Raw genomic sequence first — 288,358 nt, 5'->3', positions numbered from 1 at the left:
GGGCACGTCTCAGTGATCTAACTTCCTCCTATTGGGCTTGACCTCCTAAAGGTTCCACCACCTTCTAGTAGTAGCATGGACTGCAGACCACAGTTCTAACACAGGGGCCTCTGAGGGACATTTCAGAACTAAACTATACTTAAACATATTTTTAGTCATATAGCTAAACTTAATTCTTTGCATAATCTGGTCACAAACTGAATTGAATGAGAAGTGAATCAAATTCAATGATTAGGTTCAATGTGGATCTTGTGGTGAGATTTCAGTGGGTTTTCATCCAGTTCTGTTTCCACTACAGTTGTGGAGGGAATACAGTTCATGAACCAAAGTACCATTGTACATGCAAAGTAGTAAATCACTGAGCTTTAATTTACATTTTGCTGAACACTAATAATAGTAAGCAGCTTTCACTGGCTGGGAATTGTTGGTTCTTCACATCCATAATTGAAAAGTTCAGTCACCAGGAAGCAAGGCCCAGGGCCCATGTCTTCAGTCTTCGCTAGCAGAGGTTTTCAGTGCAGGAATAAGAAATAACCTGTAAGTTTATAGCCAGGAACTCTGCTTCTCAGATGGTTGTAGGGCAGGTGGAGAAGGATATCAGTGGGCTCCACAGACTCCAACTCAGAATGAGGTATTTAGAAGCTCAAGCAAGAGGAACATGATTTGCAGATTGTTGGTGATGATTCCAGCTTAGGGTCTTGGAGATGATGGTCTCTGGCAGAGAAGGAGACCCAGTAGACTTGTGCTGGGAGAAGTGCTGCCTTGATTGCTTTTTCCAATTATGGGTATGAAGAACCAACAATTCCTGGGAGGTGGGCTGCTGCTGTGACTCAACAGTACCCAGAATAGCTGCAAGGAAGAGCAATCATTGTGTGTGGCTTATCTCAACCTCACTGTGGCTTTGGTTCATTGCCAGGTGCCATAAATTCATGGTTCAAGTCTGTTTCCCAACAGTCTTCTAGGAGGTTGGTGGCACTAACTTACTCATAGATGAGGAAACTGAGGGTCAGGTAAGAGCAGCAACTTCTGAAGTATTATAGCCAAAGATGCTGACAGTATTATCATCATTATAATGAATGTCACACTGTAGAAACTAGTTTAAAGCAGAGAAAATTTTAAAAATTATATTTCTAATACTAAGCATATTTCTAAGACTGTTCAAGAATGAGACCAGGAGACACAGCCCATTCACATAGTTAGAAATCTACAGACTTAATGAGCCTTGATACTCCAGGTGCCAATTACAAGACGGGAGTAACTCAGCTAGAAAGAAATGTTTCTCTTACTTCCAAGCCCCAGAGAGTAACCACTTCAAGGACACTTCTGCCTAGTCTCAACCAATGATGCATTCTCCCTCTGTGTTGCATGATAGTAACCTCATTCAGTCGCTGTTTCTGTAAGAGTGAATTCTGCCTAGCACTTAGTGACAAAGACATGTGTAACCAACATAGATATTATGTCATCTCCCTTTTGTGCTTCCTTTTGGAAACACAGAGAAATGATTGGAAAATTCCAGTCAGGGTTGATGATTTGGAACTGAGATTCCCATCAGCCCTCTAGCATAATAAAGCTGTCTTCTAAAGTCCCTGTGGTACTGTGTCTCCATTTGGTCTGGTCCTGAATTCCACATCAATATAAAATAATAATACTATTGATATGCTTAGAAAAGAAATGCTATACAACTGCTTGTAAGTACTGGACATGTGCAGTACAGTTTACAGGGTATTAAAGCAGGATTTGTTAACTTCTTAATTTGTAGTGGCTGGCCCACTGGGTTGTCTTGGAAGTGGGAGTTTTCTGGTTCCTGCTGCGATCCCACCTCTAAGCCCTGGCATATAGAAGTACTCAGTATATGATGGGTGGGGGAGAAAAGATGATATTCAGCTGGCAGTTTGGCCAGCATAACAAGGGACAGCTTGATTTGGACAAGTAATTTTAAAAAACTAAGAAACATTGACCATCAACTCAGGCAACATAAAAACTTGGTGGTGCCAAGGTTGATGAGTAAATAGGGATATTGTGGTGAGAATATAAATTAATTCAAAATGCCTACATAACCAGATTGGAAAAGGTCACACTTTCTTGGCCCAACAAACTTACTTCTAGAAATTTACCATGAGGAAATAATTGGGTAATCATACCAAACAGGTTTTACAAAGCACCCAAAATTAGGGATTAATTTTAAAAACTCATGACCCATTCAGAACACAGTAGTCCTAAATATGGCTAACAGAAAATAGTTGGTCAACTGCGCTTAAAGTACAACTCACTTGGCTGTCATGACAGCCCCATGAAGTAACTTCCGTGATTGTTGCCATTTCATAGATGAGGAAACAGGTCCAGAAGAGTTAAGGGTCTTGCTCGGGTCACATAGCTGAAGAGAAGAGAAATAAAGTGAGCCCAGCTACCGGTTCCTAAATTTGTGCTCTTTGTCCACTGTTCACATAATGATGGTGACACCAAAATGCCAAGGTTGTCTCCCATAGCAGTGAGAAAAGAAACCACATATGGAAGGGGTCGGATGCAAACAAATTCACTGAAAAGATACACTATCTCTAATAAGTGAAGAATATGGTGAGGAACCACAGCAGATTACAGCAAACCCCAGGGAGTCTACTGACACCTGAGAACATGAACCTGCTGTCTAGTACATGTGCAGAGTAGGATACACTTAGGTAACAATGACTTAGCATGAGATGACCACACACGTGCTGGTGAGGCCAGCATGCAAGAATGTAAACATAACAATATATACAGAGGCTGGATGATAAAGACACAATTGTTCTCTCTGCTTGCTGCCTGCTGTTGCTGCTGTGCTGATGTCTGCCTCCATGCTATCTTTGGAGATGTCCTTAGCTTCCTCAACTCTGATAGATATAAAGGCAAGGAAGTAAAGTGCCAACCAGTAAGGAGGAGGTTCTGAGTAGGATACCCATGAGGGAGTCTTTGTCTAGAAGTTGTTATTGGGTTTAGAAAAGAGCTACCGTATCGAAGACTACCTACTTTTCAGAGTCCAATCTATGTAGTGTTGTGGGGAATCACTCAGACAGTTCAGGGATGTCTAAAGACAACTGAGAACATGACTCTGGTGTCTGCACAGGCACACAGTGGGCTACAGTTTTGTAACCATTACTTAGCACAGGTGAACTCCCATGTGCTGGTTAGAGCACTACAAAAGAATGTAAATATGAGATAACAACCTGTGTAAGAATTATACGACATAAACGGGTTCTCTGCTCGATTTCACGCTGCCTACACTATTGTTGATGTCTTGAACATGTACATTCTCTAATCTTGGGAACTCACCCATGAAAATCTTCCTTGGGTCCTCAAAGCAGGCCAACACATGTTCACACAGTGCCCATGCAAATCCCATGTACCCTACAGCCAATGGCCTGCCTGATCATGCTCTGTAAAGGTCCCAAACAAATGAAGGACAGTCAGGAGATGTTTTTTTAAGGTCCCTGGAGGATCACAATTCAGCAGGCTCCATTTTGGACTTCCTGACTCCATTTTGGGGCTGCTTCCCTTAATGCCTGGTAGAATACTAACTCCTATTTCAGTGATTCTTGTTACAATGATGTAAACATAAATCAATCACCCTGGAACCATGTCTACAATGAATTGTTAACAGGAAAAGGGAGGCTAAAACCATACAAACAATAGTTACCTCTGTACATGGAAAAATGGCTAACCTTTCTACATTTTTTTCCTTGTTTGTTTGATTTTTTGAAATTTGTATATATTATCATAATTACCAAAAGATTAATTTAGGCAAAAAAAGAAAAACAAAAACTAGAGGATGGGGAAAATATCAATGATGAAACTTTCAGAGCCCTCATGTGAGGTGACCTGATTCAGGCCTCTGCTGCCTCCCACTGCAGGACAAGCCACTGTCCTCTTCTTTTCCTTAGGGAAACACAACAGCCTTTTCTTCAACCTTGATGGCCACAGATGTCAGGATGAAGAAGCACTTGCAGAACACTTTTCTCTGGCCACCTCTGACTCATGAACAACACAGAAATGCTATTTCTCACCTCCAGTCTCTACAGCTGCTAACATAAGTGATCATTTTTCAGGGAGAAAACTAACTGTGGAAAAGCAACAGGATCTGTTCAAGGTCATTTCTGCAGTAGGAGAGTCAGCATGCAGTCCCTGTTCCTGGTGTCTGACAGCCACCTCCTAGCTATCTGAAGGCAGGGAATCATTCTGTTGTAGTACATTGCTTGCAAAAAAATAAAACTTCTATCAAATGATAACAAGATTCTTAGCCTTGAGCCTCTTGATTCATGTTCCAAATGCAAGAGTCTGACCATTGAATATAGCCAGTGATGTTTACCAGCAATCTAGCCATTCCTATCACATCAAAACTACCAAAGAGGCAAGGGATTAGCAAGGGATTCAGCAATGTCTGCATTAGCATGTAACTGCCCACGTGCTTTAAATTTTATTCCATCTCTTTTCTGTTTTAAAAACAATAATTATTGACATATAATAGTTGTACAGAATGAGATTCATTATAGCTTCATATTTGCATATACTGTGCATCAATCAAGTTTGTCCACCCCTCTCCTACCTTCTCTCTCTCCTCTAACCCTCTTCCCAGGTCTGTGTAGGCCCTCTTCTACTTTAAGTTTCCACATATTAGAGAAAACATGCAACATTTTTCTGTGTCTGAATTATTTTGTTTAACACATATCCTCCACTTCCACGCATTTTTCTGCATATTATCAGAATTCATTCTTCTTTATGGTTGAGTAGGATGTGTGTGTGTGCATGAGTTCACGTGTGCAAGCTATGTTTGCTTTGCCCATTCACCTGCTGACAGATATCTAGACTGATTGCTTGCCATGGTTATTGTGAATAGTGCCTCTCTTGCTCCTTTCTTGCTCATTATCCATTGTTGTATAACAAAGCATTCCCAAACTCAGTGCCTTATTGCAAAATTTTACAATTATCACCCAATTTTCTGGTTTTACTAGAATCAATTGGGTATTCTTACTTAGAGTAGCCTCTCATATAACTTCAGTCAGCATGCAGCTAAAACAGCAGTTCGCTGGTGAGTCATTTGGGCTAGACATCCACCATAGTACATTCCCATAGCCTAAACTCCAGGAATAAAAAAGGGAGGGCTGGAATGTATCTTGAGGTAGAGGACTTCCCTAGCATGGAGAGGTCCTGAGTTCCATGCCCAGCACTGTGGGAAAAAAGATATTTCATAACAACTTACAAGAGATTTTAAGACCACAGGGTGAATGAAAACTGGATAGAGGAAAATTATTCGCTATAATAAAGCAAAAGAAATAGTAAACTTAGTGCCTACAGGAAGGAAAACTGATAGACCTTACTTCACTGCAGAGCCTTGGAAGGAGTGACATTCTGTGTGATACAAATCTAGAATTGTGTACTACTGCTTAATTTCTTTCTGTCATCCAAAGTGCACCATTCTTGTGTCAGGCATTGAGTTGGGTACTGAGAAACAGTGATTAGCAGTTGTCTTAGTTACTTTTCACTGGTTGTTGAGACAAAATATCTGATGTCCAACATGAAAGAATGAATGGTTTATTTCTTACAGTTTGGAGGCTTCAGTCCATACTCAGCTGGCTCCAAGGCAAAATGACATGGCCGAGGGGCAGCAGTTTATGACAGCTACAAACAGCAAGCATTGACAGCAAAAGAGAAAGACATGCCTTCTTTCCTTACACTGAAAGCTGGCTCCACCCTGTGCAGGTGTAGCACTCATACCACCAACCTGAGCACTAGACAAAAGCCAATCAGAAAATATAGATATGATCACATCCATGATTGCATGAAGCTTGGGGGGGCACTGAGATTAACCATGACAAAGAGCCTGCTGTCATACTCTCACCATGAAGCCTACAGTCTATTGAGGTAGAGGAATATTGAACAAATCACTATCCAAATATCAGCTGAGGATTCCTAATCTGAATCTTGCAGTCTGAAATGCTTCAAAGTCTCGAACTTCTGAGTACTGATACAGTGCCAAAAGTGAAAAATTACATAAGAAATTTATTTTGAATCACAAAGTATTCAGAGAACATGGCGAACAGATAGCAGCAGCTATGGAGGCTCTCTGAAAGATCCAGCTTAGAATTCAGGAATGGTGCAGAGTAAGGAATCATAAGGAAGTGGAGATATGCCCTGCTGACCCAAGAATAAACTGGGCTGAGAGAAACCAACTGGGAATGCAATCCTGGTGCTATAACAGGAACAGAAAAGCCTCAGTGTGAAAGCTGGAGCCTGTGCAATTGGAAGCTGTGATTTGGGTTTCCTGCCACCGCTGTTGCATCTGAATCAGCTCGGCAGGGAGAGAGACTCACGGAAGCTCTGAGAATGGGAATTGGTGAATGGAGTCAAGAGCAGGGCAGGTGGGGAGCTGTGCATTGACCTGCGGTGAGTGAGAGAAACTGGGACTCTCCCATGGTCTAGGAGGCAACAACAGAGAACATTCTGGGACTGGGCAGACTTGTGGAACAGGTGCTTCAGTGACTTCAGTCACGTATCCCCCTCTCAAGCAGGATTGGTGAGCAGTGCCTAGCCTACATGACGCTGCTGGCTGAGACCCAGTAGGCTAGCACAACCCAGGTCCCAGCACCTGAGTGACCTGTAGAGGCAGGCCCCACATAGGCTGCCTGGTCTGTGACTCCCTGGTGCACTGCAGTGGGCAGGAACACCTAGCCGGCACAATTCAATCAGACTGTGGCCAACAGGGAAGGAAGCTGGGCCTCCTATATACGCTTGCATATATAAGGAACAAAGAATATGGGAAGAGGCAGCAACAAGAAAGGCCCCTCAGCCCCCAATCCTGAGAAACAGGCAATAGCAGACACAGCACCAAAAGACATAAAGCGCTATCTCCAGAGCCTCATAGATGAGTTCAGGAATGAAGTTATTAATGACCTGAAGCTAAACATAAGCAAAATAGTTAGAGAAATGCTAAACACCACCCAAGAAAAAACAGATGGTGGAATGGAAGAACAGAAAAAGAGGGGAAAATTGTTTGATGGAAAAAAATAGAGAAAGCATAGAATATGTGAAGCAGGTTCAAAGAGATTACCAGGAAACTAAAAACTCTATCAAAAACTGGCATAACAGCTTGAAAGAAACTAAGGACAGGTTATCTGAACTGGAGGGCAGATTTGTAATATGGGAGAATGACATGAAAAAGTTCTTAAAAATAACAAAGAAACAAACAGCAATAATACAAAGACTAGAAGATGATAAGAGGATTTATAACTTAAGAATTAAGAACATAAAAGAAGAAGTAGGGACACAAACAAATGGACTACAAAAGCTACTCACGGAAATAATCCAGGAGAATTTTCCTAATTTAGCAAAAGGTAAAGATACTCAGTTGTATGAAACATACAGGACCCCAGCCACCTACAACCCAAACAGAGCAACACCCAGGCATATAATAATTAAATTTCCAGAAATCCAATACAAGAACAGAATATTAAAAGCCATCAGAGAGAAGAAACAGATCACTTACAAGGGAACACCCATCAGAATTACAGCAGATTTCTCGGCACAAACCATAAAATCATGAAGAGTGTGGGGGGAAATAATTCAAGCTTTGAAAGATAATAATCTCCAGCCAAGATTGATATATCCTGCACAACTATCCCTGGAAATTGATGGAAAAACAAGGTGCTTCCAGGATAAAGAGGAACTAAGGGAATATGCAACCACCAATTGAACTCTACAGAGAATACTGCAGGATATTCTAAAAAAGAAAAGTATGAAGAATCCAGAAATAGTGGCAGAGAGGCCACAATGAATGGAGTAGAAAAAAATGAAGAAGACAAACTGACAACTAATGATAGAAAAAGATCTCAACAGAAAGGAGGCAAACAAGATTGGATGATAGGAACAGCTATTTTGGAGAAAATGATGTCTTAATAGGTAATACTGATTTAGTATCATCTTGTTTTGAAGTCTCATCAAGCTTTTGTTCTTCTGTCTCCATTGGTCTAAACAGGTTGTATCTTACTGGATTTTATTATGTATGATAGTATAAGCACAAACTTTTATAAATGAGATTATACAGAAACCATTGTTCATTTTCTGTTAGTTGATTCTAAATACCCTGTAATACTGTCATTCTCTTAAATGGTTTTACATTTTTTTGATATATTTGATGCTACAGTATATGAAGTTATACTCACAGATTTCAAGGAAAGAGACAATGTGGTAAGTACTTTTATGTCGGGATTATCTTGTGGTGAAACACTATTTTGCTTAAATGGTTATGTTTTGATCTGTGCTGTTTTGCTGTTATGCCCTCTTTTATCTCAATCTCCATTTTACTATTTACTATTTTATTTTTATCCTTTTAATTAAGGGAAAAATAAATAAAAAATAGCAGGATATATTATAGTAACCCACTTTGACTTTCCATTATCTTGATTTAAAACCCTGCATTGCTCTCACCATCTTGTTTTGACTGATGTTTCTCTATTCTGTTTTGCTTGATAGTACCAGGTTCGAAAGTTTAGGGAACAGCTGTGAAGATAGTGGGATTCATTATGACGTCCATTCTGGTTGACTATTATCTACTTTTGAAGACCTATAATGTCTCCAATGTTTTGGTTTTGTTCTTTACTATTTTTTTCAATTTTATTATAACTGATGATATAGGCAATTCTATTGGAGATAGCGGGAGGCATTATGGTAACCATTGTTGATCACCTTGTATTATGATTTTACATTATCTATTATGTCCACCCTTTTGATTTGACTGACTCTGTTCTGTTATGTCACATTTGGTTCTACTCTCTTCCAGAAAAGTAATAAGAACTGTGGGAGCAACAAAATGCAAAGTGTCTAATTGTCATTGTACAAAAGACAGGAAAAGAAAGTGCTCTAAATGATATAACTGCATGTATATTTAAGTGTATAAGATAGATAATGATATCACTGAGTTTTGTTGGATCATTGAACAGAACTGTTTGCAGTCTCACTGCTGTAATGTCCACTTTATGAGCTTTAATTTTGTAACTTGAACAATTATTTCTAAGATGACAATATGTAATCCATTAACTAGTGACTTCCCACTGTTTTTTTCTGTAAATCTGTATAACTTGTACCTTTTCTCTTCTTTTTTTTCTCCTTAAATAAAATTTAAAAAAAAAACACAAAGTATTTTTTCATTAAGTTTATTGGTATATTTTATGTGTAAATAATGATCATGTAAACCATGGGAAATTGGTTCCATACATTAAAACCTTGAATGTGTTATTCTCCAACTCCCTTCTCTTCCTTATTTATGAAAGCTTTGTTTCCTTCCTTTCTCATTTGTTTCCTTTGTCTTCCTTTCTTTCTCCCTCCTACATCCCTAATTCCTCATTCCATTCAAAAATGTTCACAATATTTATATTAGTTAGTACTTATCTACATTTTCATTTTCCCACACCAGAGAAACAACACAATACACATGTCAAACACAAAATTATTAAAAGTATTGTGTAAAATTATCTTCAGGTCATGCATATGAAGTATATGTGAACTATAAATAAATTTCATGTTTAAACTTATGTCCCATCTTCAAGATAACTTATTATGTATATGCAAATTCTCTAACAAATAAAAAATTCAGAAATTCCAAGCACTTCTGGTCACAATCATGTTGTATAAGGGACACTGAATATGTAGATGTTTAATTAAACACCTCAAGGAAGAGTACAAGGGGTGACCAAAATATACAGCTAATACTTAAATTTTTAGATGTACTACAATAATGACACGAGGCAATTAATCCTCCTTAAAAAGCACCTCTTTAGACAAATAAATTAAATAAAATATAGCTCCTCACTTCAAAAACATTTCTCCATTTGTTTTTGCAACTTCTGATGCAGTTTTAAAAGTTCTCTTTTGTGAGTGTCCTTACAAGTTGAGATAAAAAATATAGTGAACGCTGCTGCTGAGTGCCATTCAACAGAAAGGAAGGTTCATAAATACATTATGATGTGTCCTCATCCACCTGATTCACCAGATCTGGACCCCTGTGACTCTTCCCAAAATCAAAATGAACATGGAAGATAAATATTTTGAATTGATTCAAGACATTGTGGCAGGAACAAGAGCACAACTAATGATACTCATAAGAGGACTTTCAGAACTGTTTCAAAGAAAATGGCAAAATGATTGAATAAGTGCATTCAAAGGAAGTAGGAACTGGATATAGTGGTACATATCTATAAACTCAGCACTTGGGAGGCTGAGGCCAGAAAAATCTTTGAGTTTGAGACTAGCTTGGGCAACACAGTGAGTTCCAGGCCAGCCTGAACTCCATAGCAAGACCCTGTCTCAAAAAAAAAAAAAAAAAAAAAAAAGCAACAAAGAAGACCTGACTGATTGTTTTATCACAATTTTGTGTTTGTGTATAGATTACTGACTCGCTGAAGATGGAAGACCTTCCCTGTGTGTGGTGGGCAACCAATAGGTCTGCATCCTGGATGCAGTAAAAATGGAAAGGAGAAAGTCTCGCTTCTGCCTTTTCAGAAGAGTCCGAGTCCTTGCCATCACCTTAGGTGTCACTTCCAGTCTCCAAGCACAGATTCTTCTGCTTCCTGCCAGAGACTCTCCAGGGACTCTGCAGTGAGCTCCAGGCCTCAGACTTGTGAGTGGAGTTTTTGCATCTGCTAGAAGCACATGGCCCTTTTGCGCTCTTCTCTGCCTGACTCTGCAGAAGGCCTTCATAAGCCTCCTTTGTAAATCCTTTATAACACACACACACACACACACACACACACACACACACACTCACACTCACACTCACACACACACACACAGAAATCAAATCTGATCCTATAGTGAACCTTGACACAAACTACCTCTACCTAGCTGTGCAACCTCCCATAAACAGTTTCATGCCTCACTCATGTGAAAAATCAAAGCAGAACTGCAGTGGTGTTGTGCTAAGTATGGGTTACTTAACAGAGGTGTTGGAGCAAGGCCCATTGGGTTAAAATTCTGTCCACTGCTTTGTCATTGGGAAAGGTATTTAATGTTGGTGTCTAGTCTCACACAGCTATGAAAACAAACATAATTCCTAACTCACACTCTTGTAAGAATTAACATATGTGAAGCACCTCCAAGAGGCCCTGGCCTGACACCAATGTGAAATATTCTTGTTAGTATGTCATATTAACATGTAAATGTACTTTTAAGATAGGAAGACATAGATGACGGATACCATAGGCTCTCATTTCTCTGTAATAAAAGAAAGGCAACAATGCAAATAACAACAATGGTATCTGAGCACTTGCTACATGCTAGGAACCATGGGAAGAGCTCTCCCCTTCTCCTCCTGCCAGCCCAGTCCTGGTTGGGAACATGACAGGAGCACAAGCTCACACTTCCCAGAACCTGCCCCAGCCCCAGAGCATCTGCCCTCACTGCCTGTCCTCAGAGCCCTTACACTGGTGATTTAGGATGGGTATTGTTTAGGAGAACTCACAGAGGTGGCCAGGCCTTAATGAACTGTCCTCTAGTTGGTGTCTCTGAGCGGCTGGTGGCTGAGCATAGGGACACCTGTCCTGGGATCCTTCTTGTTTCTGATCTCTTGGGGGTTGGGGCTCATGAGCCCTGCCCTGTGTGCCCTTGACATTAGGCAGTTCCCAGTGAGTGTCCTGAAACCTCTTGGCCGAGTGAACCATCCTTTCACTCATTCCCATGTTGTTTTCACATGCAGGGTCTTTAAGGCTGTGGCCTCAAGGCCTCAGAAAGCAGCACAGAATATTCACTGGTCACTCTCCTGAGCCAAGTGCCTGTGAAGGTCAACTGTCACCAGACAAAGGTGCCTGGTGATCAGAACCTTCAAAGTCCTGTGTAGACCTGTTGCCAAGGAAGTTTTGTCATGTGCTGGGGTCCATAGCTGGGCTGCCCCATCCGATGCCCCCTTTCTTTTTATTGTGGAACAAATTTGTGTTCCTTAGAAACAGCAAGTGAAAAACTAGAAAATGGGGTATTGTTTTACACTTTCTGTCCCTTTGAAATTGTTCATAAAACAAATGTGTAGATGCTTCAGAAGTGGCAGGTTGGGTGCCAAGTGCACATTTCCATCCCAAAAGTTCTTTTCATTGAGAATTAGGCTTCACTTAGAGATCTGTCAACTCTTAGGATGAGTTTCTTTCCTGGGCTATGTTAGTTTCATTTCAATTCCATTAGCGAGTATGGAGATGGTTCCCAGAATACCCATAATAACTTTCCTTGAAGGATGTGAATGTTTCTTGTTATAACCTCCTCATGTCCAGGGGATAAAGATTCCTAGCAAGTTTTACTCTCATGGGCCCATGAGTGATTATTTATTCATCCTTAGATGTTTAACTCAGCCACATATTGTAGTGCTCCACACTCTGACATCCTGTGGAGGGGAGAGCAGGTGGTGATTCAAGGGGAGGCTTTCCATGGCCATGGACATCATCATCCCATGCTGAGGAAGGACACATGCACATCACTCCTGGGGAACTTGTCTCATAGCCATTGCTATCACTTCCTGTCCTCTCATCCCAAATAGACCATAGGCTTTGTGTCCCTGCTGGGTATTTTGCCTTTCCAAGAGGTGATGGCCCTGAGGCTGATCAGGTGAAATGCTCTTTGGTTGGTCTCCTTCAAGCAGTGTCTCCGTCCTGGGCTCCCATTTTCCTGCCACCACATGCCATTGGGGGACTGAACAAAACCAGCTGTGACTTGTTCATGCACCCCCTCACCCATCTGCTGATGGCCTTTTCTCCTGTTTCTGAGTCAACCCTTGAAAACGAGCTGCCACAGCCATTTTATACATGGGCTTGTGTGGATGCAGAATTTCATTTTAAATAAAAACTGCTTAAAATATGAAATTACTGGATCATATTGCTGGTTTATGGCTCACTTAGAAATTCTTAAAGTATCTTTGGTAGCAGTTGTTTAAAGCAGAGTTAGGTGGTTGCTTTTTGTTTTGTTTTATTATGCTATACTGTGCTATGCTGTGCTATGTTACATTATGTTATATGTTGGTGAGTATTTTGCAACTGTATTTTCTATGGTATCTGATTTGATTTTGTATATTCAACCTGAGAAAAATGTAAGAATGTCAAATAACTCTGAGTATGGTTTTTAGGAGAAAATTTAAAAGGAAAACAAAGTCAGAGTGTTGGTATACATGTATCATTTCATTGCTCAGAGATTGAGGCAGGGGGATTGTTGTAAGTTTGAGGTCATCCTGAGCTACAAGGGAGGTTCAAGGCCAACCTCAACTGCATAGCAGGACACTATCTCAAAAAAAGAGAATAAAAGAAAGAAAGAGAGAAAGAAAAAAGAGAAAAAGGAAAAAGATTAAAAATACAAGGTCAAATATCATTGTGAATTCAGAATAAAAACATATGTGAGTTTTTCTTGTAAGTGCACTTTAGTCAGCACACCTAGCATAAGGTTTCCTATCATGTAGACATTGATGTGCTGCCAGGTTTGCACTGTTTCAATTTTTTTGAATGTTTTACAGAGATGACTGCAGATATGCTACTGAATATACCTCCTTAGGATTTGGGTAGCTCAGTATGAAGAGAATGTGATCATTGCTTTTTTCCTCTCCTACATTTATATTTAGAATCAGAAGTTGATCAAGGGATTGCTATTGCTTTTGAAGTAATATAAGGACCATATAAAAGATACTCTTTTAAGTCTATGGAAAGATAAAAATGATGGTAGAATAACAGTGGTTAATGTACCTTGCACAGTGGTTTCCAGGATTTCTTAATGATCAATAATTTCATACATTTGTAATTTTTACAGATTTTAAGATATGGTCTAACCAATTTTCTGAGTTTCCCATGCTAGGCTTAAACCCTTCATCATCCTTCTTCACCCTCTCAGAGGGCTGGGATTACAGGTGTACATTATCCTGAGTTGGCAATTGGCAGTAATTTTGTGTATTCATGGAATAAAATATTTGACTTTGATCTTTAGACCCTCTGTAGAAAGACTCCATCTAAGTAAGCTGTCTGTCTCCTTCCTAATCTGCAGTTTCTTTCACAATGAGTAGGACTGAAAATCCCATTAACAATAGTGGTTGAGTCACTGCTTTTTAACTGAAACTATGGTCAACATATGCTTCAGAAGATCACCCCAAATGCCTTCTGCTGGGGGACTGAGGCTTGGTATTCCCGAAGCACTTTCGGTTTTTCTCTGATCACTCATGGAAATTGATGATTGTTGTCAAATCCCAAGAAAGATGTGAAGGTTAAAGCTACTTGGGGCACACTGCCCTCCAGAAGGCCAGGCCAGGATAAATCATTTTTGCCTTCCCTCTGCTTTCCAAGGTTTTGTTTTGGTTATGGTTTGGGTTTTCCATTCAGTTTCTAGAGATTGAATACAGAGCTTTTGCATTTAGCTCCATTTCATTCCACTTTTAAAAGTATTTCTTTTGTGAGGAGTTTCTCAATAAGTTGCTAAGTTGGTGAGTTTATCCTTGAATTCATGATGTTTCTGCCTCAGCCTTACAGAGGGATAAGATTACAAGCCACACTACCAGACGTGGTTTTGTCATGATGTTATTAAAAACTCACTGGCTGAGCAAGGAATGGTGACAATACCTGCAATGTCAGCATTCAGGCTGCTGAGGCAGCAGAATTACTGGGAGTTCTAGACAAGCCTACAACACAATCTGAGTTCAGCTCAGGGCAGAGTGACAGAGGGAGAACCTGACCAGAAAAAGCAAAGGAAAATATAGGAAAGGACAGGAATGGAATGGAGAAACAAATCCAAATTTCTGGTGGCTCTATGAGTTGGTTTGTCTCTGGGCTAGTCATTTTATTCTGCGGTCCTATTCTTGCAGTATAAGACCCTTTTGACTGCCATTGCTTTATAATATACTTGGAAACCAGGTTATTTCTTTGCTTCTATGTTTAATGTTCTTTACATGGCTAGAGGATGACTCATTGTACTTTCTTGTGAATTTCCATATTGTTTTTTCAATTTTGAGGAAAATATCAGTGGTATTTTGACAGGAATGCTTTGAAAGGGCTGGTTGATCTGGGTAGCATGTACATTATAACAACATGAATTCTTCTAATCTACCATCATGGTATTTGTTTTCTTCTGTTAGTGCTATTGCACTGCTTGCATCAATTTCTACAAATTTTAAAGAACATGTGAGTTTGGTTAAATATTACCTAAGCATTAATTCTTTTTAATGAATTGTATTCTTTGTATCTAAGGCTTCAATTTGTTTGAAGCACATAGATATGAATTGTTTAGGACATGTGGATCTTGTACCCTGCACATTGTGTGATTTGTGAATTTGTTCTAAAAGGTTTTCAGTGGAGATATAAGTTTCTTATATGAAAGATTATGTCCTCAGGAAACAGAGACAATGCTTAGTTCTTTTCTCATTTAGAAGCCTTTCATTTCTTATTCTTGAGTAAATTCTAGGGCTAGGACTTGAAGTACTGTGTTGAAGTCATTGCAAGCCTTGTCTGGTTCCTGATCTGAGAACAATATCTTGCAGCTTGTCAGCCTCTGAGGACAATGCCAGGGATGGGCTTCTCACATATGATCTTTGCTGTGCTGATGTCCATTCTTCCTATAGATGGTGTGTGAGTAGTTCTTAACATGACTAAATGTTGAACTTCATATTTTCTTTAAGCTATTTTTCCAAATCTATTGAAGGGTTAGCTCTGTCTCATTCTGTGAGAGTGACAAGTGACACTGAATGGTTTTTATAGTGGAACAGTTCTTGCATCACTTAGATTGAGCCGAGTGCTGACCACGGTGCTTAACTTTTGCATGTGCTTGCGAATTTAGCTGACAAGCATTTAGCTGAATAATTTTGCTTATGTTAATTAGGAATATTGGTCAGTAGGGGTTTTCAATTTATTTTATTTTATTTTTCAATATATTATTGTCTGGCTTCATTCTCAGGGTCACTTTGTTATCTAAAAGTAGTTGGTATTGGTTCTTTCCCTTCGATTTCTATTAAGAATCCAAAAGTGATTATTACTTATTCTTTATTGTACACTTGAAAAAATTCACTGGGTCATTTATCTTATCCTGCGTTTTGTTGTTGTTAATGAGTTTTGATTGTTGACTCATTGCCTATATTCATTTTTTGCTCTGTCAGTGTGTTTGTTCCTGATGGGTGTGGGTCAGTGACACCAAAGAAGACCACATTCCCATTAAGGGTCACATCTCATTTTACTTAGGGATGCAGCCATTTACTTTTGTATCTTCCAACTAATCCTACAGTATATATTTTTGTCAGTAACTCCTTTCAGTTACTTAGACTTTTAATGCACACTGTTTTTGTTGGATGGTTACTGCTGAAGGAACCTGGAGCTGATCAGGTGCCCGTCTCTTATTTCAGGCTTCATATACTGACCTGCCTGCAGTGTCCCCACCTCCTGACCTGCTCCCTGTAAACACCTGTCCTGCTCCAGAGTTCTGGTATATCCACATGTGGAAGCTGAGATCTGCACCCGGATGGAAGAAATTCAGTCAATGTGGGCTATGTAAGAGACTGACCTTTTCACATAGTGCTTCCCTGAGTGAGACAGGGGGCCTCAGGCCTACAGGAAGGAGCTCTGGCAGCAGGGCCATTCTAGCCCTCTTCTGTCCAGCGTGCAGTGTATGCTGCTTTGCTGAGAAACTGACTTTTGTGTCAGGAGCCCTGGACCTTGGTCTTTCTTGCCCCTGGTGCCACGGTGTCCTCTACGACTGCCTGGCACATTTTCTCCTGACATATGATCTCCACAGAGATCTGAGCACCCCTGGATTTCCTCTTCCAGGCACCAACTCAATGTGGAGACTTCAGGTGTGAAATCTGTGACTATAACATTCAACATGTATATATTTAACCCAGAAAATGTACTGCTAAGTCTTCATTATAAAAAGTGAGATTAACAGACACCCATATTCTCTTGTTTCTCAGTTAAGGTGTGAAAAGTTAGAAATCGTGAACATACCACAGCAAAGCTACTGAGTGAATTACAAACTTACAGGCACTGAAAATGCTGAAAGAAGGCCATGTCCTAGGCCGTGTTTCCAGTCTTACTTGAGGTGAGAGAGAGTTTATGGGTTGGCCCTCTCTCCACCCAGCAGTGAAGAGACACAGGCCCTCACAGCAGGCAAGGACAGGAGAGAGGAGCTGATGGATGGCAGACCACTCATCCTAATGGCCCTGATAGGTATACTGTGATCCCCTCTCTCACAGCTGAGCCCTGGCCCTCTTCCAACCCAGACTTGTACTCTGTGCTGCCCTCCCACCCTGCCCCACTCCATGGGAAGAGGTGGCATCTCTCTTTGGTTTAAGTAAATACTCTCAGGTGACTTTTTTTCAACTAAGGGAAAACCCTATTTCCCCCTTTATATGGACATTTCTCCCCTTCTCCCACCCTTCTTCTGTCTTCTATGCCTGCTAATGACAAGCCCATGGAGGACTCTGCTACTGGAGAACTATTTGTATGTCATTAATATATGCTCTCTTACTATAAATGACAGATTTAGAAAAAGAAAAAAGAAAATCTTGGTATATTTATCTATGTCACCAGGTTTGTGTTAGTTCCCTGTGCCACTTCCCCACCCAAAGATGACATTGTATGATAAAGGAATTTGAGAGTAAAACCAAGAAAAGCATTCACATTTCCGGTCCTCTGCATCTCCATTCATTAAGTGATGGGCAAGTCTCCCAGGCTCTGCCTCTGTCACTCTGTTTGTCTCATGCACATCTCTGTGTGTTCACACATTGATGTCAGAGGTATTATATTGTGAAAACTGAAACCTTCCACACACACATCCATCTTGCATCAATGGTTATTTCATGATCAGATTCCCTGGCCTCTTTCTCTGTGGGCCCAGAGAGACTGAGCTCTGCATCCATGCAACTTTCCATGTTTCCCACACTGGTGCCCTGCACCCTCTACCTGCAGGGTAGGGAGGGTCCCAGTTCCTTCCTGTTCTAACAGTGCTGTGAACAACAGTCTTGAAAAGAAAGTTTAAAAGTTATGAAGATTTTTCTTTATTTTATTGTGTTGCTGTTTTGCAGCTCTCTGTGTGGGAGAAACCTCTATGCTTAGCTCAGCGAGGTCCAGGGACCCTGTGTAGAGCTCTGATGGGAGCTGAGGGAAAGGGCTCTGCTTCCCTAACACCATTTGCTCCCTACTGCTGTTAACCCCCACCTTAAAACCTGAAGTCAAATGGGAACACAGCACATCTCATTGACATGTCCCTGAATGTATCTTCAGTGGAATACTGTGCATTTTGTACCCTAGTTGGCCATATGAATTTATTCCCTTTTGAACTGCAAGAGTTTGTCTCTTACCTCACAAAACAAATGGAAAATCAATTCCAACCTCAAAGATGAATGTATTTAAGTTTTACTTATAAACTGGGATCTATCTGGGATTGTGCCCTTTATCAAAGAGAAATATCAGTTAGTCCCTTCCATTAATGCTTGGCCAAACAGAGCTGTGATGCACTGAAGTGAAAACCTGGAGTAGTAAATCACAGAGGCAGAAAGATCAGTGGTGGCTGGGGCTGCCAGGGAAGAGAGGGAATGTTGTCCAAATGGGAATGAAATTGTGGGAAATATTCTGGAACTGGGCAGAAATATACACATTGACAATGTGTACATGCCACTGCACTGAGGATGCTAATTAAAAATGAATGACATCCTATCATTTGTTTAAAATTAATTTATGCCATAATATTTAAAAGGAGTATAGAGGTAAGGGCAAGAAAATGGAAAAAATAGTGGAGGAGATGGGAAAGTCAGGATTTCAGCAAGAGGTGGCCTAAGTGTAGTTGAGGAGCTGCCACATATTGTGGAGACCCTGTTAGGTGTACCTCTGAGCTGACAGAGATGGGCTTCCTGGTCCTGGCTGTTTCCATGGTCCCAGAGCTTGTGAAGGCACTGGAGATGGATCAGGTACAAACTCTGCAGCTGGTCCCTGAGCTTGGTGTGCAGCTGACACTTCAACAGCAAAAAGTGAAAAGATCATCAATTTCCCATGTTCCTTGTAGAGCAGTCAAACTTCCCAGTGCCTGTCAGAGATAGCTCTGTGCATAAATCCACTATCAGGAAGTCTTCCCACACTGCATCCACCCACTGATTGCTGTGTGTCTCAGAGATGCAGGGTGGTCCCTTAGCCTTGTCCTCAGTGGGCTCACAGTGTTCCAGCTCAGCAAGTTGAAGTTGTATTGGAGGGTCCATGTGGGTTTGCAGTTGCTGCGTAGAGCTGAGAAGCAGGGCTGTGGTTCTGGAGGAGACAAGTGTGGGGAGCTGAGTGTGAGGTCTGGTCCTCCCTCCCAAACTGCTCACCCAAGGCAATCTGCTGAGTTGGACACCTGCCTGCTGCTCCAGCTGTGGAGAACCCAGTTCACTCTATCTCCACCACCAGTGAAGCAGTGTTGTCTGAGACAGTCCTGAGAGACTGACCGATGACTCTATGGGAGAGGTCACTGGTGTGACCATCTCTCTTTTCTTCAGAGAAGCTGTACACATATCTATCTAGTGCTCACCAGTGGCATGTTGCCTTCTTGGGGGATGGAAAAGTATCTGCTGTGGTACAGGGGTTGTGTTCCATAAATATTTGAGAAGTGAGTGAACAAAGGAATGTGCCCTGTTCCACCTTTCCTCGGTTGTTAGATTGTGCAGTAATTTGCTACCCAGTGCACTGTCCGTCCTCTGGGCTCACCTTCCACTGTTGTGCATCCATGTCTATGGAAGCCAAGATGGGGTCTCATGTACCATAATGTCAGTGGTACATGATCTGCCATCCAGGGTAGCCCCTACTAGTTTGGAAGGTCAAGAGGGGAATAGATACATCTTTTCTAGCCATTGGACCATGGTCAGTGCCTGGAAAAGTGGCTGTGCATGGTGGAGCTCTACGGATATTCATGTACTCATGGTACCAACTGGTTCCTCCTCTGAGGTCTGAATGGGCCTGATGCCTCTGCCACTCTCATAGAATCTGACTCTGAATAATACATCACAAAGGCCATAGAGCAAATCTCCAAACACCTCTACAATGTAGAGAGAAATTTTACTCAGTGTAGGGATCATTGCAGGAGAAACAATCCTTTCCCATGGAGAGGGCAGCTCAATGGAGAATAAACATGGCTACTCCAGCAGGCCTTCCACAGAGCCATGACCAGGGTCAACAATTTCCTGGAAACCCCCATTTTGTTCCATAGGGACCCTGTAAGCTTGGCCTTAGGTGCAATTCACTGTTCTGAGAATTGCACTTACGGGGTGCAATTCTCAGTTCTCAGTGAAGTGAGGCTGAGAGATGTAAGCACATTTCAAAGCCTCAGCTTTAGGTGGCCGAGTCACACTGTGCAGCTGAGAGCAAATTCACCTTCCCACCATCGGGGCCTGTGGGGTAGAAATGTTGGCCCTTGAGGGACCTGGGAAGGAAGAGCCATAGATGGGGCAGCTGTGCAGAAAGTCCTGCTCCAGGGGCTCCATCAGGCTGTGCAGCCCTTCTGCCTGTGTCACTCTCACTGTGCAGACCACCATCAAGTTCTCCACTGATTGATTTCCAGTCTGTAATGAGACAGTGGGAAGCTTGGAGTTAGTGGCCTAGCCATGCCCCTACCCCATGAGTGCTGGAAGCTGAAGTGATACTCAAAGGTTAAATTTCATAAGGAGCAGTTAGAAATAATAGCATTTCTGATCAGTTTGTTAACAAATAAGTCATTAACTCCCTACATGAAGAGTATCATCCCATGTATCCTGTGACAACAACACATTCTAGAGATGAGAAAACAGGCTTGTCCTGGGTGTGGGAGTGGGAACATGTATGTGATGACTCACAGGGTACTTCCCTGTGGTGCTGCTGAAGAAATTTGGTCCAGTTTCCTTAGCTATGAAAGACTGAGTGGCTGTATTCACTGTCTCCTGGTACAATGTCATTTAGCCTAGTGGGGCCCTAACCTCTGATCTGAGGAGCCTGAATATTTTCCCCAAGACATGGGTGAGTGAACCTCTGCTCATGTGATGATGTGTCAGAGCTGGGGGCAGAGTAGAATCACAGTCACACCAGTGCCAAAGGGATAGCTGTTTCCAGAAGTTAACAGTGAAGTAAAGCAGCAGAAGTAAATCGTGACAGGAAGTGAACAGATTTAGTATCCATATCTCTATTCTGATGCTCCCATTAATATGTGGACAGTGACCTGGCACTTGGTCGAGTTGGCTGAGCAGAGAGGAGGTGATAGTTGAAGACTTAGACCACAGTTTCCTTGGGGGCAGGACCACAGGCCTGCTGTTTACTACACCCTTGAGGGAGGTGCTGAAAATGTAATCTGACCCTGAATATCCTGTCCTCCTTGGGCCCTATTACAGAGTCCCCTTAGCTCACTCTCTCCCCCTGCTGGCATCTGTTGTTACTGCGAGTCCCCACTGTGGTACAGGTATGTGGATTGCAGCCCTGCAGGAACCTGCTCCAGGCTGATGTCTGGGGCAGCACTGTTGGTGCAGTGCCTAGTAGTGTGCAAGAAGCTTCTGAGATCTCAGAAAAGCAGAGAAAGGGACCATCAGGACTCCCCTAAAGCCTCCCAGATTTCTGAGTATAGCATAGAGAGACATAGCAGCTTCTGGAAGCACAGGCTGCACATAGAGCTGCAGGGTCTGCCCTGCACAGTGAGCTGGGAGGGGACATGCCCTGTCTCATAACCCTGCTCCCCCATGGTAGGGATGATAGGGACACCCAGGCCCACAGAGCAGATAGTCACTAAGGGGTGTTCACCAGCATTTATGATCCAGGAAGCCCTCAAAGCCACCAGCCAGCCAGGACAGAAAACCAGGTCTCACTTTGTCTCCTTTGGGATTGCCTAAGTGGGGAAGGATTCACCTTTCTAGTGACAGCACAGAAGCCACCAGCCATGTATTGAACCAGGTACTTTATTGCAGTTCCCCAAGGCAGTCGTTCAGACAGCACCTGGGGCTTGCTGGCCTGGTGGGGAAGCCAGGCTGGGTCCTTCTGGAAGCTGATCTCACCCACCTTCCCCTCCCCATCTAGAATTTATTCTCACTCTGTGGTTCCCCAAACCCTGGACCAGCTCAGGCTCACTTATCAGCCCCCAGGTGGCCTTCCTCAGAGCCCTAGTGAAAATCCCTCTACCTGGGTTGCCTGGCCTCTGCTTTGCATCTGAGGCCTGAAAAAACCCCATCTCTATTCCTGTTTCCTGCTGGGAACTCATGGCCACCTGACTGAGCCCTTGGGTAACAGATCTTCTTATGTACACAGGAAGGTTCTTTAGAAATTAAGCAGTGAGTACCTAGCTTCTGGATTGACATTTCTGGATTAGAGCCAGGTCAGAAGGCTGTACTATCTCTCACTGGCACTCTCATGGTATATTGCACATGTTACATTTTGTGTCTGGATGTAGCCCCAAAGCCTCATGTAGTCACAGGAGCACAGTTTTTCCAGAAGTCACTGAAACTAAATTTGTGATGGATTTGTGGTCTAATGATGAGATTAAGGGGGTTTGTGGCCCATCTGTCCTAGCATTGACCCCAGTTACATTGTAAGGGATGGAAGGAGACTTCCTTTCCCCTGCTCAACTGTTGTTTTTACTGTTTTCCACTGCCATGGACTGTTGCCCTCTGCCATGTCCCACCCTGCCTTGAAGCCAGAAGGTAATGGACTGAAACCTCTCCAAACTGTAAACTAAAAAACCCTCCCCCTTTTAAATTTGGGTGTCTGTTATTTTGCCTCACCAGCAAGAGAAAAGTAACTAAGACACCACACAAGAGACCCAGCCTGCTATATGGTCCCATGCTTTCAGCCTCAGGAATTCTTGCTCACATTGCTGAATTCAGCTGAGTGTAATGCATTTCTCGTATACACCACACATCTGATACCCAAAGAAGCAGTGCTGGCCCTTTGTAATTAGAGACCTGCACTTAATCTTGTGTCTCACAGGCCACCTTTCAAGCCTTGTGCTCTCTGAGAACAACCCTTTGACCGGTGAGATGATGGAGAACTTTGACTGACCAAACCCCACACCAAAAAATCCAGGCTCAGGGCTGCTCAGCCCCAAAGAGTAAGCTGCTGTCAAAGTCAGACACTTTATGTGCTTGGGGTTGATTGTAGTAGGAAAAGTCCATTCAGAGAGTGGGCTTCATGCTCCATGGAAGCTATGCAGAGTAAAAGAGAACTCCACGATGGCGGTCTGCAGCCAGGAGCTGGGCAGTGGCTTCTTCCCCACCACAAGGCTCTGTCTACACAGGAAGGAAGCCCCCCTCCTCCTGGGTGCACAGAATAGAGTGTTGGGGTCAGCAACCCAGACACTATGTGTGGTCCTCTCAACCCGTGCTCTCTATGGCTGCTCAAACTGGTGACCTAGCACTTGGTCATGGCCAAGGCCATGACTGTCTGTGTTGAAGCTGCCTCACAGTCTCAGAATAACAGAGTAATGAGGTTCCAACAGGGGAGGGGTGGACCTGGGACCCAAAAGGCAGAGGCATCTATGGAAGCTGTGCTCAGTGGGAAGCATACCCTAGGGTACCATATTCTGTCACCTGGAGCGTGAAGCCCATGTTAGGCAGGGTGTGGTGGGTCCCAGGTACAAGATATTGTGGATTCCAGTATGTGGTTGAGGTTTAGGTGGAGGTAGAGCATCTTCCCAGGGAGGTTACTCTGCACTTTTTCACTTCCTGCCAGGCTCCCATAGACAGGCAGAGTGACCTGGCAGATGTCGGGGAACCTCCCTTTCTGTTCTGTGAGCCTCAGGCCACAGACACAGGAGGCAGCTGTATCCCACCCCATGCTCTTCCAGAGGGCACTAATTTCATGGAATAGTAGCTAAATGAACTCATGACTGGTAAGTATTTGACTGAGAGCAGAATCATCATTGGTTGGCATCTGCCTGCATCTTCAGAAATTCAGGCTGCCAGTTGCCTTCCTTGCACCTGGCCATCAACCTGGTTGGTTCATTGTCCCCAGCCCAAGAAGCAGGATTATGGAAGGCTCATCTCTCAAAAGAGTCTTGACAATCATGATAAATGTTCAGTAGTCCATATCTCTAGCCCCTTTGTTTTGCTGACACTGTTTCATAACTGTTAAAGGAACAGCATTGGTGGTGCACCCTGCAGAGTTCAATGCCAAAAGCATACACTGCCAGAGAATAGCAGAGTGAAGACAGATTCGTGACTATTGGCAATTGAAGAGAGCTTCTGGGGTAACTGTCAAAACTGCCTCCCCAATACAAGGGCAGCTGTATTGTACTGGAGAGACCTAACACACCCATGTGGGGAGGACTGGTCCTCACCTCTAGACAGAGACACTTTCCTGTTCTCTTGGAATCACATTATAGATCATGCTGTATTGTGCACTGTGCACCTACTGGTAGAGTAGGTGCCTCATGTCTTTGAGCACCCACATTCCATGCTTGAGTGCATTTTGTGTCTCCCTCTAGCAAACCTTACTGAAGCCTGTGTTTTAAAAAAATAGTGGAAGCTGGGCATGTTAGTGCACACCTGTAATCCCAGCCCTCAAGAAGCTGAGTCAGGATTCTTGAAAGGTTGAGACCAACCTAGGCTACACAGTGAGCTCAAGTGTAGCCCAAAATGCAAAGTGAGACCTGTTTCAAAAAGACAAAATTAAACTAAACAAATGGTGGATTAAAACACTGCTGAGTAGAGAATTTGGTATTATAATGTATGCATAGCTTTTTACTGTTAAACTTCTCTCTCTTTCTCTCACTGGGGATTGAACTCATGGCCTTATGAGTCTTGCTTGCTTCCTTGCTCTTTCTATCTCTGTCTCTGTCTCTCTGTCTCTGTCTCTCTGTCTCTGTCTCTGTCTCTGTCTCTGTCTCTCTCTCTCTCTCTCTCTCTCTCTCTCTCTCTCTATATATATATATATATATATATATATATATATATATATTGAGTCTTCATATTTTTCAGCCTAGGCTTGAACTTCTTATGTTCCTGTCTCAGATTCCTACATTATGGGAATTGCAGTTGTGCACAACTATGCCATTTTCATAGGGTGATTGGAACAAACACTATTTACTCTAGATGACTTACAAGAGAGTGTGTGTGTGTGTGTGTGTGCTCTTTGGTTGGTTTTAAGTAATTTCTCATTTTTTGTTTTTGATTTTTTTAGTAGCATGGATCAAACTAGCAACCTTGCATTTTCCAGGCAGGTGCTGAAGTTGCTGAGCTAAGTTCCCAGCCTAAAGCAATGCCTTCTGTGGTTCTCATTACCTTGAGGATGTCACCTGAAATAAGTAAACAATTTTAAAGGGGTGTTTGCAATTACTAGTAGTATTTTCCTTTACCATCACCTTCCCAAATAATGAATGCTTAACCCTATCCCCTCCTGCATAGCAGCTAACTACTTTGGGAATGTCTCCTTCTGGGCCCTAGGAAAATGAGAGGGCTGAATTGTCCATTGAGGCAACTTCATCCTCTTTGGTTGTTTTTACCAAATGCCTACAAGAACTGTCATACCTCAGACACAGTGAACAACCTAAATGACCTGTTCCATGATCCGTGGCACTGATGACTAACCAAAGGCCAAATCCCTGGTGAGTACACCTTTAGAGAGGAGACTGAGTTTCATTCTTCTTCCCTGGCATCATTTCCTAAGCCCTGTGATGACATTTGCCTCACTTCCATCCTGCCCCTGTTTTCCACTGGTCACTGAGTGCCTCAGTTTTCCCGACCTGGACTGAAACATGGTTCCCATGCAGCAGATGTGCGGTTCCCCAGCTTGCTGCTCTGACCACCGTCTGATGGGCATCATTCCAGGGCTGAAAGTCCAGGGCAATAGCATCTCTTGGCCCCACTTTCATACATGGCAGCCATATGACTGGGAGTGTGGCCTCCCTTACTTCCTGAGCCTGAGGGGAGTCACTTGAAATGGCACTGTAGCACAGCAAGCTGAAGCACAGGATCAGTGCCAGGTAGCATGGAAAAATCCAGGCCCCTCAGTGTGGCACCATGTAGGAGCTGAGCACCATGAGGGAGGGCACAAAACAAGGGCAGGAGCAGGTTCTGTGGAAACCACAGAGGTGGGCAGCCCTTCTCTGATGTGTGGACACCAGTGCCTGTGAGGGCATCAGAATAGCCCTCTTGCATTGAACAAGGGAGTTCCTGGCCTGCTGTTGCTGGGTTAGGGTGGCAGTGGATACTGGCTCTGTCTGGCAGTGAATTTGCACAACACAGATTGTGTCACTGCCTGACTTTGTCTACCCAGGTCCTTCCTGGTCCACCACAGTCTTCTCTGAACCTTTTGTTCGAACCACAAGAGGAGACACTGCATGTGTAGCTGCCCAAAATATAGCTGGTTCAGTTTGGTGCTATCAGCCAAAAGGTATGATGGGTGACAAAATGAAGTGCCAAAAATTGTGCAGCTCAGGGACTTCTTAGCCTTCTTCTTCCAGCTTCCATTCTCTCTTTCCCCAGGTATCCCTCCATCCTCCTCTTATACACCCTTCTCCTCTCAAGAGCACACATCTGGGCTTGTGCTAGCCCTGGCTGGACTGGGAGCTGCTCTGCACTCCCCCAGAAGAGAGAATCCAGTACCCACAGGTATGGCTGATTTGTTGTCACCCACAACAAACTAGAACCAAAATGTGTTGTCCTTGGTTCACAACGTGGGACTGAGGCTACCAGGAATTCTATTTTTGGCTCTAAGCTCTAGAGTTCTCCTCAGGACATGCTGGTCAGAACTGGGGGATCAAGATCAATCTGATTGTGGAGCAACCCAGGACCTGACCTAAGCTTTGGGTCCCTGTGTGATGCATGTGTTCCTGGATATGTGGAGAGACAAATGCAGATGTTCCTGTCTGGCAGAATCAAGATAGACACAGTATCTTTGAAATGGCTCATATGATATGGGCAGAATTGTATCTACTCAGGGAACAAAGGCTGGGTGCACGAGACTGTGAAGCAGGGCCCTCAGATCTGTACTACACTTTGGAATAAAGGCAAATAAGTGTGCCCCAGCCCAAATGTGTCTGCATTCAAATTCCTGCTGCCTGGGGTCATGCATTTTAGTCCTGTCCTAAGAGCAATGGATGGCATTATAAGGTGTGGCAGTGTGGTCAGACTTCTAATGGCATGGCTCTGGGCCCCTCAGGAGATGGACAGCACCTGGACAGGAGACAGGCACAAGGCTCACTTGTGTACAATGTGACTCTGTCTCAGTGTCCAGCCTCAGGATATGGCCACCATCAGCTCTTCTTTTGTTTTGGCCACCTAGTTGTCCGGCTTCCATTGTGTTCTCACTTTTCTTGCCCACTGTCACCTGAATCACAGCAGAATTGACTGTCGAAGTCCAGTTGCACAGTGAGGTTGTAGGCCAGTGTGCTGGTGTGAGGCAAGCACCTGTGCCATCAGCAATAGGGCTGCTGTGTTGTGAAAAGCTGTGGATTGTGGCAAGAACCCTAGGTATTTTGATCCCCACCACATTGATGCTGGCATCATGATGTACAGAGCAAGATTCGTGCCACTCAGATATCACATTTTACTATAACTTTCCTTCCCATGATCAGTTACTCAGAATCTGTGTGCCAGATAATTATATGTTGAAGGTCCTGCTAAGCATCTCCACCCAGACTTCCTGGCAGCAGCTCAGCCTTCAAAGCTGGGTGGGAGAGGTGGGGAGGGAGGTGGAGGAGGACAAGAGGCTTTGTCCTCCAAGACATCAGATACAGAGGGGCAGGGGGCATCTTCAGCTCTCACTATTACATCCACTTCTGAACCTGTATCCTGTGGTCAGAGAGCAGACAGCAGTTTTGATCACTTTGCTAGAAATCAGGGATCTGAACAGAGCTACAAAGGCAGGACATTGGAGCCAGACTGAGGGCTCCTCCAGAAGATTTGCCGCTTTTCATTTTCACTTTCTGTTCCATAACTCAGTCATCACCAGCTATTGGCAGTGTGGATTCACTTGTCTCCCCAAGAGTGGGCTGCTTCTGGGGATCTGGGGCAGTCAGCACAAAGTGAGATCTCCATGTGTCTCTGTTAGGTTGTGCATACAGCAAGGTATAAAAGTGCGTGTTCCTATGATAGGCAGATTGGTCCCAGAAACTCCGTTAGTAAGCTCTTAACTTGAGGACAGTTGATGATTTTTTCTTGATCCTGTATCTGCCTGAAGGACCCCTTGCCTGATGCCTGGAGGGTGTGCTTCTTGTGAAAGATTTATCATTAGTTACTCTTTTTTTCTCCAAAAGTAAGTAGTGGATTTTCTTACTGTTTGTTTTGTTTGTAATTTATGATTTTTTTACTAGAACTTCTTTGCAGTGTATATTGATTACACTGATGATAGGCACATGGTTTATTTATTATGCAGAATGCATATTAGATCCTATGTGGTGCATGACAGTGCAACCCATCAAGTAGAGACTGTTCTCAAAATTTTTTGCATTGATCACGCAGAACTGAAAAAATGTGGAACAGTTTAGAGATAACATCTTTCAGATACAAAAACATACTTTAAGTCAAATGTATTAGAGAACACACAAATAAAAGAATAGATGAACATAGGAAAACAATGAAAAACAAAGGTGGCCCAACATAGCAAAAAATGGAATACATGAAAGATATACAAACAAGAGTTCAAAAGTTTCAGTGCTAAATAAGAGATATATAAAACCTATAAGAGATTAAAATTATACGCACAGACTGAACAAAAGTTAGGTTTAGAATTTCAGATCTTGAAGACAAAATTGTAGCTAGTTGTCATGAAAACAATGCAATCTTAAAAGTAGCAAGAGACTATGAGAAATCAATCCAACAGGTACAAAATGCATCAAAGAAGAATTGCTTGAGATTGATTGGGGTCAATGAGAAAGCCAGAGACAACACAAATACCATAAAAATTTTCAAAAAATAATGGAAGAAAACTTCCCAAGCATGAATAAAGAATTTGCCATACAAATAAGTGAAACATATAGAACTCCAAACAGACATAACAAAAATAAAACTACATCAAGGTATATAATATTCAAGATTCCAGAAATACAGCACAGGAACACAGTATAAAATGCTGTTACTGAGAAGTCACAGATCACTTATAATTGAAAGCACATCAAATTCTTAGCAGTCTTTGTTGTAGCTTGGCACAACTGACATCATCTTGAGCCCTGCTTTTAACTGGTGCCCTATATTTAACACAAGAGAATGGAAAATTACTCAGAGTACAAGTCCTGTGAGGAAAACAGAATGATCTGCACCACCTGGAGAAAAATTACCCTGTTCAACAAAAGAAACATGATATAGTTGTCAACTGAAAATTAATTTAAGATTGTAGCTCGATTGTTTCTAATAGGATGTCACTTTGTGGTTCTCTGTTTAAGAGCTTTGTAAGTTTCCAGTTCAGCCACTTGTTTGGATTCTGAAATTAGCAGGTAATCTATATGAGTGGTCCTGAGCTCTATTAATCAAATTACAAATTTATCAATTTGTATGCTTTGATTCCTTTATTTTTGTTCATTAACCTACCTCAGTCTTCTCAACACAAATATCCAAGTAAAGAAGAAAACTGTAGTTGAAACAGAAGAACAACTCCTGAATTTGGACAGAAGTACAAGTTCTGAAACGAAAGAACATCCAATCCAGATTGAGGTATCCTGCAAAACTTTCAAAATTAAAGGAAACATAAGACACTTCCATGACAAAGAACAACTGAAGAAATCCATGACTGCAAAACTGACCACTGAAAAAGTAATGAAAGTTATAATAGAGAGAGGTAAAAATGGCCAAAATTCCAAGAAAAACACAGAAACAACCAGGCAGGACAAGTAATTAAACAGAGGAGAAAAGCAGAGAATCAACAGCAGAACAATATTACAACAAAGACAAACCAATACATATCACTGTTAATGGTTGGACCTCATCAACCAAAAGAAATAGATGGGTGAATTGGATCAAGAATAAGATACAAAAATATGCTGTATATAGCAAAAAACATTTAATTGAAAAAGAAATTCAGAGACTGAAATTCAAAGGGCAGAAAACAATCTTCCATGCAACAGAGGCCCAGAAAAGGATGAGAAGATATTCTCTTTGCAGACATTATGAACTTCAAACCAAGAGTGACTAAAAAGATAATGAGCCTCACTACATACATGTTAATGGAAGGTTTTAAAAAGAATAAGATAACAATCATAAATATGTGTTTATCTAATACAGGAGCACTTGGCAATGTAAGGCAATTATTGTTAAAAGACATGAAAATAATGCAACAAAGAATCACACAATTGACTCAAGAGACTTCAATATCCCACTATCACAAATAGTTCATCTATTTGTTTCAGCCAAGAAACATGAAAGTAGAACTAAATCTGTGAAAAAATGAACTGAATAGATGGTTACCAATATGTGATCCAACATATTCAGAATAAACATTCTTCTCAGCTGTGCAGGGGAGGTTCTCTAAAACATGCCATATACACTAGTCCACAGAACATGCTGAAGTAAATGCAAAGAAACTGAAGTTTCCCCATGCATTTTACCTGACCATAGTGCAATACAATTGGGAAATAATTGTAAAAGAAGTTACAAAAATTTCATAAATATATGGAAATTAAATAACACTCTGTCAAACAATAAATGGGTCACAGATGAAACAAAGGAAGAAACTTGAAAATATTTACAAAACAACAAGAATGTGGATGCAAAAGTTGGTTCTCATGGGATTCAATGTAAGCAGTTCAAAGAGGGAAATTTATAGCACTCAAATCTCACATCAGGATATAGAAAGAACATAAATAAAGATCTACTGTTGCACCTCATACTTACAAAAAAAATGACATGATAAACCCAAAGCCATTAAAAGGGAGGAACCTATAATGATCATAGAAGAAAGTAATGCAGTGCAAAACATAAAAACAATAAAAAGGTTTAATGAATCAAAGAGTTGGTTCATTGAAAGAATAAAAAAATTGATAAACACTTAGCCAACCACATAAAAAGAAGAAAAGAACCACTCAAAAGCATTCATTGAGGAAGGAAAACAATAAGATAACTACAGATGGTGTGAAAATTAAGATGATCGTCAGTATCTACTTCAAAAACTTATGCTTCCCTAGGTTGAATAATATAGAATTGAATTGATTCCTAAATACATATGAATTGCCAAAGCTGACTCAAGAAGATATAAAAGTTCTAGATAATGCAGTATCTGTTATGTATCAATGCAGTTAATGAGACTGAAGATCTAATTAAATGTTGTCAGCTACTGGCCAGGTGGTGCATGCCTGTAACCCCAGAACTTGGGAGGCTGAGGTAGAAGGATTGTTGTGAGTTTGAAACCAACCAGGGCTACAACGTGAGCTCAAGGCCACTCCAGTGCATAATAAGACCCTCTGCAAAACACATTAAAATGAAACAAAACAATGACAACAAAAAGGCAACTGACCAACATATAGAATTCTAAGTCTTCATGGATTTACTGCTGAATTTTACAAGAAATGTATAGAAAATTGAAGGCCCCTATTCTTTAATAAAATTGAAAGAGAAGCAGTTCTCCCTATCTCTTTCCTGGAGGCCAGCATTACACTGATACTAATAGCAGAGAAAGACACAACCAGAAAAAGAAAACTATAGGCAAGTTTTCCTAATGAACATAGATGCAAAAATCCTTAATAAAACACTAGCAGACTCTCCTCTTCTCCTGGGGGCCAGGCTCCCTGTTGGTCCAGTAAGACCAGTAGAGGCAGGGAACCCTGGCCTAGGCTGGCGAACTGTTTTCTTTGCCTGGGGCCCAGGATCCAGCTGCCTGTGGGTCATGTAATTCCAGCGGAGGCCTGAAACTCTCTTCTTTGCCTGGGGGCCAGTCTTCAGGTTCCTGTCTGTGGGGTAAGTCCAGCAGAGGCAAGGAACCCTGTCCCAGCCCGGTGAACTGTTTCCTTTGCCTGGGGCCCAGGATCCAGCTTTCTGGCAGAAACAGTGAGTAAGGAGGGAGCAGGGAATTCTGTCCCAGCCTGGCTGACCTCTCTACCTCACTTGGAACAAAACTTGAAGTGCAAAAATATAGGAAAATGACAAAACAAAAGACCAAAACGCAGTCTCAGACATCCAGCCCATCCCAAGAAAGCCTAGGAGCCATGTGCATAGAAGAAAATATATGCCACATACCTGAAATAATAGTAACTGAAATAAAGAAGCAACTCTGGGAAGCCTTAAAGGAAATCAAACTAGAAATAATCTCTCAGGTAAAAGAAGAAATGATAAAAGAAATGAAGGAGATGCTGAACATATCTAAAGAAGACACAGTTAAAAAACTTGAGGAGATAAGTAAAAAGATAGAATCTCTGGATGAACAATATAAGAAACAAACAGAATATGTAAAGCAGATGCAAATAGATATACAGGAAGTCAAAAACTCCATCAAAAGTTGTAAAACCCGCCTCAATGAATGTGAAGATAGAATTTCAGACCTTGAATACAAGATTGCAGCCAGTGAACAGGAAAGGAAAGATCTTATAAAAATAAGAAATCAGGAAATAACAATTCAACACCTGCAAGATGACACAAAAAGGAACAACATAAGATTAATAGGGACAAATGAAAAAGAAGGGAACAACATAAGGATGTCAAGAGGCTATTTAGAGAAGTAGTAGCTGAAAATTTCCCAAACATGAGATTGGAAACTGATATCAAGATCAGTGAAGCATATAGAACTCCAAATAGCCATGACCAATATAAAACTACACCCAGACACATAGTAATGGCCATCTCAAAAATTGAACAAATTATAGAATATTAAAAGCTGTAAGAGAGAAAAGAAAGATCACCTATAAAGGAAAACCTATCAGAATCACAACAGACTTTCAGCACAAACAATAAAGTCAAGAAGAGCATGGAGTGAAGTATTTCAGATCATAAAGGAAAATGATTTCCAACCTAGACTGATGTATCGTGCAAAACTGTCCTTCAAAATGGATGGAGAAATAAGATACTTCCATGACAAAGAACAGCTGAAAAACTACATGATCACCAAGCCAACCCTGGAAAGAATACTGAAAGACAGGCTAGATGCATCTAGGAAAAAAACCACTAAACAAAGCAGACAATTAAAAAGAACCAAAAGACAAAAATGCAACAGCAGAAAGATAACATGTCAACAATAAACCAATATATAACAGTTATAACCATTAATGTAAATGGTCTCAATGCACCAATTAAAAGAAACAGACTGGCAGAATGGATCAAGAAACAAAATCCAACCATATGTTGTCTACAAGAAACCCATCTCACCCATAAGGATACCTACAGACTGAAAGTCAAAGGATGGAAAACAATACTTCATGCAAGAGGAACCACCAAAAAAGTGGGGGTGGCTATTCTGTTTGCCGACAATGTGAACTTCAAGCAAACAATGATCAGAAGGAATAAAGAAGGTCACTACATACTGGTTAGGGGAAAACCAAATTCGAGAGCACCCAGTTATATAAAACAAGTACTAACAGAAATGAAACACCAAGTTAACAGTAACACAATTCTAACAGGAGATCTTAGCACACCATTGACACTAATGGACAGATCAACCAGACAGAAAATCAGCAAAGAAATAAAAGAACTGAATCGTACCTGTGAACAAATGGACTTAATAGACATATACAGAGTATTCCACCCAACAACAACAGAATACACATTCTTCTCAGCAGTACATGGGTCATTTCCTAAAATAGACCATATATTAATTCACAAAACATATCTTAAAAAATAAAAAAGGGTTGAAATCATCCCTTGTGGACCATAGTGCCATGAAATTAGAAATTAATGATAAAAGATACTACAAAATTTCCCCAAACACATGGAAACTGAATAACACACTCTTGAGTAATCAGTGGGTCACAGAGGAAATTAAAGAAGTAGTTAAACACTACCTACAAGAAAATGAAAACACAATACAACTTGCCAGAATCTGTGGAATGCAATGAAAGCTGTCCCTCAGAGGAAAATTTATAGCACTGAGTTCACACATCAGGAAAACAGAATGAATAAACATATAACCTGATGTTACACCTCAAACATCTAGAAAAAGAAGAGCAAGTCAAGTCCAAAGCCAAAAGAAGAAAAGAAATTATAAAATCAGAGCAGAAAGCAATGCAATAGAGACTTTAAAAAACGATCCAAAAAATCAATGAATCAAAGAGTTGGTTCTTTAAAAAATAAATAAAATTGATAAGCCCCTAGTTAACATTATTGTAAAAAGGGCAGAAAAAGCTCAAATTCATGCAATAAGGAATGAAAGAGGAGAAATCTCTACAGACCCTATAGAAATACAGAAAACCATCAAAACCTATTTTGAAAACCTCTACTCTCAAAGGTTTGATAACACAGAGGAAACGGACAGATTCCTAGAAACATAAGTACCTAGAAGATCTAAGTACCAAAGCTAGGTCATGAAGATGTAAAACTACTAAATAACCCAATTTCTATTAATGAAATCAAAAATGTAATTAAATCCTTACCTACAAAGAAGAGTCCAGGCCCACACAGATTCACTGCAGAATTCTACAAGAAATACAAAGAAGACCTAATGCCAACACTCCTCAAACTCTTCAATGAAATTGAAAAGGAAGCCATCCTTCCTAAGGCATTCCTGGAATCAAATATTACTCTATTAACAAAGCCTGAGAAAGACCCAACTAAAAAAGAGAACTACAGACCAATCTCCCTAATGAACACAGATGCAAAAATCATCAATAAAATATTGGCAAATAGGATGCAGCAAACCATCAAGAAGATCATAAACCATGACCAAGTGGGATTCATCACAGGCATGCAGTGATGGTTCAATATGCATTAATCAATAAAAACTAATATACCATATCAATAGAGACAAAAGTAAGAGCCACATAATCTTTTCTACAGATGCAGAAAATGATTTTGATAAGGACCAGCACTCATTAATGATACGAACCCTGCAGAAATTTGGAATAGATGATCTTTACCTCAATATGATAAAGGCCATCTATGACAAACCAACAACAAATATCATACTAAATGGCCAAAAATGGAAGGCCTTTACTTTAAAATCAGGCACAAGACAAGGATGTCCCTTATCACCACTTTTATTTAATATAGTACTGCAAAAACTAGCCAGAGCAATTAGACAAGTGAGAGAAATAAAAGGTGTAAAGATAGGAAAAGAAGAAGTTAAGCTATCATTATTTGCAGACATGATACTCTATATAGAAGATCCCCAAAACTCCACTGAAAGACTCCTAGTTATAATAAATAAATATAGTAATGTAGCTGGCTATAAAATCAATACTCAAAAATCAATAGCATTCCTATATACTAACAACAAAGTGTCAGAAAAAGAAATAAGAGAAGCCACACACTTCACACTAGCAACCAAAAAAATGAAACATCTAGGCATTACTCTCATGAAAGAAGTGAAAGACCTGTACAGGGAAAATTATATTACACTGAAAAAATGAAATTGAAGATTATCTCAGAAAATGGAAAAACTTCCCTTGCTCATGCATAAGAAGAATAAATATTGTGAAAATGGCCATTTTACCAAAACTTTTATACAGATTCAATGCAATACCGATAAAAATACAAGCAACATACCTCATAGAACTTGAGAAATCACTTCTAAAACTCATCTGGAGTAAGAAGAGACCTATAATAGCAAGGACAGTTCTAAGTAGCAAGGGTAATACAGCAGGTATCACAATCCCTGACTTGAAATTATACTACAAAGCAACTGTAGTAAAATCAACATGGTACTGGAACCAAAACAGAGCTGAAGATCAGTGGAGTAGATTAGAAGATACAACCACAACTGCAAACACACTCAACCACCTTATCTTCAATAAAGGAGCCAAACATGTTCACTGGGAGTACGACAGTCTCTTTAATAAATCGTGCTGGAAAAACTGGCTCTCCATATGTTGAAAGCTAAAACTAGACCCATGCCTATCACCATGTACTAAAATAAAATCTAAATGGATCAAAGATTCAAATATTAAAACAGAAACACTAAATCTATTGGAAGACAAATTGGGTAAAAACCTTGAAGATATAGGAGGAGGTAGAGAATTCATGAACAGTACTCAAACTTCATGGGAAATACTCCCCAGAATCAATAACTGGGATCACTTCTTATTAAAAAGTTTCTGCACATCAAAAGAAGTCTCCAGCGTGATGAGAAGAAAACCCACAAACTGGGAAAAAAATCTTAGTGAACTGTCCCTCAAAAGACTTCAGTCTAAAACATATAAAGAATTTAAAAAAATCAGACAACCAAAATTCAAAGACCCAATTCAAAAATGGGCATCTGCAATGAATAAACAATTCTCAGATGAAGAAATACAAATGGAGGGGATGGGGATTTAGCTCAGCAGCATAAGTGCCTGCCTTGCAAGCAGGCAGTCATGAGTTCGATTCCTGGTACTGATAAAAACAAAAAAGACCAAAAAAAAAAAAATACAAATGGCAAATAAATACATGAAAAAATGTTCACCATCAATGGTCATTAGAGAAATGCAAATTAAAACCACACTGAGATTTCATCTCATTCCTGAAAGAATGGCCAAGATCAAGAAAAGCAATAACAACAAATGCTGGAGAGGCTGTGGGGAAAAAGGAACTCTCCTGCACTGTTGCTGGGAGTGTAGACTAGTGCAACCATTGTGCAGGTCAGTCTAGAGATTTCTCAGAAAGCTGTGATGGGAAGCACCTTTTGAACCAGCTATTCCATTTCTAGGCATATTTCCAGAAGAACTGAAAGCATCATACCACAGTGATATATGTGCCCCCATGTTTATAGCAGCACAATTTATAATAGCCAGATCTTGGAAACAAACTAAGTGTCCATCAACGAGGAATGGATAAAAATTTGTGGTATTTTTATACAATGGAGTACTACTCAGGTATAAAGAATGACCACATTGAGACATTTATAAATAAATGGACACAGCTTGAGACCATACTCATAAGTGAAATAAATCAAACTCACATGTATAAATACCGAATAGTTTCCCTAGTGTAAGAAATGATAAGAATACATTAGAAGTATGTGGTAATCATGATTTCCAATCATATTGGCTTGAAGCCATATACTGCTTTCACTCATTAACTGCAATGGTTTTTCAATTTTAGTATCTATGATAGCACGAATAGCTAATTTTGAAGAAAGCAACACAACATAAAGGTTAGTGCTGATTTAATATCGTCTTGTTTTGAAGTCCCATCAAGCTGTAGTACATCTGTTTCCACTGGTTTTAACATATTGTACCTTACTATATTTCACCATATGCTATAGTATAAACAAAATTCTTTATAGGCAAAGAGATAAAATGGATTGTGTATTTTCTATTAGCAGGTTCTAAATACCCTGTAATTCTTGCATTCTCTTGAAAGGCTTCACACTGTCTAAAAATGCTTGATATTATAGCATGTGAAGTTACACTCAAATAATTTAAGGAAAGAGGCACTATGGTGACTACTACTATGTTAGATTATCCGGTGGTGAAACACAATGATGCTTGAATTGCTAGATTTTGCACTGCATAGTTCTATTACACTGTCCTATCTTATCTCAATCTTCCCCCTATTTTTAAATTAATCTATTTTCTCTCATTTTTTAAGGGAAAACTATATTACAGAATAATGGGACATATTGTAGCAACTTTTTTGTTGTCCTATTAACCTGACTTGAACCCCACTATTGTACTCCCCATCTTGTTCTGTCTGATTATTATATATTCTGTTTTGTTTGACAGTATCAAGTTTGAGGGTATAGGCAATCACTTTGAAGGCAATAAGATATACTATGTTGCCCAATATGGATTGACTATGATCTTTTTTTTGAAGTCCTGTAAGGTCCTCAGTGTAGATTTTATTGGTTTTGTTCTGTGCTGTTTTGATCAATTCTATTATACCTGATGATATAGACAACTCAGTTTAAAAATAGCAAGAGGCACAATGGTAACCACTTTTGATCACCTGGTATTCTATTTTTGCATCACATGCTATGCCCACCCTTCTGTTCTAACTGACTCTGTTTTGCTTAGTCACATTTGTTTTTATTCTCTTTAAAAAAGTAATAAGATCTGTGAGAGTAATAAAACCCTAAAAGTCTAATTGTTACTGTAAAAGGGAGAGGAAAGTAAGGTGGACTAAGGGATATAACCGCAGGTATGTTCAAGTGTGTAGGATGGAAAACCATATAACTGAGCTTTTGTTGGATCATTGAACGGAACAGTCTCCAATTTCACTGTATGAATGTTCACTTTATATGCTTTAATTTAGTGATGTGGACAACTATTTTTGGGAAGATAATATGTAACCTATTAACTGGTGATTTTGTACTGTATATATTTTTTTCTAGAAATACTGTACCCTTATACTGCATTGTTTTTTATGTCCTTTCTTTTTTTTTCTTTTTTTCTCTCTTTAAATAAAAGAAAAAGACACTACCAAAGTGAATGTCGAAATCATCAAGAAGATTTTAAAACCTGATCAACATGGATTCATCCCAGGAAAGCAGGGATGTTTCACTACATGCAAATCAACACATTTAAATGTCATATCAACACGGAAAAACAAAAGTCATATAGTGATCATCTCAATAAATGCATGATAAGCTTTTGATAAAATCAATCACTGATTTGTAATAAAATGCTACAGTATGTAACAATGGAGAGCCTTTACCTCAATCTGATAAAACAAGCAAAGACAAAAATACATCCAGCATCATACTGAATGGTGAAAAACTAAAAACTTTCACAGTACAATTAAGAACAAGAAAATGATGATTCCTATCACCACTCCTACTCAATATAGCTCTGGAAACATTAGGCAGAACAATTAGACATAAGAGACAAATAAGAGTAATCATATAACAGAAAGTAGGTAAACTATCATTATTCACAGATGACATTATATTCTATGTAGAAGATATCAGTTACTCCACCAAAAGACTTCTAGACTTAACCAAATTCAATAATGTAGCTGAAGACAAAGTTGACAATCAAAAATCAAGAGCATTCCTGTACACAATCAACTCATTAAGAGAGAAATTACAGAAACCATGCCATTTATAATAACTTACAAGAAAATGAAATACTTGGAATGAAAGAAGAGAAAATACTTGGAATGAAAGAAAGTCAAGGAGGTACATATTGAAAATTACAGTACTTTGTAAATGGATGTTGAAGCGATTTTCAGAAAATGGAAACATATCCCTTGCCCAAAGTGTGCATTGTTTTCACCGTGTTAATGATTTCTTTTGATGTACAAATATTTTTTAACAAGATGGAGTCCCAGTGGTTGATTCTTTGAAGTTGATTCTTCAAAATTTGTGTTTTGTTCATGAAGCCTCATTAGTGTTTCTGTTGTAATATTGAGATCTCCAATCTAGTTTGACTTTTGCTATTTTATGGTGATAGGCATGGATCCAGTTTAAGTCTTCAGTATGGGGAAAGTCATTTTCTTCAGCATTATTGAAGAGGCTATCTCTCTTCCAGTGAACATATTTGGCTCCTTTATCAAAGCAAGGTAGCAGAATGTGTTTGTAGTTGTGTGTCCATGTTCTAGTCTCTTTGATAGATTATCAGGTCTGTTTTTCTGCCAGTACTCTGGTGATTTTGTGACAGGAGCTTTCTATTATAGCAAGTGAAGAATTGTGATGTATTATAGCAAGTGAAGAATTGTGATGCCTCCTGACTTGCCTTTGTTGCCTAGGAATGTATTTGTTATTCTAGATCTTTTCTGTTTCCAAAAGAATTTTTGAAAAGTTTTCTCTATATTTGTGAGCTATATTAATAGTATATGGATAGGCATTGCATTAAATCTGTATAAGAGTTCACAATATGATTTTTTTGAGTTTTCCATATCCTTAAAAATAGTCTTACTGGTTTTTATACTCACCTGATTTATCCTAAAAGGTATAATCCTAAGAGTTTCAAACTATTGAGTTATTCTTCTAGAGGATATTAGCAATAATAGATATTTTTCCCTATTTGTTTGATACAGGGTTTCCCTATGCAGTTCTGGTTGAGTGTGGACTCACATCTTAGTCCAGTAAATTCACACTGATAATCCTACATCAGCATTCCAAGTCCTGGGATTACAGGTGTGCATGTGACACCTGAAAGAATTCCTGGTGTTATTTGAAAGATGAGGAAACAGTCATGAGATACACATGTACTCATTAACTGTCATTTCCTTAAAGAAAAAGTGTCTAAATTAATAGGTAATACCATTGGAGTGTAGGGAATCAGAAAACGTTTTTCTATGTCTTATGTTCTGGGGATAACAGACTACACCCCTGCAAAAACGGGAGATGTCACAGCTAGAAATATGTGTCAAATTTGAGCACCAATATTATGAACTCAGAGAGTATTTATGGAAGATGAGGAAAAAGACCAGTGGAAAATAATGAGAGACCTGGTGACGTTAGCCTTTTATGACTCTAGATCAGGCTTTATTATAATGCTGAATGTCACAAATATTGAAATAGTCAAATATTATATGTGTTTTAACCTAGAAAATATTAAGGCTTGGCACAGTATCCAAGATATGTTGTAACTTGGAATAAATCATGCCATCTTGAGCCCTTCATTTAACTAGTGTCTTGTATTTGACCCAGGTAAATGGAAAATGACTCAGTGTATAAGTCCAGTGAGAAAAGCAAAATGAGCTGTACCCAAAGAAAAAAATTTAACATGCTCAACAAAAAAACAAGATACAGGTGTCAGCCAAAAATTAACCTAAGATTTTAGATACATTGTTTCCAATAGGATGTTCTTTGTGATTCTCTCTTTTAAAAACTCTTAACTTTCCAGTCCAGGATCACTTGTTTAGATTTTGAAATTGGGAAAGTGAGTCTGTATAGAAGTGGTTCTGAGAACAGCTATTTAAATTCCAAATTTATCCTTTGGCTGTATGGATTCCTATAGTGTTGTTCACGAACTGACCTCCAGCTCCAGAAAGGTTTACTGACACAAGCAAGCACCTGGATTAAATACAGTGTCACCTTAATAGAAGAATAATAGTGAAAAGGAGGGAAGAAAAAAGACAAACACCATGTGTTATGATACCCACCTCTTTACCTGGTATTAAAGAGGCTGAAACAGGAGAATGGCCGTGTATTTAATTACAGACTACCCTACATAGTGAGTGCAAGGTCAGCCAGAACTACAAAGTGGGGCTATGTCTTTAAAAACAAAAATGAAAAATATAAAAAACCGAGGAACAGAGAAAGACTATTAAAAGAAAACAAAAATATTAGAGCTGAATGAAAATTGGCTTAGCTAAAATGGGAATTATGGAATGATGTTGCAGAGGAAAGCTGGTCATGAAGTGGCACCCAGGAGGCAGTGAAAAATACAGTTATGAATGGGACCTATTGTGCTACATCTCAATACTTACCTCCTTCCTCCAATACATCTGCAGTTTATTTGACAGGAAGTCCAAAAGCTCATGGAAATGTCAAACTCAGAGCAAACAAGCAGCTTGAAATCAACGCTTTGCATCATGGCCTTTAGCAGATGTTTCATATTCAAATTGAAATAGGAGAAATATAATCCTACCCTGTTTGTTGGTAAATGCAGCAAGTTGGTTGGGTCATAGCATTGAAGAATGAAGTCATGAATCAAAAGAAGTTCAAAAAATTTTCTTGGAAAAAAAGACAGGATAGCCCTGTCTTTGCAGGAGTGGTCTTCAGTGTTTAGGCCACATATCTATTTTCAGGGGTCATTTATACAGCAAAGTCAGAATATGAGTACAGTGTGGGTCTCAAACTGCAATGTACCTATAAGTGTATAGCTGCTTAACTAATATTCAGAAGGGCAGCAAGTCACCCCGAAAAGGTATGCAGAAAGAGCCAAGGAATTTTGTGGCAACAATAGTCCAGTTGTTCTGGTCTATGTGTATGGTAATAGATGCTTATCTGGATTTCCTGCGGAAGGTGTTGGTAACTGTAGTACATTTCAAGCTATTGTTTTTCTCTTTAAGAGGCATGTAGACATGGTCACTGCATCTTCACCTTCAGGTCTGGTTTTCTTCAGCTGTGCCTCTAGCAGTGATTGTTGTATTTACTTTTTTACATTGATGCCTTTGAAGTTCCATTTCCTGTCTGACTGTGTATCAATTTCTGTCTACTTTGGCCTCCTGTAGTAAAATCACAATACTATTTGAATGGATAAAGCGATATTTATATATTTAATAAAATATTATTTAATAGGGGACTGGGTTTTACCTCAGCAGACAGAAGTACCTGCCTGGCAAGTGCCAGGTTGTGAGTTTGATCCCCAGTAGCTAAAAAAAAGTAATTTAAACTGCAAGGAAAGAAAATAATTTCATTTGTGAAGATGTAGATGAACAAAATTTTCAATTAAATCTGTCAATGGCAAACTAAATGGTAGTAATAGTCATATTTAGAATCTAAGGTTGTTCAGGCTGGGGATTGAGCTCAGTGGTACAAGCACCAGCCAGGCAAGCACAAGGTCATGAGTTCAGTCCCTGGTACCAAAAAGCAAATTTCTACAATTCTCGACCATGTGGTGCTATGAGCATAATTATTGAAATTGATAGTTGTTCATTCAATGGCTCAATTTTTCTTTTTTGGTCTACAAAATATCTACAGATAACATGGTAAATATAGTGAATGATATACTGTCCTCTATACTATGGGTATTTGCTGAGAGTTGTTTTTAGTTTTTATTTTTCCATGTACTTGAATGCTGAAAATATTTGGTAATGCTAGGTAGAGAAACAATGATAATAATTTTTTTCATTTTAATCATATAGTTCACTCTATCCATTAAGTACATTTTATTTACTACAATTATGCTAAGAAAAGTTGATAAATGATTCTTAAATTTATAGGCAGATGAGTTAGTTAGAAATATAGGCAGGCAGACAGTGATATCGGGGAATGAAACTTCTGACCTACTATATTGGGTATGAGTTTAGGTTTTCTAAAACTGAGGAATAAATAATTAAGAACAATGGAGGTAAGAGCAGAATATACTTTTTGACAGAAAGAAATTGAGAGGATTTTGCTCTAGATGGGACATTTCAGCACTGGGAGGTGAGACCAGGGGACATTTACCTTGAGGTCACTTTCCCCTCTCCTATGCAACTTACCTGTGGCATGAAAAGAGTCCCAATCAGCTACTTGCACATCAGCAATGCCACCTTTAAGCACCACCCCAATGGAAAACTATATGTATGCCCCCACATGACATTTTTACTTTGTATTCTTTCTTTTACCATGCCAAAAATGCTATCATTTGGTTCCCTGACCACTAAGGCAGATTGAGTGTCTCCTGGGAATCACTCCCATTTTGAGTTCCTCTGCCTTAAATCCACCTGTGTCTTCCTCCAGGACAGTTTACTTGCCACTGCTGATCTGCATACAACCGCAGCCTTACTCACTGAACATGGGTGAGACACCATCTGGTGTTTTTTTGTTTCTGTTCCTTAGCAAGCTTGTGACAGAAAACCCATCCTGCCATCCCGGAACAGGGTTACTAGTTTCCACACTCCTTAGGCCACACAGCTGGAGGTAACACTGAGATTTTTGTGTGCTGACATACCGCCCTGTTCTCATGGTTACCTGCCAAGAAGAATGGGTGTTGGGATTTTGCCTGTCACACTTTCCAAATAGATTACGATCTCTATTGTTGTGTGTGACCGAGCACAGCTCCCTCATTCCTTGGGGGAGCTACAGCTCTTAGTTCCTGAGATGAAATTGTTCTCCAAGCTCCCTTATAATTTGGTCCTGGGGACCACTTCCTGTCCTCCAGAAAACACGCCTCTGTGGTGCCTGGTTCATAACCTTGTTGCTTTTGGCCTTTAAAAGGCTACAACAACCAAAAAGCTGATCTTATATTAATGCTTTTGTCACAATGGTAACAAGTTGGCAAAAACCCTTCATCTTTAGGCCTTCTTCACTTTAAGGACGTGGTTTTCTCTCACTCTGTCTTCTATGATGGCCCAAGTACTCCTGGCTTGCTCTGCTCCACCAGGATCTCTCCCCTTCCCCAAACTTATGATGCAGCTTCTGTCTGTACAGCTTCTCCCCATATCTCTCATACCAAATCCCACAGCTATCTCAATGAAAGGTTTCTATACACCCTGCATCATCTGCTCCCCCTCCTTCATTCCCAAGGGTCTCCACCGCCCCCAGGGTCTCTCATCCTACCCCTAGCATTTCTCACAAGGCTCTGGCTTCTCAATTCCCCTGCTCTTGCTGTCTGTCCCATCTGAGGGTTCATTTTCTCCTTCCCCTGCATCACCATTTTCTCTGCCTGCCCACCACACTCGGTCTCAGCCATTGCAGTCTTTTGGCAGGCCACATGGTTGCCAGCAGCCATGTTGATTACACACATGCACCTGCTGGGCTCATCTCTACTAATGCTTTGGGAACAGACTGGACCTAAAAGATTAACTAATATTTGTGTTTCTTCTTTTTAACTTTCTGAGCTACTTCCATTTAACCATCAATTCGGTTCCTTTTCTGGTATTCTTATTTCAACAGATATCTATTAATTGATCTATAAGAAGGTTCACTCTAATCTATTTATTATAGTTCAAGTTGGCCAAATATATTTGAGTGCATTCTAATTTTATAAGCTGATTATCAGTTTATATATCTGTTGTCTATTTATCCAATTGTCTCCTCTGTTAGTGGTTATTTCTTTTTATTTGAGCTCAACAACTTTTTCCCTCAACATTCATATTTTCAGATCATGTAATAAAGGTTTATTTGGGTAACAGATTTAAAAGACATTCTTCCACCTAAGTTGCCAGCTGGTCAAAATGATCCTAAAATTGGTTAAACAAAATTCCTTGGGGTGAGGCAACATCAGACAGCACTTCAATTGATAAACAAGAAAGTTTGAATTCTGGGAGAACATGGCAGACAGATAAAAGCAGCTACAGAGGCTCTCTGAAAGACTCGGCTCATAACTCAGGAATGATGCAGAGTAAGGAGTCATAAGCAGGTGGAGATATGCTCTGCTGACCCAGGAACAAACTTGGCTGAGAGAAACCAACTTGGAATGCAGTCCTGGTGCTAGAACAGGAACAGAAAAGCCTCACTGTGGAGGCTGGAGCACGCGCAATTGGAAGCTGCGATTTGGGTTTCCCGCTGCACGGCGGCTGCGTCTACATTGGCTCCGCAAGGAGAGAGACACATGGAAGCTCTGAGAATGGGAATCAGTGAACAGAGTTGAGAGTGGGATGGGCGTGGAGCCGTGCACTGACTTGTGGTGAGGTGAGTGAGAGAAACTGACACTCTACCACAGTTTGACTCCAGCGGAGGACATTCTGGGACTGGGCAAACTTGTGGGAGCAGGGCGCTGTGGCGACTTCAGCCACGTATCCCCCTCTCAAGCGGGATTGGTGAGAAGTGCCTAGCCTACATGATGCTGTTGGCGGACCCAGTAGGCTAATCCAACCCAGATCCCAGAGCCTGAGGGTGGCCTGGAGGGGCGGGCACACATAGGCTGCCTGATCTGCAACTTCCTGGTGTGCTGCAGTGGGCGGGAACACCTACCTGGCACAATTCGATCAGGCTGTGGCTGACAGGGAGGGAAGCTGGGCCTCCTATATAAGTTTGCATATATAAGGAACAAAGAATATGGGAAGAGGCAGCAACAAGAAAGGCTCCTCGGCCCCCAATCCTGAGAAACAGGTAATAGTGGACACCGCACCAATAGACATAAAGCGCCATCTGGAGAGCCTCATAGATCAGTTCAGGAATGAATTTATCAATGACCTGAAGCTAAAAGTAAGCAGAATAGTTAGAGAAATGCTAAGCACCACCCAAGAAAAAACAGATGGTGGAATGGAAGAACAGAAAAGGAGGGTAGAATTGTTTGATGGAGAAAATAGAGAAAGCATAGAATATGTGAAGCAGGTTCAAAGGGACTACCAGGAAACTAAAAAGTCTATCGAAAACTGGCATAACAGCTTGAAAGAAACTAAGGACAGACTATCTGAACAGGAGGGCAGATATGTAATATGGGAGAATGAAATGAAAAACTTCTTAAAAGTAACAAAGAAACAAACAGCAATAATACAAAGACAAGAAGATGATAAGAGGAGCCATAACTTAAGAATTAAGAACATAAAAGAAGAAGTAGGGACACAAACAAATGAACTACAAAAGCTACTCACAGAAATAATCCAGGAGAATTTTCCTAATTTAGCAAAAGGTAAAGATACTCAGATGTATGAGGCATACAGGACCCCAGCCACCTACAACCCAAACAGAGCAACACCCAGGCATATAATAATAAAAATTCCAGAAATTCAATACAAGAACAGAATATTAAAAGCTGTCACAGACAAGAAACAGACCACTTACAAGGGAGCACCCATCAGAATTACAGCAGATTTCTCTGCACAAACCATCAAATCATCAACAGCGTGGGGGGAAATAATTCAAGCTTTGAGAGATAATAATCTCCAGCCAAGATTGATATCCTGCACAACTGTCCCTGCAAATTGATGGAAAAACAAGGTGCTTCCAGGATAAAGAGGAACTGGGGGAATTTGCAACCACTAATTCAACTCTACACAGAGTATTGCAGGATATTCTAAAAAAGAAAAATACAAAGAATACAGAAATAGTGGCGGGGAGGCCACAATGAATGGAGTGGAGAACAAAATGAAGAAGACAAACTGACAACTAATGACAGAAAAAGAGCTCAACAGAAATGAGGCAGAGAAGATTGGATGATAGGAACAGCTATTTTGGAGAAAATGACGTCTTAATAGGTAATACTGATTTAGTATCATCTTGTTTTGATGTCTCATCAAACTTTTGTTCTTCCATCTCCATTGGTCTAAACAGGTTGTATCTTATTGGATTTTATTATGTATGATAGTATAAGCAAAAACTTTTAAAGACAAGGAGATTATACAGAAACCATTGTTCATTTTCTGTTAGTTTATTCCAAATACCCTGTAATTCTGTCATTCTCTTAAATGGTTTTACATTGATATATTTAATGTTACAATATACAAAGTTGTACTCAAGGATTTCAAGGAAAGGGACAATATGGTAACTACTTTTATGTCAGGATTATCTTGTTTTGAAACACTATTCTGCTTAAATGGTTATGTTTTGATCTGTGTTGTTTTGCTGTTATGCCCTCGCAATCTCCACTCGATTATTTACTTTTTTATTTTTATCCTTTTAATTAAGGGAAAAATAAAGAAAAATAGCAGGATATATTATGGCAACCCACTTTGACTTTCCATTATCTTGATTTAAAGCCCTGTATTATTCTCATCATCTTGATTTTGACTGATGTCCCCCTATTCTGCTTTGCTTGATAGTACCAGGTTCGAAAGTTTAGGCAACAGCTGTGAAGATTGTAAGATTCATTATGACGCCCATTCTCGATGACTTTTATCTACTTTTGAAGACCTACAATGTCTCCAATGTTTTGGTTTTGTCGGTTTTGTTCTTTACTGTTTTGTTCAATTTTATTATAACTGATGATATAGGCAATTCTATTAGAGATAGCAGAAGGCATTATGGTAACCATTATTGATCACCTTGTATTATGCTTTTACATTATCTATTATGTCCACCCTTTTGATTTGATTGACTCTGTTCTGTTATGTCACATTTGGTTCTACTCCCTTCCAAAAAAGTAATAAGAACTGTGGGAGTAACAAAACCCAAAATGTGTAATTGTCATTGTACAAAAGAGAGGAAAAGAAAGTTCTCTAAATGGTATAAGTGCATGTATGTTTAAGTGTATAAGATAAAAAATTATATCACTGAGTTTTGTTGGATCATTGAACAGAACTGTTTGCAGTCTCACTGTTGGAATGTCCACTTTACAAGCTTTAACTTTGTGACTTGAACAATTATTTCTAAGATGACAATATGTAATTCATTAACTAGTGATTTTCTACTGTTTATTTTTTTCTGTAAATCTGTATAACTTGTACCCTTTCTCTGCTTTTTTTGTCTCCTTAAATAAAATTTAAAAAAAAATGAAAGTTGCCACCTAGTAACTTTTTAAAAAATTTGTTTTAATATTAAAGATATTTAAAGAAAAGAGCACTTAACAAATGTGATTGGAGCAAAACAGTTTAAGCAACACAGTATTTCAACACAATACAACCTGACATATCAGTAGCTACCATAATGTCTCTTTCCTTGAAGTAGTTGAGTATATCTTCATACTCAATAGTATCAAGCATAACAAAATATTATAAAGCCATTAAGAGCATGAAAGTATTACAGATTATTCAGAACCAAATAACACAACATGAACAGTGGTTACTATATTATCTCATTGTCCATAAAATATTTGTTTATACTATCACAAATAATACAATCCAATAAGATACAACAAGATAGAACCAACGGAAACAGAAGACTAAAAGCATGTTAGCACTTCAAAACAAGATGATATTAAATCAGCACTGGCTATTATAACGTCTTGTTTTCTTCAAAATAGCTGTTCAAATAATCATAGATAATAAAATCAAACAACCCAGGATGAAACCATTCTGAGTAATGAATGGGAATATTATAAGGCTCCAAAGCAATGTAATGGGGAAGCAGGATTACCACAAACTCTTATGTACTCTTACCAATTCTCACACTAGGGAGACTATATGTTTTTTACACATGAACAACCAGGTACTTTAACCAGGTCAGGTTCACTGACTGGAAGTCCAAGTAAACCCTATAGCCTCATGGGAGAAGGCTCAAGTAAAGTTCATATTACTAAGACAATTCATTATTGCTGATCTCATGGTATATTCATTCCTTCAAATATAAAATTGTGATTGTTTATGATAGCAAATGTTTTCTTTCATATCTAGATGTCTTATGCCTTTTTCTTGTGTTCGAGCCTGTTGACTTAGATCAGAACAATACAAGGTCACCAGTCAAATAATAATTTTTAACACAAATTTATGTAATGTAATAGTGAGCTGTCTAAAATATGTCACACATTTCTTCAGTGCTCAAATGTTAAATCACCCATGGTTAATAGAAAATAACAGTTCCATTTCGTGTTCTATATTAAGCTTACTGCTTGTCCTGCACTGTATAGTATTAATCTTCTGCATGTTTAACAGCTACAGTTCAGAGATAATTATAAATTCCCTTTGGATTTCTTGTGCTAGGATCCATCAGATATTTTCTAAAAAAAAAAAAAGGTTCTATGATGCAGGGGACAACAGAACAAAGAGACCAGCAGTGGGGCTGAGACTGGGGCAGCAACGAGGTCAGGGCCAATCCAAGCCTGTCTGTCAGCACTGGCTAAGCCCTTGGGATAGGGATGCATTTGCTTGGTGTTTTATCTTGAGGCCTGACCCACAACAGGAGGTATCCCTCTCCCCATGGTTGCAAGATATCTGGGCTTCTGCATTGGCCACTTCTAGGACCTAGTCCTGTCTCACTGCCTATATATTTCTAACTAAGTCAGCTTCCTGTAAGAACATGATAGCCTTCTGAATGGAAAGAAATATGGGTGTCATCTCTGAAATAACAACTGATTTGTCAGTTTGGCTGCTAATACACATTGTTTATATATAGAAATTCTCTGAAATGGACTTTACTAAGTGGTGTAAAATAGAAGCCCTAAATAGAAGGTGTGCTGCAGGGATATCCATTGTTAGGCATGAAGGGTTTTCTGTGTAGTGTGGATCAGAGCAGCATGGAAAGGATGTGCAAGTGATTGGCATGATACAGGGTGTCAAGAGCAGGATTTACAAATGAGAGGATCTTTATTGAAAATCAAGTAGTTCTTAGGGTAAGCATGAAGTTCAAGTTGGCTTCTAATTTCTTACTTGAGATTAATAACACCAGCTCTGTCAATAATCAGTATTACATACCTGTTAACCCATGATTTCTGTGTTCCACAATTGAGATCTAATTTTCTCTAATTATGTGCCAGTGTCATGAAGTAGGAATTTGAATCTTTTTTTTTTTTTGTACCAGGGATTGAACTCATTAGCTCATGCTTACTAGGCAGGTGTTTATGCCACTGAGATAAATACCCAAACATGAATGTGTTTTCTGTATATTGTGGAAAGTATAAACATTCTTCCTCAGAACATGTTGAAAGTTCTTGGAATGTTACTATATTGTATGGATATAATTTTTAAAACAAAGCAATGATGTTTTATGCAGTCAATTTTCAAGTTGCATTTTTTTTGTGGTGTTTTGCAGTCAGGGTCTTTCTCTCTATTTCAGACAGCTCTGTAACTGAGGCTGGCCTCCAACTCAAGGCATTTCTCTTACATCAGCCTCCCAAGATATATTTGAGATTTCTGAGAGAAAGGTGATCACTTGGTGATACTGAGCTATAATTTGCAATGTGTGCCTTGTTTCAATGTTTATACATTGTTTACATACAGTTTTCCATTTTCATCTGAGTTATTATTTATGTACAATATTTGTTGTTATTTATGTTTTGTTGTATGAAAATAAATTCAAATTTATTTGAATGCTGCATAAGTATATTAAGAACAAAGGACTTAGTGGCCTAAATGAGATTTGAAAAGATATGATCTGTAGTTTATCCAAGTGATTCGTGTGATATTTGTCTACCCCTTTGCTTTGTGGATGCTGGTCCTGTGGGCTCCCACTGTGAGCTCTGCTTTAGAGACAGTCTACAGGGACACTTCCGGTGACTCAGCACAAAAATCAGTGCTCCCATTTGGCTGTGAGATGCAATCTATCATCCAAACTGCTTTTACAAAAAATGTGTCTATACATAAAATTAATCACCAAGACATGGAATTAAGCTTTGAAGAATTCATTCTTCATTCAGCTGTGATGTTTGGTTTTACTTTGTTTAGTTTAGTTTTGTTTTATTGAGACAGGCTTTCACTATGTATATCAGCAGGATTTGAAACCCCCATGGTGCCTACAATTTTTTGACTTCATAAAAGCCCTCCTCTCTCAGCCTTTTGAGTGCTGGGATAATAGATATGCACCAACTCTGCTTTGGATTCAGATTTTTATGAGTGAATGTAAGATATCCCAGGCCATGAGTCCCAACCTTCCTTTGAGAAATATATGTATGAATCGTTAGGATCATACTTTTATCACTTGGCCACTCAGCAGTTATCCCCTAACATCACTTGAAAAGCACATTTGCTTATGCACTGACTATGCTGAGCATCATTGGAGCAGTTGTCATTTTAACCAGTTGATTCTTATATTGAATACATTACAATAATCTCTTTTATATTTCTTATTATTTGATAAAAACTAACAAAAAGTATGCAATTATTGATTATCTTTTATTTAAATAATTGCACTGGTAAGGACTTACGAATAAAGCCCTAGGCTAAGTGTGATTCCTTTAGTCCCAGCATCAGTAGAGGATGAGATCAGATTATCATGGCTTTGAAGCTGACTTTGCGAGGAAATTTTGCTATATGATCTAGCAAAATGTGTGGCAGTTGTTTTTATACCTGCATTTGAAGTTTAAGGAAACAGGTAAGTTTAGGTCAAGAATATAAATGTAGGATGGGATAACTGAAGCAAACTGCAAATCATGAATTTTGGCTCAGGAAATGTGCTTTTTATGGTAATTTGTGCAGCGGTCTTAAATATACCTGTATTAGAGTAAAGCATAGTGAAACATAAATGAGCCAGACATTCTCTGTTCTGAAAGTAGAGGCATTAACAAAACTTTTTTTACTCAATGCTATTGCTGGTGCTTTTTGTAGAAAATAAGATAAGGTAACAAAACAAGCAAAAAGGATTATATAAAATTTTAATACTTGTGCACAAATGTAGAAGCCAAAAAACAAAACAAAACAAAACAAACAAACAAACAAAAAAGACAAATCAAATTTAAAAAGGATGAAGAAATAATCTACAGGATAGGAGAAGATTGCATGTTACCCCCTGACAGCTAACATGTAAATCCCATAGAAATGTGAAATGAATACACACTTTTCAGAACAGGTACAAATTGTCAAGAAATACCTGAAGAACTATTGAGCATTTATGCACAATAGAGAAATGCAAATCACTATACCATCTCATTGCAGAGACAAATCATCACAAGATCAAATGAATACTCATAAGATGGCAGGAGAAAAGAAACTATTTAACTTTGTTGATGGAAATGTAAACAAGTACTTCAGCCACTACTGAAGTCAGTGTTCAAAGTATTCAAATGATTAAACATAGTAAGCCCACTAAGTACAGTGCTTCCTTTAGTGGGTCTCATACTCAAAGATCTAAGGACCCATTGCAGTGATTCATGCATATTCCTGTTTACTGCAGCAATAGTCACTTTTCTGTGGAGAGCAGCAGCAAACACTGCTCCATCACTACCAAATGCCAATGATGAACAACAAGTACCCATCAGTGTACTCCGTTTAGTAAATGATATGATATGTTATTTTGAAATAGGCTCTAAATTAGCTTTTCATAGCGTGATAAGCATGACATAAGCATGATAGTCATGCTAATGTAACAAGACCCTCACTATTACACTATGTTTATTAAATTCAACTGTTTTACTTTGGGAGGCAACATCTTGCTATGAAGTTCAGGTTGGCTTTAAGATCACTTTATAACCCAGAGGGTCCTCAAACAATTCACCTGCCTCAGCCTCTCAAGTACGTGGCTTACACACACATGCCATCAGGCCCAGTTTAGATTTGGTAGGTTAAATGTATATTCAGTATTTTTTCAACTGTTTTGGTTGTTAAAGTATTTCCACTTTTTACCTCCAGCATCTATAACCACTGAGACCTTATTGAGGTGGTGATGTGCATGCGACCAGCCTCATGACATTCTCTCCTGGGTTCAGTGCTTTCAGTGTACTGCAGTGAGACTTATGTGTACAAATGTATATAACTGCTTGTTTTTCTACTTTCCTTCAAAAAGATTTTAAAATTGCCTTATACAATCAATAACCTTGTCTACAGTTTGATGCAAATGCCCACAGTTAAGCAGAGTGTAACACACACACACACACACACACACACACACAGGAAAGAGATCACATAGTTCCCATGAGAGGTTTGTCAAGGCAAATGAGGAGACCACTCTCTGGAGGTATGTGTTCCTGATTATTACATTTGAGTGATCCTCAGGTTTTCTCACTGTTGTTTATGTGAGGTAGACCAGATGACTACTATAAGATACGGAGTTACATAATGTCCTTGTTTTTGAACAGAGGATCAATCTCATGACCTTGACCTTGCTAAGCACATGCTTAAGCCACTGAGATCAATCGTCAGCACCCTATAAAGTCTGTTTTGAAATTTAAGTATCTAAAGATCTGCTTTGGTGGTGTGGCCCACTTAGTAATGTCAACCTGGATCACCCAGAGAACTGAGACACAATGGTTTTGGACATAGAGCATCCATTGAAAGGTTGTTGCAAACACCGTCAAAGGAGAAATGGAGGGGAACTTGCTGGGCTGTTGATTCTCATGGAGAAGCTGGTATCACAGTTTTCCAGATATAAACACAGACATCATCATCATCATCAGAGGAGGAGTAGGATCTCAGGACATCATTAATACTCTGCATGGCTACTGTTTTCTTTTGCATATATCTGGCCCTCAACTTGAGCTTTTTGTCTTGGCTCCAGTACTGATCACTCAGCCTGATGGCACACATGCTGCGCCCAAGTGCAGAGACTTTGTAGCTTCCAGCACTGAACTTTGACTCTTCCTAGTACACAACCTTGATAGAGACTTGCATGAACATTGGCAGTTCCTCTAGGTCTCCAGGTAAACTTGTTGTGGTCCTTGCCATGGGCTCTAGGTGTTCAGCATGACTTAAGATGTATATTGTCATAGAATTCAGATTCTCGGCTGGATTCTTTAGGTATCTAGTATGTGGACAGATCTACACCTCTCTAAATCTGACTTTTTGGGAGTAAATATTTTAATAAAATCTTATCAATTGTAAGTTGCATATTAAATCTCTTTCCTTGCAAACCCTGACTACAACAGATGGGAAAGGTTAAGAGGTGACATTTTTCAGACATGACAAAGTTCTTTAGTTAGCTAATGTCCCATGTGAATCCCAGCTATACCAATAGCTTGGTTTTGAAGACTGTTGAGAGATTCTCTATGGATATTAAGCCATTACATTCTGTGTTGCATGATCAATAAGCACAGGTGTTAGGAACCTACATGGTGCTTCCTGTCACCTGACCGTAGCCTTTGTAGCCTATGCTGTCAGGCCTCTGTGTACCTTAATTGCCAAAAAGGATCCACTCACAGACGCAGTCATTTTATATTGACAATTAACTTGTGAGTCTATTGACATGTTATATCCTGCTGTTGCATCTTTAACTTTCATGACAAAGAACATCTAAAGAAATTTATGAACACCAAGCCAACCCTGCAAATAATACTGAAAGACAGTTTAGATACTCATAGAATAAAACTACTAAGCAAGCCAAACAATTAACCAGTATGGAAAGATAACATGTCAACAGTAAACCAATATATAACAGTTATAAACATTAATGTGAGTGGGCTCAATTCACCAATTAAAAGAAACAGGCTGGTAGAATGGATCAAGAAATAATGGCCAATCACATGCTGTCTATAAGAAACCCATCTAACCCAAAATGAAACTCACAGACAGAAAATCAAAGGATGGAAAACAATGCATCATGCAACAGAAAGTGAAAAAAAAAAAAAAACAAGGGTAGCTATTTTGTTTGCAGACAATGTGAATTTCAAATCAGGAATGATTCTAAGACATAAAGAAGACACTACATACTGGTTTGGGGAAAAATTCAAGAGGAAGAGATAACTATCTTAAATATATATGCACCAAATTCCAGAACACAAAGTTATCCAAAGAAGGTATATATGGAAATGAAAAATCAAATAAGCAATAACACAATTCTAACAGGAGAACGTAACACACCATGGACACCAAGAGACATATCAACCAGATGCAAGTCAGCAAAGAAATGACAGAACTGAATCAGACCTGTAAACTAATGAAGCTGCTGGACATACACAGAGTGTTCCTCACAACAATTTCAGAATACATATACTACTCAGCATTACATGGGATATTCTCTAAAATAGATCATATAATAAGCCACAGAACATTTTTAAATAAATGCAAAATGTTGTAATTATCTCATGTTGGGGGCTGGGGATTTAGCTCAGCGGCATAAGCGCCTGCCTTGCAAGCAGGCAGTCATGAGTTCGATCCTTGGTACCGATCAAAATGAAAAAAGACAAAAAAAAAAAGAAAGAAATTATCTCATGCATATTATAAGATCATAGTGCCATAAATATAGTAACTAATGATAAAAAAACTGCAAAAATCACACAAACACATGGAAATTGAATAACACGCTCTTGAGCAATCCATGTGTCACAGTGGAAATTAAAGAACAGATTAAAAAATACCTAAAAGCAAACAAAAATACAGATACAATTTACTGGCATGTGTGGGATGCAATAAAGCAGTCCTTAGAGGAAAATTTATTGCACTGACTTCCCACAACATAATGAATACAAATAAACAACCTGATGGTACACCTCAAATGTCTAGAAAGACAAGAGCAAGTGAAGCCCAAAGTCAAAAGAAGGGAGGAAATTATAAAAATCAGAGCAGAAATTAATGCTATAGAGACTAAGGCCACAATCCAAAGAATCAATGAATGAAACAGTTGGTTCTGTGAAAGAATAAATAAAATTGATAGGCACCTCACCTACCCTATTTTAAAAAGGAAAGAAAAAGCTCAAATTCATGAAATAAAGAAGGCAAATGACAAAATCACAACAGACTCTTGTGAAATACAGAAGATCATCAACACCTATTTTAAAATTGTCTATTTTCATTGGTTTAATAACACAGAAGCAATGGAGAGATTGCTAGAAACATACGAAGTATAAAGCTTGATCAAGAAGATGTAAAACTACTGAATAACTCAATCTATGTTAATGAAATTGAAAATATAATAATTCTCCTTAGGTACAAAGAAGATCCCAGGCCCAGCTGGATTCACTGTGGAATTCTATAAGAAATACAAAGAAGTTTAATGCCAGCACTCCTCAAACATTTCAATGAAATCGAAAGGAAAGCAATTCTTCCTTAAACATTCCTGGAAGTAAATATTATTCTAGTTGCAAAACCTGAGAAATACCCAACTAAAAAAGAGAACTACAGGCCAACCTCCCTAATGAACACAGATGCAAAAATCATCAATAAAATATTGGCAAACAGGATGCAGCAAATCATCAAGATGATACACCACAACCAAGTGTGATTCATCACGGCATGCTGGTATGTTCCACCATATGTAAATCAATCAATATAATCCGCCATATCAATAAAACCAAAGGTAAGAATCACATGAGCATTTCTATTGATGCAGAAGAAGCTTTTCATAAGGTGCAACTTCCATTCATGAAAAGAACTTTACAGAAAATTGGAATAGATGATCAATATGATAAAGGTCATCTATGACAAACCAACAGCCAGCATCATATTAAATTGTCAAAAGCTGAAGGCCTTTACCTTAAAACAAGGCACAAGACAAGGATGCCCCTCATTACTGATCCTATTCAAAATAGTACTGGAAATACTAGCCAAAGCAGTGAGATAATAGAAATTAAAGGGGTAAAGACAGGAAAAGAGGAAGATAAATTATTATTGTTTGCAGATGACATGGTACTCTACATAGAAGACCCTCAAAATTCCATTGGAAGTCTCCTAGATACAATAAATTCAGCGAAGTAGCTGGATACAAAGTCAATACTCAAAAATCAATAGCATTCCTATACACTAACAACAAAATTATTGAGAGAGAAATAGGGGAAGCCACACCCTTCACACTACCACCCCAAAAAATGAAATACTTTGGAATTAATCTCACAAAAGAAGTTAAAAAAATCTATATAAGGAAAATTAATATCCTGAAAAATACATTGAAGAGAATCTCAGAAAATGGAAAGACATAGCTTGTTCGTGCATATTAAGAATATATATTTTGAAAATGGCCTTTCTCTCAAAACTGTTATAGAGATTCACTGCAATCCCAAAGAACATAGCATCAACATACCTCATAGATCTAGAGAAATCAGTCTTAAAATTATTCTGGAATGAGAAGAAACCTAGAATAGCAAATATAATTCTAAACAGCAAAGGAAATGGAGCAGGCATCACATTCCCTGAGTAGAACTTATACTGCTAAGAAATTATAATAAAATCAACATGGTATTGGAATAAAAACAGTTCTGAAGATCAATGGAAAAAATTAGAAAATACGACCACAACTACAAACAAACTCAACCATCTTATATTTGATAAAGGGGCCAAACATGTTCACTGGAAGAACGACAGTCTCTTTAATCAATTGTGCTTGAAAAACGGGCTCACCATAGGACAAAAACTAAAAATAGACCCATGCCTATCACCATGTACTAAGCTAAAATATAATTGGATCCAAGATAAGAATAGTATAACAGAAACACTAAATCTGTTGGAAGATAAATAGGGTACAATCCTTGAAGACTTAGGAGTAGGTAGAGAATTCATGAACAGTCATCAAACCACATGGGTAACATTTCCCAGAATCAACAACTGGGATCACATCTTATTAAAAAGTTTGTGCATGTCAAAAGAAATCTCCAGCATAGTGAAAAAAAAAAAAAAAAGAAACCACAAACTGGGAAAAAAATCTTAGTGAACCATCCCTCTGACAAAGGATTTCTGTATAAAACATATAAAGAATTGAAAAAAGTCAGACTCCCAAAATGCAAAGATCTAATCTAAAAATAGCATTTGAGATGAATACACAATTCTCAGATGAAGAAATACAATTGGCAAATAAATACATGAAAAAATGTTCATCATGATTACTCATTAGAGAAACGCAAATTAAAACTACACTGTGATTCCATCTCACTCCAGAAAGAATGGCCAGGATCAAGAAAATTACCAACAACAAATGCTGGAGAGGCTGTGGTGAAAATGGAACTCTCCTGCACTGTTCATGGGAGTTTAAACTGGTGAAACCATTTTGGGCTCAGTATGGAGATTTCTGAAAAAACTGAGACAGGAAGTCATACTTGATCCAGCTATTCCACTTCTAGGCCTATTCCCAGAAGAACTGAAAGCATCATACCTCAGTGATATATGTACATCCATTTTTATAGCAGCACAAATTTTATAGCAGCCAGATCTTGGAAACAGCCTAAGTGTCTGTAAACTGAGGAATGGATAAAAATCTGTGGTATTTTAATTCAATGGAGTACTACTCGGCTATAAAGAATGATCACATTGAGATATTTATAAATAAATGGGTGCAACTTGAGACCTTACTCATATGTGAAATCAATCAAACTCACATGAACAAATACTGTATACTCTCCCTAGTGTAAGAACTGATAAGAGTACATAAGAGTTTATGGTAATCATGATTCCCCATTACATTGCTTTGGACACTTATAATGTTCCCATTGATTAGTTGTAATGATTTTATCCTGGGTTGTTGGATTTTGTTATTTGTGATGGTATGAACAGCTATATTTAAGAACACAACACATTATAATAACCAATGCTAATTTAATATCATCTTGCTTTGAAGTGCTACCATGTTTTGTCCTCCTGTTTCCATTGGTTACATCATGTTTTATCTAATTGATTTTATTATGTGTGATAGTATAAACAAATCTTTTATAAATAATGAGGTAATATGGTAACAATTTTTGATTTTCTGTTATTAGGTTTTGAATGTCCTATAATAATTTCATTTTCTTTAATGATTTTATTTATTTTGTTACATTTGATATTATTGTATATGAAGGTATACTCAACTATTTAAAGGAAAGGGAAATTAAGGTAGCTACTGATATATGGGGTTGTTTTGTGGTGAAATACTGAGTTGCTTAAATTGTTCTGTTCTGAAAAAAATATAATTTGAAGTCTCCCATATCTTTTACTGCTTTTGTTGATGTGAAAAAAAATGTAGGATGCACAATCTGAGTTCCCAATAATCAATTATTACAACTCTATAGACCTATCTGAACTCATGGAAATTCAACTATAGGCTCCTCCTATTCCATCTAGAATCAACCTTGAACCTAAGTGGTTCTGCAACATATTACTAACTTTTACAAACACAAGAGGGCTAAGTTTCTCAGAGCCTCTCTTCTCCTTTTTAGTTTACATTTACACAGTGTGTAACAATGCCATGTCTCTATGGTCAGCAGACACTCGCCTTTGCTTCAAACTGCTGTTTCTGCCATCAATGCTATTTTTACATTGTCTGGGTAACCTATTTGTGTTATTCAAGCAACTCTAGGTAAAAAGCAATTTTACTCTTCATTTGCACTAGTGAATTTCACACTGCTTTTTCTCATTTTCTTACAGCATCTTGCACTTTTAATTTTTCCTTATTATCACCACTGTGAGTTTCATACTCACTTGGTCTAAAAGTATTATGCACACTGAGAAATAGTATTGATCAAAAAAAGTGTTACTCTGTCCTCAGCATCTCATGGCTCAGACTGACAAATTCTCCTGTTGAGCATGGTGACTAAGCATAAATGTGATGAGATAGGGCAAATGTCTATCAGTATGCAGTAAAACTGAAAGGCCAGGTCTGTGAGTGAGAGAAAGTGGCAGTGATGAATGAGACCTGAGTGATGTGCACTTGTGATTGATGTAATTATATGGAAAATGTTGGAGCCATTGAAGCTGAATACATATGCAAGCCTGTGGCATGGCCAGGGCATGACTGAACTGAGAATGAGGAGACATCACAGGGGGACAGAAAGGGCAAGATAGTTTTCCTAAATTAGCATCATTTGTTGCTTTGAGGGATCCTTGAACCCCTCCCAAGATCCTGCTCAGGTTTCCTCCATTGTCCACTAAACTCCTTTCTGGTTCTCATTAAATACTTGCTACCCAGCATCATTCAGCCAGGTGGCTAGCAGACTTATGAGCTCTGCCAAGAATTTTTCTCCTGCAGCCCTAAAGATTGTGTCACTTGTTTCATTGTTTTGGGCCTTTCCCATGAACCTGTTTGAGGAGCTGGGGATCCAGGAATGGAACCCAAAGTCTTGGTGCCTCAACAGGGACTCTAGAGTGGAGATGACTGATGAAGAGTGTAACTTACTTTTGCTGAATTTCTGGAGTGGAATACAGCCCCCAAAGAATGTTTATTTCACTTTCTTTGGAAAATCCTTTCTTTTATTTGAAAAAAATCACTTCACCCATTAAATCATGGGGAATTCTGTGTCTGAAGTGCAACAGAAACAAAATGCAGAAATGCATTTCCTTAGGACAGCGGGCCATGTTACTTCCAAGGATAGTTTGGTGCACCTCTTGTGGGAAATTCATGATCATTCTGCTTGTTATTCTGAGGTTGGTGTGGTCACTGTGGCAGATTGGGAGAAACATACATAAACTGCTGCATTGAGGAGCCTTGAGCTCTGTTCTCTGTCTTGCACACTTGGTATCTTTGCTGGGATGTGGTGACATTTGGCAGGCAGGCACATGGAACAACACACGATTCACTTCCCAGTTTTCCTGGATGCCTCACTTGTGCTGCTTCTCCACCTCCTCTTGCTGCTACCCCCAAAATATGCAAACCCTGTAAAATGTCTGGGCAACTCTTCACCTCTTGGAACTCCCAGGAAAAGATGGCTCAAGAAGGTAAACAACATGGCAAATTAATTGCTTGACCTGTTTTGTATCAACAGCAAAAGAGCCCCACTTTAAAAGTTTGCAGTACTCTATTTAAAGAGTTAAAAGGTGCAGGGAGTAATCTCAGTGGCCTAAGTAGCTGCCTGACACACTCAAGTTTGTGAGTTCAATCCCATGTTTCAAAAAAATAAAAACAAGTAAAATCTAGAGTTTAAAATGGCTCTCATGGAATATGGATTTAAAAGTACTTTTGTAATTGACATTATTGAAGGTATCATTCATTATTGTGAAATGACACCTTTGGATTGGAACGTCTCAGTGTGTACTGTTATCACTCCAGCCCAACATCAGGTGTGTCTTAAGAACATACTGGTGCTGAGGACATGCAAGCTATTATTAATTTAGATTGCTATATTCCTATAAGAGCTGCTGAATTATGAGGGGAGAGAGATTTTTCAGACATTTGTCAACAAGTTCATTGCCACTGTCAGGCTATTATCTTCAAATTGCTTTAAAAGCTTGAAAAAGAATTTCTGAAGCAGTGGACACACAAGGTTTTTAGTACTATCAAATAGGAGGACACTGAACCTTGCCTTGCCTTTATAGAAGTTTAAATAAAGCTATTGAATGCCAGGTAGACAACAACACAGGAGCCTCTATCTTTTTATTTTTTATTTTTTGTCTTTTGCCTTTATATCAATACCAGGGATCAAACACATGACTGCCTGCTTGCAAGGCAGGTGCTTATGCCACTGAGCTAAATCCACAGCCCCAGTAGCCTCTATCTTGTTAAAGCAATTAACATACAAAAATGCAAACCAAGGCTACAAAAATGCTTTAAAATATGTTTCTATGATACCTGACACTAGCTTGGAATTCCCTGGTAAGTTTTAGAAGCTTCCTACTCCTTTTCATGATCCTTTACCTCCTGGGAAAGCTGGCCTGTTCTTTTCTGTTCACCTGCATCAAAAAAGAGGCACTTTTGTTATCCTTGGCCTCATTATTGATGCTGGTTATACGGGCATATTGTTGCTTCAATTGTGATCTCTCTTACCCATTCAACTAATTTTTTTTGAATCTGTAGCCCAACTAATTGTCTTGCCTTGTCTCCTCTAAAACTTGTGATGTCACTCAAGGAAATCAAGCATTTGGCTCTACTGTGGTGGCTACTGCTATTCCCCCAGTAGATGAATGCTGAAGCCTCTCTGTAACTATTGACAACCTTTCCTTTTCAGGTTTGTTACACACTGGAGATGATGATTTTGTTTTACTCCACTTGCCAGGCAATACTTTATTTCCCATTGCCAATGCTATTCCCTCTCATCTCTTGAGGATGTACTGGAATGCCTATAGTCCTTGGAATTGATTTAATCAATACTGTCTTACCACTTACCAAAGCCGACTTTTCCTTTTTGCTGTTCTCTGCTGTTTACTCGGCAAGATGCAGGCCTGAGAATTTAGCTCAGTGACATGAGTGCCTGCCTTACAATGTCATGAGTTTGATCCTTGGGACCAAAAAAAAAAATCCTCTGCAAGTGACTTTGGCTGTCTATGTTGGCTCCATTTTTATTGATATGACCCATGATCACTTTTGTCTCTATTTACCCTTCTTCCCTTTTCTCTTCAAACGTTTTTGGTTAGCACCACTTTAAACAGTGCCCTCACTGTCTTCACTAATGGAACCCCCATCATGAATCTGTAACATATGTTTTTATAATACTTGGAAACACCTGTGTTCACTACCACACACCTCTGGTCAATGCAGTGAGCTCTCTGTGTTATACTTGCTTTGCAAATTTTTTTCATACCAAGTCCTTAACACAGTTACTGCCTCTTTTTGTGTACATAATGCTATCCCACACTGATCTTCTCTTGTTATCTCTCCTGTAGCAATAGACTCACACTAAATGTCTCATTTTTGCATCTACAGGCTCCTCTTTGCCTTCCCCATGCCCCTCTTTTTTTTGACATATAGGTAGTCATTAAGCCCTACCTGTTGTTTGATATGATAATGCTATTACTTATTATCAAGCACTGAATATTCTGTTACCTCTTTTTTGGGCAAAGTCTTTTTGACACAGTGTCTCTATATGCAGCTCAAGCTGCTCTTGAGATTAATTTGTAGTCTACCCTCATTTGATAACACTAAAGAAAGCCCCGCCTTTTTTCACCAATCAGCATGTTCCTTGGACAAATTGTTTCACATTCCACCTTTTGCATCTAGAGCTTTTATTTCCACTGGTTTCCATTGTGCTGCCATGCCTCACCCTTTTCCCTGTGATGCTGGCCTCTGCTTAATGACTCATGGTAACATGCTACACACAGTGTTCCTCCTTAAAACTTTTTAATTTCTTCAAGTTTTTGTTGATACATTCTCTGTTTTTATTTGTGCTTCAACACTGCTTGGTGAATCTGCCTGACATGTAATTCAACATCTCCTGGCTGCATTAGCTATCAAGGGTGTATCTTCCTTTTTTAAATTGACAATGGTCCAGCCTACACCTCACAGCCTTTTGCTTCCTGTTGTCTCACATAGCAAATTTGTTATGTAACTTGTATCCCCTCTAATCCCAGTAGCCACACTATCACTGAACAAGCTCATTATTCACTCAAATCTCTTCTCTTGAAACAATTAAAGGAGAAAAATGCTCTTCCTGCACAAGTTTTACTATTCTGTCCATGTGCACTTTCTGTTACTTGTCTTTCCCTACAAGGCTTTCTTCTTCTCTGATTCAAATACATTTTCACAAGGGCATACCTCTAACAAAGCATTTTATATTATATAAAACACCCCAAGAGCCACGTAGGCAGGGTCAGGTGCCCCTACTGAACTGGGTAAGATGGGATGCTTCTATGTTATTGCCTTGTGTGGATTTCTGCTTGTTGTGTTTTCCCCGCATGGAATGACTTGGTACCACAGGCTACTCACATAATTCCACAATTTCTCCTCTCCCTGAATCAAGCCTTCGATCCTTTTATACCAGATCTTTGCCAGTTGGTGTATAACAAATACAACTCGTTTGTTTGTAGTTGTAAATTCTAAATTTGTAAGAAGGTATTATAATTTGGCTTGATTAATGATATGCTCAAGTTTACTCTGATTTTATATTTGTCAGTCTGTCGACATATCAGTTGCCTGTTTGTCCAGTCGGCTTCTAAGAAGGTGCTGAAAGTTGCTGAGCTTGTGATTGTTCATACAGGTAAAGCAGAAAGCAAAACTGCCCATACAGGAGTGCTCAAGTGCACAGAACATCTGGGAAATGTCCTGAGGGCATGGAGTGCTGGAGGTGAACAGGTGTTCCAGCACTGGGAACACGGAGTGTAAGAAGTGAGCTAGTTTTCTTCTGTTTTCATCTAAGTTATCTTCTTTTTTTATCTCTTCTGTGGCAATGGACTCACACTTAGTGTCTTTTTTTTACATTTACAGATTCTTCTTTGCCCTCATAATGCTGCTCTTTTTCCTTTACATATATGTAGTCATTTATACCTACCTGGCTTTTTACAAGATAATGCTATTTCTGATCAAGGATTGCACATACTCTACAGCCCCCACCCTTTTTTTTTGGCCTTTTTGAGGCAGGTTATCCCTATGCAGTTCAGTCTGGCCTTGGGCTTACTCTGTAGTCTACCCTCTTTTTGATAACACTAAGCAAAGCCATGCCTTTTTCAACAATAAGCTTGTGCCTTGCATAAATTGTTTCACATTCCAATTTCTGAAGCTAAAGCTTTTATTTCCACTGGTTTCCATTGTGCTGCCATGCCTCACCATTTTCCCTGTAATGCTATCAACTCTCATGGCCTCTGTTCCAATGACCCTTGGTAAACATGCCACACACTGTTCCTTGATTTCTTTTTCATTTCTTCATGTTTCTGTTGATACAATTTCTGGTTTTATTTGGGCTTCACCACTGCATGGTGAATATGGCCGACATGTAGTTCAACATTTCCTGACTACATTTGCAGTCATGGGTGTATCTTCCTTTCTTAAAACTGTCAATGGTCCAGCGTATACCTCACAGGCTTTGGCTTCCTTTTGTTCCATATGGACATTTCTCATGTAACTTGTATCCCCTATAATGCCATTGGACAAGCAATCATTGAACAAGCTCATTATACTCTCAAATAAGCTTACTGCCTTTAATATACTGTATTGTTATCAATCTTTTTTTTTCTGGATGTCCAACAGCTAAGGATTAGAGACCAAAAATGAGAGACACAGATGGGCTAAATCGATAGCCAATATTTTGGCCCCAGCGCTTAAAGCTTGGAGGAGACCCAAGATGTAAAATAAATTCTGCTTGCCCTGCTTGCCCTATCAAAAGAAACTCAGTGAGTACCTAGTGTTCTGATCAGGAAGATGATGAGACCACAGTGGAAAGTGAACTTTGATGCAAGGTGTGCCTAAGGAGAGTCATGCATCACCAGAAAAATCTCCTAAGCATTCCCAGAAATCAGTGTGATTAAGCAATGGCCCTACTCTTGCAGGTAGCTGACACTGACAGAAGATATATGAGGAGCTATGCATGGTTATAAGATTGTTCTTGAGTAGACCTAACTGGCCTTGATAGGAAGTAATGAACCAATTGTCCTTAGTGCAGTCCTTATGTTAGCTTGGTCTTGAACCTTCTGCAGAAAAGTCTGGCCTCTGGAGGTACAGTGCAATGTAAAATATTGTCTGTGCGTGAATCTCGGATCACCCACATCCTCTGACAATTGCTGGCTATGCTGGTAACTGACTACCATTATGAATGTATGGACTGTGCAGTGGTGGGAGCTCTAACACAGCCTCTCCATCTTCTGCTGGTCACCCAACTGTGTATCAACCAAACAAAAAAGAGGGATATGTTGGAGCCATTGAAGCTGATTACTCATGCAGGCCTGTGATGTGGCACAGGCATGATTGAACTGAGAATGAAGAGATGCCTCAGGGGGCACGATAGGCCACAGCTGAGGCCACCTAGACACTTTCTGTGGGATAGTTCTCTTCAGTTGGCATCTTCTGTTGCTCTGAGGGGGGCTTGTACCTCTCCCAAGATCCTTATCAGGTTTCCTCCATTGTCCACTCAACTCCTGCCAGCATGAATTGGCCAGCTGGCTAGCAGAGTGATGAGCTCTGCCAAGGATCACTCTCCTCCTGCAACCCTGAAGACCATGCTGTGTTTCTCATTTCTTAGAGCCTTCTTGGTACACCATTTTGGTGTCTTGGTTTCGAGGAAAAGACCCAAACATGAAACATAAAATGTATCTGTTTTAAAGACTCAGCACTGAAATATTGTTGGTATTGTTGGTATTGTTGGATGATGACAGGACCAAGTATCAAACCTGTTTAAGACAATTTAAGTATACTGACACTGTTCTATTCCATTGTATGTTTTTGGTTCACCAATGCCAAATCCTCTTACATGACACAACTTTCCTCAAGACATTTCCACTCCAATCAATGACCTACATATGAATTATTTTCTGTAGGACACACACATAAATATGCAGGTTTTATGATATAACTCCACTAAGTCATGCTGATGACAAAATTAACAATCCTGAGCCATTCCAGGCCTGAGAGGAGAAATAGAAACCTAATCTGCCCTTCCTGTGAGCTGGTGGAAGTCATGTGGGGAATAGTAGATGAAACTAGCCAATGTGTCCATGTTGTGATTCTGTGGAATCTATTCTGGTTCTCAGAAGAAAAGCAAGAAAATAACTTACTCTTCCTGTGAGCTAACCACTCCATTGGCTGGGAGAGGAGCACCACAATCAACTCCTCCCACCACCAACCATCTGAGTGGCTTAGAGGACATGCTGAGTTAATAGCAATGGAGGTATAAAAACATCTTAATCCTTGTATTACATGATTGAGTTTGTAGCCTAAGGCTAGTATTCTTAAGCATGTATTTAAATTGGGAAATAATGGTAAAAGAAGTTGCAAAAACTTCATAAGTATATGGAAATTAAATAAAACACTCCTAAACAACCAATGGGTGACAGGTGAAATAAAGGAAGAAACTTAAAAATACCTACAATCTAACAAGAATATAGATGCAAAATCTGTACCTTATGGGATTCAATGAAAGCAGTCCAAATAGGGAAATTTATAGTAGTCAAATCTCACATCAAGAAATAGAAAGAACACAAACAAATAATGAAATGTTGCATCTCAATGTTCCAGAAGAAGAATGACAAGACAAACACAAATCCCATACAAGAAAGGAAATTATAAGACCAGGCAAGAAATTCATGCAAAAAAAAAAAAAAACAATTCAAAGAATTAATGAATCAAAGAGGTGGTTCACTGAGAGAATAAACAAAATTCATAAACCCTCGGACAACCATATCATAAAAGAAAAAAATGAAGACTGAAAACCATGCATTGATGAATCAGAAGAATAAAATAACTACAGATCCTGTGAAAATTCAGAAGAGCATCAATATCTACTTGAAAAGCTTATACTTTCATAGGTTAGAAAATATAGAAATGCACTGATTCCTTGATACATATGAAATGCCAAATCTGATTCAAGAAGATAAAAAATTCTAGAAAACACAGTATCACTTAATGAGAATGTAGATCTAATTAAAAATGTATCAGCTGCTGGGCATGGTGGTGCACTGCTGTAATCCCAGAACTTTGGAGGCTGAGGTACAAGGATTGTTGTGAGTTTGAGACTACACAAGGCTACAAAGTGAGCTCAAGGCCATCGTGACTTGAATAATGAGAGCCTGTCTCATGAGCACATTAAAAAAAAGAAAAACAATGTCAACAGAAAAGCAAATGACCAACATCAAAAAAAGTCTAGTTCTTGATGGATTTACTGCTGAATTCTACAATAAATGTAGAAAAAAATTTAAGGCCACTGCTGTTTAATGATTTTGAAAGAGAAGCTGTTCTCCCTAACACATTCCTGGAGGCAAGTATTACTCTGATACTAACACCAGAGAAAGACCCAACCAGAAAAAGAAAACTATAGGACAGTTTTCCTAATGAACATAGATGCAAAAATCCTTAACAAGATACTAGCAAAGTGAATGTAGCAAATCATCAAGAAGATTTTAAAACCTGAACAACTTGGATTCATCCCAGGAAGGCAGGAATGTTTCAGTACATGCAAATCAACAAATTTAAATGTCATATCAACTCAGGCAAAAACAAAAGTCACATGGTGATCATCTCAATAAATGCACAATAAGCTTTTGATAAAGTCAACCACTGATTTGTGATAAAAACCCTACACTAAATAACAACAGATGACCTTTATCTCAAGCTGATAAAATCAAAAAATGATGGGGTTGGGGATTTAGCTCATTGGAATAAGTACCTGCCTTGCAATTGTGTGGTCATGAGTAGGATCACCAGTACCGATAAAAAGAAAACAACAACAACAAAATCAGACAATGACAATGAAAATCCAGAATCATACTAAATGGAGAATAACTGAAAACTTTCATTCTACAGTTATGAAAAGGACATGGATGACTACTATGACCACTCCTATTCAATGTAGCTATGGAAACATTAGGCAGAACAATTAGACAAAAGAGAGAATTAAGAATAAGTATATAATAGAAATTGGTTAAATTATCATTATTTACAGACGATATGATATTCTAAATAGAAGATGCCAAAAACTCCACCAAAGCAGTCCTAGAATTAATAACCAACTTCAATAATGTAGCTGGAGACCAAGTTGACATTCAAAAATCAATAGCATTTCTGTATACAATCAACAAACTCACCGAGAGAGAAGTTACACAAACCAGACCCTATTCAATAGCCTCCAACAAAATGAAATACTTGAAAAGAACCTAACAAAGAAAGTAAAGGACTTACATATGGAAATTTATAGTACCTTGGAAAAGGATATTGAAGAGATTATCAGAAAATAGAAAAACATCCCTTGCCCATTCTGTGCACTGTGTTTTCACTCTGTTAGTAATTTCTTTTGATGTACAAACATTTTTAATAAGATGGGGTCCCAGTGTTGATTCTTTAAAATTTGTATTTTGTTCACAAAGTTTCATTAGTGTTTCTGTTTTAATATTTAGATCTTTCATCTACTTTGACTTATATTTATTTCATGGTGATAGACATGTCCAGTTTAAGTCTTTAGTATGAGGAAAGTCATTTTCTTCATCACAATTTATGGAAGAGGCTATTTGTCTTCCACTGAACCTATTTGGCTCCTTTGTCAAAGACAAGGTAGCAGAATGTATTTGTTGTTCTATTTGCCTTTTGTAGTCTTTTTGGATGATTCTCAGGTCTGTTTTTCTGCCAGTACAATGCTGATTTTCTGATAGTAGCTTTCTAGTATTATAGCAAGTCAGGAATTGTGATGCTTCCAGACTTGCCTTTGTTACCCAGCAATTACTTTGGTGATCTAGAGCATTTCTGTTTCCAAATGAATTTCAGAAAATTTTCTCTACATTTGTGAGCTATCCTAATGGTATTTTGGTGGGCAATGCATTGCATCTATATGACAGTTTGCAACAAGATTTTTTGAGTTTTCTCCATAACCTTGAAAGTAGTTTTACTGGTCTCTTATACTCACCAGATGAAACCTAATATGTATGATCCTAAGAGTTTCACACTGTTGAGTTCTTCTTCCCAAGGATATCAACAATAATATGATATTTTTTTCTGTTTGTTTGAGGCAGGATTTCCCTATGCAGTTCAGGCTGACTGTGGACTCATTTCTTAGTCCAGTAAATTCAAACTGATTGTCCTACTTCAGCCTCTTAAGTCCTGGGATTACAGGTGTGCACCTAACACTTGAAAGAATTACTGGTGTTTTTTGAAACATGAAGAAACAGTCATGAGATACACATGTATTCATTAACTGCTATTCCCTTTAAAGAAAAGTGTTTAATTTCGCACATAATATCATTGGAGTGTAGGGAATCACAAGATGTGTTTCTATTTCTTATGGGCTTGTGATGCCAGACCAGACAACCAGCAGAAACAGGAGACGTCACAGGTAGGAACATGAATCAAATGTGAGCATTAGTATTAAGAACTCAGAGAGTATTGTATTTAATGATGATGAGGAAAAGACCAGTGGAAAGCAATGAGAGACCTGGTGGGCTTAGCTTGTCCTGACTATAGATCATTCTTTATTATAAGAATGAATATCGCAATTTTTTAAATATTCAAACTATGTACTTTGTACCCTTGAAAATATTGAGGCTTGGCACTGTAGCTCAGCTGTTTTGTAGCTTGGCACAACAGATGCCATCTTGTGCCCTGCATTTATCTCGTGTTCTGTATTTGACATAGGAAAATTAAAAATCACTCATGATATAAGTTCCATGAGAAAAGCAAAAGGAGCTGTACCCAAAGAAAAAAAGTAACCTGCTAAAAATAGAAGCAGGATACAGGTGTCAAATAAAAATTCATTTCAGATTCTAGCTAGATTGTTTCCAAACAGGATGTCTTTTGTGATTCTCTCTTTTAAAAATGCTTAGCTTTCCAGTTCAGGGCCACTTGTTTTGATTCTGAAATGGGGAGGGTGGTCTGTATATAAGTGGTTCAGCTACTTAAATTCCAAATTTATACTTTGGATGCTTGAATTCCTTTACTGTTGTTCACAAACTCACCTCAAGATGCAGAAAGATTTACTGACACAAGCAAACATCAGGATTAAACGTCAGTGCCCCTGAAATGAAAGAATAATAGTGAAAAGGTGGGAAAAAATCACAAACACCATGTGTTATGATGCCCAATCTTTTCCACAGCATTAAAGAGGCGGAAACAGGAGAATGGTCATGTATGCAAGACAATCTAACCTACATGGTGAGTGAAAGGCCAGCCAGAACTACAGGTGAGACTAAGTATTTAAAATCAAAAATAAAAATGAAAAATGTAAAAAAGAAGGGAGAGAGAAAGACTATTAAAGGAAAACAAAAACAATAGAGCTGAATGAAAGCTGACCTAAATTGGCAATTATGGAATCATGTTGCAGAGGAAAGCTGGCCATGTAGTAGCATCTGGGCAGCAGTGACAAATACAGAGTTAGAAATGGTGCCTATAGTGCCACAGCACAACAGTGACCTCCTTCCACCAATAAATCTGCAATTTGCTAGAATGAAGAGGTCCAAAAGCTCATTGAAATCTTAAACTCACAGCAAGCAAGTAACTTCACACAAAGGCTTTGGAACATGACCTTTAGCAGATATTTCATGTTCAAATTGAAATAGGACAAATATAATGCTGCCCTGTTTGATGTCAAATGCACCAAGTTGGTTGACTCACAACACTGAGGAATGAAGTCACAAATCAAAAGAAGTTCAGAAACCTTTCTAGGAAAAAAGAGAGAAGAATAGCCCTGGGTTTTCAGGAATGTTCTTCAGTGTTTAAGGCACAGACATATTGTCAGGGGTCATTTTACAGGAAAGTCACAATGCGGATACATTGTGGGTCTCAAACTACAATCAACCTATAAACTTGTGGTGGCTTAACTAATATTATTCAACTCTTGGAAGAAGTCATCCAGAAAAAGTATGTGTAAAGAGCCAAGGCATTTTGTGGGAACAACAATCCAGTTGTTTTGGTCATTGATTATGGTAACTGATGCCTCTCTGGACTTCCTGGAGGAGGTCGTGGTAACTGTAGTACATTTCAAACTGTTGTTTGTCTCTCCAGAAGGAATGTAGACAGGGTCACTGCATCTTCACCTTCTGGCTTTCTTCAGTTGTACCTCTAGCAGGGATTGTTGTGTTTAGGTTTTTACACTGACTCCTTTGAGTTTCCATTTCCTCTCTGACTGTATATCAATTCCTCTTTACTTTGAACTCCTCTAGTAAAATAACAATACTATTTGAATGAATAAAGTAATGTTTAAACGTTTAATGAAATATTATTTAATGGGTGCCTGGGATTTAGCTCAGCTGGCAGAAGCACCTGCCTGAGAAGTGCTAGGTTGTCAGTTTCATCCCTGGTACCTAAAAAAAAAAAAAAACTGTTTTAAACGGCAATGGAAGAAAATAATTTCATTGAAGATGTAGATTAACAAGATTTTTCATTAAATATGTCAATGGCAAATTAAACATTGGTAATAGTCATATTTAGAATCTAAAGATGTTGGGCTGGGTATTGAGTTCAGTGGTCAAAGCACCTGCCTGGCAAGCACAAGGTCAGGAGTTCAATCCCTGGTACCAAAGAAAAATCTACAGTTGTCAACCCTGTAGTGCTATGAGCACAACTATTGAAATTGTTAGTTGTTCATTAAAAAGCTCAATGTTGCTTTTGTTGTGTATGAAATACCTACAAATAACATGGTAACTACAGTGAATAATACACTGTGCACTATACCATTGCTACTTGCTAAGAGCTGCTCTTATTTTCCCCACATATTTGAAAGCTGAAAATGACTGGTGATGATAGAGAAACTGTGATAATAATTTTTTTCAATTTTATCGGATATTTCACTACACCCACTAAGTACATTTTATTTGCTACAATTATGCTAAGTGAAATAAATAAATAATTCTTAATGTTACAGGCAGCTGTGTTAGTCAGAAATATAGGCAGTCAGATAGTTATATAATGGAATGAAACTCTTGACCTACTATTTCTGGTAGGTGTTTGTGTTCTATAAAATAGAAGAATGAATTTATAGGAACAAAGGAGGTAAAGAGCAGAATATACTACTGAGAGAAAAAAGTGAAAGGTTTTTGCTCTAGATAGGATATTATAGCAATGGGAAGCAGGCCAGGGGACATTTACCATGAGGTCACTTACGTCTCCCTTAGGCAACTTACCTGTGGCAGGAAAAGAGTCCCAATCAGCTACTGGCACATCAGCAATGCCAACTTTAAGCACCACCACAGTCAAAAAGTAGATATAAGCCCCTTCACCATGTATCCAGAAGAAAAAGGCAGACATCTAGTGGTCATGTGATCCACCTTCTTAGAATAAAGGCCATTTTTACTTTATATTCTCTCCTTTACCACAGTGAAAACCCTATCAGAAAGCTTCTGTCTGAGAGAACAGGAGGGGTCATAAGTGGGTTGTCTAGGACTCTGTATCTTCTAGGGTCTTTATAGAATAAAATCATGGGGTGAGATGGGTTTAAGGTGGGGGAAATTGGGAACTCACAAGGCAGATGGGCATAATTTGGACAGAGCTATGTTTAGCCGGTATAATTAATAGTTCGGGCAAAATCATTTACACTGCAGACAAATGGGGAAGCGAGGTCATAGAAAGCAGGCATTTTACAGAGCAGTAATTCTCCTCTATGGGATTGGGAGGATGACTCCTGACTTCAGCAGGGTGACAGGGAACAATTTAGAAAATCAATTCTTAGAACATGGATGCATTTGCTTGGTATTTTCTCTTGAGGCCTGTCCCATAGCAGGAGTTATCTGTCTTCACATAGCTGCAAGGTATGTGGGCTTCTGAGCTGGCTACATCTAGGCCCTGATCCTGTCTCCCTGGCTATATATTTCTAACTAACTCAGCTGCCTATTAACAACAAGGCTTGCCCCTCAAAGGAGCCAGAAAATTAGTTCAGATTGCTTGCAGGATTGGAAGAGACAATCACCTCCTGCTGTGGGCCAAATTTCAAAACAAAACGTAAATTAAATACAACCAAGTGCTAAGGAGCAACAGTCCAAATAGTTCTCTGATCACCCTGAGGAACTCAAGAGCCCCCATCCCAACCCTCTAAAAGAAGAGTCTCTGCTCTTAAACCTGCCCACTTACTATGACTTGCTCTCCCATTTGCTCTCAATTTAATCAATTTTACCTGAGAATTAACCTTATTGGTTGACCACATTTCTATCTCACCTTATGCTTAACTTTCAGATTCCCAGTTTTCCCCTCCCCTGGACCCATCTAACCCCATGATTTAACTCTAAACAAGTTTCTCAAAAACACAGAGTCTTTAGCAACCCACTCAGAACTTTCCTGTCTCTCAGACAGAAGCTTTCCTTCTCCCAATAAATATATTCCACTCTTAAACTCCATCATTCCTAAAATTCATTCTTCAATTTTAGAGAACACAAACTCATACCGGATATATAGTAGGTAAGGAGTTTCATTCCCTTATACCATTAACATGAGCCAAATTAACATGACTATACTTTTTTAATGTCTGAAATTTGTTCCTTTTCCTGCAGTTTTAGGTGATTAATACAATTCACAGTGATTATAGTCCTGGCAATATCTAAAATTGTATACAATAGTCATTATAAGTGTAAAATAATTGCTTTGATTGTATTATTTAGCAAGACATAGACTTTGCCATGGCACTAGTTTATATCTTACAAAAGAGAAGGTTCACCTATAATTGTTCAGAAAAATTTCTACATTATTGGCTGATTGAACAATTTTTAATTAGATAAACTGTGTATTTTTTCAGTTTCTAGAAGGCTTCTATTATATTATTGAAATCTGTCTGTAGGCCTCTAGGACCTTTACTATATATACTTTGACAAATAATTCTGTTTTGAAACTTGTATGAAGATTTATTTTTATCTTAGTATTAAATTCACTGCATTGACACTGATAGAGTGAAGCAAAATCCCACTGCATTAATTTCCACTGGATACTCATGGCATTGAGCATGTGAATTACTGAGGAGGTAGATTAGCTTCATACATAGACAAGAATCAGTACTGTTAGGATTTTACGGCCCAATAGAGAAGCCCAATGATAGGATTATTTCCAAAAGATGAAAAATATTTCCAAAAGATGAGTAGTATAAAACAAAAAGAGGCCTTTATTCTGAGAACATGGAGAGAGATGTCTGGTACCCCCCCACTGCAGAAGTCCAGTGATCTCTCTGGCGGATACGTGGGGTGGGGGTGTGTAAGTAGCCTCAGTTTGGGGTGGAACCTAAGGAGGGCATTAGGGATGCACAGGTAGCCCATTGGTCATAGGTTTGGCACCATAGGTAAATTTCCAGGTGCGAGAAGATGGCATCACATGTAAATTCCTAGGGGCGGGGGAGATAGGGTCTTCCTGCTTCCAGTTGAGCCTTTCCCAGCTACAGAGTCCTGTCTGGGCCAAAACCCTTTCACAGAATATAAGAAAAAGTATCAGTGTCCTTTCTATTTAAAGAATGTGGAGAGGAGCCTAAAGCCATCAAGGGTTTGCCTTTTTTTCTGATGGATTATGGGATTATAGGGTATATCTGAAATTTGGTCGTGCTGGCACGGACATTGATATCATGTAAGGAGCTGATTGGAATTTTTTTTTGCCCCTGAGAAAGGAATGAGGAAGTTGTATTCAGGGAAAAACGAGGAAGTAGCCATATGGGTAAGCATCCCTGATTTGATCTTTCACACTGATGAACTACCACCATGATGTCCTGTAATTTATTCTAGGGCAAAACTCTTTAAAGTACATGCTTCAGTTTAAATTAAGAAATGAAAATAAAGAATTTTTGCTATGTGTCTTCTCCCATGGTTAGTGGTAAACAATTCATAAGGAAAATTTCCAGTCATTTCCTTAATGCACTGTAGATAGCATAAACAAAACTACAGATCAGTTCACATTCAGAAAACAGAAGCAGCACTAAAAGGCAGGGATAAAGCCCTTCAATGCAAATGTTCCTTAATAGGAGAGATCAACATTTAAGAACACAATCATTTACTGATTTCTCTGACTTCAAGAAAGAGAAAATTTTACACTGTTATTGCTATAGGGTAATGAAACTCCAGGTCTACTATGTCTGATATGAGTTTGTGTTCTCTGAAGTCAAAAAATGAATTTTAGAAAAAAACAGAAGTCAAGATAATATAATTATTGGAAGAAAGAAAGCTGTGTGAGAGAGAGCAAATGTGTCCTGACTGGATGGGCAAAGACTGTATTTTCCAAGGACTTTTATAAAGTAAAATCATGTGGTGAGATGGTGTGAAGGGTGGGAAAACTGGGAACTCACAATGCAGATGGGCATAAGATGGGACAGAGCTATGGTAGCCAATAAGATAAATAGTTCAGGCAAAGTTGATTAAATTGATAACAAAAGGGGAAGGGAGTCACATAGGAAGCAGGCATTGTTAGGCAGCAGTGAATATTCCCTTAGGGGTTTGGGAGCATGACTACTGAGGTCATCAGGATGATAGGAACTATTTAAAATGTCAATCCTTATAAGGATACATTTCTTTGAATGGTGACTCCTGACTTCCTCAGAGTGCTAGGGAACTATTTAGAATATCAGTCCTTAGAATATGTATGAATTTGTTGATCTTCTGTCTTGAGGCTTAGCCCGTAGCAGGAGTTGTCCATCTTCTCCATAGTTGAAAGGTATCTGGGTTTCTGGATGGGCTCCTCAGAGGACCCAGCCCTGTGTCATTGCTAATCATAATTAACTAACTCAGCTCCACATAGCAGTACTTTTAGGAAAATTTAATACAGATGTCTTGTGCTCTGGGTGAATGATCCAGGATGACAGTATGCAACGTATATACCAGTGTTGCCCAATAATTCCTATGTTTTGAAATTTAGTTTTAGTTTATTTTTTCTTTTTTTCCTTGAAATGAAATGGATTTGGAAATGAAAAGCCTGAGGTAAGGCACTTTGGTACACATATTCCTCTGTGTAGTTGAGATCAACACTGTTGAAGACTACCAGCTTCAGAAGTCGCTGACTACTGTCTATCATTTGGGATCCTCTCTTGCAGGAAAGAGTTCCTTAAACCCTACCCTAACCCTGTTTATTTTGGACTCAGAAGGAGAACAGTAGAGCAGCAGTCAATCAGTGATGAAGAGGCGGGCTATATGAAATGTCCAATCAGGCGAGCTATGGCAGGAAGTCTCTTGAGTCTTTTCCAGTGTGTAGACATTTTTTACCTGTTTTCAACACAAAACTGGGAGCAGAATGCTTGCTGGATCTCATTTACTGGTTTCGAAGTGCTCTGGTCTGATTAGCAAAGAATCTGGGAGACCCTCACAGAATGGTGAGGCTTTGGATGGGAGCCCATATATAGAGTGGAATTGGGAGAAACCAGTTACAAGTGGTTAGAAGCAGTTCTGGTGTGTGTCGACTCAGGTCTTTAGTTAGATTCAGCTCCTGAGCTCTTCTAGCATTGGTCTTGGGTCATCCACTTTACCTTTTTCTCCTGCTGGGAACAAGGATGATTCTGTGTCCCCAGAACCCTGAATTAACTATGATAGAACCAGACAGGAGTATCATCTTTGAAATTTTCTACTGTCCTGGCACCTCCATCATAAGGAGCAGAGGAAGGAGCTTGGGAAGCCCCTGACTGTGATGCATTTTGTAGCTGGAGCAGCAGTACTGAGCTTGGTCTCTGCTCTCATTCCAGGAATCATTAATCTTGATGTTCTAAAGTTTCTAAATGTATGTAATGCAGGGCCTCATATCCACAACAGAACTCCTTAAACCTGTACTTTTTTGTATTTATAGGGATTGCCTAAATTTATGGTATGTTCTCACATTTCCAACCTCATGACAGGTGTTGGCAAAATCAAGAGAATTCAGAGATGTGTAGTGATGTGCTTCAGTGGAGGAAGGCTTTCCAAACACCTGGTGGACTCCTGTGTATTATAAATAACAGTGCAAAGAATTTCTGAACATACTTCATGTGACACATGTGCTCATAGACTATGTTTGTGAGAACAGCCATAGAGGTTTGAATTCTGAGAAAAATAAGCAGATATAAAAGTGTCATCAAGGGCAGGGTAAAGTGTGCTTGCTAAGGACAAATTTCAGAAAGGGGTGCCTGTTAAATTCTCACTGAAAAATTGCTAAATGTAGTCATTTGCATGAACATATACACGTGATATCCTTCTGAATGGAAAGGAATATGGGTGTCATCTCTGAATTAAGAGCTAATTTAATAGCTTGGTTTATCATATTCATTGTTTAAATATGGAAATGCTCTATAATGGACTTTACTAATTCCTGTAAAGGAGATGCCCTAAATTGAAATTGTGTAGGGATATCAATAGTTTAGGCATAAAGGGTTTTCTGCTTAGGGTGGTTCAGACGAGCATGGAAAGGATGTGGAAGTGACCAGCAGGACACAGTGTGCAAATAGCAGGACATACAACAGAGAGGGTCTTCACTGAAAGTCAGGTAGTTCTTAGGGTAAGCATGCAGTCAAAGTTGAATTATGATATCTTCCTTGAGGTGAATAACACCAGCTCTGCTAACAACCAGTATTCCACATCCATGTAAACCCATGAATTCTGTGTTCTTCACTTGAGATCTAGTTTTGATTATCTCAAATTATGACCCAGTATCATGAAGGTGAAATTTCAATTTTTTTTTTGTACCAAGGATAGAACTCATGATCTCAAGCTTGCAAGTTAGGTTTTCATGCTGCTAGCTAAATACCCAGCTCTGAAAGTGTTTTCTGTATATTATGGATGATATCTGTTCCTCAGAAAATGTTGAACATTGTGGAATTTTTCTATATTGTATGGCTAAAATTTTTAAAGCAAACCAAAGGTGTCTTATGCAGTCACTTTTCAAGTTTCACATTGTCTGTGGGGTGTCTCAGTCAGGGTTTCTCTATTTCAGACAGCTCTGTAACTTAGGCTAGCCCCAAAAAGGAAGTTCTCCTGCATCAGCCTCCCAAGATATATTTCTTCTATCTGAGTGGAAAGGGATTACTTGTTGACACTGAGCTATAATTTGAAGCTTGCACTTGGTTTCATTGTTTATATGTTTTTTACATACAGCAGTTTTCCCTGAACATTTGAGTTATTATTTATGTACCATATTTGATGTTATTTATGTTTTGTTCTGTGAAACCAAATTCAAATATCCAAATGCTGCTTAAGTATATTAAGAACAAAGGACTTAGTGGCCTAATTGAGATTTGAAGAGATATCATTGGTAGTACATCAGAGTGATTGATGAGATATTTGTCTGCCTCTGTGCTTTATGGATGCTGGGCCTATAGTTTCTCACTATAAGCTCTGCATTAGAGACAGTGCACAGGGACTCTTGCAATGACTCAGCACAAGAATCAGTGCTCCTATTTGGCTGTTACTTAGCTGTGAGTTGCAATATAGTATCAAATTTGCTGTCTCAAAAAATGTGTATATACAAAAAATGAATCCCCAGAATATGGAATTAAAATTTGAAGAAATCAGTCTCCATTCAGCTGTTTTGTTTGGTTTTATTTGTTTAGTTTAGTTTTGTTTTATTGAGACATGTTTTCTCTATGTATGTCAGCTAGATTTGAACCCCTTTTGGAGTGCAGAATTGCCCTAACCTCAAAGCAGCACTCCTGTGTCAGGCTCTTGAGTGCTGGGATTATAGATATGTGTGTTTTTACCCTAGAAAATATTGAGGCTTGTAACTTAGCTGTGTTGTAGCTTGTCATAATAGATGCCATCCTGAGCTTTGAATTTAACTAGTGTCCTGTATTTTACCCTGAAAAATGGAAAATCACTCAGGGTAGAAGTCCCAGGAGAAAAGCAAAATGAGCCGTACCCAAAGAAAAAAAATTAACCTGCTCAACAAAAGAAACAGAATACAGTTGTCATCCAACCATTATTATAAGATTCTAGCTAAATTATTTCCAACAGGATCTTTTTGTGATTCTACCTTTAAAACATCTCTAACTTTACAGTTCAAAGCCTGTTGTTTAGATCTTGAAATGGGTGTGGGGGTTCTGAGTACAAGTAGTCCTGAGACCATCTAATGAAATTCCACATTTCTCAGTTGGGTTGCTTGGATTCCTGTATTGTTGTTCACAAACTCAACTCAAGCTTCAGAAACCTTTACTGACACAAGCAAACATCAGGATTAAATGACAGTGCCACTGAAATGAAAGAATAGTAGTTTAAAGGAGAGCAGAAAAAGACAAATACCATGTGCTATAATGCCCAGCTCTTTTCCCCAGCAATGAAGAGGCTGAAACAGGAGAATGGCCATGTATTCAAAGACAGCCTAACCTACATAGTGAGTGCAAGGCTGGCCAGGACTCCAAAGTGAGACTATGTCTTTAAAGCAAAAAACTAAAATGAAAATAATAAACAACCAAGGTGATAGAAAGACTATTTAAAAAAATCAATAATAGAGCTGAGTGAAAGTTGACTTATGCAAAATGGGAATTATTGAATGATGATGTAGAAGAAGGAAGGCCATGTAGTGGCATCCAGGAGGCAGTGACAAACACAGATTTAGGAATGACACCTATAGTGCAACAGCACAACAGTGACCTCCTTCCTCCAATACATTTGCAGTTCACTAAATGGAGGACTTATAAAAGCTCATGGAAATGTTAAGCTCAAGGCAAACAAGCAGCTTGAAATCCAGGCTTTGGAACATGGCCTTTATCAGACATTTCGTATTTAGATTGAAATAAGAGAAATATAATCCTGCCCTGTTTGATGTCAAATGCACCAAATTTAATGGCTCACAACATTGAGAAATAAAGAAGTTACAAACCAAAAGAACATCAAAAATTTTCTTAGAAAAAAAGAGAGAAGAATAGCCCTGAATTTTCAGGAGTGGTCTTCAGTATTTTGGCCACAAATCTATTGTCAGGAGTCATTTATACAGGAAATTCACAATGTGGGTACAGTGTGGGTCTCAAACTACAATCAAAATATAAGCTTAAAGCTGCTTAACTAATATTATCCATCAGGGGAACAAGTCAGCCAGAAAAGGTATGTGGAATGAGCCAAGGCATTTTGTGGGAACAATAGTCCAGTTGTTCTGGTCATTGATTATGGTAATTGATGCCTAGCAGGACTTCCTGGAGGAGGTATTGGTAACTGTAGTACATTTCAAGCTGTTGTTTTTCTCTTCAGGACCATGTAGACATGGTCACTGCATCTTCACCTTCAGGTCTGGCTTTCTTCAGCTGTGCCTGTAGCAGTGATTTTTGTATTTAGTTTTTTGCATTGACTCTTTGAGGTTCCAGTTCCTCTCTGATTGTATATCAATTTCTCTCTACATTGACATCCTGTGCTAAAATCACAATAGTATTTGAATGAATGAACTTATGTTTATACATTTAAAAATATTCATTAATACAAAGCAGGGATTTAGCTCAGCAGGCAGAAATGCCTGCCTGGAAAGTGCTAGGTTGTAACTTTGATCCTTGGTACCTAAAAAAAAAAGTAATTTAAACTGCAAGGAAAGAAAATAATTTCATTTGTGAAAATGTAGGTTTACAAAATTTATAACTAAATATATCAATGGCAAACTAAACATTGTTAATAGTCATATTTAGTATCTAAAGTTGTTGGGTCTGGGGATTGAGCTCAGTGATACAAGGAGCTGCCTGGAGAGCACAAGGTCATGAGTTCAATCCCTCATACAAAAAAAATTCACAATTGTCAACGATGCAGTGCTGTGAGCACATTTATTGAAACTTATGCTTGTTAATTAAGAGGCTCAATGTTTCTTTTTTGGTCTATGAAATACCTGTAGATAACATGGCAATTACAGTGAATGATGTACTGTCCCCTATAGGATTGCTATTTTCTAAGCTGTTTTTATTTTTTGTTTTCCCACATACTTGAAAGTTGAAAATGTTGGCTGATGCTAGCGAGAAAAACTGTGATAAACATTTTTTCAATTTAATGATATATTTCCCTATATCCATTAAGAACATTTATTTGCTACAATTATTCCAAGTCAAATTCATAAACAATTCTTAAAGTTACAGGCAGCTGAGTTAGTTAGAAATCAGGCAGCCATACCGTGATAAAGTGGAATGCAATTCCTGACCTTCTTTGTCTGGGATGAGTTTGTGTTCTCTAAAGTGCAAGAATGAATTTTAGGAACAACAGAGTTGAAGAGCACAATGTATTTATTGAGGGAGAGAAAGTGAAAGTATTTTGCTCTAAGTAGGATATTTTGGAAGTGGGAGTTGGAAACAGGGGACTTTTACCTTGAAATCACTTTCCTTTTCCCTATTCAACTTACCTGTGGCCAGAAAAGAATCTCAATCAGCTACTTGTATATCAGCAATGCCAACTTTATCCACCACCCAATTCAAAAACTATATGTATGCCACCCACACATTTCCAGAAGAAAAAGCCAGACCGCCAGTGGTCATGAGATTCTCTCCATATTCTTAGAATAAAGGCCATTTTGACTTTATATTCTCTTCTTTACTACACCAAAAATCCTATCAGAAAGCTTCTGTCTGAGAGAAACAGGAGGGATTCTGAGCCTGTAGCAAAGGACTCTGTCTTTTCTAGGGACTTTTTAGGATAAAATCATGTGGTGAAAATGGTTTAAAGTGGGTTAGATTACTGAGATTACTGAGGAGGTAGCTTAGCACAATAGAGAAGCCAAATATAAGAATGTAAAATTGGCCTTTTATTTAAAAAATGTGGAGACAAGCCCACAGCCACTAAGGGCTTGGCTTTTATTTTTTTCAGACTGACTATGGGGTTATGTGGTATATGTGACTTTTGACTGGATGTGGTGCTTGGAGGGGACATTGATGTCATGCTAGGAGTTAATGGGAATTTTCTTTAGGCCCCTGGGAAAGAAAGAGGATGTTGTAATCAAGGAGAAAAGAGGAAGTGGCCATATGAGTAAGTATCCCTGAGTTCACCTTCTTCCACATTGAACTACCACTATGAGGTCCTAGCAAAACTCTTTCAAGTACATCCTTTGGTTTGAATGAAGAAATCAAAACAAAGAATTTTTGCTATCTGTCTTCCTCCATGGCTGGTGATAAGCCATTCATAAGAAATATTTTGATTCAATTCCTTAATGCATTGTTGATAATATAAACAAAATTACACATCAGTTCAGTTTCAGAAAAAGAAGCAGCACTTAAAGGCAGGGATAATGTCCTTCAATGCAAGTATCCCTGGCAAGGTGAGATCAACGTTGTGTAATATAAACTACAATTGATTTCTCTGACTTCCAGAAAGAGAAAAGTTTATACTGATATTGCTATAACAAAATCAATCTCCTGGTCTGCTATATCTGATATGATGCTTTTGTTCTGTAAAGTCAAAGACTGAATTTTAGGAACAACAGAAATTAACAGAAGAATATACTTATTGAGAGAAAGAAAGCTGCCTGAGACAGAGAGGGTGTCCTGAGCAGGTTGCCAAACACTGTCGTTTCTAGGGATTTTTATAGAGTAAAATAGTGTGGTGAAATGAGTTTAAGGTGGGGAAAACTAGGAACTCACAATGCCAATGGGCCTAAGATGGGACAGAGCTAAGGTAGCCAATAAGATTGTAAGTTCAGGTAAAGTTGATTAAATTGGGAACAAAGGGGGAAGGGAGTCACATAGAAAGCAGGCATTCTAGCACCTGTGACTCTTCCCTTTGGGGTTTGGGAGGGTGACTCCTGAGTTCATCAGGATGATAGGAAATATTTAAAATGTCAGTCCTTAGGATAAGCATACTTTTCTTTGAATGTGACTGCTCACCTCCTCAGAGTGCTATGGGACTATTTAGAATGTCAGTCTTTATGATATGGATGAATTTGCTTATCATTTGTCTTGAGCCTTGGCCCATAGCATGAGGTGTCAGTCTTCCCCATAGTTGGACAGTATCTGGTCTCCTGCATGGACTCCTTGGAGGACCTAGCCCTGCCTTATGCCAATACTATTTAAATAACTCAGGTGCCTGTAACAGTACTGTTTGGATAATTGATTACAGATGTCTTGTGCTGTGGGTGAATGATCTGGGGATTACAGTGTGCAGTATATATACCAGTGTTGCCCCCTGATTGACATGTTTTGAAATTTAATTTTAGTTGATGTGTTCTTTTTTCACTGAAATAAAATGGATTTGAAAATTAAAAGCCTGAGGTAAAGCTCTTCAGTACAAACACTCCTCTCGTCAAGATCACCACTGTAGAAGAACAGCAGCTCCAGAAGTCTCTGCACTACAGTCTATCATTTGAGATCCTCTCTTGCAGGGAGGGGTTTCTTTCCCTGTTTATTCTTGACTCAGAAGGAGGGCAGTAGAGCAGGAGTCAATCTGTGATGAAGGGGCAGGCTATATGAACTGTCCAATCAGATGGGCCATTGCTGACTGTGACTTCTGTCTCTTCTGATGTCTCATCATGATTTATCTGTTCTGAGTACAATACTGGTAGCAAAATGCTTGCTGGATCTCATTTAGTACTTTTGATGTCCTGTGGCCTGATTAGCAAAGAACCTGAGAGATCCTGAAGCCATGGAATGGTGAGGTTGTGGATGGGAGCCCAGAAATATGGTGGATTGGGTGAAACCAGTTAAAAGTGTTTAGGAGTCCTTCCGGTGTCTGGGTCCTCAGGTATTTAGTTAGCTTCAGCTCCTAAGGTCCTCAAGCTTTGGCCATGGTTCATTCACTGTCCCTTTTGCCTCTTGCTGTTGGCAAGGGTGACTTAGGGTCCCCAGAACCCTGGCTCCACTATGACAGCAGCAGACGCAAGTATCATCTTTAAAATTCACTGCTGGCCTGGTAACTCCACAATCTTAGGCATTGGAAGGAGCTTGGGAAGACCCTGACTATGATGCTTTTTGTAGCTTGTAGAGCAGTAATGAGCTACGTCTCTGCTCTCTTTCCTCAGAGTAGCTGATCTGGAATGTCCAAAGTTCATTAATGCCTGTAAAACAGGGCCTTATAGTCACAATGGCTCAAATTAAACTTTGGCTTTTTTGTATTTATAGTGATCTCCTATATTTATAGTATGTTCTCATATTTCCATCCTCATGACTGGTAGTGGCAAAGGTCCTGAGAATTCAGTGATGTATAGGAATGTGCCTCAGTAGAGGAAAGCTTCCCAAACACCTGGTGAACTCCTGTGTATTATACAGAACAGTGCAAAATGATTTCTGAACATACTGAATTATTTATATGGCACCCTTGCCCACAGACTAGGTTTGTGAGCCCAGCCATAGAGTTTTGAAGTTTGAGAAAAATGAAGCAAATATGAAAGTGTTATCAAGGACAGGGTAAAATTTGTGAAGGACAAATTCCAGAAAGGGCTACCTGTTAAATTCTCATCAAAAAATGCCAAATTTTAGGCATTTGCATGGACATATACGCATGATATCCTTCTGAATGGAAAGGAATAGGGTGTCATCTCTGAATTAAGAGCTGATTTAGTAGCTTGGTTGTTCATAGACAGTTTAAATATGTAAATGCTCTGCAATGGAATTTGCTAAGTGGTGTAAAGGAAAAGCTCTAAAGAGAAATTTTGCAGTGATATCAATAGTTTGGCATGAAGGGTTTCCTGCTGAGGATGGATCAGAGGAGTATGGAAAGGATGTGCAAGTGACTAACAGGATTCAGGAAGCCAATAGCAGGACATACAAGAGAGGGTCTTCACTGAAATTCAGGTAGTTCTTAGAATAAGTATGAAGTTATAGTTGGGTTCTGATTGCTTCCTTGAGGTGATCAACACCAGTTCTGGCAACAATCAGTATTTCACATCCCTGTCTACCCATGTATTTTTTGTTCCATACTTGAGATCTAATTTGGATTATCTCTAATTATGCCCTAGTGTCATGAAGGTAAAATTTGGATTTTTTTTGTACCAAGGATCGAACTCATGACCTATGCTTTCCAGGAAGGCGGTCATGCCACTGAGCTAAATACCCAACTATGAAAGTGTTTTCTGTGTACTATGGAAGATATGCACATTTTTTCTCAGAAAGTGTTGAACATTATTGGCATTTTTTGGTATTGTATGGCTATAAGTTTTAAAAACAAACCAAAGGTGTCTTATGTAGTCTGTTTTCAAGTTTCACTTTGTCTGTGGGGTGTCTCAGTGTCGATGTCCGCTCCCGGCCGGCAGGAAGGACACACGACACAGTCTGGTAGTGGACAACCTTTTCTTTTTATTTTCCTTCTCCGTACAGCCTGCCCTGGGTTCTCCCAGCTGAAGCCTCCTTTGGTCCGCTCCCCGCGGCTCCTTTTGTGCTTCAGCCTGCCCCAAAGCCTCTACCGGTCCGCTCTCCGCGGCTCCTTTTGGGCTTCTACTTCCGGGCTTCTATCTGGCTTCTACTTCCGCCCAGGGGTGGCACCGGTATATATACGGGTACAGTGTCCAATCATGTTAAAGTAAGCAAGGCAAGCTGATTGGCTAACATCATCAGTTGCCAGGCAGACTATATTGTTGAGCGGGTTGTTTACGCGGTAAGCAGGAAACTAACATATTCGATGGGAGGGGTAATCTACCTCAGGCCTCACTCTTTACTACAGGCCTCACGTCCGCCAAGTGAGGCGACCGGGCTCGGGGCTGCGGCTCCCAACATCTCCCCCTTTTTTATTTTTTATGAATGTGCGCATCGTAGCCCTTCCTGGACTGGGTGCAGAGGCTTATGCCCTATGCGTAGGCCCACCGTAGGTCCTTGGCTTAGACCCTGGTCGGCCGTCCCATGGTCTGCCAAGGCCCTGAGGCCCTCGTCCTTTTTCTAGGGCCAGGCACAAACTGGACGGAACCTGGATGCACACAAGCTTGCACTCATTCTCTCTCCGTAAAGAAATCCCCTCGGAGAGAAATTTAGACCTGGGCAGCATCTAACAGTCCAGCGGCTTACGTGCAGGATGGGGTAGGGCCTGGCTTAGGTCGAGTCGTGCTGGGGAGGCACGCTCTTACCCGTCATTGACTCATCTACCCTGCTATATCATAATTTTTTAGAGGAGGAGTGTGGGAAGCTCACCGTCCCTAGACTCGGTCGTAGGCTAGGCGAGCGAGCCATGCATATGCCTGAGGATCTTTTTGTCCATTTTGGGCTACCGCTATTTTTATTTATCTTATTGGTTGGTCTGTGATGGATCTCCAGTAGGGCAGGTCTGATCTTCAGTCGAGGGCTTTGTTGCCCGTGTCAGTCTCTCCGGTATCCACAGTGGTTCTCGTCCCGATTCCTGTGGGAAAACACAAACCGCGCCTCGGTTCCAGCTGATTACCGGATCCGGGCCCATCCATTGTCCTGTCAGGACATCTTTCCACTTCACCCACCCTTTATGGTTGGGGGAAGGGTTGCAGTGCTCCACAGCTGGGGAGCGATTATCATTATTTAAATTTAAAAAATTGTGTGTGAATAGTGCCATGGATAATCGTGCCTTTGGGGCCAGGCCTTGGCCTACTCCCCCTTTTTGTTTTTGTAAAATTTCTTTGAGGCTTCTATGAGCCCTCTCAATGATTCCTTGACCTTGGGGATTGTATGGGATACCATGTTTTAATTGAACCTCCATCATTTTGCAGAACTCATTGAAAGCTTTGCCTATATAGGCTGGTCCATTATCAGTTTTTAATATTTTTGGTTTGCCCCATGCGGCCCAAGCTGCCAGGCAATGATTGATCACATTAGACACTTTTTCACCTGTTTCTGCTGTTGCAAATATGACGCGAGAACAGGTGTCTGTGGAAACATGAACATATTTAAGAGTCCCAAACTCCTGTATATGTGTGATGTCCATCTGCCAAACATCACCAGGGATCAAACCTCGAGGGTTTACTCCCATCGGTATGGCAGGTTTGTATGTGGCACAGGAGTCACATAGTCGCACGATATCTCGTGCATCTGCTCTAGAAACATGGAAATGGTTTGCTAGTGTCCTGGCATTAACATGAAATTTATCATGGAAGGCACGGGCTCGCTCGATTGGTGTTAGTAAGGTAAAAATCCATAACGGGCGAGTGGCAGTGTCAGCAGCCGCATTCCCCTGTGCCATGGGCCCTGGCAGGGATGTATGTGCTCTTATGTGGGTGGTGAAGACCTTATGGTGTCTGTTTTGAAGCAATGTCTGGATAGACAGGAACAGTCCAGCCACTGTGGAAGTGGATCTAATTAAACTGGCAGTCTCAAGCACTTGCATAGCATTGACCACATACCTAGAATCGGAGACAATGTTAATGGCCTCTGAGAACCGTTCAAGAATCATTTTAACGATCTGCAGTTCCACCACCTGAGGCTGATCTGGTTCAAATTGTATGGTAACCGGGGGCTTGCCTAGGATCACATAGGCGCCTATCCCCGTCTTGGAGCCATCTGTATATATTGTAGTTGCTGGGACTAATGGCTCAGAGGCAGTAACCTTTGGAAAAATTATAGGGTGCTGAGTGACAAATGACAAGATGAACACCCATATAAGTCTGGAGGCGACACTGAGGTCCACACCTGCTGACCCAGGGGTGGCCCTTGTTGAAGGCTGCCACCCTGAGCTGTCCTGTCTCTGGGGCGGGGGCCTGCCTGTGAAGGGGGCCCCCTCTGGCCGTTTTTTGGCTCTCTAGCATCTTGTCCACAAATACGGTTGCCCTGAGCATCAAAGACCGACCTACACTCCTCAGCTTTGTGTGATCCCTTCTTGCATCGCCCACAAACATATGGTTCTTCATTCCTAGGGCGAGGCCTAGCATCTGCATTGTTTGGGCAGTGACGTTTAATGTGTCCTGGCTCCCCGCAGGCAAAACACCCTTTAGCCTTACATTCCCCTTCTAACCCGCGAGGTCCCCTCTGCTGTACAGCCGCGGCCAGGAGAGCAGCCACTCCCGAGTTGGAGAGCGGCCCCCCTATCTCTCTGCATATCCTAATCCAGGCATTGAGGTCCTTGTTCTTATGAGGAGCTATCGCTGCCTTGCACTCCTTTGTACATTGCTCAAAAATCAGCTGTCTTACCAGCGGTTGAGCCACTCCCGGATCAGAAAATATCTTATCGGCAGCATCTTGCATTCGGGCCACAAAGTCAACAAATGGCTCTGTGGTACCCTGAATTATTTTTGAAAGACACAAGGAGGCTGTTCCAGCACCACTTACTTGCTTCCAGGCGCGGAGTCCTATGGCATTGATTTGCTCATAGACAGCGCCGGGGAACTGGGTCTGGTCATCAGCGTGCCGACCTTCTCCCATAAGCATTTCCTTGTTCCACCCCCGGTTTCCTCGATTGGCGTTTTTCTCAGCCTGCTCGGCAGAGAACTCTGCATACCAGGCTCGCCAATCCAGGTAACTGCCCGAGGGCAGACAGGCCTTTGCCAGCTGAATCCAGTCCGCGGGGGTGAGGGGCCCAGAAGACAGATTCTCCAGCATGGCAATGGTGTAAGGCGCAGTCGGCCCAAAGGTTGTAACTGCATTTTTAAGTTCTCTAATCTGCTTTATCTCAAAAGGCTCCCATACATTGCGTCCCTGGCCCATAGCTACTTGTACAGGAAATATCCCGTAGGGGCCACTATCTATCCCAGGTGGATGTACCTCATGAGACAAGCGTCCCCCCTGCCAAAGCCGCCTGTAAAAATACCGACCCGCCGGTGGCGGAGCATAAGACGGCGGCCGTGATTGGGCGGAAAATGGGGGCCCGTGCATCACTTCCTGTTCTGGCGAAAGGGGAGGGAGCTCCCAGGCGGCCGCCTCGTGGCGAGGGACCGCCTCCCTCTCGTGCCGGGGCGCACTCAGGAGCTCTCTACTCCTCCGCAGACCAGGTTGAGCAGAGCGCAATTCGCGGGGCAACGCTGGAAAAGAACCCTGCGACTCCTTATTGAGCGATTTAGGCTCCTGACAGCTGGTCTCTTTGGCCTCCCTGCCATTTAACTTTCCCTCGTCCTCGGAGTCAGACGACTCCGAGGCTAGAGCCCCGTCCTCCTCCTTAGCATCCTTGTTCCCCTTGACAAACACCTCTCGGGAGCTCCCTGACTGGGCCTGCTCAGATACCCTGCATACTTTTGTAAGCTCTTGAGAGCTTTCTCCACAACCACCCTCGCTCTTAGTGTTGCTACCTAACATGTTTCCCATCTTTTAATATGTTACTCACCGCGTGAGGCCCAAGGAATCCGCCACTTACGCGTGAGCCTGAGGGGAGTCTAAAAGCCCTGTAGGTGCGCGCCACCCAGAGCCCAGGCTTATCCCCAACTCACCTGTCTCGCAGCTCTGTACTGGAGCGTTGTCCACTACGTCTCGGGGGTGATCAGTCCCCGTACGGGCCACCAAATGTCGATGTCCGCTCCCGGCCGGCAGGAAGGACACACGACACAGTCTGGTAGTGGACAACCTTTTCTTTTTATTTTCCTTCTCCGTACAGCCTGCCCTGGGTTCTCCCAGCTGAAGCCTCCTTTGGTCCGCTCCCCGCGGCTCCTTTTGTGCTTCAGCCTGCCCCAAAGCCTCTACCGGTCCGCTCTCCGCGGCTCCTTTTGGGCTTCTACTTCCGGGCTTCTATCTGGCTTCTACTTCCGCCCAGGGGTGGCACCGGTATATATACGGGTACAGTGTCCAATCATGTTAAAGTAAGCAAGGCAAGCTGATTGGCTAACATCATCAGTTGCCAGGCAGACTATATTGTTGAGCGGGTTGTTTACGCGGTAAGCAGGAAACTAACATATTCGATGGGAGGGGTAATCTACCTCAGGCCTCACTCTTTACTACAGGCCTCACGTCCGCCAAGTGAGGCGACCGGGCTCGGGGCTGCGGCTCCCAACATCTCAGTCAGTGTTTCTCTATTTTATACAGCTCTGTAACTTACAATAGCCCCAAATTCAAGGAAGAACACCTTCACCAGCCTCCCAAGATATATTTCTTATATCTGAATTGAAAGTGATGGCTTGGTGACAGTGAGCTATAAATTACAGCTTGGGCCTCGTTCCATTTTATATACTTATTTTTTAAAAACAGTATTTTCCACTAATATTTGAGTTATTAGTTGTGTACCATATTGGATGTTATTTATGTTTTGTCCTATGAAACCAAATTCATGTTTCAAAATGCTGCTGAAGTATATTAAGAACAAAGTACTCACTGGCCTAAATGAGATTTGAAGAGACATTATCTGTAGCCTATCAAAGTAATTGATGAAATTTTTTTCTTTTTTTAAATTTCGAAAGTGATAAAGTACAACAGAACAAGGCAGAATAAGATCATACAGTGAAATTGGTACACAACTTCACAACAGGTTACTGGGATAACAGTAATTGGTATGACAGTATATTTTATTATCTTTATAATAGTTGTTTTTTCAAACCCGTATATCAAAATGAGATGAAATACAGAACATTCTAGTACTTATCAAAACAGAATATTGAATAGAGCAATACAATTAATCAGAATACAGCAAACCAATAATAAAAATATTTGCCTTCAAAGAGATAGTAGAAGAAAGTCCCCCTTATTTGTTATGGTCTGCTTCCCAGTAGACACTCAGATTTCTGGTTCCCATTTGATAACGGGGGGTTACAGGAGGAGAGGAGTAGGGAAGAGGGATGTTTGATTCTAGGCCGTGCATCAGTAGGTTCACTATTGCTTAGTAGGGAGACAGGCTGGTTGTTTGGTTTCACAGCGTCCTAAGTTCCCACATGGCACAGGTCTCAGGAGCTGCTGCTGGTTCTACCCCTGGAAGGGCCGCATTCTGCCAGACTGCCACCGCTTATCAGAGAGAAGTGGTTTGCTTGCCTTCCAAGTGTCCTAAATTCCATCGTGGCATGGATCTCAGGAGCTGCTGCTTGTTTGCCCCCTAGATGGGCCACAGTCTGCCACATTGCCACCACTTATCAGGGAGGGGAGGTGCTTGCTTGGCTTCCCAGTTGATTGATGGGATATTTATCTGCCTCTGTGCTTTGTGGATGCTGGTCCTGCAGGCTTCTCACTGTGAGCTCTGCTTTAGAGACAGTACACAAGGAATATTGCAGTGACTCAGCACAAAATTCAGTGCTCCTATTTCACTGTTACATTAGCAGTGAGTTGCAATCTATCATCAAATGTGCTGTCTTCAAAAATGTGTATATACACAAAATTAATGACCAAAACATGGATTTAAATTTGAAGAAATCAGTCTTCATTCAGGTTTTTTGTTTAGTTTTGTTTTGTTTTATTGAGATAAGCTTTCTGAACGTATAACAGCTGGATTTGAACACCCTATGGAGCCTAGAATTTTCCGAACTCACCGAAGCCATCCTGTCTCAGCCTTTTGAGTGCTGGGATTATAGATATGCACCACCACACTTTGCTTTTGATTCAGATTTGTAGGAGAGTATTTAAGATATCCCAAACCTGGTGTCTCAACCTTCGTGTGAGAAATATATGTATGATCCTTTAGGAGGTGGTGACCCTTGAGGATGTGGTCGTGAACTTCAGCAATAAGGAGTGGACTTTGCTGAGTCCATCCCAAAAGAACCTCTACAGAGGTGTGATGGGCAAAACCTTTAGGAACATGACTGCAATTGGTAAGGACAAAATACTTTCATCACTCATGCTGTCAGAATGTTGTATGTCACTCATTAGTGCTGTTTAATTAAAAACAATGTGAAAATATTTTTAAAAATAGCTCAGACATGGACACATTATATCATAACTCTAAACAAAATCTATTAATTTGTGTGTATTATTCTAATGATCGCTGGTATTTCTATGTCTACAATTCAGGAGGACTTTGAGATATCCAGGAAGCTAAAAAAGAATGCAAAATTTACTGGAGATACTTAAGGTAATTCGCACTCACAAGGAGAAGGAATGTTCCTGAGTAATTAGTGAGTCAGCAGAAAAATGACCACCAAAGAAATGAGGCACCATTCAATTTATTGTCAGTAATAGTCTCCAAAGACATATAAGCTAGGGTATGTATAATGAGTGAATTAAATCATGAAAATGTATGACATTGCATATAGATGTGTATGAAAGGCATACACTTTGAGTTATGACACTCTCCCTTCAGTTTTTCTACCCATATATACATGTGAATACAACACATTCATTATCTAAAAATTTCTACGATTGCAATAGAATTTGAAATAAAACAGAGTGCTTGTGTTTGCAAGCCATGCTCTAAAGAATCAGCCATTCTGAGTAAAATTCTTAGAAGGCTGGTAGAATGTTAAGTGCACTCATTCTGAATATCAGTGTGCAGTTGTCTCTAGAAATTGATCCCCTCATACTTGTCCTGGATATATTTTTAAAAATTCAAAATCCACATAAAATATTGATACATGCTTACTCATATACAAAGCAGATCGTTATAATAGATCAGGACTTGAAGACGCTTAGCTATCTATCACTGGATTTGTGGAGAAGGAAAATGTTAATAGACTCTCTGTGATTGTGCATTCTTGTAAACCCAGCACACTAGGAATCAGATTTTGCAGAATGGCAAATTCAAGTTCAAACTTCACAGCTTAATGATCAGCGAAAATCTCTTAAAACAGATTTAAAAAGCTATAGATTTTATGCTAATAGCTGTTGTTCATTCCCAGCATGGAAAAGAAAAAAAAATGTGTTATATAATGTCAAAAAATAAAGAATATAACATCATTTGCCATAAGAAATAGGTGGTTTTTTCTCTCATCAATTCGGTGAAATAGCTCAGCTATAAAACATAAAATGTCACAGGGTTTCTTTTAGATGAAAAACCAAAATATAAATTGTGGAATGAAATGAAAGAGAGTTAATAGAGAAAAGTAAGACTGGCCATATGGAAACTGGAACTACAGGTTAAGGAACGAAGGGAGATTGTGATGGGGAAACATATGAGAATGATCTGTATGTGATACACATATGTACCCATGCCCAAAGTGAAGCTAAAGATTCTGCATTTCAAAAAGTACCAAATTTTAAGATTTACAAATGTGTGCCAGTCTTTTGGGAATGGTTGTTTTCAACATGTCTTACAAGGCCATTCTGTTACTTCATGGTCAGAATTTCTTAGCAGGCATTAAAAACAGAACTTGACATTAATGCAGTCATTAAACTGAGACCCATTTCACTGTGAATTTTTCTTTTTTTTATTTAATGTAAGGAAAGACTAAAAAAAAACAAAATAAGTAGAAATAATACCACTTTCACAGTGAAAATAAACAGTAAGAAATCTAAAGACAATGATTACATATGCTGCTCATAGAAATAGTTAATGAAACACAAAAGTGAAACAGATGAAGTGGGGATTCAAACAGTGAGACTGCAAACAGTTTTGTTCAACTCTTCAATAAAAACTTTGTAATATGGTTATCAATCTTATATGTGATTTTTTTTTACAGAAATGAAAAGCTAGGGAAATCCTATGGACATACATCTTGGAATCAGTGTAAAGAAGTATTCATTTGTACTGCAGAAGGTAATGTGAATGTGAAAGAATCAGAAACACACCACAATGTTCAGATCCATGAAAAATATTGCAGTGGAGGGAAACTCTATGTATGTCAGCAATGTGGAAAAGTTTTCACCAAATCTGGACATTGTAAGCAACATGAAAGATTTCATACTGGAGTGAAACCATATGTATGTAAGCAATGTGGGAAAGGTTTTAACACATGGGGATATTTTAAGAAACATGAAAGAATTCACAGTGGAGAGAAACCCTATGTATGTAAGCAATGTGGGAATGCTTTTAACACACGTGCAAATTTTAAGGTTCATGAAAGAATTCACACTGGAGAGAAACCCTATATATGTAAGCAATGTGGGAAAGCTTTTACCCGACATGGACATTGTAAGCAACAAGAAAGTTCACACTCAAGATAAAACCAGTGTATATAAGCATCATGAAAAATTTTTGAGCACAAGTACATATTGCATAATGCGTGAAAAACTTCACACTGGGCAGAAAACTTATATATGTAAGGAATGTGGGGAAGGTTTTAGCAGAAATGCTCATTGTCCAATACGTGAAAAAATTTACACTGTTGAGAAACCCTGTTTATGCGAAGAATGTGGGAAAGCTTTCACCACACATGGATTTTGTAAAATGCATCAGTGACTCCACACTGGTGAGAAACCCTATGCATATAACAATGTGGCAAAGCTTTTGCCACATACAGTCATTGCAAAACACATGAAACGCTTCACACTGGGAAGAACCACTGGCTATGTAAGCAAGTGGAGACACTTTCAGCAGCCAGATTGTAAGTGAAATACATGAAGAAACTCACACAAGAGATAAATCCTATGTGTTATGGGAATACTCTCAGCACACATGATCATTGTTACATATCTGAAAGAGCTCACTGGATCCTATGTGTATTAACAGTGTGAGAAATATGGCAATCCATGTTTGTTGTTAAATACATAGAAAAAGCAGCACTCTTCAGACAGTTTAGATCTAAGTTTACTTTAAACATTCCAAGTACACCTGAAGAAATAATCAATACAGAAGTTTGATGTCAATATTTCTTCACAATTTTCCAGAAACAACAAATCTGAAGTGGAGCTCTACTCAAGTACACATTTTGTATGGTTTTCAGTTAATCACTTATACCTCTTTAGAGTTTTTAATGTGTCTTTTAGCTTCAACATGGCATCTTATAATTAAACATGGTAAACTGAAATGGGTTTTTCACTTTCAAGTATGGATAGTGTCTATGTACTTTATATTTTGTCTTTAAAACTTAATTTTCATATTTTTTGTGAATTATTTTTATTTAAAGAAAAAAGCCAAAAAGTGTAGAAATAATACAGAAGTTCTGAAAAATAAACAATAAGAAATCACTAGTTGATTACTTTCATATTGTCATCTTAGAAGTAATTGTTCAAGTTACAAAATTAAAGCATACAAAGTGATATTCAAATAATGACACTGTTAACAGTTTACCTCAGTGACCCAACAAAAACTTATTAATATGCTTATATGTTCTACAAACTTGTTTTTTATCTTAAAGATGGTAAGATTAAACATGACAAAACAAAACAGAACAGTTCATAAGGAAACAAGTTAAAGAAACACAGGTTTCAAAGCAAGTCCACTGAGATGTTCACTGTCTAACTTACAGTGTCTAGTTTTCTTCCAAATAGTTGTTCCCATCTTCACAAGCATTGAATATATACTGAACATATAGAACTAATCAAATAATTACAGGATGATGCAGGCATTTTTGATCTTCAAGACTGACTTAGGGGAAGTTGATAATGCTTACCATAATGTGTCTCATTCTCTTCGTAGTTGACGTCTTTATTTTTATGTATGCTGAAACTGAACATAAGAGACTAAACTACTATCAATCTCAACAGTGAATAATAGTATCCTGAGAAGGAGAAAGGTGAGGAATTGCCTAAAAAAGGAAGGCAGAGAACATTGTTAAAAGTGTATAAGGATTTAAAAGCTACAGTAGTTCTGTTGCCTTGTTTATTTTGATTATATTTTGTTCTGGTCTGTCTAATCATATTAGATTTGAGGGAACAGAGAGGTAACCCAAAAATAGCAGGTTATACCATGATGGTAACTGTCCTTAATTTCCTATTAACTGAAACTGAAACCCTGTATTACTTACATTGTCTTACTATGACTGATCTAATTGGAAGCTGGTTTGTTTGAATGTAATTTGGCCTTGACTGATTTTATTCACATTTGGTATGCTTGCTGGTATCAAGTCCAAGAGGAGAGGCCACTAGTCTGAAGATGATAAGATGTGAAAGATATATATTGGGGGGCTGGGGATTTAGCTCAATGGCTTAAGCACCTGCCTGGCAAGTGTGAGGTCATGAGTTTGATCCCCAGTACCAAAAAATAAATACAAGATATAAATTCCAGGTTTAATTTTTTTATTTAAAGAGAAAAAAGAACATAAAAAAGCAAAGCAGTAAAGGGTACAAATCATACAGAATTTCAAGAAAAAAATACAGTAAGAAATCACTAGTTAATAGGTTACATATTGTCTTCTTAGAAACAGTGGTCTAAATTATAAAATTAAAGCGTATAAAGTGAACATTTCTACAGCGATTTTGCAGACAGTTCCGTTCAATGATCCAACAAAGCTCAGTAATATGGTTTTCCTCCCTACACACTCAAACAGGCACTTATATCTCTTAGACCACCTTCCTTTCCTCTCTTCTTCACAATAACAATTACACTTTTGGTTTTTTTTTTTTTTTTTTTTTTTTTTTTTTTTACTCCTATAGTTCTTATTACTCTTTTTGAAGAGAATAAAACCTCAAGTGAGTTAACAAAACAGAGTTGGTTAGAACATAAGGATGGGCATAGTACTTGATGCAAAAATAGAATATCAGGTGATCAAAAATGGTTACCATTGTGCCTCTTGGTATTTTTAAAAAAGAGTTGCTATATCATCAGGTGTAATAGAATTGATCAAAACAGTACAGAACAAGACCAATAAAATCTACACTGGAGACCTTACAGGATTTCAAAAGAAGATAATAGTCAAACCATAATGGGCATCATAGTAAATTTTATTGCCTACAAAATGGTTGCCTATACCCTCAAACTTGATACTATCAAACAAAATAGAATATAGTAAAATCAGACAGAACAAGATGGGGAGAGCAATACTGGGGTTAAAATCAGGTTAATAGGAAAACAAAAAAGTTACTATAATATATCCTGCTATTTTTTAATTTAGTTTTCCTTTAATTGAAAAAAATAAGAAAAAATAGAATATTTTTTTAAAAAGGGTGGAGATAGAGATAAAAGACATTGTAATAGAACAACACAGGTCAGAACTGAACAATTAAAGCATGATTTTGTTTCATCACCAGATAATCTAACATAATATTAGTCACCATAGTGCCTCTTTCCTTGAATTGTGTATAATTTTGTATAATATAGAATCAATCATATCAAGACAGTGTGTAGCCATTCAAGAGAATGAAAGAATTACAAGGTATTTAGAGCCAGTTAACAGAAAATGAACAACAATTTCTATATTATCTCTTCACCTGTGAAAAATTTTATTTATACTATCACATACGGTAAAATATATTAAGATACAACATGTTAAAACCAGTGGAAACATGTACAACAGCTTGATGGGAGTTCCAAAGAAGATGATATTAAATCAGCACTAGCTTTTATGACGTGTTATTTTCTTCAGAATAGCTATTCATACTATCACCGATACTAAAATCGAAAAACTCAGTGTAAAACCATTGCACTTAATGAGTGAAAACATTATATGGATTCAAACCAATATGATTGGGTATTATGATTGCCACATACTTCTATGGGTTATCATTTCTTATACTGGGGAATATATTTGGTATTTGTACATGTGAGTTTGATTTATTTCACTTATGAGTATGGTCTCAAGCTGCACCCATTTATTTATATGTCAATGTGATCAATCTTCATAGCTGAGTAGTACTCCATTGTATAAAAATACCATGAATTTTTTATCCATTCCTCAGTTGATGGATACTTAGGTTGTTTCCAAGATCTGGCTATTACAAACTGTGCTGCTATAAAAATGGGTGTACATATATCACTGTGGAATGATGCTTTCAGTTCTTCCGTGAATATGCCTAGAAGTAGAATAGCTGTGTCAAAAGGTGCTTCCAGTCCCAGCTTTCTGAGAAATCTCCAGACTGACCTCCACAATGGTTCTACCAGTCTACACTCCCACCAACAGTGCAGGAGACTTCCTTTGTCCCAGCAGCGTCTCCAATATTTGTTGTTGGTGATTTTCTTGATCTTGGCCATTGTTTGAGGAGTGAGATGAAATCTCAGTGTGGTTTTAATTTGCATTTCTTTAATGACCATTGATGGTGAACATTTTTTCATGTATATATTTGTCATTTGTATTTCTTCATCTCAAAATTGTCTATTCATCTCATATGCTCATTTTTGGATTGGGTCTCTGAATTTTGGTGGTCTCATTTTTTAAAATGCTTTATATATTTTAGACAGAAGCCCTCTGTCTGAGGGGCAGTTCACTAAGACTTTTTCCCAGTTTGTGGGTTTTCTTTTCACTATACTGGAGATTTCTATTGATGTGCAGAAACTTTTTAATAAGAGGTGATCCCAATTATTGATTCTGGGAAACATTTCCCATGCAGTTTGAGTCCTGTTCATCAATTCTCTACCTACTCTTTGTCTTCAAGGTTTTTGCCCAATTTGTCTTCCAATAGATTTAGTGTTTCTGTTTTAATATTTAGATCTTTGATCCATTTAGATTATATTTTAGTACATGATGATAGACATGGGTCTAGTTTTAGTTTTAGGCATATGGAGAGCCAGTTTTTCACCACCATTTATTAAACAGAATGTCATTCTTCCAGTGAACATGTTTGGCCCATTTATCAAAGATAATGTAGTTGAGTGTGTTTGTAGTGGTGGTTGTATCTTCTCATCTATTCCACTGATATTTGGCTTTGTTTTGGTTCCAGTACCATGTTGATTGTACTACAGTTGCTTTGTAGTATAACTTCAAGTCAGGGATTGTGGTACCTCCTGCCTTGCTTTTGCTGCTTCTAACTGTCCTTGCTATTCTAGGTTTCTTCTCATTCCAGATGAATTTTAGGGGTGATTTCTCAAGTTCTATGAGGTATGATGATGGTTTTTTTATCGGAATTGCATTGCATCTGTACAAAAATTTTAGGAGAATGGCCATTTTCACAATATTTATTCTTCCTATCCATGAGCAAGGGATGTCTTTCCATTTTCTGAGATCATCTTCAATTTCATTTTTGAGTGTGTTATAATTTTCCCTGTATAGGTCTTTCACTTGTTTCGTGAGAGTAATTCCTAAATATTTCATTTTTTTGATTGCTAGTGTGAAGGGTGTGGCCTCTCTTATTTCTGTCTCTGTGACTTTGTTGTTAGTGTATAGGAATGCTATTGATTTTTGAGTATTGATTCTGTATCCAGCTACATTACTGAATTTATTATATCTAGGAGTCTTTCAATAGAGCTTCGGGGATCTTCTATATAAAGTATCATGTCATCTGCAAATAATGATAATTTAACTTCTTCTTTTCCTATATTTAAGCCTTTTATTTCTCTCTTGTCTAATTGTTCTGCCCAGTATTTCCAGTAGTGTATTAAATAGGAGCTATGATAAGGGACATCCTTGTCTTGTGCCTGATTTTAAAGTAAAGGCCTTCAATTTTTGATCTTTAGTATGGTACTGGGTGTTGTTTTGTCATTGCCAGCCTTAATTATATTGAGGTAAGGACCATCTATTCCAATTTTCTGCAAGGCTCTTATCATAAATGAATGTTGGATCTTATCAAAAGCCTTTTCTGCATCTATAGTAATGATCATGTGATTATAACTTTTGGCTCTATTGATATGGTGTATTACATTTATTGATTTACATATATTAAACAATCTCTGCATGCCTGGGATGAATCCCCGTTTGTCGTGATATATGATCTTCTTGTTGATTTGCTGCATCCTATTTGCCAATATTTTATTGAGAAATTTTGCATCCTTGTTCATTAGGGAGATTGGTTTGTAGTTCTCTTTTTCAGTTGGGTCCTCCTCTGGTTTTGGTACTAGAGTAATATTTGCTTCTAGGAACGATTTATGAAGGATTGCTTCCCTTTCCATTTCATTGAAGAGATTGCGGAGTGTTGGCATTAGGTCTTCTTTATATTTCTTGTACAATTTTTCATTGAATCCTTCTGGGCCTGGGCTCTTCTTTGTAGGTAACGATTTTATTATGTTTTCAATTTCATTAATATAATTTGGGTTATTCAGTACTTTTACATCTTCATGACCTAGCTTTGGTACTTCATATGCTTTAGGAATTTGTCTATTTCCTCTGTGTTATAAAACCTTTGAGAGTAGAGGTTTTTTAAATACGTGTTGATGATCTTCTGTATTTCAATAGGGTCTGTAGTAATTTCACCTCTTTTATTCCTTATTGCATGGATTTGAACTTTTTCTTCCATTTTTTAAATAAGGTTGGCTGTGGGCTTTTTGATTTTATTTATTCTTTCACAGAACCATGTCTTTGATTCATTGATTTTTTTGGATTGTTTTTTTAGTCTCTATTGCATTGATTTCTGCTCTGATTTTTATAATTTCTTCTTTTCTTTTGGCTTTGGGCTTGACTTGCTCTTCTTTTTCTAGATGTTTGAGGTATAACATCAGGTTATTTATTTGTATTCGTTCTGTTTTCCTAATGTGGGAACTCGTGCAATAAATTTTCCTCAGAGGACAGCTTTCATTGCATCACACAGATTCTGGTACGTTTTATTTGTGTTTCCATTTGTTTTTAGGTATTGTTTAATTCCTTCTTTAATTTCCTCTGTGACTTACTGATTACTCAAGAGTGTTATTCAGTTTCCCTGTTTTTGTGGGATTTTTGCAGTATCTTTTATCATTAATTTCTAATTTCATAGTGGTATGGTCTGATAGCATGCAAGGGATAATTTCAACCCTTTTGCATTTATTTAAATATGCTCTGTGAGGTAATATATATTCTATTTTAGAGAATGACCCATGTAATACTGAGAAGAATGTGTATTCTGTTGTTGTTGGGTGGAATACTCTGTATATGTCTATTAAGTCCATTTATTCACAGATGTGATTCCGTTCTTTTATTTCTTTGCTCATTTTCTGTCTGGTTGATCTGTCCATTGGTGTCAGTGGTGTGTTAAGATCTGTTAGAATTGTGTTACTGCTAATTTGATTTTTCATTTTTGTTAGTACTTGTTTTATATAATTAGGTGTTCTGGAGTTTGGTGCATATAAATTTAAGATAGTTTTCTCTTCCTCGTGGAGGTTTCCCCTAACCAGGATTTAGTGACCTTCTTTATCCCTTCTGATCATTATTGGCTTGAAGTTCACATAGTCTGCAAACAGAATAGCTACCTCTGTTTTTTGTTTGTTTGTTTTTGTTTTTGTTTTTGGTTCTTGTTGCATTAAATATTGCTTTCCATCCTTTGACTTTCAGTCTGTGAGTATCCTTTTGGGTTTAGATGGGTTTCTTGTTGACAGCATATGGTTGGATTTTGTTTCTTAATCCATTCTGCCAGTCAGTTTCTTTTATTGGTCCATTGAGACCATTTACATTAATGGTTAGAACTGTTACATATTGGTTTATTGTTGACATGTTATCTTTCTGCTGTTGCATCTTTATCATTCTGCTCTTTTTAACTGTTGGTTTTGTTTTTTTTTTTGGGGGGGGGTCTTTTTTGTTTTTATTGGTACCAGGGATCGAACTCATGGCTGCCTGCTTGCAAGGCAGGCACTTATGCCGCTGACCTAAATCCCCAGCACCCTGTCTGTTTTGTTTAGAGGTTTTTTCCTAAATGTATCTAGGCTGTCTTTCAGTATTCTTTGCAGGGTTGGCTTGGTGATCATGAAGTTTTTCAGCTTTTCTTTGTCATAGAAGTATCCTATTTCTACATTGTTTTTGAAGGACAGTTTTGCAGAGTACATCAGTCTAGGTTGGAAATCATTTTCCTTTAGGATCTGAAATACTTCACTGCCTGCTCTTCTTGACTTTATTGTTTGTGCTGAGAAGTCTGCTGTGATTCTGATACATTTTCCTTTATAGGTGATCGGTCTCTTCTCTCTGACAGCTTTTAATATTCTATTATATTGCTTAATTTCTGGGATGGTCATTATTATATGTCTGGGTGTAGATTTATTTTGGTTATGGCTATTTGGATTTCTATATGCTTCATTGATCTTTATATCAATTTCCAATCTTGTGTTCGGGAAATTTTCAGCTATTACTTCTCTAAATATCCTCTTGACATCCTTTACGATGTCCCCTTCTTTTTCATTTATCCCTATCAACCTTATATTGTTCTGCTTTGCATCATCTTGCAGGTGTTGAATAGTTACTTCCTGATTTATTGTTATTTTTAAAAGATCTTTCCTTTCCTGTTCACTAGCTGCAATCTTGTCTTCGAGGTCTGAGATTCTATCTTCACATTCACTGAGGCAGTTTTTACAACTTTAAATGGAGTTTTTGATTTCCTGTATATCAGTTTGCATCTGCTTTATGTATTCTGTTTGTTTCTTATAGAGTTCATCCAGGGATTCTATCTTTTTGTTTAGTTCCTCCAATTTTTTAACTGTGTCTTCTTTAGATATGTTCAGAATCTCCTTCATTTCTTTTTTTTACCTACGAGATTATTTCTAGTTTGAATTTCTTTAATGCTTCCCAAAGTTGCTTCTTTATTTCAGTTACTATTATTTCAGGGATTTCAGTGGAATGTGTTTTCTTCTATGCACATGGCTCCTAGGCTTCTTGGGGATGGGATGAATGTTTGAGATTGCATTTTGGTCTTTCATTTTGTCATTTTGCTGTATTTTCAAGCTTCAAGTGTTGTTCCAATTGAGGGAGTAAGTTCACTAGAATGGGACGGGATTCCATGCCTCGGCCGAACTTGGAAGCAACATAGGGAGTTCCCCCAGACTCGAATTGGAATCTGTTCCTCGGCCCCACTCCGTGGTCCCAGCAGAATCCGTGGGCTAGTCCCCAGGTGAGAGAGAGTTACCCCAAACTGGGAAAGGATTCTGTGCCTTGGCGTGACTTGCTGGTCCTGGAAGGAAACTATGGGTTCTACATCAGGTTTGATTATTAACTGCTTTCACTTCCTACAACATCTTCAAAGTTGTGTTTTTATAAAAATAGCTATATAATGTTATGCTTAATTGTATAGTCCCTGATGAAGAGGACAATTCTATTGAAAATAACAAGAGAAAGCATAGTAAGTACTGTATATCAAGTAATATTGTGGTCTTATATGTCTCTTTCATATCATGATTTTCTAGGAATTTGTTTTGTTGTCTTATTTTGATCTGTTTTCCCCCATAACACAGAAAGGATAGATATACACATAGAGATCCACACATTGGAAGAATTTCTAACCTATTTTTTGAACAAATACTATAATGCATAATGTAATGAACAGATACTCTGAAGAAGTGAAACTAAGAAACCCAATGCTAATTCTGTAGCATTATGATATGAAATTGTGCAATACTATTATTCACTGTTCAGAGTGATATTAGTCTAGTCTTTTATTTTTTTGGGAATTGTAATTTTAACATGGCATTGTTTTAATCTTTTTATGCACATGCTTCATTTTCTCTTTCATAAATGATATTTCTGAAGTTGAGGCAATATTTGGCATTAAGATATACATTTGTAGGGGCTTGGAGTATGTGTTTTTGACAAAGTTGTGTTCTTTTCACATAACTTGTACATTAATGAATGTTATATTTTCCAAGTTGTCACAAGACATCTGCTAATTTCCTAACATCGCTGGATATCATACCATGCAAATTATGTTGCCTGATTTTGTTTCTCAGTGGAGCCAATATTTGTCATTTAAGTAAACCTTTGTTTTTCTAACCATCAGAATTTTACTTGTTATGTTTATATTACATCTTTATTTGCTAGTAAGGTTTCCCCACATGTACCAAATGTAAACCATACTACTGTGAATTTCTGATTGTGCCATACTGAAAGAATCATAACTTGTCTCCAATAGCACATCACAATATATATATATATATATATATATATATATATATATATATCTCCAGAAATTATAAAATTTGGCATGATTTATGAGGAACCATACTTTGAAATCAATTTTTCTTAAATGTGGAGTTGTTTTGGGGGAAAATGTTGTTATTGGATGTATCATGCAAATGCCTTTATTTTAGTCCTTGATGCTGTGAATGCATTATATATTTTGTAATTATTACTGTTTTTCCTAAAATACTGAAGTAATGGCATGAAGGGAAACCTAAATTTTGAGCAGTCAACACAGTAAAAAGTTTAATTTGCTAAATTAAGATTCAGATTGTGTTCTGTTTTACTGAATTGTGAATTTATACAATGGCATATCACTTTATTTATAAGGACCAGTGCATGATGTTTGTGGTGTGTACTGATTATCTTTAAACACATACACTGGGCCATGAGTCCCAGTTGGTTTCCTGTGGCCTGTGGTTTTCACACTCATTTTAACATTGGTGTAATTTGCAATGTGTTTAATGCCGTGTTGTTGAATACAAAATCTGCTTAGGAATTATGTTGTTAAAAACTGTGGTATTATGAAAACACAAGTGAACACTGCATTAAATAACCCTAATCCAGTGAAGATAGCTTGCCCAAGTCTCGATTATCCTTGAGAAAATAAATTACTCACCTCTTATGTAATCACCACTAAAACTATATCTATTTTGTACCTGAAGAACCTGATATACTTCACAAAGTAAAAGACACTGTGAAGTACATTGTCAGCTTCTATGCACTACAGCTTGTGGCCAGATTCCCTGCAGCACATTTCTGCTTACCATCAATGGGAATATTTGGAGATTGTATTACAGCTAATAATAGAATACTGAATCTATAAGACATATATCCTGAGTACATGCACTTTCTCATTTTACCATGGAAGTAAATCTTGCTGGTCCTGTTGATGCATGCTTGTAATCCTAGCACCTCAGTGGGCTTAAATTAGTGGAAGAGGAAGTTGAGTCTAACCTACACAATTAGAGTGACCTTGTCTCAAAATATATCCTCAAGTTCTGCAGATGTAGCTCAATGCTTTAGATCTCCTCCCTTTCTTCCCCAGCATCAACGTTTTTTTTGGTCTTTTTTGTTTTATCGGTACCAGGGATTGAACTCATGACTGCCTGCTTGCAAGGCAGGCGCTTATGCCGCTGACCTAAATCCCCAGCCCCACATCAACATTTTTTAATACTCACAATTGCACATCAGTAGTTGTCCTTTTATCAGTTGGCCAACTAGCAGTTATCCTGGAGAATCACTTGGGAAACACATTTGTTCATGCAGTGACCATCCTGAGCATCATTTTGGCAGTTGTCAATTTAACCCATTCATTCTTGTATTGAATACAGTAGAATTGTCACTTTTATATTCCTTGTTATTTAAAAAAACTAACAAAAAGTATGCAATTTTTGATCATTTTGTATTTATATAATTGCATTGGTAAGGAGTTACCTATAAAGATTAGGCTAAAGATGATTTCTTTAGTTCAAGCATCAGGAGAGAATGAGATGAGATAATAATGGCTTTGAAGCTGACTTTGGGAGGCAATTGCTAGATGGTTTAGCAGAGTGTGAAACAGTTGTTTTTATGCCTGCATTTGAAGTTTAACGAAACAAGTACATTGAGATCAAGAATATAAATGTACGATAGGATAAAAGAATCACTACTGAAAATTGTGATTTTTCTTTTACTCAGGAAGTGTACTTTTTTGGTAATTTGTGCAGCAGTCTCAAATATGCCTCTATTGGAATAAAACATAGTGAAATATGAAAGAGCCAGACATTCCATGTTCTGAATGTAGAGGTATTAAAAAACATTTTTTTAATACTATTGCTGTTGTTTTGGGTAGAAAATTAGATAGGGTGAAAAAACAAGCAAAAAGGACTTTGTAAGATTTTAATCCTCCTGCACAAGCATAGAAGCCACAAAAAAAGTCAAACCAAAAGGATGAAGAATTAAACTACAGAATGAGAGAAATTTTGCCTGTTACTCCCTGACAGCTAACATGTAAAACCAATAGGAACGTGAAAGGAATGCACATTTTTCAGAATATGTACAAAGTGCCAAGAAATACCTGAAGAACTATTGAGCATTTTTGCACAATAGAGAAATGCAAATAGGGACATCATTTCATTGCAGAGAGAACTAATCACCACAAGATCTAAAGAACATTCAGGAGACTACAGGAGAAAGGGAACTATTTAATCTTGTTGGTGGAAATGTAGGTAAGTAGTTCAACTACTACTGAAGTCAGTTTTTAAAGTATTCAAAAGACTAAAATTAGTAATTCTCATTAGTGCAGTGCTTCCTTTAGTGGGTCTCTTCCCCAAAGAGTATAAGGACATATTGCAGTGATGCATGCCGATTCCTGTTACTGCAGCAATAGTCATTTTTCTGTGGAGAGCAGCAGCAAGCACTGCTCCATCACCACCAAATACCAATGATGAACAACAAATACTCACTAGTGTATTCCATTTAATAAATGATGTGATATTTTATTGTGAAGTCAGCTGTGACTTAGGTTTTCCAGTAGACTACAGGTCAGTGTAAATATGATAGTGATGCAAATGTCACAAGGCCATCACTAGTACACTATTACGTTCATTCGATTTGATGTATTTATCTTTTTGAGGAAGCATGTTGCTATGAAGTTCAGGCTGGCTTTGAGGGCACATTATAACCCAGAGTGGTCTCAAACAATTCCCCTTCCTTAGTGTCTCAAGTACTGGGCTCCACACAAGAGCCACCAGGCCTAGTTTATATTTGGTATATTAAGTACATATTCAGAATATTTTATTTCAACTGTTTTTGTTGTTAAAGTATTTCTATATTTTACCTCCAGCATTTGTAGAAACTTTGGCCTTATTGAGGTGGTTATGTGCATATCACCAGCCTCATGACATTGTCTGCTGGGTTCAGAGCTGTCAGTGTACTGCAGTGAAACATAGCTGTACATAACTTTTTCTTTTTCTACTTTCCTTAGAAAACATTTTTTAAAATTTCCATGGATAATCAGAGTGTCAGTAACCCTGGCTAGAGTTTCATGAAATGCTGACAGTTAAGTACAGTGTAGCACTGACCTGAAGATACTCTCTGTCATCTGAGAGTCTCTATAGTCTTTTCTGTACACACACTTTGTGCCTGAGCCAGTACCTGTTGTGGGTCCCAGAATCTGCTGCAAGGCCATGGAACACATAGCTTTGTGACCGCCTCTAGACTGGTGTCCTATATGCCACTCTGCTGAGGCAGAGCACAGCTTCTGGCAGGAAGCCAGAGGCTGTGAGGCTCTGAGACAACACTGGTTTTACTTTGTGAACACAGACATTCTTATATTTCTGTAACACAGACAGCTCTGTCCCATATTTCTACCCAGGAAGACAGAAGAGGAATCTGGAGACTGTGGATTAGACTGGGGTGCTGCCCTTCTGCTCTGCCAGCCCTGTCTTGGGTGGGAACCTGACAGTGGCCCAGGCTTGCATCCTCCCAGCACCTGCACCGGCCCATGAGTATCTGCCATCAGGGCATGTCAGACCCAGTCACACTTATCTTAGGTCAGGAATTGTGTAGGGGGATTCACAGTGGTATTCAGGCCTTAATGTTACTCTGCTGGACTCAGTGAGTCTGAGTGGCTTGTGGCTGAGTCTAGTGACACCTGACCTGGTCTCTCTCCTGCCTCTGGGTCCCAGAAGGCTGGGGACAGTGAGCCCTGTCCTTTAATGCCCTTTTCATTTGGCATTTGCCCGCAATCATCCTGAAGGCTCTGGGATGAGTGAACCATTTTTTCAGCCATTCCCACATAGTCTACCTATTCGGGATCCTGAGGCTGGGGTCCCGTGTCCTGGGAAAGCAGCATAACCTGCTCCCTGTTCACTGTCTTGAGCCAACTGTCTGTGAAGACCAACTGTCACCAGACCAAGGTGCCTGGTGACCTGAGCCTTCAGAGTTCTGTTTGGACCTATCGCCAAGGAAGTGAGGTCATGCACTGGGGTCCACAGTTTGGCCTTCCTCTGTGATATCACCTTTCTTTTTGTTGTGGAACAAATCCATGTCCTCCTTACAAACAACAAGTTAAAATGCTAGAAAACTGTGTATACATTTAGACTTTGCTGCACTTTGAAAATTTTAATGCAGCAAACATGTAGATGCTTCAGATGTGTCAGGCTGTGTGCCAAACACAAATGTCCATCCAAAGGGTCCATTGTCTCGGAGGATGAAAGACACATTGTCTTCTGTTAAAGGTTTGTCAAATGTTAGGATGACTTCCTTTCTTGGGCTTATGTTAGTTTAATTTCAGTTCCATTAGGAAGCAGAATACCCATAATAATTTTACCCAACAATGTGAAGGTATCATGTTATAAACCCCATATATCCAGGGGAGGAGGATTCATAGCCAGTTTTACTCTAACATGCTTTAGGAATGATTATTTATTCATCCTTAGATGTTCAACTCAGCTATACCCTGTAGTGCTCTGAACTCTGATCTCCAGGGAGGGGGGACAGCAGGTGGTGAGTACAAGAGGAGGTGACATCATCACCCCGTACTGATGAAGGACACATGTGCATCACTCCTGGCGAACTTGTCTCCTAGCTGCTGCTGTCACTTCCTTTCCTCCCATCCCAATCAGACCATGGGCTTTGTGTCCCTGATGGGTAATTTCCCTTTCCTAGAGGTGATGGTGCTGAGCCTTTTCAGTTGTAATACTCTTTGGTTGGTCTCCTTGAAGCAGTGTTTCCATGCTGGGCTCTCTCTGTGCTGCCACCACCCACTATTATGTGGTGAAACCAAGCACATGCACCTGTTACCCTTCTTGTGATGGCCATTTTTTTTTTAATGTTTTTGGGTCGGATTTCAAAAGGAAGCTGCCACACTCATTCTTACACAAGCATTTGAGTGGATACCAACATTTATTTCAAAGAAAATGCATCATTTTGCTGGTGTGTGGATAAGTTAGAAATTCTTACTGTATCTTTGGAAGCAGATGTTTAAAGGAGAGTTATGTGGTTTCTTTTTATTTTGTTTTGTGATATTATGCTATACTATATTATGCTCTGTTATGTTATGTTATATGTTGGTGAGGATTTTGAAAGCCCTTCAGAGTGTTTTCAGTACTTTCTGATTTGTTTTTTATAACCAACCTGATGAACTTTGAGAAAATCAAAAACTTTGAGGAGTTTTGTTTTGGAGAAAATTTAAAGGGGAAAACACAATCAGGGATGTTGGTGCACACCTGTCATTCCAGGACTCTGAAGGCTGAGGCAGAAAGTCTGTGGTGAGTTTTAGGTCATCCTGGGCTACAAGGGAAGATCAAAGCCAGACTGAACTGCTTAGCAAAACCCTGTCGGAAGCAAAAAGGAAAGAAGAAAGAGAGCAAAAAAAAAAATGATAAAAATGAAAAGTCAAAAATAGACTTTCTAGTGAAAAATCTTTGTGAGGTCCTCTTGCATGTGTACTTTAGTCAGCACACCTAGCATAAGGTTTACCATCATGGAGACATTGATGTGCTTCCTGGTGTTTGTACTCTTTCAATTTTTAAATGCTTTTTACTTAGATGATTGCAGATATGCTGCTAAATATATCCTTTTAGGATTTGGGTAGTTCAGTATGAAGAGATTTTGATCATTCTGTTTTTTTTATTTTTTCTGTCCTAAATTTATATTTAGTACCAGAATTTGAGCAAGGGATTACTATTTTTATTTTGAAATAATAATAAGAATCATATAAAGATACACTTTTTAAGTCTATAAAAAGATAAAATAAGTATAGATTAATAGTGGTTAATGTACCTTGTTCAGTGATTTCTGAGATTTCTTAAAGATCAATATTTTCATACATTTGTAAAAGCTTTGGTTTGGTACAAATTTTAAGACATGGTCTCACTAATTTTCTAAATGTCCCAGGCTAGCCTTAAACCTTTCCTCATCATCACCCCCCCAGAGTGCTGGGATTACAGGTGTATATTATCCTGAGTTGGCAATTGGTAGCAATGTTGTGTATTCATGCAATAAAATGTTTGGCTTTGGTCTTCAGACACTTTGTAGAAGGAGTCACTCTAGTTAAGCTGTCTGCCACCTTCCTAGCCTGCAGCTTCTTTCACAGTGAGTAGGACTTAAAATCCCATTAACACTGTTAGTAGATTCTCTGCTTTTCTAACTGTGGTCAGCAGGCACTTCAGAAGATCACTCCAAATGCCTTCTGCACTAGGATTCAGGCTTGGTGTCTTTGAAGCACATTCTCTTTTTCTTTGATCCCTTATGGAATTTGATGATTGTTTGAAGTCAAATCGCAAGACAGGTGGGAAGGTTAAAGCTACTTGGGGCACACTCCCCTCCAGAAGGCCAGGCCAGTGTCAAAATTTATTTACCCTCCTGGTGTCAGTTGCAAGGTTTTTTTTTGTTGTTGTTGTTGTCCAATTTCTAGGATTTGAATACAGAGCTTTGCATTGGCTTCTTTGTCTTCACCTTTTAACACTTTTCTTGTTTTGAGCCAGGTCCTTAATAAATGGCTAAATTGCTGAGGCTCACCTTGAATTTGTGATGTTCCTGACTCCGCCTTCAAGACTGCTAGGATTACAAGCCACACCTGATGCCTCTAGGATTACAAGCCACACCTGATACCCCTATGATGCCTCCTTTGTTTTTATTGTGAGCTAATCTGTGTCCTTTTAGAAATAGTAAGTTAAAAACCTGGCAAAATATGTGTGTTTTTAGAGTTTTTGATCCATAACATCCTTTCCCTTGAGAATGAGGTGCACAGTTTCTTCATTTAGAGATTTCTCAAATTTTATTTTGACTGTCTTTTCTGGACTTTTCTGTAGTGCAGTCCCAAAGGGAAGTCATGTCCATGTAGCATTTATTTGGAGTTATTCTTTTGCAATTGTGAAACCTGCATGCATGAGGTTTCACACCTCTGCCATTGCAGACTCACCCACAGGCATTATTTCCATGACTTGTAAAGGGTCAGTTTATTCACACAACACGCAGAATGCTGTTCTCAGCCTTGTTTTTCTCAGACTTGTGCATTTTCCATCATTTCTTCAAAGGAAGCTAAATGATTTAGTTAGAGCAAACTTCAATTGTGTTGCCATGCTCCTGTGTGATGTCCTTGCTGACAGACCTGAAAAGGAAGTGAGGTGGACCTGCTGGGGGTTCAGCTCCAGAGGGATACTCTGCTCAGGTGTGTCAGTCAGGGCTGCCCTTCACCTGACTGGCCACTCTGGCATCCAAATGCCCTTGCTCGGTGTTGTCCCTGGTGTTGGGAAGCACTGGTTTGCAGTGTAGACTCCCAGCGCACTGGTTAGCCCATGAAAAATCTTGCTGTGCTATGAGTTTTTCACCCCTAGACCTGCACCTCTATGGCCCTGGCCAGAGTTCCCTCCAACAATCATGCACAGCATCCTCCAAACAGCTCTCCTGTGCATGCCCTACGTGAAGCCTAGGGAGGGTCCCAGTTCCTTCCTCCTTCAAACAGTACTGTGAATCAAACTCTTGAAAAGAAATCTTGAAAATTTTTGTAGCATTCTGTGTTGGAGAAACCTTTCTTTTAGTCCTGTGAGGTTTAAGGATGGCTCCAAATATAGCTGTGGTGGGAGCTGCGTGATGGGACTCTACTCTGTCCCCAATATTCTCTCCAGTGCTGTTCAGCTCCTGCCTTAAAATGTGCCATTGGATGGGGACACAGCACATCTCAGTGATTTGTGACTGAGTGAATCAACTTTGGGAGGCTGAATGTTTTCTTCAGCTGTTGGCCACAGGTGGTGGTTTTGAATTATAAGACTTCCTCACTTCTCTCACAAAATGGACTGGTGAGACCTCTTTTACTCCGGTAATTCAAACCTCGGGAAGGTGAAGCAATTTCATCACCAATCATAGCACTAAATAATGAACAAATGACAGATGCTAGGTTTAGCTGTCTCTGTGACTTCATGAGGCTTTTGGGGACACCCAAATACAAACCATAACACCTTTGAAAGTAAATCCTCTGAAGATGCCCATGCTCTGGACTAGAAGATAATTCCTTGCCTTAGTCCAGGGTATATCTTATTTTATTTTATTAATTTGTTTTTTGAGACTCTCACTGTGTAGTTCAGGCTGGCCTTCATTTTACTATGTAAATTAGGCTGACCTAGAACTTGCAACAATCCTCCTGCCACAGCTTCCTAAGTGCCAGGATTACCTGCATGTATTCTCACACCCAGCTATTGTTTGTTAAGATGTTTTTATTGATTTACTGGAGACTATTCAATTTAGTTTCATTTGTTATACTTCAGTATACAAAAATGTTAGTAAATGCAATAAAATTTCAGCCCAATGTAAACAACTTAACAACTTAGCAAGGCCCTGTCTGGGAATAAATTATGATAAAAAGAGCAAGGAACTGGATTCAGTCTTCAGTGCAGCAAAAAGTAAATAAATCTGTAAATAAATAAAACTTCTTATAAAATAATCTATAAATAAATAAAACTGCTTAGAAATAAATCTATAAACACAATTGATTATTAGGAAATCTATAGGTAAATAAATCTTTTGTGGGTAGCTCAGATGAGAAGTGTTTTAAAAGCAATTTTATTTCATTATAATTGACATACAATGAACTTACAGTTTTAAACTACAAAATTGGATGAATCTTGACATGGGCCAGGGATATAGCTCAGTGGCAAAGTGCTCCCTGGCAAGCACAGGGTCCTGAATTTGGTTCCTTGTACGAAAATAAACAAAACTAAACCTAAAAACAAACAAAAATCCTCTAGGAATCTTGTCATACATGAGCCCCTTGAAAATAGTCACCAAAGTGGTGATGTATATGTCACCTTCACATATTCCTTATGGCTCCTTAAAATTGTTTCCTTCCATCCCAAGCAATGTGTCTGCATTTTGTCTCTGGGAAACACTTTGTATTTCCTAGAGGTGACAGGTCTGTAATCACACAGGATGCAGGGTGTTTAGTTTTTGTTTTTGTTTTGGGGGGAGCTGGTAGGGTTTATTCAATCCTCATAGCCATGTTAAGTTTCTTAAGTGCTGCTCCTTGTCAGTGGCTGAGCCATCCCATCCCACTGTGTGGATGAACCACAGATCCTCATGTGTCCATCAGCTGAGGCCCTGTGTGGTGTTTCCAGTTTTGATCTCAGAAATAAAGTTGCTGTAGTCATTCTTGTGTTTGTATAGCTGTAGCACTGATTTCCAAGGGCAAGATACTTAGTCTGAGGTTGAATATTTCAAGTCTTGCATATTTAACTCAGAAATTGTTTAACTGTCTTTCAAGTAGTTGTTCAAAGCAGAGTAAAGATTTCTGGCTCTTCCTGTGAGTATTTTTAAACCCTATTCTTTTTCAAACTCTTGTTCATTTATTTTTCAGTCATTTTCAGTTCATTTTATAAAATTTATCTAAGGAAAGTTTATTTCTATAACATAAAATTCAGCATTTTTTGACTTTGGATAGAGTTTTTAAGGTGGAAAATACCCAAAATACTGTATATATGCATATATGTAAATCACCTATAATTTTAACATCACAAAACTTCTGCTATGTGATGATTAACTTCATTGTCAACTTTATGGGCTTGAGAACTGTCCAAGAGATTAGTAAAGTGTATTTCTGGGTTCATCTGTATGGGTCATGGAGGAATGACGCTAGGTACTCCATCTGGTCTGTGGCTCCTTCCTCCCTTGTGCTGTCCCTCTACTCTGCTGGCCACCATGGACTGCATAGAGCACTATACAAGAATGCAAATATGAGATAACAAACTGTAAGAATTATACAACAAAAACAGTGGTTCTCTGCTCTGCTCCACACTGACTGCCACTGTTGCTGATGTCTTGAACATGTACATTCTCTAACCTTGGGACCTCATCCAAAAAAATCTTCCTTGAGTTCCCAAAGCAAGCCAACAAGTGTTCCCACAGTGCCCATGAACAGCCCATGTAACCTTCAGCCAATTTTTCTGCATTTCCAAGGAGAACATGGCCCTTTTGTGTTCTCCCCATGACTCTGCAGATGGCCATTCTAATCCTACTTTATAAATCCTTTACGTGTGACACATACACACATACACACACATACACAAATTAAATCTGACCTTGTGGTGAACCCTGACACAAATTGCCTCTAGCTACCTGTGAAACCTCCCATGAACAATTTCAGGCCTCACTCATGTGAAAAATCCATGTAGCAGTGCTGTGCAAAGTATGGGATAGTTAAGAGAGGTGTTGATATGAGGCCCACTGGGTTAAAATTCTGTCCACTCGTTTGTCATTGGAAAAGGTATTAAATGTTGGTGTCTCGGCTCACACAGCTATGAAAATGAAGATAATTCCTAACTCCTACTCTTGTAAGAATTAACATATGTAAAGCACCTCAGAGAGGCCCTAGCCTTACACCTGTGTTACATATGCTTGTTAGTATGCTGTATTAACATGTAAACATATATTTAAGTTATGAAGATATCAGATGACAGATAACGAAAGCACTCATTTCTCTGTAATAAAAGAAGGGCAACAGCGCAAATAACAATGGCATCTGAGAAGTTGCTATATGGTAGGAACCATGGGAAGACTCTGCAGGGTTTTCATTGAATCTTCACAACAGTGCCAAGAGAGGAGTATTGCCATTCATCACAGTTTGTTTTTTTAATGGAAAAAACCACGCAATATTTCAAAGCAAAATAATAGAATAACAATAATGGAAACTGAGGCTCCCAGAAGAGAAGCAGTGTGCCTAAGGTGTCAGGCCTGGGAAGATTTGAGTCCAGACATCTATAAATTCCAAGCCTCAGACTCAGTCCACTCCTCTGCTTCCTCTCACAGCAGGCCTGAGGCTCAGTCTCCCAGAAGCTCCACCTGCAGCCACACCCAGCGTCAGAGAAACCCTAACCCCCACTGCCACGCCCACCGCCTCATTCTTGCCTCCTGGAGGGCTCTGCACCTCCTGGGTCCCAGCTTCTGTCCCCGCCACTCACATCGCTTGGCCCCACCCCCTGGCCGCGAGCTGGAGAGAAGATTACACTCCACCTGGCTCAACCTGGGGGCCCGAGCCCAGGGACAGTCCCTAGCCACTGGCCTCCACATCCCACTCAGTCCCGCCCCGCCCCCGGCCTCGCTTCACAGGGGATGCACGGAGTGGCCATTTTGCCGCTAGCGACCCCTTCTGGAGACCTGAGCACTCTTCCTTCCTTCCTGGGCCTAGGCTGTGGCTGGGTTGGGACTGGGGTCTGGGCCAGGTAGGCGGGCGGCAGCCGGTGTTGAGTGGCGGTGCGGCCTGGTGGCCCCGACTTTAGCTGCACAGGTGCCCTTGGTCGGGGGTCCGGGGAGGCGGTGGGCGCAGCACTGGGGCGACCTCGCATCAGGTCTTCAGGGCTCTCTCTCCTTTCCTCCCTCCTCTCTTTCGGGGTCCAGGCCTAACGTGTAGCCCGGGATCCTTGCAGCGCCCCCCCCCAGGTGCTGTAGAGAGCCCAGCCCTGGTGTGGGACCTGTGCGCAGGGCAGCTCAGAGTCTCACATGGCCTCTGCTCTCAGTTAGCCTGGCCCTGCTGAGCCAAGGATATTTACCCCAATAGGACGATTTTATTCCGCTTGGAGCTCCTCCCTGCAGACTGAGAGAGGACCTAGATGCTATACTAAGATAGCAGTTATTATTCTACCTGAACATGCTTTGTCTCCAGTCCATTCCATTGATAAGGGCTTTCTGCTTGTTTTAATATTGGCACCTCTTGGGTGTTTAAGCTTTGTGAGGAGTTTGAATGTGGCATGGGGCTTTGAGGGATTAGGAAGTGTGATCAGCAGTTTAAAAATTTATATCCACAAATAAAAATAATTCACGCAGATTGTTGAACCTACTGCAAAATACCCATCTTGTCCGTATTCGGCTGTCTCTTACCATACTCCCCAGTTCTGCTCACATCATTTGTGTATTTGCATACAGTTGAATATTTATATTATATGCATAGGTAGAGTTTTACTTAGTTATCCTGTTACTGACCATGTACACAAGTCTAGTTCGTCTTAGAAAAACTGCATTGAACATATATATTTTTTTCTTGGGATAAATTCTAGACATTGGAAATAGTAAATCAAAGTTCTGTGTTCTTTCCCTGGTACTTGATATGAATTGCTTCTTAGACAAGACATGTTAACAATAGACACCTTGCAAAATTTAGGTATTTTCCCAATTATCTGGAGAAATTTGGAGTTCAGCAAGGTGTTGAGTCATTTTCTATACCAGCTGAGAGGCCACACAACCTACTGTTGGATTTTATTTTTAACTGATGTACCATGATCAGCCTTTTGTTTTGATTCACTCTATTCTGTTTTATTTCATTTGGTTTTATCCTCTTGACAATTAAAAAAAACACTTTTCTTGCAAGGCATGGTGTTGCATGCCTGTAATCCCAGCACATGGGAGGTTTAGACACAAGGATCACAGGGAGTTCAAGGCTAGCCTGAAATACTTGTTGAGTCAAGGTCAGCATGCAGTACATAGGAATACCTTGTCTCAAAGGAAAATAAAACAAACAAACAAACAAACAATTTTTTCTTCTTTTTTATTTTAATATAGCACAGGTAGATATTAATAAAGTATGAAAACACTTTTATAAATAGATTTTTTTCATAACAGAATAGTGGTTAATACACTGTGTTCAATGATCCCAGGGATTTCTGTATGAGCTATATGCTCATGCATTTTAAAAATTTGTCGTTGTTTTTTTTTTATTTTTGAAACAATCTCTAAATATTTTACTCAGATCTCCAAGTTTGGTTTAAACTTGTGGTCCTCCTTCCTTACTCTCCCTGAGTTCTTGGAGTACAGGTATAGGATATCTTCCTTTGATAATTCACAATAATTATAAATGTTTGTGGGGTAACATTTGCTTTTGATCTATGTCTGCTTTGTAGAAAGAATCAATCCAGTTAATGTGTCTACCATGTGTCTACCACCTTACTAACCTACAAAGGCTTTCACAGTGACTACAACTGCAAATCCCATTGTTTAGCAGTTTTGAAAGCTATCCTTCTTATTAACTGTGGTCACCATGCAGTTTAGTAATCATTGAAAAGTTCTTCTCCATTGTTAATGAGACTTTGTATTCTTGGATGAAAATCCTCCTTTCTCCATCCTTCATGGAACTGATCATTCTTTAAAATCAAAGTGCCCAAGAAAGATGTGGAGCCTCAAGCTGCTTGGGGCACACTGCTCTCCTGAAAGACCAGGTGATGGTGTTCTGCAGCCCTTCATCTTGCTCCCAATTTTTTTCCATAACTCAATTCTGGGAATTGAATGCAGGCCCATGCACTGAACTACAGTAAATTCGGTTTTTAAATTTCTTTTTTATTTTGAGTCAGGTTTTGCATAAGTACACTGCTGAGACACCAATCTTGGGCATAGATTCTTACATGTCTGTATGTGGACACACACTGATGTCAGAGACATTTCATTTTCAAAACCAAGATCCTCCATGCACACATCCTTCTCTCATCAGTGTATTACTTCATGATCCGATTCCTTTTCCTCTTTCCTGTGGGCCCACAGAGACTGAGCTCAGCATCCCCACAGCTTTCCCTGGTTCTCGTGACCCACTCTGATGACTTGAACTCTCTATGTGGAGTGTAGCAAGGCACCCACTGTCCTTCTGCTTCAAACAGTGCTGTGAACCACAGTCTTAAACAGAAAGCTTGAAAAGTTATGTGGATCTCTGTGTGGGATAAATCTCTATTGTGAGCACTGCAAGGTCCAGGGACACCTGTGTAGAGCTGTGATGGGAGCTACTGGACAGGGCTCTTCTCTGCACACCATGTTCTCCCCAGTGATGTTCAGCACTTGCCTTAAAACCTGCCATCAGATGGGGACACAGCAAATGTCAGGGATGTGTGCTTGCATGAATCAGCTTTGGGAAGCTCAGCAATTTCTACATTTGTTTACATGTGGTGATTCTCTTTTGAATTACAAGAAGTTTTCATCTCTCACAGAATGGACTCATGATACCTCTTTGTCACTTCTAATACAAACTATTTATCTGCCTGCTGCTTGTAAGCAAAGATTTTAATTGTGGATTCTACATTATTCTTGTTTCTGTTTTTTCAAATGTAAAGAATCAGATCTTTCTCTCTCCCTTGTACCACTGAAATCATGGGAAAGCTTTTCCAACATGAAAAGATGAGTAGATACACAATAGTCTTTACATTTTACCTGTACGTTTTGGTCTACCTGGGATTTTCTCTTCTCTCGAAGTGCAATAGCAGCCAGTCTCCTCTAGGAATATTTGGCCAAATGTAATCTGATGCATGAACATTAATGACCCAGAGTATTAAATCACAGGGTGAAAAAGTCAGAGTGAGTGGGGAGTAGCAAGACAGTGCAAGGATATGGAAGGAGAGCAGAGTGCTGTAACTCAATGAATGTGGAAATTGTACAAATTGGTGATGTGATGACGTGCTACTGAATTGAATATGTTGAAATGCATGATATCTTAACCTTTAAATTACCTTAGAATTTGATGTTGAGAATATAGACATAGGAGTAAAAATCAAAACTGAAAGAAATACAAGGGGAGGGGTTACAAGGGGATGAGAAGGTAAAAGCAGGTGCTTTGCAGGACTTGGCCTAAGTGGAGTTCAAGACATCTATCATGGCATGAGTAAAAGTGCCAGTTATGGAATTCCTTAAGACAGGGTGCCTGACCTTAGTTTTTACTTTGATCCCAGAGCTAGCGAGGTCACTGAAGGTGGAGATGACCAAAGCTCTGCAGTTGGGACTTGAGGTTAGTCAGGTACCAGCCCTGCATCAGAAGAAGTAGAACAATCACCAACGGTCCTTGCTCCTTGCAGGCCCCAGAAGTTCCCAGTGCCTGTCACAGACAACTCTGTGCACAAATCTACCCCAGCAAAGTTTCTGATTCAGCTTTGATGAACTCATTTCTGCATGCCTCAGGGTTGCAGGAAGTCCCAAGACTGGCAGTCTTTCTCCTTGTCAAGTGTCCCATGCACTCATCAGAGGCCCACAGGCCAAAGCCAAAATCTTCTGAAGGCAGGGCTCAGGTTCAGTGAGCTCAGGTTGGTCCAATTCAGCTGGGACATCTTGTAGAATTGGACACCAGCCTCCTGCTCTAGTTGCAGAGCCCAGCCCAGCCTTCTCTCTGCCTTGATGGGAGAGTGCTGGTCCAAGAAGCCTTCCCCTGCTTATAGTAGTCCCTAAAATTGCTGTGACCACCTGTCCTCCATTTTTTAGGAAAGCATGAAATCCATCTTCCTTTCCCACCCTCATGGTGTTGTCTCTGTGAGAAACAGAATGGTGTCTGCAGTGTTACTCTACTTGTGCTTACTCTACAGGGTTGGTGCACTATAAATATCTCTGAAGTGAGTGCTCAGAGGGAGTGTGTTCTGACTGCCAGTCCTTCCTCTTCACTTCATATAGTGATACATCATTCCATTCTGTGAGCCTTCTGGGGACACCCCTTCCCATATTATGTGTTCATATATGCAGATGCCAGGAGGTTAGGCACATTCACAGTAATGTGGGTAGTACCTGATCTGTTCTCTAGAGGGACTTGTGTCCTGGATAACATGGAATCACAAGAGAACAGTGGCTACATTTGCTCTGGTCATTGCATCATGGTCACAGCCTAGTAAATTGGTGGTTAAAGGCACTCACCAGCTCCTTTTATAATGTCTGTGTAAACCTGTGTCCTATGGTATCCCCCAGAGATTCCTGCTGTGGATACCTTGGAAGCCCATGGAATGACATTCCGGTGTCCTTCATAATGAAGAGAACAGCTTCACCCAAGTGACAGATCCATGGTAGTAGGCAACGCTTCCCCAAGGCTAAGAAAAACCAGTAATGCTGATAGGGTCACAGCTCTGAGGAGAAAGATTTGGGTTTAGACACAAATCCTCCTCCTAAAATCCTATGTAAACCTAGACAAGACACCATGCCTCAGGTCTTTCACAGAGTGTCCCCAAGCACTATAGAGGTCATCCTGGCATCTGTTTCCTACAGACATTATCACCAGTCTGAGATGACAATTATAATGCCTGTTGGCTGGTGTCTTGAGTACATAGTGTACAGAATTAGAGGTTAAATTCAGGAATGGTTGCAATCAACGTGAAATACAGTGCTGCCTGGTGGCACAAATGACACTGCCCTCCTGGACATATTCCCTGGTGGCATCGTGCGGGGGCAGAAGTTCTTCAATTCAATCATCTTTATGTTCCCTAAGCATCACAATTTCTTCTGTGTACTGGTGCTATGGCCTTGAGTCAGAACCTCACACAGGCTTTGCCAGCACTATCGATGGAGTTTCACCATCCATATCCCAAAACTTCTGGCCTTGCTTCTACATTCACACCTGTGTGAATTAGCACTCCCATGACCTGACTCCTACTCAGCTGACAGCTGACCTACTGATGCCAAAAGCTGAGTAACCCATACCCTACATTATGGGCCACACTTAGTGCATTATTGTTATTATTATTATTATTAGTGTTGTTATTTTGCATTAGCAGTGCTGAAATTGAGCCCAGGGCCTCATGCATCGTAAGCAAGTACTCTGCGCTGAGCTCTTTGCCCAGCTCCTGACTTACTCTTAAATAACTGAATATGGCATACATCATGTGATGTGAATACTAAGGTTCAAGCATTAAAATAACTGTGACCCATCTTCTGTTCTTTCCCTCTTATGTTCTCTCTTACATTTTAGTATTTATTTTTTTCCCTTTCTGTATCTCTGGCTGAGGGGAAGCCACTGCTCTCTCTGAAGCTTGCAAGAGGTGAGGCTGATGATCTTTGAGTGAGAAAAGGGAAAACAGTCCAAAAGGCATCAGGCTTTTGCCTTGGATCCTGCCTGTAAGCAAGGGTCAGAGCCTGAGAGCAAATTCTGCCCTAGTGCCATCTCCCCTGAGCCTGTCTTCATAGAGATATGATGGTAGCAGACCCAGCAAAGCCTCCTGGATTCCTGATACACAGCAACTTTGAGAGAACAGATTTTATCTCTTATATGAACTGACCTGTCTTCTATTAGATGTGTCTTGTCATATTTTGAAAATGTATGTAATGACTGGACAAAATTTGACCTCTCTGCCTTCTTTCACCAATCATAATTATTAAAGATTATGTACAATGAGATTGCTGTACCGTGTTTTCCTATGGATTTTCTTTAGTAGGTTCTCACTTCATAGTTTGCTGTGTTTTTTTTTTATTCATTCAAATGTTATTGGATATTCACATTGCAGTTTTCAGTTGTTGGAAACAAATTTATGTGAATATCTTATAAAATTCTCTTCATGACATACAGAGGATTGTATGCACAGAATCCTAAGATATTCAGATGAGTTAAACTGAAATTGGCTGCCAAAATGATATCTGAAGTGAATGTACCACAAGCAAGACAGAAGAAATTTCCTTCATGCACTTCCTCACCAATACCAGTGTGTTTTCACCAAAAAAAAGAAAGTCTGCTTTTGTGCTCCTCAAAACATAAACAGGATTTCTCTTGTGGGATGAATATTCACTTACCTGATATTTGACAATGATAGGAGGCATGTAGAAACTGGGAAGGGTTCATGTGACTGCCAAGGGCATGTGGAATGCCTTAGAAGTGATACACTTGTGAATCCCATGGAGGACTTGGAATCACAGCTGGCTCCTGTGGAAGTCACAGAGCATGAGCCAGGGAGTACTGACTTCTCCTGAAGTTAAGGCCCCATAACTAGGACAGTCCCTGTGAGAGTTCCCTGGTATTGCATGACAGGCCTACTACTTGACAGAAGATGGAGGTAGAGGAGCCCCTAGCCCCAGGATGGGGACTCAGGGGACTGCTTCTCTGTACCCATAATACATGTGTATAAACTAGACAGCTTTGGAATATGGGAGTGGCCGAAAGAGTTAAAGCAAAAGGTGTTATACCATGGTTGTTATACCTGTGGAAAATTACAAAAAGAAAAGGCAAATGCAGTCTCAAACATCTACTCCATCAGAAGCAAGACCAACCGACATTGAAATAGAGGACTTTAAAAGTCACAAATCAGAAACCTCAAAACATAGCAAATTAAGTAAAGAAACAAATCCATGATGCTATAGAGGAAATCAAATTAGAAATAATGTTTCATGTAAAGACATAACAGAAATAACAACTGTAGCAAACAAGTTCCTCAACATAGCTAGGGAAGAAATAGATAAAAAAAAATACAGGAGCATGGTAAATTGAAACTATGAATGAATAATGTAGAAAACAAGCAGAATCTATGAAACACATGCAAATAGATATACAAGAAACAAAAAAATATATTGAAAGCTGGCAAAACCATTTAAATGAAGCTGAGGATAGAATTTCACAATTTGAGGACAGTACTGCAGGAAGTGATCATGAAAGTGTAGAACGTATAAAAATAACAAAGCATCATGAAATGACAATCCAGCAGCTTCAACGTGATGCCAAGAGAAGCAATGTAAGATTAATAGACATCAGTGAAGATGCAGGAGTCAATGCAATTGACATAATTAAAATATTCACATGAATAATAACAGAAAAATTTCCAAACATGAGGAAAATTCTGATACACAAATAAGTGAGACACAGAAAGTGCCAAAGAGCCACAACAAACATAAGTCTATGCTCAAACATATAATTAAGATCCTAGACTAAAGCATAAATACAGAATACTAAAACTGTTAGAGAAAAGACACAACTCACCTGTCAGGAAAGACTATGATTACTGTTAAGGCAAACTTTTCTGCACAAACCTTCAGGTTAAGATGTGCTTGGAGTGAAAAATTTCAAGGCCTAACACAAAACCACTTTCAACTTAGACTGATGTACCCAGAAAAAGTGTCTTTAAAATTTAATGGAGAAAGAAGATACTTCAATGACAAAGAACAACTGAAGGAATTCATGTCCACCAAACCAACCCGAGAAGGATTACTGAAAGACATGCTAGATAGAGATAAAAATGACCACAATCTCCAGAACAACAGAAAGAAATGACGAGGCTGGGAAAGAAATTGAACAAGGGAGAAAAGCAGGAAATCAACAAGAGGAATACAACATGGCAAGTCAAGCCAGTATATATAAGTGATATCCATAAAGGTAAATGGGCACAACTCACCTATAAAAAGAAACATGTTAATGTAATGGATCAAGAAACAGGACCCCACAATGTGCTGTATACAACAAACACATCTTACTAAAAAAAAAAAAAAAAAAAAAAAAAAACTTCATAGGTTAAAAGACAAAGGATGGAAAACAGTTTTCCATGAAACAGGAACCCCCCAAAAAAAGCAGCGTAGCTATTCTGTTTTCAAACATTGTGAATTTTAAACCTAAAATGTTTAAAGGAGATAAAGAAGGCCACTACATATGTGTAAGTGAGAAACTGCAAGAGATAGAATTACAAATATATATGCACCAAATACAGGAGCACCCAACTATATAAGACAAATACTAATGGATGTGAAAAACCAAACACAAGTATATAATTGCAATAGGAGACCTTAACACCCCACTGTTAGAGATAGATCAATGAGACAAAAAGTCAGCAAAGAAATAACAGCACTGAATAATACCTGTTAGCAAATGGACTTGATGGAGTTTACAGAGTGTTCCACCCAACCACATCACAATTTATATTAGAATATACGTTCTTCTTAGCTGCATATGGGACCTTCTCCAAAACAGATCATATATTAACCCACACAATGTGCTTAACTAAATACAAAAGGAACAAAATTATCCCATGCATAATATCAGACCATATCTCAATAAAATTGGAAATCAATGACAAAAAAGTGTAAAGCCTTCATATACATAGAAATTAAATAACAACTTTCTGAATTACCAGTGGGTTACAGATGAAACTAAAGGGCAAATAAAACAATTCTTATAATACAATGAAAACACAGATATAACATACTGTAACCTATGGAACGCAATGAAAGCAGTACTCAGAGGGAAAAATATAGCAATAAATAGTCACATGAAGAAAATGGAATGAACACAAATAAATAACCTAATGCTACATGTGAAGTTTCTAGAAAAGGAGCAAGTCAAACCCAACACTGATAGAAGAGAGGAAATTGTAAAGATTAGAGCAGAAATTAATTCAATTGAAACTAAAAAAATGTTACAAAGAATTAAGGAATCAGCTCATTTTTTGTTTTGTTTTGCCTTTGTTTTTGTTTTTGTTTTTGAGAGAATAAACAAAACTGACACACCCTGCCCAGCCTTATCAAGAAAAAGAAAGAAAAAACTGAATTCCAGCCAATAACGACTGAAAAGAGGTAAATTACTACAGATTCCATGGAAATTCAAAAGATCATGAATATATACTCTAAAAATCTCTTTTCACATAGGGTGGAAAACACAGAGGAAATGGACAGATTTCTAATAACATAAACTACCAAAACTCATTGAAGAAGATAAAACAATTTTGAATAATGCAGCATCAGCTACTGAAATTGAAAACAATTTTAAACCTTACCAACAAACAAAAGCCCAGATTCTGATGGATTCATGGATGAATTCCATACAAAGTTTAGAGAAGACCTAACTCCAATACTCCTTAAAATCTTCAATGAAATTGAAAGAGAATCAGTCCTCCCTAACTTCATTCTTGGAGGCAAGTATCACTCTCATACCAAAATCAGAAAATGACCTAACCAATAAGGAGAAGTATAGGCCAATATCACTAATGAACATTCATGCAGAGATTCTCACTAAAATTGGCAAATAGAATGCAGCAAATCATCAAGAGAATTATACACCATGACCAAGTGGGAATACAGGAATGGTTCAAAATATGCAAATCAATAAGTGAAATACTCCACATCAACAGAGCCAAAAATAAATATCACATGATCATCTGAAAAGAGGAAGAAAGAGCTGTTGATAAAATCCAAAACCTGTGCATGATGAAAAGTCTACAGAAACTTGGAATAGATAGTATCCACCTCAATCTCATAAAGACCATTGATGACAAACCTACGGCCAACGTTATAGTAAATGGACAAAAATTGAAAGCCTTCACACTAAAATCAGAAAGAAGACAAAGATGTCCACTATCACAACTCCTATTCAATATAGTTCTGCAAATATTATTCAGAGCAATGAGACAAGAGGGTGAAACAAAAGAATAAAAATTTAAAAAGAAGTAAAATTATCATTACTTGCAGATGACATGATACTCTACATAGAAGACCCCAAAAACTCCATTGAAAGACTACTAAAGGTAATAAACAAATTCAGCAGCATAGCTGGATACAAAATGAATACTCAAAAAATCAATAGCATTCCTGTACACAAAAGCCATGAGAGAGAAATTATGGAAATATCGCCTTTCATCATAGCACCTAAAATAATGAAGTACTTAGTAATCAACCTAGCCAAGAATATAAAAGGGTTTTGTGCTGAAAATTACACTACTCTAAAAAAAGAGATTTAGGAGGATATTAGAAAATGGAAGGATATTCCTTGATTGTGGTTAGAAACAACCAACACTGTGAAAATGGCCATACTCCCAAAACTGTTACACAGATTCAATGCAATCCCAATGAAAGTACCATTAACATACCTTGCAGATCTAGAGAAAATATTTCTACAATTCATCTGGAAATAGAAGAAACCTAGAATAACAAAGGTGATTTTGGGTAACAAAGGAGGCATCTCAATTCCTGACCTCAAACTATACTACAGAGCCGCAGTAGTAAAAATCAGCATAGTACTGGCAAAGAGACCTGGGGATCAATGGAATAAATTAGAAGATGCAAACACTACCACAGGGACACTCAGCCACCTTACATTTGACAAACGAGCTAAATTTGTTCCCTAGAAGAAAGATAGCCTCCATAATGAATGGTGTTGGAAAAATTGGCTTACCACCTGCTGAACACTGAAACTACACTCATGTTTATCACCATACACTAAACTAAAGTCCAAATGGTTCAAGGATCTGAATATTAAAAAAAGAAACACTAAATCAACTGGGGAACAAGGTAGGTTCAAATCTTGGGGACATTGGGGTTGGCAGAGAATTTGTGAATAAAATCCAAACCACATAGGAAATACTTCAAAGAGTCAACAACTGGGATCTCATATTATTGAAACATGTTTGCATTTCAAAAGAAATCAACAACAAAATGAAAAGAAAACTCACAAAATGGGAAAGAATTTTAGCAAACAGCCACTCAGACAAAGGACTTATATTCAGAACATATAAAGAACTGAATAACATCAAGCCCCCCAGGTTCGAAGACCATCTCCACAAATGGGCATCAAAAATAAACACACAGTTCTCAGACAAAGATATACAAATGGCAAACAAATAGATGAAAAAATGTTCACCATTAATAATGATCATTTCAGAAGTACACATTAAGACAGCATTGAGATTTCCTCTGACTCTAGAAAGAATGGCTGCCATCAAGAAATCAACTGATAACAAATGTTGGTGAGGCTGTGGATAAAAGGAACATCAAGAATTACCCTTGTGTTCCTGTGGTGAATCCCAATTGGTCATGGTGTATAATCTTCTTGATGATTTGGTAGGAGTACAGACTGGCTGCAACCACTGTGAAAATCAGTATTGAGATTCCTCAAACTAGGATTGGAAGTTCCATTCAATCCAGTTATTACTTTCCTGCGTATTTTCACTGAAAAACTGAAAATATCATGTCACAATGATATATGTGCACCCATGTTCATGGCAGCACAATATGTGATAGCTAAATCTTGAAAACAACCAAAATGGTCATCAGCTGCAGAGTGGATTAAAAATGTATTTTTATACATTGGAATATTTCTCAGATATAGAAAAGGATGGTCTTGAGTTCTTTATAGGTAAGTGGAGGCAACTTGAGAATATCCTCACAAGTGAAAAAAACAACACTCACACTAATAAATGTCACATTGCATCTATGGTGTAAAACATACTAAAAAATGACAAAGTAATATGATCCAAAAACTATAATAGATATTATAAAGAGAAAGGAAAGTGCTCTAAAGGATAAAGCAGTATGTATTATGTGTAAGATAGATGACCATATTACTAAATTTCTGTTAATCATTGATAAGAAGGGTTTGCACTATAAATGTTTGAGTGTTTAGCCCCTTTTTATGCTTTGGTTTTGTAACTTTAACAATTATTTTTAAGATGACAATATGTAATGTATCAACTAGTGATTTGATTATGTTAATTTTTTTGAGATCTGTATGGTACGTTTTTATTGTTTCTTTTAATTTTATTTTCTTTCTTTAAACAAAAAAATAATTTAAAAGAAATGGATGTGGAGTTCTCTGCCCTCCGGGCCTTGCAGCAAGACCTGCACATGCAGTGGAGAGAATCCTTGTGATCCACTTCACTCTGGCTGGCCATAAGCTGCACTGCGGTGGGATTAGTGGTATTATGCTTTACATTGTTGTTATGGTCTTTGTGCGCATGAGTCCACCCTATGGGTCACTTACAATAAGCATATTTTCCCTGATCTTTGAGGTGGTCGAATGAGGGAAATCACATCACATTGTTTCAACCCCAAAGGCTTTGAGGACCTGTATGGACCTGACCCAACTGAATAGCATATGACCAGCATGGACACAAGTCTATAAGCATGACTTAGCATAGACAGCCATGGATGCACTAAGGGTTGTGACAGTATGCAAGAATTTAATGCCTAATGATGGATGATCTATACAGGCTCGATAATAAAGATGCTTGCTTAATGCTGTTGCTAATGTTGCTTTGTGTGGTTTCTTTTCCTTTTATCCACTAAAATTCTCCACCCTATCTCTGAGAAAATCTCATACCACAGACACAGAGAACTTTAATACCCCACAAAACTAAAACCCATGTACCCTGTTGAAAGGCACACATAACATCCTAAAGCCCAAATATCTGTTGGGGTACAGCTTTAGAAAAGGGACTGAATTTCATGCCTGCACCCTGAAGATCACTTCCTAAGACCTGTGACAAACATCTGCCTCACTTCCATCCCTCCTCTGTATGCACAGAGCATTAAAGTTCTAAAACGTCCTGACCTTGACCTGGAATGCACCTCCCCAAGCAACAGATGTGCAGCCTTCAAGCAGACTGGTCAGACAAAAGGCTCAGATGAGTCAATCCCCAGGCTGAAGGGCAAGGACAGTGTTATCTGTTGACCCCACTGTCACACAGTGGAGCTACTTACCAGAATATCTTAGCCTCCCTTGATTCCTGAACCCATTGGGACTCACTTTTCCTGTGGTTCATAGTGTGTTAAAACCAGGCACAGCATTAATGTGTGGTAGGGAGAACCCATGTCCATCACAACCCCTACTGAAATCATTTCCTCATGTAATCTGCAAGGCACCTGTTCTTATTATGTCACATATAAAAGTATGTTGATAAATGTATGTTGAATTCCCTGCTAGCCATCTCCACCCAGCCTGCCTGGCAGCAGCTCAGCCTTTGAACCTCCGTTGGGCAGGCAGGGTAGGAAAGCAGTGGAAGACAAGAGGCTTTCTCTGCAAAGACAGAAAATATAGAAGAACAAGGGGCACCTCCAACTGTGAGTGTTACACCCACTTCTGAGGCTATATCCTGAGGGCAGTGAGGAGACAGCCATTTTGATCACTTTGCTAGAAATCAGGAGTCTGAGCAGAGCTACAAAGGCTGGACTTGGGAGCCCAACTGAGGGCTCCTCCAGATTTGCCAGCATTTTGTTTTCACTTTCTGTTCCATGACTTAGTCGTCACCAGCTGTTGGCTGTGTGGGCTCACGTGTCTTCCCAAGTGAGCTGCTTCTGGGGATATTGGGTAGTCAGCACACCGTGAGATCTCTATGTGTCTCTTAGGTTTTGCATAGAGCAAAGTATAAAAGTGCAATTCCCATGATAGTAAGGTTGGCCCCAAATTCCATTAGTGAGGTCTTAGTTTGAGGACAGCTGATGCTTTGATTGTCAGGTTTGCATTTGCATGAAGGACTCAGTGCTGGCCAGGTAGAGTGTGTCATTCCTGCATGAGGTTTTTCATCAGTTGTGCTTTTATTCCCACATATCAGAAGTGGATTTTCTTGCTGCATATTTTGCTTATAAATTATCATATTTTTATTAGTACCTATTTAGATTGTGTACTGATTGTGTTTTTGATAGGTCCATGGCACATGTGATGCATAGAATGGAAATTAGGCCCTACCTTGTGCACAGTGGTGCAGTCCATCAACTCGTGACTGTTCTCAAAGTCACTCCTGGGTCACAGAGCATCTGGGCACTTTGCTGAGTTCCAAGGCATATCCCTCCCCACAAGCCCACAAACTCTGGAGCTCAGGCCTGGGAGGTTCAGAATGCTCTAGCTGTTCCTGAAGAAGCTTAGCCTGGGGATCTACATGGAAGTTAAATTCCAATGAAGAGTCAGGAACAGAAGATGTGGACTTGGGGCAGAAAGGAGCCAGCTGAGTGAGAGGCCTGATATACCTGAGCAACTCATCTCTAGGGAAGGATGGTAGGCCTTCTGCCCAGCCTGTACAGTTCTGGCCACAGCCTCTCCCACTCACAGTGGGGGCACTTTGGGCCCAAGGAGCCCTTAGTGGCTGAAAGAAGTCTCTGTGAGAGGGAGACCTTGCATAGTTGTATCACACTTGTACTTTCTGACACATTGTCTCCCTGCCCCTCCCCAGTGCAGTCAGCTTGGTGAAGGCAGTGACTGGTATATGCCATGTCTTTGCATTCAATGGATCAGGGCTGCTGCTCCACGAATATCTGAGAAGTGTGAGGTCAGTCAGTATCTGTCTTGCCTCTCTGCAGTCTCTATTAGGCAGTAATCCATTGCAGTACCCACTTATGCATGGTCTGTACCCATACTGAGGGAGGCCTGGGGTCCATAAAAATGGCTTTTAGGTGAGCAATATCTGTTCTGCTGCAAATGGTGACTCTGTGGCCTCCAAAGAACATTGCAACTCAAAAGGGCAGGAGTTGCATCTGTTCTGTTTACAAGGTCATGGCCAATACCCGGAAATTTGTCTGCACACAGTGTGTTTTCATGTGTGTTTGTAGTATGATTACACCTATCTGCTCTTCTATGATATCAGACAGCCATAGATTCTTTGCTGTATTCAGGGTTTCCTGCATTGAGCAAACCCTGAGGCCCATATAGTGACTCTCCAATCTCCTTTCCAAAGAATAGAACAACTTCCCCCAAGTGCTGGTCAGTGAAGGGGATGGAAGATCATTCATGGGAATGAGCACATCCTCTACTGTAGGTCTTCATGGGGCCAAGGCCACAGCTAACCACTTTGCATGGAGCCTCGATTTCATCCTCAGTGACCCTGAGTTCTCCATCCACTCAGCACCTCTCCATTCAGCATTGTAAACTGGCATTGAATGATCAACTTGAACATGGCCAGGACCTGAATCTGCAGGTGGCCAAGTCCCACTGGGCTACTAAGGGAAGAACTCACCTTCTCAGCTTTGGTGCCTGTGGGGCTGAGACGTCAGCCCTGGAGAAAGCTAGAGAGGAGTGGCTGGAGCTGGGAAAGCCATCTAGGAAGACTAAGCCCAGAGTCTTCTTCAGGCTGTGAGGTCCATCTGCTGGCACCGGGCTTGCTGTACTGACTTCTCAAGAGGGTGTGGAGCTGAAACAAAGCCCACACTCCAAATGGTCCACAGAGGCCTGTGGAACAGGGCTCACTAAGGAATACTACCATACTCGCTTAATAGAAGTCTATGTATTAACAAAACCTATGCATCTTAAGACAGGCTCCAGTTTTAGAGATGGGAAAATGGAGGCTCATTCTGGATGTCCAGATCCATTAATGAGGCCCCACAGAATGTTCCCCAGTTTCCTGATATAATTTCCCCAGGAAGGAATTAAGTTACTCTTCCATATCCATGGAAGGTGAGCAGCTGTGTTCACTGATTTCTTCTTGTGCTCATTTAGCCCTGAGGGTCCTGTGATAGGAACAGCAGTGCCTGAAAAAAATCCCGTAAGACAAGTGCCAGAGAAATGGACAGAGTGGACTGACATTTGGGCTGAGCACATCTGTGGTGAGTTTATGATGTGTAAGAGCTGGGGATAGGGTGGAGAGGCAGCCAGCTAATGGTCCATGGACACCAGACCCAGGGCTGAAAATGAGATGCAATGCCAGAATTCAATCATGCCAAGAAATGAAGTGACTTTGTGTTTGTGTCCCCTTTTTCTTTTTCCCACCAATATGTGTACAATGACCTTGCCTGTGACAAGGTAGAAACTGAGCAGAGAGGATATGGTAGTTGAGCTCTTGGAGTCTAGATTCCTTGAGAGCAGGACCACAGGCCCAGTGTTTGACCATTCCTGGATGGATGTGCTTAAAGGGTCAATCTGACCCTAAATTTGTCTCAGTCCTCTATGGGCCTCTATACAGTCCCTTCTGCTGACACACCCTGCACCAGGGCTGATACCTGTTGTAATTGTGGGTACTATGTCTGGAGCAGGGATGTGGCACAAAGGGCCCAGGGTCCAGCTCCATGCCAATGTACTGTGTATAGCTCCATTTTGGCAGAGCCCAGAACCCAGAGGAAGCCTGAGGCTTTGAGAAACCACAGGTTTCACTTTGTTAAACAACGTAACCTTATGTTCCTCGAAGACAAAAAGCACTGCCCCAGACTTCTACCCAGGAGAAGAGGGGATGACCCTGTAGGCTGTGAATAAACATGGCCACTGCCCTTCTCCTCCTGCCAGCCCTGTCCTAGATGGAACATGAATGTGACAGTGGCCCAGGCTCAGTTTCCCTGCCCCTGCCCAGCAGCATCTACCCTCAGGGCCTGTCCTCAGGCCCTCTCACACTGATGACCTAGGGAGGGAATTGTTTATGCAGACTCACAGTGGTGGCCAGGCCTAAATAGCCATGTCCTGGAGTCTGTGTCTCTGAGTGGCTGGTGGCAGAACCTAGAGATGTCTGGCCTAGGCTCCCTCTTCAAACCACACCCTAGCAGGCATGAGCTGAGAGAGGCAGAGATGGCTTGTGCAGATAGAAATAGTAACCCAGCAGCAGCAACATGCAGGGGCCAGATCTGCTGACCCTTCAAAGTTGGGTGATGGAAAGGTGTGGTAGGTTTTGCCCTGAGTTTACTGAGGTGGAATGGTAAATCCAGGTTGCTGCTGGGATTTCTCTTTCTGCAGGGCAATGCCAAAGGGAAATCATGTACATGCAGCATTTATTTGCCATTTTTATGTGCATTTATGAAATCTGCATGCATGGGATTTTATGCCTCTGCCATTGCAGACCCATTCATGGGCATTATTCCCATGTCTTGTCAAGGGCCAGCTTATTACACAACATGCAGAGCACTTTTCTCAGCCTTGTTTCTCCAGACTTGTGCATTTTCAATCATTTCTTCAAAGGAAGCTAAGCAATTTAGTTTGAGCAAACTTCAATTGTGTTGCTGTGTTTCTGTGTGACTTCCTTGTTGCCAGACCTGAAAAAGGCAGTCAGTTGGACCTGCTGGAGGGTTATCCCCAGAGGGACATGCTTTGCACAGCTGTGTCAGGCAGGGGTGCTCATTAGCTGACTGGCCACCCTGATATCCAAATGCCCTTGCCCCATGCTGGTCATGATTTGGGGAAGCATTGGATTGCAGTAGAGATTCCCTGTGCACTGGCTGGCCCTTGGAAAGCTTTGTGCTGCTGTAAGAGTGTCACCCCTAGACTTTCATATCTGTGGCTCTGGGGCCAGGGCAGAGTTCTTTCCAGCAACCATGCCCAGCATGCTCCAGGTAGCTGTCCTGTGCACACTCTATGTGGAGGATAGAGAAGGACCCAGTAACTTCCTGCTTCAAACAGTACTGTGAACTCAAACCCTTGAATATAAATCTTGAAAAATTGTGAAAGTTTCTCTCTGGGAGAGATCTCTATTCTTAGCCTTGCATGCTCCAGGGACACCTGTGTATAACTCTGATGGAAGCTGTGGGCCAAGGCTCTGCTGTGCACACCATAATTTCACCAATGCTGTTCAGCACTTGCCTTAAAACCAGCCATCAAAAGGGAACACAGCACATCTCAAGGATGTGTCGCTGTGTAAATCAGCTTTGGGAGGGTCAGCATTTTCTGTACTTGTTGGCCATGTGTGGTGATTGCCTTTGAGTTACAAGAATTTGTCACTTCTCTCACAAAGTGGGCTCTTGAGACATCTTTCACACCTGTAATAACAATCATCTATCTGAATATTGGTTGTATGGAAACGTTTCCTGCTGTGGTCTCTACATTAGTCTTGTTTCTATTTTTCAAATGTGACGTATCAGAACTTTCAATCTCCCTTCTGTTACTGAAATCATGGGAAAGCTGTTCCAACATGAAAAGATAAGTATATACACAATGGTCTCTACATTTTCCCTGTAGGCTTTGTCTATCTGGTATTTTCTCTTCTATCAAAGAGCAATAGCAGCCAGTCTTCTCCACTAATGTTTGGCCAAACAGAATCTGATGCACTGATGTGAAAGATTCAGAGTAGCTAATCACATCAAGAGAAATGTTAAAAGCACATGGGGAATAGCAGGAGAGTACAGGCCATGGATGGGTCCAAAACAGCAGAAAGCTGAAACTCCACAGATGTGAAGATTGTACAAATTGGTGATGCACTTATGGGCTACTGATTTGAACATGTTGAAACTAATGAAATCTTAACTGTTAATTTAGATTAACTTAAAATGTAATCTTTATAAGCATTACAGACATAAGAGCAGAAGTGAAAACTGAAGGAAATACAAGGGGTACAAGGGGTACAAAGGGAGGGAAGGGAAAATCAAGTACTTTTCAGGACTTGGCCCTAAGTGGAGCTCAGGATGTCTACCATGGAGCCAGCAACAGCCCCAGCTCTGAAATTCATGAAGACCTGGTACTGAACTGGGCATAGCTTTCACACTGATCCCAGAGCTGGTGAGGTCACTGGAGGTGCTGTTGGCACAAGCTCTGCAAGTAGGACTTGAGCTCAGCCAGGTACAAGCCCTGCCTCAGAGGAGGGAGAAAAATCACCAACTGTCCTTGATCCTTGTAGGCCCCAGGAAGCCCCCCAGGGCCTCTCAGAGGCAACACTGTGTGCAAATCCACCCCAGGAGAGTTTCCTGTACTGACTCACCCGACACACTTGTGCATGCCTCAGTGTTGCAGAAGGCCCCAAGTCTGAGAGCCTTTCTCCATGTAAAGTGCCACGTGCCCTACCCAGAGAGTAATAGACCGAAGCCAAACCTTGCTCACTATAGTTCTCAGCTTCAGTTAGCTCAGGTTGTTCCAAAAGACCCAGATTAGTTTGGACTGGGTGTTTCAACTTGGTAAGCAGCACCTGCCGGGAGTCACTAAGGGAAGCACTGGCCCTAGGGAGGACAGGTGTAAGCAGCAGTACAGGTCTGGTCTCCCTCCCAAACTGCCCTCCCAAGACATCCTGTGGAGTGGTACCAGCCTCTTGCTCCAGCTACAGAGAGCCCAGCCCCAGCCATCACTGTGCCCTGAATGGGGCACCCCCAAGTTCAGTGTTGTAAACCGAGGCTGAGGTGCTTGCACATGGCCACGACTTGAATGCACAGGTGGCAAAGTCCCACGGGGCTGCTCAGGTGAGAACATAACTTCCCTGTATCTGAACTAGTCCTGGGCTCAGTGTCTCTGAGTGGCTGGTGGTTGAGCCTAGGGATACCTGTCCTGGGCTCCCTCTTTTCTCTGGGATCATCTGGCCTGGGCTGGCGAGTGCTGGCCTGAGCTGTCTATGATGGTTGCATGTTTCCAGGTGAGCTTCCTGAAGGATCTGGGCCAAGTGAACCATCCTCTTATACATTCCTCTGTGGTTCAATGACATGGGATCTTGAGGCTGTGCCACGAGACCTGGGAAAGCAGCACAACATGTTGCTTGTTCACTCTCTCAAGCCAACGGTCTGTGAAGGCCAACTGTCACCAGACTAAGGTGCCTGGTGACCAGAGCCTTCAGAGTTCTGTTTGGACTTGTCACCAAGGAAGTGAGGTCATGTGCTGGGGTCCACAGTTGAGGCTCCCCATCCGATGCCTCCTTTGTTTTTATTGTGAGCTCATCTTTGTCCTCCTTAGAAACAGCAAGTTAAAAAACTCAAAAAATGTGTGCTTTTAGAATTTTCTGCACTTTGAAGATTGTAATGCAACAAACAGGTAGATGTCTCAGATGTGGCAGGCAGGGTGCCAAACACACTTTTCCATCCAAAAGATCTTTTCCCTTGAGGATGAGGTGCACAGTGTCTTCACTTAGAGATTTGTCAAGTTTTATTTTGACTGTCTTTTCTGGGCTTACGTTAGATCCACTTCAATTTCATTAAGGAGCATGGAGATGTTCCCAGAATGCCCATTATAATTTTCCTTGAAGGATATGAAACCTTTCATGTTATAACACTCATGTGTCCAGGGGAGGAGAATTCATAGCAAGTTTCCCTCTGACGTGCCTATGAATGATCACTTATTTATCCTTAGATGTTTCCTTCAGCCACACACTACAGTGCTGTATACTCTGACATCTTGTGGGGGACAGCAGGTGGTGAATGCAAGGGAAGGTTTTGCAAGGCTGTGGACATCATCACCCCGTGCTGATGAAGGAAACATGGGCATTACTACTGGGGAACTTGTCTCCTAGCCACTGCTGTCACTTCCTGTCCTCCCATCCCAAAAAGACCATGGGCTTTGGGTCTATGCTAGGTTGTTTTTCTTTCCTGGAGGTGATGGCACTGAGCCTGTTCAGTCTTGATGCTCTTGGTCTCCTTCAAGCAGCATCTCTGTGCTGGACTCCCCCTGTGCTGCTTTTTATTGGTGGTTGATCTACCACACACTCTCATGGGGCTGAACCAACCAAGTGTGACTTGTTCATGCGTATATCACCCCTCTGCTGATCCCATTTGTTCTGTTTCCAGGTTGGCCCTTGAATGCCAGCTGCCATAACCATTTGTATAGATGGTCTTGAGTGGACATAGACTTTAATTTCAAAGAAAAATATACTTAAGTGTGAAATTGCCAGATTTTATGTCTTGTGTATGGTTAACTAACAAACTGTTAAGGTATCCTTGGAAGCATTTTTAAAAATCAGAGTTAGGTAGTTGTTTTCTTTTGGTACTGGGGATTGAACTTATGACCTCAGGTTTGCGAAGTGGGCACTTATACTGCTGAATTAGACCTCCATCCCTGTTTTCTTGTTTTGTTTTGTTGTGTTTTTATACTATATTATATTATGTTATGTTACACTATGTTTTCTGTTGGTGAGGATTTTGAATCTCCTTCAGTGTATTTTCAGGGCTTTCTGATTTTATTTTGTAAACTATGAGATTATCACATAATCCTGAGTAATTTTATTTTGGAGAAAATTTAAAAAGGAAATGAGAGCCAGGTTTGGTAGTAAACATCTGTAATGCCAGAAGTTACAAGACTCAGGCAGCAAGATTCCTGTGAGTTGAGGTCAGCTTGAGTTACAACCTGAGTTCAAGGCAGTCTGAACTTCTTAGCAAAACCCTGTCTCAAAAGTAAATAAATAAATCCAAATCAAAATACAGTTAAAAAGGTTAAAAAAGACAAAAATCATCTACAAATCAAATCAAACCTTGGTGAATTTTTCTTATATATGTGCTTTAGTCAGCACACCAAGCAGAAGGTTTGCCATCCAGTAGACATTGATCTACTGCCAAGAAGTTGAACCATTTCAATATTTTGACCTTTTAACTGAGATAAATGTAGATATGTTACTGAATATACCCTCTCAGGATTTGGAGAGCTTAGTATGAAGAGAATTTGATGGTTCTTTTTATTTTTGAACTAAATTCATGTATGGACATAGGATTTGAGTGAAGCATTACATTACTGTTTTTTTTAAAGACTTTTTTGTCTTATTTTAATGTAACTCAAGTACATATTACTAAAGACCATATAAAAGATGCTATTTCTAAGTCTATAGAAGGATAAAAATTATACAGAATGATAATGAGAGAATAACATTAGGTAACGTACTGTGCACAATGATTCCTTGGATTTCTTAATGATCTATATTTTCATACATTTGTAAAATTTGTTAATGTTTTTACAAATTTTAAATCATGATCTCACTAAGATCATGAGTTTCCCAGGTCAGGCTTAAACGTTTCCATATTCAATCTCTCTCCCCTCCCAGAGTGCTAGGATTTCAGGTGTACATTATCTTGAGTAGGTAATCAGCAATAATTTTGTGCATTCATAGAATGAAATATTTGGCTTTGCTCTTTAGATATTTTGCAGAAAAATTCAATCTAATTAAGCTATCTACCACCTTCCTGACTTGCAGTTTCTTTCACAGTGAATAGGATTCAAAATCCCATTAACACTGTTGGTAGATTCTCTGATTTGTAACTGTGGTCATCATGCACTTCAGAATATCGCTGCAAATGCCTTCTGTACTGGGACTGAGGCTTGGTGTCCTTGAAGCACGTTCTATATTTTTTTATATCCCTCATGTATGTGATTATTGTTTCAAGTCAAACTGCAAGAAAGATGTGAAAATTAAAGCTACTTGGGGCACACTGCCCTCCCAAAGGCCAGGACAGTGTAAAATATTATTTTCTCTGCCATCAGAATTTGCAAGATTTTTGTTTTGCACTCAATTACTATGGATTGAATACTGAGGTTTGCACTAGCTCCATGACCTTCCACATTTAAAATGCTTTTTATTTTCATCCAGGTTCTTGATAAGTGGCTACATTGCTGAGGCTGTCCTTAAATTTATGATGTTGCTGCCTCAGCCATCCAGACGGTTGGCATTAAAAGCCACACCACCAGACCTGGTTTCATCATAGTGTTGTTAAAAACTCATTGGTTGAGCAAAGAATGGTTAAAATGCCTGTAACGCCTGCACTCAGGAGGCTGAGGCAGCAGGATTCCTGGGAGTTCCAGACAAGCCTGCCACACACTCTGAGTTCAGCTCAGGCCAGAGCTACACAGGAAGACCTTGACCAAAAAAAGAAAAAGAAAGATAACTAAACAAAAGGAAGTGAAGTAAAGCAGAGGCGAGGCAGCAGAGGTTAGGAGAGAAGAAGAAAGGAGAGGTGAAGAGAGGAGAGGAGAGGAGAGGAGAGGAGAGGAGAGGAGAGGAGAGGAGAGGAGAGGAGAGGAGAGGAGAGGACCTAAGAAGCAAAGCTTGCAGCTTGTCAGCCTCTGAGCAGGATATCAGGGATGGGCTTGTCATTTATGTTCTTTGCTATGCTGAGATTCATTCCTCCTACACATGGTGTGTGAATGGTTCTTATCATGAAAGGATGGTGAACTTTTGAATCTCCAAAGTGATTTTTCCAAATCTCTTGAGGGGTTAGCTGTGCCTCATGCTGTGAATGTGGCAAATGACACTGAATAATTTGTGCAAGTGGAACCATTCTAGCACCACTGAGAGTGAACCCAGTGTTTATTGTGGGGCTTAACTTTTGAATGTGCTGGTTAATTAAGCTGATGATCATTTAGTTGAACATTTTTGTCTATGTTCATTATGAATATTGGCCATTAGAGTATTAGCATTTTTTAATGCATTATGGTCTGGCTTTGTTATCAGGGTGACTTCATCATCTAAAAGGAGTTGGGGGTAGGTCCCTTCCCTTGAAAGACATGAAAGATGATTAGTATTTACTCTTTTCAAAATTTTATTTTGAAGGTAGAAAAGTACAAGACAGTAAGACAGAATAAAGCAAATCGAGACAATGCAGTGAAATTGGTACAGAACTTCACACTATGGTACCATGATAACAAGTAAGAGTAAGTTAACATAGTATATCTTGTTATCTTCACAGTAATTTTCCATTCAATAAGTTACAGCATAATCAAACCAAAAAACAACATTTCAAAACCTGTCAAAAGAGAATATTGAATAGAGAAAAACAATTAATCATAACAAAGCAAAAGATTAAAGACATTTATTTTCAAACAGAAGATAGAAGGAAATCCCCCATATTTTCTATATTGTACACAGTCATATTTCCAAGAGATGCTCAGAACTCTGCCTCCTGTTGCTAACCAGGTGATGAGCAAGTGGGATGTATGGTTCTCAGTCCATGAACCAATAGGCTTAATGGAGATGGTGCCTGGTTCTCCTCCTGGATCCCACAAGTGGTGCTTGCCAGGAAGCCCTGAGAATTGTTTTCTTGTTCAGCTGCCTAAGTCCCAACATGGCTAGATCCAGTATTTATTCTTTATTATACACTTGATACAACTAAGCAGTGCATTTATCATATCCTAGTGTTTGTTTTTTATTAAGCAGTTATGATTGTTGACCCATTGCCTGTTTGTTATTGCTCTGTCAAATGGTGTGTTTTCTCCTCAGAGTGTGGGTCAGGGACACCAAAGGAGATCATGTATCCATTAAGGGTCATGTCTCAGTTTACTTCGGGACATAGCCATTTACTTTTGTATCTTCAATCTTCCCCTACAGTATATATTTTTGTGAGCAATTTGTTAAGTTATTTAGTCTTTTAATGCACATTGTTGCAGTGTGCAGTTACTCCTCGAGGACACTGGGGCAGGCTAGGGCTGGGTCTCTTATTTCAGGCTTTTTTCGCTTACCTGCCTGAGCAGTGTCCCCACCTCCTCACTTGCTCCCTGTAAAACACCTGTCCTGCTCCACAACTGTGGTGAGTCCACATGCGGCAGTTGAGATCTCACCTGGGTGGAAGACATTCAGCCAAGGTTGGCTCTGTAACAGGCTGACCTTCTCATAAAGGGCTTCCCTGAATGAGACAGGGGGTCTCTGGCCTGCAGGGAGGAGGTCTGGCAGCAGGGCCATTCTAGCCCTCTCTTATCCAGCGTGCGGTGTGTGCTGCTATGCTGAGAAGCTGAATGAAGGACTAGGATGCCTGAACCTTGGCCTTTCTTGCTGATGTTTCCCTACTAGTGGTGTCCTCCAACTCTGCCTGGTACATCTTCTCCAGACTTCAGATTTCCACAGAGACCTGAGCATCCCCAGGCTTCCCCTTCCAGGCTCCAACTCTATGCTCAGTAATAGTGTGAATTCTAAGACCAGGAAATTCAATTTACATACATTTAACCTGGAAATTCCACTTCTAATGCCTCATTATAATAAAATGAGATTGACAGACACCTGCAATCACTTCTTCCTCAGTTATGAGTGTGGATAGTTAGAAACCGTGAATCTGTCTCAGCACAGCTGGTGAGTCAATTATAAAACTACAGTCACAGAAAATGCTGAAAGAAGTCCTTGTCCTAGACCACTGAAAATGTGGAAAGAAGGTCAATTCCTTGGCCATGTCCCCAGTCCTACCTGAGATGATAGAGGAGCTCATGGCCTGGCCTCTCTCTACCGAGCAATAAACAGACACAGACCCAAATCACCATTAAGGACAGTAGAGAGAACCTCCTTCAGGGCAGCCCACTGATCCTGGGAGAGATGCCTTTGTGGTGTTTTTTTTTTCCATTTTCCATTCCATTGCATTATTTATAGTGTTGTAATCAATATTCCTTTTATTCAATTCAGTTAATATTTAATAATGGATAATTTCTTGAATAGGTATGTGAAAATGGATGATTTAATTTCATTATATGTAATGCAAGTTATGCACAATACAGACACTTCAAATATTATTGTATATATAAAATAAGGAGGCTTGATATTCAGCAAGCCAACACATCATTCATGACTAACTTTTAAAAACTCCAACACATAAAGCCATGAGGATCCCGCTGTGGTGGGTGTCACTGCCCTCCCTACCTTAGAAGCCACTATGTTCACCTGTGCCTGCTACTGCCAGAGGACAGCAAGAGATTTTCTTCAGTCTATTTTTCCAGCAAAGACATCCTGGACCTTCCTGCTTTCAGGCAGCACAGGTAGTGTGCAGCATGCAGAGGAGCCCACCACCTCCTGCCTTGCACCCCTTTCCCCCACCACATCCATTCTGTAGCCCTGCAGGCAAGGGAAGCAGAGCAGCCAGGATGCAGCAAAGATTTTGCCTCCTCAGCCCCAGGGGCCTCAGTTATGGGGTCCTGGTTGCAGGATCCACCAGGATTAGGGTGCTGCCCTGCATTCATCTGGCTTAATGGGCTGGACACACCTTCTAGCCCCCAGGGGAGGAAGACCACTGATACAGTGACCCTTCCAATCTGCAAATTTTGCTTCTCTCCTTTCTGACTGAGGCTGTGGCTTTGAAACAAAGCACAGCATTGTCATTACATTTCTTTTTCTTCTCCTTTTTTCCTGGTTTCTCTGTTTATTTAAGCATATATTTAGAACTGCATTTTGCCAAATAAACATTTCCTTGTCTTTTCACTCCTCAGTTGAGAGAAGTTTTTACAGATTTCTACTGTAGTTCAAACCCTATGTGCTTGAATGCTGAGAATCCACTCTCCAGCTTGGTAGAATGAGGGAAACAAATCAGAAACTGAAATTGGGGACACTGCTGTCCTTTCAGCATTTTGTACAGCAAGCCCTGAATCATACCTGTTTACCCTCAAAGTATGGGCTTCAGTACTCCCTGAATGTTCCAGTGACAAATGAATTTCCTGCATTTACTTCAAACAATCTCATTTCCCCTCAGCTGGATAAGCACATTGTGTAAGATTTATCATGCCTAAACTTAAAAAATAATTTCCAGTAAACAAGAGGCTGCCACCCATCCTGAAATCATGATGGGATTTTATGTAAACACAGTCTGATCCACATCCTGGCAGCATAAGCTGAGAGAGGTGGAGATCGCTTATGCAGAAACACCTGAAAATTGTCAACCAGCAGCAGCATCAAGCAGGGAACAGAGCTGCTGAGCCTTCACAGTTGCGTGATGGAATCATCTGGTGAATTTTGCCCTGAGTTTACTGAGGTGGCTCAGTAAATCTAGATTGCTGCTGGGATTTTCCTTCCTGTAGTGCAGTGCAGAAGTGAAGTCATGTACATGTAGCATTTATTTAGAATTTTTCTTTTGCTGTTGTAAAACCTGCATGCATGTGATTTCAAACCTCTGCTATAGCAGACCTACCCATGTGTTTTATTTTCCTGACTTGTAAAGGGTCACTTTATTTATACAACATGCAGAATGTTGTTCTCAGGGTTGTTTTCAATCATTTCTTTAAAGGAAGTTAAACAATTTAGTCTGAGCAAACTTCAGTCCTGTTGCTGTGGTTCTGTGTGAAGTCCTTGCTGACAGACCTAAAGAATGAAGTGAGGTGGAACTGCTGGAGGTTCAGCTCTGCAGTGATCCTCTTTGCTCATCTGTGTCAGGCAGGGCTGACCCTCACCTGACTGGCCACCCTGGCATACAAATGCCCTTGCTCAGGGCTGGTCCTTGTTTGGGGAATCACTGCTTTGCAGTGTAGACTCCCAGGGCACTGGCTGACCCTTTGAAAACCTTGCTGTGCCATGAGTTTTTCACACCTAGACCTGCACCTCCATGGCCCAGGGCACAGTTCTCTCCAAAAGCCTTGGGCAGCATCCTCCAAACAGCTCTCCTGTGCATGCTCTACGTGGAGGCTACTGAGGGTCCCAGCCCCTTCCTGCTTCAAACAGTACTGTGAATCAAACTGTTGAAAAGAAATCTTGACAATTTTTGCAGCATTTGATGTTGAAGAAATCTCTCTTAGTCCTGTGAGGTCTAGGGATGGCTGTATATATAGCTGTGATGGAAGTTGCAGGACAGGACTCTGATCTGCCTCCATGTTCTCTCTAGTGCTGTTCAGCTCCTTCCTTAAAATGTGCCAGTGGATGGGGACACAGCACATGTCAGTGATTTGTGCCTGCATGAATCAGCTTTAGGATGCTGAATGTTTTCTGCACCTGTTGGCCACAGGTGGTGATTTCCTTTTAAATTACAAGACTTTCTCACTTCTCTCACAAAACGGACTAGTGAGACGTCTTTTACACTCGTAATTCAAACCCCAGGAATTTGAAGTACTTTCATCACCAATCCCAGCACTAAACAATGAACCAATCACTGATGCCAGCTTTAGCTGCCTCTGTGACTTTATGAGGCTTTTGGGGGGGCACTCAGATACAAACCATATCACCTTCTAAGGTAAATCCTCTGAAGATGCCCATGCTCTGGACTAGAAGACAATTCCTTGCCTTAGTCCATGTTTTTATCTTACTTATTTTATGAGACACTCATTGTGTAGTTCAGACTGACCTTCAAATCACTGTGTAAACTAGGTTGGCCTAAAAGTTGCAACAATCCTCTTGTCACAGCCTCCTACAGGCTGGTATTAAAGGCATGTACCATCACATTAAGCTATTGTTTGTTAAGTTGTATTTATTGATTTACTTGAGACTACACAATTTAGTTACCCTTGTTATATTTCAGTTTACAAAAATGCTAATAAATGTGATGAAATTCAAGACCAACCTAAACACCTTAGCAACTTAGCAAGGCCCTGTCTGGAAATACATTATGATAGGGGCTGGGGATTTAGCTCAGCGGCATAGGCACCTGCCTTGCATGCAGGCGGTCAAGAGTTCAATTTCTGGTACCGATAAAAAAGAAAAAGACAAAAAAATCTAAAATAAAAAAATAAAATACATTATGATAAAAGGACCAAAGCACTGGATTAAATCCCCAGCACTGTCAAAAATAAATAAATCTATAAATAGCAAAACTTCTTATAAATAAATCTATAAATAAACACAACTGCTTAGAAATAAATTTATAAATAAACAAAATTGCTTGTAAGTAAATCTATCAGTAAACAAAATCTATGCTGGATAGCTCACATGAGAAGTGTTTTAAAAGCAATTTTATTTCTTTATAATTGACATACAATGAACTCTCATGTCTAAAGTACAAAACTAGATGAATCTTGACATGGACCAAGAATATAGCTCAGCAGCAATGTGCTCCCTTGCAAGCACAGGTTCCTGAATTTGGTTCCTAAATACCAAAAACAAAACAAAACTCAAACTGAAAAAAATCCCCTAGAAAACTTGACATACATGAGCCCCTTGAAAACCAACACCTAGTGGTAATACGTACGTCATGTTCAAATTTTCCTTATTGCTCCTTACAATTGCTTCCTTCTATCCTAAGCAATGCACCTGCTTTTTGTCTCTGGGAAACACTTTGTATTTTCTAGGGGTGACAGGTCTGTAACCACCCAGTATACAGAGTGTTTTTGTTTTAGTTTGGGGGGGGGCTGGTAGAGTATTTTCAATCCTCATAACCATGTTAGCCCCCATGTGCTGCTCCTTGTCAGTGGCTGAGCCATCACATCCCACTGTATGAATGAACCAGAGATCCTCATGTGTCCATCGGCTGAGGCCCTGTGTGTTGTTTCTAGTTTTAATCTTAAAAACAAAGTTGCTGCAGTCATTCTTGCTTTTGTATAGCTGTAGCATTCATTTCCCCAGGGAAGGTACTTAGTGTGAAGTTGAATATTTAGTGCCTTGAATTTTTAACTGTCTTTCAGCGTAGTTGTTCAAAGAAGAATTAAGATTTCTGGCTCTTCCTGTGAGTGTTTTTAAACCCTGTTATTGTGTTTTTCAGTCTTTTTGAAATGATTTTATAGAAGGTTATTTTTATTACATAAAATTCAGCATTTTTTGACTTTGGTTAGAATTTTAAAGGTGTAAAAACCCCAAAATACTGTATATATGCAGATATATAAATCACCTATAATTTTAACATCATAAAACTTCTGCTATGTGATTAATCTTCATTGTCAAGTTGATGGGTGTGAGAGCTGTCCAGGGATTAGCAAAGTGTACTTCTGGGCTCACCTGTATGAGCCAAGGAGGAGTGACCCTAGGTATTACATCTGGTCTCTGGCCCCTTCCTCCCTGGCACTGTCCCTCCTCTCTGCTTCCTGGACACCATGGACTGAGCAGCTTTGCTCCATCACACCCTTCTGCTGTGGTGTCCCTGCCTTGGAACCAGGCAGGAATGAATCCCCGGAAACCATAAGCCAGATTAAACTTACACTCTGCTCAATTGTGGGTCTTGGATTCTGTGTCCTATTAATGGGAAAGCTTGACCAAGACAATTGGTTTATGTTCACATATGAGCTTCAATCTACACAGCTTGTATAGAATTTACCATAATTTCACCCTTACTTTCACATCAGATATGGGAATTTTTTTCAATTTTTTTACCCATTTAAATGAGCTGTGTACAAATATACTGTTAAATGTATTCTTCATGATTTAGAACTTTTGTGACTAATAAAATTAAATTATTGTCAAATGTAAATATATATTTTTATGCCTCTATTTATATAAATATCCAGACCAGGCACATTTTAGAAGGCACAATAGTGGTCCATGGCTGAGCATGGGGAATGGAGAATGACAGTTTAATGAACCTAGGTTACCACTGAGGATGGTGAAGGTGTTCTTTACCAGGCATGGTGAGTTTCTCACAGCCCTGAGTGCATGAAATGCCACTGAGCTGTGTGCTTGTGGACAAATACTGAATTTTAGATTGAATTTTGCCTTAATAAAGAAAGAAGAGCAGATGAGGAATCTGCCTACCCCCACCACAGACCTGTAGAGTGGGAGCTTCCTAAGGACATCACTGGTCATGGAGACCTTTCCCAAATGCTTCTTTTCTTCTCTTTGCTTAGAATGAAGTGATCAGAGATGTGTTACTGAGTTTAGGTGAAGAATCACATGTGCATAGTCAGGAGGCAGGAAGTTTTAACTGTATGTTCTGTCCTTTGAGTAACATATGGGATGTGTGTTATGATTAGGAATAGTGAGAGAATTACTCCTCAAATAATGAACAGGGTGTAACAAAATTGTCCCTGAATCCATTCATCTCTACTGTCGAATTTATCATCTTGTATCTACTATCAAAAATATGTTAGAATATGCACAACACAAAATCCACTAATTTTGTCAGTGACCAGTTCAGTGAGTTAAGGCATTTATCTTGTGCAATTAGCACCATCCTGCTCCAAAACTCTATTTCCAAACTGAAACTGTGAGCCCTCCCAACAATAGCATCATTTCCCTTCCTTCAACTCCTGGGAACACCATTCTACTATCTGTCTCCATGAATTGGACTTTTCTGGACCATCACATATTTGGAATCATATAACATTTTCCTTTTCTCTCTGTTTTATTTCGCTTAACATAATATTGCAGGATATATAGCAACCACGTTTTGTTCATCCACCCTTTGGGAGTTGTTTCCATGTTTTGGTTCATGGAAATAATCCTATAGTGAACATAGGAATGCAAGTATCTGCTTGAGCTCCTGATTTCTGTTAAGCTGTATAAGCATATTTAGATTGGTTGAACCATAGGATAATTCTATAGAATTTGGGGAAGACAGCTATGTTGTTCGCTACAACAGCCAGTCCATTTTACAACCCCACCAACAGAACATGATGTTTGGATTTCTCACTGAGATCCTCTGGACCAGGGATTGGTCACAGCATCTAATCAAGCAGCTGGCACTGATCCTGGTTCTTGGAAGCCTCAGACTACACTCCACCTGATGGATTTGTTTGGCACATGGGGCAGTAGGAACAAAGACAGTCTGGACCCAAGTCACATCCAAGTTAGGGTCAGTTCTGCATTGATGTGAACTCTTTAGCAACTGTCCCCTTCTACACCATGGAAATCAGTAGCCTGGTGACACACACCTTGAAGCTCCTCACTCCCCGGTGAAGCCTAGATGCCCCCTGAATGCTGGCCTTTGCAGGATGAGTGTGTGGATGCTCGACTTTCTGTGTTTTAGGGGAAAGAGCTAGATGAATCAACTGTTGCTACTACAAGGTCAGCAGAGCTCTGATTGGCTGTGTCCCAAACTTAGTTGCTGACTCTCACAGTTTCCAGTGAACTGATGTTGCAAGCTGGGGTCTGCTTTGGGTGAGCTGGAGGGAAGAGACCCTGTTTGAATGCCCTGTCCATGTCAGAGACCCCAGTGAGTGACAGGTAAGCTGGGGATGGAATTCTCTCCCCTCAGGCCTCCTGGATCAGTTAGGGGAAACCTTTTAGAGAACAATGGCCCAAAGTGCAAGCCAAAACCCACTTATTTATTGCATACCTACACTGCAACTAGATCTGAATACTGAAAAGAAGTTTTAGTTTAGATAAAACTACTCATCCATTGACATATTTTGTCTCGAGAGAAAAACACAATCACAAAGCTTTCAATGATACAACCTTTTATTGAAAAGTGAAGGAAGCAACCAAGGTATGCTTTCACACAATTTATATTATCGTTGCTGTTGCATGCACACTATAGTTTGTCAAACGTTGGCTCATACTGCACTCATTTCAGAGCAACACACACCATACTCAAGTCATCTGTTTTTCTGTTTCATGTATCAGATTTAATATAATTCAAAGCTGAAAACAGTAGCCCAAAAGCATAAGATGATCCACAGTAACAAATGCAATCCCCAGTGTTTTCATTGACTTAATGTTTTTTTGACTTTTTGAGACAGAGTCTCACTATACAGTTCAAGATGGGAATCAACCTGTGAGGAGAAGAGACCAGCCAGGAGAAGGAACAAATGAAGGTGAGAAACACGGAGCCATGAGAAGAAAGACATCTACAACTACATGAAGCGGGTCATAATGTAATGGCTTTGTGAATGAGTCAGTGTGTAAATCTCGCAAACATAAAGATAAATGAAGAAGGCAGACCATCAGAAAACACAAACTGTAAGAGCACATACATGGATATAAATGCATATGCATATGTATAACTGATAAAAACAGGACAAACTAATCACTGGATAGGATTTATCTTGGGGGAGGAGAGGAGAAGCAGCCAGAAAAGAGCATAAAAGGTGAATGTTAATTTCATTTCTGAAAATTCATTGAATTCAACATTTTCCTTTATTATTCCTCGTTACCAAAGCTTCATTTTCCCTGCTGCCTTCCTACAAAACTTGTTAAATTTGACTTGCTGTTCCGACGCCACTTCTTGGCCATTCTGTGAACTACAGTGCTGGACTAGAGAGGGTGCAGCTGGGCTGAGTGAGAGGGCCAGCCAACCAACCAAGCCCTGTCACTGTGCAAACACCATTTTAGGGACCTGTTGCAAACACCACTCTCCGACCCAAACCTGCATGTGCACACAAATGGAGTGGGACAAAGTCATCAACCTAATCAACTTCCTATGGTTGCCATCTCTCCTACATACCCCAGATCCCACCTACAACTGTAGTTTAAAGTTCAATATGATAAGATGTCTTTCTCACATGCTATATCATATAAAACCCTACACACTTCATAAAAGAAATGTATTTGATGTACCGTGAGGTTAGCAATAATTAATTTCAATGCCATATAAAAACTTTGGGTGCATTTACCTAGATTTGACACTTTAGGCAAAATTTAGATTTTTTAACAGACATCTGTAGAAATCTAATAGATTTAGGATACAGCATTAACGACCATATATATATATATATATATATATATATATATATATAGTTATTAACCAATACAATTGTATCTTATTTATGCAATAACAAAATGCTTATTTAATAAATTCCACTAGATGTAGATCAAAATTTAGGTAACTTGACCAAAGAGATGTTGAAATATTTTACTGCTGTTTAACCTTTAGATGTACACTGTGACAGAGAGCACTTGTTATTTTTGTATGCTCTAAACATATGAAGTCATAACTCTGTACCTGAGATTCTCCTGATCTCAACAAAAATTGTCCTGGGACAGGGACAGAACAACCAACCATAGAAGCAGTAGGCAGCTACACTGAGGGCTTTTCTTGACTTAGTTCATTCAGGAAGTTGCCACAGTCTTCTGGGCCACCACTTTGGGCCCTGTTTGTGTTGTCAAAAAGTTTCTCACAATATGGGGACCATCCTGAGAGAGGCAGATGCCACTGAGATGAGTTCAACAGTGGAGGACAGAGAACACCACAGGCACCTAGGAAAATTAGGGATATACAGCTTCAAGCCAGGTTCAGGTCAGGGAGCTGACAAAACTAAGAGTGAGCAGCAGATGGAAGGGAGCTGTTTCCTGACCCAGGCTGATGGGATGCTTGCAGAGGGCAGGCCAAGCTGGACAGGGGTGAGTTGCAGATTGTGGAGGATGAGGGGCCAATTGGATGTTAAGGGTGATCAGACATTAGGGATTGGGGCTTATGGCCAACTGCCTTAGCAGGACACTTGCTAAAATTGGACAATGCAGATATGAACACAGAAGCCAAAAATGAACTGAGAGTGAGGAAGATGAAATAAATATAGGTGAAAAATTAAAACACTGAGATTCCACCTCACCCTGAAAAGAATGTCTATGTCAAGAAATCAACCAATAAGAAATACTAGAGGTGTTGTGGGGAAAAATGAAGCTTCTCCACTGCTGGTGGGAGCATAGACTGGTGTATCCCTGTGAAATAAGTGTGGAGATTCGTTAAAATCTAGGATTGCTGGTCCCATTTAACCCAGATATGGATAACAGATTAACTTAAACTAGATTAACTTTTCCTCACACCAAGGACTCTGTGCTATACTAGGCCATATGAGTGTTTGTTCTGAAGGAAGGTTTACAAATGTATTCTGTTTAAGTTAATGAATGCAGACCCCAGAGTCTCAATGGAATGCTGCTGGGACAGCACAATTTGCTTTGCTAAGATGTGTCCAGAGGACTGGTAAATGAGAAGGCCAGGTATAGCCAGAGATGGGCCCTGGGAAATCCCAGCTTCAGGATACAAATGTATCAAAAGTTGCAATGTCTTTTTTTCCTTCGAAGAACCTCACTGAAAAAAAAATCCACTATCTTAAAGATAAAATAAGGCCTTAAACTGGGCCTTCTCTTGCCTTTTACCTAGAAAATGGGCCATTGCCTGTTGCCTGTAACTTGAACCCCTGCCTTCTATAGATTCACAAATTCCACAGATTTCCATCCCTCATAACACAGAAGCTGCCCAGCCCTAGACCACAATAGGCCTCATTCTCTGAGCACCTGCACTCTGTTCTGACTGCCTGCATCTTTGAATCTGCTGACTAAATTTACCTGAGCCTCTCACAGGGATACATAGCAATTCTCCTCCATGACAAGACAGGAACCTCTGCACCAGGCCCAGGATGAGTGGAGGTCCCCATCTCCTCTTTGCGGAGACTTCTCAAACCTTGTCAGGTGACCAGAGGATCCTGACTAGGGTTTGGACAAGGAGAGAATAGTTGTCAAACATGAATGCAAGTGACACATGTCACTACCCACTAGAAGCTTTAAGAGTCAGGGCTGTGAAAGAAAATAAAATCAGGAAAGTTAAGACTTTCTGAGGTAAGTCAGGAAATGGCCACAGGGCAGTATGCAAACCCGCTGAAGGTGAAACTGAAGGACGTTCCTAGACTTACAGAACAAATGAACATCTTCATCTCCTCCTCCAACACCTCTCACCCAGGAACATCCTTGCTAACTAACAGTCAGATGCACATGTGACTCAGGAGTCTGCGTAATCATGGAGCTGTCTCTGAAAATAACTCTGGGAATCCTCTACAACAAACTTCACTGCATCTGTTTTATGGGGCTGCCTCGAGGGTGTGCACCTGAATTGCAACACGGTTTCCCATGTACCATTTCATTAGGCATCTATTTTTTGTAGTTGACATTGAATAATTAGTAAAAATTCTTTTTCCTCTGCTGTAAGAAGTGCAGTGTCCCACTGAGGGGAAGGAAGTGCAGGCGACCTGAGTTGGACACCAGTGTTGGCCCCTGAGTGATGCACACATGAGTAATGCTTCTTGTTTGTGTGTGTGAGGCTTTGGATTGTAATTGTCCCTCAGCGGTCCTTGTGGTACAGGCTTGGTTATCAGCATGTGGCATTACTGGGAGGCCAGCATGCAAGAATGTAAACATAACAACATATACAGAGGCTGGACGATAAAAACACAACTCTCCCTGCCTGCTGCCTGATACCTGCTGCTGCTGATGTGCTTAGGTCTGCCTCCTTGCTGTTTTTGGGGACCGCACAAGCAATTTATCCCTTAGCTTCCTCCTCTCCAATAGACATAAAGGCAAGGGAGTAAAGTTCCCACCAGCAAGGAGTGGGTTCTGAGTAGGATACCCACGAGGGAGTCTTTATCTTGAAGTTGTTAATGGGTTTAGAAAAGAGCTACCCTATGGAAGACTGCCTACTTTTCAGGGTTCAATCTATGTAGTGTTGTGGAGAACCACTCAGACTGATTCACAGTTCTGTGACATCTAAAGACAACTGAGGACATGACCCTGCTTGTCTGCACAGGCACACAGTGGGGTACAGTTATGTAACCATAACTTAGCACGAGTGAACTCCCATGAACAGGTTAGAACACTACACAAGAAGGTAAATACGAGATAACAACCTGTGGAAGAATTATACAAGAACAATGGTTTTCTGCTCCGTTCCACTCTGCCTACCAATGTTGCTGATGTCTTCAACATGTACATTCTCTAATTTTGTGCACTACCCAACAAAATCTTCATTGAGTCCCCAAAACAGGCCAAAAGTGCTTACACAGTGCCCATGCACAGCGCATATATCCTTCAGCCAATGTCCTGCCTGATCATGCTCTGGACAGGTCCCAAAAAAACTGCAGGACAGTCAGCAGATGTTTTTGTAAGGTTCCGGAAATGTCACAACAGAGCAGGCTCCATTTTGGTCTTCCTGACTCGATTTTGGTGCTGCTGTCCTTAATGCCTGGTAGAGTCCTAATTCCTATTTCACTGATTCCTGTTTCAATGATGTAAACCTAAATTAATCACCCTGGAACCACATCTACAATAAATTGTTAACAGGAAAAGGGTGGCTAAAAAATGTACCAAAGATAGTTACCTCTCTACATAGAAAAACAGCAAATATTTCTAATTTTTCTCCTTGTTTGTTGGACTTTTTGAAATGTGTAAATATTATCATAATTACCAAATCAATGATTGAAAGGCAAACAGAAAAAGAAAAATTAGAGGATTCAATTATGAACCTTCAAAGCTCCCCAGCATGGTGACCTGATTTAGGCCTCTGCTGACTCCTAGTGCAGGACAACCCATTGTCCTCTTGTTTTCCTTAGGGAAAATCAAGAGCCTTGTTCTTCATCCTTGATAGCCAGAGATGCAAGGCTGAAGAAGATGCTGCAAAACAGTTTCTGCTGGCCACCTCTAACTCATGAACACCATGGAAATGCTGTTTCTCACCTCCAGTCTCTATCCTGCTGCTAACATAAGTGATCATTTGTAAGTGAGAAAACTAAGTGTGGAAAAGTGACCAGATCTGTTCAAGGTCATTTCTACAATAGGAGAGTCAGCATGCAGACCCTGTTCCTGGTGTCTGGCAGCTACCTCCCTACCATATGAAGGCAGGGGATCTTTTTGCTATAGTGCATGGCTTGGGGTGAGGGGACCTTCTATCATTTAGCTTCTTAGGCTTGGGCCTCTTAATTCATGTTCCACATGCAAGTGTCTGAGCCTTGGATATGGCCAATGATGTTTTCCCAGCAATCACTGCACTCCTATTGCCTGCAAACCCCCCCAGGTGTATGGGATTAGCAAGGGATTAAGCAACATATGCATTATCATGTACCTGCCCACATGCTTTAAAATTTGTTCCATCTCTTTTCCTTTTTACACATTATAATTATTGATGCATACTAGTTGTATAGAGTAAGGGGATTCATTATGATATTTTCATATACGCATATACTGTGTATTGGTCAAGTTTGTCAACCCCTCTCCTATCTTCTCGCTCTCACCTAACTGTCCTCCCAGGCCTGTATAGCCCCTCTTCTACTTTATTTTTTAGTTTCCACATATGATAGAAAACACACAATATTTTTCTGTCTGAATTATTTTGTTTAACATGATATCCTCCACTTCCCTAAATTTTTCTGCATATGACTGGATTTCTTCTTCTTTATGGTTGAATAGGGTGTGTGTCTGTGTCTGTGTCTGTGTGTGCATGTGTGCATGTGTGCACATGTGCATTCCACGTTTGCTTTGCCCATTCTCTTGCTGACACATACCTAGACTGATTGCTTGCCTTGGTTATTGTGAATAGTGCCTCTCTTGCTCCTATCTTGCTCATTAGCCATTGTTGTATAACAAAGCACTCCCAAACTCAGTGCCTTATTGCAAAATTTTATAATTGGCACTCAATTTTCTGGTTTTACTAGGCTCAGTTGGGTAGTTATTGATTACAGTGTCCTGTCAAATAACTTCAGTCAGCTTGGGGCTAAAACTGCAGTACATTCCCATGGCCTAAAGTCCAGCAATACGAAAGGGAGGACTAGAACGTATCTTGAGAGTAGAGCACTTGCCTAGCATGCAAGATGTCCTGACTTCCATGCCCAGCATGAGATTGTATAACAGCTTACAGTTGATTTTTAAGACCATAGGGAGAATGGAACATGGATAGAGGAGCATTATTCGCTATCATAAAGCAAAAGAAATGACAAGCTTAGTGCCTACAGAGAGGAAAACGGATGAGACCTCATTTCACTGCAGAGCCTTGGAAGCAGTGAAATTCTGTGTGATACAAATCTATAATTGTGTGCTACTGCTGGTTTTCTTTCTGTCAACAAGTGCGCACCATTCTTGTGTCAGGCATTGAGTTGGGTACTGAGAAACAGTGATTACCAGTTGTGTGAGTTACTTTTCACTGGATGTTGAGACAAAATACCTGACACCCAACATGCAAGAAGGAAAGGATTATTTCTTACAGGTCAGAGGTTTCAGTCCCTACTCATTTGGCTTCAAGGCAAAGTGACATTTTGAGGGGAAGCAGATAATTGTGGCTGCAAACAGCAAGCATGAACAGCAAAAGAGAGAGACATGCCTTCTTCCCTCAGGTACACTGTATGCTGGCTCCACTCCTGGGCACGTGTAGCACTCATACCACCAATCTGAGTGCTAGACCATGAACCAACAAGTAATAGTGGATTTGGCCACATTCATTATTACATGATGCTTGGGAGGGGCACTGACATAAACTATCACACCAGTAGAGGCAAAGAGACTGATCTCATACTCTCAGCATGAAGCTTATGGTCTACTGAGGTAGGGGGATATTTATCAAATCACTATCCAAGTAGAGCCTGAAAATTCCTAATCTGAAATCTGAAATCTGAAATGCTTGAAAATCCAAAACTTTTGAGTACTGATGTAGTGCCAAATTGAGAAATTCCACAAAAAGAAATTTTGTTTCAAACACAAAATGTTATTTAATTAAGATAATTGGTACATTTTAGATAAAAATAATGATCATGTTAATCGTGGGAAATGTGTACCATACATGGTATGAATCTGTTTTCTCCATTCCCCTACCTTTCCTTCAACTCCCTTCCCCTCCTTATTTATGGAAGGCTTGTTTCCTTTTTTCTCATCATTTTTTTCATTTCCCTTCTTCCTTTCTCCCCCCCTCATCCATAATTCCCCATCTCATTAGAAAATGTTCAAATATCTATTTTATTTTAGTTCTTATCTACATTTTCAGTTTCCCACACCCGAGAAACAACACAATACACACGTTAATCACAAAATTAATACAAATATTGTATACAATTATCTTCAGGCTCAGAGTATGAAGTATATATGAACTATAAATAAAATTCATGTTTAGACTTGGGTCACATCCTAAAGGCAACTTATTATGTCTATGCAAGTTCTCCAATAAATAAAAAAATCAGAAATTCAAAACACTTCTTGTCCCAAGCATTTTGTATAAATGACACGTAATAATGCGGATGTTCAATTAATAACCTCAAGGAAGAAGTACAAGAGCTGATCAAAATATACAGCTAAGATTCAAATTCTTTAAATTTATTACAATAAGAGATACATACTCATTAATCCTCCTTAAAAAACACATTCTGAAAATAAATTAAATAAAATATACCTCGTTGCTTCAAACACACTTCTCCATTTGTTCTTGCAATTTTTGGAGCAGTTTGGAAGTCCTCTTTTGCAAGTGTCTTTACAAATTGAGATAAAAAATATAGTGAGTGCTGTTGCTGAGTGCCATCCAATGGCAAGAACAGTTCATAAATACATTATGGTGTGTCCTTATCCACCTGATTCACCAGATCTGGACCCTGTGACTTCTGACTCTTCTCCAAAATCAAAATGATCATGAAAAGTAAATAGTTTGAACTGCTTCAAACATTGAGGCAGCCACAACAGCAAAACTAAAGATCCTTATAAGAGGACTTCCAGAATTGATTCAGAAGAAAATGGAAAGAATGATGGAATCAGTGCATTCAAATGAAGGAAGAACTGGGTGTGGTGGTGCATACCTGTAAACTCAGCACTTGGGAGGCTGAGGCAGCAAAATCTGAGTTTGAGACTAGCTTGTGCAACACAGTGAGTTCAAGGCCAGCCTGAGCTCCAAAGAAAATCCTGTCTCAAAAAACTAACAGCCAACAAGCACAGAACACCTAGGTGATTGTTTTATCACAGTTTTGTGTTTGTGTGTAGATTACTAACTCATTGAAGATGGAAGACCTTCCCTGTGTGTGGTGGGAAACCAATAGTCCTGCATCCTGGAGGCAGTAAAAATGGAAAGGAGAAAGTCTAGCTTCTGCCTCTTCAGAAGAGTTTGAGTCCTTGCCATCAACTTAGGTGTCATTTCCAGGATCCTAGTGCAGATTCTTCTGCTTTCTGCTAGAGACTCTCCCAGGACTCTGCTGTGAGCTGCAGGCCTTAGACTTATGGGTGGATCTTTTGCATCTCAAATGAGCACCTGGCACTTTTGTGTTCTTCTCCACCAGGCTCTGCAGATGGCCAACCTAAGCCTCCTTTGTAAATCCTTATCTGTCACACACACACACACACAAATTAAATCTGATCTTCTAGTGCACCTTGACACAAAATGCCTCCAGCTACCTGTGCAACCTCCCCTGAACAATCTCATGCCTCGCTCATGTGAAAAATCCAAAGCAGAACTGCAGTGGTGCTGTGCTAATTATGGGTTAGTTAACAGAGAGGTTGGTGTTGGGCCCATTCGGTTAAAATTCTGTCCACTGCTTTGTTATTGGAAAAGGTATTTAATGTTGTTGTCTAAGCTGACACAGCTATGAAAATGAAGATAATTCCTAACTAACACTGTTGTAAGAATTAACATATGTAAAGCGTCTCAAAGGGGCCCTGTCCTGACACCTATAAGTGCTACGTGCTTATTAATATGTTATATTAACATGTAAAGATACTTTTTTATCCGCACCGGGATCGAACTCACTACAGCCTACTTGCAAGGCAGGTGCTTATGCCGCTGAGCTAAATCCCCAGCCCCCATGTAAAGATACTTTTAAGATATAAAGAAATCAGACGATGGATACTGAAAGCACTCATTTCTCTGTAATAAAAGGACAACAACACAAATAACAATTGTATCTGAGCAATTGCTATATGCTAGGAACCATGGGAAGATCTCTTTATTGGATCTTCACAGTAGTGCCAAGAGATGAGTATTGCCTTTCATAATGCTTTGTTTTTTTAATGGAAAACACCCCACAATATTTCAAAGCGAAATAATAGGAGAATAACAATAGTGGATCCTGAGGCTCCCAGAAGAGAAGCAGTGTGCCTAAGGTGTCAGGCCTGGGAAGATTTGAGTCCAGACATCCATAAATTCCAAGCCTCAGACTCAGTCCACTGCTCTGCTTCCTGTCATAGCAGGCCTGGGGCTCAGAGTCTCCCACAAGCCTCATCAGAGACCTGCAACCACACCTCGCTTCAGCCTGACCCAACCCCCAAAGCCATGCTCCCTTCCTCATCCTCCCCCCCCCTTGCCACATGAGGACTACATACCTATTGGGTCCTAACTTTCTGGCCACGCCCCTTGCCCCGCCTCCCAAGCCGCTGAGCCCCACCACTGGCCTCAAGCGAAGATTACACTCAACCTGGCCCAACCTGCGTGTGCCGCGCCCACGGACTGTCCCTCGCCTTGTGCCCGCACATCCCACTCAGTCCCATGCCGCCTCTGGCCTCGCCCTCACAGTGGATGCCGGTCTTGTGCACAGAGTCGCCATTTTGCCGCTAGAGAAGCCCTCTGGAGACCTGAACGCTCTTTCTTCAGCGGCCTGGCCTGCGGCTGGGCGGGGGCTGGGGGCTGGGCCAGTTAGGTGGGCGGGAGCCAGCTGTGAGCAGCAGCACGGCCCGGTGGCCCCGAGGTTAGCGGGCGCAGGTGCCTCAGCGGGGAGTCCTGCCGACGGGGTCGCTGGCCCAGGGCGGGGGGAGCGGCTCTGGGGGCGACCCGGCCGCAGCCCGCAAGGCCCCTCTCTCCCTTCCTCCCTTCTCTCCTTCAGGGGTCCGCACAGCCAGGAATGACTCGCGGCCCGGAGTCCCTGGCCCCAGCCAGGTGCTGCTGGGAGCCCGGCTCTGGTGTGGGACCTGCGGGAGGCGGCTCAGGTCTCACATGGCCTCTGCTGTCAGTGAGCCTGGCTGTGCTGAGCAGGCGACATTTACCCCCAAAACGACGATTTCATTCCATTCCGAGCTCCTCCCTGCAGAGACTGAGAGAGGACCAAGATATTACAGTAAGATAGCAGTTATTATTCTCCCGCACATGCTTTGGCTGAAGTCCCTTCCATTGATAAGGGGTTTCTGCTTCTTTTAATATTGGTGCCACTTGGGTGTTTATGTTTTGTAAACATAAGGAGACTGAATGCAGCATGGGGCTTTGACAACAAGGCAAAGTGTGATCAGTAGGGTTTAAAAATTTAAATCCACAAATAAAAATAATTCACACACATTGTTGAACCCTGCTACAGAATATCCATCTTGCCCATATTCTGCTGTCTCTAACCACTACTAGCCAGTTCTGCTCAAATGATTTATATATTTGCATAATGTTGAATATTTATACACATAGGTAGAGGTTTATTTAGTTATCCTGTTACCATGTACAAAAGTCTAGTTCCTCTTAGAAAAATTGCATTGAGCATATATCATTTTTTCTTGGGATAAATTCCAGAATTTGGAAATACTAATTCAGAGTTCTCTGTTCTTTCCCTGACACTTGACATGAACTGGTGCCTAAACAAGCCATGTTTACATCTTTCAAAATCTAGGTATTTGTCCAATTATCTTGGAAAGTTTGGAGTTCAGCGAGATGTTGAGTCATTTTCTGTGCAGGCTGAGAGGCAGGCCGCACAACCTACTGTAGGATTTTGTTTTTAAGTCATGTAACATGTTCATGTTTTTGTTTTGACTGACTATTCTGTTTTGTTTCATTTGGTTTTATTCTCTTTAAAATAAAAAAAAATTTAAAAAAAACCATTTTCTTGCTGGGCATGGTGGTTCATGCCTATAATTGTAGCACTCTGGAGAGTTAGACAGGGGCATCACAGGGAATACCAGGCTAGCCTGAAATACTTGATGAGTTCAAGGTCAAGCTGTAGTACATAGAAGGATCTTGTCTCAGAACAAAACAACCCCTTTTTCGTCTTTTCTTATTTTAATGTAGCATAAGTAGATACTAATAAAGAAAATATGAAAACACTTTTATAAATAGATTAAAGTTTTTATACCATGCAGTTTATATACTATGAAACTATAATATACTTTATATAACTATATAATATGAAACAGTGTAGTAATTTCATACTATGCAGTTTTCATGCTATGCAGTTTACATACTATGTTCCATTATCCTGGGGATTTCTGCAGGAGATATATGGCTGTGCAATTTAAAAAAAAAAATTAACACCCCTAAACACACTTGCTGTTGTATCCTTTAGAGCTCTTTTTTTCACCTCTCTTTTTAAAAACAAAATGTACACATTTTGCGTTTTATTACTCCTTAGTTGTTATTACTTTTTTGGGGGGGAGAGAATAAAGTCAAATATGGCAAAATAAAGCTGTCAGTCAAAACCAAGGATAGACATAGCACATGATGTAAAACAGAGTACAAGGTTATCAACAATGGTTATCAACGATGTCTCTTGTTTCCTTAAAAAAATTCTCTATCTCATTAGATATTATAAAGTTGAACAAAACAGTAGATAACAAGACCAATAAAACTTAGGCATTGCAAACATTACAGGACTTTGGTTGGATCATTGAACACAACTGTTTGCAGTCTCACTGTTTGAATGTCCACTTTGTATTTTTGATACTGTGATTTGAGCAACTATTTCTAAGATGATAATATGTAATTTATTAACTGGTTATTTCTTACAGTTTTTTTGTAGTTCTGTATTACTTGTACACTTACACTGCTTTGTTTTGTTTTGTGTTTTTCTCTTTTTCCTTTTAAATAAAATTAAAAAAAAATTTTTTTTTAATTTTGAGACAGAGTCTAAATAATTCACTCAATTCCCCAGGTTGGATTTAAATTTGTGGTCCTCCTTCCTTAGCCTCCCAGATTGCTGGGAATCTACAGGCTATTCTTACTTAGAAATTAGCAATCATTATATATGTTTATGGGATAAAATGTGCCTTTGATCAATGGCTCCTTTGTAGTAAGAATCAATCTAGTTAATGTGTCTACCACCTTCCCAACCTACAAAATCTTTCACAGTGACTGGGACTGCAAATCTCACTGTTTAGCAGTTTTGAAAGTTATCCTTCTTATTAACTGTGGTCACCATGCAGTTTAGTAGAGAGGTGAAAATTTGTTCTCCACTGTGCCCAAGATTTTGTATTCTTAGGAGAACATCTTCCTTTCCCCATCCCTCATGGAATTGATCATATTAAAAATCAGAGTGCCCAAGAAAGGTGTGAAGGTACTTGGGGCACACTGCTCTTCAGAACGACCAGGCAGTGGTACCCTGTAGCACCTCACCTTGCTCCCAGTTTTTATTTTTTTGTTTTGTTTTTTTTTTCCTTAACTCAGTTTTGGGAATTGAATGCAGGGCTGGCTTTGGTACATTTTCCTGGTTGCAGAGACAATATACCTGATGCCAAAAGTTGGCAAATGAAAGGTTTATTTCTTACAGTTTTTGGAGGTACCAGTCCATGCTCAGTTGGCTCCAAGGAAGGCTGGCATGGTGGGGCCACAGTTTATGGCTGCTGCAAACAGCAAGGAGGAAACAGGCAAAAGAGCAAGATGGGCTTTCTTTCTGCCATTACATCACATCCTGGCTCCAACCCTAGGTCAGTGTAGCACTCACACCCCCAGTCCAAGGGATAAACAATGAACCAGTCACAAAGGCATAATATAAATGCATGAGGCCTGGGGGCCACAGACATAAATTGTGACAAGGGACTTGCACTGAACTAGACTAACTTCTGTTTTAATATTCTTTTTTATTTTGAGCCAGGGTCACCACAAGGAACTACAGTGCTGAGACAACATTCTTGGACATAGATTCTTACATGCCTATGTGTGGATGCACCTTGATGTCATATTGGAAACCACTAGGAGTTGAAGTGGCTCTGAGCAGGATTTAAATTTTACTAATGGCTTTCTATGTTTAGCTGTGAATCTGTCCTAGGCCCAGGCCCCTTGCCTGGAGACGGGAGCTGATTCATAGTAAGTGAACCTCTATGAATCACAGGTCCTGACTGAGGTCTGTAGTGGCTTGTGAGGCCAGAGATATCTCAAAAGGTAACATAAGGCCAAGCTGTGGACAGTCTGGCTCCAACCCCAATTAAGTAGGTAGAGACTGCAGCTGCAAACATTACTCCTACAGATCACTTCTACCATGTCTTCATGATAAGACAGTGCTACTGAATTGACTTGATTCATTACTTGGAGACATCCTTGAAGTGACTCCCAAGGTCCTGCTCATTGCTTGTACTTTCCTCTGTTTCTCTGCCCTTTGTCGTTGGTCCTAATATAAGTGGACTGACACAGAGAATCCTTTGTATTTACCCTCACATAGAAGCCCTACATATCATATAATTCCTCACTTTTTATTTAACCTCCACCATAAACTAGTTTGGGAGATCCAAGATATAGGACAGAACCCCATAATGTCAGAGACATTTCACTTTGAAAACTGAGATCCTTGTTCTCGCATTCATGTATTATTTCATGATCAGATTCCATGGCTTCTTTTTCTGTGGACCCACAGAGAACAATCTCAGCACCCCCCCCCAGGTTTCCCTGCTTCCTGTGGCACACACTGATGCCCCACACCCTTTATGTGGAAGATAGGGATGGTCCCAGTTCCTTCCTGCTTCAAACAGCTGTGAATCAAACTCCTGAAAAGCAATCTTGCAAAGTTGTGCAGCTCTCTGTAAGTCATAAACCTCTATTTTTAACCCTCCCAGGTCCAGGGACACTTGTGTAGTGCTCTGAAGGGAGCTGCCAGAAGGGGCTCTGCTCTGCCCCCTTTGTTCTCCCCAGTGCTGTTCAGCACCTGCCTTAAAACCTGCCATCAGATGGAGATATCGCACATATCAGGGATGTGTGCCTGCATGAATCAGCTTTGGAGGCTCAGTGTTTTCTGCCCCTGTTAGCCACCTGTGGTGATTCTCTTTTGATTTATAAGAATTTTTCATCTCTCACAGAATGGACTCATGACACCACTTTTACACCTGTATCACAAACTATCTGACTATGGCTTGTAAGGAAAGGTTTCTTGTTGTAGTTTCTACATTATTCTTTTTTCTGTTTTTCAAATGCAATGAATCAGACCTCTCTAGCTCCATTCTATCATTGAAGTCACGGAAACACTTTTCCAACATGAAAAGATGAGTAGATACAAAATGCTCACTATGTTTTCCTGATAGAATTGTCTACCTGGGATTTTGTCTTCTATCAAAGAGCAACATCAGCCACTGTCTTTCTGTAAAATTTGACTGAATAAAGTCTGATAAATGATTATTAAAGACCCAGAGTACTAAATCACAGTGATAAAAAGGTCTGAGGTGGGTGGGGTATAGCAGGAGAGGACAAGGGTATGGGTAATTCCAATACTGAGAAGAGAGCTGGAAATCAACAGATGTGGAAATTGTACAAATAGATGATGTACTTATATGCTACAGAACTGAACATAGTGAAATTAATGGTATCTTAACTTTTAAGGTATATTGTACTAGAATTTAATGTCTAGAAGAATTAGAGACTTAGGAGTAGAAATGTAAACTGAAAATAATACAAGGTGTACAAGGAGAGGGGTAAGGAAAGGCAGGTGCTTTGCAGGAGTGGCCCTAACTGGAGCTCAGAATGCTTGCTGTGGAGCCAGTAAAAGCCTCAGCTCTAGAATTCCTCAACACAGGCTGCCTGGCCTTAGTTTTCACTTTGATCCCAAAGCTGGTGAGGTCACTGGAGATGGATCTAGCATAAACTCTGCATGTGGAACTGGAGCTCAGTTAGCTACTACCCTGTGACAGCAGAAGGAGAAAAGTCACCAACTATCCTTGTTCCTTGTAGGCCCTAAATTTCCCAGTGCCTGTCACAGACAGTTCTGTGCAGAAATCCACCCCAGGAAAGCTTCCCATTCTTCTTTGACCCACTCACTTCTGCATGTCTCAGTGTTGCAGGAGGCCCCAAATCTTGGAGTCTTTGTCTGTGTAAAGTGTCCCATGCACTCCCCAGAGGGCCACAGACCCAGGCCAAACCCTTCTGACTGCAGTTCTCATTTTCAGTGAGCTCAGATGGGTCCAACTCAACTGGGCATCTTATAGATTTGGACATCAACCTCCTGGTGCAGTTGCAGAGCCCTGCCCCAGCCTTTTCTTTGCCTTGAATGGGGTAGTGGTGGCCCAGGTTGTCCTCACATGCTGAGAGAAGTCCCTAATAGTGCTGTGACCACCTGTCCTCTCTTCTTCAGGTAAGCCTAACATAAACCTCCCTTTCCAACCCTCGTGGCCTGTTGTCTCTGAGCAAGAGTGGTGGCTGCAGTGTTACTCTACTCATGGTCACTCTACAGGGGTGCTGTACTATAAATATCTGCAAAGTGAGTGGACAGAGAGTGTGGGTTCTGCCTGCCTTTCCTCCATCTTCAGTTTATATAATGATGCATCACCTCATTCTGTGTGCCTTAGAGGAACTCCCCTAACCCTATTATGTGTTCACATGTACAGAGGCCAGGAAGTCAGGCACATTCACAGTAATGTGGGTATTACATGGTGTTCTCTCCAGGGTGACTGTGTGGCCTGCACAACATTAAAGCACAAGACAACAGTGTTTATGTTTAATCTGGTCATTACATCTATCAGAGCCTAGTAAATTGATAATTAAATGCATCCAGCAGCTTCCTGCATGATTTCTGTGTGGACCATGATATCTCACAGAAATTCTTGCTCTAGATAATAGGGAATCCCATGGAATGACTCTCCATTGTCCTTCACAATAAACAACAGCTTTTTCACTCAAGTGATGGATCCTTGGCCGGAGGCAACGCTTTCCCAAGGCTAAGAAAAAACAGCAGTGCAGGAAGTGTTTCACCTCTCAGGCAAAAGTCAGGGATTTGGATAGAACTTATTTTACTTGTTTCCTTTGTCAACCTAGACAACACAGCATGTCTCTCAGGACCTTCCAAAGTGTTAGTGTGCTCTATGGAGCTCATCCTGGCATCTGCCACCTGGGAACATTATCAGTGGTGTGAGATGACATTTGTAAAATCTGTGGGCTGGTGTCACGTATACGTAGAGCAGAGAATTAGAAGTGAAATCCAGGAAAGGGTAGGATGGAGGTGGAACACAGTGCACACAATGCTGGCTCCTGCTGTGTGGTGGTAGAAATGAGACTCACCTCCTGGACATGTTTCCCTGGTGGCTTCATGAAGGTGTGGAAATGCATTGATTCAGCCATCCATGTTTTCCCTACCCATCTCAATTTCTTCTAAATATTGGTGCTGTGGAATCAAATCAGGACCTCACACAGGCTGAGCAAGTGCTATGGATGGAGCTACATCCCCATATCTAAATCCATAGTTCCTACATTCACACCTGTGTGAGCCACCAGGCCTATGGCCTGTGCTCCTACTCAGTAGCTGAAAGTTCATCTTGTGATGGCCATATCCTGAGTAGCCTGTTGCCTATATTATGGTCCTAACTTTTTTTTCTTGTCTTTTTCCTTTTTATCGGTACTGGGGATTGAACTCACAACAGCCTGCTTGCAAGGCAGGCACTTATGCCACTGAGCGAAATCCCCAGCGCTATGGTCCAAACTTTGTGGCTTATTATTATTATTATTATTATTATTATTTTAATTTTGCATTAGCAGTGCTGAAATTGAGCCCAGGGCCTCATGCATGGTAAGCAAGTATTGTATCATGAGCTCTCTCTCCAGTTCCTGACTCACTCTTAAATAACTGAATATGGGAGAGTTTATGTGATGGTACTACGATGGTTCACACAAAATAACTGTGACCAATCTCCTGATCTTTTCCTTTGTTCTCCCCAGTATGGTGGGTTTTTTTTTTTTTTTTTTTGGTCCCTCTCTGGATCTCTGGCTCCAAAGAAGTTGCTGCTATCTCTGCAGCTTTCCTGAGGAGAGGCTGATGAACCTTGAGTGACAAAAGGGAAAACAGACAGAGGAGACATTAGGCTTTTGTCCTGAGTCCTTCCTGTACACAAAGGACAAAGCCTGAGAGCAAATTCTGCCCTAGTGGCATGTTCACTGAGTATGTAGCTCGGTGCACCAAACTACTATGGTAGCAGCCTCAGAAAAGACTTCTGGATTCCTGATCCACAGCAACTCTTATTAGAACAGAGTATTATCTCATGTATCAGATAGGCACAGACTGACCTGCCTTGTATTTTTTAATATTTTGCAAATGTATGTAATGCCTGGACAAAATTTGTCCTCTCTGCCTTCTTTCACCAATCAATCATTCTGAGGTTACTCTACAATGTTTTTATATTTTTAATTAGAATTTCAAGTCATGGCTTGCTGTAGATTCTTTATTCATTTAGATGTTACTGAATATTCACATTGTAGTTTTCAGTTATTGAAAACAAACCTGATGTGAATATCTTGTGAAATTCTCTTCATGACATAGAGAGGATGCACAGAATGTTAAGGTAGGCAGATGCGCTACTCTTAAATTAACTACCAAAATGATTTCTGAAGTGAATATACCACTAACAATGCAAAAGGAGTCTCCTTCCTCACCAATAGCAGTGTACTTTGACCTAAAAAACAAAGTCGGCTCTTAGTGCTCTTCAATACATGAGCAGGGTTTTTCCTTGTGAGATGAATATTCACTTACCTGATTACTTATAATGTTGAGACATGCACGAACTGGGAAGGATCCATATAACTCCCAAGAGCATGTGGAAGGCCTTCAGAAGTGATAGACATGTGGATCCCATGGAGGCCTTCGAATCACTGCAAGCTCCTGCTGAAATCACACTGCATGAACCAGGGAGCTCCGCCTCCTTCTGAAGTTAAGGCCCCATGACCAGGACAGTCTCTGTGAGTTCCCTCAGACCTGCTCCTTGACAGAAGGAGGAGGTGGAGGAACTCCTAGCCCAAGGAAGGGGACTTGAAGGACTGCTCCTCTCTAATCATGATATATGTATACAATCTGTATAGCCCTGGAATATGGGAGCTGGTGAAACATTTGAATTAAAATGTGAGTGAAACTGTCCCAACATGGGTGTTATAGCTATGGGAAAATGGGGCTGATAACACAAAGTTGAGCCCACAGAAGATGTGCCAAATTTATTCCAGCCAGCACTGCCTCTATGTGACAAGTTATACAGAATGTGAAAAGGACAACTTGTGAGCAGATAAGCATACTTTGATTACTTGTTGACAGCAGCAGCTGGGATCAGAGATGCCAGACCAGCAAGGTGCTGATATGGAGAGCATGACTGCACCACAGGGACTGGGGCCTGTTATGTACAGTGTCTGGGGATGGATAACAGGGAACAAAGGAGCATAACTGGATGCAGCCCCACTTTTATTCAACAGGTAAATGCAGCGTTGGAGCAGCCCATTGTGGTGTGGATATGACTTCACCTGTGTAACTGTGTATCACTGAAAAATGATGCAGACATTTGGGGTGGCAACAAGCTCATCAGGGTGATGCCCACTGATTGGCTTACTGTGGAAGCCTCTTAAAGCTGTGTGAGCTAGGGCTGGCCATAACTATCCTACACTGACCAGGACACCACCTGGGTATTCCCATATATCCATGACACCATCAAACCCATTATTATGGACACACTGCAATATTGTGAAACTGTTCTATAAGTGCCACCATATTGTACAGATGGCCTAGTGGTTTTCTCTGGTGGCTGTGTTGCTACCAAGGACAAAAAGCATGGACCTAAACCCTTGTTAATGCAGGGCCCACGCCATTAACTCTACTTGCTAGGCTTGGTGTTGCTCATGGATGAAACTTCTCAAATGTAAAAGGTGGTTTTGCAAAACCACATGAGCCTTGATTTGGGAACCGCAACCCAACAAGGTATTTGTGCCGTCTTTCATTAGAATATGACATTTATATCTCTGACCAATAAAGATAGGAACAAGAGGCCCTCCAATAAATGGATGTTCAGCTGAGACTCCCAGACTGCCACCATGGGTCTGCTCCACAACCCATCAACCAAGGACACACTGGACTGCCACTCAGGCCCACAGAGTTGGAAACTCCCCCAGCTCCGGACCTAGTATTACAGTAGATCTTTGGCTCTGACCCTTTCTCTTCAAACTTTGGACTTCAGTGGATTACCATGCTGGCTCAATGTGAGACTCAGGAACCCCTCACGCAAACAGAAGCTGTCAGCAGGCTCCAGTCAGTGTGGTGAGTGTGCCCCTAAAATAGAGGTTTGCAGTGCATAAATAGGAGCAGAAATGAAGCTCCCTCCAGCTACAAGCCCTTGGCAATCCTAGAAAGAGAGTGAGTAACACTCCACACAGAGAACATCAGACAAGTTGAGGAGTACACCAATAAGGCCTCCCCTCACTTGGAGAAAATTAAAAGAGCTTATAAAACACACAGTGACACAATAGGGCCTCAGCTGACACAAACACTATAGACAGGGAGATCTAGTGACCTGCAACAACCTGAAGACACAGCAATAGCAAGAACTAGATCTATTCTTTTAGGCTAGTTAGTCCAGGAAGAGTATAGAACTCACAAAACAGGCCCTGCTGGAGGAATTCGGGTGACGGGCTCTCCTTTTCATTTTGGTACCCAGTAATTGCACAAAAATCAACCACACAATATGACCCTAAAATCCAAACTGTGTTGGGATTGGAAGACCAAATATGTACCCAAAGGATGAAAATGACAAGGTGAATTGGCAAAATGCAATCTCAAACATCTAGTCAATCAGGAGCAAGTACAGGTAACACTGAAATAGAGGGTCTTAAAAATCATATACCATAAATCGCTGTAAAGATAGCAACTGAAGTAAAGAGATAAATCCATGAGGCTATAGCAGAAATCAAATTAGAAAGAATGTCCCATGTAAAGACAGAAATACCAACCTTATTAAACTATTTGCACAACATAGCTAGAGAAGAAATAGATTTTAAAAAAAGACAAGAACATGGGAATTTGATTGAAACTTTGAATGAATAATGTAAAAAAATAAGCAGAATCCATGAAACAAGTGCAATTAGATATACAAGACAAAAAACTATTGAAAGATGGTAAAGCTATTTATAAGAAGCTGAGGATAGTTTGAGAACAGTGTCATACATAGTGATCATGATAGGGTAGAACTTCTAGAAACAACAGAGCAACATGAAATAACAAATCAGTAGCTTCAAGATGATGTGAAGAGAGACATAACAGTAACAGACAGTGAAAGTACAGGAGTTGATACTAATGACATAACTAAACTATTCAGAGAAATAATAGTAGTACATTTCCCAAAGGTGGTAAAAGTCTGATATACAAGAAAGTGATGCATACAGACTGTCAAACAGTCACAACCAACATAAATCTACACCCAGATATATAATAATTAAGATCTGAGACACACAGCATAGAAACAGAATACTGAAAACTGTTAGAGAAAAAGACACAACTCACCTATCAAGGAAAGCCTATTAGAATCACAGCAGAATTTTCAGCACAAGTCTTCAGGTTAAGGATCAGCTTGGTGTGAAGTATTTCATGTCCTACAAGAAAACAACTTTCAGCCCAGATGACATATCCAGCAAGATTTTCATTCAAATTTAATGGAGAAAGAAGATAGTTCCATGATAAAGAACAACTGAAGAAATTCAGGCCCACCAAATCAACCCTAGAAAGAATACTGAAAGACATGTTAGATGTAGATAAAAATGACCACAATCTCCAGAACAACAGAAAGAAACCACCAGAATGGACAGAAAACTAAACAATGGTGGAAAACAGGAAACCAAAAACAGGAACACAAATTCAAGCCAGTACATATCAGTGATATCCATAAATGTAAATGTGCTCAACTCACCCATCAAAAGAAACAGATTGACATAATGGATCAAGAAATAGAATCTCACAGTATGCTGCATAAAAGAAACACATCTGACTCAAAAAGAATCTCAGATTAAAAATCAAAGCATGGAAAAAAGTTTCCAAGCAACAGGAAACCAGAAAAGAGCAAGGGTAGCTATTCTGTTTGCAGACAAAGTGAATTTCAAACCTAAAATGATTAAAAGAGTTAATGAAGGCCACTACAAACTTGTATATTGAAAAATACATAGGAAGTACTAACAATTATAAGTATGTATGCACCAAATATAGAAGCACCCAACTATGTAAGACAAATCCTAATGGACAAGAAGAACTAAACAAATAAGAACACAGTTGCAATAGGAATCCTTAACACTCCACTGTCACAAAGAGATAAGTCAACTAGACAAAAAGTTAGCAAAGAAATAACAGAACTGAATCATACCTGTGAGTGAATGAACTTAGTGAATGTTTACATAGTATTGCACTCAACCACATCAGAACATACATTCTTTTCAGATCTACATGGATATTCTCCAAAATAGACCATATTTTATCCCATAAAACATTTTTAAGTATATGCAAATGGATCAAAATTATCCCATGTGTATTATGGGACCATAGTGCACTAAAATTGGAAATCAGTGGCAAAAAGTATGCAAAACCTGCATAAATACATGGATATTAAATAACAAACTTCTGAACAACCAATGGATTACAGATGAAATTAAAGAAGAAATAAAACAATACTTATAACACAAGAAAAATGCAGAATAACATACCAAAACCTATGGGACACAAAATAGTCCTAAGTGGGAAATAAATAGTAATAAGTAGTCACATCAAGAAAATGGAATGAAAACAAATAACCTAATGCTACATCTCAAGCTTCTAGAAAAGGAAGAGCAAATAAAACCCAACTTTCATAGAAGAGTGGAAATTCTAAAGATTAGAGAAGAAATTAATAAAATTGAAACAAAAAAACAGTACAAAGAATAAATGAATCAATGAATTGGTTTTTTGAGAGAATAAAATTGATAAAATTCTAGCCAAGCTTATCAAGAAAAAAACACACAGTAAGGACTGAAAGGGAAATTACCATAGACCCCATGGAAATTCAAAACATCATGAACACCTACTTTGAACATCTCTACTCACATAGGGTGGAAAACAGAAGAAATAGATTTCTAGAAACATGTGACCTATCAATGCTCAATCAAGAATATATACCAATTTTGAATAACCCAATATCAGCTACTTTAATCAAAAGCATGATTAAAAACTTACCAACAAAGGAAAGCCCAGATCCTGCTGGATTCAGGGCTGAATTCCATAAGAAATTCAGAGAAGATCTGACTCCAATACTCCTTAAACTCTTCAATGAAATTGAAAGAGAAGCAGTCCTCCCTAACTCATTCTTGGAAGCAAGTGTCACTCTGATACCAAAACCAGAGAGAGATCCAACCAAATAGTGAACTATAGACTAATCCCACTAATAAACATTGATGTAAAGATTCTCAATAAAATATAGGCAAATAGAATGTAGCAAATCATCAAGAAGATTATACAACATAACCAAGTAGGATTTGTTCCAGGAATGCAGGGATGGTTCCACATACACAAATCAGTGAATGTAATACACCACATCAACAGAGCCAAAAATAAAAATCGTGTAATCATCGCAATGCATGCAGAAAAAGCTTCTGATAACATACAATACCTGTTCATGATAAAAAAAAACCTACAGTAACTCAGAATAGATGCTATATTCCTCAATGTCATAAAGACCATTTATTACAAACCTACAGCCAATGTTATACTAAATGGACAAAAACTGAAAGGCTTCATTATAAAATCAGGAACAAGACAATGATGTCCACTGTCACTCCTAGTCAATATAGTTCTGGAAATATTAGCCAGAGCAACCAGACAAGAGGGAGAAATAAAAGAAATAAAAATAGAGAAAGAAGAAGTTAAATTATCATTATTTGCACATGACATGATACTTTACATAGAAGACCCCAAATACTCAATTGAAAGACTACAGAGTTAAGAAACAAATTAAACAGAATAGCTGAATACAAACTCAACATTCACAAAACAGTAACATCCCTGTACACAAAAAACCCCATGAGAGAGAAATTACTGAAATGTAGCCTTTCACAATAGCATCCAAAAAAATGAAATACTTAGAAATTAACCTAACTAAGAATGTAAAACTCCTGTATGCTGAAAATTATACTACTCTGATAATGGAGATTCAATAGGATATTGGAAAATGGAAGGATATTTTATGCTTTTGGTTAGGAAGCATCAATATTGTGAAAATGGCCATACTTCCAAAACTGTTATATATATTCAATGCAATCCCAATCAAAATATCATTACATACCTACAGATCTAGAGAAAATATTTCTGACATTCATCTGGTAACAGAAGAAACCTAGAATAACAAAAGCATTTCTGGGCAACAATGGAAAGACAGGAGGCATTTCAATTCCTGACTTGAAACTATACTACAAAGCCACAGTAATAAAATCAGCATGGTATTTGCAAAGAAATAGACCTGAGGATCAAAGGAAAAGATTAGAAGATGCAAACACTACTACAAAGACACAGAGCCACCTTACATTTGTCAAAGGGGCTAAATATGTTCACTGGAAAAAGATAGCCTCGTATATAAATGCTGTTGGAAACATTGAGTTAACATGCCAAAGACTGAAACTAGACCCATACCTATCACCATACACTAAACTAAAGGCAAAATGGATCAAGGATCTTAATATTAAAAAAGAAACAAAATTTTACTGGAGGACATGGTAGGTAGAAAACTTAAGGTCATAGGAGTAGGCAGAGAATTCATAAATAAAACACAACCACACGAGAAATACTTCAAAGAATCAACAACTGGGATCTCATATTACTAAAAAGTTTGTGTACTTAAACATATATCAAACAAAGTGAAAAAAAACCCCACAGAGTCATAAAGAATCTGGATATAAGACAAAGGACTTGTATGCAGAACATATAAAGAACTGAAAAATGTCAAGCCCCAAATTCAAAGACCCTTTCCAAAAGTGGGCATCAGAGGTGAGCACTCAGTTCTCAGATGAAGATATACAAATGAAAAATAAATACATACAACACCTGTTCATGATAATGCCCTATAGTAACTCAGAATATACACTATGTACCTCAATTTCATAAAGATAATGTATGACAAATCTACAGCCAATTTTATACTAAATGGACAAAACTGAAAAGCTTCACACTAAAATCAGGAACAAGAGAAGGATGTCCACTATCACCACTCCTATTCAATATACTTCTGGAAATACTAGCCAGAGCAATCAGACAAGAGTGAGAAATAAAACGAGGAAAAAGTAGGAAAAGAAGAAGTTAAGTTATCATTATTTGAAGACAACATGATACTCTGCATAGAAGACATCAAAAACTCCATTGAAAGACTACTGGAGGTAATAAACAAATTCAGCAGCATAGTTGGATACAAAGTCAACACTCAAAAATCAATAGCATTCCTACACACAAACAAAATCTGCATGAGAGAAAAATTATGGAAATATAGCCTTTCATAGTAGCATCTGAAAAAATGAAATACTTAGGAATCAACTTAAAAGAATGTAAAAAATATATGATGAAAATTATACTACTCTGAAAATAGAGACTCAAGAGAATTTTAGAAAATGAACGGATATTTCTTCCTGTTGGTTAGGAAGAACCAACATTGAGAAAATGGACATACTTTCAAAACTCTTACACAGATTCAATGCAATCCCAATCAAAATATCATTAATATATTTACAGATATAGAGAAAATATTTCTAAAAGTAATCTGATAACAGAAGAAAACTAGAATAACAAAGATGATTCTTGGCAACAAGAGCAAGACAGGAGGCATCTCAATTCCTGACTTGAAACTATACTACAAAGCCACAGTAATAAAATAAGCATGGTACTGGCAAAGAAATAGACCCGAGGATCAATGGAACAGATTAGAAGATGCGAACACTACTACAAAGACACAGAGCCACCTTACATTTGTCAAAGGGACTAAACATGTTCACTGGAAAAAGATAGCCTCATTAATAAATGCTGTTGGAAATATTGAGTTTACATGCCAAAGACTGAAACTAGACCCTTAACTATCATCATACACTAAACTTAAGTCCAGGTGGATCAAGGATCTAAATATTAAAAAAGAAACAAAAATCTACTGGAGGACAAGGTAGGTGGAAATCTTGGAGATATAGGAGTAGACCGAGAATTCATGAATAAAACGCAAAGTGCATAGGAAATATTTCAAAGAATCAACAACTGATATGTCATATTACTAAAAGTTTTTATACTTCAAAAGAAATCAGACAAGTGAGGAAAAAAAAACTAACAGATTGAGAAAGCATCTGGATATAAGACACAGGACTTAAATGCAGAACATATAAAGAATTAAAAAACATCAAAGTCCCTTTCCAAAAATGGGCATCAGAAATGAGCACACAGTTCTAGGATGAAGATATACAAATGGCAAACAAATGTATGAAGAAATGTTTACCATAACTGGTCACTTGATAAATGCAAATTAAGACAGCACTGAGGTTTCATCTTACTCCGTGAAGAATGGTTACCATCAAAAAATAAACTGAAGCAAATGTTGGCGAGCATGAAGGGAAAAAGGAACTTCTCCACTGTTGGTGGGAATGCAGACTGGTGAAAGCACTATCAAAATCAATGTGGAAATTCATCAAAACCTAGCATGGAAGTTTCATTTAATCCAGCTGTTCCACTCCTGGGTATTTTCCCAGAAAAATTGAAAATATCATGTCACAGTGATATATGTGCACCCATATGTGGAGCACAGTTGTGATAGCTAAATCTTGGAAACAACCAAACTGCTCATCAACCACAAGTGGATGAAAAAATTGTATTTTTACACAATGGAATACTACTCAGCTACAGAAAAGGATGATCTTGAGGTAACAAGAATATCCTCATTAGTAAAATAAATAAGACTCACATTAGAAAATGTCACATTGTCTCTCTAGTGTAAAAAATAATAAAAACTGACAAAGTAATGGGACCCAAAAAAGTATAATAGATATTATAAAAAAGAAAGGGTAGAAAAGTGCTCTAAAGGATATAATGGTATGTATAGCATGTAAGATAGATGACCATATTACTAAATTTCTGTTAGATCGTTGAACATGAGGGTTTGCATGGTCAATGTTTTAGTGTTCAGTGACTTTTTATGCTTTGTTTTTGTAACTTTAACAACTATTTTTAAGACAACAATGCATAATATATCAACTAGTAATTTTATGGTGTTAATTTTTTTGAATTCTATATTCTATACCTTTTTGCTTTTTGTATTTTGTTTTTTAAAATTTTGTTTTCTTTCTTTAAATAAACAATTTAAAAAATGAAAAAAAAAGTAATGTACCTGGAGTTTTGTGCCTTTGATTCCTTGAAGCAGGACCTGCTCATGCAGTGGTGGGAATCCTTGGGACCCACCTAGCTTTGCATGGCCATAACCTGCACTGTGGTGGGATTAGTGGTATTATGCTGTACATTTACAGTTGTTGTGTTCTTTGCATACGTGAGTCCACCCTATGAGTCACTTACAATAAGCACATTTTCCCTGATTTTTGAGTTGGTGGAATGAGAAAAACCACTGCATATTGTTTCAATATCAAAGGGTATGAGGACTTGTATGGACCTCACCCAACCGACTGGCATGTGCACACCATGGACACAGTTATATAAGCATGAGTTAACATAGACAGCCATGAATGTGCTCAGGCTTGTGACAGTATGCAAGAAAGAATGCCTGAGGATGGCTGATATATACAGGCTGGATAATAAAAATGCTTGCTTATTACTGTTGCTAATGTTGGCTCTATGTGGTTTCTTCTCCCTGGGGATCTTACCCACTAAAATACCCACTCACCTCCCTAACTCTGAGAAAATATCATACCACAGACCCTTTTAATACCCCACAAAACTAAACTCCCTGTGCCCTGTTCCAAGCCAATCATCACATCCAAAAGCCCAATTCTCTGTTGGGATACAGCTTAAGAATGTAGACCGAGTTTTATGCCTGTCTTGGTGATCACTTCCTAAGCCCTGTGATGGACATTTGCCCCACTTCTATCACTTCTCTGTACTCCACAGGGCATTAATATTCACAAATGTTCTGACCTGGAAGTGGAACACAGCTCCCCTAGCAGCAGACGTGCAGTTCCTGAGCAGCTTTGTGGGACCATGGTCTGAGATGAGTCAGTCCCAGGCCATAGGCCAGGACAATAAGGTCCATTGGCCCCTCTCTCACATGGGTGGAGCTACTTGCCAGCATATTTTAGCCTCCCCTGATACCTGAACACATGGAGACTCGTTATTCCTGTGTATCATAGTGTGTTAAAACCAGGCACAGCATTAACACATAGTAGATAGAACCTATATCCAGCACCAACCCTCCTGAAGGCAGCTCCCCATGTACTCTGCAAGCCATCTGTTCTTAATATGTGGCACCACATGGTAGCTGAGTGCTATGAGGGAGAGCACAAAGCAAGGGCAGGATCCGGTGCTATGGAACCCATAGAGTTGGGCAGCCCTTCTCAGATATGTGTGGACCCCAGTGTCTGTCAGGATATAGGGATGGCCCTCTTGAATACCTAGGGATATCCCTGCCTGGGGGTGTTGGGTCAGGGTGGCAGTGGACACTGGCTATGTCTGGCCACGTTGGGCAAAACAGAGTGTGTACCACTGCCCCATGACCAGGACATCCTCCCACAAGGTCATTCTTTTGTCATTTCCCTACCAGACTTTGTATACCCAGGGCCCCCCTTTACGACTCCAATCTTCACTGGACCTTTGAATGGAGTCACAGGAGGAGGCAATGCACGTGTAGCTGCCCAAAATCCAGTGTCACTGGTGTCTGCTGTCACCTGAAAGTTATGGTGGGTAACAAAATCACTGAGTGGTGTCCATCACTGAGTAATTTGGGGCCTTTTTCTAATCTTCCTTCTTCCATTCCCTCATTCCTCGGGCATCCCTCCCTCCTCCTTCTATATGCTATTATCCTTCTAAGATCACACAGCTGGGCTTGTGCTAGCCCTGGATGGCTGAGGAGCTGCTCTAGGCCCCTTCCATACTTTTTTGCCCTAGAGAGAATCCTGTTCCCACAAGTATTGATTATCACCTAGAACAAGCTTAATCCAACCTGTGTTGCTCTTGGCCCAAGGCCTAGGATTGAGGTACTTAGAAGCCCTTAATGTTGGCTCACAGCTCTAGAAGTTCTCAGAATATGGTGCTTAGAATAGAGGTCTCAAGGTCAGTCTGGAAACTCCAATCTGTGGAGCATCTAAGGAGCTGATCTAAACTGTGAGTTGCCATGTGATGCATGTGTATCTGGATATGTGGGGAGACAAATGCAGATGCTCCTGTTTGGCACAATCCAAGTAGAAACAGTAATTGAAATAGCTCTTGGAGGATGAGCAGAATTGGATCTGGCCAGGGAACAAAAGCTGTGTGCACCAGACCTTGAAGCAGGACTCTGAGATCTGGACCACACATTTGAAGGAAGGGAAATAAGGGTGCCCAAGCCCAACTGTGTCTGGGGACAAGTTCTTCCCAACTGTTATAGTACATCTCTGTTCTGTCCCAAGACAAGATGACCATGTTATAAGGCCTGGAATTGTCACCACCCTGTTATTGTTATATCTCTGAGCCCCTCAGGAGCGGACAACACGTGGAAAGGAGATGGCCCAAGGCTCACCTGTGCATAATGTGCCTCTCAGTGACTGAACTTCAGGTTAAGGTGGTCATGGCCATTGTCATCTCTTTTTTCTGTGTGGCCAGCTAGTTGCCAGGCACTGCTGTGTTCTCACTTTCCTGCTCATTGGATCATGAGGGAAATACCTAGTGTTCAAGTCCTGATGTCCATGAGAATTTAGTCAAGTGTGGAGGGGTGGGGCAAGCATCTGTGTGATCAGCAATGGGGCAGCTGAGTTTTGAGTGGCCATGGAGTGGGGCAAGAATCCCATACATTTCCTTCCCCACCACATTGTTGTGGGTATCTTGATGTATAAAGCAGGGTTCCTTCCAACTAACTGTCACTTTTTACTACATCTTTCTATCTCATGATAATTTACTTGAAAGCTGTCTGTATGTGACACAGTATGTCACATATAAAAGTATGTTGATAAAAGTGTGTTGAAGGCCCTGCTGAGCATCTCTTCCCAGACCTCTGGGCAGCAGCTCAGCCTTCAAAACTTAGTGGGAGAGACAGGGGAGGAAGGAGGAGGCAGACAAGGGGCTTTCTCCTCGAAGACAGCAGTTACAGACGGGCAAGGGTCACCTCCAGCTGTCAATGTTAGACCCACTTTTGAGCCTCTATTCTGGGGTTAGAAAGAAGACAGTAGTTTTGACCACTTTGCTAGAAATCAGGGGTCTGAACAGAGTTACAAAGGCAGGACTTGGGAGCCAGAGTGAGGGCTCCTCCAGAAGACTTTCCTGTGTTTGGTTTTCACTTTCTGTTCCATGACTCAATCAACACCAGCTGTTGGCAGTGTGGGTTCACTTGTCTCCCCAAGATTGAGCTGCTTCTGTAGATCTCTGGTACTCAGCACAGTTAGTCCTCTATGTGTCTCTGTTAGGTAGTGCATAGACAAATGTATAAAAGTGCATATTCCTATGATAGGATGGTTAGCCCCAGAAATTCCATTAAAGAGGATGTAGATTGAGGACAGCTGATGCTTTGCTCTATAGGTTTGCATCCGCATGAAGGACCCACTGCTGGCCAGTTAGAGTGTGTCCTTCCTGTGTGAGGTTTTTCATCATTTGCTCTTTTTTATCCCACATGTCTGAATATATTTTCTTGCTTTGTGTTTTGTTTACAGATTATTGTATATTTTTATTAGTACCTATATACTGTGTATGCGGATTACATTGGTGATAGGTCCATTGCAAGTGTGATGCATAGAATGGAAATTAGGCCCCATCTTGTGCACAGTGGTACAATCCAACAACCAGTGACTGTTCTCAAAGTTTTGTGCACTGAGCACACATCTCAGGACTAAGACATTGGCAACACAAGGTGCTGCTTTGTCTTGATTGTCCTTTCTTTATGACCAATACAGTGGGTAATGATACAATATTTGGGAGCTTAGCCCAAACCTAAACTTAAAATTCTAGCCAAATCCTAAACTTAACTCTAACCCTAGAAAGTCATTACCAGCATTCTCTGGCCAATTGAACTTTATGGCACTGATGTGGGAAATGTAATATAGGTTAATTATGAGAATATACAATCTGTGGTGGCTGGGATGGTGCAAGAAGGGAAAGAAAAGAAAACACTGTTGTGTAAACATTTGAAGAATATATTCTGGAAGTGGACCTTGGGGAAATTAGCTTCAAATTGAGAATGCACTGAATGCCAGCAAGCTGATTATTTTAAACAACATTAAAATCTTAAATTTTATCTATGTTTCTTCTATCACTAACTTATCTCTTGTAAATAAGTGTAGCAGTGAATACAGTAATAAGTAAATATGGAAAAGAGGGGAATGGAAGGTGTGGGTCAAGAGCTGCCCACAGGTAGACCTCAAGAGATGACTCCTGAGTGGAGGCACCAGGAGGCTTAGATCTCCAACTGCTGGACAAAGGAATCCAGGTGCTGGTTCTTGCTCTTGGATCACAGCTGGTGAGGGAGTTGCAGGTGAAGCTGGCACAAGGTCTGCAGGTGTAACTTCTGCATGGGATGAACCTGGCCCTGTAGTTGCAGGAAGTGAAAAGATTGCCAACTATCCATGGTCTTCCTGAACAAAACCTTCCCATGGCCTGTCCAGGCAGCCATGTGCACCAATACAGCCCCAGCAAAGCCTCCCTGACTGTATTCACACATTGACTGCTGAGTGTGTCACGCTCCTGGGTCACCAAACACCTGGGCATTTTGTTGAGTTCCAAGGCCATTACCTCCCACAAGCCCACATCCCACACACCAGGGCTACCTATTTTAGGGCTCAGTCCCTGGTGGTTCAGGAGGCTCCAGCTGTTCCAAGAGAAGCTCAGCCTGGGGATCCACATGGGCATACATTTCCAAGGGGGCATCAAGCACAGAAGACCTGGGGAGACAGGGAGCTAACAGAGTGAGAGGCCTGGCCTTTCCTGCCACAATGTCTGCACAGCTCACTTGTAGAGAGGGGTGCATGGGCTTCCTGTCCAGTCTGTACAACATGCATCCCCATCCTCACCCACCCATAATTGGGCAGTTACAGCCCAAGGAGCTCTTAGAGGCTGACAGAAGTCTCAGTGGGTGGGAGTTCTTGCTCAATTGAATCATACCTCTGCTTTGTACAAGGAATCCTGACACAGTTTCTACCTGCCCATCCTCAGTGCAATTCAGTCTGGTGAACAGAGAGAGTTGAATCTTCACTGTCTTTGCACTCAAGGGCTCAGGGCTGCCTCTCCATAAATATCTGAGAAGTGAGGGATGAATCAGTGTCTGTCCTGTGTCTCTGCAGTCTCTAGCTCAGGCAGTGATGCATTGCCCAGTTCTCTTAGCCTCTGTATAACTCCTTGTTTATGGTCTGTCCCCACATCTAGAGAGGCCTGGGGACCAGAACAATGGCCTTGAGGTGAACAATATATTTTCTGCTGCCAAGGGTGACTCTGTGCACTCCAAAGAACATCAAAACTCAAAAGGGCAGTGGTTGCACTGGCTCTGCTTATAGGATCATGGTCAATGCCCAGAAAAGTGTCTGCACACAGTGTGTCTTCATGTACATTTGTGGGTTGATGACATCTATCTGCTCTTCCATGACATCTGACAGCCATGGAAAATTTGCTGTTCTTAAGATTTCCTGTGTTGAACAAACCCTGAAGTCCACAAAGTTACTCTCCAATCTCCTTCCCAATGAACAGAACTGCAACCACCAAGTATTGGTCAGTGAATGAGATGGGAGATCATCCTTCAGAATCATCACAGCCTCCACTGTAGGTCTTCATGGGGCCAAGGCCACACTTGGCATGGAGCCTCCATTTCATCCTTAGTGACCCTAAGTTCTGAATCCACTCAGACCCCACCCATTCAGCATTGTAAACTAGGGTCGATTGTGGCCTTGCATATGGCCAGGACCTGAATCCAAAGATGGCCAAGTCCCACTGGGCTGCTAAGGTGAGAACTCCCCTTCTCAGCCTTGGTGCTTGTGGGGTAGGGATGTGATCCTTGGAGGAGTCCAGGGATCTGGATAGATCTGGAGGATCTATCCAGAAGCCAGCTCCATAGGCTCCTTCAGGCTGTGAGGCCCATCTGCCTGCACCGTGCTTCCTGTACAGACCTCTGCCAGGCTCTTTGCTGCCTGACTTCTGAGAATGTGGTGAGACTGTGGCTGGATATGGAATTGATGTCCTGCATGTGGCTTCTTAGGAGGGTTTGGGGATGAAGCAAAGCCCACACTCCAATTGGTCCACAGAGTCTCATGGTAATGGGCTCACAGGATGGTCCTTGCAGAAAAAGGAATTCTCATATTAAAAGTTATATTTCACAAGGGACACTTAGGAATACTAGTATGCTCAGATCATCTTGATAGAGAGGTTGAAAAGAAGTCTATGCATGAACAAAAGGTATGAGTCCTAAGACGGCCCCTCATTTTAAAGATGAGAAAAGGAGGCTCATTCTGGATGTCCAGATCCATTAATGAGACACCACAGAAATTCTCAGTTTTCTGATGAAAAGTTCCCAGGAAGGAATTAAGTTCCTCTTCCATTGCCATGGGAGGCTGAGCAGCTGTGTTCAATGATCTCTTCTTCTGCTCATTTTGCCCAGAGGATCCTGCAACAGTAATTGCAAAGGTTGCAAATTCCCATGAGACAAGTGCCAGAGAAATGGACAGAGTGGATGACATTTGAGGTGAGCACATCTCTAGCGAGATGATGCTGTGTAAGAGCTGGAGACAGCAGGGGAAAGACAGCTCACTAATTGTCCTTGGACACCAGGCTCAGGACTGACAATAAGGTGCAATGGCAGAATTCAATCATGACAAGAAATGAAATGACTTTCGTCTGTCCCCTTTCTCCTGCTCCCACTGATATGTGTACAGTGACCTTGCCTGTGACAAGTTAGAGACAGAGTTGAGAGTATATAGTAGTTGAGCACTTGGAGTCAAGATTCCTTTGGAGCAGGACCATGGGCCCAGTGTTTGAAAAGCCCTGGACGGAGGTGCTGGAAGGATTGATCTGACACAAAGTTCCTCTCAGTCATCTGTGGGTCTCCATACAGTCCCTTCTGCTCACACACCCTGCACCGGAGCTGCTATATGTTGTTACTGTGGGTACCATGTCTGGATCAGGGATGTGGCACACAGGTTCCAGGGTCCATCTCCATGCTGATGTCCTGTATGCAGCTCAGGTGGGGCAGTGCCCAGACGCCAACAAGAAGCCTGAGACTCAGACACCACAGGTTTCACTTTGTGAACCCAGATAACCTATGTTCCTTAAAGACACACAGATCTGTACCAGACGTCTACCCAGGAGGACAAGAGATGACTCTGGAGCCTGTGAATAGACATGAGCTCTTTCCTTAACCTCGAGGCTGCCCTGTCCTGGGTGGGAACTTCACATGAGCACAGGCTCATGCATCCCAGCACCTGCCCCTTCTGCAGAGCATCTGCCCTTGATGTCTGTCCTCAGAGCCCTTTCACTGATGATTTACAATGTGAAATGTTTAGGAGAACTCACAGAGGTGGCCAGGCCTTAATGTACCTGTCCTGTACTTGGTGTCTCTGAGTGGCAAGTGGCCGAGCCTAGGGACACCTGTCCTGGGATCCCTCTTGTCTCTGGTCTCTTGGGAAGCCTATGCTGCCCTTGACATTTGAGCAGTTCCTGGTAAGCATCCTGTAGCATCTTGGCCTGGTGAACCATCCTTTCCTTCATTCCCATGTGGTTTTCCCCTGTGGGATCTTGAGGCTGGGGCTTCAAGGCCTTGGAAAGCAGCATAGTATATTCACTGGTCACTCTCTTGAACCAAGTGCCTATAAAGGTCAACTGTTGCCAGAACAAGGTGCCTGGTGACCAGAGCCTTCAGAGGTTTGTTTAGACCGGTTGCCAAGGAAGTTGTGTCATGTGCTTGGGTCCATAGCTGCCCTGCCCCCTCTGATGCCCCCTTTGTTTTTATTGTGTTCCTTAGAAACAGCAAGTGAAAAACTAGAAAATTGAGTGTGGTTTTACACTTTTCTTCACTTTGAAATTTTTAATACAACCAACATGTAGATGCCTCAGATGTGGCAGGTTGGCTGCCAAGTGCACATTTCCATCCAAAAGTTCTTTTCATTGAGAATTAGGTTTCACTTAGAGATCTGTCAAATTTTAGGATGAGATTCTTTCCTGGCTTCATGTTAGTTTCATTTCAATTCCTTTAGGTAAGTTCCCAGAATACCCATAATAATTTTCCCAAAGGATGTGAATGTTTCATATTATAACCCCCATATGTCTAGGGGAGGATTCCTAGCAAGTTTTACTCTCACATGCATATGAATGATTACTTACCTTTAGATGTTTCACTCGACCACACACTGTAGTGTTCCACATTCTGACAACCTGTGGAGGGGTCACCAGGTGGTGATTGCAAGGGGTGGCTTTCCAAGGCTATGGACATTATCACCCCATGCTGAGGAAAGACACATGTACATGCCTCCTGGGGAACTTGCCTCATAGCAACTGGTATGACTTCCTGTCCTCCCATCCCAAATAGACCATGGACTTTGTGTCCCTGCTAGGCAGTTTACCTTTCCTAGAGGTGATGGCCTTGAGGCTGATCAGGCACAACGCTCTTTCGTTGGTCTCCTTCAAGCAGTGTCTCCATGCTGGGCTCCCAGTGTGCTGCCACCACATGCCATTGTGGTGCTGAAAGAAACCAGCTGTGACTTGTTCATGCACCCCTCACCCATCTGCTGATGGCCATTTCTTGTGTTTCTGGGTCAACCTGTGAAAACGAGCTGCCATAGCCATTCTTATACATGGGCTTGAGTCAATGCAGACTTTTAAAGAAAAACTACTTAAATGTGAAATTACTGGATCATTGCAGTTTATGGCTAACTTAGAAATTCTTAAAGTATCATTGCAAGCAGTTGTTTAGCAGAGTTAGGTGGTTGTTTTTCATTTTATTTTGATTTGTTTTATTATAGTATACTGTGCTATGCTATGTTATTTTACATTATGTTATATGTTGGTGAGGATTTTGAAACTGTATTTTCTGTGGTTTCTGATTTGATTTTGTATAATCAACCTGAGAAAATATAAGAATATCACATAACTCTGAGTAAGTATTTTTTGGAGAAAATTTAAAAGGAAAACGGGGTCAGCAATGTTGGTACACACCTGTTATTCCAGTACCTAGAGGTTGAGGCAGGGGGATTGTTGTAAGTTTGAGGTCATCCTGGGCTACAAGGGAAGATCAAGGCCAGGCTCAACTGCATAGCAGAAGCCTGTCTCAAACAAAGAATGAAAGAAAGAAAGAGAGAAAGAAAGAATAGGTAAAAGAACAATTAAAAATACAAAGTCAAATATTGACTGTGAATTCAGAATAAAAACATATGTGAGTTTTTATAACAAGTGTACTTTAGTCAGTACACCTAGCATAAGGTTTCCCATCATGTAGACATTGATGTGTTACCAAGTTTGCATTGTTTCAATTTTTTTTAATGTTTTACTGAGATGACTGTAGATATGCTACTGGATATACCTTCTTAGGACTTGCGTAGCTCAGTTTGAAGAGAATATGATCATTGCTTTTTTCCATTTCCTAAATTTATATTTAGAATCAGAAGTTGATCAAGCAATTGCTATTTTTTAAAATAAAACTAAGGACCGTATAAAAGATACTCTTTTTAAGACTATGGAAAGATAAAAATAATTGTAGAATATTAAAGTACCTTGCACAGTGATTTCCAGGATTGCTTAATGATCAATAATTTCATACTTTTGTAAGTTTTTAAAAAAGATTTTAAGACATGGCCTCACCAGTTCTCCGAGTTTCCCAGGCTAGAGTTAAACCCTTCCTCATCCTTCCTCTCACTCCCAGAGGGCTGGAATTACAGGTGTACATTATCCTGAGTTGACAATTCACAGTAATTTTGTGTATACATGGAATAAAATTCTTGGCTTTGATCCTTAGACTCTTTGTAGAAAGAATTCATCTAGTTAAGCTATCTCCTACCTTCCTAATCCACAGTTTCTTTCATAGTGAGCAAGACTGAAAATCCCATTAACAATATTAGTAGAGTCACTGCTTTTCAACTGTAACAGTGGTCAGCCTGGGAGTCAGGAGATCACCCCAAATGCCTTCTGCTGTGGGACTGAGGCTTGGTACCCTTGAAGCACAGTCTCTTTTTCTCTGATCACTCATGGCAATTGATGACTGACGTCAAATCCCAAGAAAGATGTAAACATTAAAGCTGCTTGGGGCCCACTGCCCTCCAGAAGGTCAGGCCAGGGTAAAACATTTTTGCCTTCCCCTTCTACTTTCCAATTTTTTTTTGGTTATGGTTTTGGTTTTACACTTAGTCTCTAGAATTGAATACAGAAGTTTTGTATTTAGTTCCATTACCTTCCACTTTTAAAAGTCTTCCTTTTTTGAGGAGTTTCTTAATAAGTTACTAAGTTGGTGAGTCTCTCCTTGAATTTATGATGTTCCTGTTTTAGTCTTCCAGAGTGGTAAGCTTACAAGCCACACCACCAGATGTGATTTCATCATGGTGTTCTTAAAAACTCATTGGCTGCACAGGGATTGGTGAAAATGCCTGTCATGTCAGCATTCAGGCCACTGAGGCAGCAGGATTCCAGACAAGCCTGAAACACACTCTGATTTCAGCTCAGGCCAGAGAGACAGAGGGAGTCCTGGACCAGAAAAAGAAAAAGAAAATATAGGGAAGGACAGGAATGGAAGGAAGATACAATACCAAGTTCCTGGTGATTCTATGAGTTCTTTTGAATCTGGGCTAGTGATTTTAATCTGCGGTACTATTGCAGAATAAGAACTTTTGGACTGCTGTCACTTTAAAATATACCTTGACACCAGGGATTTTGGTACTTCTAAGTTTAATGTTCTTTACATGGCTAGAGGATGTTGTACTTCTTTGTGAATTTTCATATTGAATTTTTCGATTTGTAGGAAAATAGTGGTATTTTGACAGGAACGCTTTGAAATGGCTGGTTGCTCTAGGATGCACATATATTATAACAACATAAATTCTTGCTATCCACCATTGTGCTATGTGTTTTCTTCTGTTAGTGCTATTTCACTGATTGCATCAATTTCTACAAATTTTAAACAACAGGTGAGTTTCATTAAATTTTTCCTAAGTGTTAATTCTATTTGATGAATTATGAAGTGAATTGTGTTCTTTGTATTTGAGGCTGCAGTTTGTTTGAAGCACATAGATATGAATTGTTTAAGACATGTGGATCTTGTACCCTGCACCCTATATGATTTGTGAATTTGTTCTAAAAGGTTTTCAGTGAGATATAAGTTTCTTATATGAAAGTTTGTGTCCTCAGGAAAAAGAGAACATGTTTAATTCTTCCTTTCTGGTATGGAATCCTTTGATTTCTTATTCTTGAGTAAATTCTAGGGAGAGGACTTGGAGTACTGTGTTGAAAGGCATTGCAAGCCTTGTCTGGTTCCTGATCTGAGAAGAAAATTTTGCAGCTTGTCAGCCTCTGAGCACAGTGTTAGGGATGGGTTTCTCATGCATGATCTTTGATGTGCTGGGGTCCATTCTTCCAATACATGGTGTGTGGGTAGTTCTTACAATGAGAAAATGTTGAAACTCAGTATTTTTCAAAGCTATTTTTCCAAATCTATTGAGAGGTTACATCTATCCCATTCTGTGAGAGTGGCAAGTGACACCGAATGGTTTTTACAGTGGGACAGTTCTTGCATCACTGAGATTGAGCCGAGTGTTGTTCGTGGTGCTTAACTTTTGCAGGTGCTGGCAAATTTAGATAACAAGTATTTAGCTGAAAATTTTTGATTATGTTTATTAGGAATATTGGTCAATAGGGTGCTTTCATTTATTTTATTATTTTATTTTTCAATACATTATGGTCTGGCTACATTCTCAGGGTGACTTTGTCATCTAAAAGAGGTTGGTGTTGGATTTTTCCCTTCAATTTCCTGGAAGCATCCAAAAATGATTATTATTTATTTTTTGTTATACACTTCAAAAAAATCACTGTGTTTTTGTCTTATCCTGGTTATGTGGTTGTTATTAATGAGTTTTGATTGTTGACCCATAGCCTATATTAATTTTTGCTCTCTTCATCAGTGTGTTTGTTCCTTATGGGTGTGGGTAAGTGACACCAAAGGTGACCACATTCCATTAATGGTCACATCTCATTTTACTTAGGGATGCAGCCATTTACTTGTGTATTTTATATATTTTTGTCAGTAACTCCTTTCAGTTATTTAGTCTTTAATGCACACTGTTCTTGTCGGGAGTTTACTGCTGAAGGAAACTGGAGCTGGTCAGGTGCCTGTATCTTATTTCAGGCTTCATACTCTGGCCTGCCTGCAGTGTCCCCATCTCCTGATTTGCTCCCTGTAAACACCTGCCCTGCTCCATAGCTGTGGTGAGTCCACATGCGGCAGTTGAAATCTGCACCTGGGTGGAAGACATTCAGTCAAGGTGGGCTCTGTAACAGGCTGACCTTCTCGTACAGTGCTTCCCTGAGTCAGCCAAGGTGCCTAGGGCCTTCAGGAAGGAGTTCTGGGAGCAGGGCCACACCAGCCCTCTTCTGTCCAGTGTGCAGTGTATGCTGTTTTGCTGGAAGCTGACTTGTGGATCAGGAGGCCTGGACCTGGGCCTTTCTTGCCCCTGGTGCCATGGTGTCCTCTACATCTGCCTGGACCATTTTCCACTGACATCAGATCTCCACAGGGATCTGAGCACACCCTAGACTTGCTCTTCCAGGCTCCAACTCAATGTGGAGACTTCAGGTGTGAAATCTGTCACTATGAAATTCAACATGTATACATTTTTCCTGGAATATCCACTGCTAAGTCTTCATAACAAAAAGTGAGATTTACAGTTTCCCATATTCTATGCTTAGTCAGTTAAGGTGTCAAAGGTTAGAAGCCATGAACCTATGACAGCAAAGCTGCTGAGTGAATTATAAACTTACAGGCACTGAAAATGCTGAAAGAAGGCCATGTCCTAGGCCATGTCCCCAGTCTTACTTGAGATGACAGGAGCTTGTGTCCTAGCCCTCTCTCCACCCATCAGTGAAGAGACACAGGCCAGCACAGTAGGCGAGGACAGGAGAGAGGAGCTGGTCAGTGGCAGACCACTCATCCTCGGAGGGATGCTTTTGTGGTTTTTCAATTTTTAATTTCCATTGAATTATTCTAGTGTCCAACTCATTATTTCTTCTCTTGTAACCAACCTAGTTAAGAAAAAAATAGTATGTAATTTCTCAAACAGATGAGTGAAAATGGATGACTTAATTTTCATTTATGTAAAATGAAGGATATGCATAGTACAGAAACTTCAAACGTCATCTTATAGATATATAAAATAAGGAGTTTTGTTATTCAGAAAAACAACACATCATTTATGACTAATTTTTAAAACCTTAACACCTGTGGATCCCTTCCATGGTGGGGAGGTGCTGCCCTCCTACCCTAGAAAGCACCGGTTCACCTGTGCCAATAACTCTCAGAGGACAACAAGAGATTTTCTTCAGAGTCTCTTTTACCAGTGAGGAGGACCTGAATCTCCCTGCTGCCAGGCTGAACACGGAGTGTGCAGTGTGCAGAGGATCCCAGCACCGCCTGCTTTACACTCCTCTCCCCCACCACATCCATGCAGCAGCCCTGCAGGGACAGCAAGGCAGAGCTGCCAGGATGCAGCCTAGACTCTGCCACATCAGTCCTAAGTCCGCCTCCACCAGGTGCCTGATACTGCCTGGGTGTTGCTTGCATAGTAGGTCTACACACCCTCAGCCTCCTAGGCCAAGTGCGTTTACCACAGTGACCCTTCCAGTCTTCAAATTTCACTCCTCTCCTTTCTGACTATGGCTGCAGCATTGGAACAAAACACAGCATTAACATTACCTTTTCTTCTTCTTTGTTCTTTTTCATTTTTGGGTTTTTTAAAATTTATTTAACCATATATTTAAAACTGCATTTTGCCAACAAAGGTTTTCTTTTGTTTTTATTCTCCACTTGCCTGAGTTTTTACAGATTTCTACTGCAGTTCAAACCTTAAGTTCTTGGATGCTCAGAATCTACTCTGCAGCTTGGTAGAATGAGTGAAGCGAAGCAGAAAGTGAACTTGGGCACATTTCTGTGCCTCCAGCATCTTGTACAGCAAACCCTGACTCATGTCTTTTTATCCCCAAAATATGGGTTTCAGTAGATTCAGTAGCTTGAATCTGCCACTGCAAAATGTGTTTCCTAGATTTTTCCAAATAATGTCATTTCTGCTCAACTGGCTAAGCACATTGTCTAAAGTTTTATATGCCCAAACTTGAAAAATAATTTCCAGTAGACAAGAGGCTGCCACCCAACCTGAAATCATGATGGGAGTTTATGTAAACACATAGTGCAATCCGTAGTCTGAGAGCATGGTGCCAGGGCAGGGTTCTCTCCAGCAACCGTGCACAGCATGCTCCACACACTCTCCTACTTCCACCTTACCCGTGGTCTGTGACTTGTGGGAGGGGCCACCCTGACACCTCACTGTAGGAGTACTGAGGCTGATAGACATTCCCAGAGCTGCTAATGACACAATCTTCAAGTTTCCTTCCTTTCCAGGAGAAGAGGAGACATTGTCTCTCCCCTGTGTCAATGCCATTATCTCAGTGACTGTATTCAGCTTAAGTCCTCATATTTCTACACTGAAGGATTTTTAATGAGGGGACCCTACAGCAAGACCATTCATATCTGTTGAGCAGCTGAGTGGTACACAGCTTCCCACCTTTCCTACAGAACTAGCCAATGTCCAAACAGCTGACATGTAAATACTTTTTAAAAATTTAACATGGTTCTATTGTTCATGTCTTTGGTGGCTCCTTTTTCAGAAACTCTTCTCACCTGGTAGTTGTGTTGTTTTCTTGTTAGTTTTTAACTGCAGAAGAAAAGCAGAGACATAGTAGCCCTGTAGGGATACTGTGATCCCCTCTCCCACAGCTGAGCCCTGGACCTCTTCCAACCCAGCCTTGTACTCTGTGCTGCATCCCCGCCCTCCCCCCTACACACTGGGAAGTGGTGGCATCTCTCTTTGATTTAAGTAAGGAGTCTCAGGTGACATTTTTTTCAACTCAGGTTAATCCCCATTTCCCCCTTTATATGGACCTCCCTTCCCTTCCCTCACCCTTCTGTCTTCTGAGTCTGCTAATGACAAGCCCATGGATGACTCTGCTAGTGGAGAACTATTTGTATTTCATTAATGTATTCTCTCTTATTGTAAATGCCATATTTAGAAAAAGAAAAAAAGAAAATCGTGGTATATTTATCTATTTCTCCAGGTTCCTGTTACTTCCCTGTGCCACTTTCCCACCCAAAGATGTCATTGTACAATAAAGAACTTTGAGAGTAAAACCAAGAAGAGTGTTCACATTTTCCATCCTCTGCAGCTCCACTTCATTAAGTGATGGGCAAGTCTCCCAGGCTCTGCCTCACTCTCATCTGTCACTCCGCCTCACACACATCTCTGTGTGTATGCACATTGATGTCAGAGGTATTTCATTGTAAAATCTGAGACCTTCCTCACACACATCCATCTTGCATCCATGGTTATTTCATGACCAGATTCCTTGGCCTCTTTCCCTGTGGGCATAGAGAGACTGAGCTCAGAATCCCTACAGCTTTCCCTGGTTTCCATGGCCCACACTCGTGCCTGCAGCATCTACCTGCAGGATAGGGAGAGTCCCAGTTCCTTTCTGCTTCTAACAGTGTTGTGAACAACAATCTTGAAAGGAAAGTTAAGAAGTTATGCAGCCATTTCTTTATTTTTTGTGTGTTGTTGTTGTGTAGCTCTCTGTGTGGAAGAAACCTCTATGCTTAGCTAAAGGAGGTCCAGGGACCTGTGTAGAGGTCTGATGGGAGCTGAGGGAAAGGGCTCTGCTCTGCCCCTCCATTTTCTCCCCACTGCACTTCCCCACCCTCCTTAAAACCTGAAGTCAAATGGGGACACAGCACATCTCAGTGATGTGTTCCTTAATGTATCTTCTTGGGATACTGTGTATTTTATACACTTGTTGGCCATATGAGCAGATCCCCTTTTGAATTGTAAGAGTTCATCTCATATCTCACAAAACAAATGGAAAGGTAATTCCAACCTCAAAGATGAATGTATTTAATTTTTACTTATATCCTATAGTCTATCTAGGATAGTCCCCTTTATCAAAGACAAATATCAGTTAATCTCTTCCAGTACTGCTTGGGCAAACAGAGCTGTGATGCACTGATGTGAAAACATGGTGTAGTAAATCACAGCGGCAAAAAGATTAGTGGTGACTGGGATGGCAGGGAAGAGAGGGAATGGTGTCCGAATGGGAATGAAGTTGGTGGAAACATTCTGGAACTGGGCAGAAATGAAGGCTGTACACATTGAGAATGTGATAGTGCCACTTCCCTGAGGATTTTAATTAAAATGAATGAAATCCTATAATTTGTTTAAAATTAATTCATGCCATAATATTTAAAAAGAGTATAGAGGTAAGCGCAAGAAAATGGAAAAAATAGTGGAGGAGATGGGAAATTCAGGTTTTCAGCAGGAGCTGGCCTCAGTGGAGTTGAGGAGCTGACACTGGCTGTGAAGCTGTTAATCATACATCTGAGCTGACAGAGATGGGCTTCCTGGTGCTGCCTCTTCCAGTGGTCCCAGAGCTGATGAAGGCACTGGAGATGAATCAGGTACAAACTCTTCAGCTGGTCCTTGAACATGGTGTCCAGCCAACACTTCAACAGTAAAGAGAGGAAAGATCATCAATTTCCCATGTTCCTTGCAGAGCAAACAAACTTCCCAGTGCCTGTCAGAGACAGCTCTGTGCAAAAATACACTATCAGGAAGTTTCCCACACTGCATCCACCCACTGACTGCTGTGGCTCAGAGTTGCAGGGTGGTCCCTTAGCTTTGTCCTCCTCACATACCCTCAAGCCTATACCCAGTCCTTCTCACCCTTGTTTCTGCCTCAGTGGGTTCACAGTGCTCCAGCTCAGCAAAGTGGAGTTGCATTGGAGGGTCCATGTGGGTTTGCAGCTGCTGCTTAGAGCTAAGAAGCAGGGCTGTGGTTCTGGAGGAGACAGGTGTGGGGAGCTGAGTGTGAGGTCTGGTCCTCCCTCCCAAACTGCTAACCCAAGGCAACCTGCTGAGTTCGACACCCGCCTGCTGCTCCAGCAGTGGAGAGCCCAGTTCACTCTATCTCCACCACCAGTGAAGCAGGGCTGGCCCAGACAGCCCTGAGAGACTGACAGATGACTCCATGGGAAAGTCTGTGGACACTGGGGTGACCATCTCTCCCTTCTTCAGGGAAGCTGTACACACATCTGTCTAGTGCTCCCCAGTGGCATGTTGCTTTCATGGGGGATGGAAAATTTCTGCTATGGAACAGGGGTTGTCTTCCATAAACATGTGAGAAGCGAGGGTACAGAAGGATGTGTCCTGTTCCATTTGTTAGATTGTGCAGTGACTTGCCACCCAGTACTCTGTGCTTCCTCTGGGCTCCTCTTCCACTGTTGTGCATCTTTGTCTAGGGAAGCCAAGAGGGGGTCTCATGTACCATAATCTCAGTGATACATGATCTGCCATTCAGGGTAGCCCCCACTAGTGTGGAGGGTCAAGAGGGGAGTAGATACATACTTCCTGGTCATTGGATCATGGTCAGTCCCTGGAATAGTGTCTTTGCATGGTGTAGCTCTATGTATATTCGTGTACTCATGGTACCAACTGGTTCCTGCCCTGATGTCTAAAAGGGTGTGATGCCTCTGCCAGTCCCCAGAGAATCTGGCTCTGAATAATACATCCCAAACCCATAGAGCAACTCTCCAATCTCCTTTAAAATGAAGAGAGAATGTTTATTCAGTGTAGGTATTAGCACAGGAGAAACAAACCTTTACCACGGAGAGAGCAGCTCAATGGAGAATAAACATGGCTACTCAAGCAGGCCTTCCACAGAGCCTTGGCTGGGGTCAGCAATTGCCTGGAAACCCCATTTTGTTCCATAGGGACCCTGTAAGATTGGCCTTAGGTGCAATTCACTGTTCTGAGAATTGTACTGCTACTGGGTGCAATTCTCAATTCTCAATGAACTGAGGCTGAGAGATATAAGCACATTTCAAAGACTCAGTTATAGGTGGCACCTGTACACCTGAGAGCAAACTCACCTTCCCACCTGTGGGGTGGAAATGTTGGCCCTTGAGGGACCTGGGAAGGAAGAGCTGTGGATAGGGCAGCTGTGCAGAAAGTCCTGCTCCAGGGGTTCCATCAGGCTGTGCAGCCCTTTTGCCTGTGTCACCCTCACTGTGCAGACCACTGCCAGGTTCTCCACTGACTGATTTCCAGTCTGTGATGAGACAGTGGGAAGCTTGAAGTTACTGGCCCAGCCATGCCCCTCCGTGAGTGCTGGAAGCTGTAGTGATACTCAAAGGTTAAATTTCATAACGAGCAGTTAGAAATGATAGCATTTTCAGATCAGTTGTGAGCAAATAAGTCATTAGCTTCCTACATGAAGAGTATCATCCCACGTGTCCTGTGACAACCACACATTCTGGAGATGAGAAAACCGGATTGTCCTGGGTGTGGGAGTGCGGACCTGTATGTGATGACACACAGGGTACTTCCCTGTGGTGCTTCTGAAGAAATTGGGTCCAGTTTCCTTAGCCATGAAAGGCTGAGTAGCTGTGTTCACTCTCTCCTGGTACAATGTCATTTAGCCTAGTGGGGCCTCAACCTCTGACCTGAGGGGCTGGATACTTTCCCTGAGACATGGACAAAGTAGCAAGGGCCTAGGTTTTGGGTGAGTGCACCCCTGCTGATGTGATGATGTGTCAGAGCTGGGGACAGGGTAGAAGCACAGTCACACCAGTGCCAAAGGGATAAATGGGCCAAGGCGTTACAGTGAACTAAAACAGCAGAAGTAAATCATGACAGGAGGTGAAGTGACTTAGTGTCCATGTCCCTATTCTGATGCTCCCACTAATGTGTGGACAGTGACCTGGCACCTGGCCGAGTTGGCTGAGCAGAGAGGAGGTGATAGTTGAAGAATTAGACCCCATTTTCTTTGGGGGCAGGAACACAGGCCTGCTGTTTACACATTCTTGAGGGAAGTGCTGAAAATGTAATCTGCCCCTGAATATCCCCTGTCCACTTTGGACCTCTTTACAGAATTCCCTTAGCTCACTCTCTCCCCCTGCTGGCATCTGTTGTTATTGCGAGGCCCCACTGTGGTACAGGTATGTGGATTGCAGCCCTGCAGGGACCTGCTCCAGGCTGATGTATGGGACGCACTGTTGGTGCAGTGACTAGTAGTATGCAAGAAGCTTCTGATATCTCAGACAAGCAGAGAATGGGGCCATCAGGACTCCCCTAAAGCTTCCCAGAGTTCTGAGTATAGCACAGAGAGACATGGCAGCTTCTGGAAGCACAGGCTGCACATAGAGCTGCAGGGTCTGCCCTGCACAGTGAGCTGGGAGGGGCCATGCACTGTCCCATAACCCTGCTCCCCCATGGTAGGGATTATAGGGACACCCAGGCCCACAGAGCAGAGAGTCATTAAGGGGTGTTCACCAGCATTTATGATCCAGAAAGCCCTCAAAGCCAACAGCCAGCCAGGACAGAAACCAGGAGGTCTCACTTTGTCTGTTTTGGGATTGCCTAAGTGGGAAAGGATTCACCTTTCTAGTGACAGCACAGAAGCCACCAGCCATGTGATGAACCACGTCCTTTAGTACAGTTCCCCATGGCAGCCTTTCAGACAGCACCTCGGGCTTGCTGGCCTGGTGGGGAAGCCAGGCTAGGTCCTTCTGGAAGCTGATCTCGCCCCCCTTTCCCTCCCCATCTAGAATTTATTCTCACCCTGTGGTTCCCCAACCCTAGACCAGCTCAGGCTCACTTATCAGCCCCCAGGTGGTCTTCCTCAGAGCCCTAGTGAAACTCCCTCTACCTGCATGTCTGGCCTCTGCTTTGCATATGAGGCCTGAAAAAACCCCATCTCTATTCCTGTTTCCTGCTGGGGACTCAGGGCCACCTGAGTGAGCACTTGGGTAACAGAGATTCTTATGTACACAGGAAAGTTCTTTAGAAATTAAGCAGTGAGTCCCTAGATTCTGTATTGAAGTTTCTGCATTAGAGCCAGGTCAGAAGGCTGTACCATCTCTCACTGGTAGTACATATTGTACACATTACATTTTGTGTCTGGTTGTACCCCCAAAACCTCATGTAGTCACAGGAGAATGGGTTTTTCAAACATCGCTGAAACTAAGTTTGTGATGGATTCATGGTCTAATGCTGAGATTAAGGGTGTTTGTGGCACACCTGCCCTAGGGTTGGTACCTGCTTACATTGTAAGGGATGGAAGGAACTTCCTCTGCCCTCCTCACCTGTTGTTTTTACTGTTTTCCACTGCCATGGACTGTTGCCCTCTGCCATGTCCCACCCTGCCTTGAAGCCAGCAGGTAATGGACTGAAACCTCTCCAAACTGTGAACTAAAACACCCTCCCCTTTTTAAATTTGGGTGTCTGTTATTTTGCCTCACCAGCAAGAGAAAAGTAACTAAGACAGCACACAAGAGACCCAGCCTGCTATATGGTCCCAAGCTCTCAGCCTCAGGAATTCTTGCTCAGATTGCTGAATTCAGATGTGTGTAACCTATTTCCCGTTTAGACCACACATCTGATACCCAAAGGAGCAGTGCTGGCCCTGTGTAATTAGAGACCTGCACTTGACCTTGTGTCTCACAGGCCACTTTTCAAGCCTTGTGCTGTCTGAGACCGGGACTTTGACCTGTGAGATCATGGTGAACCTGGACTGATGAAATCCCACACCAAAATTTCCAGGCTCAGGCCTGCTCAGCTCCAAAAAGTAAGCTTCTGTCAAAGTCAGACTCCTGATGTGTTTGGGGTTCGTTATTAGTAGGAAAAGTCCATTCAGAGAGTGGGCTTCATGCTCCATGGGAACTATGCAGAGCAAAAGAGAACACTATGACGTGGTCTGCAACCAGGAGCTGGGCAGTGGCTTCTTCCCCACCACAAGGCTCTGTCTACACAGGAAGGAAGCCCCCCTCATGCTGGGTGCACAGAATAGAGTGTTGGGGTCAGCAACCAAGACACTGCATGTGGTCCTCTCAATCCATGCTCTCTATGGCTGCTCAAACCTATGACCTAGCACTTGGTCATGGCCAAGGCCATGACTGTCTGTGTTGAAGCTGACTCACAGTCTCAGAATAACAGAGCAGAATTTAATAAAGGTTCCAACAGGGAAGGGGTGAACCTAGGCCCCAAAAGGCAGAGGCATCTATGGAAGCTGTGCTCAGTGGGAACCATACCCTAAGGGACCATATTCTGTCACCTGGAGCATGAACCCCATGTCAGGCAGGGTGTGGTGGGTCCCAGGCACAAGATACTGTGGATTCCAGTATGTGGTCAAGGTTTGGGAGGGAGGTAGAGTGTGTGCCCAGGGAGGTTACTCCGCACCCTTTAACTTCCTGCCAGGCTCCCGTGGACAGGCAGAGAGACCTGGCAGATGTTGGGGAACCTCCCTTTCTATTCTCTGAGCCTCAGGCCACAGACAACAGAGGCAGCTGCATCCCACCCCATGCTCTTCCAGAGGGCACTAATTTCATGGACTAGTGGCTAAATGACCTCCTGACTGGTAAGTATTTGACTGAGAGCAGAATCATCATTGGTTGGCATCTGCCTGCATCTTCGGAAATTTAGGCTGCCAGTTGCCTTCCTTGCACCCGGCCATCAACCTGGTTGGTTCATTGCCCCCAGCCCAAGAGGCAGGATTATGGAAGGCTCATGTCTCAAAAGAGTCTTGACAATTGTGATAAATGTTCAGTAATCCATATCTCTGGCCCCTATGTTTTGCTGACACTGTTTCCTAAGTACTAAAGGAACAGCATTGGGGGTGCACCCTGCAGTGTTCAATGCCAAAAGCATACACTGCCAGAGAATAGCAGAGTGAAGACAGATTCATGACTATTGGCAATTGAAGAGAGCTGCTGGGGTAACTGTCAAAACTGCCTCCCCAACACAAGCGCAGCTGGATTGTACTGGAGAGACCTATCACACCCATATGGGGAGGACTGGTCTCACCTCTAGAGGGAGACACTTTCCTGTTCTCCTGGAATCACATTATAGATCATGCTGCATTGTGCACTGTGCATCAAAAGTGGTGGATTAGGTGACTTATCTGTTTGAGCACCCACATTCCAAGGTTGAGTGCATTTTGTGTCTCCCTCTAGCAAACCTTTCTGAAGCCTGTGTTTTAAAAAATAGTGGAAGCAGGGCATGGTGTTGCACACATGTAATCGCAGCACTCAAGAAGCTGAGTCAGGATTCTTGAAAGTTTGAGACCAACCTAGGCTACACAGTGAGCTCAAGTCTAGCCTGAACTGCAAAGTGAGACCTTGTTTCAAAAAGACAAAATTAAACTAAACAAATGGTGGATTAGAACACTTCTGAGTAGAAATTTGGGTATTATAATGTGTGCATAGCTTTTTTTCTGTTTAACTTCTCTCTCTCTCTCTCTCTCTCTCTCTCTCTCTCTCTCTCTCTCTCCTTTCTCTCTATCTCTCTCACTCACTGTGGACTGAACTCATGGCCTTATGAGTCTTGAGTCTTGCTTCCTTCCTTGCTCTTTCTATCTCTGTCTCTGTCTCACTCTCTCTCCATTTTTTTTTTTTTGAGTTTCCATATTCTTCAGCCTAGGCTTGAACTTCTGATGTTCCTGTCTCAGATTCCTATAGTATGGGAATTTCAGTTGTGTACAACTATGCCAGTTTCATAGGGTGATTGTAACAAACACTGTTTACTCTAGATGAGTGTGTGTGTGTGCTCTTTTGGTTGGTTTAAAATAATTTCTCATGTTTGTTTTGGTTTTTTCAGTAGCATGGATCAAACTCACAACGTTGCATTTTCTAAGCAGGTGCTGAAGCTTCTGAGCGAAGTCCTCAGCCTAAAACAATGACTTCTGTGGTTTTCATTACCTTAAGGATGTCATCTGAAATAAGTAAACAATTTAAAGGGGTGTTTGCAGTTACTAGTAGTATTTTCCTGAACTCTCACCTTCCTAAAGAATGAATGCTTAACCCTATCTCCTCCTGCATAGCAGCTAACTGCTTTAGGGCCACCAGTACACTGGGAGGGCTGCAGGTTGTTCTTGACTGAATTGTCCATTGAGGCAACTTCATCCTCTTTGGTCATTATTACCAAGTGCCTGCAAGGACTGGCATATCTCACACACAGTGAACAAGCCCAAATGCCCTGTACCCTGATCCATGGCACTGATGACTCACCAAATCCCCTGGTGAGTACACCTTTTGAGAGCAGAATGAGTTTCATTCTTCTTCCCTGGCATCATTTCCTAAGCCCTGTGATGACATTTGCCTCACTTCCATCCTGCTCCTGTGCCGCACAGGTTACTGAGGGTCTCAGGTGTCCTGACCTGGACTGGTACATGGTTCTCCAAGCAGCAGATGTACCGTTCCCTTGCTTGCTGCTCTGATGGGCATCATTCCCCGGCTGAAGGTCCAGGGCAATAGCATCTCTTGGCCCCACTTTCACACATGGCAGCAATATAACTTGGAGTGTGGCCTCCCTTACACCCTGAGCCGGAGAGGAGTCACTTGAACTGGTATTGTGCACAGCAAGCTGAAGCACAGGATCAGTGCCAGGTAGCATGGAAAAATCCAGGCCCCTCTGTGTGGCACCATGTGGGAGCTGAGCACCATGAGAGAGGGCACAAAACAAGGGCAGGAACAGGTGCTGTGGAAACCACAGAGGTGGGCAGCCCTTCTCTGATGTGTGGACCCCAGTGCCTGTGAGGGCATCAGGATGGGCCTCTTACATTGAGCAAGGGAGTTCCTGGCCTGCTATTTCTGGATCAGGGTGGCAGTGGACATTGGCTCTGTCTGGCAGTGAATTTGCACAACCCAGATTGTGTGACTGGTTGACATTGTCTACCCAGGTCCTTCCTTGTCCACCCCAGTCTTTTCTGAACCTTTTGGTGGAGCCACAAGAGGAGACACTGCATGTGTAGCTGCCCAAAATATATGGTGCAGTTTGGTGCCATCAGCCAAAAGGTATGATGGGTGACAAAATGAAGTGCCAACCATTGTACAGCTCAGGGACTTCTCAGGCTTCTTCTTTCAGCTTCCATTCTCTCTTTCCCCAGGCATCCCTCCATCCTCCTCTTTTACACACTTCTCCTCTCAAGAGCACACATCTGGGCTTGTGCTAGCCCTGGCTGGACTGGGAGCTGCTCTGCACTCCCCCAGAAGAGAGAATCCAGTACCCACAGGTATGGCTGATTTGTTGTCACCCACAACAAACTAGAAGCAATATGTGTTGTCCTTGATTCACAATGTGGGACTGAGGCTACCAGGAATTCTATTCTTGGCTCTAAGCTCTAGAGTTCTCCTCAGGACATGCTGGTCAGAACTGGGGGATCAAGATCAACCTGATTGGGGACCAACCCAGGACCTGACCTAATCTTTGAGTCCCTGTGTGATGCATATGTTCCTGGATATGTGGGGAGACAAATGCAGATGCTCCTGTCTGGAAGAATCCAGGTAGATACAGTATCTTTGAAATGGTTCATATGATATGGGCAGAATTGTATCTGCTCAGGGAACAGAGGCTGGGTGCACCAGACCGTGAAGCAAGTCCCTCAGATATGTGATACACTTTGGAATAAAGGCAAATAAGTGTGCCCCAGCCCAAATGTGTCTGCGTGCAAATTCCTGCCCCCTGAGCTCATGCATTTCATTCCTGTCCTAAGAGCAATGGTAGATATCATAAGGTGTGGCAGTGTGGTCAGTCTTCTAATGGCCCAGCCTCTGGGCCCCTCAGGAGCTGGACAGCACCTGAACCAGAGAGAGGTGCAAGGCTCACTTGTGTACAATGGGACTGTGACTCAGTGACCAGCCTCAGGATATGGCCACCGTCAATTATTCTTTTGTTTTAGTCACCTAGTTGCCAGGCTTCCATTGTGTTCTCACCTGAATCACAGCAGAATTGATTTCCCAAGTCCAGCTGCACAGTGAGGTTGTAGGCCAGTGTGCTGGTGTGAGGCAAGCACGTGTGCCACCAGCAATAGGGATTCTGTGTTGTGAACAGCTGTGGATTGTGGCAAGAACCCTATGTGTTTTGATCCCTACTACATTGTTGCTGAAGTCATGATGTACAGGGCAAGATTCCTGCCACTCAGATGTCACTTTTTACTATAACTTTCCTTCAAATGATATATTACTCAGAAGCTGTGTGCCAGGTAAATATATGTTCAAGGCCCTGCTAAGCATCTCCACCCAGACTGTCTGGTAGCAGCTCAGCCTTCAAAGCTGGGTGGGAGAGGTGGGGAGGGAGGTGAAGGAGGACAAGTGGCTTTGTCCTCCGAGACAGCAGTTACAGAGGGGCAGGCCTTCAGCTGTCACTGATGCATCCAGTTCTGAGACTGTAGCCTGTGGTCAGAGAGGAGACAGCAGTTTTGAACACTTTGCTAGAATCAGTGATCTGAACAGAGCTACAAAGGCAGGACATTGCAGCCAGACTGAAGGCTCCTCCAGAAGTTTTGCCTGCTTTTCATTTTTGCGGTTTCATGACTCATTCATCACCAGATAGTGGCAGTGTGGATTCACTTGTCTCCAAAAGAGTGGGCTGCTTCTGGGGATCTGGGGCAGTCAGCACACAGTGAGATCTCCATGTGTCTCTGTTAGGTGGTATATAGAGCAAAGTATAAATGTGCACGTTCCCATGATAGAAAGATTGGTCCCAGAATCTCCATTAGCAAGGTCTTAACTTGAGGACAGTTGATGCTTTGTTCTTGAGCCTGCATTTGCCTGAAGGACCCCTTGCCTGATACAATATACACTTCTTTGCAGTTTATATTGATTACACTGATGATAGGCACATGGTTTATTTATTATCCAGAATGTATATTAGATCCTATGTGGTGCATGACAGTGCAACCCATCAGCTAGAGCCTATTCTCAAAATTGTTTGCATTAATCACCCAGAATTGAAAAAAAGTGGAAAAGTTTACAGAGAAAAACTTTCAGATACAAAAACATACTTTAAGTCAAATATATTAGAGAACACACAAATAAAAGAATAGATGAACATATGAAAAACAATGGTTGTCCAACATAGCGAAGAAATGGAATACATGAAACAGATGCAAACAAGAGTTCAACAAGTTCAATGCTGCATAAGAGATATATAAAACCTAGAAGAGATTAAAATTATATGCACAGACTGAACAAAAGAGAGGTTTAGAATTTCAGATCTTGAAGACAAAATTGTAGCTAGTTGTCATGAAAACAATGCTATCTTAAAAGTAGCAAGGGACTATGAGAGATCAATCCAACAGGTACAAAATGCATCAAAGAAGAATTGCATGAGATTGATTGGGGTCAATGCGAAAGCCAGGGCCAACAAAAATACTATAAAAAATACTTCAAAAAATAATGGAATAAAACTTCCCAAGCATGATTAAAGAACTTTCCATACAAATAAGTAAAGCACATAGGATTCCAAACAGACATAACCAAAATAAAACTACACCAAGACATATAATATTCAAGATTCCAGAAATACAGCACAAGAACACAGTATAAAATGCTACTAAGGAAAAGACACAGATCACTTATAATTGAAAGCAAATCAAATTCTTAGCAGTCTTTTTTGTAGCTTGGCATAACTAACATCATCTTGAGCCCTTCTTTTAACTGGTGGCCTATATTTAACCAAAAGAATGGAAAATGACTCAGAGTACAAGTCCTGTGAGAAAAGCAGAATGAGCTGCATCACCTGGAGAAAAATTACCCTGCTCAACAAAAGAAACATGATACAGGTGTCAACTAAAAATTAATGTAAGATTCTAGCTCAATTGTTTCCAATAGGATGTAACTTTGTGGTTCTCTGTTTAAAAGCTTTGTAAGTCTCCAGTTCAGCCACTTGTTTGGACTCTGAAATTGGCATAATTTAAATGAGCGGTCCTGAACTCTATTAATCAAATTCCAAAATTATCAATTTGTATGCTTTGATTCCTTTATTTTTGTTCATGAACCTACCTCAGTCTTCTCAACACAAATATTCAAGTAAAGAAGAAAGCTGTAGTTGAAACAGAAGAACAAGTCCTGAAGTTGGACAGAAGTACAAGTCCTGAAAGGAAAGAACATACAATCCAGATTGGTGTATCCTGAAAAAGTTTCAAAATTAATGGAAACATAAGATACTTCCATGACAAAGAAAAACTGAGAAATATATGACTGCAAAACTGACCGTAGAAAAAGTAATCCTCTTAAATAAAAAAAAAAGAAAGCTATACTAGAGAGAGGTAAAAATGACAAAAATTACAAGAAAAACAGAGAAACAACCAGGCAGGACAAGTAACTAAACAGTGGAGAAAAGCAGAGAATCAACAGAAGAACAATATTACAACAAAGACAAACCAATACATATCATTGTTAATGGTCACACCTCATTATCCAAAAGAAATAGATGGGTGAAATGGATCAAGAAACAAGATATAAAAATATGCTGTATACAGAAAAACTGTTTAATTCAAAAAGTAATTCATAGACTGAAAGTCAAAGGACAGAAAACAACCTTCCATGCAACAGAGGCCCAGAAAAAAGCATGAGTAGCTATTCTCTTTGCAGACAATATGAACATAAAACCAAGAATGTCCAAAAAGATAAAGAGACTCACTGCATAGATGTTAATGGAAAGTTTTTAAAAGGATAAGATAACAATCATAAATATGTGTGCATCTAATACAAGAGCACCCAACAAGATAAGGCAATTGTTAAAAGACATGAAAATAATGCAAACAAAAAATAACACAATTGACCCAAGAGACTTCAATATCCCACTATCACAAATACGTGACTGAGACTAAGAATCAGCAAACAAATAAGAAAGTAGAACTGAATCTGTGAGCAAATGAACTGAATAGATGTTTACCAAGTATGTGACCCAACATATTCAGAATAAACATTCTTCTCAGCTGTGCAGGGGAGGTTCTCTACAACTGGCCACATAAACTAGTCCACAGAACATGCTGAAGTAAATGCAAAGAAACTGAACTTACCCCGTGCATTTTACCTGACCATAGTGCAATGCAATTGGGAAATAATTGTAAAAGAAGGTACAAAAACTTCATAAATATATGGAAATTAAGTAACACTCTAGCAAACAATCAATATGTCACAGATGAAATAAAGGAAGAAACCTGAAAGTATCAACAACAGAACAAAATTATAGATGCAAACCTTGGTTCTCATGGGATTCAATGAAAGCAGTTCAAAGTGGGAAATTAATAGTACTCAAATTTCACTTCAGGGAATAGAAAGAGCATAAATAAAGATATACTGTTGTGCCTCACACTTCCAGAAAAAAAAAATGGCATGAAAACCTCAAAGCCAATAAAAGTAAGGAAACTATAGTGATCAGAGAAGAAAGTAATGCAGTGCAGAACATAAAAACAATAAAAAGATTTTATGAATCAAAGAGTTGGTTCATTGAAAGAATAATAGAATTGATAAACCTTTAGCCAACCACATCAAAAGAAGAAAAGAACCACTCAAAACGATTCATTGAGGAATGAAAACATTAAAGTAACTACAGATCGTGTGAAAATTAAGATCATCAGTATCTACTTCAAAAACTCATGCTTCCCTAGGTTGCATAACATAGAAATGAATCAATTCCTAGATTCATATGAATTGCCAAAGCTGACTAAGGAGATATAAAAATTCTAGATAATGCAGTATCTGTCAATGAGACTGAAGATCTAATTAAATTTTATTGGGTACTGGCCAGGTGGTGCATGCCTGTAACCCCAGAACTTGGGAGGCTGAGGTAGAAGGATTGTTGTGAGTTTGAAACTAACCAGGGCTACAATGTGAGCTCAAGGCCATTCCAGTGCATAATAAGACCATCTGGAAAATACATTAAAATGAAGCAAACAATGACAACAAAAAGGCAACTGACCAACATATACAAGTCTAAGTCTTCAGGGATTTACTGCTGAATTTTATAAGAAATGTACAGAAAATTGAAGGCCCCTACTCTTTAATGAAGTTGAAAGAGAAGCAGTTCTCCCTATCTCTTTCCTGGAGGCCAGCATCACACTGATACTAATACCAGAGAAAGACACAACCAGAAAAAGAAAACCACAGGGAAGTTTGCCTAATGAACATAGTTGCAAATATCCTTACTAAGATACTAGCAAAGTGAATGTAGCAAATTATCAAGAAAATTTTAAAACCTGACAACTTGGATTCATCCCAGGAAGGCAGGGATGTTTCAGTACATGCAAATCAACAAATTTAAACATTATATCAACATACACAATAACAAAAGTCACATAGTGATCATCTCAACAAATGCATGATGAGCTTTTGATAAAATCAAGCACTAATTTGTAATAAAATCCTACAGAATGTAACAATAGAGAGCCTTTACCTCACTCTGATAAAACAAGCAAAGACAAAAATACACCCAGCATCATACTAAGTGGTGAAAAACTAAAAACTTTCACACTACAATTAAGAACAAGAAAAGGATGATTACTATCACCACTCTTATTCATTATAGCTCTGGAATCATTAGGCAGAACAATTAGAGATAAGAGACAAATAAGAATAATCATATAACAGAAAGTAGGTAAACTATCATTATTCACAGGTGACATGATATTCTATGCAGAAGATGTCAATTACTCCACCAAAAGGCTTCTAGACTTAACCAAATTCAATAATGTACCTGGAGACAAAGTTGACAATCAAAAATCAAGAGAATTCCTGTATACAGTAAACTCACTAAGAGAAAAGTTACAGAAATCACACCCTTAACAATACCCTCCAAGAAAATGAAATACTTAGAATGAACCTAACAAAGAAAGTCAAGGACTTACATATTGAAAATTACAGTACTTTGTAAAAGGATACTGAAGAGATTATCAGAAAATGGAAAGATATCCCTTGCCCAAACAGATATCCCTTGCCCAAACTGTGCATTGTCTTTTTACTGTTAGTGATTTCTTTTGATGTACAAATATTTTTTAATAAGATGGAGTCCCAGTGATTGATTCTTTGAAGTTGATTCTTCAAATTTTGTGTTTTGTTCATGAAGCCTCATTAGTGTTTCTGTTGTAATATTTAGATCTCCAAGCTAGTTTTACTTTAATCTATTTCATGGTGATAGGCATAGACCCAGTTTAAGTCTTCAGTATGGAAAAAGTCATTTTCTTCAGGATTATTGAAGAGGCTATCTCTCTTCCAGTGAACATATTTGGCTCCTTTATCAAAGACAAGGTAGCAGAGTGTGTTTGTAGTTGTGTCTCCATCTCTAGTCTGTTAGATAGATTATTGGGTCTGTTTTTCTTCCTGGACTCTGGTGATTTTGTGACAGTAGTTTTCTAGTAGTATAGCAAGTGAAAAATTGTGATGCCACCTGACTAGCCTCTGTTGCCCAGGAATGTCTTTGGTATTCTAGATCTTTTCTATTTCCAAATGAATTTTAGAAAAGTTTTCTCTATATTTGTGAGCTATACTAATAATATTTGGATGGGCATTACATTAAATCTGTATTAGAGTTTGCAATATGATATTTTTTGAGTTTTCCATATCCTTAAAGATAGTCTTACCGGTTTTTATACTCACCTGATGCATTCTAAAATGTATGATCCTAAGAGTTTCAAACTATTGAGTTCTTCTTCTCAACGATATCAGCAATAATAGATACTTTTTTTCCTATTTGTTTGAGACAGGGTTTCCCTATGCAGTTCAGGCTGACTGTGGACTCACATCTTAGTCCAGTAAATTCACACTGGTAATCCTACCTTAGCATTCCAAGTCCTGGTATTATAGGTGTGCACCTGACACCGGAAAGAATTCCTGGTGTTGTTTGAAAGATGAGGAAACAGTCATGAGATACACATGTATTCATTAATTGTCATTTTCTTAAAGGACAATTGTTCAAATTAACACATAACACCATTGGAGTGTAGGGAATCAGAAGACGTGTTTCTATCTCTTATGGTCTGAGGATAACAGACTACACTACTGCAAAAATGGGAGACATAACAGCTAGGAATATGTGTGAAATTTGGGCACCAGTATTATGAATTAAGAGAGTATTTAAGGAAGATGAGAAAAAAGACCAGTGGAAAATCATAAGAGACCTGATGACTTTAGTCTTTCATAACTCTAGATCAGGCTTTATTATAATACTGAACATCACAAATATTGAAATAGTCAAATATTATGTGTGTTTTTACCTAGAAAATATTAAGGCTGGGCATTGTATCCTAGCTGTGTTGTAGCTTGGCATAAATCATACAATCTTGAGCCCTACATTTAACTAGTGCATTGTATTTGAACCAGGAAAATGGAAAATGACTCAGCATATAAGTACAATGAAAAAAGCAAAATGAGCTGTACCCAAAGAAAAAAATTTAACCTGCTCAACAATAACAACAACAGCAAAAAACAGGATACAGGTGTCAACCAAAAATTAACATAAGATTCTTGCTACATTGTTTCCAATAGGATATTCTTTGTGATTCTCTCTTTTAAAAACTCTTAACATTCCAGTCCAGGATCACTTGTTTAGATTTTGAAACGGGGGAGGTTTTGAAATGGGAGAAGTGGTTCTGAGCACAGCTATTTAAATTCCAAATTTATCCTTTTTCTGTGTGGATTCCTATATTGTTGTTCACAAACTGACCTCAAGCTCCAGAAAGGTTTACTGACACAAGCAAGAACCTAGATTAAATACAGTGTCACCATAATGAAAGAATATTAGTGAAAAGGAGGAAAGAAAAAAGACAAACACCATGTGTTATGATACCCACCTCTTTACATGGCATTAAAGAGGCTGAAACAGGAGAATGGCCACGTATTCAAGGACAGACTACCCGACATAGTGAGTGCAAGGTGAGCCAGAAGTACAAAGTGGGACTATGTCTTTAAAAACAAAAAACAAATATGAAAAAATGTAAAAACTGAGGAACGGAGAAAGACTATTAAAGGAAAACAAAAATATCAGAGCTGAATGAAAATTGACTTAACTAAAATGGGAATTATGGAACGATGTTGCAGAGGAAAGCTGGTCATGAAGTGGCTCCCAGGAGGCAGTGAAAAATACAGTTATGAATGGGACCTATTGTGCTACATCACAATAGTGACCTCCTTCCTCCAATATATCTGCAGTCTACTAGACAGGAGGTCCAAAATTTCATGGAAATTTCAAACTCAGAGCAAGTAAGTAGCTTAAAATCAAGGCTTTGAATTATGGACTTTAGCAGATGTGTGATAGTCAAGTTGAAATAGGAGAAATATAATCCTACCTGGTTCGATGGCAAATTCAGCAAGTTGGTTGGCTCACAGCATTGAAGAATGAAGTCACAAATCAAAAGAAGTTCAAAAAGTTTTCTTGGAAAAAAGACAGAATAGCCCTGCCTTTGCAGGAGCGGTCTTCAGTGTTTAGCCCACAGATCTGTTGTCAGGGGTCATTTATATAGCAAAGTCAGAATGTGAGTACAGTGTGGGTCACAAACTACAATTTACCTATAAGTGTATAGCTGCTTAACTAATATTATTCAGAAGGGCAGGTAGTCACCCAGAAAAGGTATGCAGAAAGAGCCAAAGAATTATGTGTGAACAATAGTCCAGTTGTTCTGGTCATTGAGTATGGTAATAGATGCCTATCTGGATTTCCTGGGGAAGGTGGTGTTAACTGTAGTACATTTCAAACTATTGTTTTTCTCTTTAAGAGGCATGTAGACATGGTCACTGCTTCTTCACCTTCAGGTCTGGCTTTCTTCAGCTGTGCCTCTAGCAGAGATTGTTGTATTTAGTTTTTTACATTGATTCCTGTGAGGTTCTATTTCCTCTCTTACTGTATATGAATTTCTGTCTACCTTGGCCTCCTGTAGTAAAATCACAATACTATTTGAATGGATAAAGTGGTATTTATACATTTAAGAAAATATTATTTAATAGTGGCCTGGAGATTAGCTCAGCAGGCAAAAGTACCTGCCTGGCACGAGCCAGGTTGTGAGTTTGATCCCAAGTACCTAAAAAAATGATTTAAAATGCAAGGAAAGAAAATAATTTCATTTTTGAAGATGTAGATGAACAAAATTTTCAAATCTAAATCTGTCAATGGCAAATTAAAGAGTGGTAATAGTCGTATTTAGAATCTAAGGTTATTCAGGCTGGGGATTGAGCTCAGCGGTACAAGGACCAGCCAGGCAAGCACAAGGTCATGAGTTCAATCCCTGGTATGAAAAATAAAATTTCTACAATTGTCAACCATGTAGTGCTATGAGCACAATTATTGAAATTGACAGTTGTTCATTCAGTGGCTCAATTTTTCTTTTGTGTTCTACAAAATATCAACAGATAACATGGTAAATACTGTGAATGATATACTGTCCCCTATACTCTGGGTATTTGCTGAGAGTTGTTTTTAGTTTTTATTTTTCCACATACTTGAACCTGAAAATATTTGGTGATGCTAGATAGAGAAACTGTGATAATTATTTTTTTCATTTTAATCATATATTTCACTATATCCATTAAGTACATCTTATTTTCTACAATTATGCTAAGAGAAGTTGATAAACAATTCTTAATGTTATGGGCAGCTTAGTTAGTTAGAAATATAAGCAGTCAGACAGTGATATAGGGGAATGCAACTCCTGACCTACTTTGTTGGGTATGAGTTTAGGTTCTCTAAAACTGAAGAATGAATAATTAGGAACAATGGAGGTAAGAGCAGAATATATTTTTTAAGAGAAATAAATTGACAGGATTTTACTCTAGATGGGATGTTTCAGCACTGCGAGGTGAGACCAGGGGACATTTACCTTGAGGTCACTTTCCCCTCTCCTTTGCAACTTACCTGTGGCATGAAAAGAATCCCAATCAGCTACTTGCACATCAGTAATGCCACCTTTAAGCACCACCCCAATGGAAAACTATATGTATGCCCCCACATGACATTTTTACTGTGTATTCTCCCTTTTACCATGCCAAAAATCCTATCATTTGGTTCCCTAAGGCAGATTGAGTGTCTCCTAAGAATCCCTCCCAGTTTGAGTCCCTTTGCTTTAAAACCACCAGTTTCTTCCTCCTGTATTGGTTACTTGCCACTGCTAATATGTATGCAGCAGCAACCTTACTCACTGAACATGGGTGAGATACCTTCTGGTTTTTGTTTGCTTGTTTGTTTGTTTGTTTGTTCCTGTTCTTTAGCAAGCTTGTGACAGAAAACACATCCTGCCATCCCCAAACAGGGTTACTAGTTTCCACGCTCCTTAGGTCACACAGCTGGAGGTAACATGGAGATTTTTATGTGCTGGGACCCCGCCCTGCTCTCTTTGGTTACCTGCCAAGAAGAAAGGGTGTTGGGATTCTGCCTAACACACTTTCAAAATAGATTATAATCTCTTATGTTGTATGTGACCAAGCACAGCTTCCACGTTCCTTGGGGGAGCTACAGCTCTTAGTTCCTGAGGTGAAATTGTTCTCTCAGCTCCCTTATAATTCAGTCATGGGAACCACTTCCTGTCCTCCAGAAAACACACCTCTTGGTGCCTGGTTCATAACCTTGGTGCTTTTGGCCTCTAAAAGGCTACAACAACCAAAAAGCTGGTCTTTTATTTATGCTTTTGTCAAAATGGTGAAAAGTTGGCAAAAACCCTTCATTTTTAGGCCTTCTTCACTTTAAGCATGTGGTTTTCTCTCACTCTGTCTTCTGTGATGACCCAAGTACTCCTGGCTCACTCTACTCCACCAGGATTGCTCCCTTCCCCTCACTTATGATGCAGCTTCTGTCTTTCCAGCTTCTCCCCATATCTCTCATACCAAATCCCGCTGCTTTCTCAGCCAAAAGTTTCTATAACCCCTGCGTCATCCTCTCCTCCTCCTTCACTCCCAAGGGTCTCCAATCCTTCCCCTAGGGTCTCTCATCCTTCCCCTAGCATTTCTCACAGGCTCTGACTTCTCAATCCCCGTGCTCTAGCCGTCTGTCCCATCTGAGGGTTCTTTTTCTCCTTCCCCTGCATTGGCATTTTCTCTGCCTGCCCAGCATACTCAGGCATTGCAGCCTTGTGGCAGGCCACATGGTTGCCAGCAGCCATGTTGATTCCACACATGCACCTGCTGGGCTCATCTCTACTGCTGCTTTGGGAACAGGCTGGACCTAAATGATTAACTAATAGTTGTGTTCCTTCTTTTTAACTTTCTGAGCTACCTCAGCTTAACCATCAATTAGGTTCCTTTTCTAGTATTCTTATTTCACGAGATCTCTATTAATTGATCTATAAGAAGGTTCACTCTATTATAGTACAAGTTGGCCAAATATATTTGAGTGCATTCTAATTTTATAAGATGATTGTCAGTTTATATATCTGATGTCCATTTGTCCAATTGTCTGCTCTGTTAGCAGCTTTTTCTTCTTACTTGAGCTCAACAACTATTTCCTTCAACATTTATATTTTCAGATCATGTAATAAAGGTTTATTTGGGTAACAGATTTAAAAGACATGCTTCCACCTAAGTTGCCAGCTTGTCAAAATGATGCTAAAATTGGTTAAACAAAATCTCTTGGGGTGAGGCAACATTAAACAGCCCTCCAATTGATAAACAAGAAAGTGGCCACCTGGTAACTTTTTGAAAAATGTATTTTAATTTTAAAGAGATTAAAATAAAAGAGGACTTAACAAATGAGATTGGAGCACAACAGTTTAAGCAACACAGTATTTCAACACATACAACCTGACATATAAGTAGCTACCTTAGTGTCTCTTTCCTTGAAGTAGTTGAGTATATCTTCATACACAATACTATCAAACATAACAAAATATTATGAACAATGGTTACTATATTATCTCTTTGTCCATAAAATATGTTTATACTATCACACATAATACAATCCAATAAGATACAACAAGATAGAACCAAGGAAACAGAAGACTAAAAGCATGTTAGCACTTCAAAACAAGATGATATTAAATCAACACTAGCTATTATAATGTCTTCTTTTCTTCAAAATAGCTGTTCAAATAATCATAGATAATAAAATCAAACAACCCAGGATGAAACAATTCTGTGTAATGGATGGAAATATTACAAGGCTCCAAAGCAGTGTAATGGGGAAGCAGGATTACCACACACTCTTATGTACTCTTACCAGTTCTCCCACTAGGGAGACTATATGGTATTTACACATGAACAACAAGGTACTTTAACCAGGTCAGGTTCACTGATGGGAGGTCCAAATAAATTCTTTAGCCTCATTGGAAAAAGTTCCAGTAAAGTTCATATTACTAAGACAATTCATTTTGCTGATCTGATGGTATTTTCATGTCTTCAAATATAAAATTGTGATTATTTATGATGGCAAATGTTTTCGTTCATATCTAGAGGTCTTATGCCTTTTTCTTGTGTTCCAGCCTGGTGATTTAAATCAGGCCAATACAAGGTCACCAGTCAAATAATAATTTTTAACAAAAATTTATGTAATGTAATAGTGAGCAGTTCAAAATATGTCACAAATTTTTTCAGTGCTCAAATGTTAAAACACCCATGGTTAATAGAATATAACACTTCCATTTAATGTTCTATATTAAGTTTACTGCTTGTCCTGTACTGTATGGTATTAATCTTCTGGATGTTTAAAAGCTACAGTTAAGAGATAATTATAAATTCCCTTTGGATTCCTTGTGCTGTGATCCACCAGATATTTTCTAGAAAAAAAAAAAAGTTTATATGATCAGGGGGCAACAGAACAATGAGACCTGGCCTGGGGCTGAGACTGGGGCAGCAGCCAGGTCAAAGCCAGTCCAAGCCTGTCTGTCACCTCTGGCTCAGCCCTTAGGATTAGGGATGCAATTGCTTGATGTTTTGTCTTGAGGCCTGACCCACAACAGGAGCTATCCGTCTCCCCCATGGTTGCAAGGTATCTGGGCTTTTGCATTGGCAATCTCTAGGACCTAGTCCTGTCTCACTGCCTGTATATTTCTAACTAGCTCAGCTGCCTGTAACAACAGGGCTGGGACTTCAAAGGAGCAAGAGGATAAATTCAGATTGCTTATAGCCTTGGAAGAGACTATCATCTCCTGCTCTGGGCCAAATCTCAAGACAAATGCCAACAGAAATACAATCAAGTACTAAGAACCAATAGTCCAAATAGTTCTGTATCACACTGAAGAAGTCAAGACTCACCATCCCAGCCCCCTACAGGAAGACTCCCTGCTGTTAAGCAAGCCCACTTATTATGCGACATGCTCCCCCATTTGTTCCTAATTGAATCAATTTTCCCTGAGCAATTGACCCTATTGGTTGAACACAGCTCTATCCCACCTTATGCTCATCTTGCAAATTCCCAGTGTTCCCCACTTTTGACCCATCTAACCTCCTGTTACTAATCTCTAAATACAGAGTCTTTGACAACCCACTCAGGACCCCTTCTGTCTCTCAGACAGAAGCTTTCTTTCTCTCAATAAATATATTCCATTCTTAAACTCCATCATTCTAAACATTATTCTTCTATTTTAGAGAACACAAACTCATACCAGACATATAGTAGGTCAGGAGTTTCATTCCCCTCTATCATTAACATGAGCCAAATTAACATAAATGTCTTTATGATTTGTCTGAATCCTTTTCTCTTTTCATGCAGTTTTAAGTGATCAATACAACTCACAGTGTTTGAATTCCTGGCAATGTATAAAGTTGTATATATCAGTCATTATAAATGTAAAATAATTGGTTTGAGTGTATAATTTAGCAAGAACTAGATATTGCCATGGCAGTGGGTTATCTCATATAAAAGTGAATGTTCAACTAAAATTGTTCAGAACAATTTCTTTTTTTTTAGACTAGTCAAGTGCAAGAGTGAGAGGGGGGAAAAGAGTAGAACAAGGAGTTCAATCAGAACAATTTCTACATTACTGGCTGCTTCAACAATTTTAAGATACATGAACTGTGTATTTTTGCCTTTTTGTAGAAGGCTTCTATTATGTTATTGAAAGAAGTCTGTACATCTGTAGGACCCTGTTTATATTTTGATGCTTTTTCTGCATTGAAGTTTATATGAAGATTTATTTTTATCTTAGGCTTAAACTCACTGCATTGACACTGATAGAGTGAAGCAACAGTCCACTACATTAATTTCAATTATATATTCATGGCATTGATCATGTGAATTACTAAGGAGGTAAATTAGGTACATACATAGACAAGAATCAGTACTGTTAGCATTTTCTGGTGCAATAGAGAAGCAGAATATAAGAAAAAGGAAAAGTGGCCTTTCTATTTACAGAATGTGAGGAGGACCCCCCCAAAAAACAAGGAATTTTTTTTTATCTATGGGGTTAGGGGTATATGTGAATTTTGCCTGGATGTGGAGATTGAAGCAGACATTTCTGTAGTGTGAGAAGCTGATTGCACTTTTCTTCAGGCCCCTGGGAATGGAATGAGAAAGTTGTAATCAGGGAAAAAGAGGAAGTGGCCATATGGTTAGCATCCCTGATTGGGCCTTCCACCATGTTCAACTACAACCAGGAGGTCCTGTAACTCATTCTAGGGCAAAACTCTTTCAAGTACATCCCTCAGTTTGAATGACAAAACAAAAATAAAGAAGTTTTGCTATGTGTCTTCCTCCAAAGCTGGTGGTAACCATTCACAAGAAATATTTTGAGTCATATCCTTAATAAATTATATACCATAACTAAAATTACAGATCAGAAAACAGAAGCAGCACTTAAATGCAGGCATAAAGGCTTTTAATGAGAGTACCCTGAAGAGGTGAGATCAGCTTTATAGAACACAAACTACTACTCATTTATCTGAGTTCACTAAAGATAAAAATTTATAATGGTATTGCTACAGGGGAAAGAAACTCCTGATCTACTATGTCTGGTGTGAGTTTGTGCTCTCTAAAATTAAAGCATAAATCTTAGGAGCAACAGAATTTAAGAGTAGAATATATTTATTGGGAGAAATACAGCTGTCTGAGAGAGAGAAGTGGTCCTGAGTGGATTGCCAAAGACTGTCTTTTCTATGGACTTCTACAGAGTAAAATCATTTTGTGAGTTGGATTTAAGGTGGGAATGCTGGGAGCTCACAAGGCAGATATGCATAAGATGGGACAGAAATATGGGAGCCAATAAAATTAATAGTTCAGGTAAAAGTGATTAAATTGGGATCAAATGGGGAAGCCTGTCACACAGAAAGTAGGCATTTTTATGCAGTAGTGACTCTTCAATTAAGGGGTTCAGAAGGTGACTCATGACTTTACTAGGATGATAGGAATTATTTGGAATATCAGGCTTTAGTTGAATGGTAACTGCTGACTTCCTCAGAGTGCTAGAGAACCATTTCCAATATCAATCCTTACAATATGAATACATTTGCTTAATCTTTTGTCCTGAAGTCTGACGCTTAGCAGGAAGTGTCTGCCTTACCTATAGTTGAAGGTATCTGGGATTCTGCGTGGGATCCTTGGAGAACCTAGCCCTGTCTCACTGCCAACATTATTTGACTAGCTCAGTTGCCCATTACAGTATTGTTTGGAAAATTGAATACAAATGTCTTGTGCTCTGGGTGAATGATTTGTGGATGACAGTGTGCAAAGTATTTACCATTGTTGTCCCCTGATTGACATGTTTTGAAATTTAGTTTTAGTTTATTTTTATCCTTGAAATCAAATGGAATTGGAAATAAAAAGCCTGAGGTAAATCTCTTTGGTACAAGCACTCCTCTGTGGATATCAGCACTGTAGAAGATATTCAGCTCCAGAAGTCTGCATTACAGTCTATCATTTGGGATCCACACTTGCAGGGAGGGGTTCCTTTCCCTGTTTATTCTTGATTCAGGAGGAGAGCAGTAGAGAAAGACTGAATCACTGATGAAGAGGTGGGCTGTATGAACAGTCCAAGCAGGTGGGCCACAGCAGGCGGTCTCTTAGGTCTTCCTATCTGGGCATTATTGACCTGTTGTGAGCACAGTACTGGAGCAGAATGTTTGCTGGATCTCATTTAGTGGTTTCAATGTCATGTGGCCTGGTTAGGAAAGAACCTGGGAGATCTTCAAGCCACAGAATGCTGAGGTTGTGGGTGGGAGCCCAGAAATAGGGTGCAAATGGGCTAAACCAGTTACAAGTGGTTAGAAACAGATCCGGTGTCTCAATCTTCAGGTATTTAGTTAGCTTCAGCTACTGAAGTCCTCCAGCATTGGCTGTGGGTCATCCATTGTGTATTTTCCTCTTTCTGGTGGCAAGAGTGACACTATCTTCAGTTTGACAGCCGCAGATTCCAATATCATTTTTGAAATTTTCTGCTGCCTTGGCAACTCCACAAGCTCAGTGAGGGAAGGAGCTTGCGGACACCCTGACTCTGATGCATTTTGTAGCTGCTGCAAAAGTACTGAGGAAGGTCTCTGCTCTCATTGCTGTGAGAAGCAGGCCTGGAGGGTCTGATGTCTATAAATGTCTGTGATACAGGTTTCTCATAGCCACAACGGCTCTCCTTAAACTTGTGGGGTTTTTTTTCTTGTATTTAGAGTGATCTCCTAAATTTATAGTATGTTCTTTTATTTCCATCCTCATGACAGGTGTTGGCAAAGGTACTGAGTAGTTGAAGATGTGTAGTGATGTGCCTCAGTGGAGGAAGGCTTCTCAAACACCTGGTGAAATCCTGTGCATCATAGAGAACAATGCAAAACAATGTTGAACATAATTATTTAGGTGACACCTCTGCTCACAGACTGTTTGTGAGAACAGCCATGGATTTTTGAATTCTGAGAAAACTGAAGCATATATGAAAGTGTTATCAAGGGCAGGGTAAAGTGTGCTTGCTAAGGACAAATTCCAGAATCACCTGCCTGTTAAACCCTCATTGACAAATGCCAAAATTTATGCATTTGCATGGACTCATACACATGATATCCTTCTGAATGGAAAGGAATAGGAGTGTCATCTCTGAATTAACAGCTGATTTAACAGCTTGACTGCTAATATACATTGTTTATCTATAGAAATTCTCTGCAATGGACTTTACTAAGTGGAGTAAAATAGAATCCCTAAATAGAAGTTGTGCTGCAGAAATATCCATAGTTAGGCATGAAGGGTTTTCTGTGTAGTGTGGATCAGAGGAGAATGGAAAGATTGTGCAAGTGATTGGCATGATACAAGGTGCCAATAGGATTTACATGTCAGAAGATCTTCACTGAAAATTGAGTAGTTCTTAGGGTAAGCATGAAGTTAAATTTGGCTTCTGATTTCTTACTTGAGATGACTAACACCAACTCTGTCAATATTCAGTATTACACATACCTGTTAACCCATGAATTTTTTGTTCCATACTTGAGATCTAATTTTGATTTTCTCTAATTATGTGGCAGTGTCATAATGCAGGATTTTGAATCTTTTTTTTTTTTTGTACCAGGGATTGAACTCATTAGCTCATGTTTGCCACACAGGTGTTTATGCCCCTGAGAGAAATACCCAAACATGAATGTGTTTTTTGTATATTATGGAAAGTATCAACATTCTTCTTCAGAATGTGTTGAATGTTCTTGGAATGTTACTTTATTGTATGGATATAATTTTTAAAACAAACCAATGGTGTTTTATGCAGTCAATTTTCAAGTTTCATTTTTTGTGGGGTTTTCACTCAAGGTTTTTCTCTCTATTTCAGACAGCTCTGTAACTGAGGCTGGCCTCTAACTCAAGGCAGTTCTCTTGCATCAGCCTCCCAAGATATATTTCTTATTTCTGAGTGAAAGATGATCACTTCGTGACAGTGAGCTATAATTTGCAACTTGTGCCTTGTTTCATTGTTTATGCATTGTTTACATACACAGTTTTCCATTATTATTTGAGTTATTTATGTACCATATTTGATGTTATTTATGTTTTGTTATATGAAACTAAATTCAAATTTTAAAATGCTGCTTAAGTATATCAAGAACAAAGGACTCAGTGACCTAAATGAGATTTGAAGAGATATCATCTGTAGTCTATCAAAGTGTTTCACGACATATTTGCCTACCCCTTTGCTTTGTGGATGCTGTCCTGCAGGATCCCACTGTGAGCTTTGCTTTAGAGACAGTGCACAGGGACCATTGCAGTGACTCAGCACAAAAATCAGTGCTCCCATTTGGCTGTGAGTTGCAATCTAGCATCCAAATTTTTTTTTCAAAAAAATGTGTCTATACATAAAATTAATCACCAAGACATGGAATTAAGCTTTAAAGAATTCAGTCTCCATTCAGCTGTGATGTTTGGTTCTACCTTGTTTAGTTTAGTTTTGTTTTATTGAGACAGGATTTCACTATGTATATCACTGGATTTGAAACCCGTATGGTGCCCACAATTTCCTTGACTTCACAATAGCCCTCCTCTCTCAGCCTCTTGAGTCCTGGGATTATAAATATGCCCCAACTCTGCTTTTGATTCAGATTTTTATGAGAGAATTTAAGATATCCCAGATCATGAGTCTCAATCTTCCTTTGAGAAATATATGTATGAATTTTTTGGATCATGCTTTTATTACTTGGCCCCTCAGCAGTTATACCCCTAATATCCCCTGGGAAGCACATCTGTTTATGCACTGACTATACTGAGTGTAAACGGGTGTCATGGTTTATGTTTGTGTCCCCCAGGACTCATGAGTTTGCATTGTTCATTTGTGATGGTTCATTGCATAGTGCTTGGATTGATGGTGTCACTGCTCCACCCACATAGGGGTGGAGCCAGGATGTGATATAATGGTAGGAAGAAGGTGTGTATTTCTCTTTTTGCTGGTTTGAGCTTGCTGTTTGCAGCCTCCATGACCTACAGTCCAGCCATGCCCGCCTGTCTTGCAGCCAATTGAGTATGGACTGAAACCTCCAAAAACTGTAAGAAATAAACCTTTCCTTTCCCAACTTGGGCATCAGGTATTTTGTCTCAGCAAAGACCATAAAGTAACTAAGACACCAGGACAGTTGTCATTTTAACCAGTTGATTCTTGTATTGAACACATTACAATAGTCATTTTTATATTTGCTGTTATTTTAGAAAAACTAACAAATGTATGCAATTTTTAATTATCTTTTACTTAAATAATTGCACTGGTAAGGACTTATGTATAAAGCCTTTGGCTAAGTGTGATTCTTTTAGTCCCAGCATCAGCAGAGGATGAGACGGTACAATCACAGCTTTGAAGCTGATTTTGTGAAGCAATTTTGCTAGGTGATTTAGCAGAATGTGTGGTAGGTGTTTTTATACCTGCATTTGAAGTTTAAGGAAACAGGTAAGTTTAGGTCAAGAATATAGATGTAGGATAGGATAGCTGAATCATGAAAATCATGATTTCTTTTTTTTTGGCCCAGGAAATGTGCATATCATGGTAATTTGTGCAGCAGTCTTAAATATGCCCATATTAGAGTAAAACATAGTGAAACATGAATGAGCAAGGCATTCTAGGTTCTGAAAGTAGAGGCATTATCAAAACTTTTTTACTCAATGCTATTGGTGGTGCTTTTTATAGGAAATAAGATAGGGCAACAAAACACGAAAAATGATTCTATAATAATTTAATAGTTGTGCACAAATGAAGAAGCCAAAAAACAAACAAACCAAAAAAAAGTCAAATATAAAGGATGAAGAAACAATCTACAGGATAGGAGAAGATTGCATGTTACTCCTTGACAGCTAACATGTAAATCCAATAGAAATGTGAAATGAATACATACTTTTCAGAACAGGTACAAATTGTCAAGAAATACCTGAAGAACTATTGAGCATTTATGCACAATAGAGAAATTCAAATCAGTACACCATCTCATTGCAGAGACAAATCACCACAAGATCAAAAGAACACTCATGACACATCAGGAAACTATTTTACTTTGTTGGTGGAAATGTAAGCAAGTATTTCAGCCACTACTGAAGTCAGTGTTCAAAGTATTCAAATGATTAAACATAGTAAGTTCACTAAGTGCAGTGCTTCTTTAGTGGGTCTCATACTCAAAGGTCTAGGGACCCATTGCAGTGATTCATGCATATTCCTGTTTACTGAAGTAATAGTCACTTTTCTGTGGAGAGCAGCAGCAAGTACTGCTCCATCACAACCAAATGCCAATGATGAACAAGAAATACTCATCAGTGTACTCTTTTTAGTAAATGATATGATAGTTTATTATGAAATGGGCTCATGACTGCTTATTGTTGTCAAATTGATGATGCATTTGATATATTCATATTTCTGGAGATATAGGCCTCCAAGATTGTAAAATGTGGATTGCTTATGGTAGCAGACTTTTTTCCCATGTTCATACCTCTCCTAATCCAAAAGACTTGTGAGATTCACATTCCACTAAAGTCCAATAAATTGGTCAATGATACATAAGAGACTTCTTGGGTATTTGATAAGGGTGCTTGACTAAAATGGATATTTTATGTCAAAAGAGAAATTCAGATTATTGCCAGGATGTCATAATACAATAACATGTATGGTTCTGATTTCTGATTTACTATGTAAAATATGTCACTGTTAACACTGTAGGTATTCAAATGTTAAAATATCCATGGGTAGTAGAAAATACATTTCACTTAATGTTCTAAGGTGTTTCATGTTTAGATAAAATAGTAATGTTAAGCTTACTGCCTCTAATGTATTGTATTGTGATCAATCTTTTCTTCTGGATGTCCAACAGCTAAGGTTTAGGACCAAAAATGAGAGACACAGATGGGCTAAATGGATAGCCAATATTTTGTCCACAGCACTTCAAGCTTGGAGGAGACTCAGGATGTAAAAGAAATCTTGCTTTCATCATCAGAAGATAACCAGTGAGTACCTAGTATTCTGATCAGGAAGATGATGAGACCACAGAGGAAAGTGATCTTTGATGCAAGGTATGCCTAAGGAGAGTCACGAGTCACCAGAAAAATCTCCTAAATTTTCACAGAAATCAACATGGCCAAGCAATGGCCATGACTCTTCCAGGTGGTAGACACTGACAGAAGAGATATGAGGAGCTATGCATGGTTATAAGAACTGGCCTTGATAGGAAGTAACGAACCCATTGTCCTTAGCGTAATCCTTATGTTAGCTTGATCTTGAACCTTCTGCAGAAAAGTCTGGACTTGGGAGGTACAGTGCAATTCTAAAATATTGTCTGTGGGTGAATCTCGTATCACTAACATCATTTGACAATTGCTATCTATGCTGGTAACTGACTACCATTATGGATGGATGGACTGTGCAGTGGTGGGAGCTCTAACACAACTTCTACATCTTCAGCTGGTCACCAATCTGTGTATCAACCAAACAAAAAGGAGGGAAATGTTGGAGCCATTGAAGCTGAATACTCATTCAGCGCTGTGATGTAGCACAGGCATGATTGAACTGAGAATAAAGAGATGCCTCAAGTCACAAGATAGGCCACAGCTGAGGCCACCTAGACACTTTCTGTGGGATAGCTCTCTGCAGTTACCATCGTCTGTTGCTTGCAGTAGGTCTTGAACCTCTCCCAAGATCCGGTTCAGGTTTCCTCCATTGTCCACTCAACTCCTGCCTGCATGAGGTTGGCCAGCTGTCTAGCAGAGTGATGAGTTCTGCCAAGGATCTCTCTCCTCCTGCAGCCCTGAAGACCATGCTGTGTTTCTCATTTCTTAGAGCCTTTTTGGTACACCTTTTTGGCATCTTGGTTTCTAGGAAAAGACCCCAACATGAAACATAAAATGTACCTGTTTTAAAGACTCAGCACTGACATCTGGTATTGTTGGATGATGACAGGAACAAGTATCAAACCTGTTTAAGACAATTCACGTACACAAAAGCTGTTATATTGCACTGTATTTTTTTGGTTCACCAATGCCAAATCCTCTTACATGACACAACTTTCCTCAAGACAATTATTTCCACTCCAATCAATGACCTACATATGAATTATTTTCTGTAGGACACACACACAGATATGCAGGTTTTATGATATGTCTCCACCAAGTCATCCTGAAGAAAAAATTAACAATCCAGAGCCATCCCAGGCTTGAGAGGAGAAATAGAAAGCTAATATGCCCTTGTTATGAGCTGGTGGAGGTCATATGGGGCAACTAGCCAATGTGCCGATGTTGTGATTCTGTGGAAGCTATTCGGGTTCTCTGAAGAAAAACAAGACAGTAACTTGCACTTCCTGTGAGCTAGCCATTGCATTGGCTGGGAGATGAGCACCACAGTCCCCTCCTCCCACCACCAACAGTCTGACTGGTTTAGAGCACACGCTGAGTTGATAGCAATGGAGGTATTGGCTTTGCAGCCTAAGGCTAGTATTCTTAAGCATGAATTTAAATTGGGAAATAATGGTAAAAGAAGATGCAAAAACTGCATATCTATATGGAAATTAAATAACACTCTTCTAGACAACCAACGGTTGGCAGATTAAGTAAAGGAAGAAACTTAAAAATACCTACAAACTAACAAGTACATAGATGCAAAATCCTGTATCTTATGGAATTCAATGAAAGAAATCCAAATAGTTAAATTTATAGTAGTCAAACCTCACATCAGGGAATAGAAAGAACACAAACAAATAATGTAATGTTGTATCTCATTCTTCCAGAAAAGAATGGCAAGACAAACACAAATCCCATACAAGGGAGGAAATTATAAGACCAGACAAGAAATTCATGCAATGCAGAAGAAGAAAACAATACAAATAATTAATGAATCAAAGAGGTGGTTCACTGAATGAATAAACAAAATTTATAAACCCTTGGACAACCATATCATAAAAGAAAAAAATAAAGACTGAAAACCATGCACTAAGGAATCAGAAGAATAAAATAATTACAGATCCTGTGAAAATTCAGAAGATCATCAATATCTACTTGAAAAGCTTATACTTTCATAGGTTAGAAAATATAGAAATGCACTGATTCCTAGAAATATATGAAATGCCAAATCTGATCCAAGAAGATATAAAAATTCTAGAAAATGTAGTATCAGTAAATGAGAATGAAGATATAATTAAAAATTTATCAGCTGCTGGGCATGGTGGTGCCGAACTTGGGAGGCTGAGGTACAAGGATTGTTGTGAGTTCAAGAATAAACAATGCTACAAAGTGAGCCCAAGGCCAACCTGAACTGAATAATGAGAGCCTATCTCATGAGCACATTAAAAAAAAGAAAAACAATGACAACAGAAAAGCAAATGACCAACATAAAAAAGTCTAGGTCCTGATGGATTTACTGCTTAATTCTACAATAAATGTAGAAAAAAATTTAAGGCCACTGCTGTTTCTTTCTTTTTTTTTATCTGTACCAGGGATCAAACTCAGGGACTGCCTGCTTGCAAGGCAGGCGCTTATGCTGCTGAGCTAAATCCCCAACCCCTGGCCACTGCTGTTTAATGACATTGAAAGAGAAGCTGTTCTCCCTAACTCATTCCTGGAGGCAAGTATTACCCTCATACTAACACCAGAGAAAGATCCAACCAGAAAAAATAAACTATAGAACAGTTTTCCTAATGTACAAGATGCAAAAATCCTTGACAATATACTAGCAAAGTGAATGTAGCAAATCATCAAGAAGATTTTAAAACCTAATCAACTTCGATTCATCCTAGGAAGTCAGGGATGTTTCAGTACATGCAAATCAACAAATTTAAATGTCATATCAACACAGTCAAAAACAAAAGTCACATGGTGATCGTCTCAATAAATGCACAATAAGCTTCTTATAAAATCAAGCACTGATTTATGATAAAAACCCTATAGTAAATAATGACAGATGACTTTTACCTCAAGCTGATAAAATCAAACAATGACATGGCTGGGGATTTAGCTCAGTGGCATAAGCATCTGCCTTGCAATTGTGTGGTCATGAGTTTGATCACCTGTACTGATAAAAAAAGACAAAAAAATCAAACAATGAGAAAAAAATTCCAGCATCATACTAAATAGAGAATAACTGACAACTTTCATTTTACAGTTATGAAAAGGACATGGATCACTACTATGACCATCCCCATTCAATATAGCTCTGGAAACATTAGGCAGAACAATTAGACAAAAGAGAGAAATAAGAATAAATATATAATAGAAAATAATTAAACTATCATTATTCACAGATGATATGATATTCTAAATAGAAGATACCAAAGACTCCACCAAAACAGTCCTAGAATTAATAACCAAATTCAATAATGTAGCAGGGGACATAGTTGACAATCAAAAATCAATAGCATTCCTGTACACAATCAACAAACTCACCAAGAGAGAAGTTACAGAAAGCACAGCCTTTACAATAGCCTCCCAGAAAACAAAATACTTGGAAAGAACCTAATGAAGAAAGTAAAGGACTTACATATTGAAAATTATAGTACTTTGGAAAAGGATATTGAAGAGATTATCATAAAGAGAAAGATATTAGTGGCCCATTCTGTGCATTGTCTTTTCACTCTGTCAGTGATTTCTTTTGATGTAGAAATATTTTTAATAAGATGGGGTCCCAGTGGTTGATTCTTTAAAATTTGTATTTTGTTCATGAAGCCTTATTAGTGTTTTTGTTTTAATATTTAGATCTAAACTAGTTTGACTTTTGTTTGTTTCATAGTGATAGACTTGTCTCCAGTTTAAGTCTTCAGTATGAGAAAAGTCATTTTCTTCAGCACCATTTATTTAAGAGGCTATCTCTCTTCCAGTGAACATGTTTGGCTCCTTTGTCAAACACAAAGTATCAGAGTGTGTTTGTAGTTCTATTTGCATCTTCTAGTCTTTTTGGTTGATTCTCAGGTCTGTTTTTCTGCCATAACTATGCTGATTTTCTAATAGTAGCTTTCTAGTATAATAGCAAGTCAGGAATTGTGATGCTTGCTGACTTGCCTTTGTTGCCCAGCAATGTCTTTGGTGATCTAGAGCATTTCTGTTTCCAGATGAATTTTAGAAATGTTGTCTGTACATTTGTGAGCTATCCTACTGATATTTTGGTGGGCAATGCATTACATCTATATGACAGTTTGCAATAAGATTTTTTGAGTTTTCTCCATATCCTTGAACGTAGTTTTACTGGTCTCTTATTCTCACCAGATGAAACATAATAGGTATGATCTTAAGAGTTTCAAACTTTTGAGTTCTTCTTCCAAGGATATCCACAATAATATGATATTTTTTCTGTTTCTTTGAGACATGTTTTCCCCATGCAGTTCAGGTTGACTGCGGATTCACATCTTAGTCCAGTCAATTCACACTGATTATCCTACTTCAGCCTCCCAAGTTCTGGGATTACAGGTGTGCACATAAAACTTGAAAGAATTCCTGGTGTTATTTGAAACCTGAAAAAACAGTAATGAGATACACATGTATTTATTAACTGCCATTCCCTTAAAGGAAATTGTCCAGTATAACACATAACATCATTGGAGGGTAGGGAATCAGAAGATGTGTTTCTATCTCTTATGAGCCTGGGATGCCAGGATAGACTACTGCAGAAACAGGAAATGTCACGTGTAGGAATATGCATCAAATGTGAGCATTAGTATTAAGAATTCAGAGAGTATTGTATTTAAGGATGATGAGAAAAAGACCAGTGGAAAGCAATGAGAGTCCTGGTGAGCTTCGTTTGTCCTGACTATAGATCATGCTTTACTATAAGGATGAACATCATAAACAGTGAAATATTCAAACATTATGGACTTTTGACCCTAGAAAATATTGAGGCTTGGCACTGTAGCTCAGCTGTATTGTAGCCTGGCATGACAGATGCCATCTTGAACCCTGCATTTATCTAGTGCCCTGTATTTGATCTAAAAAAATGAAAAATCACCAGGGTATAAGTTCCATGAGAAAAGCAAAAGGAGCTGTACCCAAGTAAAAAAGTAACCTGCTAAAAAAAGAAGCATGATACAGTGTCATTAAAAATTAATGTAAGATTCTAGCTAAATTGTTTCCAACAGGATGTCTTCTGTGATTCTCTCTTTTAAAAATGCTGAACTTTCCAGTTCATAGCCAATTGTTTAGATTCTGAAATGGGGAAGGGGGTCTGTATAAAAGTGGTTTTGAGCTCAAATATTTAAATTCCAAATTTATCCTCTGGATGTTTTGATTCCTATACTGTTGTTCACAAACTCACCTCAAGATGCAGAAAGATTATTGACAGAAGCAAACCTCTGGATTAAATGTCAGTGCCCCTGAAATGGAAGAATAATTCTGAAAAGGAGGGAAGAAAATGAAAAACCCCATGTGTTATAATGCCCACCTCTTTTCCACAGCATTAAAGAGGCTGAAACAGGAGAATGGCCATTTATTCAAGGACAGTCTAAACTATGCAGTGAGTGAAAGGCCAGCCAGAACTGCAAAGTGAGACTACATCTTTAAAAACAAAAAATGAAAAAAGTAAAAAACCAAGGGAGAGAGAAAGACTATTAAAGGAAAACAAAAATAATAGAGCTGAATGAAAGCTGACCTAAATTGGCAATTATGGAATGATGTTGCAGTGGACAGCTGGCCATGTAGTGGCATCCTGGAAGCTGTGACAAATACAGAGTTAGGAATGGTACCTATTTTGCTATAGCACAACAGTGACCTCCTTCTTCCAATAAATCTGCAATTTGCTAGAATGAAGAGAATAAAAAACTCATCGAAATCTTAAACTCAGAGCAAGCACGTAGCTTCATGCAAAGGATTTGGAACACTGCTTTGACCACTAAGCTCAAAACCCAGCCCAAGATCTTCAGATTCTATATATCACTATTACCAATGTTTAATTTATCATTGACATATTTAATTAAAACTCTTGTTAATCTACATGTTCACAAATGAAGCTATTTTCTTTCATTGCAGTTTAAAACACTGTTTTTTTTTTAGGTACAGGGGATCAAGCTCACAACTTAGCACTTCCCAGGCAGGTGCTTCGGCCTGCTGAGCTAAACCCGTGGCCTCTATTGAATAATATTTTATTAAATGTATAAGCATCACGTTATCCAGTCAAATGGTATTGTGATTTTACTACAGGAAGTGAAACTAGAGAAAAATTGATATACAGTCAGAGAGGAATTGGAACCTCAAAGAAGTCAACATAAACAACTAAAAACAACAATCCCTCTACTGGCTCAGCTGAAGAAATCCAGACATAAATGTGAAGATGCAGTGACCATGTCTACATGCCTCCTGAAGAGTGTTTGGGGGTGTTAAATAGCTGACTATATCAATGTTTTTGGATCATTGAACACAGCTGTTTGCAGTCTCCCTGTTTGAATGTCCACCTTGTGTTCTTTGATACTGTGATTTGAGGAACTATTTTCAAGATGATAGTGTGTAATCTACTAGCAGGTGATTTCTTACTGTTATGTTTTTTTTTTGTTTGTTTGTTTTTTTTTTTTTTTTTTTTTTTGTAGTTCTGTATTGTGTGTACCCTTACGCCGCTTTGGTTTGTTTTGTGTTTTTCTCTTTTTCCTCTTAAATAAAAATAAAAAAAAATTTTAAATGTAAATTTAGTTCGAAGTTACAGTCCACATTAGCACATGTGATGAAGAGAAGGGAATCAAGGTAGTTAGATAGTTTTAAAAGTGTTGATCTTTATGAAAACTATTTATATTGATGATTGGTCAATTTCACGTTTTATTGTGCTTGTATAAGGAAAGCAAAATATGGGCTCTTTGCCTTTAGTTTTTTTTTTTTTACCAGTTCTCCTGTGTATCATAAATTCCCTCTTCAAGTCTTCCTAGAAATTAAACTTTCTTTCTTTCTTTAAAAAACAAAAAAGAAAAACAATAGCTTGAAATGTACTACAGTTACCACTACTTCCTCCAGGAAGTCCAGAGAGGCATCAGTTACCATACTCAATGACCAGAACAACTGGACTATTGTTCCCACAAAATGCCTTTGCTCTTTCAACATACTTTGTCTGGGTGACTTCTTCCCAGGTTAAATAATATTAGTTAAGCCACTCACTACAAGCTTATAGATTGATTGTAGTTTGGGACTCACACTGTAGCCACATTGTGACTTTGCTGCATAAATGACCCCTGACAATAGGTCTGTGACTTAAACACTGAAGAGCACTCCTGAAAATCCAGGGCTATTCTTCCTCTTTTCCCAGAAAATTTTTGAACTTCTTTTGGTGTGTGACTTCATTCCTTAATGTTGTGAGCCAACAAACTTGGTGCATTTGACATGAAACAGGGCAAGATTATATTTGTCCTATTTCCATTTGAATATAAAACTTCTGCTAAGTGTTCCAAACCCTTTGCATGAAGCTACTTGCTTGATATGCATTTTTAAAGACATATTTTGTCTTGAAGCCTGGCCCATAACAAGAGGTTTCTGTCTCCCCTGTATCTGCAAGGTGTCTGGGCTTCTACACTGGCCACTTCTAGGACCTGATCCTGTCTCCCTGGCTATATATTTCTAACTAACTCGGCTACCTGTAACAACAGGGCTGGGCCCTCAATGGAGCCAGAAAATAAGTTCAGATTGCTTGTAGCATTGGAAGAGACAATCACCTTCTACTGTGGGCCAAATCTCAAAACAAAAGGCAAGGTAATACAACCAAGTGGTAAGAACCAACAGTCCAAATAGTTCTCTGATCACCGTGAGGAACTCAAGAGTCACCATCCCAACCCCCTACCAGAAGTGTCCCTTCTTTAAAACAGGCCCACTTAGTATGTGACTTGCTCTCCTATTTGCTCCCAATTTAATCAATTTTACCTGAGCAATTAACCTTATTGGTTAACCACAGTCTTATCCCACCTTATGCTAATCTTGAAAATTCCTATTTTTCCCCTTCTGTGACCCATCTGACCTCATGGTTTAACTCTGTACAAGCTCCTCAAAAGGACAGAGTCTTGGCAACTTACTCAGGACCCCTTCTGTCTCTCAGAAGCTTTCCTTCTCCCAATAAATATGTTCCATTCTTAAACTCCATCATTCCTAAAATTCATTTTTTAAATTTAGAGAACACAAACTCATACCAGACGTATAGTAGGTAAGGAGTTTCATTACCCTATACCATTAACATGAGCCAAATTAACATGACTATACTATATAAGGTCAGAAATTTGCTTCTTCTCCTGCAGTTTTAAGTGATTAATACAAATCACAGTGATTGTAGTCCTAGCAATATCTAAAATTGTATATATCAGTCATTATAAATGTTAAATAATTGGTTTGAGTGTATTATTTAGCAAGAACTAGACATTGCCATTGCAGTAGGTTATATCTTATTAAAGAAAAGATTCAACTATAATTGTTCAGAAAAGTTTCTACATTATTGGCTGCTTGAACAATTTTTAATTAGAAAAACTGTGTATTTTTGTCAGTTTCTAGAAGGCTTCTATTATATTATTGAAAGCTGTCTTTAGGTCTCTAGGACCTTGGCTGTATTTTGATGCATATTTGTGTTTTGAAATTTATATGAAGATTTATTTTTATCTTAGCATTAAACTTACTGCATTGACACTGATAGAGTGAAGCAACAGCAACTGCCTTAATTTCCATTGGGTTCTCGTGGCATTTAACATGAGAATTACTGAAGAGCTAAATTAGCTTCATACATAAACAAGAATCAGTACTGTTACTGAAAGAGTTTTGGCTGAGACAGGACACTGTAGCAGTGAGGCAGAATCAAGGAGCTCCTATCTCCCCCACCCCAAGAATTTACCTGTGACTCAAATTTCCCTGCACCTAGGAATTTACCTATGATGCCAAACAAAGACCAATGGACTACTTGTGCATCCCTAATGCCCCCTCAGGGTCCACCCCAAACCTAGGTTGCTTATATGCCCCCATGCCACAAGTCCATGAGAGAGAAAGCCAGACTCCAGTGATCAGGGGGCTTTTGTTTTCTCTCTTCGCATTCTCAGCATAAAGGGCCCTTTTGTTTTAAACTTCTCATCTGTTGGACGTACTATATAATCTTATCAGTTAGGATTTTGTGGCCTAAAAGAGAAGCAGAATATAGGAAAAATTTAAATTTTCCTTTCTATTTAAAGAATGTGGAGGGGAACCTACAGCCACCAAGGGTTTGCCTTTTTTTCTTACTGATTATGGGATTATGGAATTTTGCTCTATCTGGTGCCTGGCACTGACATTGATGTCATGCAAGGAGCTGATAGGAATTTTCTTTGGGCCCCTGGGAAAGGAATGAGGAGGTTGCATTCAGGGAAAAAAAGAGGAAGTAGCCATATGAGTAAGCATGGCTGATTTGAACTTTAACCCTGATGAACTACCACCATGAGTCCTGTAATTTATTCTAGGGCAAAACTCTTTCAAGTACATCCTTCAGTTTGAATTACAAAATAAAAATAAAGAATTTTGCTATGTGTCTTCTTCTACAATTAGTGGTAAACAATTCACAAGAAAAGTTTTTAGTCATTTCCTTAATGCATTGTACAAGTAAACAAAACTACAGATCAGTTCACTTTCAGCAAACAGAAGCAGCACTCAAAGGCAAGGATAAAGCCCTTCAGTGCAAGTGTCCCTTAAAAGGTGAGATCAACTTTTAAGAATACAATCATCTACTGATTTCTCTGACTTCAAGAAAAAGAAAAATTCATAGTGGTGTTGCTATAGGGGAATGAAACTCCCGGTCTACTATGCTGGTATCAGTTTGTGTTCTCTGAAGTCAAAAAAGGAATTTTAGGAACAACAAAAGTCAATTAATATACTTATTTGGAGAAAGACAGCTGTAGTAGAGAACGAATTAATCCTGAGTGGGTTGGCAAAGATTGTCTTTTCCAAGGACTTTTATAGAGTAAAATCAAGTGGTGAGATGGGTTTAAGTTGGAGAAAACTGGGAACTCAAAATGCAGATGGGCATCAGATGGGACAGATCTATGGTTGTCAATAAGATAAATAGTCCAGGTAAAGTTAATTAAATTGGGAACAAATGGGGAAGGGCGTCACATAGAAAGCAGGCATTCTTAGGCAGCAGTGAATCTTCCCTTAGGAGGTTGGGAGGGTGACTCTTGATAAGAACTAATTACAATATCAGTCTTTAGGATATGGAGACATTTATTGGAATGGTGACTCCTGACTTCCTCAGAGTGCTAGGGAACTGTTTAGAATATCAGTCCTTAGAGTATGGATGAATTTGTTGATTTTCTGTCTTGAGGCTTGGCCCATCCCAGGAGCTGTCCATTGTTGTAATCTAGTTCTAACCAATGGACCAATCCCCTTTCTGTTCTGTATGCTCCATTTCAATAGAGATTAAAATTCCATCTACAGTAAAGACTTAAATTTCATCTCCTTGTAAATCCCCCTTCCCTCCCTATTCTTTTTAGATTAAGTAAACTTTAAGTTTCACTTTCTTGTAATCCTCCCAACCCCCTTCAGCCTATCTGCAATACAATGTGCTGTCTTTTAGAAAAGTTTAACTACAAGGAAGTTATCAAACTGGGTCCAAGTTTGCAACATTCCTGTGGTTTGTGGCTTTAAAACCCAACCTTTTTAGCTGTAAGGCTGGCAGTCTCCAAATTGACTCCTGGAGATTGCATTGCCAGGCCAGGCCTAAAGTAAAGCCTTTGCTCCCAAAATTTTAATTTCTTGCTTCCTTGGGTTTTATTCCAGGGTCCAAACTATCACATCCATCTTATCCATAGGTGCAAGGTATTTGGGTTTCTGTATGAGCTCCTTAGAGGACCTAGCTCTGTCTCACTGCCAATAGTATTTAACTAACTCAGCTTCCCATAACAGTATTTTTCTGAAAATTGAATACAGATGTCTTGTGCTCTGGGTGAATGATGTGGGGATGACAGTATGCAATGTATATACCAGTGTTGCCCCCTGATTCACATGTTCTGAAATTTAATTTTAGTTTATTTTTTATCGTTGAAATAAAATGGATTTGGAAATGAAAAGCCTGAAGTAAAGCCCTTTGGTACACATATTCCTCTGTGCAGCTGAGATCAACATTGTAGAAGACAGCCAGCTCCAGAAGTCTCTGACTACAGTCTATCATTTGGGATCCACTCTTGCAGGAAGGAGTTCCTTTCCCTGTTTATTTTTGACTCAGAAGAAGGGCAGTAGAGCAGCAGTCAATCAATGATGAAGAGGCAGGCTATATGAAATGTCCAGTTAGGTGAGCCATGACAGGGGGTCTCTTGGTCTCTTCCATTGTCTAGGCAATATTTACCTGTTTGGAGCACAAAACTGGGAGCAGAATACTTGCTGCATCTCATTTCCTAGTTTCGGGGTCCTGTGGCCTGATTAGCAAAGAACCTGGGAGACGCTGTAGCCACAGAATGGTGAGGCTTTGGATGGGAGGCCAGAAATTGGGTGGAATTGAGAGAAACCAGTTACAAGTGGTTAGAAGCAGTTCTGGTGTCTGCAGACACAGGTATTTAGACAGCTTCAGCTCCTGATATATTCTAGCATTGGCTTTGGGTCATCCACTGTCCCTTTTTACTCCTGCTGGGAGTAAGCATGATTTTGTGTTCCCAGAACCCTGCCCTAACTATGATAGCAACAGACTGGAGTATCATCTTTGAAATTCTCTACTACCCTGGCACCTCCATTATAGGGGGCAGAGGAAGGAGCTTGGGGAGACCCTGACTCTGATGCATTTTGTAGCTGGAGCAGCAGTACTGAGCTTGGTCTCTGTTCTCATTCCAGTTAGCAGCAATATTTAGGTTCTAAAGTTTATAAATATCTGTAATGCAGGACCTCATATCTACAATGGCTCTCCTTAAACTTGTGCTTTTTTGTATTTATAGGGATCATCTAAATTTATGGTATATTCTCGCATTTCCATCCTCATGACAGGTGCTGGCAAAAGTCCTAATAATTCAGAGATGTGTAGTGATGTGGCTCAGTGGAGGAAGGCTTCCCAAACACCTGGGGAACTCCTGCGAATTACACAGAACAATGCAAAGAATTTCTGAATGTACTTTTTGTTACCCACCTGCTCCTAGACTATGTTTGTGAGAACATTGAATTCTGACTAAAATGAAACTGATTTAAAAGCGTTATCAAGGGCAGAGCAAAGTGTATTTGCTAAGGACAAATTCCAGAAAGGGCTGCCTGTTAGATCCTCATTGAAAAATTCCTAAATTTAGTCATTTGCATGAACATATACAGGTGATATTATTCTGGATGGAAAGGAATATGGGTGTCAGCTCTGAATTAACAGCTGATTTAATAGCTTGGTTGATCATAGACATTGTTTAAATATGGAAATGCTCTGCAGTGGTCTTTACTAAGTCATGTGAAGATGTCCTAAATTGAAATTGTGCAGGGATATCAACAGTTTAGGCATGAAGGGTTTTCTGCTTAGGAGGGATCAGAAGAGCATGGAAAGGATGTGGAAGTGACTGGCAGGAAACAATGTGACAATAGCATGACATACAACATAGAGCGTCCACACTGAAAGTCAGGTATTCTTAGGGCAAGCATGAAGTTAAAGGTGGCTTATTGTTTCTTCCTTGAGGTGAATAACACCAGCTCTGGTATCAATCAGTATTCCACATCTCTGTAAACCCATGAATTCTGTGTTCTTCACTTGAGATCCAATTTTGATTATCTCTAATTATGACCCGGTATCATGAAAGTGAAAGTTGAATTTTTTTGTACCAATGATCGAACACATGATCTCAAGCTTGCCAGTTAGGTTTTCATGCTGCTAGCTAAATACCCAGCTCTGAAAGTGTTTTCTCTATATTATGAATGATATCAACATTGTTCCTGAGAAAATGTTGAATATTGTGAAATTTTTGTATATTGCATGGCTATAATTATTTTTTAAAGCAAACCAAATATGTCTCATGCAGTCACTTCAAATTTCACATTGTCTGTGAGGAGTCTCAGTCAGGGTTTCTTTATTCGAGAGTGCTCTATAACTTAGGCTAGCCCCAGACTCAAGGCAGTTCTCCTGCATCAGCCTCCCAAGATATATTTATTATATCTGAATGTAAAGTGATCACTTGGTGACACTGAGCTATAATTTGAAGCTTGTACCTGGTTTCATTGTTTATACATTTTTTACTTACAGCAGTTTTCCATGAACATTTATTATTTATGTACCATATTTGATGTTATTTATGTTTTGTTCTATGAAACCAAATCCAAATATCAAAATGCTGCTTAAGTATATTAAGAACAAAGGACTCAGTGGCCTAAATGAGATTTGAAGAGATATCATTGGTAGTACATCAAAGTGATTAATGAGTGAGATATTTGTCTGTCTCTGTGCTTTTGGAAGTTGATCCTGCAGGCTCCCACTATAAGGTCAGCATTAGAGCCAGTGAATAGGGACCCTTTCACTGACTCAGCACAAGCATCAGCGCTCCTATTTGGCTGTAGCATTAGCAGTGAGTTCCAATCTAGTATTAAATTTGCTGTCTCAAAAAATGTGTATATACAAATAATTAATGCGTGCGACATCGAATTAAGATTTGAAGGAATCAGTCTCCATTCAGCTGTTTTGTTTGCATTTATTTGTTTAGTTTTATTTTATTGAGACAAGTTTTCTCTATGTATGTCAGCTAGATTTGAACCCCTTACAGAGCTCAGAATTGCCCTAAACTCAAAGCAGCACTCCTGTTTCAGCCTCTTAAGTGTGGGGATTATAGATATATTATTTTTACCCCAGGAAATATGGAGGCTTGTAACTTAGTCATGTTGTACCTTGGCATAATAGATGCCATTTTGAGCTTTGCATTTAAATGGTGCCCTGTATTTTACCCAGCAAAATGGAAAATCACTCAGGGTACAAGTCCCAGGAGAAAAGCAAAATGAGCTCTACCCAATGAAAAAAAATTAACCTGCTCAGCAAAAAAAGCAGAATACAGTTATCATCCAAAAATTATTGTAAGATTCTAGCTCAATGATTTCCACCAGGATATTTTGTGATTTTATTTTTTAAAACATCTGTAACTTTCCACTTCAGAGCCTCTTGTTTAGATCCTGAAATGGGGGTGGTGTTTCTGTATACAAGTGGTCCTGAGACCAGCTAATGAAATTCCGTATTTCTTAATTGGGTAGCTTGGTTTCCTATAACTCAACTCAAGCAGCAGAAACCTTAACTGACACAAGTAAACACCATGATTAAAAGGCAGTGCCACTGAAATGAAAGAATAATAGTGAACAGGAGAGGAGAAAAATAAAAATGCCATGTGTTATAATGCCCACCTCTTTTCCACATCAATGAAGAGGCTAAAACAAGAGAATGGCCATATACTCAAGGACAGCCTAACCTACAGGTGAGTGCAAGGCTGGCCAGAACTCCAAAGTGAGACTAGGTCTTTAAATCAAAAAACTAAAATGAAAAAAATAAACAACCAAGGGGAGAGAAAGACTACTCAAAAAAAAAAAAAAACAATAATAGAGCTGTGTGAAAGTTGACTTCTCTAAAATGGAAATTATTGAATGATGCTGCAGAGGAAAGAAATCCATGTAGTGGCATCCAGGAGACAGTGAACAACACAGACTTAGGAATGGCACCTATTGTGCTACAGTACAACAGTGATTCCTTCCTGCAATACATCTGAAATTCACTACACTGAGGATTTCTAAAAGCTCTTGGAAATGTTAAACCCATGGCAAAGAAGCAGCTTGAAATTGAGGCTTTGGAACATGGCCTTTAGCAGACATTTCATATTCAAATTCAAATAAGATTAATATAACCTGCCCTGTTTGATGTCAAATGCACCAAGTTTAATGGCTCACAACATTGAGAAAGGAAGTCACAAACCAAAAGAAGTTCAAAAGTTTTCTTAGAAAAAAAGAGAGAAGTGTAGCCCTGAATTTTCAGGAGTGGTCTTCAGTGTTTGGCCACAGACCTATTGTTAGGAGTCATTTAAACAGGAAAGTCACAATGTGGGTACAGTGTGGGTCTCAAACTACAACCAAAATATAAGCTTAAAGCTGCTTAACTAATATTATTCAGCAGGGGAACAAGTCAGCCAGAAAAGGTATGTGGAAAGAGCCAAGGCATTTTGTGGGAACAATAGTCCAGTTGTTCTGGTCATTGAGTATGGTAATTGAGGCCTATCTGAACTTCCTGGAGGAGGTGGTGGTAACTGTAGTACATTTCAAGCTGTTGTTTTTCTCTTCAGGATCGTGTAGACATGGTCACTGCATCTTCTTGTTCTGGTATGGCTTTCTTCAGCAGTGAATGTTGTATTTAGAATTTTGCATTGACTCTTTGGGGTTGCATTTCTTCTCTGATTGTATATCAATTTCTGTCTACATTGACATCCTTTGCTAAAATCACAATACTATTTGAATGAATAAAGTGATGTTTATACATTTAAAAATATTCATTAATACAGTCCAGGGATTTAGCTCAGCAGGCAAAAACACCTGCCTGGAAAGTGCTAGGTTGTAAATTTGATCCACGGTATCTAAAAAATAAAGTAATTTAAATGGCAATGAAATAAAATAATTTCATTTATGAAAATGTAGGTTTAAACCTTTATAACTAAATATGTAAATGGAAAATTAAGCATTGTTAATAGTCATATTTAGTATCTAAAGTTGTTGGGGCTGGGGATTGAGCTCAGTGATACAATGAGCTGCCTGGAGAGCAGAAGGTCATGAGTTCAATCCCTCACAGAAAAAAATAATTCACAGTTGTCAATGATGCAGTGCTATGAACACATTCATTGAGACTGATACTTGTTAATTAATAGGCTCAATGTTTCTTTTGTGGTCTACGAAATACCTGCAGATTACATGGCAATTACAGTGAATGATATACTGTCCCCTATAGGATTGCTATTTTCTGAGTTGTTTTTATTTTTTGTTTTCCCACATAGTTGAAAGTTGAAAATGTTGGCTGGTGCTAGGTAGAAAAACTGTGGTAATCATTTTTTCAATTTAATGATATATTTCCCTATATTCATTAAGAACATTGTATTTGCTACAATTATTCCAAGTGAAATTGATAAACAATTCTTAAAGTTACAGGCAGCTGAGTTAATTAGAAATACAGGCAGCCATACCGTGTTATAGTAGAATGAAATTCCTGACTTTCTATGTCTGGTATGAGTTTGTGTTCTCTAAAATGGAAGAATGAATTTTAGGAACAACAGAGGTGAAGATCAGAATATATATATTTAGAGAAAGTACGTGAAAGTATTTTGTCCTAAGTAGGATATTTTGGCAATGGAATGAGGAGCCAGGAAACTGTTATCTTGAGATCACTTTCCCCTCCCCTATGCAACTTACCTGTGTCCAGAAAAGAGTCTCAATCAGGCACCTGAATACAGCAATGCCACCTTTAAGCACCACCCAAATCAAAACTATATGTGTGCCCCACACATTTCCAGAAGAAAAAGCCAGACCCCAGTGGTCATGGGATTCTCTCCAACATCTTAGAATAAAGGCCATTTTGACTTTATATTCTCTTCATTACTAAACCAAAAATCCTATTGGAAAGCTTCTGTCTGAGAGAAAGAGGAGGGGTTCTGTGCAGGTAGCAAAGGGCTCTGTCTTTTCTAGGGACTTTATAGAATAAAAGCATGTCGTGAGATAGGTATAAAGTGGGTTAGATTACTGAGGTTAGTGAAGAGGTAAATTAGCACAATAGAGAAGCAGCATATAAGAAATGGAAAAGTGACCTTTTATTTAAAGAATGTGGAGAGGTTCCCACAGCCACCAAGGGTTTGGCTTTTTTTTTTTTCTGACTGACTATGGGGTTTTGGGGTATATGTGACTTTTGACTGGATGTGGTGCTTGGAGGGGACATTGATGTCATGCAACGAGCTGATAGAAATTTTCTTTAGGCCCCTGGGAAAGAGGAAGTTGTAATCAAGGAGAAAAGAGGAAGTGGCCATATGAGCAAGCATCCATGATTTCAACTTCTTCCACCTTGGACTACAACCATGAGGTCCTGTAATTGTTTCTAGGGCAAAATTCTTTCAAGTACATCCTTCGGTTTGAATGAAGAAATCAAAACAAAGAATTTTTGCTATCTGTCTTCCTCCATGGCTGATGGTAAACCATTCATAAGAAATATTTTGAGTCATTTCCTTAATGCATTGTTGATGCCATAACCAAAATTACAGAGCAGTTCACTTTCAGAAAACAGAAGCAGCACTTGAGGCAGGGATAAAGCCCTTCAATTCAAGTATGACTGGAATGGTGACATCAACATTGTAGAATACAAACTACTGCTGATTTCTCTGACTTCAAGAAAGAGAAAAATTTATACTGATATTGCTATAGGGGAATGAATCTCCCAGTCTACTATGTCTGATATGAGTTCATGTTCTCCAAGGTCAAAGAATGAATTTTAGGAACAAAAGTGTTTAAGGGAAAATACACTTATTGAGAGAAATAAAGCTGCTTGAGAGAGAGAAGGGTTTCTTAGCATGTTGCCAAACACTGTTCTTTCTACGGACTTTATAGAGTAAAATCATGTGGTGAAATGAGTTTAAGGTGGGGAAAACTAGGAACTCACAATGCAGATGGGCATAAGATGGGACAGAGTTATGGTAGCCAATAAGATTATAAGTTCAGGTAAAGTTGATTAAATTGGGAACAAAGGGGGAAGGGAGTCACACAGAAAGCAGGCGTTCTTAGGCAGCTGTGACTCTTCACTTAGGGGTTTGGGAGGGTAACTACTGAGTTGATCAGGATGATAGGAACTATTTAGAATGTCAGTCTTTAAGATAAGGATACATTTCTTTGAATGGTGACTCCTGACTTCCTTAGAGGGCTATGGAACTATTTAGAATATCAATCCTTAAATAGGCATGAATTTGCTTATTATTTGTCTTAAAACCAAATTTATATTTCAAAATACTACTTAATTATATTAAGAACAAAGTACTCAAATAAGATTTGAAGAGACATCATCTGTAGTCTATCAAAGGGATTGATGAGATAGTGTTATTTTTTTTTTAATTTTGAAAGTGGTAAAATACAACAGAACAAGACAGAATAAGGCCACCTAAGATTGTACAGTAAAATTGGTACAGAACTTCACAGCAGGTTAGTGGGACAATAATAATAGGTATCACAGTATGTTTCATTATCTTTATAATAGTTTTTCTTTCAATCACATATATCCAAATGAGATGAAATACAGAGCATTACAGAACTTATCAAAACAAAATATTGAATAGAGCAGTACCATTAATCAGAAAACAGCAAAACAGTAATAAAAATATTTTCCTTCCATGAGATAGTAGAAGAAGTCCCCCTTATTTGCTTTGTTCAGCTTCCCAGGAGATGCTCAGTTTTCTGGTTCCCATTTGCTAATAGGAGGATGATAGGAGAAGAGGGATGGGGGAAGTGGGATATTTGATTCTAGGCTGTGAAGCAGTAGGTTCACTATTGCTTAGCAGGGAGGCAGGCTGGTTGTTTGGTTTCACAGCGTCCTAAGTTGCAAAATGGCGTGGATATCAGGAGCTGCTGTTGGTTCTCCCCCTGAAGGGCCACGTCTGCCAAACCACCACTGCTTACCAGGGATGGCATGTGCTTGCTTGGCTTCCCAGTGTCCTAAGTTCCAATATAGCATGGATCTCAGGAGCTGCTGATGGTTCTCCCCCTGGAAGGGCTGCAGTCTGCCAGACTGCCACCACTTACCAGGGACGGGATGTGTTGCTTGGTTTCCCAGTTGATTGATGAGATATTTATCTGCCTCTGTACTTTGTGGATGCTGGTCCTTCAGGCTTTTCACTGTGAGCTCTGCTTTAGAGACAGTACACAGGGAATCTTGCAGTGACTGAGCACAAGAGTCAGTGCTCCTATATGGCTGTTAAATTAGCAGTGAGATGCAATCTAGCATCAAACTTGCTGTCTCCAAAAGTGTCTATATACACACAATTAAGGACTCAGACATGGAATTAAGATTTGAATGAATGAGTCTCCATTCAGCTGTTCTGTTTGGTGTTATTTGTTTAGGTGAGTTTTGTTTTATAGAGACAAGCATTCTGTATGTATATCAGCTGGATTTGTACCCTGTATGGAGCCTAGAATTCTCCTGACCTCACCAAAGCCCTCCTGTCTCAGCCTTGTGAGTGCTGGGATTATAGATATACACCAACACACTTTGCTTTTCATTCAGATTTGTAGGAGAGAATTTAAGATATCCCAAACCTGGGGTCTCAACCTTCTTTGAGGAATATATGTATGATCCTTTAGGAGGTGGTGACCTTTGAGAATGTGGGTGTGAACTTCAGCAATGAGGACTGGACTTTGCAAGTCATCCCAAAAGAACCTCTACAGAGATGTGATGGGCAAAATCTTTAGGAACTTGACTGCGATAGGTAAGCATGACATCTTTTTGTCACTCATGCTGGTAGAATGTTTGTTGCTCATCAGTGCTGTTTCATTAAAAAGAATGTGAAAATATTTTTAAAAATAACTCAAACCTTGACACATTATATCATAAATCTAAACAAAATTTATTAATTTGTATGTATTACTCTAATGAGTCCTGGTATTTCTATGGCTACAATTCAGGAGGATTTGGGAATATCCAGGAAGCTGAAAAAGAATGCAAAATTTACTGGAGATAATAAGGTAATTCGCACTCACAAGGAGAAGGAATGTTCCTGAGTAACCAGTTTGTGAACAGAAAAATGACAACTAAAGAAATGAGGCACCATTCAATTTAATGTCAGTAATATTCTCGCAAGATGTATAAGCCAGGATATGTATAATGAGGGAATTAAATCATGAAAATGTATGACATTGCATATAGATGTGTACAAAAGGCATACACTTTGAGTTAGGACATTCTGCCTCCAGTTTTTCTATCCATATATACTTGCAAATACAACACGTTCATTATCTAACAATTACTAAGATTGCAATAGAATTTGAAATAAAACCGAGTGCTTGTGTTTCCCAGCCATGCTATAGAGAATCAGCCATTCTGATTAAAATTTTTAGTAGGCTGGTGGAATGTTAAGTGCATTCATTCTGAATATCAGTATGCATTTATCTATAGAAGTTGATCCCCTCATACTTGTCCTGGATATATTTTTAAAACTTCAAAATCCACATAAAATACAGATACATGCTTACTCATATACAAAGCAGATCAAGTTATAAGAGAGAAGGCCTTGAAGCAGCTTAGCAATCTATAACTGGATTTCTGGGGAAGGGAAATGTTAATAGGCACTCTGTGATGGTACATTCTTGTAAACCCAGCACCCTAGGAATCAGATTTTGCAGAATGGCAAATTCAAGTTCAAACTTCACAGCTTAATAATCAGTGAAAATCTCTTAAAATAAATATAAAACCTAGAGATTTTATGCTAACACCTGTTGTTCATTCCCAGCATGGAAAATAAAAACATGTTATATAATTTCAAAAAACAAATAATATAATGTCATTTACAATAAGAAATGCGTGAGTCTCTCTCCCATCAATTCAGTGAAATAGCTCAGATATAAAGCCTAAAAGGTCACAGGGTTTCCTTTAGATGATATACGAAACTATTAATTGTGGAATGAAATGAAAGAGGGTTGATAGAGAAAGGTAACACTGACTGTTTGGAAAAGGGAATTACAGGTTAAGGACAGAAGGGAGACTGTGATTGAGAAATGTATCAGAATGATCTGTATGTGATACACATATGAACCCAGGCCCAAAGTGAAGCTAAATATTCTGCATTTCAAAAGGTACCAAATTTTAAGATTTCCAAATGTGTACTAGTGTTTTGGGAATGGTTGTTTTCAACATATCTTACAAGGCCATTCTGTTGCTTCATTGTCAGAATTCCTTAGCAGGCATTAAAGTCAGAACTTGACACTAATGGAGTCATTAACACAGAGAACCATTTCACTGTGATTTTTTTTTAATTTTATGTAAGGAAAGACTAAACAAAACAAAATAAGTAGAAATAATGCTATTTTCAAAGTGAAAATAAATGGTAAGAAATAACTAGTCATTGATTTCATATGGTGCTCATAGAAATAGTTAATCAAGATACAAAAGTGAAACATATGAAGTGGGGATTCAAAGAGCGAGACTGCAAACAGTTTTGCTCAGCTCTCCAACAAAGACTTAATAATATGGTTGTTAATCCTATATGTGATTTTTTTTCTTTACAGAAATGACAAGCTAGGGAAATCCTATGGACATACATCTTAGAATCAGTGTAAAGAAGTATTTCTTTGTACTGCAGAAGGTAATTTGATTGTGAAATAAACAGAAACACACCACGATGTTCAGATCCATGAAAAATATTGCAGAGGAGGGAAACCCTATGTATGCAAGCAATGCCGGAAAGGTTTTACCACACATGGAATTTGTAAGAAACATGAAAGAATTCACAGAGGAGAGAGACCCTACATATGTAAGCAATTTAGGAAAGCTTTTACAACATGTACATATTGTTAAGTACATGAAAATCTTCACTCTGAAGAAAAATGTTATAAATGTAAGCACTGTTAGAAAGCTTTCAGCACACATACTTATTGTGTAATCCATGAAAAACTTCACTAAGCAGAAATTGTATATATGTAAGAAATTTTGGAAAGCTTTTAGCAGTAACATTCATTGTCAAATCCATGAAAGAATTCACACTGGAGAGAAACACTATGTATGTAAGCAATATGGAAAAGGTTTCACCCAACCTGGAATTTGTAAGCAACATGAAAGTGTTCACACTGGAGAGAAACCTTACGTATGTAAGGACTGTGGGAATCCTTTTACCACACGTGGAGGGTATAAACAACATGAAAGAACTCACTGGAGAGAAACTCTATGTATGTAAGCAATGTGGGACAGGTTTTCCCACACGTAGACAGTGTAAGGGACATGAAATAATTCACACAGGAAAGAAACCCTATGTATGCAAGCAATGTGGGAAAGCTTTTACCACACATGGACAATGTAAAAATCATGAAAGAATTCACAGTGGACAGAAATGCTATGTCTGTAAGCAATGTGGAAAAGGTTTCACCCAACCTAAAAATTGTAAGCAACATGAAAGAATTCACACTGGAGAGAAACCCTCCATGTGTAAGCAATGTGGGAAAGTTTTTGCCCAACATGGACATTGTAAGCAACATGAAAGTTCACACTCTAGATAAATCCAGTGTATATAAGCATTGTGAGAATGGTTTGAGCACATGTACATATTGCATAATTCATGAAATCTTACACTGTGCAGAAAAGTGATATATGTAAGGAATGTGGGAAAGGTTTCAGCAGAAACACTCACTGTCCAATACATGAAAAAGTTTACACTGTTGAGAAACCCTGTGTTTGTGAAGAACGTGGCAAAGCTTTCACCACACATCGATATTTTAAAAGACATCAATGACTTCACACTGGTGAGAAACTCTATGTATATAACAATGTGGCAAGCTTTTAAAGTACACAGTCATTGTAAAACATGTGAAAGAATTCACACTGGGAAGAACCACTGGCTATGTAAGCAAGTGGAGATGCTTTCAGCAGCCAGAGCCATGTATTTCACTTACGTGAAGAAACTCATGCAAGAGATAAATCCTATGTGTTATGGGAATCCTCTCAGCACACATGATCATTGTTACATATCTGAAAGAGCTCACTGGGCTGAGATCCTATGTGGATTAGCAATGTGAGTTATATAGCAATCCATATTTGTTGTTAAATACATATTAAAAGCATCACTGGTCAGACAGTTTAGATCTAAGTTTACTTGAAAAATCCCTAGGAGACCTGAAGAAATAATCACAAATTTTCCAGAAACGACAAATCTGAGGTGGAGCTCTCCTCAAGTGCACAAGTTTTATGGTTTTCAGTTAATCACATTTACCTCTCTAGATTTTTAAAAGCGTTTTTGTGCTTCAACATGGCATCTTGTAATTAAACATGTTAAACTGAAATGTGCTTTTCACTTTCAAGTATGGATAGTGACTGTTGTAGTCAGGGTGTACACAGAGAACAATTGGATCAAGACAAATGTTTATAATATTATTTTTATAATAGTCACCGGGAGTTAACACAGGAAACTGCAGGAAGTCTATCCACAACACTAAAGACATAGATTATTTAGTCAAGAACCTAAACCCCACAGCAATGCCCCACGTGAGTCCAGATAAAAATCCAGAGCTCAGGACAATGCCAACTATTAGTCCAACTGGAGGTCCAGAGCACACAAGAAGGACTCATGGAGTCTCTTTTATGGATCCATGCTGGAAAGACTCAAGGGTCAGCAGTGGAAGCTAGAAAGTCTATGCCAGCTGGATGATGGAGCTGTGCTAGTGGGATGAGTGATCTACGCTGGAGCTGAGAAGTCACACTCACAACAAGAACAGGTCTATCCTGAAAGGCACCACAGCCATCCTTAGTGGAGGCCCAGAGCCCCTCCGATGAGAAGCACAGTCCGGAAGCAGTGTGATGAGCTCATTCTGCAGACCAAGCAGCACATGTCTTCCCATCCAAGCCCTTCCTAGCCAAGAAACAATGCTCAATATGAGGACCAACGCTTCTTCAGGAGAACCAACAGCTCAGACAGCAACTCGTAGGACAACCCACAATGCTTCCTTAATGCCTCAACCCTCATCACCTCCCTTCTTCTCCACGTATTTATCCTGGCAACTTACCTCAGGTGGAACATTTTTGCTCAATGCCATGCTGATGTAATCCAGCTGACGTTAAGTTGACTACCAGTTCTTAATGCAAAACAGTATCTATGTACTTAATGTTTTGTCTTTATAACTTAATTTTTATATTTTTTGGTGAATTGTAATTTTTTTTTATTTAAAGAGAAAAACAGGAAAAAGGAAGAAATAATACAGAATTTCAAAAAAATAAACAAGAAATCACTAGTTGATAAGTTACATATTGTCATCTTAGAAATAGTTGTTCAGGTTAAAAAATAAAAGCATACAAAGTGGCATTCAAATAATGACACTGTGAATAGTTCTGCTCAATGATCCAATAAAAATAGTAATATGCTTATCTGTCCTACATAATTATTTTTTAATCTTAAAGAGGGTAAGATTAAACATGACAAAACAGTACAGAACAGTTCATAAGAAAACAAGTTAAAGAAACACAGATTTCAAAGCAAGTCCACTGGAGATGTTCACTGTTTATCTTACTGTCTCTAGTTTTCTTTTAAATAGTTGTTCCCATTTTCACATGCATTGAATATATACTGAACATTATAGAACTAATCAAATAATTACAGGATGATGCAGGCTTTCTTGGTCTTCAAGAACTGATTTTGGGGAAGTTGATAATAATTACAATAAGGTCTTTCACTCTCTTCATAGTAGCTGTCTTTATCTTTATGTATGCTGAAATTCAACATACGAGACTAGACTACTGTCTTAGTTACATTTTACTCATCACTGAGACAAAATACCTGAAGCCCAAAGTTGGGAAATGAAAGATTTATTTCGTACAGTTCTTTGAGGTTTCAGTACACCCTTAGTTGGCTCCAATACATGTGGCCATGGCTGGACCGCAGTTCATGGCAGCTGCCAACAGCAAGCTCAAACCCGCAAAGAGAAAGAGACACCTTCCTGCCATTACATCACATCCTGGCCCCACCCCTTTGTGGGTGGAGCACTGACACCATCAATCCAAGCACTAGACACTGAACAAATAACAAATGCACAATTCAAATTTATGAGGCCTGGGGTACACAGACATAAACCATGACAACTATTATCACTCTGAACAGTGAATAATAGTATCCTGAGAAGAAGAAAGGTGAGGAATTGCTTAAAAAAAGAAGGCAGAGTACATTTTTAAAAGTGTATCAGGATTTAAAAGCTATAGTACATTTATTGGTCTTTTTAGTGTGATTATATTTTGTTCTGGTCTGTCTACTCATATTAGATTTGAGGGCACAGACATATAACCCAAAAATATCAGGTTATACCATGGTAATTATCCTTAATTTCCTATTAACTTAAACCCTATATTACTTACATTGTCTTACTATGACTGATCTTATTTGAAGCTGGTTTGTTTGAATGCTATTTGGCCTTAACTGGTTTTATTCACATTTGGTATGCTTGCTGGTATCAAGTCTAAGAGTAGAGGCAACTACTCTGAAGATGACAAGATGTAAAAGATATGAACTGTGTGGCTGGGGATTTAGATCAGTGGCTTAAGCACCTGCCTGGCAAGTTTGAGATTGTGAGTTTGATCCCCAGTACCAAAAATAAATAAATAAATAAAAGATATCCATTCCAGGTTTGATTATTACTGCTTTCACATCCTACAATGTCTTCAAAGTTGTTTTTATAAAAATAACTATGCAATGTTTTGCTTAACTATATAATGCTTGGTAGTGTGGACAATTCTATTGATAATAACAAGAGAAAGCATAGTAAATACTGTACATCACCTAATATTGTGGTCTTATATGTCTTTTTCATATCATGATTTTATACGAATTTGTTTTGTTGTCTTGTTTTGATTTTTTTTTTCCAATAATACAGAAAGGATTGGTGTACACATAGAGATTCATACCTGGGAAGAATTTCTAACCTATTTATTGGAACAAATTATATAATGCACGATGTAATGAACAGATACTCTGAAGAAGAGACACTAAGAAACCCAATGAAAATTCTATAGTATTGTGATATAAAATTGAGCAGTATTATTAATTAGTCTAGTCACTTATTTTTGGTGAATTGTAATTTTAACACTGCATTTGCTTTAATCTTTTGATGCACATGCTTCATTTTTTCTTTCATAAATGATGGTTCTGAAGTGGATGCAATATATGGCATTAAGATATACATTTATAAGGCTTGGAGCATGTGGTTTTGATAAAGTTGTGTTCTTTTCACATAAATTGCACATTATTGAATGTTGTGTTTTCCATGTTGTGATGAGACAAGATATCTGCTGATTCCCTAACATCACTGGACATCATACCATGTACATTATGTTGCCTGATTTTCTTTCTCAGTGGTGCCAATATTTGTCACTTAAATAAACTGTTGTTTTTCTAACCATCAGAATTTTACCTGTTATGTTTATATTGCATCTTTACTTTGCTAGTAATGTTTCTCCACATGTACCAAAGTAAACCATACTTCTGTGAATTTCTGATTGCCCCATACTGACAGAACCATAACTTGTCTCTAATGGCACATCAGAAAATATATTAATATCTCCAGAAATTATAAAATTTGGCATGATTTATGAGTAACCATACTTTGAAATCAATTTTTCTTAAATTTGAAGTTGTTTTGGGGGAAAATGTTGCTATTGTATGTATCATTCAAATGCCTTTATTTTATTTCTTGATGCTATGAATGCATTATATATTTTGCAATTATTACAGCTTTTTCCTAAAACACTGAAAGTAATGGCACGAAGGGAAACCTAAATTTTGAGCTGTCAACACAGTAAAAAGTAAATTTGCTAAGTTAAGTTTCAGATTGTGTTCTGTTTTACTGAATTATGAATTTATACAATGACATATCTCTTTATTTATAAGGACCAGTGCCTGATGTTTGTGGTGTGTGCTGATTATCTTTAAACACATAAAAGGGGCAATGAGTCCCAGTTGGTTTTCTGTGTCTGGTGGTTTTCACTTCCATTTTAACATTCATGTGATTTGTAACATGTTTAATGCAGTGTTGTTGAATTCAAAATCTGCTTAGGTTCCAATGGAATTATGTTTTTAAAAAATGTGGTGTCATGAAAACACAAGTCAGCATTTCATTAAATACCCCTAATCCAGTGAAGATAGCTTGCCCAAGTCTCAATTATCCTTGGAAGAATACATTACTCACCTGTTGTGTAATCACCACTAAAACTGTATCTATTTTGTACCTGAAGTACCAGACATACTTCATAAAGTAAAACCACTGTAAAGTACATTGTCAGCCTGTATGTACTGCAGCATGTGGCCAGACTCTTTGAAGCACATTTCTGCGTACCATCAATGGGAAAATTTGGAGTTTGTATTACAGCTAATAATAGAAGATGGAATCTATAATACATATATCCTGAGTACATGTACTTTCTCATTTTATCATGAAAGTAAATCTTGCTGGTTTTGTTGATGCATGCTTGTAATCCTAGCACCTAACGGTGCTTAAATTAGTCAAAGAAGAATTTGAGTCTAAACAATACAATTAGTGTGACACTGTCTCAAAATATATCTTCAAGTTCTGCTGATGTAGCTTAATGCTTTAGAACTCCTCCCTTTCCTCCCCAGCATCAACATTTTTTAATATTCACAATTACACATCAATAGTTGTCCTTTTATCACTTGTCCACCTAGCAGTTATCCCCAAGAGTCACTTGGGAAGCCCATTTCTTTATGCAGTGACCATCCTGAGCATAATTGGGGCAGTTGTCAATTTAACCCATTCATTCTTGTATTGAGTATAGCAGAATTGTCACTTTTATATTACTTGTTATTTTATAAAAACTAAGAAAAAGTATGCAATTTTTGAGTATTTTTTATTTAAATAATTGCATTGGTAAGGAGTTATCTATAATGATGGGCTAATGGTGATTTCTTTAGTCCCAGCATCAGGAGAGAATGAGATGGGATGATCATGGCTTAGAAGCTGGCTTTGGGTGGCAACTGCTAGATGATTTAGCAGACTGTGAAGCAGTTGTTTTTATCCCTGCATTTGAAGTTTAAGGAAAAAAGTAAGTTGAGGTCAAGAATAAAAATGAAGAACATTACAACAAAAGAATAGCTACTGCAAATTGTGATTTTTCTTTCACTCAGGAAATGTACATTTTATCGTAATTTGTGCAGCACTTTCAATTATGCCTCTATTAGAGTAAAACATAGTGAAACATAAAGAGCCAGGCATTCCATGTTCTGAATGTAGAGGTATTAAAAACATTTTTTCTTAATGCTATTGCTCCTGTTTTGTGTAGAAAATAAGATAGGGTGACAAAACAAGCAAAAAGGACTTTGTAAGATTTTAATTCTTCTGCATAAACATAAAAGCCACAAAAAAAGTCAAACAAAATGACAAAATAAACTTCAGAATGAGAGAAATTTTGTCTATTACTCCCTGACAGCTAACACGTAAAACAAATAGGAACGTGAAAGGAACACACATTTTTCAGCATATGTACAATTCGCCAAGAAATACCTGAAGAACTATTGAGGATTTTTGCCCAATAGAGAAATTCAAATTGGGACATCATCTCATTGCAGAGAAAACAAATCACCACAAGATCTAAGGAACATACATGAGACAGCAGGAGTAAAGAAACTATTTAACCTTGTTGTTGGAAATGTAGGTAAGTAGTTCAACTACTACCGAAGTCAGTTTTTAAAGTATTCAAAAGACTAAAATTAGTAATTCTCATTAGTACAGTGCTTCCTTTAGTGGGTCTCTTCCTCAGAGAGTTAAGGACATATTGCAGTGATGCATGCAGATTCCTGTTACTACAGCAATTGTCATTTTTCTGTGGAGAGCAGCAGCAAGCACTGCTCCATCACCACCAAGTATCAGTGATGAACAATAAATACTCACCAGTGTACCCATTTGGTAAATTGTGTGATATTTTATTGTGAAATGGGCTGTGAGTTAGGTTTTCCTAGTAGACTATAGGTCAGTATAAACATGAAAGTCATGCTAATGTCACAAGGCAATCACTAGTACACTGTTATGTTCATTAGATTTGATATATTTATCTTTTTGAGTAAGCATGTTGCTATGAAGTCCAGGCTGGCTTTGAGATCACTTTATAAACCAGAGTGGTCTCAACAAGTCTTCTTCCTCAGTGTCTCAAGTAATGGGCTCCATGCACGAGCCACCAGGCCTAGTGAGGATTTGGTATATTCAGTGTATTCAGTATATTTTACTTCAACTCTTTTTGTTGTTAAAGCATTTCCACTATTTTACCTCCAGCATCTGGAGAAACCTTGGCCTTTTGAGATGGTGATGTGCATGCCACCAGCCTCGTGACATTCTCTCCTGGGTTCAGTGCTGTCAGGGTACTGCAGTGAAACATAAGTGTACATAACTGTTTTTTTATACATTCCTTAGAAAAGATTTTTAAAATTTTCATGGATAATCAGAGGGTCAATTACCCTGACTATAGTTTCATTCAAATGCCCACAGTTATGTAGTGTGTAGGACACACAGATAGAAACATATCACATAGTTCCAGCAAGAGGTTTGTCAAAGCAGATGTGAAGACTACTTTGTGAAGGTTTATGTTCCTGATTATTTCATTAGAATGAGCCTCATTTTTTCTCACTGTTGTTTATGAGAAGCAGACCAGATGACCACTTTAATATATGGAGTGATATAAAGCCTGTTTGGATTTTAAGTATCTAAAGAACTGCTCTGGTGCTGTGGCCTGCTTAGTAATGTTCAACTTGGATTACCCAGTGCATGAAGTCATCATGGTTTTGGACAGAATATCCATTGATGGATTGTTTAAAACAGCATTAAAAGAGAACTAGAGGGAAAGGAGCTGGGATATTGATTCTCATGGAGAAGCTGGTAGCACTGGTTTTCCAGATGTGGTATCAGCCATCATCATCATCATCATCATCAAAGAAGCTCAGGTCCTCCTTATTGCTGTGCATGGCTACTGTTCTCTTTTGCGGATCTCTGGCTCTTATCTTGAGCTTTATGCCTTGGCTCCAGCAATGATCACTCAAATCTGTGGCATAGATTCTGTGACCAAAGGAACAGAGTTTCTAGCTTCCAACACTGAACTTTGAGCCTTCCTAGTGTACTACCTTAACAGAGACTTTCATGACACATTGTAAGTGCCTCTAAGTCTCCAGGTAAAATTTGATTGTGCTTGCCATGGGCTCAAATTCTTCAGCTGTACTTGTGCTGGATATTGTCATAGCATTCAAGTACTCAGTTGGATTTTTTGGTCTCTAGTATCTGAAAAGCTCTACATCTCTCTAAATCTGACATTCTGGGATAAATATTTTTATATTATCTTATCAATTATAAGTTCCATGTTAAGTCTCGTTCCTCGAAAACCATGACTATAACAGATGGGAAAGGATAAGATGTGACTTTTTGAGACAGGACAAATTTCTTTAGTTACCTAATGTTATATGGCATTTTTCTCTTGGAGAGAAACCCAGCTATATCAATAGCTTGATTTTCAGGACTGTTGATAGCTTCTCCAGCACTATCAAGCCATTACATTGTGTGTTGCATGGGCAAGAAGTAGGTGTGTTAGGAACCTGCATGGTGCTGCCAGTCACCTGAACATGAGCCTTTGCAACCTATGCTGTCTGGCCTCTGTGTACCTAAATTGTCACTAAAGGATGCACTCACAGAGGCAGTAATTTTTCATTGAAAAATAATTTGAAAGTCCTTTAAGTTTTTTACTGATGTTCTGATGTGAAGAAAAATGTAGGATGCACAACCTGAGTTCCCAAAAATATTTATGATAGCAGTATATACCTGTCTGACCTCAATTAACATACAAAAATGCAAAGCCAGAGTACAAAAATTCTTTGAAAGACATTTCTATGACACCTGGCCCTACATTGGAAATCCCTGGTAAGTTTTATAAGGTCCCTACTACTTTTCATGATCCCCTACCTCCTGGGACAGCTGGCCTGGTTCTTTCCTGTTCACATGCATCAAAAATAGCCACTTTTGTGATTCTTTATATCTTTGATGCTGATTATGCAGGCATATTGTTGATTCAATTGTGATCTCTCGTACCCATTCAACTAAATGTTTCTGAATCTGTAGCTCAACTAACTGTCTTGTCTCATGTCTCCTCTAAAGCTTGTCATGTTATTTGTGGAAATCAAAGATTTGACTGCAACTTGGTGTCTGCTGCTATTCCCATAGGAGATGCATGCCGAAGCCTCTCTTTAACTATTGATGACCTTTCCTTTTCATGTTTGCTACTGGAGCTGATGTTTCTCTTGTACTTCACTAACTTGGTGATATTTTATTTCCATTGTCAATGCTATTCCCTCTCATCTCTTGAGATGTACTGGAACACCTATAGTACTTAGAATTAATTTAATCACTACTATCTTGGCACTTACCAAGGCTTACTTTTCCTTTTTGCTGTACTCTGCTGTTTCCTCTGCAAACACAGGGCTGTAGTATTAGCTCAGTGGCATGAATGCCTGCCTTGCAAGTGAACAGTCATGATTTTGATCCATTGCTCTTTGAATCCCCACTTTTTAAAAATTATTGTTTAAAAGGAAAAAGAGAAAAAACAAAACAAAATGGTGAACGCGTACAAGTAACACAGACTACAAAAAAAACAGTAAGTAATCACCAGTTAATAGATTAAACATTATCATCTTAGAGATAGTTGCTCAAGTCACAGTATCAAAGCATACAAAGTGGACATTCAAACGGTGAGACTGTAAACAGTTGTCTTCAATAATCCAACTAAAAACTTTAATATGGTCAGCTATTTAACATCCCTAAACACCCTTGCTGTTGTATCCTTTAGACATTTTTTCCCTCTCTTTTTACAACACAATTTACACATTTGGGGTTTTATTACTCCTTAGTTCTTATTACCTTTTTTTGGAAGAGAATAAAGTCAAATATGGCAAAACAAAGCTGTCAATGAAAACCAAGGATAGACATAGCACATGATGTAAAAACAGAGTACAAGGTTATCAACAATTGTTACCATAATGCCTATTGCTTCCTTAAAAAGAATTGTCTATCTCATTATGTACTATAAAGTTGAACTAAACAGTAGAGAATAAGACCAATAAAACCTAAACATTGTAAACATTACAGAACTTCCAAAGGAGATAATAGTCAAATCAGAATGGGTATCTTAGTGAATCTTATTGCCTTCAAAGTAGTTGCATATACCCTTAAACTTGATACTATCATACAGAATGGAATAGATTCTAATCATTCACAACAAGATAGTGGGAGTATTACAGGACTTCAAATTAAGTTAATAGGAAATCAAAAAATTACTATAATATATCCTGCTGATTTCTTTTAATTTTTCCCCTTAATTAAAAAATCATAAAAAATAACTGAATATTTTTTAATGAATAATGGAGAGATTGAGATAAAAGAGGACATAAAAACATAACAATATAGGTCAAAGCGTGACAGTTTCTGCAACCTGGTGTTTCACCACAAATAACCCAACTTAATAGTAGTTACCATAGTGTCTGTCTTTTTCCTTGAAATATTTGAATATAATTTAATATACTATAGCTTCAAATATTTCCATATCAAGCATCCCAGAATAAAGCCATTCCAATTAATAAGTGAAAATTTTGTAAGACTTCAAGGCCACATAATGGGGAATCATGTGAATCCCCACTTTATATAATCCCACTCTTGTATCTTGAACACTTATTTGTAAGAGGACAATATGTAAACATAAACCAGTGCTTTCTTATAGTTTCGTTTGTCTTTGAAAGCATATATCTTTTCTACCTGTTTTCTGTTTTGTTTAGTCTATTTTAAATAAAAAATAAGAAAAGAACATTTCCTCTCTTTAAACAATTAAAAAAGAAAAATGCACTTCCTGCACAGCTTTTCCTATTCTCTTCATGGTGCTATTTACTTTAGGTCAGTTGTCTGTCTCAATGAGACTCTTTTCTTCCCTGATTCAAATACATTCTTGCCAGTATATACCTCTGACAAACCATTTTGTATTATACAAAACTCCCCAAGGCCCATGAGGGCTAGAGCTGATGCCTCTGTTGATCTGGGGAAGGAGAATCCTCTGTGTTTTTGCTAAGGTCTTGTGTGGATTGCTAACCGTGTTAGCCCTGTAGGGAATGAGTTGGCATCACAGGCTACAAAATGCAATACCACCATTTCAACTCTCCCTGAATCAGGCCTTTGAGCCTTTTTATAAGATCTCTACCAGTTGGTCTAAAGCAAATCCACTTGGTTGATTCATAGTTATAGATTTGAAATTTGTAAGAAGGTATTGTAATTTGGCTTGATTAAGGATATGATTGAGTGCACTCCGATTTTGTAAGATGTTTATCAGTCTGTCCATATATCAGTTGCCTGTTTGTCCAGTCCATTTTTAAGCAGTTGCTGGGAGTTGCTGAGCTACTAATTGTTCATATCTGTAAAGCAGAAAGCAAAAATACCCATACAGGCTTGCTCAAGTGGCACCGAATATCTGGGAATCATGCTGAGGGCATGGAATGCTTGAGGTGAACAGGTGTTCCAGCACTGGGAGCATGGGGTTTAAGAGGGCAGCTAGTTTAACAAAGAGGCATGGTACAAGTATATAAATGGCCTTTGGGGAACTTAAATATTATCACAGACCCTGACAAATTGTGTGCTGATTTCTGTGTTTGTTTGAATCCACACTGATCATCTGTCTGTTTGTCCAATTGTCCACTATGTGAACAGCTGTTCCTTTCATTTTAAGCTCAGTACCTTTTCTCTTTTTCCAAGTTTGCATTGTTTGATCAAAGATATATTTGGGTTGTGAATTTACGAGACATGGTTTCACATTAGTTGCCAGCTGCTCCAAATGTCACAAAGACTGGGTATATGAATGCAATATGTTGTTATTCATCACTGATTTACAGTCTCATTATTTAGAAATTATATTATTAGGATGAATAAACAAAGTCCTGGAGGAGAAAAGATGGTGGATAGGTAAGAGCAGGCTACAGAGACTCTCTGAGATGTCAACTTAGTTTCCAAAAATAATACAGCATAGTAAGACCCAGGCAGAGGAAGATAGACCCTCCAAAGCCTGGAGCAAATTAAGCTGAGAGAAACCATTTAAAAATACAGTCCCAGTGCCTCTACTGAAACAGCTACAGTCTTGGTGCTGCCACTTAAATTGCTGCACTCCTACACTTGATCTCATGCAGCCAAGATTTATGGAACTACACAAAATCTCATCAGTTTCATCTCACTGGAGGTGCATTCGCACTGAGGATGGGAGTTTGTGATCTTAACTGACAGCTGAGCTGGAAGAGACCCCTGCATCGACCTGTTGTGAGTGACGGGAGTAAACCACTTCCATAAAGCTCCAAGAGATGATATTCTATGATGGGGAAAATTGGCCAGAACAAGGGGTTTCAGTGACTTCAGTCAGCTTTTCCCTTCTCAAGTGGGATTGATGGGGAGCACCCGACCTGTGTCACGCCTCAGGCTGAGACCAATAGGCTAGCCCATACCAGTCCCAATGCCTGTCAGTTTACCCTATTGCAGTGAAGCCTTAAGCAGGCTGATTAATCCAGAGGGGTGGACCCAGCATAGGCTTCCCTGGTCTGTATCTACATAGTACACTGCACTGGGTGGGAATATACAATCAGCACTTCAGACAAACTGTAACCAACAAAGAAAGAACCTGGACCTCCCATATACACCTGTATGGAAGGAACAAAAAATAATAAGAGGAAGCAACAAGAAAGGGTTCCCATTCCCCGATCATGAGAACATGGATCCAGGAAAGGTAAATGCAAAGGAGAATGAGGACAACAAACATGCAATATCAGACATGGGCCCAGTAGATATAAAGCAATATCTTCAGGAACGCATAGATAATTTGAAATGTGAAGTTTTTAACCGAGTAAAGCAAGATATAAATAGAATAATTTAAGAAATGCTAAGCACCTCTCAAGAAAAAACATGGAAAAAGGGCAGAAAACAAAAAAAAGAGGATAATTATTTCATGAAGAAAATAGAGAAAAAATAGAATAAAGGAAGCTGGTTCAAAGAGACAACCATGAATTTAAAAGCTCCTTTGAAAGCTGGCAAATTTGATTGCAAGAAACTAAGAATAGATTATCGAAACTAGAGGACAGGTTTGCACTGTGGGATCATGAAAGGAAAAATTTCTTAAAAATAACAAGGAAACAAGTAGTAACAATACACAGGCTAGATGATGAGAAAAGCATGTATAGCTTAAGAAAAACGAATGTGAATGAAGAAGCAGGAGTACAAATAAAGGAACTACAAAGGCTATTCACAAAAATAAGGAAAACATCCCAAGCATTGGAAAAGAAAAAGATAATCTGGTGTATGAGGTATACAGAACTCCACCCACCTAAACCAAAACAGAACTACACATAGGCATATAATAATCAAGATCCCAGAAATCCAATATAAGAACAGAATATTAAAAGCTGTCAGAGACAAGAAATGGATCATTTATAAGGGAAAGTCCATCAAAATTACATGAGACTTCTTGGCACAAACCATCAAATGGAGAAGAAAATTCAGTGAATCATTCCAAGTTGTGAAAGAAAATAACCTATGGCCCAGATTGATGTATCCTGAAAAATTTTTCTAGAAATTAATGGAGAAACAAGATGCTTCCAAGATAAAGAGGAACCGGGAGAATTTACAACCACCAATCCAACCCTACAGAGAATACTATAGGACATTCTAAAGAGAAAGAAAATCACCAGGATTTCAGGAACAGTGGTAGAGAGGCCACAATGAATGGAGCAAAAATCAAAGTGAAGAAGACAAATGATGACAGAAAAAGAGAACAGCAGAAATGAGACAGAGAAGGTTCAATATAATTTCTAATGCAGATGTCATATATACACTAAATTAAGGAAAAAATGAGATAATCACAGGAAGAGTGGATCAAGAAATAGGGCCAACCAAGATGCTCTTTATAGGAACTATAATTGACCTGAAGAAGAGTATTTGGACCAAAATTGAATATAAGAAAATAGAACTCGATGTGATAGGGAATGAGTGAGTAATAGGGGCAACTGGACCAGTATTTATGGGTAGGTTGGAAAGATGGGCTTTAATAAGTAAAGGAATACAACTAGAAATCAAGGCCAGGAGTGAGAAAGTTCAGAAACATTTAGATAAATAGCAGGTTGCCCCCCACAATATAAAACCCAGGGTGTTAGGGAGAGCCAAAAATACACAGTACACCCTGGGGGAGTAAAAGGGAAAGAATAGTCTTTAAAAAGACAGAAGAAGATATTGTTATAAGTGTATCAGGAATTAAAACCCATATTACTTGTACCACTCTACTTAGATAGAACTTATTCCATTCCAGTTTTTATACAAGCACTAGATCTGAGGGCACAGACAGCTATCCCAAAAATATCAGGATATACCACAGTAATCATCTTTAATTTCCTGTTAACTTAAACTGGATCCCTCTATAACTTATACTGTTATATCACTACTGATTTTAGTTAAATCTGATTTGTTTGATTGCTTCTTATTATTGACTATTTTATTCAAAACCATTAGGTTGATAGTATCGTCAGAGTGTAGACATCTTTACTGAAAATAGCAATGATTCACTATAATACCCATTCTGATTTGATTAATATCTATTTTTGTAGCTCTACACTATCTACAAAGTTCTATTTCGTTAATACTGTTATGCACTGATAGATTCAATTATACTTTATCTGATGATATAGCCATTTTTATTGATGATAACAAGAGACAACACAGTAACCATGGTAGAACTCCTTGTACAGCAGTTTTAAATGTCTTTTTAGTTTTATGTATCTCTAGGATTATGTTTTGCTCTGTCCTGCTTTGTTCTGTTTCTCCCTCTAATATAGAAAGGATAGTAACACATGTTAAGATGCATGCTTCCATAAAACCTCTCAACAATTTACAAGAACTGATCTTATGACACATGATGAAATGAACAAATACTTTGAAGGAGAAAAAAAGGGACTAAAGTACCCAGTGTTGATTTCATACTGTCATGATGTGAAATCAAGCAATACCATTAATCTTCAATTAGAGTAATTTTAATCTGCTTTGGTTTGTTTAAACTCAACATAAATGAATATATGGATAAATACATACATGTTTAAGTGTATAGGATTGATTTCCATATTACTTAGTTTTTATTAGATAGTTGAACAGAACTATATGCAGTCTCCCTGTTTGAATTCCCATTTATATGGCCCACTTTTGTATCTTGAACAATTATTTGTAACAGGACAATAGGTAAACACAAACTAGTGATTTATTACTGTTTATTCTTTTCTTTGAATGTATGTACTATTTATGCCTGCTTTCTGTTTTGTTTTCTCTTTCTTTAAATAAAAATAAATTTAAAAAGATAAATAAATAAATAAAGTCCCTTAGCAGTGAGATTAGTGGACCAAGCTCTGATTGATAAATAAGAAAGCAGCAGTCTGGTAACACTTTTAACCAGTTTTTGTCCATTGATTAGAGACCTCAATGATATCCAGGGCATTATAGGAGACACCTCACATAAATTTATGAAATGTATTCCTAAATGTTCACATTGGTCATTATCAAATGAAGTAATACATATTTTTGGCTTGATGATGCTTGTATAAAGGCTTCACATGGTTGTGACAGTTGATTGTAGTCAACTATATGATGTATTGCATATATTCATAATGCTGGATGCATAAGACTCCATGATTGTAAAATGGGGATTACTTATGGTAACAGATTTTTGTCTCATGTGCACACCTTTGCTAATAACAAAGACTTGTGAGATTTACATTCAACTAAAGATCAACAAGTTGTTCAATAATACACAAAAAACTTCTTGTGTATTAGATAAGGGTGATTGGCTAAATGGGATATTGTATGTCAAAACAAGAATTTAGATTATTACAAGAATCTCATTATTGTCATGATACAATACTATGTATGGTTCTGATTCCTGCTATATTATGTAAAATATGCAACTGTTAATACTCTAGGTATTCAAATGCTAAAATGTCCATGGATAGAAGAAAATAGGATTCATTTAATGTTCTAAGTTGTTTCATGTTTAGATAAAATAGTACTGTTACACTTACTGCCTCTAATATACTCTATTGTTAACAAAAACTTCTTTTGGATGTTTGAAAGCTAAGGTTTGGAAGCCAAAACTTAGAGAAACAGATGGGATAAATGGATAGCCAATATTTTCACCCCAGCACTTCAAGGGTGGTGGAGACCCAGGATATAAAATAACTTCTTATTGCATCATCCTAAGATATTCAGTGAGTCCCTGGTTGTCTCATCATGAAGATGATGAGACCACAGAGGAAAGTCACCTTCAATGCAAGGTGTGCCTAAAAAGATTCACCATGAGAAAAATCTTCCAAGCTTTCACAGAGAGCAATGTGGTCAAACAATGATTGTGACTCTTCTAAGTGGCTGACACTGACAGAAGAGCCATGAGATGTTATGCATGGTTCTAAGATAACTCCTGAGAAGACCTAAGTGACCTTGATAGGAAGTAAGTAACTGACTGTAGTTGTCATGGTTTATGCATGTGTCCTGCAGGCCTCATACATTTGCATTGTGTATTTGTGATGGTTCATTGTCTAGTGCTTGGATTGATGGTGTCAGTGCTAAACCCACATTGGGAGTGGAGCCAGGATGTAATTCAATGGCAGGAAGAAGGTGTGTCTTGCTTTTTGCTGGTTCCTGCTTGCTGTTTTCAGCCTCCATGAACTGTGACCCAGCCATACCTGCCTGCCTTGGAGCCAACTGAGTGTGAACTGAAACCTGCAAAAACTGTAAAATATAAACTTTTCCTTTCTCAAATTGGGCTTCAGGTATTTTGTCTCAGCAACAAGTAAAAAGTAATTAAGACAGAATTGGTACCTAGAGTGAGGTCATTTGCTGTGATTATACTTGACTATGTTTTTTGAGAGGATTTGGAAATGGCTTGTAGGTAGGTTTGGACATGTCACCTGCATGCATAGAGCTGGAGCAGCTTAGGCTGTTCTGTAGAGGGGACTCTGGTCAGAGCTCAGGAGACCAGAAGTCTGATAGTGGCTTTGATGGTAAAGGTTTCTTGGGAGGTTTATGTTGGGAAGAAGGACTGCATTGGTCGTTGGACTCCACAATGTGTGTGTTATGGCTTGGCAGAAGGTTTTCTGCATTTTGCTCCTGCCCAGAGACTTTGCTGAGACTGAGACAAAGGGCAATGGACTGATTAATCTTGAAAAAGAAATTAAAAAGCAATCAATCTTTGAGGCTGTGGCATGGCTATTGTTGGGGTCTTTTAGCCAGATTTATGTTGCATATCAAAAGCATAAGAGATCAGCATGATAGTGTACAATGCTCTGAGTTTGGCCAGAAGAAAAATTCCAGGAAGTCTGTGGATTGCAAAGACAGAATTGAGATTTTCATTCTTCAGGAGAAACAGAGAGATAAGAAAAATGGCCGCGGGGCATCATAGGAAGGGGTCCACATCCTATGCAGCCTCACTGCAAAAGTGAAAGAATTTGCTCAGAGGGAAAAGCTGCAGAGTGCCATGTTTCCAGAATGGTGACAGAGGCCACTTGAGGTTCCAGAATGGTGGCAACTTGGAGAAGCTTTTCTTCACAATCAGATAAACAGAGCCCTGCAATCCAGGCAACTGAACCCTATAACCAAAAGACAGAAAAGCCTATGTACTGCTCCAGTCAGCAGAAAACCTTGGTGGTATCCACAAGGTGCTGATTTTAGGTGCAAGGAAAATGAACAAATTCTGAAGCAAGATGGCATCCACATCAACTGTAAAGTGCCTGGGAGGCCAAAAAGTGTGCCCCTGAGAGGGCAATTTGTGAAGATGTAAGGGTGAAGCCAAAGGTGTGGTATAGACTGCAGTTTTTAAAAGGCAGGAATGTGGATGATTCAAGGGAAGCTGCAAAAAGAGAGCAGAGAAGATTTAAGAGAAAAGCTGTGGGAGTTAAAATCAGTGGAAGTGCCATGGGGGTGGAATTATCCAAACTTTTGGAGTTTGCAACCAGATTGCTTCTGATGCTGAACATGGAATTCTAGGACTTAATGTTCACCTTGCTGGACTTCTTTTGTTCCCAATGCTTTATATTCTCCTTCTTGTAACCTTTGCAGTGGTAACGTGTACCTTGTGCCTTTGCATTTGAGAACTGTTTAACCTTGTTTCATTTGTACAGGGGTTACAGTTAAGAGTTTGCCTTAGATCTTGGATGAGATTTGGGAATTGGACTGTTCAGCAATGCTGAAACATAGGACGTTGGCAACTCTTGGAAGTGGACTAAATGTCTTTTGTATATTGGATGTACATGAGTCCTGGGGGCCAGGGGTGGAATGTCATGGTTTATGCCTGTGTCCCCCAGGCTTCATGAGTTTACATTGTGCATTTGTGATGGTTCATTGTGTAGTACGTGGATTGATGGTGTTGGTGCTACACCCACATAGGCATGAAGCCAGGATGTAATATAATGGCAGGAAGAAAGTGTGTCTTGCTTTTTGCTGGTTCCTGCTTGCTGTTTGCAGCTGCCATGAACTGTGTCCCAGCCATGCCCATCTGCCTTGGAGCCAATTGAGTGTGGACTGAAACCTCCAAAAACTGAAGAAATAAACCTTTCTTTTCTCAACTTGAGCTTCAGGTATTTTGTCTCAGAAACAAGTAAAAAATATCTAAGACAGTAGTTAACGCAGGTCTCATGTTAGCTTGGCCTTGGACATCCTGCAGAAAGGTCTGGCCTCTGAAGATATAGTACAATGTAAAAGCTTGGCTGTGGGGAAAGCTAGGATCACTAACATTCTCTGACAATTGCTGGGTATACTGGTAAATGACTACTGTTATGAACTGATGGACTATGATTAGTTTAAATTGGAGTTCTCCTCAGTGCTTCCCCACCTTAACCTGGCCACCCATCCTGGGAGTCAACAAAACAAAATAAGAGAGAGGTGTTGGATAGGGTTGAAGATGAATACATGTGCAGGGCTGTGGTGTGGTCTGGGCATGACTGATTTTAGAATGAGCAGACACTGCAAGGAACAAGATAGGCCACAGCTGAGGCCACCAGGAGACTTCCTGGATAGTTTTTCTTAATTAGAATCATCTGTTGCTCTGCGAGTTCCTTGAACCTCTCCCAGGGGCTGCTCAGGTTTTTACCATTGTCCACTCACTTCCTTGCTTTTCTGATTAAATATGAGGTGCCTAGTGACAGGTGGCTGGCTGGTTAGCAGAGTTATGTGTTCTGAAGAAGATTTCACTCTTCCTGTTGCCCTCAAGACAATGCCACTTTTCTCATTCTTTTGGTCCTTTGCTGTGCACTCTTTTGGGGGATATATATTTAGGCATAGGCCCCATCAGAAAATTAACTTCCAGATAGGATAACTGTAAGTTTCCTGAAAATTTTCTTGCTTGTTAATTTGTTTTACCTGTAGATGGAAGGGTTATTATCAACAAGTGTATTGCTAACTTATCAACATATGCTACCTTATTAACATATTGAGGGGTATTATAGTGATTTCTCAGAAGGCATGATTATACACCTCTTTACATCATTGTGAGTATTCTGCATAACTTTTCTAAGTCAGTACTTATAAGTGAAATTGGTAGATAATAAAGGAGGCCTCCACCAACTTGCTAAGTACTATGTAACATGAGTCTCGGTGTTTGTAGCAGTTCATTTGTTTTAACCATGAATTCCTCACCAGATGCCAGTTATGCCTGCTTGGCAGAGAATGGATTGTACAGAAAATTAAGTGATTTTGATCTCCAAAGAATTGCTGGAGTCAAATTGAAACAGGTAAATGCTAAAAAACTGTTAGGGTTTTCATAGATTAAAAACTCATTTACATAATTAGTTGAAGAATGTGTTGATGCATTTAGAAGATTATTCAGAACATACAGCTAGCTGAATTATATTAGATATTTATTTCTTTACTTTTATACAGGTACAAATACCTGACTTACAGAATTTAATATTAATATATTCTTTATCTCATTGTTTCCATGAGGGAAGCTTGGTTTTGACTGTTTCCAAAGCATAAATATCTTGGAAAAAAGTGAAAAGGAAAAGGTAACTTTTTTATGAGGTCAAGGAGCCAGAGAACAGTTTCAGAACTTGAGAGGAAGGATCCAGGGACCAGATTTGGTTCATGGGTTCCAACACACATGGCTGCAGTTTACACATATAGAAGCGATCATAGTAATATCCTACAAATTTCTGAAGCCAAAAAGGTGTTAACAAATGGATCACCAGGCTTTACGGAATATATGACTTCTAGGAATATTAAAATCCTGAAGAGTGTTATACTAAGATGCTAAAAATTAAAATAATTGATTAAAAGATAGTTACCAAAAATAGTTACTAAAAAAATAGTTATTAGTAATATTGTCATTCTACTGAGCTCATTACTCTAATAACCAAGCACCAACCACATAGTTATAAATTAACTGACCATGTCATTCTGCTGTTCTGTAATGTGTCATCCCCCCCACCTTAGTGACCAGTGTGCCATGTCAACTTTTGTTCCCCTTGTAAGAGACAAAGGATGCTGTGTCAACCATTGTTCCCTTTATGAGAGACAAATGTTCCTGGAATTGCCAGACCAAGGGCTATGAATTGGCTAACCACCCACTGTGAAATGCCTCTGACCTCAAGCAAATGGGAACAAAGTCCCACCTTATTTCTGTTTCTCATCACTATGTACTTAATGATCAATGAGCTAATCATAAATGAACTATAAAAATCAGTCAAAACTCTAACTCAGTGGCACAGCTTTGCAAATTCCATCTGCACTGTGTTGCTGGGCCAGCTAAGATAAAAGCACTTCTTTTAAAAAGGATGTCTTGCCCCGTTTTTCATCTTGGGGTCTTGCCCTGTTTTTTCATCATAGGGCCATGTTTTTTGAGTAGAGTACAACCTTTTGGGGGCTCATCCAGGATTACATGGGGACCCCTCCCCACAGTTTTTCACCAATCGATTGGCTTAAAACATATGTAAGTATTTGGATCTTTTGTTCTTTGTAATTTGAATGTGCACCTTTGAAGTTGCAGAGGAGCTTGGCTGGCTCCTTCTGCACGAGAGCGGGATGCCCTCTGGGACAGAGCTTCTATCCCATTTGTGATTTGGGATTTTTTATACATTTGGTTTTGTGCTTGGTATATTTTTACAGTGGAGCCATTTGTTCATTTGAATCTATTACCTCAGTACTAACATTTAGATTTCTTTTTTCTCTTAAACTACTGTTGCATGTTCCATGCAGCTTATTGGACTTAAGGGCCATAATAAAAGTTTATTTCCCTTTAGGTCACTAAACCATGGACAGAAAATCCTTTGTTTGTGTCTTTAATGTTAGTCTTGTCTTTTGTGGCACCTTGTTTAATGTTTTAGTCCTCAACTTATTATGTACAACATTGGCATGATTTTAAAAGTGTTTTCCTGGTTAAAATGTAAATATATGACAATACATATATATGTTTATGGTTTTTAAAATCATATTGGCTTTACCAAATAAAGTCAGGTCCTACTGTTATTGAGCCAATTTAAAAAGTTACAGTTTTTAAAGTGTAACATTTTAAGGTGGTAAAAAGACATAAAATGATTTAATATATTTTAAACTACTAAGAAAGTCACTTCAAGGACTTTGTTAAAAGTTTTAATGCTGTCTAAAAAGCTAGAAAAAGGTAATTGACAGGTAATAAACAGAAACAGAAAAACAGAAAATCAAATGTGTTCAGAATTTGACAGTATTGGATCAGTAAACTTTTACAAAAAATGTTTCCATTAAAATGAGATTATATTCTAAAAAGGGGAGGATAAACTGGAGACCTCTGTCATCCCAACTTTATATAATGATAAAAAGTCAGTGTTGACCATATATAAAATATATTTGCCTATGAAAATAAAAATTAAAGAGGACTGTGATTCTCAGTCCCATCTGGACTAAAAGCCATCAGCATTCAGAATTGCTGGACTCCTCTTCCTCACCCCCCTTTTTTCTAAGGACCCTCAGGGCCTTGTTTCTCTTTTGGAATTTGTCTTTTCCACTCATCACCCCACTTGGGATGACTGCCAGCAGATTTTGCAGGTTTTGTTTACAGTAAAAGATAGAGAAAAAAAATCATTCATGTTGTGGGATAAAAAGCAGTGTGCATTCCAAATAAAAAGCTGTAATCTGATGCTGAATGCCAGAACCGTGTTTTCCCTTTGTCCCACCCCGATCGGACAACCAGAGGTAAGAAGGTTCTAGTTCAGTATCACCAGTTGTTCTCAGAAGCCTTTAAGGGCTGCCAGAAAACCCACCAATTTGTCCAAGGTAGCAGAGTTGAGACAATTAGATGATGACTCTTCCTCGGGGTTTCTGGAGAGATTGCTAAAGGCCTATTATATTTCGACACCTGTATATCTGGTAGCACCTAAAAAGGCAAGGGCCATTAATAATACCTTTGTAACTGTCAGCACCTGATATTAAGCAACAATTGCAAAGGCTTGAGAGATTTTAAAAAATGCCCCTCAGTTAGTTATTAGAGTTTGCTTAAAACTGACTCTTTCCTTCCAGCTGGTGCAAGCCATTCAACAGATTCCAGTTCCTTTGACTAAAAAGCAAATATGAGAATTTCTAGGAGCCATAGGATATTGCCTGCTTTAGATTACAGACTCACGAGGCCAGGCTTTTCAGCAATTGAAATCAGCCTTAACAGAAGTTCCAGCTCTGGCTCTGTCAAAGTTGCAGAAACCTCTTTCCCTCTGTGTTGATAAAAAACAAGGGATAGCAAAAGGAGTACTGAGCCAGAGTTTAGGACCATGGCAAAAGCCTATTGCCTATCTTTCCAAGAGACTTGATAATATGGCAGCCCAATGTCTGCTTTGCCTTCAGATGATTGCCTGAGTGGCCCTCCTGGTGAAAATGGCCCAACAGGTGACATTTGGACAAAAACTTTTAATTATTTCCTCTCATTCACTGGAGACTCTCATTAAAACTTCACCGGATGGATGGCTGCCTATCAGGCATTACTTCTAGATCTGACTACCATCAGTTTCAAGGGGGCAGTGTCTTTAAACCCAGATACTCAGCTGCCTGATGATGACCTCTCCTTGTCCCTCTAATCATTTCATGGGGCTTCGGCCAGACTTGACAGATGAGCCACTGTCCAGAGTTCCATCATATTTCTCTGATGAAAGCAGTCCCATCTATCAAGGTAAGCAGGTCGTAGGAGCCACTGTCTCAGACTTTCAGATTCTATGGGAACAAACCTTAGAGCCAAAAACATCAGCCCAATGGGCTAAACTCATTGCCCTCACTGAGGCCCTCAAGTTATCAGACTGATAGCAGATATGCATTTGCTACTGGCCATGTTCATCGGGCCATTTACCAGGAATGAGTTTCATTGACTTAAGGCGGCCAAAAGATAAAAATGCTCCCCAAGTTTTGGATTTGTTAGTTGCCATTTGGATGCCAAGGAATATGGCTATTAAATAATCTAACAGACGCAGCTACCCAAAAAGCAGCCAAAAAATCAGTGGGGATTGAGATAATCCTGGCAATGCTACTGATTCCACCCACTCTGTCAAAGCCCATTTGCACTCAAAAAGACTTACATTTGGCAGCTCAACTCCAAGCAAAGTCTGATATCTCTGGGGCCTGGTACCAACTGCCTGATAATCGAGTCCTCCTCCATGAGGCCTTGAGATAAAAACTCATCCAACAAGCTCATCAGTCCACTCACATGGGAGGATCAAAACTCGCTGTTCTTTTTGAGATCATTTCTTTATCCCTCAGTTATCAAAGCTTACTCAGTCTGTGAGCCTTAGAGGCCCTCAGTGCCAGGTGGTAAATCCTAAGCAAACACAACAAATGAAAACCACTTGGTACCGTGGGACTATGCCTGAAAAACATTGATAAATAGAATTCACAAAAATAAAAAAAGCCTGGACTTTAAGAGAATGAGTACTGGTAGATAGCTCTTCCTACTAAGTCTTGAGTCAGTCCTGATAGCAGTTTTCCCAAATTGGCCTCCCTTTATCCATGGGGTCTGACAATGGCCAGGCTTTTATAGCCCAGATAACTCAAAAACTAACCCAAGCTTTGCAGATTGATTAAAAACTTCATTGTGCTTACCGGCCTTAAAGTTCAGGACAAGTAAAAAGGATAAACCAGACTTTAAAAATGGTAATAACTAAGATGGCATTAAAAACTGGTGAGAACTGGGTGAGTATCCTTCCTTTTGCCTTCTTGTGTGTGCAATGTACCCCATATGTTACAGTTGTTTCCCCTTTAAAGTTCTATGTAGGAGACCTCCTCCTCTTATTCCTAAAATTTCTAAAAAAAAAAATTAGCTGATCTGGCTAATCAAGATTTTATTAAGTTCCTCCAGGCCCTTCAGCTAGCTCTGACTTCCATCCACCAGTTATTCTGAGAACAACAACCTCTGCCTACAACCCATCCTGAGGATAAACGTCCTGCAGTGAAACCTAGGACACTACTCATGAAGAGACATCACCGTGAGTCAGTCCAACCATGGTGAAAAGACCCTTACACCATGGTCCTCAGCACTTTGACTGACATAAAAGTCACAAAAAGCCTGCCTCGATTCATCATTGCCACTTCAAGCCAGTTCTGGCCTTTGACAGCGATCAACCTACAGATAAGTGGACTGTTGTTCCCTCCAAGGATTCTTTAAAGCTTAAGATTGCCAATTGTATCTGATAATCTTGTTCTTAGGTGTTATTCCTCATGGACACCCAAGGAGATACTTTGTAACCCCATTGTTTAAAACTTAAAATTACTGACTATTTCACTGGTAAATTATTGGTAGCCAATGCTACTGTCTATGAGATAGTTAAGATAGATATATGTTCCCTATTAGATAACATCCCAGAAAAAATTAAATAAAAAATGTTGTTGGGTTTGCATGTCATGCTGCCTGATTGGTTGCTAATGGAGACTTACAAGGACCTATGTATTCAAAAGAAATTACAGTCCACTGGCTGGTATCTTTGCCCCCAAAACCAACAGCCAGCCTCTGATTATAGGTGTTCACAATCCGTAGAGATGAAATATTTTTGTAGACATTGGGGTTGTAAATTTGTATCTCCTTGACAGGAAATAAATGGGGTCTTTAACTTTTTCCTCACTCTTGAGACCCAATCTTCTGTTCTCCACTAGACTTCCTGCTCCTGAGACCTTTTTGCCCTCTGCGACTTCTGTGACATCTCTAGCCCCTTCTTGCCTCTGGACATTGCTTATGGCAAATCAACATTTAAATTCCTATACAGATGACACCTTTGTTGGTGGGATGCTAAGGCCCTGCTCACACTGGACAATGTACAGGGTGCTCCAGGAATCTGTGTATACTCTGCCTTCTCCTTGCACACTTTCCCTAGTGCTGCACTCTGTAATCCTACCTCTTCAGCTTTGATTTATACTTTTTTCCTATCCTGCTAATCAACACCTTGTTGCTCCCAATGGGGCCTGGTTTTCCTGTACTTCTAATATAACTCCTTGTTCCATGCATCACCTGTTTACCCAGTGCCCTACGCTTTATGTATTAGTCCATATCTTTCCCCAAGTGTATTGGTACCCTAGAGATAATGGTAAGAGTCACTTGTTCCCTAGATTTGACTTAAAGAGTCCAGTAAGACCAAAAAAAATCCTGCATTATTACCTGTATTACTAAAAATTGAGATAACAAGGTCAATAGGTTTAAGAGTGTCCAGCCTAATAGTCAAAAGACCAAAATTATAGACACTTATGTTTACTCATTGACCAAGATTTAGCAGCCCTTAGTGACTCTGTCTCCAAATTAGACGATTCTTTAAGTTCACTGACTGAGATGGTTTTACAAAACTGCCGGGGTGTAGATCTCCTGTTCCTAAAGGAAGGAGGCTTTTGTCTGGCATTAGGAAAAAATTGTTGTTTGTATGCCAGTCATTCTGGGGTTATCATCAAAGTATGGCCAGCCATAAAGGGCAGCTACAGGATCAAGAACAAGCCAGACAATCTGAACAGAATTGGTTTGAGGGATGGTTTTCTCTATCTCCCTGGTTGACAATGTTAATCATAGCAGCCTCCAGACCTCTGTTAATCTTACTTACTTGTTTAACAATTGGACCTTGCATTATAAACAGATTAGTAATATTATACTAAGTTGCTAAAAATTAAAATAATTGATTAAAAGATAATTAACAAAAATAGTTACTTAAACATATAGTTATTAGTAATATTGTCATTTTATATTGAGCTCATTACCCTAGTAACCAAGCATCAACCACATAGTTATCAATTAACTGACTGCATTGTTCTGCTATTCTGTAATGCATCATCCCCCCACCTTAGTGACCAGTGTGCTATGTCAACTTTTGTTCCCCTTGTAAGAGACAAATGATGCTGTGTCAACCATTGTTCCCTTTATGAGAGACAAATGTTCCTGGAATTGGCAGACCAAGGGCTATGAGTTGGCTAACCACCCACTGTGAAATGCCTCTGACCTCAAGCAAATGGGAACAAAGTCCCACCTTATTTCTGTTTCTCATCACTATGTACTTAATGATCAATGAGCTAATCATAAATGAACTATAAAAATCAGTCAAAACTCTAACCCAGTTGCACAGCTTTGCAAATTCCATCTGCACTGTGTTGCTGGGCCAGCTAAAATAAAAGCACTTCTTTTAAAAAAGACGTCTCGCCCCATTTGTCATCTTGGGGTCTTGCCCCGTTTTTTCATCATGGGGCCCTGATTTTTTTTTTTTTTGAGTAGAGTACAACAAAAAGCTGAGTGCCAATTAGTGACAAGGGAACTATGTGGCAAAGGGAACTTACAGTGTGAAGTCCTCGGGTGTCCCTGCCTCACCAGAAGGAAATTTTTAATTGGACTAGCAATTTTGTTCCATTTCAGCAATAATTGTCACCCCCCCATGCTTGGCAATATGATCACTTTCAGAATTCAGCATTTATATGAGTCTGAATGAGTAGCAAGCTTGTCTTGGAGAACTGATGCTTGCTTTTATTTCATCCTTACTCTGTTGCTGACCATTACTATCATTTAAATGTAATGTCTTCACTTTACATGGTAACTGTGCTCCTTTTGTGTTCACATACTGGGATTCTAGGTGGAAAATTAATAGAAATGAGTGAAAATCATGAAAATGAAGTCTGCTGCCTCTAACACAGACTTCCGACTCTCTGTTCTGTTGTGTACTGCCCTGGCCTGTTCTCAGAATATTTTCTGACATCAGTGGATTTTTTATCCTGGAGGATTGAACCTTGATCCTGAAAATATTTGAAGCCCACTATGGAAAGAGTGCACTGATCCTTGAAAGAAAGCAGGGGTAGCCATGAAATGGCAGGGATAAATAAGAAATTTAGAGAAGACCTAACACCACCACTTCTCAAAATTCAATGAAATCGCATGGGAAATTGCACTTCCCAATTCATTCCTGGAAGCAAGCATTACCCTGATACGAAAACCAGAGAACAATCCAAATAAGAAAGAGAATTACAGACCATTCTGCCTGGTGAACATTGAAGCAATATCCTCAATAAGATACTGGCAAACAGACTGCAGAATATCATCGAGAAGATTGTACAACATGATCAAGTGGAATTATTCCCTGGGATGCAGGGGTGGTTCAACATACATAAATGCATACATATAATACACTGTATTGACAAATCCAAAAGCAAAAATCATTTGATCATTTCAATAGATGCAGAAAAAGATTTTGACAAAGTCCAAAACCTATTCATAATAAAAAACCTACAAAAATTGGGAGAGATGATCTTTATCACAATCTGAAAAAAAACCTTTTATTACAAACCAACAGTCAACCTCATACTAAGTGGACAAAAACTGAAAGGTTTCACTGTAAAATCAGGAACACAACAGGGATGTCTACTGTCTCCATTCTTATTCAATATAGTCCTGGAAACTAGCTGGAGCAATTAGACAAGAGAAAGAAATAAAAGGAATAAAGATAGGAAAGGAAAATGTTAAACTATCATTATTTGCAGAAGACATGATACTCTACTTAGAAGACCCTAAAAATTCCACCAAAAGACTTCTAGTTTAAGAAGCAAATTCAGTAATATAGCTGGTTACAAAGGCAACACTCAACAATCACTAGACTTCATAAACAAGAATAAAAAACTCATGGAAAGAGAAATCAAGGAAACAATAACTTTTACAATAGCATCCAACAAAATGAAATATTTAGGAATCAATCTAACAAAGGATGTAAATGACCTCTAAACTGTAAACTACAGTACTCTCAACAAGGAGATTGAAGAAGGTATTCTAAAATGAAGAACTATCCCATAGTCTTGGGTAGGGAAATTCAATATAGTGAAAATGACCATCTTCCAAAGGTATGGTACAGATTCAGTGCAATCCCAATCAAAACCCGTAGCATATCTCAAAGAATTACACAAAATAATTCCAAAAATTCATCTGGAACCAGAAGAGACCTAGAGTAGCAAAGGTGAGGCTGGGCAACAAAGGAAAGATAGGGTTCATCAAAATCCCTGACTTGAAATTATACTAGAAAGGTATTGTGATTTTTTTTTAAAAAAGGTGTGGTACTGACAAAAAACAAAACAAACAAAACCAGACCCAAAGATCAAAGGAACAAATTAGAAGATGGAGAAACAACCCCAGACCACTAAACCATTTTATCTTTGACAAAGGAGCCAAACAGAGTCATTGGAAGAAAAGCAGCCTCTTTAATAAATGGTGCTGGAAAAACTGGCTCTATACATTCTGAATATTATCTTTCAACATGTATGAAGCTAAGATCAGAATAGATCAAAGATTTTATATTAAAACAGAAACATTAAATCTGCTACAAGATAGAGTAAGTAAAACTCTTGAAGACATTGATGTAAGAAAAGACTTTATGAAGAAAACTTGGATTGAACAGCAAAAATCAAAAACAATTAAGTCAGAATCTCACCCTACTGAAAAACGTTTTAACAGCAAGAGAAATCACTAACAGTGAAAAGACAACTCACAATGTGGGAGAAAATATTTGCCAACTGTTCCTCAGACAAAGTATTACTATTGAGAGCATGGAAAACTAAAATATTTCAGTCTTCCCAGATTTAAATACCCAATCCAAAAAGGTGCATCTGAGGTGAAATACACATTTCTCAGATGAAGAAATATAAACAGCGAATAAATATGTGATAAAATGTTCTGCATTACTCATCATTTAACAATTGCAAATTAAATAACACTGATATGTCACCTTGACCCAGAAAAAAATGCCTACTGTCAAGAAATCAAGCAATAACGACTGCTGGAGAGGTTGTGGGGGAAAAAGGAACTCTTCTCCATTGTTGGTGGTAAGGCAACCACTGTGGAAATAAGTGTGGAGATTCCACACAAACTAGGTCTACAGGTCCCACTCAACTCAGTTATTCTCCTTCTGGGTATCTACCCAAAAGAATAAAAATCATCATACCACAATGATATATGTGCACCCACGTTTATAGCAGCACAGTTTGTGGTAGCCAGATCTTGGATGGAATGCAAGACCTCTAGCTTGCCAGGCAGACGATTAAGCTAAATTCCTGGACCACTTTTTTACTTTTTAACTTTCAAATAAAATGCATTTGGGAGAAAAAACAAGGACTGAGGTAAAGACTTTCAGTGCAAATACCCATCAGACGAGCTGAGGTCAACATTCCAGAAGACAGCCAGCTCCAGAAGCCTCCACCATCTTTAATTGGGGATCCACAGTTACAGGGTGGTTTTTTTTTCTGTAATTATTCTTGGTGGAGAAGGCAGGCAGGAGAGCAGGAACCAATCAGTGATGAAGAGGCCAGCTGTAAGAACTGTCCAATCAGGCGGGCCAAGGTAGGCAGTCTCTTCCGGTGTCATGGCATCAACTGCAAGGCCTGTGCAAAAAAGGGAGCACTGGATGTTTGCTGGACCATTATTTTTTGCTTCTATTTGCTGTGGACTGCTTAGAAAGAACCTGGGAGACCTCCAAACTACGCAATGGTGATGTTTTGGGATGGGAGCAGTGAAATGGGGTGGAATCCGGTTGAGACCAGTTAGAAGTGATGAGAAAGGGCTGGGGGTTTAGCTCAGCGGCATAAGCGCCTGCCTTGAAAGCAGGCAGTCATGAGTTGGATCCCCGGGACCGATAAAAAGGAAAAAGAACAAAAAGAAAAAAAAAAAAAAAAGAAAAAAACCAAGTGGTGAGAAGCAGCTGTGCTGTCTAGAGCCTGTGTGCTTAGCCTCAGACCCTGAGGTGCTCTAGTTCTAGCAGTGAGTCATCCTTTGTCCCTTTTACCTCTTGCTGGGGCCAGGACAGTTCTGGGTCCCTAGAACGCTGTCACCACTGTGATACCACCAGGCCACAAGGCCATTTTTGAAATCGCCTGCTGCCCTTGCTCCTCCAACAGTCTGGGCCCAGGACAGGGCATGAGGAGACCCTGATTCCGATGTGGTTTCAAGCTGGATGCAGCTGTAATAAGCTAGGTCTCTGCTCTCGTTCCTGTCAGCAACAGATCTGAAAGTCAGAAGTTTATAAATGTCTGTGCTGCAGGACCTCATAGCCACAACTGCTCTCCTTAAACTTATGCATTTATGTATTTTGTGATCACCTAAATTTATACTATGTTCTCATATTTCCATGCTCATGAAAGATGGAGGCAAAGGTTCTGAGAATTCAAAGATGTGTAGTGATGTGCCTCAGTGGAGGAAGGCTTCCCAAACACCGGATGAACTGCTGTGTATTATACAGAACAATGCAAAGAATTTCTGATCATACTTGATGTGACACATGTGCTCAAAGACGATGTTTGGGAGAACATCCATAGAGGTTTAAATTTTGAGAAGAATGAAGCAGATATAAATGTGTCATCAAGGGCAGGGTAAAGTGTGTTTGCTAAGGGCAAATTCCAGAAAGGGCTGCCTGTTAAATTCTCATTGAAAATGCCTACATTTAGTCATTGGCATGAACATATATATATATATATATATATATATATATATATATATACACGTGATATCCATCTGAATGGAAAGGAATGTGGGTGTCATATCTGAATTAAGAGGTGATTTAATAGCTTGGTTGATCATATACATTGTTGAAATATGGAAATGCTCTGCAGTGGACTTTACTAAGTGGTGTAAAGGAGATGCCATAAATTGAAATTGCGCAGAGATATCAATAGTTTAGTCGTGAATGGTTGTCTGCCTAGGGTGGATCAGACTAGCATGGAAAGGATGCGGAAGTGACTGGTAGGACATAGTATGCCAATAGCAGGACATACAACAGACAGGATCTTCCCTGAAAGTCAGGTAGTTCTTAGGCTAAGCATGAAGTTAAATTTGGCTTATGATTTCTTCCTGGAGGTGAATAACACCAGCTCTGGTAACAATCAGTATTCCACATCCTTGTCAACCCATGAATTCTGTGTTCTTCACTTGAGATCTAATTTTGATTATCTCCAATTACGACCCAGTGTCATGAAGGTGAAATTTGAATTTTTTTTGTAACAGGGATTGAACTCATGATCTCAAGCTTGCGAGGTAGTTGTTCATGCTTCTGAGCTAAATACCTAGCTCTGAAAGGGTTTTCTGTATACTATTGTCGATGTCGCTTCTGGCCGGCAGGAAGGACACACGACAAAGTCTGGTAGTGGACAACCTTTTCTTTTTATTTTCTCTCTGTACAGCCTGCCCTGGGACCGCTCCCAGCTGAAGCCTCCTCTGGTCCGCTCCCCGCGGCTCCCTTTGGGCTTCACTCCGAAGCCTCTATCGGTCCGCTCTCCACGGCTCCTTTTGGGCTTCCACTTCCGGGCTTCTACCTGGCTTCTACCTCCGCCCAGGGGTGGCACCGGTATATATATGGATACAGTGTCCAATCATGTTAAAGTAAGCAAGGCAAGCTGATTGGCTAACATCATCAGTTGCCAGGCAGACTATATTGTTGAGCGGGTTGTTTACGCGGTAAGCAGGAAACTAACGTACTCCATGGGAGGGGTAATCTACCTCAGGCTTTGCTCTTTACCACAGGCCGCACGTCCGCCGAGTAAGGCGAACTATCACAGACGCGGCTCCCAACATCTCCCCCTATTTTATTTTTTATGAATGTGCGCATCGTAGCCCTTCCTGGACTGGGTGCAGAGGCTTATGCCCTATGCGTAGGCCCACCGTAGGTCCTTGGCTTAGACCCTGGTCGGCCGTGCCATGGTCTGCCAAGGCCCTGAGGCCCTCGTCCTTTTTCTAGGGCCAGGCACAAACTGGACGGAACCTGGATGCACACAAGCTTGCACTCATTTCCTCTCCGTAAAGAAATCCCCTCGGAGAGAAATTTAGACCTGGGCAGCATCTAACAGTCCAGTGGCTTACGTGCAGGATGGGGTAGGGCCTGGCTTAGGTCGAGTCGTGCTGGGGAGGCACGCTCTTACCCGTCATTGACTCACCTACCCTGCTGTGTATTGTCACCTTATGGAGGAGAATGAGGGATGCCCGCCATATCTAGACTCGGTCGTGGGCCAATCGAGCAAGCCATGCATATGCCTGAGGATCTTCTTGTCCATTTCGGGCTACCGCTATTTCTATTCATCTTGTTGGTTGGTCTGTGATGGATCTCCGGTAGGGCAGGTCTGATCTTCAGTCGAGGGCTTTGTTGCCCGTGTCAGTCTCTCCGGTATCCACAGTGGTTCTCGTCCCGGTTCCTGTGGGAAAACACAAACCGCGCCTCGGTTCCAGCTGACCACTGGATCCGGGCCCATCCATTGTCCTGTCAGGACATCTTTCCACTTCACCCACCCTTTATGGTTGGGGGAAGGGTTGCAGTGCTCCACAGCTGGGGACCGATTATCATTATTTAAATTTAAAAAATTGTGTGTGAATAGTGCCATGGATAATCGTGCCTTTGGGGCCAGGCCTTGGCCTACTCCCCCTTTTTGTTTTTGTAAAATTCCTTTGAGGCTTCTATGAGCCCTCTCAATGATTCCTTGACCTTGGGGATTGTATGGGATACCATGTTTTAATTGAACCTCCATCATTTTGCAGAACTCATTGAAAGCTTTGCCTATATAGGCTGGTCCATTATCAGTTTTTAATATTTTTGGTTTGCCCCATGCGGCCCAAGCTGCCAGGCAATGATTGATCACATTAGACACTTTTTCACCTGTTTCTGCTGTTGCAAATATGACGCGAGAACAGGTGTCTGTGGAAACATGAACATATTTAAGAGTCCCAAACTCCTGTATATGTGTGATGTCCATCTGCCAAACATCACCAGGGATCAAACCTCGAGGGTTTACTCCCATCGGTATGGCAGGTTTGTATGTGGCACAGGAGTCACATAGTCGCACGATATCTCGTGCATCTGCTCTGGAAACATGGAAATGGTTTGCTAGTGTCCTGGCATTGACATGAAACTTATCATGGAAGGCACTGACTATTTCTGACAAGGCTAATAGCTTCTCCTTAGGCAGGGGCCACTGAGGTACCCAAACCGGATCATTTGATCTCCAGGTGATTTTGATCGAAGTGGGTAGGAGAGCTTCTTCAGCGGCCCCTAAGAAAAACCCAATCCTTGCCTACCTTTTTTGTTCTCTACTGGTATTGGGGATGTCCGACCCTGCAGGGCATTGCCCAAGCCTTTGCCGGGGGTATACCCCTGGTTCCTGAGTATATCCTTAGCCTGGGGGGAGCAGTTTGACGTAAGCGTGACATCCATCTGAGTGAGGATGTCCCTTCCCCATAGAGACACTGGCAACTGCAACACAAATGGTTGGAAATGGCCCTGATGACCCTCCTCATTGCACCAGAGCAGGGTTGAAGCACTAACCTGAGGAGCTGACACCATCCCCAGGCCCTGCAGCGTGTTATCTGCAGTGTTGGTGGGCCAGTTGGAAGGCCAATCCTTTCTGGAGATAATGGAACGGTCAGCTCCTGTGTCTAGGAGCCCTGTTATATTCTTGCCATTGACCTTAAGTGAGAGCATGGGCCTTTTATCAAGTATCATATGGAGTCCCTCGAAGACTTCCCCTGAGGAACCGAAACCTTGACTTTCTCTAATTTTCTGCTTTGAGGGAAATCTCTTGTGGAGACTGGGGAGCAGCAAGAGCTGCGCTATCTTGTCTCCTTTATTGATTACCATAGTACCCACAAGAGATTGAACCATAATTTTAATATGTCCTGTGTAGTCTGAGTCTATGACCCCCGGGACTACTGTGAGACCCCAAAGGGCCGTGGAGGATCTCCCGATCACCAGACCCACGGAATTTTCGGGTAACGGTCCCTTAAAGGTGGTTTCAACCACTTGAACACCCATATCAGGCACTAATATAAGTCCTGAGGCGACACTGAGGTCCACACCTGCTGACCCAGGGGTGGCCCTTGTTGAAGGCTGCCACCCTGAGCTGTCCTGTCTCTGGGGCGGGGGCCCGCCTGTGAAGGGGGCCCCCTCTGGCCGTTTTTTGGCTCTCTAGCATCTCGTCCACAAATACGGTTGCCCTGAGCATCAAAGACCGACCTACACTCCTCAGCTTTGTGTGATCCCTTCTTGCATCGCCCACAAACATATGGTTCTTCATTCCTAGGACGGGGCCTAGCATCTGCATTGTTTGGGCAGTGACGTTTAATGTGTCCTGGCTCCCCGCAGGCAAAACACCCTTTAGCCTTACATTCCCCTCCTGACCCGCGAGGTCCCCTCTGCTGTACAGCCGCGGCCAGGAGAGCAGCCACTCCCGAGTTGGAGAGCGGCCCCCCTATCTCTCTGCATATCCTAATCCAGGCGTTGAGGTCCTTGTTCTTATGAGGAGCTATCGCTGCCTTGCACTCCTTTGTACATTGCTCGAAAATCAGCTGCCTTACCAGCGGTCGAGCCACTCCCGGATCAGAGAATATCTTATCGGCAGCATCTTGCATTCGGGCCACAAAGTCAACAAATGGCTCTGTGGTACCCTGAATTATTTTTGAAAGACACAAGGAGGCTGTTCCGGCACCACTTACCTGCTTCCAGGCGCGGAGCCCTATGGCATTGATTTGTTCATAGACAGCGCCGGGGAACTGAGTCTGATCATCAGCGTGCCGACCTTCTCCCATAAGCATTTCCTTGTTCCACCCCCGGTTTCCCCAATTGGCGTTTCTCTCAGCCTGCTCTGCAGAGAACTCCGCGTACCAGGCTCGCCAATCCAGGTAACTACCCGAGGGCAGACACGCCTTTGCCAGCTGAATCCAGTCCGCGGGGGTGAGGGGCCCAGAAGACAGATTCTCCAGCATGGCAATGGTGTAAGGCGCAGTCGGCCCAAAAGTTGTAACTGCATTTTTAAGTTCTCTAATCTGCTTTATCTCAAAAGGCTCCCATACATTACGTCCCTGGCCCATAGCTACTTGTACAGGAAATATCCCGTAGGGGCCACTATCTATCCCAGGTGGATGTACCTCATGAGACAAGCGTCCCCCCTGCCAAAGCTGCCTGTAAAAATACCGACCCGCCGGCGGCAGAGCATAAGACGGCGGCCGTGATTGGGCGGAAAATGGGGGCCCGTGCATCACTTCCTGTTCTGGCGAAAGGGGAGGGAGCTCCCAGGCGGCCACCTCGTGGCGAGGGACCGCCTCCCTCTCGCGCCGGGGAGCGCTCAGGAGCTCTCTACTCCTCCGCAGACCAGGTTGAGCAGAGCGCAATTCGCGGCGCAACGCTGGAAAAGAACCCTGCGACTCCTTATCGAGCGACTTGGGCTCCTGACAGCTGGTCTCTTTGGCCCCCTTGCCATTTAACTTTCCCTCGTCCTCGGAGTCAGACGACTCTGAGGCTAGAGCCCCGTCCTCCTCCTTAGCATCTTTGTTCCCCTTGATGGGCCCCTCTCGGGAGCTCCCTGACTGGGCCTGCTCAGATACCCTGCGTACTTTTGTAAGCTCTTGAGAGCTTTCTCCACAACCACCCTCGCTCTTAGTGTTGCTACCTAGCATGTTTCCCATTTTTTAATATGTTACTCACTGCGTGAGGCCCAAGGAATCCGCCACTTACGCGTGAGCCTGAGGGGAGTCTAAAAGCCCTGTAGGTGCGCGCCACCCAGAGCCCAGGCTTATCCCCAACTCACCTGTCTCGCAGCTCTGTACTGGAGCGTTGTCCACTACCACGTCTCGGGGGTGATCAGTCCCCGGGCGGGCCTCCAAATGTCGATGTCACTTCTGGCCGGCAGGAAGGACACACGACAAAGTCTGGTAGTGGACAACCTTTTCTTTTTATTTTCTCTCCGTACAGCCTGCCCTGGGACCGCTCCCAGCTGAAGCCTCCTCTGGTCCGCTCCCCGCGGCTCCCTTTGGGCTTCACTCCGAAGCCTCTATCGGTCCGCTCTCCACGGCTCCTTTTGGGCTTCCACTTCCGGGCTTCTACCTGGCTTCTACCTCCGCCCAGGGGTGGCACCGGTATATATACGGATACAGTGTCCAATCATGTTAAAGTAAGCAAGGCAAGCTGATTGGCTAACATCATCAGTTGCCAGGCAGACTATATTGTTGAGCGGGTTGTTTACGCGGTAAGCAGGAAACTAACGTACTCGATGGGAGGGGTAATCTACCTCAGGCTTTGCTCTTTACCACAGGCCGCACGTCCGCCGAGTAAGGCGAACTATCACAGACGCGGCTCCCAACATACTATGTATGATATCAACATTGTTCCTCAGAAAATGTTGAATATTGTGGAATTTTTCTATATTGTATGGATATAATTTTTAAAGCAAACCAAAGGTGTCGTATGCAGTCACTTTTCAAGTTTCACATTGTCTGTGGGGTGTCTCAGTCAGGGTTTCTATATTTCAGACAGCTCTGTAACTTAGGCTAGCCCCAAACTCAAGGAAGTTCTCCTGCATCAGCCTCCCAAGATATATTTCTTATATCTGAATGGAGAGTGATCACTTGGTGATCACTTGGTGACACTGAGCTATAATTTGAAACTTGTACCTGGTTTCATTGTTTATACATTTTTTACATACAGCAGTTTTCCATGAACATTTAAGTTATTATTTATGTATTGTATTTGATGTTATGTATGTTTTGTTCTATGAAACCAAATTTAAATATCAAAATGCTGCTCAAGTATATTACGAACAAAGGACTCAGTGGCCTAAATGAGATTTGAAGATATATCATTGTTAGTACATTGAAGTGATTCATGAGATATTTGTCTGCCTCTGTGCTTTATGGATGCTGGTCCTGCAGGCTCTCACTACGAGCTCTGCTTTAGAGACAGTGCACAGGGACTCTTGCAGTGACTCAGCATAAGAATGAGTGCTCCTATTTGTCTGTTACATTAGCTGTGTGTTGCAATATAGAATTAAATTTGCTGTTTCAAAAAATGTGTATATACAAAAATTAATCCTCAAGATGTGGAATTAAGATTTGAAGAAATCAGTCTCCATTCAGCTGTTTTGTTTGGATTTATTTGTTTAGTTTAGTTTTGTTTTATTGAGGCAAGTTTTCTCTATGTATATCAGCTAGATTTAAACCCTTTATGGAGCACAGAATTGCCCTAACCTCAAAGCAGCACTCCTATCTCAGCGTCTTGAGTGTGGGATTATAGATATGTGTGTGTTTACCCTAAAAAATATTGAGACTTGTAACTTAGCTGTGTTGTAGGTTGGCTTAATAGATGACATCTTGAGCTTTGCATTGAACTAGTGCCCTGTATTTCACTCAGAAAAATGGAAAATCACTCAGGGTATAAGTCCCAGGAGAAAAGCAAAATGAGCTGTACCCAAAGAAAAAAATTAACCTGCTCAACAAAAGAAGGAGAATACAGTTGTCATCCAAAAAATTATTATAAGATTCTAGCTAAATGATTTCCAACAGGATCTTTTTGTGATTCTATCTTTTAAAACATCTCTAACTTTCCAGTTCAGAGCCTCTTGTTTAGATCCTGAAATGGGGTTAGGGTTTCTGTATACAAGTAGTGCTGATCCCAGCTAATGAAATTCCACATTTCTCAATTGGGTTGCTTGGCTTCCTATATTATTGTTCACAAAATCAACTCAAGCTGCAGGAACCTTTACTGACACAAGCAAACCTCAGGATTACATGACAGTGCCACTGAAATGAAAGAATAGTAGAGAAAAGGAGAAAAGAAAAAAGACAAACGACATGTGCTATAATGCCCACCTCTTTTCCCCAGCAATGAAGAAGCTGAAACAAGAGAATGGCCATGTATTCAATGACAGCCTAACCTACATAGTGAGTGCAAGGCTGCCCCGAAATCCAAAGTGAGACTATGTCACTATGTCTTTAAATCAAAAAACTAAAATGAAAAAAAAAAAAAAAACAACCAAGTAGACAGAAAGACGATTGAAAACAAACAATAATAGAGCTGAGTGAAATTTGAGTTATGTAAAATAGGAATTATTGAATGATGCTGCAGAGGAAAGAAAGCCATGTAGTGCCATCCAGGAGGCAATGACAAACACAGACTTAGGAATGGCACCTATTGTGCTACAGCACAACAGTGACCTCCTTCCTCCAATACATTTGCAGTTCTTTAGACTGAGGACTTCTAAAAGCTCATTGAAATGTTAAACTCAGGGCAAACAAGCAGCTTGAAATTCTGGCTTTGGAACAATGCCTTTAGCAGACATTTCATATTTAAATTAAGATAAGAGAAATATAATCCTGCCCTGTTTGATATCAAATGCATCAAGTTTAATGACTCACAACATGAGAAAGTTATGAAGTCATAAACCAAAAGAATTTCAAAAATTTTCTTAGAAAAAAAGAGAGAAAAATTGCCCTGAATTATCAGGAGTGGTCTTCAGTGTTTTGGCCATAGACCTATTGTCAGGAGTCATTTATACAGGAAAGTCACAATGTGGGTACAGTGTGGGTGTCAGACTACTATCAACCTGTGAGCTTATAGTTGCTTAACTAATATTATTCAACAGGGGAACAAGTCAGCCAGAAAAGGTATGGGGAAAGAGCCAAGGCATTTTGTGGGAACAATAGTCCAGTTGTTCTGGTCATTGAGTATGGTAATTGATGCCTATCTGAACTTCCTGGAGGAGGTGGTAACTGTAGTACATTTCAAGCTGTTGTTTTTCTCCTCAGGAGCATGTAGACCTAGTCACTGCATCTTCACCTTCAGGTCTGTCTTTCTTCAGCTGTGCCTGTAGCAGTGATTGTTGTAGTTAGTTTTTTGCATTGACTATATGAGGTTCCAGTTCCTCTCTGATTGTATATCAATTTCTGTCTACCTTGACATCCTTTGCTAAAATCACACTTCTATTTGAATGAATAAACTGAAATATTCATTAATACAGGCCAGGGATTTAACTCAGGAGGCGGAAACGCTTGCCTTGAATGTCCTAGGTTGTAGCTTTGATCCCTGGTACCTAAAAAAAAGTAATTTAAAGCAAGGAAAGAAAATAATTTCATTTGTGAAAATGTAGGTTTACAAAATTTATAACTAAATATGTAATAGCAAATTAAACATTATTAATAGTCATATATAGTATCTAAAGTTGTTGGCTCTGGGGATTGAACTCAGGGATACAAGGAGCTGCCTGGAGAGCACAAGGTCATGAGTTCAATCACTCATACAGAAAATAAATCACAGTTGTCAACCATGCAGTGCTATGAGCACTTTTATTGAAAGGGATACTTGGTATTTAATAGGCTCAATGTTTCTTTTGTGGCCTATGAAATACCTGCAGATAACATGGCAATTACAGTGAATGATATACTGTCCCTTATAGGATTGCTATTTTCTGAGTTGTTTTTATTTTTTTGTTTTCCCACATTCTTGAAAGTTGAAAATGTTGGCTGGTGCTAGGTAGAAAGACTGTGATAATCATTTTTGCAATTTAATGATATATTTCCCTATATTCATAAAGAACATTTTATTTGCTACAATTACTCCAAGTCAAATTGATAAACAATTCTTAAATTTACAGGCAGCTGAGTTAGTTAGAAATATAGGGAACCATACCATGATATAGTGGAATGAAATTCCTGAACTTCTATGTCTGGTATGAGTTTGTGATTTCTAAAATGCAAGAATGAATTTTAGGAACAACAGAGTTGAAAGGCGGAATATATTTATTGAGAGAAAGAAAGTGAAAATATTTTGCTCTAAATAGGATATTTTGGAAGTGGGAGGTGGAACCAGGGGACTTTTACCTTGAAGTCACTTTCCTCTCCCCTATTCAACCTACCTGTGGCCAGAAAAGTATCTCAATCAGGTACTTGTATATCAGCAATGCCACCTTTAAGCAGCACCCAAGTCAAAAACTGTGTGTATGCCGCCCACACATTTCCAGAAAAAAAAAGCCAGACCCCCAGTGGTCATGGGGTTCTTTCCCCATATTCTTAGAATAAAGGCCATTTTGACTTTATATTCTCTTCTTTACTACACCAAAAATCCTATCAGAAAGCTTCTGTCTGAGAAAAACAGGAGGGATTCTGAGCCGCTAGCAAAGGACTCTGATTTTATAGAATAAAATCATGTGGTGAGTGTAATAGCTTGAACCCCAGCATAAAATGCAAGGAAGCAAGAAATTAAAATTTGGGGAGCAAAGACTTTATTTTAGGCCAGGCCAGCTGATGCAATCTCCAGGAGCCAATTTGGAGACTGTGTGCCTTAAAGCTAAAAAGGTTGGGTTTTAGAGCTGAAAACCACAGGAATGTTGTGAACTTTGAGCAAGTTTGATAACTTTCTTGTAGTTAAACATTTCTTAGGGACAGTACATTGTATTGCAGATAGGCTGAATGGGGGGGATTACAAGAAACTGAAACTTAAAGCTTTTATGGGAAATGGAGACTTAACCTAAGAATGGGGAGGGGAGAGGGGTTTACAAGGAGCTGAAACTTAAGTCTTTCCTGGAGATGGAATTTTAATCTCTATTGAAATGGCGCATATAGAACAGAAAGGGGACACATCAGTTAGAACTAGGTTACAACAGTGGATAGGTTTAAAGTGGGTTAGATTACTGAGGTTACTGAGGAGGTAAATTAGCACAATAGAGAAGCAGAATATAAGAAATGTAAAAGTGGCCTTTTATTTATTTATTTATTTATTTATTTATTTATTTATTTTTTTTGTCTTTTTCATTTTTATCGGTACCGGGGATCGAACTCACGACCGCCTGCTTGCAAGGCAGGTGCTTATGCCGCTGAGCTAAATCCCCAGCCCCCTGGCCTTTTATTTAAAGTATGTGGAGAGGAGCCCACAGCCACCAAGGGTTTGGCTCCCCTCCCCCTGGACTAACTATGGGGTTGTGTGGTTGTGATAACTCAGACCCTGGAATAAAATCCAAGGAAGCAAGAAATTAAAATTTAGGGAGCAAAGGTTTTATTTTAGACCAGACCTGGAAATGAGTCTCCAGGAACCAATTTGGAGACTGGGCACCTAACAGAAAAATGTCAGGGCTTTTATCTTGTACATCCACAAACAGCTGCTGGTCACACAATGCAAGGAGGGGGATGTGGTGTGGCGCACTACAAAACAGAAACATGGTGCATTACATTTCATGGGAAGAGCAAGATTCAGGTAACAAGCAAGTTTTCTTGTAAACAAGCAAGTTTAGATAAGAAGAAATCCGGTTTTCCTCAGCAGAGACTAGAAGTTTAGCAGCGATTAACAACTTCTGTTAGTTTATCTTAGCATCACATGTGTTATTTGTAGAGGGCAACAATGGTTAACATATCAATTAGGTAAGATTTTACAATTCTTTACAGAGGAGAGCATTGATTAACATATTAATTAGGGAGATTCATTATAACACCCATTCTCATTAACTTTTATCTACTTTTGAAGACCTACAATGTCTCCAATGTTTTGGTTTTGTTGGTTTTGTTCTTTACTGTTTTGTTCAATTGTATTATAACTAATGATATAGGCAATTCTATTAGAGATAGCGGGAGGCATTATGGTAACCATTGTTGATCACCTTGTATTATGTTTTTATATTATCTATTATGTCCACCCTTTTCACTTGACCGATTCTGTTCTGTTATGTCACATTTGGTTTTACTCTCTTCCAAGAAAGCAATAAGAACCGTGGGAGCAATGAAACCCAAAATGTGTAATAGTCATTGTACAAAAGAGGAAAAGAAAGTGCTCTAAACTATATAATTGCATGTATATTTAAGTGTATAAGATAGAAAATGATATCACAGAGTTTTATTGGATCATTGAACAGAACTGTTTGCAGTATCATTGTTGGAATGTCCACTCTACAAGCTTTAATCTTGTGACTTGAACAATTATTTCTAAGATGGCAATATGTAATCCATTAACTAGTGATTTCCTACTGTTCATTTTTTCTTCTGTAAATCTGTATAACTTGTACCCTTTCACTGTTTTTTTTTTCTTTTCTCCTTAAATAAAATTTTTAAAAAATCATATTAATTAGGTCATCCAGAGGGGGAAGGGAAAAACAGATACAGTATGGCAAAGTTACAGGTATTGCTATGATACAAAAATTACGAAGCTATTTTTCTAGACTTCAACAGAGGTATATGTGACTTTTGAGTGGATGTGGTGCTTGGAGGGGACATTGATGTCATGCAAGGAGCTGATGGGAATTTTCTTTAGGGCCCTGGGAAAGAAAGAGGAAATAGTAATTAAGGAAAAAAGAGGAAGTGCCCATATGAGTAAGAATCCCTGATTTTGCCTTCTTCCACCTTGAACTACCACCATGAGGTTCTGTAATTGTTTCTAGGGCAAAACTCTTTCAAGTACATCATTTCAAGGAACAAATCAAAACAATGAATTTTTGCCACCTGTCTTCCTCTATGGCTGGTAGTAAACCATTCATAAGAAATACTGTTAGTCATTTCCTTAATGCATTGTAGAAACCTTAACCAAAATTACAGATCATTTCACTTTCAGAAAACAAAAGTAGCACTTAAAGTCAGGGATTAAAGCCCTTCATTGCAAGCATCCCTGGAAAGGTGAGATCAACATTGTAGAATACAAACTACTACTGATTTATCTGACTTCAGGAAAGAGAAAAATTTATAATGATATTGCTATAGAGTAATGAATATCCTGGTCTAATATGTCTGGTATGAGTTTGTGTTCTCTAAAGTCAAAGAATGAATTTTAGGAACAACAGAAATTAAGAGCACAATATACTTACTGAGAGAAAGAAAGCTACCTGAGAGAGAGAAGGGGTCCTGAGTGTGATGCCAAACACTGTCCTTCTAGGGACCTTTATAGAGTAAAATCATGTGGTGAGCTGAGTTTAAGGTGGGAAAAATTGGAACTGACAATGCAGATGGGCATAAGATGTGACAGAGCTATGGTAGCCAATAAGATTAAATGTTCATGTAAAGTTGATTAAATTGGGAACAAAAGGGGAAGGGAGTCTCATAGAAAGCAGGCATTCTTAGGCAGCAGTGACTTTTCCCTTAGGGTTTTGGGAGGGTGGCTCCTGAGTTCATCAGAATGAAAGGAAATATTTAAAATGTCAGTCCTTAGGATAAGCATACTTTTCTTTGAATGGTGACTCCTGACCTCCTCAGAGTGCTATGGGACTATTTAGAATATCAGTCTTTAGGACATGGATGAATTTGCTTATCATTTGTCTTGAGACATGGCCATAGCATGAGGTGTCAGTCTTCCCCATTGTTGCACGATATCTCATCTCCTGCATGGACTCCTTGGAGGACCTAGCCCTGCCTTATGCCAATAGTATTTAAATAACTCAGGTGCCTGTAACAGTACTGTTTGGATAATTGATTACAGATGTCTTGTGCTCTGGGTGAATGATCTGAGGATTACAGTGTGCAATGTATATACCAGTGTTGCCCCCCCCCGATTGACATGTTTTGAAATTTAATTTTAGTTGATGTGTTCTTTTTTCAGTGAAATAAAATGGATTTGAAAATTAAAAGCCTGAGGTAAAGCTCTTCAGTACAAACACTCCTCTGGTCATCCACTGAGATCACCACTGTAGAAGAAGCTCCAAAAGTCTCTGCACTACAGTCTATAATTTGAGATCCTCTATTGCAGGGAGGGGTTTTGTTCCCTGTTAATTCTTGACTCAGAAGGAGAGCCGTAGAGCAGGGGTCAATCAGTGATGAAGGGGCAGGCTATATGCACTGTCCAATTTACAGGCCATTGCTGGCTGTGACTTTTGTCTCTTCTGGTGTCTCAGCATGATTTACCTTTTCTGAGTAGGATACTGGAAGTAAAATGCTTGCTGCATCTCATTTAGTACTTTTGATGTCCTGTGGCATGATTAGCAAAGACTCTGAGAGATCCTGGAGCCATGGAATGGTGAGGTTGTGGATGGGAGCCCAGATATAGGGTGGATTTGGTGAAACCAGTTACAAGTATTTAGAAGGCTCTGGTGTCTGGAGCCTCAGGTATTTAGTTAGCTTCAGCTCCTGAGGTCCTCCAGCATTGTCCATGGGTCATTCACTGTCCCTTTTGCCTCTTGCTGTTGGCAAGGGTGATTTGGGGTCCCCAGAACCCTGCCTTCACTATAACAGCAGCAGACTCAAGTATCATCTTTAAAATTCACTGCTGGCATGGTAACTCCACAATTTTAGGCATTGGAAGGAGCTTGAGAAGATCCTGACTATGATGCTTTTTGTAGCTTGTAGAGCAGTAATGAGCTAGGTCTCTGCTCTCTTTCCTCAGGGTAGCAGATCTGGAATGTCCAAATTTTATTAATGTCTGTAATGCAGGGCCTCATAGCCACAATGGCTCAACTTAAACTTGGGCTTTTTTGTATTTATAGTGATCTCCTCAATTTATAGTATGTTCTCATATTTCCATCCTCATGGTAGGTAGTGGCAAAGGTCCTGAGAATTCAGAGATGTGTAGTAGTGTGTCTCAGTGGAAAAAGGCTTCCCAAACAACTCGTGAACTCCTGTGTATTATACAGAACAGTGCAAAATAATTTATGAGCATACTTAATTATTTATGTGGCACCCTTGATCACAGACTAGGTTTGTGAGAACAGCCATAGAGTTTTGAAGTCTGAGAAAAATGAAGCAAATATGAAATTGTTATCAAGGACAGGGTAAAAATTTGTGAAGGACAAATTCCAGAAAGGGCTACCTGTTAAATTCTCATCAAAAAATGCTGAAATTTAGGCATTTGCATGGACATATACACGTGATATTCTTCTGAATGGAAAGCAATAGGTGTGTCATCTCTGAATTAAGAGCTGATTTAGTGGCTTGGTTGTTCATAGACAGTTTAAATATGTAAATGCTCTGCAATGGAATTTACTAAGTGGTGTAAAGGAGAAGCTCTAAACAGAGATTTTGCAGTGATATCAGTAGTTAGGCATGAAGGGTTTCCTGCTGAGGATGGATCAGAGGATCATGGAAAGGATGTACAATTGACTGACAGACTGCAGGAAGCCAATAGCAGGATATACAACAGAGAGGGTCTTCACTGAATTTCAGGTAGTTCTTAGAGTAAGTGTAAAGTTAAAGTTGGGTTCTGATTGCTTCCTTGAGGTGATCAACACCAGCTCTGGCAACAATCAGTATTTCACATCCTTGTCAACCCATGAATTTTCTGTTCCATACTTGAGATCTAATTTGGATTATCTCTAATTATGCCCCAGTGTCATGAAGGTAAAATGCAGATTTTTTTGTACCAAGGATCGAACTCATGACCTATGCTTTCCAGGCAGGCGTTCATGCCACTGAGCTAAATACCCAACTATGAAAGTGTTTTCTTTGTTGTAAGGAATATATCCACATTGTTTCCCAGAAAGTGTTGAATATTGTTGGAATTTTTCCATATTATATGGCTATAATTTTTAAAAACAAACCAAAGGTGTCTTATGCAGTCTCTTTTCAAGTTTCACTTTGTCTGTGGGGTGTCACAGTCAGGGTATCTCTATTTTAGACACCTCTGTAACTTAGACTAACCCCAAATTCAAGGAAGAAGTCCTCCATCAGCCTCACAAGATATATTGCTTATATCTGAATTGAAAGTGAACGCTTGTTGACAGTAAGCTATGAATTACAACTTGGACCTGGTTCCATTTTATATACTTATTTTTTAAATACAGCATTTTCCACTAACATGTGAGTTATTACTTGTGTACCATACTGGATGTTATTTATGTTTTGTTCTATGAAACCAAATTCATGTTTCAAAATGCTGAAGTATATTAAGAACAAAGTACTCACTGGCCTAAATGAGATTTTGAAGAGAAATTATCTGCAGCCTATCAAAGTGATTGATGAGGTTTTTTTTTCTTTTTTTAAATATTGAAAGCAGTAAAATACAATAGAACAAGACAGAATAAGGCCAACTAAGATAATACAGTGAAATTCGTACACAACTTCACAACTGGTTACTGCGATAACAGTAATAGTTATCACAGTATATTATATTATCTTTATAATAGTTGTTCTTTCTTTTTTTGTCTTTTTCCTTTTTATCAGTACCGGGGATCGAGCCCACTACTGTCTGCTTGCAAGGCAGGTGCTTTTTCCGATGAGCCAAATCCCCAGCGCCAATAGTTGTTCTTTCAAACATGTATATCAAAATGAGATGAAATACAGAACATTATAGTACTTATCAAAATAGAATATTGAATAGAGCAATACCATTAATCAGAACAGAGCAAAACAGTAATAAAAATATTTGCCTTCAAAGAGATAGTAGAAGGAAGTCCCCCTTATTTGTTATCGTCTGCTTCCCAGGAAAGGCTCAGATTTCTGGTGCCCATTTGCTAACGGGGGGTGGTAGGAGAAGAGCGGTTGGGAAGTGGGATGTTTGATTTTAGGCCGTGCATCAGTAGGTTCACTATTGCTTAGTAGGGAGACAGGCCGATTGTTTTGTTTCACAGTGTCCTAAGTTCCCACATGGCATGGATCTCAGGAGCTGCTGCTGTTTCTCCCCCTGGAAGGGCCGCATTCTGCCAGACCGCCACTGCTTACCAGGGAGAAGTGGTGCTTGCTTGCGTTCCCAGTGTCCTAAATTCCAGCATGGCATGGATCTCAGGAGCTGCTGCTGGTTTGCCCCCTGGATGGGCCACACAGCCACCACTTACCAGGGAAGGGAGGTGCTTGCTTGGCTTCCCAATTGATTAATGGGATATTTATCTGCCTCTATGCTTTGTGGATGCTGGTCCAGCAGGCTTCTCACTGTGAGCTCTGCATTAGAGACAGTACACAGGGAATATTGCAGTGACTCAGCACAAGAATCAGTGCTCCTATTTCACTGTTACATTAGCAGTGAGTTGCAATGTATCATCAAATTTGCTGTCTTCAAAGATGTGTATATACACAAAATTAATGACCAAGACATGGATTTACATTTGAAGAAATCAGTCTTCATTCAGCTGTTTTGTTTGGTTGTATTTGTTTAGTGTTGTTTTGTTTTATTGAGACAAGCTTTCTATATGTATATCAGCTAGATTTGAACACTCTATGGAGCCTAGAATTGCCCTGAACTCACTGAAACCATCCTTCCTCAGCCTTTTGAGTGCTGGCATAATAGATATATACCACCACACTTTGCTTTTGATTCAGATTTGTAGGAGAGAATTTATGATATCACAAACCAGGTGTCTCAACCTCCGGTAAGAAATATATATATGATCCTTTAGGAGGTGGTGACCTTTGAGAATGTGGTCGTGAACTTCAGCAATGAGGAGAGGACTTTGCTGAGTCCATCCCAAAAGAACCTCTACAGAGATGTCATGGGCGAAACCTTTAGGAACATGCCTGCAATAGGTAATGACAAAATATTTTGTCACTCATGCTGTCAGAATGTTGTATGTCACTGTTTCATTAAAAACAATATGAAAATATTTTTAAAAATAGCTCTGACCTGGACACATTATATCATAACTCTAAACAAAATCTATTAATTTGTGTGTATTATTCTAATGAGCGCTGGTATTTCTATGTCTACAATTCAGGAGGACTTGGGGATATCCAGGAAGCTGAAAAAGAATGCAAAATTTACTGGAAATACTTAAGGTAACTTGCACTCATAGGAAGAAGGAATGTTCCTGAGTAATTAATGAGTCAGCAGAAAAATGCCACCAAAGAAATGAGGCACCATTCAATTTATTGTCAGTAATATTCTCCGAAGACGTATAAGCTAGGGTAAGCTAAAGAATCAGCCATTCTGACTAAAATTCTTAGAAGGCTGGTGGAATGTTAAGTGCACTCATTCTGAATATCAGTGTGCAGCTGTCTCTAGAAATTGATCCCCTCATACTTGTCCTAGATATATTTTTAAAAATTCAAAATGCACATAAAATACTGATACATGCTTACTCATATACAAAGCAGATCAAGTTATAATAGATCAGGCCTTGAAGAAGCTTAGCTATCTATCACTGGTTTGTGGAGAAGAAAAATGTTAATAGACTCTTTGTGATCATGCATTCTTGTAAATCCAGCACACTAGGAATCAGATTTTGCAGAATTGCAAATTCAAGTTCAAACTTCACAGCTTAATGATCAGCAAAAATCTCTTAAAACATATTTAAAAAGCTATAGATTTTATGCTAATAGCTGTTATTCACTCCCAGCATGGAAAAGAAAAAAATGTGTTATATAATGTCAAAAAATAAATAATATAATGTCATTTGCCATAAGAAATAGGTGGTTCTTTCTCCAATCAATTCGGTGAAATAGCTCAGCTATAAAACCTAAAAGTTCACAGGATTTCTTTTAGATGAGAAACCAAAATATAAATTGTGGAATGAAATGAAAGTGTTAATAGAGAAAAGTAAGACTGACCATATGGAAAAGGGAACTACAGGTTAAGGACAGAAGGGAGATTGTGATGGGGAAACATATCAGAATGATCTGTATGTGATACACATATGTACTCATGCCCAAAGTGAAGATAAAGATTCTGCATTCCAAAAGGTACCAAATTTTAAGATTTCCAAATGTGTACCAGTCTTTTGGGAATGGTTGTTTTCAACATGTATTACAAGGCCATTCTGTTACTTCATGGTCAGAGTTTCTTAGCAGGCAT

General features: G+C 39.8%; 1 protein-coding gene across 1 annotated transcript; it reads right to left on the bottom strand.

Moving 5' to 3' along the window:
- Positions 1-86,714: 86,714 nt before the first annotated feature.
- Positions 86,715-272,066, bottom strand: LOC134474688 (endogenous retrovirus group K member 7 Gag polyprotein-like). The gene is made up of 2 exons (XM_063243215.1): positions 271,879-272,066; positions 86,715-89,627 (listed from the first exon to the last, which is right to left on the bottom strand). Exon 2 carries the CDS (start codon positions 89,197-89,199, stop codon positions 87,523-87,525), a length of 1,677 nt encoding a protein of 558 aa, XP_063099285.1. The 5' UTR covers positions 89,200-89,627; positions 271,879-272,066; the 3' UTR covers positions 86,715-87,522.
- Positions 272,067-288,358: the final 16,292 nt, after the last annotated feature.

The sequence above is a fragment of the Cavia porcellus genome, unplaced genomic scaffold, assembly GCF_034190915.1.
Source record: "Cavia porcellus strain 051 isolate PalLab524CR breed Dunkin Hartley unplaced genomic scaffold, mCavPor4.1 scaffold_35, whole genome shotgun sequence".
Classification (NCBI taxonomy): domain Eukaryota; kingdom Metazoa; phylum Chordata; class Mammalia; order Rodentia; family Caviidae; genus Cavia; species Cavia porcellus.
Note: the sequence above shows the minus strand (reverse complement) of the source record. Positions and strands in the feature narration are given on the sequence as shown.

Coding starts and splice junctions, on each gene's coding strand:
- LOC134474688 (XM_063243215.1), bottom strand. CDS start 89,199: ATGGGAAACATGTTAGGTAGCAACACTAAGAGCGAGGGTGGTTGTGGA.